This window comes from Panthera tigris, chromosome C1 (assembly GCF_018350195.1).
Source record: "Panthera tigris isolate Pti1 chromosome C1, P.tigris_Pti1_mat1.1, whole genome shotgun sequence".
NCBI lineage: Eukaryota > Metazoa > Chordata > Mammalia > Carnivora > Felidae > Panthera > Panthera tigris.
This window is the reverse complement of record NC_056667.1, coordinates 122,250,176-122,468,818: the sequence shown is the minus strand read 5'-3', so window position 1 is coordinate 122,468,818 and position 218,643 is coordinate 122,250,176. Positions and strand designations below refer to the sequence as shown.

The 218,643-nt window shown below is 40.3% G+C and overlaps 1 long non-coding RNA gene across 16 annotated transcripts; it reads left to right on the top strand.

The window, feature by feature from the left end:
- The first annotated feature begins 2,524 nt into the window (after positions 1 to 2,524).
- Positions 2,525 to 168,198, top strand: LOC102965678. Of its 16 annotated transcripts, XR_006220639.1 has the most exons (11): positions 8,934 to 10,393; positions 16,945 to 17,038; positions 21,277 to 21,405; positions 39,017 to 39,175; positions 39,655 to 39,887; positions 44,431 to 44,566; positions 44,843 to 46,524; positions 89,155 to 89,272; positions 102,414 to 102,639; positions 159,691 to 159,812; positions 164,254 to 168,198. It is a non-coding gene; the product is annotated as an uncharacterized LOC102965678 (long non-coding RNA). The 16 variants fall into 16 exon arrangements; XR_006220645.1 differs by lacking the exons at positions 159,691 to 159,812; positions 164,254 to 168,198 and adding an exon at positions 2,525 to 4,758 and having other exon boundaries at positions 9,193 to 10,393; positions 102,414 to 104,755; XR_006220638.1 differs by lacking the exon at positions 164,254 to 168,198 and having other exon boundaries at positions 159,691 to 162,023.
- Positions 168,199 to 218,643: the final 50,445 nt, after the last annotated feature.

The window sequence follows — 218,643 nt, the reverse complement described above, 5'->3', positions numbered from 1 at the left end:
TTGCTTATTTCCTATAGAAAATCTCAATGACTTTTTTTGTCCCTAACTAATGAACATCTTAACATTTACAACAAGAACTGAGGATTTATGGTATTCTGTGACCCAGTAATTGTGTACTCAGGGTTTCCTGTGTTCTTGGCTAGATCATGGCTCATTCCCAAGACACTTTTCCTGCTTAAGCCCATTTTGGTGTCAAAAATGAGCAACATAACAATAGCAGAAGGAAGTGATTAAAGTTTAAGTGGATGCAGGACATTTTAGCCTAAGTAGTAAAGAAATAAACTGAAGTTCTACTTTGTCAAACAAGCAGGCATTTTTCTTTTCTCTCTGTGCTAATATGTTCTCCTAGAGCCTCCTCATAAACCTCAAAATGGACTCAGCACAAGCCTAAAGCTAACTCTGAAAGAATCTCCCTCCCCCCCCCCGCCCCCGCCCCAAGGCTTTTGTAAGTTTGGGGGATGGTGCTTCAGACTGAGATCAGAGCTGCCTTAGGTTAAATACAAATGTTTTGGAAAAGGGAATAAATGTCCATGTACTGTTTGACAGTGCATAAGTATTTTAAATCGCCTTGAGTTACTTTGGAGTGCAGGAGCTTTCAGATTACACCTGGCAGGGGACCCCTGGCCCTAAGACAGAGCTGTGGTAATACATGTGTCATGTTGCTCCTTGTCTCAAAAGGAATGAAAACAAAGCAGTCTTTTATAGGGAGGGGCATTGCTGACATTTGTCACCCCTGCTGCCTCTGAACGTGTGTCTTACGTGTCCACTCTGAGCTGAACGTCTTTTCTCCCAGATAGGGCTGATCACCAGGACGTGGAAGAACACTCAGTAAGGAATACTTTTTAAGAATGGTTTCCTTTTGGTAATCTCAATGTTGACTGATGAACTCTTGCTTTCCATTTAGTGCAAAGCAGAACTGCTTTATCAGATGGGAATGAATTCTTGTGTTCACCAAATCCTAGTTAAGTTTACCCTAAAATTACTAAGTGCACAGAGAGATTCCAGTGCCATTTCTTTAGGTCTCGTGAACAACAGCTTTTTGTACTGGTTGCTCTCTGGTTTTCACGCGCCAGCCAGTTTACAAACCACTTGCAGTGTGTTAGCATTTCATGGTGAGAGGAAGTGGGAAGTGTTCCTATGACACAAAAGCCCTTTACTTGAGGGATACTTTGGGGTTAAGAACAGTTTTCCACTCCAAATGGTTCCATTATGTTCTCTATAATGGGTGTGATTGTTTAATGATGACATATTTGAACTGAGATGATTGAACAGACATTACTTGAGCAAATAAAAACTTGACAGGCTATGCCTTTTTAAGCAATTTTGTAGGCCTAGGGCAGGATAAGATGGAAAAGGCTGATTACCACCGCCGTTCATAAAAAGAGCAAAATCTGAAAGATGCAGATTTGAAAGTATACAGTTCATGTAGCAGAAGGCTAACCCTGTGCCTGGCTGATTTCTTTTGCAAGTTCCCTTTGTAGGTGCAACTTTGCTGAATGTGTTCCTATTGAAATCTTGTTAAAATAAATGTTTCTTCCAGCTGAGGAATGATGGTCTGCCTTCAGTTTTGCAAGTGGGAAGATCTTTTTGTTGTAGAAGAGCTTCCTAATCTGCCACTTGACCTGGCCTGATCTTAGTTTTGCTTGGACCTGATGTGCCCTCATTGATGAAGTTGCAATATTGCTCTTGCTGCTATTGGTAATCAAATTAAGTCCAGAAAATATTTTTGAGCACTCACCGCATAAGAGACACTGCTAGACCTTGATGTATTTATAGTCTAGCTTGGAGAAAGCTCTGAACGTAAGTAACCAAAATGCAGGACAGTGTGTTTCGAGTTGTCGTGGAGGTGAGAAAGTAGAAATTAGATCAGACTAAGAAAATATAAATCTGCCCTGCCCTTCCTTCATCAGACACAGTTAAAGCCAGCTGCAGTTAACAGGAAAAAATATTTCACCCAAGGACATTCTGCAGCTGTAACGTGTCAGAACAACTCCTTTGCAGTGACTACTGCTTTCTTAACCCAGAGGAACTTTGTTCTCTAAAATCAGACCATCAGAAATTTTGCTATTTGATATAATTTACTTTGACCCAGAGTGGTTGCCTCAATTTCCATGAGGTGCAGAGCTTCAGACAAGGGGTTTTGGGAGACAGCATTCCACATCTAAACTTTAGTTTCCAAGGGTATAGGACCCTGGGTCCACTTTGCAGTCCAGACCTGATATTCAGCCCTCTACACACAGCCCTGCTTTGCTCTGAACCTATTGCCATGCTAATTTATTTGAATTTCACCATACCCCAAATCTTGTAAGTTCCACCTTTCCTCCAGACTATTGATTTGCTCCTGAGGTCGTAGGCTGATTGAGCTAAGCTAGGACAGAAGCGCATTCAAAGTGTAAAGCACAATAGAACCCAGAAAATTTACATACTTTTTTTTTTTTTTTTAATCTTAGCATGGGAGAGGGGTAGAGAATCTCAAGCAGGCTCCACGCTCACCTGGAAGCCTGACATGGGACTCAGTCCCACAACTGTGAGATCATGACTTGAGCCAAAATCAAGAGTAGGATGCTAAACTGAGCCATTCAGGTGCCCCCAGAACCTGATTTTAACTGAGTGTTCAGGAACACTTAGAAGGCAGTTGCATTAATGATTTATTAGGTGTCACTAACAGTTTATTTGATATTACAGATACGGGGGGGGGCCACGTCAACTTCTTTCTGACATTTCCATTAATTTTTTTTTCATTTTGGCAACTCAATCTAGCATTAAATACATGTATGTGTGTGTGTAATATATTTACATAATATATACATACATTCCTGTGACCTTTTCATATTTATGGTTTTGTATGTAGATTCTTCCACAAAAGTGGTATCTCTTGTTGGCAGGTGGAGTCTGGCAGCTTAAAATTTCTTCCGTGTTTTCTTAATGCCTTGGCTGTTGTGCGTCCAGTAGATGTTCAATAAATACTTTCCACAGTGAATCAAGGTAGCTTTGTGTCTTCGCTCTTTCTTTGATACTTTCCCTAAGTTTGAAACCAGCATAATGTGGTATCTTCCTCATCACAATTCCACCTCTGCCTTATAAAGTACAAATTACCCTCAGGCAATGAGGCGCTGAGCAATTGAAGGTTTTTATAGCTCCATTTGTCTGCAGTCCCCAAATGCCAATGGATAGATGTGTTTGTCAGAGTGCGTGGTAAGTGCAAGTAAGCCCCCCATTAGCAGCATCATTAGAGATGAAATAGATGCACGGGAACTCAGAGGTGATACGTCGTCAGACACTGCTCTGAGGAAGTACAGACTATCATTTGCAGAAGGAAATGCACAATTCCTCATCTCAACTTGATTTCTTTTTCAATCCTTTGTGTATTTACCTGTGTTCATCCACCACTTCAGTTGAGGCAGAATGAAATAAACCATTAATTAATAATAGCTCAGGAAAACAGTGAAGACATTAATAGTTCTAAATATACCAGCCTCGAGAGAGCAATCTCAATTTACCAAAGTGCCTTCACCGTGGGCCTTGCCCTTCATGTAGAGGATGGATGGAGAAAGTGGTGTCTCCCAGTGGCTGAAAAGGGGCCTGTGTTTTTGATCAACCTATTCCTGTACTCGGAGCATTTTTGCCCATCTTTCTGCTGTGTCCTGGGGTGTGGAGACCCTGTCCTCAGGTGGTCTCTTGTGGGTGACAGATAATGTAGCATTTTCAGGCTTCATATCCAGACAGTCAAATCCAGCAACAGAAGAGACCTGTCTTCCTGGGTGGTCATTTTTAAGAGAAAGGAAAGTTTCCTGCAAGCCTTACAGAAGAGCTTTCCTTAGGTCTCTGTCATCAGAATTCCAACATGTGTCCATCCTAAGTAGAATGGATTTCAATGACTGGCTTAGTGGGGGACAGAGTGGAGGAGTGTGACTTACTGAAACAACAAATCCAGCTCTTTGGAAGGAGGCTGTGTGTGTCCGTGCTGGATTGTTGGATACACAACCAACCATGTCTGCTACAGTCAGAGCAGAGCAGGGATTCAAACCCAGTCTGTCTCATCCCAAAGGCTGCGTTTGTGTGTTAGTCCCCAAACACACGTGCATGAGGGTTTCCTGTTTGTGGCTATTAGGAAAAACATGACTGGAACAAATCTCAGTTTTTGAGAGATTTGTGCTTATAATTATATTTGGGTTGCATAAATATTAAAATGTGTTCACTTGCTCTGAACATTAGCCAAGTAGTGTGTGGAACTGCTGTGGTCTGGAGTGTGGCCTCCTCCTAGCAACAGGACAACAGCCTTTAAAACAATTCCTCTGACTGGTGTTAGTCTTACAGTGTCCCTCTTACTTTCTCCTTACCAAGAAGTGGTGGCTACAGAGTCTGGGAAGAAAGATTAAGGAGGCCCTTGAATTTCAGGCTAAGGGATATACACTGTTTTTTGTTTTTTTTGTTTTTTTTTTTTTTTTCCCCTCCAAGGAATATAGATAGAATCATGGAAGACTTTAGCCAGGAGAAGACATGACCCTGACTGTGATTTAGGAAGATTAATCTGTCAGAGTGAATAAGAAGAATTGAGAGAAATAGCATGGGTCTTTACATTTGCAGGAGGTCTGACCCTCAATCCACCAAGTCTGGTGTGCTGGAAATGCCCATTTGTTTATTTTCTTCAGGTTGAATTTCCAGTTTTGTTCTGCTGGGTTGATAGGAAATACAGTATGAGCTATTTCCTGCCTTCTCAAGGATGCGCCAGAATCTGGGAAGATTACTATGTACCTGGTAAGCTTGGGAAGGACCCCGGATCTCCATTCCATTATGGTCTCACTGACATCTTTGAAGACTGGTAGCCTTCTCTGGCTTAAGAGCATGCAAAGCTTTGTTAAATCTGGGACCCTTGTCGCCCAAGGTCTAGGTTCCCCAAAGACACCAGATAGTGATCTGTAAGTGGTGTTTCCTCTTCAGGGTGCTGCCATCAGTACTGCTCCCATCACTGTCTGACCTCTTTTTTAAAAGTTGGCATTCAGTGAAATTTGTAGACCTTATGTGTAGAGCTTGATGTGTTTGGTTAATTGGAATACCCATATAACCACATCCCATTGAAGATCTAGGACTTTTCTGTCACACCAGAAAGTTCCCTCATGTCCCCTTCCAAGCAACCTTCTCCTTACCCCGAGGCACCTACTCTGCTGAGTTCTACCCCCATAGATTAGTGTGCCTGTTCTAGAACTTCACATAAATAGAATCCTACTGCAGCTTTTTTCACTCAACATTTTATCTGTGAGACTCATCATGTTGTGTATGTCAATTTTCATTCCTTTTTTGTTGCGGAAGAGTATTTCACTTTTTTTTTAATATAAAATTTATTGTCAAATTGATTTCCATACAACACCCAGTGCTCATCCCAAAAGATGCCCTCCTCAATACCCATCACCCACCACCCCGCCCTCCTACCCCCCATCAACCCTCAGTTTGTTCTCAGTTTTTAAGAGTCTCTTACGCTTTGGCTGTCTCCCTCTCTAACCTTTTTTCTTTTTTTTCTTCCCCTCCCCCCATGGACTTCTCTTAAGTTTCTCAGGATCCACATAAGAGTGATAACATATGGTATCTGTCTTTGTATGACTTATTTCACTTAACACTCCAGTTCCATCCATGTTGCTACAAAAGGCCATATTTCATTCATTCTCATTGCCACGTAGTATTCCATTGCGTATATAAACCACAATTTCTTTATCCATTCATCAGTTGATGGACATTTAGGCTCTTTCCATAATTTGGCTATTGTTGAGAGTGCTGCTATAAACATTGGAGTACAAGTGCCCCTATGCATCAGCACTCCTGTATCCCTTGGGTAAATTCCTAGCAGTGCTACTGCTGGGTCATAGGGTAGGTCTATTTTTAATTTTTTGAGGAACCTCCACACTTTTCCAGAGTGGCTGCACCAGTTTGCATTCCCACCAACAGTGCAAGAGGGTTCCCGTTTCTCCACATCCTCCCAGCATCTATAGTCTCCTGTTTTGTTCATTTTGGCCACTCTGGCGTGAGGTGATATCTGAGTGTGGTTTTGATTTGTGTTTCCCTGATGAGGAGCAATGTTGAGCATCTTTTCACGTGCCTGTTGGCCATCTGGATGTCTTCTTTAGAGAAATGTCTGTTCATGTTTTCTGCCCATTTCTTCACTGGATTATTTGTTTTTCAGGTGTGGAGTTTGGTGAGCTCTTTACAGATTTTGGATACTAGCCCTTTGTCCGATATGTCATTTGCAAATATCTTTTCCCATTTTGTCAATTGCCTTTTAGTTTTGTTGATTGTTTCCTTTGCTGTGCAGAAGTTTTCTTATCTTCATGAGGTCCCAATAGTTCATTTTTGCTTTTAATTCCCTTGCCCTTGGGGATATGTCAAGTAAGAAATTGCTGCAGCTGAGGTCAGAGAGGTTTTTTCCTACTTTCTCCTCTAGGGTTTTGATGGTTTCCTGTCTCACATTCAGGTCCTTTATCCATTTTGAGTTTGTTTTTGTGAATGGTGTAAGAAAGTGGTCTAGTTTTATCCTTCTGCATGTTGCTGTCCAGTTCTCCCAGCACCATTTGTTAAAGAGACTGTCTTTTTTCCATTGGATATTCTTTCCTGCTTTGTCAAAGATTAGTTGGCCATACGTTTGTGTGTCTAGTTCTGGGGTTTCTATTCGATTCCATTGGTCTATGTGTCTGTTTTTGTGCCAATACCATGCTGTCTTGATGATTACAGCTTTGTAGTAGAGGCTAAAGTCTGGGATTTGATGCCTCCTGCTTTGGTCTTCTTCAAAATTACTTTGGCTATTCGGGGCCTTTTGTGGTTCCATATGAATTTTAGGATTGCTTGTTCTAGCTTCGAGAAGAATGCTGGTGCAGTTTTGATTGGGATTGCATTGAATGTGTACATTGCTTTGGGTATTATTGACATTTTAACAGTATTTATTCTTCCAATCCATGAGCACAGAATGTTTTTCCATTTCTTTATATCTTCTTCGGTTTCCTTCATAAGCTTTCTATAGTTTTCAGCGTACAGATCTTTTACATCTTTGGTTAAGTTTATTCTTAGGTATTTTATGGTTCTTGGTGCAATTGTGAATGGGATCAGTTTCTTTATTTGTCTTTCTGTTGCTTCATTATTAGTGTATAAGAATGCAACTGAATTCTGTACATTGATTTTGTATCCTGTGACTTTGCTGAATTCATGTATCAGTTCTAGCAGACTTTTGGTGGAGTCTGTTGGATTTTCCATGTATAATATGTCATCTGCAAAAAGTGAAAGCTTAACTTCTAAATATTTTACTTCTTTTATTTGTTTATTTTTTAAGTCTTTCCCTGTCTCTCCTCTTTCTTTAAAAGCATCTCCTCCTTCCCCATGTTGCTTTCAAGGGCATTACGAGTTTTCTCCAATAAAAGCCAGATAATCTCTCACTAGAGGCAAGAATGCACCAAGTATTCAGTGACGAATCTTCATGGGATAGAGGACAGAAAGGCAACACAAAAACACATAGGTTAATATTCCAACAAATTAGCCTGCCACCTAGTCATCCCCAGAAGAGGTGATGAGGGTCTGAGTTTGAGCGGAACATGGAAACAGGATGGAGAAAGCTGGTGTGGAGGCAGCATCCATGGAGATTGGTACCTCATGAGACCTGGAAGGACAGGGCTGAGCAGTTTAGCCTGGGTGACCAACATGACCGGTTTGAGGATAAGGATGGGTGTTGGTGCCAATAGCAGAGATAGGAGTAGAACAGGTCTAGGATGGAAAATGGTGAGTTAGTTTGGTACCTGTTGATTTTGAAGAGGATATGGAAGATAACAATGGAACTGCCTAGGAGGTGGGTGAAAGTAGAGATCTCTAGCTCAATAGCACCTTCAGGACTGAGGGTGAATGAAGATCAAGGAGGTGAGTGTTGAAATCTGAACCAGGAAAGTTTAAGGAGATAAATAGCAAGAACAGAGCTTTAGAGGATGCCATGCAGAGGGCTCAAGGAAGAGTAGTCAAAGGGAGAAGGAGTCATGGCAAAGGTATTAGGGCGAGAATGTAGGGAAATGGAGGGTCTTGGGAACCAGGAGAACAAAGGAGAGGGAAATAGCTGGCAGAAATGCCAAAGCTGTAGATAGCTGACCAATATGAAGACGGCATTATTGGTCATTAAATTTCCCGACTGGAAGCTCACTGCTGGCTTTTGAAGGGCCACCTTAAGAAGAAAAATGGCCACGGGTGGGGCGCCTGGCTGGCTCAATCAGTTAAGTGTCTGACTTAGGCTCAGGTCGTGATCTCACTCTTCATGAGTTTGAGCCCCATGTTGGGCTCACTGCTGTAAGTGAAGAGCCTGCTTCAGATCCTCTGTTTCCCGCTCCCTCTGCCCCTACACCACCACCCCCCCATCTCAAAAGTAAACATTTCTGAAAAGAGAAATGGGGGTTGAAGCAGGTTGCAAGGATCTGTGGAGTAAGAGTGGGTACTGAGAGAGACAATAATTATAAATAGCTTTTTTCAAGAAATGTGTACTCAGAAGAGTAACAAGGAGCTCAGAGGTAGGAGGGGGCTGGGAGTAAAGGCTGGAAGACAGGACACATGGTTTATTTCTCTGGGAAGCATTGAGCATGCCCATGGCCTGGGCAAAGGAGGCAGGAGAGAGTGTGTCTAACTTAGCTTCCTGGAAGAGGTAAGAGACGGTGGGGTGGGAAGTGCCAAGGAGCGGGTGAGCTGTGAAGAGTGATGGGTCAGTCGTCTTTCCCAAAAGCAGTAGAGGAGAGGATGGGTGAGGCCTTCCTGGGTGAGGATGGGGCATCCCAGCTGTGGTGGCTTCTCAGCATGGCATGCTCTTTAAGAGATTTTCTGTTCTATTTACTCTCCGTAAGTGAAGTTTATAAAATGTCTTCTTTGGGGTTCAGGAGGTTGGATTTCAAAGCAGTGCATATAGAGGAGACCTCTTCCTTCCAACTGTTCAAGGCTAGATGGTAGAGATCACTCTCCCAAGAGACAATCTGTAGTCTCTATTGTATTGTGGCAGGTGGTAGCAAACTCTAGGTTAGGAACCCAACTGTGATGTATTAGCAAGAGACACTGGGCACACGTCCTCCAATCAGATTAATCAGGTATGGAACTACCCAGCATAAACAGTTGAGAGTAGCATTGGCTGGGAGGCTGGCAAGGCAAACCTGGGACATACTCAGAAACACTGCTTACTTGCCTTCCTAGAATCCTATCTGCAGCACAACAGGGGCTCCCAGAAGATTGGATGAACTTCACTGTGAGTATACATTTTGTTGATACTTGTGAGCATACAGTTTGTTCAGGCTAGGATGACTCTGTAACTCCTTGAGTGCACATCAGGTGGGGGTACAGCGAGACCTTTATACTTGAGTGCCAGGATCCTGGTTGCATGCTGGAGGGTTGAAGTTGCTAGAAATCTGGCTATGTCTCTAAAAGGATGCTATGTTTTTTGAAACCCCTAGCAAGTGTTCTCAGTATGGGTACTGTAAAAGGCCCAAAGATACACAGGTTGAAATACATAAATATGTTTGTTGATCTTCTCGGTGGAGGACACTGGTACAAGTTGCTGCACTCATTCATATTGTACTGGCTTCTTTATCTGGGATCACAGATTTATCACTGATCCCTCAAGAAGAAAAAAAAAAAAAAAAGGCACCTCCCACCTCCCTTCCCACCCCTGTGGATCCTAAGACTTTTTTCAGTTCCTTCTCTTACTGTGGCCTAAGCTCAAACTACTTGTGGTTGGTGTTATAGGTGTTAACAGACAAAACAATAAACAACGTATGTAGGAGGCTATCTTTCTGGAAGATTTCTGTCTTCAAGGACACTAATTTTTCTAAATGTTTGGAAATCAATTCCTAAATTCTATCAGTGCACAGTGAGTGAGGGTAGTTCGGAAAGTGGAGGCCATATACAGTTCGACTCTTTCCAGCTCCCACCTTCCTTCTCCCCTCCCCCGGCCCCGCCCCCCAACCACACCCCTGGGCTTCTTTGCATGTAAACTCTGTCTGCCCGGAGATGGATGTGGCACAGAGCTAAGCCCCTGGAAGATGTGCTCCAGGCCTCGGGAAACACATACTCTATGACAGATGGCGGCAAATTAAGCTGGCAATTGAAAAAGCCAGAGCGTTTCCAGGACCTCTGTTAGAGGAGTGATTCCAGAGGGGGAGAGGCAGAGAAGACAAATTGCTGGAAAGTGGCCAGAACCATTTGGTGCTCGACATTAATTTGGTCAGTAAACAATTCCGGAACACCTAGATAGAAGAAGCTATTCTGGATTCCATAGGCACACACGAAGATCGGAGAGACCAACATTTCGTCCTGTATTTGGGAAGATGGACAGCACACGGAGAGGTGCATGGACAATTCTAGGCTGGCAGAAGTCTGAACAAGGGCTTGTGTAAGGGTGAGCTGAACATTATAGCCACCACACAATCATATGCTATTGCATGTTGTTAAGTCAGGCCTGGATGCTGTGAAGAGGGTGGGAGAAACAAAATTCTGGCGCTGGAAGGGACACCAGGCCCTCAATTTAAAGATGGCAAAACTGGGGCGCCTGGGTGGCTCAGTCAGTTAAGCGTCCAGCTTCGGCTCAGGTCATGATTGCATGGTCTGTGGGTTTGATCCCCGCACTGGGCTCTGTGCTGACAGCTCACAGCCTGGAGCCTGCTTCGAGTCTGCGTCTCCCTCTCTCTCTGCCCGTCCCCCACTCAAGCTCTGTCTCTCTCTCTCAAAATAAACATGAAAAAAAAATTAAAGATGATAAAACTGAAGCTCCTCTGCAAGATGAAGTGGTTTATTCAAGGTCGGGGTCACTCATTTGGAACTCAGTGATTAATAGTACTACTCTTAGTGGTACTAGTAATACAACTAACAATAGTACTAATACTGTTAGGTACTAATGATAGTACTGACATGGTTATTATGTGCCAGCCACTAATCTAGGCGCTTCAGGTGTATTAACTAATCTAACACAGCAGGCTATGCTATTTTCACGTCCTAAATAGTATCTTCATGTATAGAAAAACTGAGGCAGAAGGGTACAGGTACCTTGCCCGAAGTCCAGCCAGTAAGTGATGGAACTGAGACTCACACCCTGCAGTCAGGCTCCAGTTCTTGTGCTCTTAGTTGCTGAGATCCTCATGGCCCCTCAGGTCTGTGACTCCTGGTCGAGCGCTCCTTGTCCTTGGACTGGGCATGTCAGTGAGGTGAGGTGACACTGAATGAGGGAGTGACATGACAAAAGTGATGTTTAAGGATGACCAGTGTGGCTTCAATAGCCAGGGTAGACTAGAGAAGAAATAGAGAAGAGAGAGCAGGTAGAAGATTGTCTAAATACAGTTGTGATGAATGTTTGGACCATGACAGGAATAGAGAAGCTTACATTAGACAGGAATGATTGGCTAGCAGTCATTTACCCCATAGTATAAATCAGTCTGTCCTGTTTCTTACCCTAGAAAACAAAACTCTGACTGCAGAAGAAAGGAATAGAGAGAGGCTACAGTGAAGGGAAGGGGCAAAGGAACAAAAGTGGAAATAGAACAGATACTGATGACTTCACAGTATTCCTCACAGAGGTCCTGGCCTTTGGGGATGGTTTTAACTTACTTCAGGTAACTGCCAATGTCCATTGCTTCTAAATGTTAAGAATGAAGACAACAAGAATGATGCCATCTCTTAGTGGGAATGAGACTTTAACAAGTAGGTAAAGATTGTATTAGGAGCCCAGCCTATTTTTACAGATTGGGGGCTCCCTTAGGGAAAGACTTGTCTCACCACTGCTAGGGGGCTGGTTAGCAGACATTTTTCAGCTGTAGAGAGCCTCCTTGTCCAAGGCCCTGGCCTTTGCTAGGCAACCCACATCCAGTGACTGACCAATGCAAGGATATAAAGACCAGGACAGAATCTCAGAGGAAGGGGCCATAAGAAGCTGGGGAGAGGACCCCATAAAGGATCACTGACTGTGTGAATGTGTTCATGGAATGAGGTATGACTAGATTTCTCAAGATACAGCCCTCATAGATAAATTTCCACGATAAAGGGAAGCAAGAACTATACTTTGAGAAGAAGAGAACAGAAGATAAATAGCTGTTTGGATTAATGGTAAACTGGACGGAGAAGGCCGGAAAACAGAGGAGAGTCTTCTAGATGCTTCTGATTGGTTCTAAGAAAACTGTGTGTATGTGGAGTCAAACGTTTAGGGAACCGGCCCATATTTGAATGTGAAGGTCTCATTCCGTCTCGGAGTAATATTGCCATTGGCATGCTCCACACAAGCTGCCCTCAGATGCTCCTTTTCAAACGCAGGACGTGAGCAGTTTCCCAAATATCCACCAGATGGTACCTTCCTACCAGAAATTAGGTTGCAGGTTGTGGAAATCTGCGTTGTTTTTCCACCCCTCCGACAAGCCGCAGAATCAGATGCCTGCCCCTGGCTGCCACGAGAGGAACAGAAGCTGATAGGAACAAATCTCGGGGTGGGAGCCATAAAGGGTGGGGGTGGGGGCGGTTACTTTGTTCTTATTTTCAAGAATATGGGGCAGAACTCGAGGCGTCCTTTTTGGTGGTGGGGAGAGCCACATGCAGGTATGTGGAATCAAGTCGTAGAGAAGTCTCTGAGGGAGCAAAGGACTGTGAGTTTAGCCCCTGAGTGGGCCTGGTCGTAAAAGTCCTCAAAGATGCCTTTGTGCCATCACTCTGGAGTCAAAGCGCTGCTGGTGCTTTGAAATGGTAACCAGTTGCCCGGAAAAGAAAGCCTTTGTTGGAGAGACTTCCTTATTGTTCAACAGTTTGGGTTCCAAGGCCTGAGCCGTGGTCTCCCCAGGTTGCTCAGCGTCCTTGGACGGAGAAGGCACCTGATTACTGTGGAGCCACCACTGTCTCCTGGGTTCTCTGGTACTTTCCTGCTCTTAGCACTGAAAGTAAGGCGCACTGGGGTTGGGGATCCTGGCTGACTGGACTGCACACACCAGAGGGCGAGGCCAGACCTTTATACACTCAGTGAGCTGGGTGCCTCGGGGAAGTGCAGTTCTATTTTCAAATAATGAATCATTTTGTTGCTGATGTTTTCTTACCAGATTCCCTTGTCCCTTTAGCCAGTGAGACTTACATCAGCAAAGGCAAAGTTCTGTTAGAAAGGGGTCTTCTCTTGGTTTCTGAGGAGCTTGGGAAGTTTAGGCCTTAGCCAATAGATTTGGGAGAAGATGTGGTAAGTAAGTACAGTTTTCCCAGGTTGCGGAGAGAGGAGACAGTGGCTGCGGTGACGAGAGATTGGGCCTCTGAGCAGGGAGACACATTTACTCTCATCTCCCTTCTGCCAAACTCCCCGAGGGTAAGGAGGGCTTGTGTGCGCTCAGGGTGAGGGCCCTGAGGCCCCTTGGCTGGGGTAGAGCACAGGGGGGGTGTAAAGACCTCAGGGAAGAGAGGGTTGTATCCTGGCCCCAGAGCAGAGGGCCAGAGAGTTCCGGGGGCCTCGGAGAGGCACAGGGCCAGCAGGGGAAATCCGTGGGCTTGCAGTCACCTTTCAGGGAGTGCACGGAGGTGTCTCAGCGACAAAGAGGCATGGAAGGATTCTGTCCTAGAGCCTCAGGAAGGAGTCTGGCCCAGCTGACACCTCAGTTTCAGACCTGCGGCCTCCACAACTGTGTCAGGATAAACATCTGTCATTTTAAGCCTCCCAGTTTGTAGCGCTTTGCTTTGGCAGCCCCAGCCAGCTATCCAGAAAGGAAGCAAGGATGAAGGAGAGGCAGTTAGCGTGGTCCCCCCTGCCGAGCAGGGAAGGGGAGAGGTGCTGTAGATGCTGGGCACAGAAACTGCCGCTGAGTGCTGGTGGGCCCGCCGGGGCCGGGACATGTAGAGTGGGAGCCCGGACTGCGGGAGATGACATTTCCAACATCAGGAAAAATGAGGCTTGCGACAGAAACTGGGTAAGGTAAAAGTAACCATTACTATTAAACTTTCCTTACTGCTTGGCTTTGTGTGCTAAAATTGGCTGCTCAAGTCACTGAGTCCCAAGGCCACAGAGGGGTCAGTTGTGGCCATGGGGTTGAAGCCACACTGCCTGCCTAAGCCTTCCTGTCATTCATTAGCGTTCGTTTTCCCTGGCTGACATTATGGCCAAACCGGACCGGGCCCCGTGCTCCAAGCACAGCCCTGTACTTCCTACCCGGGCCCTTGGATCACTCTGTGCCTTTGCTGTTTCCCGTCTAAGTTGTACCTGTTATTTCAGGCCCAGTGCAGGAAGGCTTTCCTAGTCTCCCAAACACGTCCTCATCTCCTTTTCAACTCTGGCATTTGTTTTGAAGTATTCTTTTTAAAGTTAATTTACTTATTTTGAGAGAGAGAGAGCATGAGTGGGGAAGGAGCAGAGAAGGAGAGAGAGAGAGATAGAGAGAGAACCCCAAGCAGTCTCCATGCTGTCAGTGCAGAGCCCGACCCCAGGCTCAAACCCACAAACTGAGATCACGACCTGAGTGGAGATCAAGAGTTGGATGCTTTACCGACTAAGCCACCCAGGCGCCGCTGTTTTGTTCTTTCTGATGTGTCTCACACTCATTGTGTCTCATACTTCATTGTATCCCCGTAACACGAGCATAATCAGCCCCTGCCATGGCAGGTCTCAGCGCAGGCTCGCTGGTTTGTTTGGTACAATCATTGCTAAAAATGCTACTGTATCCCACAATGCACTATGGGCAGTACATCTTGGTTTGTGACTGAAGCGCCCTTTATGAGTTGGGGCATTGTCTCTTGCCTGGGCTGCACTGGTCCAACGGACAGAGGGCTCTGTCATCAGGACCGTTAGTGCTTACTTATGGGTGTGACTGAAACAATTTTCCAAAAAGGTGAAGGAAGAATAAGCACTGGGGCCACTCTGTCCGAGGAACTGGTCTACCTGCATTGGGGTGGCTCTTGTAGCCGCTCCAATAAAGCAGAGTGGGATCTGCAAGTCCCTTGGGTGGCCTGATTTTTATCACCACGCTGACTGCCTTTCCCTCTTCTCGTATCTCCCCTGCAGCCAAAAACACCTGCGTTCTGGAATCAGAGATAAGACATGTGAGGCAAGTTTTCTGGGAGGGAAAAGGAGTGATTTAAATTCTCACTGATGTCTAAGCTGCTGATAGATTCTGTCCCCAAAACAGGTTTCAACTTAGAGGAGGAGGCTGGACAGGGAGAGAGCAGGAGGGCGCTGAGCTGGCCCATTGACCACAAAGGAAAGAGCAATGGGTGGCAGGAAAGAAGGCCTGGGGGACCCAAAGGTGCAGTTTATCTGCTGCTCCCCTATTTTTGTCATGGGCCCCATCTGATTCTGACATTCAACACTAAGGGATCTCCTAATCGTTGATTGCACAAACCTAAACAGTCATTTACTGCAAGCATTCTGGAACACCAGAATGTTGCCGTTATTTATTTGGTTAAATAAGAATGTAAAACATAAGCAAATAGAACAAAAATCCTACCACATAAAAGAAAGGATGTTTTAATGGTAAAAAATTGGGAAAGAAAATCTCAGATAAAGGACAGCATTTTTAAGTGGATGAATATAGATTTATAGGAAAAAATGTCTATTTCCTTTTTCTGTGGGCCCAAGAAAATGCTGGCAGAGCCTGGGCTCTCCCCTACCACCTGGTTTATGGGAATCACATCCACCCGGATTCTGAACTCCCACCACAGTTTCTAGTTCATGACCCTGTACTGCCCCCTGGTGGCCAAAAGGAGTTGCTGTAGCGGCTAAAGAGGGTCTCAAAATATTGGGCCTCCTAGCATCTATGTTTATTTAACACCCACCATGTGCTAAGGGTGAGGACACATAGAAATGAGGGATCCCTTGCTATCAAGGAGCTTTCCTATCACACTGATGTGTCAAACAAAAGTTAGCAAACATGTTTCGGTTTTGGCTTTGCAATCAACTCGCAACCACCATTCCCCTGCCTGTCAGAGGCCCAGGCGGGCCACTGACATCAGCATCATGGAATGCAAGTAGTCTCTCAGCGTTAGAGCAGGCCTGTGACTTGGGTCCAGGTGCCACCTAGAGCTTTATCTCCAGCCTTGCCCTGAGCCGGGGCTTGTGGGGACTGATGAAGCTGGTAGGTGGTGGTGTAGAGCAGACCTGGCCCTACCGATTCCCCACAGGGTGTTTCTGCTCTCAGCTCTTCCTACTTACTTGGCCACCCCTAGGTCAGGCAGGCCCGCTTTTGCATGAAGTCCTTCCATGCCTACCCTAAATCCACAATGACCTCTATGACCTCAAGACCACTGTCTACCATCATTTCCTCTTACTTTATTTTTCAAGTAGGTAAGAAATTCCCTGATGGTTGAGGCTCTGTTTTAACAGTTTTCTATCCATCTCCCCTTCTCATATTACCTCCAGAAGCTCTCAGTTTTCTCTCTTATTATGCAGAGAAGCTGCCTACTCCTTTCACATATTAGGGCTATGCTTAGGCCTCATCAAAATATTTTCTTATCAAAAATGGGAAGTAGTTAAGTCAGTTTAGGCTAAGTTATTTGGCTGTAACAAACAAGCTGCAAGTCCACATGGCCTAGAATAACAAAGGTTTAATTCTTCCTAATGCTACATGGCCCATGGGGATCGCTTTGGGGGTGGGGTTGCCAGAATTAGGAAGGAAAAATACAAGACACCCTCAAATACTCAATAATTTTATTTTTAGCATACATATGCCCCCCAAAATGCATACTAAAATTATTATTATTATTATTTTCTGAACTTCAAATTTAATTGGAAATCCTATAATTTATCTGGCATCTCTGCTTTACAACCTCATTCTGGACCCAGATTAATGGTGCCTCTACTATCTAAACATCACAGAAAGAAAGGGGACGTGGCCATTTACACACTGGCTCTCAAAGTTTTCTTTTGGAATATACAAACATTTCCAATGACATTATTATTATTATTATTATTGGTCAAAGTGAGTCATTTTGTCTTTCCTAACCTCAAAGGGGTGAGGAAGTGCAATCCTGTTATGTGCACAGAATGAGAGAACTCCAGGCTATTTGTGAAAAGTTCAAATCCCTGCCCTAGTTACGTATTCTGGTAAAAGCTACTAAGAAAATACTACATTCTCCGTCTCATTACGATAAATTATATCAACTGTAATATTTATCCTTGTGATTTCTATCTAATGGCTTCCTATTGATTTCTAGTAAGCAGAGAAAGCTTTTCTTACCCATTTAAATATGGGGAGATAACTAAATGCTCCCTGTCAACTTTTCTTCTCTGCATTAAACACCTTCCCATGCACCCCCTCCCCTACTTTCTTCCTATGATGTAACTTCCAGCCCTTTACCATCTGGTCACTATCTACTTGGTTATATCTGACTGTTATGTGAATGTGATGGGAAAAAAAAATAGAAAAGGGGGTTTCTTTTAGGGATAAGTCAAAGATGACTGTTTGTGTAACCCTTTATTTTTGTTCACTGGCACCACCTACAAAAGATCAGCAGTTTTTCAACTCTCGGCAACAACAGAATCACCTGCAGAAACAAAGTGGTGAGGTCCAGTTTTCTCCACCAGCGACTCTGATTCAACTGGCCTTGCCTGGGCCTGGGTATCTGTACTTTTTTGCAGTTTTGTTATCTATAGCTACATAACAAACCAACCCCAAACTGAGGAGCTTAAAGCAAAAATAGTCATTTTACTATTATCTTTCCTGGTCCTGGAGGCCGACTAGAATCAAATATATAAGAAACAAATGAGCATTTTAAGAGAATTTTATGGGCAAACAAAAGCCACCAGCTTGGAGTAAAAGAGACTGCACCCATTTGGTATTTAAAGCAAACTTTGGCTCCCCCAATATTTTATAGGTAGGGGGGAGGCTGAGGGCTCTGCTTAGCACCCAAGGAGACCATATTCCTTTTTAGATTAGGCAAAGGAGGATTGTGAAAAAGTGGACCTCTCAGTGGGCAGAACCAAGGACCACGGAGAAGAGTGGACTGGGGAGTTTCTGTTGGGGAAAAGAATCGGGGTGCTAAATGTGACCCACCCTTAGGACAAGGGGCTGCTCACCATACCTGCCCAGTGGGACTTTAGACTTACTGGCGGGGGGGGGGGGAGGTCAGTGACTAGTAAATGACTTCCCATGCATCCACTTCCCAATGGGAGTGTTTATTGTGTCCCTGTCCCTCACTGCATATTGAGTTTGTGTGTGGGAGCAAGTGACTTAATTTTTCAGGTGTCCCCCATCTAAAGGAGGCAGGCACATCCAAACCTTCTATAGCGGTGCTTGTGCCTTATGCACCAGTCCTGGACTTTGAGCTCAGAGCAGCACCTGCAGAGGAATTGGGGGTTGTCTCCCTTGGGGAGGGATAAGTGTCCTCTTAGATGGGCAGGGGAAGGAAATGCGTGTTTTGTGTGCAGAGTACAGACTATGGTGGATTATGTTAATATTTACCAAATATTGTGGCACCTTTCTCTGCAGGGCCTCTCCCTGCGGTGGGAGGGCTCTACATCCTGGTCCTTTTGTGTTCAGTGTTACATTTGACTTGCTTTGACCAATGACATGTGAGTGTCAGAGGTGACAGGAGCCACTTTTGAGCAGAAGGGTTAAGAATCATGGTGTTCACCTTTCCCTCTGCTATGACACCTGACAATGTTCCAGATAGAAGCTGCTTTCCCATTCGCTGTGCTGGAATAAAGATGGCACAGAACAAAGCCACAGCCAGCCCATAATGAATGCAGCATATGAAAAATTAAACTTATGTTGTAAGACCCTGGATGATAATATTAATGGAGAGGGCTTGGGCACCCTGACAGCCCTGAGGAGCCTTGGGTCCCTCTTGCATGATGGCTACCAGCAGCAAAGGGACATAGCCTTTCAACTGCCCAATTTTCTTGTCCTCTCTGAGGAACTCATTCCCTTCACATTGATGCCTGCCATCAACAGTAGGTGATAGAGAGCCTCCTGGAGAGTGCCAGTCTCCAGAGAGCCTCCTGTTGACAGTTTTCATCTCTGTAGAGCAGAGAATGTGGGAAGATCTTTGGTATTCTAGGTTCTGGGCTAATGAAAGCTTGCTGGACATAGGTATTTCAAGATGGTGGCCATTCAGAGGGTCCTTTGGTCATTACTTGCTGGGGTTTTCTGTTGCCCTGGTGACATCTCAGTCTTGGCTTTCTCATTACGTGATGAAGACATTGGTGGTGACAATGGAAAGGATGAGAAGATGAAAGAGGTCATACCATACCTGGTTCTATGCAGCAGAACTGAGGCTCAAATACTGAGGTAAATTCAAGGTACTTGTCTCCTGAAATCTGGACCAGCCTTAGTCATCCAATAGAACCAGCAGACCAATAGAATGTGGCCAAAACAACAGTGCCTGCCTTTCAAAGCTATGTCAGAAGAAGCCTTGCAGCTCCTGCCTTGGTCTCTTAGAAAACTCCCTCAAGACTCCAACTTACTGTGTAAGAATTTTGGTTACCCTGAGACCACCATGCTGTCATAGTTGCATTCAAGTGCTCCAGTTGATAGTCCAGTTGAGCTGAGCCTTCCAGCCATTCTTGCCAAGGCCCCAAAAATATGAATGAAACTGTCTTAGACTCTCAGTCCAGTCTCCTCACCATCCAAATATCACAGATTGACTTCAGTTAATGCCATGTGGAACTGAAAGTTCCTCCAGCTAAATTTGGCCTGAATTCCAGACCCACAAAGTCATGAGATATAATAAAATGGTGTTATCTTAAGACATGAAAATAATGGAACATGTACATATGCACTTAATACTCAGTCCTGGGTGCCTGGTTTTCCTTTTCTCTGAACATGGCTCCTTCTTATTGCATGCCTGGCTGCTCTAACCAGATTTCATGAGTTGGGAGGTATTAGCCTGGGATCTCCACCTTCAACAAGGATGGTCCAGATAAACTCTTCATTCAAATAGGGTTTGGGATATGCTGAGGGTCCAATTTTGTTCTCAGCTCAAGTCCAGCAAGTAATCAATTTAGTGCTTAGTGAGGACCTCCATAGGGAAAGAACTATGCTGGATGGTTAGGTAAGAGGTCTTGCTACATAAGGTAAAACAGCTCACTACGGTTTAACACTCACATGCTTAATTAATTGTGTTTCTTACAGTTAACATTGTGAGGTAGGCATTATTTTATAACATAAACAAGTGAATTGAGGTCAGGACGTACAACAGTAAACTCCAGAAATGAGTTTTGGACACCTAGCAGGCTTATCCACCAACCAGGCTACCTTGGATGTTAAAGCCTTAAGAGACAGATGCAAACCTTCATTTTACAAATGAGAAGCTTGAGGACCAGGAAGATGGAGTAGTGTTGCAGCTGTGTTCTATCACTAACGGGGAATTCTCTAGCCAATACAACTCCATCCTGGCCCTAAAGGGTCTCTAGAGTATAGGCCAAAACCATGTTGAGTAAGTGTCTTTAGAACTGTTGCTTTAGGGAGGGAGGTAGAGGAGATGATGTCTGTACTGCCCTGTCTTATATATTCCCAGAGAATGCAAGCCTCTGGTTAGCCTCCTGTTTAGCTCCTGGCTGAGATGTGGGGGCTTTAAGGTGCCTGATGAACAGTTTGCAGACCCAAAGCATTGGATTCGTAGTATGAGCTTTTCTCTGGAGAAAGCATCCCCACATGAAACCATCCATCCCTGTGGTCTGGGATAAGTCACAGAGATAGTTACATTTTTGCTTTAGAGCATGGAAAAACCAAGAAATAATAAGTCAGTGGGGCTGTTTGTGAATTGGAAGTTACTCAAAAGACCATTCCTGGCTTGTCCTGGATCTCTTGGTTTGCTGGGATGGCAAGATCCAAGCCAGTATCCATCAGCCACAGTGGGAACTGTGAAGAGGCTAGTGGGGCACACGAAATTTTTACAAAGAGAACAGGGACCCAGAGTAACTTGGATAAGGAGAAGTCCACAAATGGGGTGCGTAACTCTAAGTTGAAGTCTCTCTGGAGATTAAGTATTTATGAAGGACTTTGTACCCACAAAGTGAATTTCAATAATTTATTATCTAAATTCACAATATCACAATAACATGTAAGTATTTGTATTATGGCTAATGACCCTAACTTGAACTATTGCCTGTAAGACAGGGAATATTTTCATGCACTTGGGACCTGTTTGTAATGCCATTGTGAAGCAAGATCAGGAATTTTTGAACTCATACCTGAGTCTTGATCCAGACCCGTCATTACCATGCAAGCCTATAATTCTCACCCATGGCACTTCTGTGCTGGCTCCCCTGTTGTCAGTCAGCAGCGAAAGGTGAATTTTTTCATATGAATCCCTGACAACTCTTTCCTCTTTATTCCACAGCGCTGTGATTTGCCTTTGTGCAGCCCTTTGTGTTGTGAGATGACCAGATGACATATTCGTATGTTGATGATTTTGAATGTGTGCATGGCTGAGAAGATCATACCAATTAATTTTCATGCAGAAGTCAAGGTGAGAACTGCTTTGGATTGTGGCAGTTGAAACTGAAAAACTAGGGGCTGATTATGGCTTTTTCTGAAATCACCAAGAAGCCTCCAAGAAGCAATAGTTATATCTTATTTCTCATCTGACTCTTCAAATGACCCCATTCACAAAAGGGCTTCTCTACTTAATCTACCCTATCTCTCCAATTGTCTAAAATCCTACTTCACTTTTTAGCTAGAATTATGGGCCACAGGCTCTAAAAGGAATTTTATAGATCATTTGGTCCATCTTATTTTACTGATGAGGAAAAACCAAGATTCTAGGATGAAGACTAGCATCCATGTATTCCAAGTCTGCCTTCCATACCCTGTTTCAGAATCATGTGATGTCTGATGTTGCTAAATGGAATGCTTTTTACCTTGAACTTTTCTATATCTCCCAGCATGCCTTGCACAGGGCTCGTCCATAGCCAATCAGCCGTTGACTCTTAATGGCCACCTGGAGTGCTGTGCTGAGGATCAGATCTTCTCATGGCTGGCCCTGTCTCATTGGTCAAGTTTCTCCCAAATGGTGACTGCTACAGAGAGGACATTAACCACCCTAGCTAAAGTGACATCCCTCCCCCACACTCTAGGCCGTACTCTAGCTCCTTTCCTTGCTTAACTGTCTTTCTAGCATCTCTCATTATCTGAAATGATCTTTCTTTCCTGTGTGTTGTCTCTTCTTCTAGAATGTGAGCTCCAAGAGGACAAGGACTTTGTCTCTCTTGTCCACTACGATGTCTCTGTGCTTATTAGAGAGCTGACATGTAGGAAAAAACTCAGTAAATAAATAAATAAAAATGTGGAATTGATGGCCCCGTGCTGTAACTGTTAAGTGATATCTGCCCTGGCCAATGGATAGACAAGTCACTATGCCAGTGCCAAGCTTTTGTCAACATAGGGTTGGTTGCCAGTGGCCAACCAGTCCTGGATGAAAAACTAGTTTCCTCCTGACATTTTCTGCTTGATTCAGCTTGACTAGTCATTAGGTATTCTAGAAACAGGAATTTCCCTTAATCACCAATTAAGAACTTAAAAGGAAAAAGACACGTTTTTCTGCTGTTATCTCCTTTCCTCAAAACTTTTATATAGTATCTTGGTGCCTGGGTGGCTCAGTCAGTTAAGTGTCCAATTTTGGCTCAGGTCGTGATCTCATGGTTCATGAGTTCAAGCCCCACATCGGGCTCTCTGCTGTCAGCAGAGCCTGCTTTGGATCCTCTGTCCCCTCTCTCTCTGCCCCTTCCCCTCTTGTGCTGACATGCTCTCTCTCAAAAATAAATAAATATTTTAAAAAAGTCTTCTAGTGTCTTATTCATCACAGAACTTCTACGATATTATACAATTCTTTCCACAGGAAATATTTATTCACTAAGCACTTGTGAATTACTTTTTTTGTAATTATTTTGTAATTTTGTGAATTATTTTTTTGTGAAGCACTTTTGACTTTCCTACGAATCTTGAAAAGCTGCACCACAGTGCACAGTGCACACTGGTGTGACCGATTAAGACTGAAATGTACAAAGCCATGAGCAAAGTTCAGGTAAATACGCAAATTAAACTGTTCTAAAGTAAGGTGAGCAGTATCCATTACCTTAGCCTTGCATATTGGCTGTTCTTATCCATCCTTTCCTGGAAGTCAATATTTGAAATAGGCTAGTAGTGTAAGGCAGAGGAGGCTTGAGAAAGATAAAAAAACACAAAGAGGGATTTAGTGCTTAAATACAGTTACAAATTCATCTCGATTTCTTTTTATCTCTTTTTAAAGAATTGTGGTATATATGGAAACATTTGTAGCAGGTAGAGGTTTTTGGAAATTGGCTCATTTTTAACGCAATTGATACTGTTATTTCGTGTCAAAAGCAGATATGTTTCAGTGCTCTGGTAAATCTTATCTGATTTAATATTCCCTAGGACTCTGGGGTTGTATACCATCTCTACTCTCCTAAATTTGATGGTGTCAATATGACCTGACATTTAATTATTTGCATAGCCTATTTAAAATTAAAATAGCAACAGGCACTGCGTTCTTTTCAAGTTTTAATACACTCTCCCTTTAAAAATATATTTTTCATAAATTACTCTGCTGTCTGGCAGGCCATCACATTCTTCAGTTCCTGTAATAAAAGGGGAATGGTGCTATGTGGGTGTGAAATGTGAAACGTGGAGGAGAACACCATGGTTAAACAAGAGCGGACACTGATCAAGTCCATTAATCAAAGTGCCTTTTAAATCTCTGCAAGTTGAGAACTGTAGCATCCAGGGATTTGATTAAAGAGGAAATATAAAATGGCAGACGAGGTCCAGGAGCTGCCTGGGCAGGTCACATCTCAGAGCCCCTGATTAACAGGATGTTGTTTCCAGTGGGATTTTTTTCCCAGGGCCATTTTTTGGAGTTTATTTGCTAAGGCAAGGTGGGTTTATTTGCTAAGGAAATGTGGGTTTATTTGCTAAGGAAATGTAGGTTTATTTGCTAAGAAAAACTCCAACGTTTCCTTCTCTTGGTTATTGGAAAATCACCAAATCCATGATACAGGAGCTTGCAAATCTCCTCAGGCCAGTATCTTATGTCTCTCCATCTTTGGATTACCCCGACTCTCCAGATTTCCATGTACCACAAAAAGATTCCTTACCCTTTTTTTAAAAAAAATTAATTTGAGAGAGAGAGAGAGAGGGAGAGAAAAAGAAGTGCATGCCAGTGTGTGTGCAAGCTGTCGGGAGGGGAAGAGGGAGAGAGAGAGAATCTTAAGGAGGCTCCACGCTCAGTGAGGAACCCGACTCAGGATTCGATCCCATGACCTGAGCTGAAATCAGGAGTCAGATACTCAACTGACTGAGCCACCCAGGTACCCCCAATTCCCTAACCTTTTTATTCCCCCAAGTCCAATGTTCCATATCCATGGCCGCAAGGATTCCCAAGCACTTTTGAAGCATATTTTAACCCTACAGGTAATGTTTATTATCATTGGTGCCATCTAGTCATTCTTTGATTTGTTTCTAATTTTGTTAGTCAACTCATTCAAAAATATTTATTGAACATTTATGTCTAATTTCGACACTACAAGTGTGAAGAAGTCTCTGGGGGTGGTGTGGGGAAGGGACTTTCTTAGGAGGGAAAGGACCTGGGAGGCTGGGAATGGGGAGACCCAGTGGGAATGAAGGCATGTGCAAGGATTGGAGGAGACACAGGAAACATGGCTTGCTCCGGAATGGCAAATTTGGCAAGAGTGAGCAAGAATGAGGTGTGGAGGCGTTGGCAGACAAGCAGGAACCAGGTGATAAAGGATCCCTTTCCTAGGGGATAATGGAAGCCACCCCAGGTTGTTCAATGGGTGAAGTGTGTTAGATTTACATGTTGGAAAGACCCGTTCCTGGGGCAACATAAACAATAGTTTTGAGTCAGGAGAGATTTGAGTAAGAGAGAAACTAGGAGCTAAGCTTTGATCTGTATGTGAAATATCTGGAGAAGGAGGAGAGAGGAATGGGAAGACATGCTCTAGAAACCTGCAGGACCAATGTCAGTTAGGACAAATCTTGTGAGAAGGAAGACTTCAACTCAGTCCAAGGCTGCTATTACCTTGTTTGCTCACCAAACCTTAAGTAAGCAGATGATATGCCATTTGTGATATACTAGGAAGGTCTTCTTGTGCTTCCCTTGCTTCTACAGGGGTCCTGTATTTTGGAGGTTTTGCCAGTCCACTTCAGTGAGATGTCCACCCGGTCAGGGAGGCCAAGGGCTGTGGCTTTCATGGCCAGCCACATCAGCACCTCGAGCCACTGATAGTTCCACAAAAGATAGGTCACACCTATCATGTTAAGCTCTGAATTTTGAGTCTTGAGATTCTGGATTGAGCAATTTCCCATTTTCTCTGCCAGTGCTTCAGGGCCTGAACACCTCTTGTGTACTTTATGTCTTTCTATGGGCAGGGGCCACCAAGGCTTATGATACAAAAGAGTGCTTAGCCACTGTGGATGAAAGGAGGAGTCTAGACCATGTGCTAGTCTTTCAGTGCAGGTAAATGGGTGGAAGGTCTTGCCATACATCTACCACAGGGGTGAACATGGTAGAAGAAGCAGGATTGGAAAATGATAGACACTTCAGGGCATGTGAGTTTGAACCATTTGTTGGACTCAGAGGAGACTGAGGTCTGGAATTGGAGTTTGGGTCTCTTGGGACATATTTGAGATTAAAAAAAAAAAAAAAGAAACCATCAATGTGTGTGAATGATGGAGAATGTGTAAGGCATCAGGACAGAGCCCTGGAAAACATCCATATATAATTAGGAGAAGAAGAGTGTTATGGATTGACTGTTGTACCCCACCACCCCTCGCATTCATATTTTGAAGGCCTAACCCCAAAAGTGATGGTATTTGAAGATGGAGCCTTTGGGTGGTAATTAGTATTATATAAGGTCAGATGAGTGGGGCTTTATTATTAGTGGCTTTAGAAGAAGAGGAAGAAAGAGACCTGTTTCCCTGCTTACATGCATTGAGGAGGGGCCATGTGAGGACAGAAGAAGGTGCAAATCAGGCAGAGAGCTATCACCAGGAACTGAATTAGCCAGCACTTTGAATTTGGACTTTTACCTCCAGAACCGTGAGAAAGAAAGGTCTGTTGTTTAAGCCACCCAGTCTATGGTGTTTTGTTATGGCAGTCCGAGCTGACTGAGACAGGAACCTCTGGAAAAGAAAGCAAGGACTGATGGGATGCTAGAGGGAGAGATGCGGAGAGGGCTTTGTGGGGTGAGCATCAGACAGGGAGAAGCAAGGGCTGGGAAACACCGGCATTGGAGGTGTCTGGTAGACTCTGTCAATTTATTTTGGGCTTAAATGTTGCTGTCATCCATGTGTGTATGGTTTATGGCACTTGCAGGTGGAATAAACCTATTAAGAAACACTAAAGAGTGTTTCTTACTTGATTGTGCTCATTCTGATTATCAACAAAATGTTGATTTTAATCTTACAGCTTTTTTTTCAAACTGCGGTGTTAACAACTATTTACTATAAAAAAAAAAGAATTTAGATTAGGATAAAGAAAAAAAACACATAAAGAAATTTGTATAAAATTTCTATCTAGAGAAACTTCTTTAAAATCTCAGTTTAGTGTATGTCCTTCCTTGCCCCTTTACTCGTTTTTTTTTCACTCTCTCTTTCTTAAATTATATTATATAATATTGTAAAATATAATGGGATCATATTGCTTTGTAACCTGCCTTTTTCAACCTAATGAACTCACTACTTGCCAATAAATATTTATCCATGGAATAATTTTGTAAATGGCTGTAACCAATCTCTTATTGTTGGATATTTAGATTGCTATTATCAAAGGATAGTGTAATCACTATCCTTATAGCCAAAAATTAATTCACATTCTTAATCATTTTCTTTGGTCAACTTCTTTAAAGTGGAATTATAGGGCCAAAAAGTGTTCAGATTTTTAAGAAATTACAGCAGTGTCCACCTGTTTGTGTGCTGTATGTATGAAATATTGAAAGAATTTCTTTAAGCCAGAATGTGTGTTGAGAGTGGCTAATCTATCACCATTTTATTATATAGTTCACCTTGCATGTTTATATAACTTGAAAACTAAAATACTTACAGTAAGTTGTGGTGGAAAATTTTAATTCTTTCACACTAAGAAAATGGCCAGAATCCCTCATCAGAGGGGCCAAGAGGGCAATCCCTCTTTTAGACTCTTTTGGATATTGCAATATTGCACTTATTGTTGTGAAATTCTTATTATTTATTTGTGTACTTGTCCAAAGTTCCATCTTAAGGTACTGAATTTATCATAACTATTTTATTTGAAAGACTTTACTGCTTGCTATTTGCTTGCTTTCCTACTGATGAGAAATGGTTGTAAGATGGGTCTCCTGCCTTTCTAGGTAAACGTTCTGTGTTCTGTGAGGTGCTGAGTAGTTCTAGGACCCATGGTGGTCAAGGGAATTTAAAATTTGTTCTGTTAGGAAGATTTCCTTCTGGGTGATAGTCTGAGCTGAAAATAGATCCTTCATTGAACTGTACTGAAATGATTTCTCATGGAGGGCTTAGCACAGGTCTGTGTATACATTTCACTCCTTTAAGCAGTGGACACTTATCAAGGATCTGCTGCACGTCAGGCACCATTTGATGACACTTGTGAGCAAAAACAGACAACACCATGGAAGTACCATGGAAGCACCATGGAAGCACCACTCCATGTGGGGCTTCCATTCTTGTGGGGAAATTCAGACAGAGTAAATGAAAAATAATCAGGATAATATCACATAATTTTAAATGTCATAGTGACAGCTGAAGAGATTGACACAGTGAGTGTGGCTGGGATAATGGTGATGGGGCTGCATGACTGGATTGGGTGAGGATGTGAAGTTTGAGCTGAGAATTGAATAATGAGAAGGAGCCAGCCTCTGGAAGGTCTGAGGGAAGAGTGCTTAGGGGAGAACATAAGTGCAAAAATCTCCCTGGGGACCAGGTTGGTATGTTTGAGCCACAGAAAGAAGGCAAGGGTGTCTGGGGCAGAGTGAGTATACAGAAGATGGTTAGAGATGACTGGAGGAGCAGGCAGGGAGAGGTGATGTGGAGCCTTGTGGGTCATGGTAAGGAAACCAGATACTTCCTTAGTGTGTTGAAAAGCTTTCATGCATTTTAAGCAGGAGAATGACATGTCTGTTTTACATTTACAAAAAATTGTAGAAAATGGATTGCAAGGTAGCAGAGAGATCTCTTGCTCTGGAGTAAATAAGGAGTTTCTGGAAAGAAGTAATATTAAACTGTGTTCAATTCTTCTGAGAGGCTGAGATGAGGACAGAAAAATATCTTTTGGACTTAGTAAGATGGCCGCTAGTAAGGACTTAGATAAGAGACTCTTCACTGCAGAGATTTGTATGGAAAACTGACAGAGTGAGTTGAAGAAAGATGCCCTGGTGAGAGAATGGGAGAGAGAAGATCTGGGCTTTGGCGTGGCCACACAGAAGTAAGGGGATCAAGGGAAATTCTACATACGGGGTGGAGTAACCTCCATACCCTTGCCTTTCTCAGTGACCAGAAACCTGGCATTCATAACTAAATGTTGAAGGCCAGGAGGTGGAAGGACATCTACCTGGATAAACTGTCTAGTGTCACATACTGACATCTAGGAAGCACAGCAAAGGAGTCAGATACCCACTCCCTCACTGCTCAGTGAGCTCACCAATGAGCACGCTGTGCTCTGACACACTTAGCTTCTAGTCATGTTTTAGTGCCTTGTTTTTAAACATGAACAGAAAGTCAATAAAGAGTATATATTTAGAAGAATCTTTTATGATGAAACACAGAACAAAACAAAGAAACAGGAAATAAAAAAAGGACATACAGAAATCAGACAATAAGGAGATCAGACAAAAACTTCCAAAACCTGTAATCAGTGCTTTCAGTGACATAAGAGATTTTACATTCATGAAAAATGATAGGGTACTCTAATAAAGGAATATTCAGAAGAAAAGGTAGAAGTTTGGAAATGTAAAATATGCTAAAAGAATTGGTGTAATAAATTTAAGGAAATCTTTCAGAAAAAACATAATAAAAAGATGGGGAAAAAAGCTAAAAAAAATCGATACTACTATGATAAAATCAAAACTGAAAAAAAAAATAGCCGTTTGACAAACCCAAGATTTTAAGCTGTAATGAAACAAAATTTTCAGTGCTAGATATTAAATGAAATGAAAATGAGACATATTTATTGACATAAATAGTTATAATTAAATGGAAAATTCATATTAAAGAATATTTGTTTTTAAAACTATATTCATACAAAACACAAGACACAGAGCACGAACAGGGGAGGGACAGAGAGAGAGGGAGACACAGAATCTGAAGCAGGCTCCAGTCTCTGAGCAGTCAGCACAAAACTTGATGTGGGGCTTGAACTCACAAAGCGCAAGATCATGACCTGAGCTGAAGCCGGATGCTTAACTGACTGAACAATCCAGGTGCCTCAGGGAGAACATATATTTTAGTTTACCTTGGATATATATCTAGAAGTGAAATTGGTTGGTCATATTGGTCACTCTATATCTGATTGTTTGAGAAATTGCCAGATTGTTTTCTAAAGTGGATGTATCATTTTGAATTCCCACCAGCTGTGTATGAACATTTTATTTTCCATACCCTGACCAATTTGTTCATTTTTTCTCTTATTGCTTGTGCGTTTGTTGTCACATGTAAGAGTACTTTGCCAATTACCAGGTCTTGAAGATTTCCTTCTATCTTTTCTCCTGAGAGTCTTATAGTTTTAGCTCTTACATTAAGGTCTTTGATTCATTTTGTATTTATTTTTGTATATGGTGTGAGGTAAAGGTTCAGTTCCATTCTTTTGCATGTTGCTGTCCAGTTGTCCTGGTGCCATTTGTTGAAAAGACTATTCTTTTTCCTTTGAATGGTCTTGGAACTCTTGTGGAAAATAGCCATTTACGTATGGGTTTATTTCTGGACTCTCAATTCTATTCCATTGATGTACATGTCTAATCTTGTGCTGGTACCAATCTGTCTTGATTACCATTGCTTTATGGTCAGTTTCAAAATTGGGAAGTATAATGCCTCTTACCTGTTCTCCTTTTTCTGGATTTTACTAGCTATTCTGGGTTCCTTGCAATTCCATATGAATTTAGAATTGGCTTGTCAATTTCTACAATTTGTATAATTTCAGCTGGGGTTCCAACAGATACTGCCTTGAATCTGTAGATTGGTTTGGGGATGATTGCTATCTTTTAAAATTTAATTTAATTTAATAATTTTTTGTTTTTTATTTAAGTATAGTCAGCACACAATGTTACATGGGATGATTTCCATCTTGATAATATTGATTGACTTTTATGTATTGATCTTGTATCCTACAACTTTGCCAAATTCATGTCTAACTTCTAATAGTTTCTTATTGGATTCATTAGGGTTTTCTATGTACAAGATTGTGTCATCTGTGAATAGAGATAGTTTTACTTCTTTTCCAATATGATTTCTTTTTATTTATTTTTCTTCACTAAGTGCTGTTATTGTTTGTATCTCCCTCAAGTTTATATGTTTACATTTTAAACCCCAGTGTGATGGTATTAGGAGGTGGGGTCTGGGTTAGGTGGTCAAATCATGAAAGACACTCTAGAGAACTCCCTTGTTCTTTTTGCCAAATGAGGATACAGTGAGAAGACTGGTCATTCAACCAAGAAGCTTGTTCTCACCAGACACAGAATCTTCTATTTTCCAGCTTCCAGAACTGTGAGAAATATTTGTTGTTTAAGCCACTAAGTCCACGGCAACCCAGATGGGCTAATTGCTCTCGCTAGAACATCCGGGATGTGAATGGAAGTGGCAAGAATGGACATCTTTGTCTTGTTCCTGACCTTAGGGGAAAAGCCTTCAATTTTTCACCAGTAAGTAGGATGTTAACTCTAGGCTTTTCATGGATGCTTTTATCAGGATGAGGACATTTCTTCTATTCTTAGTTTGTTGAGTGGTTTTTATCCTGAAAGAAGGTTGGATTTTGTGAAATGTTTTTGTTGTGTTTATTGAGATGATCATGTAAATTTTGGTTTTGTGTTATTGATGTAATGTGTTACATTAATTGAGTTTCCAGTGTTGAATCAACCTTGAATCTCTTGGATAAATCCCACTTGGTCATAGTGTATAACTTTCTTCATATGTTGCTGGATATGGTTTGCTAGGATTTTGTTGAAGATTTTTACATCCATATTCATAAGAAATATTGGTCTGTAGTTTTCTTTTCTTGTGGTATCTGCCTGGTTCTGGTATCAAGATAATACTGGCCTCATAAAATGAGTTGCAAGTTGTTCTTTCCTCTTCTATTGTTTTGAAGAGTTTGTGAAGAATTAATTTTAATTCTAATTTAAATTATTGGTAGGGTTCAGTGATGAAGACATCAAGGCCTGGGTTTTTCTTTGTGGGTAGTTTTTTTGATTACTAATTTAATCTCTTCACTTGTTTTAGGTCTATTTAGATTATCTATTTGTTCTTAAGTCAGTTTAGGTAGTTGTATCTTTCTAGGAATGTGTCCATTTCATCTAAATTATCTAATTTATTAGCATACATTGCTCATAGTGTTCCCTTTTAATCCTTTTTATTTCTGTAGGGTTGGTAATAATGTTCTGTGTGCCATGTCTGATTCTAGTCATTTGATTCTTGTCTTTTTTCAGTTATTGTACTTTTCAGCTCCAGAATTTCCACTTTCAGATAATTTCCATTTCTTTATTAAAATTATATATCTGATGCTAAATTGTTACTATACCTTCTTTTACCTCTTTAATCATGCTTTCCTATGGTTCTGTGAACTTTCTTAAAATGGCTACCTTGAAACCTTTTTTCTGTTAAATCTGTTGTCTATTCTCTCTGATAGGCAGTTTCTATTGCCTGTTATTGGTCATACTTTCCCATTTCTTTGCATTCCTTGTCATTTTTTTTTATAGGAAACTGACATATTAGATAATATATTGCAGCAACTCTGGGTATTGGTCTTCTTCCCCTCAACACTGGGTAGGCTTATTTGCTTATTTTTTTGGTGACTGGCTGGGTTGTTTTAGCCAAATCTGTTCCCTGACTTTTTCCACAATGTTAATCCTCTGAAGTTGCTCCAGATCCTAGGATGACACCTTATGGCAGTGATACTGATAAAGCTTTCTTCTACTCTTTTCACACAAAGCTGTTAAGCTCCACTAATAGCCAGCTGATTGCTCTAGGGTTTCAACAATGCTTTGGAGTATATATCCCTCTGTACACTAATCCAATTAAATTGTGGCTCCTTGTAGGAATGGTTTTGGTGGTTAGTGTCTGATATTTGTCCTGATCCCTGGAAGGCTTGTCCCAGCTGGGTTATTTCTCATTTCTCTCCTTCAGTAGCCAGCCTACAGTCTAGAGTGTATCTTCATTGATCCATGAATCTCCTTCCAATTGTCTTTCACTACAGTCCTCATTGTTCTTGAGAGCACTTTTAGACTTGAACTTCTATATGCTTTGTTGCAAATGAAGTCAGTTATTTTGGGAAGAGAGATTAGGAGCTATCTGTTTTATGACCTGCTTCTTCCCCTAAGCAATAATCTCTGAGGCAGGTCTCTGGGGCTGAGAGTAGAGATAATGGCAAGCTTCTTTGAAGGATACCCTCACTCTAGGAGCTGAGCACTTGTTAGGAGGCAGCAGCCTGGGCTCCTCTCAGCTTGCTTCTCCTGGTGGGGAACCACTGATTCATGAGTCAAGGAAAGAATCATAAGGGCCCCAGAGTTCTCAATGTGCCACCTCTATGGTAGAGCCTCCATTCCATGAGTGGGAATTGGGTGGAAAAAGGGAATCTCTACCTTCTTGATCATACTTGCCCAAAAACTTAGCTTTGGCAATAAGGCACTGAGGACTGAATAAGAAACACTGATGTCCTGCTCCCAAGTAGGAGCCTTGGGCTCTTAGCTGTAGTAGTCTGGGTTTGAGTTTCCAACTACCGAGCTGGAGGAAAGGAGAAGAAAGGAGCAGTGTTGGCTCAGATACCACAGACTCATTTTTCTTCCTGAATTTTCATAGATTTTCTTGAATAGATGCTTTTTTCATTTGCTTTCTATCTTTAGGACCATTACCAAAGGCTCTGAATAATTGTTTTTTAAAACATAATTTTCACCACATAAGCCCCTCTTTGGGTAAAAACACAAGCCCCCCTTCAGGTAAGCCCCGCTTTTCTCTTGATACCACCCCTCCCTCTGCCCCTTCTGGGATTCTCTCTCTTTCTCTGCCCCTCACTCACTTGTGCATGTGTGCGCACTATCTCTCTTTATCTCAAAAAATAATTTTCACCAGTTTCACCAGGAAGTAAGTCAGTAGCATTAAAATTTTTTTTAATGTTCATTTATTTTGAGAGAGAGAGAGAGAGAGAGAGAGAGAGGGAATCCTAAGCAGGTGCTGCACCATCAGCCCAGAGCCCAACGTGGGATTTGAATTCACGAACCATGAGAACCACTGAACCACTGAGAATGTAAGTGTTCACCTGAACTGCAAGGGAGGCTGGGAAATGTAGTTTACCCTGTGCTTAGCAGTTTCCGTACATAAATACTTTGAATTTTCTCATAGTTTATCTGTATTTTCTAATTTTCCACAACTAATTTATATTTAGTGCAATGTAAATATAAATTTAATTAAAAATAGAGAATAGACAGAGAAAAACTAGAGACAGGGACTATATTAACAATTCTTTCTGATAATTTTTGCTTGTGTCATTTCTGGAGTGGGGAACTAGGTTAAGAGAGGTGATTAAATGTGGAGATTCTAGCATATTATTGTAAGCTAAGAATTATCCAAAAGAGAGGAAATAATGATAATGAATGCTTGAGTTGGCTATCCTTAAAGACTATATAGAATCTCTTTTTCACTTGAGAGAGGAGAGGAAAGAAAAGAGAAAAATGTTTAAAAATGATTGCCCATGCTATTTTCAGTAAAAATAGGGGAAGTTTCAGGATTTCAAAGCTTTCCCTGGAACTCTCGTAAACAGAAAAAAAAAAAAAAACCCCAAATAAACCAGTGTTTATTGAGCTTGACAAAGTTAACAAATTGTGAAAATTTCCAAAGCTAATGGTTGTTTGTCTAAAAAATTCCTTTGATATGCTGAGAGTTTTAATTAGGGCCATTAAATACAGAAATTCTTAGGTTGCAAAGAATATCAGAACCACCCACTGATGTGCTGATGTGCTGTGCCTTAACCATATCATGCAAAATGAGACCATCATGCAGTGGGGTTTGTTTCACAAACTGTCATGGAACCTACTACAATATGAGTCAATCTTTTGAAAAATGTTAAGAGCCATAAAAAGGAAGTACCATGGGCATATATAAAGGGAGGGGTTAATTTTCATTGAGAGAATTGGGATCAGCTTCAGAGAGAAAATGGCATTTGAGAAAATTCTGGAAGGGCAGGATTTTTTGGACAAAGTCCTTGAAAGAAGGCATAGTGGGTTGAAAGTGACAATATGGCTGGAAAACAGAGCACAGGATACAGGAAGAGCTAGAAATTAGCTTGACTGTGGCCTCTGAACATGAAGGGAGTTTCAGTGGAAGGTCAGTCCAGGGAGGGAGGTGACAGTCAGCATGAAGGATCATAAATGCCGGCTTCAGGAGTTGTGATTTCTGATCAGTATTTAGAAAAACTTACCTACTAACACTGTGGAGGGAGGAATGAGGAGGGGAGAAGAACTGGAGCAGATTAGAAGGAGGTGACTGTCATGGTGTTTTTAAGAGGGGAGATGGTGACTACAGCCAGCACAGAGAGATGTGTGGGAGATATTAAGACACCTCTAGAGTGTGGAGAGGAGTTTTGACAACTTCCAGAGGGAACAAAGTGGTGATCACAGGTCTGTAGGTCTCTTTGACCCTTTCCCAGGTGTGGGACAGAGAAAGTTTGAGGTAGATGCCATTTTTGGAAACAACATATGGATTCTCTCTCTCTCTCTCTCTCTGTAGAACATTCTTGCAAACTCTCAAGGGAAACCAATTCTTCATGTTAAAGTTTTACAAGTTGTGGCATAAATTGTTTTTCAAGTGCCAAATGTTCCCACTGGCAAATCACTAAGGATTCTCTGAGATTGTCAAATGTGGCATTATTGATTTTGAACCTAGCTTTGGTATAAAACCGAGTCGAGTCTCCTCTATGGCTGCAGCCCTGCCCCATCAATTCATCTCTCTGGCATCTGGAAGAGTCCCATTCTTTAGTGAGATTAAGTCACAAAGTTCCTCATAGGCGAACACTCTGGGTGTACCCCAGAGAACTGTCCCACCTGCTCTGGCTGATGCTTGACATTTTGCCCCAGGAGCTTCTGTCTGTAAATCTGTCATTGGCATCCTCACTTTTCCAGTGAGGGAAAGGAAGGGTTCTTCCTTTATTCATCAGCTCATATTCATGTAGTAAGACATCGCTGTGTGCTGATAGGCTGTCTGCCTCACTGGGGGATCAGTCCAGCAGTGGTGCCCACAGGCCTGGTGGAGAAGACTTGGAATTGTAAAAGTCCCTGATGAGTGCTCTCGGAGGGGGATTCACAGGGTACTAAGGGAACACCCAGGAGACATGTCAGGAGCACTTCAGGAGGGAAGTGGCCAGGTGAGAACCTGAGTCATCTTTGATGAGTTTCTTTCCCTGCCCTCAGTGTCCCCACGTACAATCATCAATACACTCTGCTGAATTTCCCCTGCAACCTTTGCTGGGTCCGTTCTTTCTTTTCCATATCTTCTCATAAAGGAACATTTATGATAGCCTCCCTGGGAGACAGACTCATGTAGATACTAGGCAGGCCTGGGCACACCAGCTCTGTGGCCTCTGGAGCAAGTTGCTAAACCCTTCATGGTCTCAGTCTCTTCAACTAAACAATGGGGATATCAATGCCTTCCCCATAAATCTATGGTAAGGAACAAATAAGATAATATTTTAAAAACAGCTCTAGGCCTGGCAAACTTAAAGACGATCATTCCAGTCTCTTTCCTGTGCCTGCAATTTCTCCCTTTGTTTAATATACTCTGCTCCCAGCCGCCGAATTCATCTTCACAAAACTTTAATCTTATCTCTCCCTGGCTTGAAAATTTTCAGATTCCCATAACCTATGGAATAAAGTTTGTACCAGTAGGAAAGAGTTATACTCTAAGGGAGAGTGAAGAAAGTATAAGGAAGAACAGCTTGAGAGCACAGAACAGGGACCCAGGGCATGCAGGCCATTCAGTATCTGGAATATTCCTTAAGGAGGTGATCTTGAGGTAAGATATGAAGGATGGATAGGAGTTTACTACACAAAAGGAAGAATGGAGGGAGGACCATTCCAGATAAGGGCCCTAGAGAGGGAGGAAGAGGAGGAGGGGGTGGAGGAGGAGGAGGAGGAGGAGGAGGGGGAAGCAGCCAGTATGGCTGGAGTTTAGAGAACAGTGAGGAAGGATGAGAAGAGCCAGGGCCATCCAGGTCAGAGCCTTGTAGGCTGTGCTTTTGTGCACTTCTTACAATTTCCATGTATGAAGTAATGGGAGCCATGTGAAGGTTTTAAGCTGTAACTTGTTTTCACATCAGTTTCTCTTGTTAGGAAGGGCCATCCCTGCATTCTTTATAGTAAACTCCATAGGTGCTCAAGGAATTTGACTAATGAAGGGAATGAGATTATACTTGTAAAAATAGAGGAAAAGAATCCTGGTAGTTGAATTTTCAGGTTATTTGGGTGAGAGTGGATGGAGGCTTCACTGCACTTCACCATCCACAGAGTGTCTGGGGACTGCTGCCAACTTAGAGTTTGAATTGATTTGGCTCGCCAGGAACACATAGTCAAGACTGACAAACCCATGTCCCCCCAGAGGAAGAAAACTCACACTACCCCAGAGACCTAGACAAAGGGGAATTAAGCTTGCTTGAACTTGAGCCTGGGGACCAGAGATCTGTTGCTGGCTTGGCAGATTCTTGGGTCTCCATGGAAACGTGAGATTCTGGAAAAGTTTTCTTCTTGAAGGGAAGGGCAGTATTGCCTGCTTCCTTTACTCTTGGATGCCCTCAGCATGCATGATTCATGAAGCAGCTGTCTGTAGATTCGGTCCAGACAGGGGGCCATTTTGCACCATTTCTGACCCCGTCATTCCTGGTTGCTCCTCTTGCAGAGCCTCTCAGGCACTCTTGTACCCAGTGTGCCCAACTCTCCCTCATGCAGTGAGGCTCTGCCATGAGTCACAGAACCCAGAGTCATGCGTCTGGCTCATCCTCGTATCTCAGCGCTTAGGATGGTATCTTACACAAAGTGAAAGCTCAACACATTTTAAGTGTACAAATGTGTGAAGAATAGAAGGCAATGATAGCCAAGTTCCCAGGTGGCCTTCTTCCTTAGAGTTGAGAAAAATGCATAGCTCAGGTTTCTCAAATTTTAAGCACATACAATTAACGAGAGATCTTGTTCTGATTCAATAAGTTTGGGATGCAACTGGATATTCTGCATTTCTAACAAGCTCCTGGGTGATGCTTGTGCTGCTGGTCCTTGGATCACACAAGGAGATAAACAGAACAGCTGACTTAAGCCAAATTTTGGGAAAGGGCAATCATCACTTACAAGACCTTATAAATTAGTAGCCTGCCCAGCTCACCTACAAGATAAATGTACAAGCTCAAGTTCACGTGCATAAGGTTCAATGAAGTTTTGGAATATTCATTTCATTTATACCTGTAGGCATAATTGGGCATACATACCAACAATATGTATTGAAAGTCATCTCCACACCAAAGAGATCAGTGGCCATTCAACAGCAATACATAGCATATAATTCCAAGTGATTTTGTAATTATTTCAGAAACATTGAATATTTGTAGGGTTTTGTTTGTATGTTTGGTCATAATTTCATTTATTCAGCAAGCATTTGTGGAATGTTCATTATGGATAGAGCCTCTCTCTGGGAACTAGAGGGCACCCTTCCTTGGGCTCCTAGTCTAGTAGGTGAGACAGAAAGAAAACAAATAATGACAGTATAATATGATGAATTGTCCTCATCAGTGTTGGACAACAGAAATATAACATGAGCCACAAAAGTAATTTAAAATTTTCTAGTAGCCACTTAACAAAAGTACAAACAGTTGTAATCAATTTTAACAGTATATTTTATTGAGCCCAATATATTCAAAACAGTCTTGTTTCAATATGTAATCCATATAAAGATATATTAGATATTTTACTGTTTTTCATATGAATTCATCAAAAGCTGGCCTGCATTTTGCCCTTACAGCACATCTCAAGTTGGACTACCCACATACTTCAAGGCCTCCAAGCCATACTTGACAGTGTAGGTCTCTACAAAGTGTGGAGGCTAGCATTCAGCTGGTTAAGTGTCTGACCTTGGTTCAGGTCGTGATCTCACTGTTCGCAAGTTTGAGGCTTGCATTCAGCTCTCTGCTGTCAGTGCAGAGCCTGCTTCGGATCCTCTCTCCTCCTCTCTTTCTGCCCTTCCACCTGCCCCCCCTCTCAAAAATAAATAAACATAAAAAAAAAAAAAAAGATGTGGAAGCTAGCAACTTCTCTGCTGTAGAACCTGGGAGGTGGGTCAAGGAAGGGGCTAGTCAACTGCACTGCAGGCTAAGGGTGGCAAGTAATGTCTGGAAGGGCAGAGAGGTGTGGGAAGCTGGCTGTGCCACCTGGCCCCAAGACACAGGTGTGACAAGCGAGCAGCCACCCTGAAAATGGTTGGGAGAGCAGGCATGGTGTTTAGAAAGGGAACTCTGTAACTCTGTGGGCCTGCAGTGCTCAGCTTCTGTTAGGCCACTGGTTGGATCCTCAGACAGTTGCATGAATGAGGGTGTGATGATTTTGGTTTCCTCTGCTATCTGAGTGGATCTTGTTCTGAATGAGTGCAGAGCCTAGCATGGATCTAAGCCTCAGGGTATCTTTTCACAGAACAGTCACTATCTTCTATGCTGCGGGATCTCACTCCTTAGGGGCAGGTTTGGAGGGGCTGTGTCCTGCTGTCTGCCTTTCTCTGGCTCTCCAGAACTCCAGGCCACCCCTTCTCTTCAGATGATGCCTCAGTGGAACCACTGGCCCTTCATGAAACAAAAGAGCTGCTCTCAGCTAGTTTTTTTCCAACAGGTGCCATTAACCTCCTCACCACCACCCCCTCTCAACTAGAACAGCATCCATAACCGAGGGTCATTAAATCTGGTTTTGACTCAGGGACAAGATAGACCAGGCACTGGCCTACAAATGTGGACACTAACAGCTCCTGATAGAACCAGGGTGGAAACTGAGGTATGTGTGACTCACTCATACTTTATCCCCAGCACACTGCTCCAAACACAGATATCCCATTACATACAGTCCCCTGGAGATTTGTATTTTCGACTTTATAATTGCTCAGCAAACACTTATTTAATGGGGTAAAAGTGCTATGTTAGGTGTGCAGGGCATGGTTTCCTTCTTATTTGCTTATGCTCTAGGAAGAACAACACACAAAGGCCTGTGACAGGTGAACAAACTGTGAGATAGGAAAAAAATCAAAATATTTTCAGGAGTAATTTGTGAGGCTCAACATGTTCAGTGAGGATTTAGAATCATGAAAACTTTCACTGTGGTTAAAGGAATATTGAGTGGCAACGTGGAAGTGGGTGGGACACATTTTGGGTTGGGGACAGGGTAGCCTTTCTAGACTTCTGAAATTACCCTGATAATTTGTCTGAGATTAAAAAGTTTTTGTATTATTTCTTACCCTTTTCAAAAAATTGCATCAGGTGGCAAGAAAGGATGGTGGTGTCCGTAGGCTTCTGGAAGGCATGTTCTCAGCTGCTGATGCAAACCCTGGGGTGTCAATGTGTCCATCAGGAGACACCTGGTACAGTGGGAAGAACAAAGAACCTGGAGACTAAAGCACCCAGACTTACATCCCAGCTGAAGGTGTGTGGCTACATTATTCCATGTCTCTGAACTTCGCTTTCCTCCAGGGATGTCTTACAGATTTAAAGAGGTAAGTAACACATAAAGTGTCTATGAACATTTGGGGGCTGTTTTAATTTATTTCCCTTTTTCCTATACCTAATGCTCTAACCAATCTTCAGGATGCTCACTAAATAAAAACAACCAGAATTAATTTGAGCAGTTTTGCTACAACCATTCACAAGTAGTTGAAGGGTAGGGATTTGTCATAATGGAGAAGTGTGGGCAGATCTATATGGAAAACAATATTTGCTGATCACTCAAAAGTTATTTCAGAGACAGAATAAAATGTGCGTGTATGTTAGGTAATGCTTTGTAAAAACAGTAAAATAAAATCCAGAAAGGAATGGAGAAAGGGAAGTTGAAATTATGAATAGGGTGGTCGAGGAAGGTCTCACCACAAAGCTGAAATGTGTGCAAAGCCTGAAGGAGGTGAGAGAGCCAGCCGTATCGTGATAGAGGAAGAAAGCATGCTAAACAGAGGGAACAGTAGATGCCAAAGCCCTGATTGGGGGGAGCACTGGCCTTCTAAATATAGTAGGAGCCCGTGTGACTGGCATGGAATGGGCAAGGATTGTGCAGGCAGTGAGGGGATCAGAGAGGACACGAATAGCCAGATCACATGGGCCATCTAAGACCCTCTGAGAAGTTTGGATATGACTCTCAAGTGTACTGGGAATCTATTGGGGCTTGGAACAGAGGGATGCTATTTTTGATTTCTACTTGAAGGTGCTCACTCTGCTTACTATATTGAGAAAGACCAGATTAGGTAAAGGGGAAGAAGGTGGTGACAAACTGGAAGTCAATAAGGTGATATGAGGGTGGTTCGGACCAAGGGTGGCAGTGGAAGTATGTGGACATCAGCTGGAGGCTTCTGACAAAGGTTTTGATTCCCTAATAGGACAGAACATGCTGAAGTGATCCTTCCCTCTTTACTCTTCTTTATGAATTTGATGACCTGACTTGTAGCATCCATCTTTGGTCAAAAAACATCCCATGATGTTGACCAGGGGCATTGTCTCCCTAACCAAAACTAATGACTGCTCATCTCTAGATTTCTTGTTTTGTGAATAAACAAACCTCTGTTACTTGCAGCTGAATGCATCTTCAGGGACACAGTGCCCTCAATGACACCCTCTGTCTCCTGTACTTCGTCAGGACCCCAGTGACCTGAAAAGCCAGGCTCTAAGCTATCCAAGGAATCAAAGAATTCCTGTGTGATTGCAGGAGGAAAAAGAATTTGAAACACATTCTCTCCTAATCCCTCTTCATCTGAGCTAATTTCCAAATGGAAAAAGCAATCAATTGAAGTTATATATATAGCTTATTCAAAGAGCTGAATGAGTGGCTGGAAACAATTCCCCAAACTATGGTTTCCACTGAATAATTGAAATTATGCTGGGGCATGGAAATTTTTCAGCAAATAAAATATGCCTGAAAATCTATTAAAGATATGTCTGCAAAAATCATTTGCAAAAGCCCAACTCAGCAATAAAAAATAAATTACATTTCTGTTCTTGCTGTTGTTCCCTTTGGGAAAGAGCATATTACTACTACTTTGTGGACAAATGGAACCAGTGAATTTTGGAATGAAGAACTCTACAAGTTCTAACCATGAGGTTTAGACATTAGGTGATAATTCTACACTGAAAAGTAAATAGGGAAAAATTTCCCTGATTTAATGTTGCTCAGGTAATATATATGCTGTTTTGTCTTATCCGTGGGGGTTTTTGGAATTAGAGTTTTCCATCTGTGACTTTGAGTGACAGACAACTTTACTCAGAGATTTGGGAGCTCATTTGGGTTATTTGGACAAGACCTATGGGGTTCAAAGAGCTCACTAGAACCCTAATTTCTATTTTCATCTTATCCTGAGCACAGGGCTCAGAAGAGAAAGTCCCTTCAAAGGGTAAGTTAGAAAGTTGACCAAGGGAATGTAATTTTTGAACTATAAATTGAAAGACCTTCTGAGTAATTTTTTTCCAGCATGAGGCAGCTCTGCCAGTTGGCTTCAAAAACTGTTTGGGTTTGTGTTTCCATAACCCTCCTATACTCTCTATATTGGTTCAGAGAGCTTGCTGGACACCTCTTTAAATTAAGACTACGTAGCTTAAAGCCACAATCCTTTTGCCTGTTTCTTCTTTCTTATCTCATTATTTTTTGTCACAGCTCAGGGTACTGGCCTGGGGTTTGCTAACTGCCTTGGGCAGGGCGGAATCTGTGATTTCCTCTCTTGAGATGGGCGTTGGCACTCAGGGATTTCACATTTATGCTAGGCTGGGCCAAGCAGATTCATTCCAGGGGAAATTTGGAATGGGAAAGAGACACAACTTCTCAGAGTCCAGACCTCCTCCTAACTATCATAGCTATGATTCCATTACTTAAAAGAAGCCATTGCCTTTGGCCCCAAATTAAGAAAAAAAAAATCAGCTACCCATTATCAATTAGCTGCTGCAATAGAGGAAGGTCATGGAGGGGCTGAGGGGAGTTGTTGAAACAAAGATAGGATGATGTGACATCACACGCTGCTTCTTCCAAGCACAGAGTGAACTTGAACAATGGTACCAACCTTTGTCCTGTGAGCAAATCAAGTGTGTTTGGGAACAGTGGTGGGGTGGGAAGGGAGGTGATGAACAGTTGTTCATTCCTTTCATGGTGAAAGGAACTTTAGCAGAGGTTAGAAAGAGAGTGCGTTAAAAAGAGAAATTTCTGTAAGATACTGGATGAAGAACTTTGTGTTTTAACTAATTTAATCTTCAAAACAACCCATCGAGGAAGCTACTTTTATCTTCTTCATTTTACAGACAAGGTAAAAGGTGCTTAAAGTTAAGCAATTTGCCTAGGGTCATGGGTAGCAAACAATGTCAAGGCCATTGCTCTTTACCTCTGCACACCGCTTTGAGGGTGGCCCAATTGGCTTCTGCAGAAGCTTAAGGTGTGTAGAATTGAGTTTCTGTTTCATGGTGGTCTGACATCTGCTCTCTCACCCATGTGTGCACACCTGCTCCCTCGATTTCTTTCCCCACCCCCTCCTCCCTGCCTCTTTCCCAGTGGGCCCTCTGCAAGCAATGGCTAAGAGTGTTGGTCTGAAGGGGACAGTTGCCTCAGTAGCCTCTGGTCTATTTGTAGTGGGGTGCTGGCTGGCTGCATGCAACTGAGCCTGGCAGTCGCAGGCCTTGTCATTGTCTGTTGGCCTCACTGGTTTCTCCCACCTCGGAAGCAACCTGAATATAATTTGAAAGGCATATGACAATTCCACTGTGTATTGTTTAGTTTTCTGATGTAGCTGGAGGGGATGGCAGTAGAAGCCCAGGTCAAAAATAATACAGGAAGGATGAGAAAACCCAATGGGGAGAATAAAGGAACACCTGCTGATGCCTGCTGCCATGAAACCAGGTTACCCCGGTGGTGGCCTGCTGACTGGAAGGCTAGGTGTGATTGAGATGGTTTCTGGACCCCAGGGAAGCATTCCTTATGTGCCCCCATTCTTTTTTTTAAAGTTTATTATTCTAAAAATATTTTTAATCTTATTTATTTATTTTGAGAGAGAGAGAGAGAGAGAGAGAGAGAGAGAGAGAGAATATCCCAAGCGGGCTCTTCACTGTCAGCACAGAGCCTGATGTGGGGCTTGAACGCAGGAACTGTGAGATCATGACCTGAGCCAAATCCAAGAATTGTATGCTTAACCCAGGCACCCCCACCTGCCCCATTCTTATCTTGTGTTCTGAAATTCCATAATTAGGCATTAACTTTAAAGCTCCTTGTCTTATTTTAAAAATCAATGGTGCATTATCTAGTAAAAAGAGAATAGGGAGAAAAATATTGTGCTGGTAGAAAGATCCAGATTCTCAAAATCAGAAAATCTGTAAGAAATTTACTTTAATTATACCATACATATAAACATTTCAAAAACTAAATTTTGTTTTGAATGACCTGTGGGGGTGACTGTATAATGTCAAGAGCTTTTTATTGCCTAGTGCTTTTTTAGTACATTAGGTCTTAATTTGAGCCTAGTTAAAATATAAATACTCTTGGGAAACTATCACTTTGTATTAGTTTTTGATTTTGTTGTAACAAACTACTACACATTTAACAACTTAAAACAACAGCTATGTATTAGCTTCATAATTACGACTTGTCACTTCATTTCTGGGCCTCAAGCTTCCAGTCTGTAACATGCTGCGTGTGAAATGGTTGTGTTTTTAACAGTGTTATTAGTTTAGACTTTCTGAAACTTGGTTCCAAAGTCATACAATGTTCTCTAGTTGTACAGATGCTTGGCATCCCTTATAAGGAGTGATGAAAGAACTGAGGATGGCTCATTAAAATGGAACCCTATTGAATGTGCCCTGCCAACACAGCCCTGCAGGTCGCCATAGAATCTGAAGGGTAGCTTTGAAAAAGTAATTGATGTCAGAGGATGGTCAGGATGAGGGTGGCCAGACTAGTGTTTCACAAGGTAGTTCTTTCGAGCTCTCTTACTCCCAAGCATCTGGATAGAACTCCCTGCCATGCTTGAGGCTTTCAGAAATCAAAGTAAAAAGCAAACAATAGTAAGTCTTCTTAATATTTAGGAGCAGAACATGTGTGGAAGATACTATTGCTGCCAACCAATATTTCCTGCTTTCCTACCTTTAGACAACCAGTATGATTTTACTTCCCCAGCCTCTGAAGACGGATGTTCCATGTGATCTTTTTGGTCAATGAAATGTGAGTGGGAGAGGTATGGGTCACTTCTGGGGGGAAATGTTTAAGAACTGGTTTGTGACCGTAACGAATGTTGCTGCATATTGCTTATTTACAAGTTGCTAAGGAAGTAAACCTTAAAGGTTCTCATCATAAGAAAAAACAATGTGTAACCACACATGGTGATGGATGTTAACTAGAATTACTGCGATGATCATATCCCGATATACAAGTATCAAGTCATTCTCTTGTACCCCTAAAATTAATATAAAGTTAAATGTCAATTAAATCTCAATTTAGACAAAAGGAAAAAGAGGAAAATAATCCTTGTACTCTAAAGAAGCAAACTAAGAATACCAGAAAATTAAACAACAACAACAACAACAACAACAACAACAACTGGTGTGGTTGTCCATGTTTTCTCTTCCTCTTCTACAGTGACCATACAAGTTGGGATGGTAGGTGATATAACACCCAAGACAGCTACCTGGAAGGTGTCAGAACTTGCATATACTGAGAAGTAAACTATTGTTTTTTAAGCTTTTAAGATTTGGGGGTTGTTTGTTATTGTAGTGCAATCTAACATAACTTGACTTCTACAGAAAGAAACAGGCCCTAAAATTTGGTCAATGGTAGACATTGTGGCTTAGAGATAAATATCACTTTCCAGACAGAGGACAGAAAAAAGCCCTCATAATCCAGCTTCCTGGATGAACCATTTTGATTTTTCTTTTTATGCTCCCTCCCAGGCTTGAGGGAGTTGGTGAAGTGTTAAAAAGCAGTTAGCAGGGATCTCAAAGAGATGAAGAATTAGTCTGGATTCACAGATCGAACTGCCAACCGCTGGCCGACTGAGAGCTGGTTGGATTTCCAAGCTTGGGTTTCTAAGGAAATACCTTTAATGATATTGTCTGAAGTCTTCTAGTTTACTTGTTTCAGCTCTGATAGGCTGTATGCAAGGAAAAGCATTAGAACTGTCTTTCAACTAAATAACTTGGGATCTTTTGAACTCTTGTTATCTTTGGGCTGATGTGTTTTGACCATCTTCTCAAAAAAACTCTCCCTGCTGCTTCTGATTCAGATTTATTTCCTGGAATGGTCTTCTGAGCTCACCCTTTGCTCCCTGTCTTTCTTTTCTTTTTCCAGAAGAGAATCTATTACAAGCCAAACATCAATCCCCGAATCTAAAATTTAGGACTGCACTTTATGGAAATTGAGCCTGTATTGTTCTTCTCAACACCAGCCAAGGTATCCTAGACGATCCTGGGGGATAATGACCAGCTCTACCACAGAGCCCCAGGCACTGCTCTCCTGTGTCTTTTTCACATGTGAGAATAATCAGAAAGTCCAGATAGTTTGCTAACTTGATAAATATTGGCAATGCTCACACCTATGTAAAAGCAGTATTAGGTACTTTGGGGATACAAAGATGAGTAAGAACTTCTCTGCTTTCTAAATATTCGCTACTAGTTGTAGCTCACACACTGCAATAATTAAGAGTAAAAAAATGGTATGTTAAAAGAGGTTCTGAGAGCCCTGTTCTCCTGATTACTATTTAGGTGACTTTGATAGAATAATTTGATTATCAATTTAACTTGACTAAATTATAGAATACCTCAAGGCTCAGTTTGGGCGGGTTTGTTATGTTCAAAGGAGCAATATGGTGGCCAAAAGATTATACAAAATATTTCAGTGCTTTACTCAATTTTTTATTGAAATGAGAAAGAGGCTAGTATGTTCTTAATACATGGCCACCCTCTTTAAGATAGTTTTTCTCCCATTGCTGCTCCTTTTAATATCCTTTGCCTTCTGAAAGTCTTTCCCTTCTGCTCTCATTTCCCTGTCCCTGAAAACCATCAACTGGTGGTTGTAAACACAGTTATTCTCTCCATTTTCCCTTTGCCCTTTCCAGAATCTCCACACTGCAGAACAACCCAGGGGCTGATCTGGCTTGCAAGAATTCTTCCTCCTTAGATGCCTGAGTGAGTAGGCACACATACGATTTTGTCCCTCTATTTGTCCCTCTTATTCCACAATAATACTTTTGTCTCTGTTAAATATTGAGAATATTTGCATTAAATTGAGTTCTGAGGCACCTGGGTGGCTCAGTCAGTTGTGTCCAACTCTTGGTTTTGGCTCAGGTTGTGAGTTTGCGCCCCACATTAGGCTCTGCACTGACAGCACAGAGCCTGCTTGGGGTTCTCTCTCTCTCTCCCTTTCTCTCTGTCCCTTCCCTATGCTCTCTCTCTCTTTTTCTCAAAGTGGATAAATAAATTAAACAAAAATTGAGTTTCTTAACCTTTGAAAATTTTCATAACATTTGTTCATTGCTATTTTGGGATTGAACATGGTATAAGTTAAAGCATCCTGGTCTGGGAGGTAAGGAACTCTGCCCCCACTGGATTCATCACTTTGGAAAAGTCACTTAACATCAGGGTAATATGGTTGCTTGACTGTAAACTAAGAGGAGATGGATCATTTGGATCTCTGATGCTACAATAAGTAGAATCCTGAGTAATTGCCTAGGTGAAGGCAGGCACTGAGTGGAGGAGAGTGCTGGCACCATCTATATTGTCCTAAAGAGACAGCACAGCTAGAGAAAGCTCTCCCTGTTCATATGATTCTCAGTGCAAGTGCAGAATGTTTGGCCCTATGTTGAATCATGAAACATGTCAAGGATGGTTAATTAGTCTATAACAAAGATTAAAATATTTTAACGGTTTAGAAGGAAAGTTCATGCATCCTGTACTCCTTGATTGTCATAGTTCTTAAAAAAAAATCTTCATTTTCTTTTCCTTTTGTTAATCTGTAGGGCAGTTACTGCAATTTGTGATTCCTAACATGGGCGTGGCTTTGCTGTGGCACTCTTTCACTAGCGTGACTAATGGCATGAACTATTTCTCCAAGCACATGCAATGCTCATGTGTCATCAAGCTACTGCCCGGTGTTAACTTTCCTCTTGTAGCATCACCTTGGGCTTTTTATTTGGCAACACCTATATTGAGATATAATTTGCATACTACACAATTCATCCATTTATAGTATGTAATTTAATGTTTTTTAGTATGTTCTCAGAGTTGGGCAACCATCACCACAATCAATTTTTAGAACCCCAAAGAGAACCCCTCTACCCACACCCATCACTCCCCATCCCCCACTTTCCTAGCCCCTGGCAACCACTAATTTATTGTCTCTATGGATTTCCCTATTTTGGGCATTTCACATGAATGGAGTCATATAATATGTGGTCCTTTGTAACTGGCTTCTTTTACTTGGCTTGATGTTTTCAATGTTCATCCATGTTGTAGCATGTATCAGTACTTCATCCTTTTTATGACCAAATGATATTTCACTGTATGGATATATACCACATTTTGGGTACCCATTCAACTGTTTTTTTTTTTTTTTAAATTACATTTATTCATTTTTGAGAGACAGAGAGAGACAGAGCATGAGTGGGGGAGGGGCAGAGAGAGAGAGAGAGAGAGGGAGACACAGAATCCGAAGCAGGCTCCTGGCTCCGAGCTGTCAGCGCAGAGCCTGGCGTGGAGCTGGAACTCAAAAACCTCGAGATCATGACCTGAGCTGAAGTTGGATGCTTAACCAACTGAGTCATTCAGGCACCCCCCATTCAACTGTTGATAGACCATCACTTCCTTTTTCCCCTTTATTTTTTCAAACTTAGTCTCATAATTTTGCTAAGACATGTTATGAATCCAAAAGCCACTGGAGAAGAAGCCCATAGCTGTTTTCTTCACCAGAATCTATGTGTATGCATGTTGGACAGGCACCCCCACACTCTGTATACCTACATAGAAGCTGGGTGACCCTATGGTAAGAATATGAGGCTCCTGAGTCAGACTAATTGGTTTGGAATTTTGTTTTTTACCACTTATTGTCAAGCAGCATTTAGCTTCACGTTTTAAAGGCTTGCCCCTTTTCCCTTTTGATTTTATCTCTCCCCTCATCCTGCTCCCTGGGAGCTGATGCAATAATCCTAGACTGTAAGATCAAAGCCAAAAATACAATAGCTGCAAGATGGAATTTGGTTCCTGAAGTGAGAGGCTGCAAGTAATAGCCCCTAAGCATGTGGCATAGGATTAGTTGAAGTGGTCAGGTAGTGGGTGAAAAGACACAGATCACAGGCTAACAAGCTGGCAAGCCTTGGTCTGCGGTGGCAAAACAAGAGTAAAAACTCTTCTCTGAGTTCACAGGGAGGCAGAGCAGGGGCAGACTGAGTCCATAGTATTAGGGAACTGGTGGGAAGTTTTTACAGTGTGGTGTCTGTTGATACTCTTGTCATATAAGAGATGCGCTCTGGCCAGGGTTAACAGCTTGTAGGCATTGGGGGAAGGGAGCATGGCTTTGCTAAAATAGGATTCTACCTGTGTCCGGCAATCTAAGCAACTGACAGTGCAGTCATACTGGGGACCCGGCGGGGCTGAAAATACCAAGGACGTTTGTATTGCAAACTGAAGTGGTTGATAGGGACTCTTTACCAGGATATAGCTTATGGCTGTAGGTCTATCTCTTGTGTCCTCTGTTATGAGTTCTCTGCATCACCATAAGCAAAGTAGAATAATAATAGTGACAAAGATCAGGTAGGGTGTTGTCTTTGCTCTAATGCCTACTGTCTCAATGGGTTCAAGGTGGCCACTGTGAAGATTAATGGGAGGGTATGCAGTGCACAGGCCAAGAATAACAGACTCTGCAGTGGTTGGCAAACTGCAGTCCATCAGGTGAATCTGACAGGCCACTTGTTTTCATATGGCCCTGCCCAACCTTAAAACAGGTGAGAAAAAATGTGCACATTTGTTTGCTCTCTTACTACGTAACTCCCTATATAACACTCTTGATTTTGCCTTTGGGCCCACTAAGTCCAAAATATTTACTATTTAGCCATTTTACAGGAAAGTTTGCCAACCTTTACATTCTAGTCTTAGGCCTAGAGATGAGGTCAAGATAAGATCTTGTGCCCAGAGTGAGTGCAGGAAAATTAAATAGGCAAGAAGCTTAGCAAATTTTCGAAGGAATTTTGTTGCTATAAGTAACTCTTATCTTTATCCATGAAAATCTGTAATTGTTCAACCTCTGAAATAATGCTGTTGATCTCAAACCTGCCTCAGCAGGAAGTGGGCTATCAGCCTACAGTGAAAAGCACGCCCTCCAAAACCTACATGTTCTCCAAGGATACACACAGAGAACCACGTGAGCCAATGGCCAACTTACTTTGAGGCCTGAGAAGGCACCTTTGCAATCTTTGCCCTGTGGGATTTAACAAAATCATAATAAGCCAGTGACTGCCACGTGTTGCTGGAGTCACCCTTTTCCAAATGGATGTTTTATTTGCCACTATGGAGTCGTAGTCCATCATCCCATATTGTGTGTTTGTGTGTTTGTGTGTGTGTGTGTGTGTGTGTGTGTGTGCCCGCCCTCTAGTTGGCATGTCACTGGGCAGCGAGAAGCTGTGTGCCTTTCTGAAGCATTTGAGTTTACAAGATGTGAGTGGAAGGTAGTCTCTAATCTAGTCCCAGGGGATATGACCCTAAAACCACGTTTTCATTTAGATATTCCAAACATTTCTACATCATTTGCATTTTGTACAAAATACCTGTATATTATTTTGCCTTAAAAATAAAAGCCGTAAAATGAAAAGAAAAATTCTGCCATACACATTCGGCTATGGAAATATTTGTTAGCTCTCTTCAAACTTTGGAAACAAAGGGAGACAGAGCTGGGGCATTTTAATCCAGTTCATAATCACTCTTGGGAAAGGGGCAAATTTTTCTGTAGTCTTTTTGCGCTTCTAACATCTTTGATTTTTTTTTCTCATTTTGCTCAACCAGTATCTTAAGATGGGACTCAGTTTTTTTTTTTTCCTTTTGAGGGACAAGTAGTTCTCATTAATTAATTACACAATCATTATAGTTATATCTTAGTAGGTTTAGACATTAGTGCAATAATATCATCCTGATGTTACCGACCTAACCCAACTCTTAAGATGGCCCTTACTCCATTTTAGTCCTTTTTGATATGTATTTTTATTTCATAATTTTTTAATTTTTAAAATATAATTTATCATCAAACTGGCTTATATACAACACCCAGTGCTCATCCCATAAAGTGCCCTCCTCAATGCCCATTTTCCCTCTCCCCTACCACTCTATCCAACCTTAGTTTGTTTTCTGTATTTAAGAGTCTCTTATGGTTTGCCTCCCTCCCTATCTGTAACTATTGTTTTTCCCCTTCCCTTCCCCCATGGTCTTCTGTTAAGTTTCTCAAGCTCCACATATGAGTGAAAACAGAAGATACCTATCCTTCTCTGACTGACTTACTTTACTCACTCATTCTGGGTTCTCTGTTCTATTCCATTGCTCTATGTGTCTGTTCTTGTGCCAGTACCATACTGTCTTGATGATTACAGCTTTGTAGTAGAAGCTGAAGTCTGGGATTGTGATGTCTCCCGCTTTGGTTTTCTTCTTCAATATTACTTTGGCTATTTGGGGACTTTTGTGGTGCCACACACATTTTAAGATTGTTTGTTCTAGCTTTGAGAAGAATGCCAGTACAATTTTGTTTGGGGTTGCATTGAATGTGTAGATTGCTTTGGGTAGTATTGACATTTTAACATTATTTGTGCTTCCAATCCATGAGCATGGAATGTTTTTCCATTTCTTTATATCTTCTTCAATTTATTTCATAAGCTTTCTATAGTTTTCAGCATATAGATCTTTTACATCTTTGGTTAGGTTTATTCCTAGGTATTTTATGGTTCTTGGTGCAATTGTGAATGGGATCCATTTCTTTATTTCTCTTTCTGTTGCTTCATTATTGGTGTATAAAAATGCAACTGATTTCTGTACATTGATTTTGTACCCTGTGACTTTGCTGAATTCATGTATCAGTTCTAGCAGTCTTTTGGTGGAGTCTTTTAGGTTTTCCATGTAGAGTATCATGTAGTCTGTGAAAAGTGAAAGTTTGATTTCTTCTTTGCCATTTTTGATGCCTTTGATTTCTTTTTGTTGTCTGACTGCTGATGCCAGGACTTCCAACACTATGTTAAACAACAGTGGTGAGAGTGGACATCCCTGCCGTGTTCCTGATTTTAGGGGGAAAACTCTCAGTTTTTCCCCATTGAGGATGACATTAGCTGTGGACTTTTAACATATGGCTTTTATGATGTTTAAGTATGTTCCTTCTATCCTGAATTTCTTGAGGGTTTTTATTAAGAAAGGATATTGTATTTTGTCAAATACTTTTTCTGCATCTACTGACAGGATCAAAAGATATGGTTCTTATCTTTTCTTTTATTAATGTGATGTATCACATTGATTAATTTGTGAATACTGAACCAGCCCTGCAGTCCACGAATGAATCCCACTTGATCATGGTGAATAATTTTTTTTGTATGCTGTTGAATATGATTTGCTAGTATCTCGTTGAGAATTTTTGTATCAATGTTCATCAAGGATATTGACCTGTAATTGTCTTTTTTTGTGGGGTCTCTGTCTGGTTTGTGAATCAAGGTAATGCTGGCTTCATAGAACGAGTCTGGAAGTTTTCCTTCCATTTCTATTTCTTTGGAACATCTTGAGAAGTATAGGTATTAACTCTGCTTTAAATGTCTGGTAGAATTCCCCAGGGAAGCCATTTGCTCCAGGACTCTTATTTGTTGGGAGACTTTTGATAACTAATTCAATTTCTTTACTAGTTATGGGTCTGTTCAAATTTTCTATTTCTTCCCGTTTGAGTTTTGGTAGTGTGTGGGTGCCCAGGAATTTGCCCATCTCTTCCAGGTTGTCCAGTTTGTTGGCATATAATTTTTTATAGTATTCTCTGATAATTGCTTGTATTTCTGAGGGATTGGTTCTGATAAATCCATTTTCATTCGTGATTCTATCTATTTGGGTCCTCTCTGTTTTCTTTTTGAGAAGTCTGGCAAGGGGTTTATCAATTTTGTTTATTTTTTCAAAAAACCAACTCTTAGTTTCATTGATCTGTTCTCCCATTTTTTGTTTTTGGATCTATATTGTTTATTTCTTCTCTGATCTTTATTGTTTCTCTTCTTTTTCTGGGTTTTGGCTTTCTTTGTTTTTCTGCTTCTAGTTCCTATAGGCGTGCTGTTAGATTTTGTATTTGGGATTTTCCTTGTTTCTTGAGATAGCCTGGATTCAATGTATTTTCCTCTTAGGACTGCCTCTGTTGCATCCCAAAGGGTTTTGATTGTTGTGTTTTCATTTTCATTTGTTTCCATATTTTTTAATTTCTTCTTTATTTGCCTGGTTGACCCATTCCTTCTTCAGTAGGATGTTCTTTAACCTCCATTCATTTGGAGGTTTTCCAAATTTTTTCCTGTGGTTGATTTCAAGTTTCATAGCATTGTGATCTGAAAGTGTGCATGCTATGATCTCAATTATTTTATATTTTTTGAGGGCTGTTTTGTGACCCAGGATGTGATCTATCTTGGAGAATGTTCCATGTGCACTTGAGAAGAATGCGTATTCTGCTGTTTTAGAATGAAAAGTTCTAAATATATCTGTCAAGTCCATCTGGTCCAGCCTGTCATTCAGGGCCATTGTTTGTTTATTGATTTTCTGCCTAGAGGATGTGTCCATTGTTGTAAATGGAATATTAAAGCCCCCTGCAATTACCACACTCTTACCAATAAGATTGCTTATGTTTCTGATTGTGTTATCTGTAGGTTTCATGTTTGTAGTGATGTCTCTGGTGCTTTGTGGCCCTTGCAACATTTCACTCACAGAGTCCCCCTTAGGATCTCTTGTAGGGCTGGTTTAGTGGTGATGAATTCCTTTAGTTTTTGTTTGTTTGGGAAAACCTTTATCTCTCCTTCTATTCTGAATGACAGGTTTGCTGGATAAAGGATTCTTGGCTGCATATTTTTCCTATTCAGCACATTGAATATTTCCTGCCACTCCCTTCTGGCCTGCCAAGTTTCAGTATATAGGTCTGCTACTACCCCTATGTGTCTACCCTTGTATGTTAAAGCCTGTTTATCCCTAGCTGCTTTCAGAATTCTCTCTTCATCTTTGTATTTTGCCAGTTTCACTGTGATATGTTGTGCAGAAAATTGATTCAAGTTACATCTGAAGGGAGTTCTCTGTGCCTCCTGGATTTCAATGTTTCCTTCTCTAGGTGGGAGAAGTTCTCAGCTATGTTTTGTTCAACATCGGCCCCTTTCTCTCTCTTCTTCTTCTGGAACTCCTATGATATAGATATTGTTCCGTTTCATTGAATCACTTAGTTCTCTAATTCTCCCCTCATGATCCAGAGTTTTTTTTTTTTATCTCTCTTTTTCTCAGCTTCCTCTTTTTCCATAATTTTATCTTCTAATTCACCTATTCTCCCCTCTGCCTCTTCAATCCTTGCTGTGACCACCTCAAGTTTATTTTGCACCTCATTTATAGCATTTTTAATTCATCATTAGTATTTTTTAGTTCCTTGATCTCTGCAGTAATAGATTCTCTGCTGTCTTCTATGCTTTTCTCAAGCCCAGAGATTAGTCTTATGACTATTATTCTAAATTCTTGTTCAGTTATATTGTTTATATCTGTTTTGAGCAATTCTTTAGCTGTCATTTCTTCCTGGAATTTCTTTTTAGGAGAATTCTTCCATTTCATCATTTTGGCTAATTTTCTGTCCCTTATGTGTTTAAAAGCTTGTTATATACCCTGCACCTAAGAGCCCTAATATATTAAAGAAGGGTCGGGGTGCCTTGGTGGCTCAGTCAGTTAAGCGTCTGACTTCAGCTTAGGTCATGATCTCATGGTTCGTGAATTCGAGCCCCACATCGGGCTGTGTGCTGACAGCTCAGAGCCTGAAGCCTGCTTCAGATTCTGTGTCTCTCTCTCTGACCCTCCCCCGCTTGTACTTGGTCTCTGTCTCTCTGAAAAATAAACAAACGTTAAAAAAAAAAAAAGAGGGGTCATACACTGTCCAGGGCCTGGCCCTTCAGAAGTTGTGTTTTGGAGAGTGGTACTTGCTCTCTGTTGTGACTGTGGGTAGTTTATCTCCCAACTCGTAGTGATGTTTTGGACCTTTCCCCCAGGTGTGTTTTGATTTCTTCATTGAAGTAGCCCTGGAAAGGAAAACAAACAAACAAACAGAAAACAAAAACATGCAAACACACACACAAAACAAAAACAAAAAAACAGAAACACCAGCTACAAGAAAACAACAGGGTGGAGGCACTGCTGATGGAAGAGGCCTTATGTCACACAAAGAGGGAAATTACAGGGGTTAGGAAAAAGAAAAAATAAAAATTGACCAGACAGAGAAACTATATGGCTTAATCCACAGAGAGAGAAAGGAAAATAAAGAAGGGGGTGGGAAAAAAGAAAAGAAAAGAAAATTGACCAGATAAGTTATACAGCTTAATCCAGAGAGAGAGAGAGAGAGAGAGAGAGTAAGGAAAATAAAGAAGGGGGTGGGGAAAAAGAAAAGAAAATAGAATTGGCCAGACAGAGAAACTATACAGATTAATCCAGAGAGAGAGAAAGGAAAATAAAGGAGGTATAGAACATGTACCAAGAGAATGGATTAAATATGTCTGCTTAACCAACAACCAGAGTAACCAGACTAGAGGAGGGAAGAGATAAGAAGGACAAAAGGAAGGAAGAGTGTATTTATATAATAAGAACTGTCTGAGAAGTAAACCAGGCAATGCAACACGGCTAGTCTGGTCTGGAGGAGAGGTCCACCTGGTTCATCAGCATCAAACCCTGAGTGGAGGGGCGTGGTTTGGTGTGGGCGGGTCCCGCCTCCACTGGGCCCGGAGGTCAGATCCCTGAGACCCCACCTTGGCGGTTGTGAGGAGAAAAACGGCACCCCCCCCCCCCGCCCCCACCCCCGCCAGTCTCTCCTCCCCTGACCTGGTTTCCCAAACCATTCTGTTCCAGCCGTTTTCACTGAGCAGTGAGTGAAAACGAGGCAATTTGTCCCGCTCCACCGACTCCCATGTCCTGGAGCTTGGCTGGGATTCAAACTCCTGCTCCGTGTGCCCTGACACTGGGGAAGCGCAGCTCTGTGCTGCCCCATATGTGGTCTCTGGCTGACGGTCGCAGGGAGGCTTTGCCTTTTGAGCAGATATAAACCCTCTTCTCACAGCATTCCAGGGAGAGGATCGCTTTCTCCTAGTGTGGACTGCGCCCCTGACCTAGCCGCGAGGCCGGGGCTGGCACCCCTCCTCCCCAGGTGTGCGATCTGGGAAGCTGGCCCCAGTCCACAGCAAGCCCTGCAGTTAAAGATTGGATCTTTCTCAGTTCCCGTCTGAGGTTTTCCTCTTGTCCAGATACAGTCCTATGCTTCCCCAGCCACTCTTTATCTTCCCTTTGTCTCTCTGCAGAAGGGGATTCCTCCCCTCTGTTCCTTTTATCTCTCCCAGTTCGCAGTCACGCACCTATGGCCCATCAGGTTGTCCCGGTGGGTCCCTGGAAGCCACCTTGTCTTTTTGTCTCCTGGACTCTTGGAGTTCAAAGTCCTTTGGCTTCAACCCTGCTTTATTTGAGAGTCGAGGGAACTTCGGATCCCCTTACTTCTCCACCATGTTGGCCCCTCCTCCTTTGGTATGTATTTTTAATGGTTACAATCATACAAACATTTTGTGTTGTGTTTTTACTAAATACTGTGTAAAGGAATATTTCTGTGTTTTCATATAGTCTTATAAATTAAGTTTTTTAATGGCTGCTTCATGTTCTGTGTAATAGAGATTTCTGTTGTAGTTATCTATTGCTGTGCAACAAACCACTCAGAACTTAGTGACCTGAAGCAACAACAGTCATTGTATTATCTTCCATGTGTCAGCGACTTGGGAAAGACTTGTCTGAGTGGTTTAAGTTCAACTAGTTGCCATCATATGGTGGCTGGATCTGGGACAGAAGGGCAGCTTGGGGCTGACTGCGTATCTATCTCTCTTTGTATAGTCCCAGAGCATCTCAAAATGACTTGTGTTAATTTGGGCCCCCTCACAATATGGCAACCTCAGGATGCTAGGACTTCTTACGTGGTGGCTCAGTGCTCCAAAAGAAGTGTTCTAACAGCCAGGCAGAAGCTGTACTGTCTTCTATGACCTTCATACAGTGCCCCTCCAGCTGCACTAACCAGTAACCAAGGTCAGCCCAGATTCAATGGAAAGGAATATGTCTTGCTGGCTGGGTGATGAAAGAGTCTGCAGAGATGTTTCAAAATTCAATTTCACAACCAGCTTAGTTATTCTTTTATCACTGGACATTTGTTTACTTCTGTTTTTTGTTTTTTTTTTTTACCAAGATAATATTGTGATAACATCTCCATGTGTATAGCTTTTCCCATATTTTGTATGAAAGTAGGATTATCAAGTCTTTCATATGGTCCCTGAAATATATTGCCAAGTAACTTTCCAAAAGGATAGTATCGATTTAAAATGCTACATGCAATGTAGGTGACAATATTTTTGATGCATCATTATTAGCAATATAAATTACCATTAGACTTTTATTCAGTTAACTTAATATGTAAAATGTTTGTTTAATTTGCATTATTTTTATAATTGGCAAAGTTGTCTTTCATGTTTCTGGATTTTATTGTATCATTGTCTTCCTAGTTTATGTACTGGGGTCTGAATGTGTTTATTGAAAGTTGCCTGAACTTTTACATGCTAAGAATGTCAGCCACTTCTATATCATATTTGCCAGCTTAATCTTTTTCTTTTGGTTAATAACTTTCATTGGATATTAGGTGTTTTTAACTGTTTTCTACAAATCTGTTCATTGTTCTCTGTGATTTCTTCTATCACATTTGTACTTAGAAAGTCATCCCTCCTCCAAACTTTCCAGATGTACAAAATTATCAGTTATGTGAGTATCTATATTTATATTTTCATGGTAGCAGTTTTATATTTAACTTCTTATTCATTTTAAATTTATTCATTATGTTACTTGGGTCTAAAGTAATTCTTCCTCTAATGCTAATCAGCAAAACCAGAGCTATGAGATATGTCCACCTTTGCCTTCATTGATTTATGACATCTTTTTGCTACATCTAAAATTCTGATTTTAGGCTATGGTCTAATTCTGGACTATTTATTCCATTGAAATTAAATAGTCTCGTTTGTTGTTTTCCCTTGTTATACTTATCTCTTATCTCTCTTAGATGAACATCATAATATGTGCTAAGTTTGAAGAAAAACTTTTTTTGAGAATATGATTGAGATTGCATTAAAGCTTGAATTTCACCTTGGGACATTGGATGTTTTGCGATATTTAGTTTGCACATACAAGTGCACAGTATATCTCTTCATTTATTGAAGCTTTCAAAAAAAAATCCTTTAATTTACTGTAGCTGTCTATATTTGTCCACATTCTTGATTAAAAGCCAGGGTTTCTTTTCTCCTTCAGGGCCAGTGCAGATATTGGGTTAGTCTCATGGACAAAAGTCTTGATTGATGGATAAACTGTCAGGTTTCTCTTAAGTAATCCCTTTTGTGCCTTCGGATTTTTTTTTTTTTTTATGTAAAATGTCTGTGTAATTTTTGTCTTAAAAACAAAACAAAACAAAACAAAACAGTAGACCTGATGTTGAGAAGCCAAACAGTAGTCAGGGGTTGATATGATTAGGGAAGGCAGGTTCGCAGCTCTCAGTCCTAAGAAAGGGGAGAGAGGAAGCAGAGCTTAGAGAGAAGCTAAGGTAACAGTGATAGTGCCCCAGATGAACTCATAGGGCTCAAGGCACAAACACCACCATGTCTCTGTTATGGCAGACACAGCATGTCACAGAAAGTGGCTATGACAGATGCGTTCTATCTAGAAATTGTGTCAAGCTTGGGAGCTTGGGGCCATTCCTAGTGTCCAGCCCAAAAGGGAGAAGGCATTGACATCCTCTGTGTGGGCAGAGGAGACTGCAGGCTGTCAGCATGACAGGGTGTCTTGGGTTCCAGGAAGGGCTACCAGATAGGGGCACACTTGGGTACTCTTTTGTACAAATGCACTTTAGGTTCATTTTAAATGTCCCAGTTTCCAAAATGCAAACACATGTGGTCACGCCTGTCCTCCAGTAGGATGACCCCTGGGTATAGTCATTTGAATTGACAATCAGTTCCAGTAAGTGCTGAGGGCTAGAGCCTCATCCAGGAAGAGACAGAGAAAAAAAGGAAAGCTGGGAGGGGGGACCCACGTGTGCAGAGGGGAAGGCCATTTGGAGAAAGAAAGTGGCATATAAAAGGTTCAAAAGTTACTAAATGTCAAAGTCTGCCTGGGTGGTCACCTTTAATATGCGCTAAGGAGATGGGATTCAATATCACCTCACCACCAAAGGTCACCTCTGCTGAGTGTCGGGCTGAAGCCCATGCCCCACATGAAGGCAAGTTGGAGCTCCCTCTTATCTCAGGCAAAATCTTGCATTTAATGGTTCGGGAGCACATACATCACACACCATTAAAGCTGCCAGTTTCTATCTCTTTCACACCATTAGTAGAATATATATATCATTAAGGGAAGTGAGTTACAATATAAAAATATGGTAATTCAGACTGTCAGGTCACAATTGACAGCACATTTGGGGGGCTGTTTTCCTGATCTGTCTCCAGAGACCCTATATTTAGTGAAAAGACATTTCCCAGAAAAGTTTTCATAAATATTCTCTATGGGAAAAAAATGTATATTTATCACATCACATAAAAAGAAATCTAAAGTAAATGTTTTAGAAGCTGGCTTCTGAGAAAGTGAGTGACTATTTTTAAATCTGTAGCTGGAAGAATTTTTCTTCCCAACTTTTTAAGAGTCAGGGAATGCTCTAGTCTGGGTTACCTGCAATGTTAATAGAAACATTATCCATATTTTTTCCCCTTCTTTGTCCTCCCACAGCCATACTTCATGCTCCATGGTCTGATTCTGGTGTTGGGAAGTATGTGAATCATGTTTTTTATTTTCCGTATTATATGACGCTCTGATATCTTGGAGACTAGCTGGTGGGGGCTCACACTGTTCCTCCTAGGGTAAGCCAATTCCTAAAGATAACTACAACTCCTTTGTACCTTCCACATGTAAGCCAACTCATCAAAAGCCCATCTCCCCCTTGCACCTCCCTTACTGGGCTCTCACGCTCTGGGCCACTACACTATCCCCTGCCATAATCACCACCTGGCCAGGTACCAGGCGGCTAGAGACAGCCCCTATGCCCTGAAGCCTACTTCAAGTATTCAAACTAACCAATCCTAAATGTGCATAGCTTGCTTACCCTGACTCAGACATTTCTTCCAGGTAAAACCAAGAGAAAAGTTCTCACCCATGCTTTCTCCTCACTTCCTCTGAGTCCTGGGCAGCCCCAGTCCTTCCTCCCATGGCCCTTCCTCTTGGGAACTGTGAATAACCAACTATCTTTTCAATGGCCACCCTGTCCTGGTGTGTTGGCCTCACCAGAATGGAATAATAATAAAATCTACATTTTAAAACAGAGGTGGAGAAATGGTCACACATCTCTCCAGTGGCCTAGAGCAGCAGATTACTCCTCAAACTGTATGTAAATAATCCCAGTGGCCACTGCTTTATTGTAACAGATCTCAGTTCAAATGAGTCTTTGTTCCACTTCAGTGAGTCATCCTACATACTGTCTGATGGAAACTACATTCATGAAAAGCTTTGGGATCCAGCAACCATGGGACAGAAGTATAAGGAAAATGAAATTGGAAACCCTGAGGTTAGTCAATGTGGGACCAGGCCAGTATTGGAAGTTTACTGAGGAAAGAAGACTATAAAAAAGAAGGCAGAAAAGTCAGATTGGGGAGGCAGGGGAAACATTTGTTTCAGGTAGGATAAAATGGAAAAAATAGAATTCGACAGAAATCTTTGTAGGCACAGCACTGGGATCTGATGAATGCCTTCCTAAACCAGCTGGGCAGCATGTGCACCTCCAGAGACGTAGAGGTGAAGGACACTGAAGTGCCTGTGTGTGAGGACTTCACAGTCTCTTAGGATGAGCAGACATGGAAAATGGGCATCAGCTCCTTAGTGTGAGTGCCCAGTGGGGTAAGTTGAGGGGTTATGTCATCACAAAGGAGGGAGGTGAGAGAAGTTGTCCCGTAGGACCAGGAAACATTTTCCAGGAGCAGAGCAGGGAAGAGGTGTTTTGAAGAACATTCCAAGTGGAACAGACAGATTTTGCAAACGCCAGAAGAGAGTGAGCCAGGGAAGGGTTTACAACAGGCAGTTATATGAACAGATTTTTATTTAAAGCAGTTGTTAAGTGTGTTACAAATCACATAAAGTAAAATTTACCATCTTTATCATTTTTTAAATGTTTATTTATTTTTGAGAGAGAGAGAGAGAGAGAGAGAGAGAGAGAATGAGAGAGAGAAAGCAGGGGAGGGGCAGAGAGAGAGGGAGACACGGAAACCAAAGCAGATTCCAGGCTCTGAGCTGTCAGCACAGAGCCCGATGCCGGGCTCTAACTCACAAACTGTGAGATCCTGACCTGAGCTGAAGTCAGATGCTTAACCAACTGAGTCACCCAGGTGCCCCCATCTTTACCATTTTTAAGTGTACAGTTCAGTAGTGTTAAGTGTGTACATATTGTACAATAATAGATCTCTGTAACTTTTACGTCTTACAAAACTGGAACTCTATACCCACTGAACAACAGCTCCCCATTTCCAATTCCAATTGCTCTTCTACTTTCTGTTTCTACATATTTGGCTACTTTAGACACCTCATGTAAGTGGAATCATACATTTGTCTTTTTGTGACTGCCTTATTTCACTGAGGACTAATGTCCTCAAAGTTCATCCATCTTGTAGCTTGTGATGGGGTCTCACTTTTTAATGTAGAATAATATTCCACTGTCTGTATATAGGGCATTTTATTTATCTGATCATCTGTCAATGGGCATTTGGATTGCTTCCACCTCTAGGCTATTGTGAATCATGTTGCAGTGAAATGGGCTTGCAGCTATCACCAAGATCTTGTTTTCAATTCTTTTGGATAAATACCCAGAAGTGGGATTGCTGGATTATATGCCAGAGTTTTATTTTTAAAGATCATTCTAGTGATTGCTGTAATACTAAGTGGATGGGGCAAATTTTGGAGTGAGGGAGACTTACTGAATAGTCCAGGCAAGATGTAACAATTGCTGAGACTAAGACAGCAGGAGTAGAAAGAGGAGTAGATGAATTCCAGGTAGAACGAAGATTATCCTGTTGACTGGTTGAATGGGAAGCAGGAGGAGGAGTGAATAGTGAGGCTCAGGTTTCTGGGTTGAGTACCTGGGTGGATCATGGATCCTGTCCTTGCAGTAGAAGCATAGGAGGAAGAGCGGGGAGTGGATCCCAACTGTTTTAGAATGGTGCTTGAACAACAGTGGGAGCAGACAGAGATGGAGAGGCCTAGTTTACAGTCCTGACAGAGTGGAGAGAGGGGTGCAGACCAGAGGAAGCAGCCACAGTAGAATCTATAATAGTGCCTGGTGACAAGTTCATCATGGGGGGTTTTCAGAAGGAAGACCTCTCAGAATTTTGACGGAATTTTGATCAGAATGAATGGTGGCATAGAGACCCAGTTGCTTGGAATTTCAGTAAATATTTTGGATGTTTATAGATAATTTGATTTTGAGGTATCTGTGGAACATATATAGATATCTAGCTAGGAGTACTAGAATACTAGTTTAGTCCTTTTTAGTTAAGGCTTAGAGTAGGGTCAAGCTAAAGACAGGGATTTGGAAGTTAGTTGTCAATGTGTAGATGAGAAATGGGGTTATGTGGAAGTAACACTTAACCAAGGAAAGCAAACCAGAGAGCTAAGAATGAAAGCTATGAAACATCAATGTTTTGGGACAAGCAGAGGAAAATGAGCCAGGAAAGGAGAACAGGAAATATTAGGAATGGAAGTAAGCAAAGAGTAGTGTTGGAGAAGCTAAGGAAGAAAGAAACAGGGTAGAGAAGATTTTTGGGTAGTTGGCCAAATCTGGGCTAAAAGCATGTGAACAGAGGGGCACCTGGGTGGCTCAGTCAGTTGAGCGTCTGACTTTGGCTCAGGTCATGATCTCACCGTTCCCGAGTTTGAGCCCCATGTTGGGCTCTGTGCTGACAGCTCAGAGCCTGGAGCCTGTTTTAGATTCTGTGTCTCCCTCTCTCTCTGCCCCTCCCCTGCCCGTGCTCTGTCTCTCTCTCTCTCTCTCAAAAATAAATAAATATTAAAAAAAAAAGAGCATGTGAGTAGAGCTGATTGTGAAAAGGGAGTGCTATCTGACCTCTCCCTTGAGCTGCTTAACAAACGTTGTAAATACAAAGACTTTCCCAAGTGAATGGTGGCATTTTTCTGTTACTCTATATAGATTAGTGGTTCTTGGTAGGGAGGGGGACGACTTTGTTCTGGGTACATTTTTGTACTGGGATGGGGATGCTTTTGGAAATCCAGTGGGTAAGAAGCCAGGAATGCGGCTGGACATCCTATAATGCACAGGACATACTCCGCCCACCCAACTAAGAATGATCCAGCCCAAAAAACCAACCCAGAGGGCTGAGAAACCTTTGTATAGACTTTGCGTGTAGGATACATTCATTCTATACATTTTTTTTTTAAAGCCTCAGGCTTTGTTTACAGCAAGAACTGTCTGCTACCACGTGGCATTCCAGCTCCTCCTAGTTTGTGGCCCATCAGTGGGGGCTCCTATGAAAGATTTGACAGATTCCAGAGAGCCAGCCCACCCTTTCAACCAACCCAAACTGTACATTAGCACGGTAATTTTTAGAAACAGCTCTTAAATGCCATAACAGACTTAAGGGAAATATGTTCAAAGAATTAAACATCTGAACTCAGCAAGATCACTCTTTCCTTGGAACTCCTCCCAGCTGCTACTGTAAGTCCACTCACTTTCAAGTCTAGGAGTGAAATGGGTCTCCTAGGTGTACTCTTTGAAGCTTTGGCCTGCTGATTCTCCAAAGAATGTCCGCTACCACAGCCCCTCAGTTCTTTTTAGCTTAGGTTTGCACACTGGGGCTTTTCTTAATTGAGAACCCTCGCTAATAACTCAATTTCCCAGAAACCAAATAGCATTAACTTCTGCTACTAGGTGGCCAATCTTCCTGATCCTTCAGCTGCTTCCCATGGGTCCTCATTTTCACTGTCAGTGGGGCACGGCCAGAACAGGAGCTTGGCCATGCCAATTCTTGCCTACACATTCTCTTCAGTGTCTCTTCCCACCTTTCAGAGCTCACGGTTGGAGGTTCCGAGTAGGATCTGAGTTAGAACCTGCTGGAGCACCCATCAAGCTGGGTAACAAATGTGGTCAAGGGAACTGCATATCTCTTATGTGAAGTGAGAAGAACCATGTTTCCCTCAGAAGGTTGCTTGGAGGATTAAACTGGTAAACACATGTGAAATGCTCAGAACAATGCCTGGCATGAGGCAAGCTCTCAAAATAATGTCAGCAACATTAGTTATTAGATACTGTATTAGTTTCCCAGGCTGCTTTAACGAAGTACCACAAACTAATGGCTTCAAACAACAGAAAGGTATTTTCTTACAGTTTGGGAAGCTCTGAAGTCCAACATCAAAGTGTTGGGAGAGTCATGCTCCTCCTGGAGATACTAAGGAAGAATCCTTCCTTGCCTTTTCCTGACTTCTTGTGGTTATCAGCAGTTCTTGGTGGTTCCTTGGCTTGTAGCTGTATCTCTCCAATTTTTGCCTTCACATTCACATGACCTTTTTACCTACGTTCGTCTGTGAATCTGCAAATATCCCTCTCCTTTATATATCTATATCTATATCTATATCTATATCTATATCTATATCTATATCTATATATCTATATATCTATAGATATATAGATATAGATATAGATATATTTAATGTCTTTATTTCTGAGAGAGAGAGAGAGAGAGAGAGAGCAAGAGAGCGAGCGCATGAACAGGGGAGGGGCAGAGAGAGAGAGAGAGGCACAGAATCTGAAGCAGGCTCCAGGCTCTGAGCTATCAGCACAGAGCCTGACATGGGGCTCGAACCCACGAACCATGAGATCATGACCTGAGCCGAAGTTGGATGCTTAACCCACTGAGTCACCCAGGTGCCCCCAAATATCCATCTCCTTATAAAAACACCAGTCATTGGATTTGGGGCCCACCTCTGCCTCATCTTGTATAACATCATCTTCACTAATTATATCTGCAAGGACCCTATTTCCAAGTAAGGTCACATTCTGGGGTTTTGATGGGCATGAATTTTGGGGGAAGGCTATTCAACCTACTATGGTACCATTAAGGTTAGTGGACAAATTCATACCAGTTTAACAAGTGCTCCTCTTGGTGAGGAAAATCTTATCAGCATGTTTAATTTTTCCAGACAAGTTTCAAAAGCTGGTCCTTTAAAACATTCTGCATGTTATAGGCTGAACACCATCCTGTAGAGACAATTTATAAAAAATCAAAAATAGTGTTTGATTCAGACTTCCTTTGGCATGAGAGCTGACAGAGAATTGGGGTGGGAGGAGGGGGCTGAATTCAACTCAGCCTACCACTTGTCCACTGACCAGAGGACAGACATCCATGAAATCAGCTGAGGCAGCATCGTCTGTAATGCAGAGTCACTTTTCTGGTTGATGCCAAGCAGAATTAGATTTGTGTGTTCTGAACATTGAGCACCACAGTGTTCCAGGGCAGCGGTGAGAGAATGGTGCCAGTCAGTACCTTATTTATGGACCTAAAATTCATGCATATGTGACTCTAGATGGGTGTCCCCTCCCCTAGTTTTCTTCTTTTTTTTAAATGTTTATTTATTAAGAGAGAGAGAGAGAGAGAGAGAGAGAGAGCGCGCAGGTGGTGGGGGGAGGGGCAGAGAGAGGGAGACACAGAATCAAAAGCAGGCTCCAAGCTCTGAGCTGTCAGCACAGAGCCAGATGAGGGGCTCAAACCCATGAACCATGAGATCATGACCTGACCAGAAGTCAGAGGCTTAACCCACTGAGCCACCCAGGTGCCCCTCCTCCCCTAGTTTTCTCATGTGGGAGAGACTCATGGTGCATGGCGCTTATCTGTGCATTCCCCCAGTGGGTGCTGCTTGAAGTTCCTAACAGGTCCATGTCCAAGGTATGCTCCACTTCCTTCACCTGCTTGTTGTGAATGAGAACCAGGTGATGCTTACCAAGTCAGTATCTGAATATGGTCAGCTACATAAAATACCCATGAAACTTTCATGGAATCTACCTGAGAACATTCAACTTCTATCTGTTGCTGATTGCCCCTGTGGGCAGGTCTTCTATAGAGGTGATTCTCAAAATTTTGCATGTATACAAATCACCCAGAAATCTTATTAAAATGCAGATTTAGGGGCACCTGGATGGCTCAGTCGGTTAAACATCTGACTCTTGATCTTGGCTCAGGTCATAATCTCACAGTTCATGGGTTCAAGCCCTACATTGGGCTCTGTGCTGACAGTGCAGAGCCTGCTTGGGATTCTCTCTCTCTCTCTCTCTCTCTCTCTCTCTCTCTCTCTCTCTCTCTGTTTGTCTGTCTCTCTGTCCCTCCCCCCTCTATCTCTATCTCAAAATAAGTAAATAAACTTAAAAAAAATGCAGATTTAGGTTCAATATATACTAGATGGGCCAAAGGTTCTTCATTTCTAACAAGTTCCTAGGTGATGCTGATGCCGCTGGCCCATGGAAAGCTTAGCTAGCAAGGCTCTATGTGAAATGCCTCCCCCAAATCCTTTCCAGCAAGTGTGCAGCCTGAGAAAGGTACTTGTGGGATAAAGCTTATGGATTCTGAGAATGAGAAATATATCCACTGTCCAAGGGATGCTTCCAGGTCTAGAGGAAAGAATGCCAGACTAAAAGTTGGGAAATAGGTATTAGCCTTACACTCCTGGCTTTGCTACTGAGTAGCTGTATGATCTTGGATACATGTTTTAACCTCTTTAATGCCTCAGGTTCTTTACCTGTATAATAAAGGTATAACTTAACTTTCCCTATCACTCAGAATCAGTGAGATGCACTAAGGTTATATATCTTTAAAATGTAAAGATAAAATGTAATGTAATGTAATGTAATGTAATGCTTTACATTAGTAAAGGTAAATTGGTCTCTTCCTCCAAGTTCTCTAGAGAATGAAAGACTGGTTATTGGTCCAAACAGTAGAGCGCTGTGACGTATCTGTCTGTGCCTCTTTGAGAGGTACTCTAGGACCCTGAGTGGTGCTCAAAACATACTCAAACCTAAAGCTTTTGTTAATAACTTCCAGTAATTAAATATGCTTACCATTTACTCAGCTTTTTATGCATGAAGGGTGTTGTCCTTGAGAAGGATGTATCAAGATAAATAAGGCAGGACTCTCACCTGGGGGAGTTTAATTCCACTATGAGAGCTAGACCATAGACCCAGACACGTGTAATGGGGGTGGGGGACTTCAGTGAAGTACCATGCCGGTCTGCTCTTTCCACTTCCCAAACCACTACCTCTTACATTCATACCCTCTGTTTCAAGGGGTCCAACATGTATCTTGGGTGATGAGAGATAATGTTGAATAGTGGTTGAAACCAGAGATCTGGAGCCAGGTTTGATGTTCAGTTAATCTATTTGTGCCACAGAGAGGCTTATCCATACACTGGAGAGACTATACTAGTATCTGCCATAGAGTGTTGTAGTAAGGGGTAAATAAGTACGAATGATATATATACGTGTATACACACATTTATATGTATATATACACACATGTATAGCTTACACAGTAAGCTCTATGGGTTAGCTACTATCTTATTGCTGAATGGAAGGGGAGAACAGAGAAGGCAGTAGGGGCGGGGCTCAGCCGGGGTGGGGTCCAGGTGAGTGTGCTTCCTCCCCCTCTGGTGGAGAATCCACAGGCAAAGTACAGGCAGCTAAGGGTGGAAAGCCCTGCCCCAGCATCATCAGATGGACAGTAATGGGGCTTCCTGCTTGGATAATGTGGAGCCTTGAATAGCGGTGAATAGCGGTGAGTGACCCCCACTCTCTGGGTTAATTTCCCTGCTACTCACTGGAGCTAGCCACACAGGTCCTGACTCCTGAGCAGCCCTTCCTCTTGCCCTGGCCCTCCAGGTCAGAATGTCCTGCCTCCCTTGCAGATTTTTCCCAAGGTCACACCTCATTCTATTCCCTCTTGTTGCCCCTCTACTACACTCCCTGAGGGCAGAATGGGGTGGGGGTAGTGTGGTCTCCTCCTTTCTCTATTTTCCTGTGCAGTGCTGTTGTTGTGCACACAGCACATCCTGTTTGTCTCAGTTCTTCTGCTGTTCTAGCAGTAACATATGTAAGTCTTCATTCCCTCTATAGGTCAGCTCTGGGTGTCCAGGCGACGTGGAGGTCTCATGCACAGATGAAGGAAAAAGAGAAACAAAAAGTCCTATTCAGTGTATGAAGCCTCTACATGGATTGCAGGAAAAGTGTGAACACAGGAAAAGGAGAGCAGAAGAGTGCACACATCTGTCTCTTGTCACTGCCATACAAGATGCTATAGGGACAGGCAGGAGAGATTCAGTCTGCAAAGCCCAGGTGTCCACTGGTGTGTGGCCAGGGAAGGACTAACCCTCATGACATCTGACAGTGGGGAGAATGTTCACCAAGGGAAGGCTTAGGTGTTGGGGAAAGAATGCCAGCTTCCTAATTGTAACCTCTTCTATGAAGCCTTGCTAGCTCTAGCCTGGAGAAATTCATTCATTCATTCATTCATTCATTCATTCATTCACTTACTCATTTATTTATTCAGCAAGGATTTTTGGTAAGCCTTGCTTTTTCACTATTTCAGGCCATGTAAAGCTATTATAATGGCATATACATTTCTCATTATTGTCTGCCTAATGAGCCTACCTCCCCTTCCTGTAACAGTGTGGATCAAAGTAAACGTGGCTTTCCATCAGAATTTCAGTTCAGCAAAAGGAGAAGAATGCACTATAGAATTTTAGCTCTGTCCCTTACTGGCTATGTGATCTTGAGCAAATTACTTAACCTTTCTGAACTTAGTTTTTTAATCAACAAAATAAGATAGACAGTACCTGTATTAGTCAGCGTGGGCTGTCAGACAATACCATACATTGGGTGGCTTAAACTACAGATATTTATTTTCTCACAGCTCTTGAGGATGGAAGTCCCAGATCAAGGTCAGGCAGAGTTGGTTCCTGGTAAGGGCTCTCTTCTTGGCTTTCAGAGAGCTACCTTCTCTTTGTTCTCTCATGGTGGAGAGAAAGAGACAGAGAGAGACATAGAGAGACAGAGAGGGATAGACAGAGACCTTTCTCTTCTTATAAGGCCAGAGTCCTATTGGATTAGGGCCCTACATTTATGATTTCCTTTAACCTTAACTAGTTCTTAAAGACCGTATCTCCAGATACAGTCATGTACGGGTTAGGGGCTTTTGGGTAAGGGACACAATTCAGTCTACAACAAATGGCATGTGGCCACTTTCCACAAGCACCTTCCTCAGTGGAGAGGCAGGTCCACAGGGAGTGCCCCAGTCTGGCCGTCCCCACTAAGGAGCAGGGTCTGAGCTGAGTGACGCTCCTGCTGGTAGTACGTTTCTTTTAGGGAGCCTCACTGTCCTTCCAGGCAGGGTCGTGGGTGCACTTCTCTTCTGGTCACAAGGTTTCCAGGCCCTGGGGTAAATGCACAGATGCACATACCCACCAAGGAAGGGCTTGGACTGACTTCTACCTCCAACTGCAGAGCTTTTCACCAGGACAAAGGCATCTGGTTAGACAATTCTTCCAGAAAGAATGAGCACTTAAAGCACTTGCTTTAACCTAAATAAGTCAGAAATACCTCTCAAATGCCATTTCTGAGAGCAGCAATCCTCTCCAAAGGTGGTATTTCCGACTCTAGAAAAAAGGAGGGCTAGGACTGGCGAAAATGTTTTCTTCCCAGTGATTGAGATTTGTTTTATTGGGTACATCCCTATATTTAAAAGTGAAGTAAATCTACCTTTTTTTTTTTTAATGGGTTTATTTTGCTTTCCTTGTTATATTCAGTGCTCTTTGTTAGAAGTCACTCTAGAGAATGTGAGCAATGAAAGACAAGCCCTTGCAGCTAGTCTTCCTGCTTTTGAAAAGTTTCTAATCTAGTTTGAGAGACAAAGCAGAGGTATGTGACATGACTCATGGAGTATGGGACTTAATAACATTTCAGGGCAACAATGAGCTGCCTACCCGCACCTATTTCACATAGTCATGGTGAAATTCAAATGAGTAAGTGAAATTCAAGGTGGTGGGAGCCCAACAAATATTGGTTGAAGAGATGAATACATGCATGCATGCTTGCTGGCCAATGTGGGGTGGGGTGCTGGGGACACAACAGTCAAGGGAGTGGGGCACCAGGGTGGTACCCTGGCCCTGGAGAAAGACTTGGAGAACAGCCACGCTGCATGGCTGTCCTGGAGCTACACTTGTCAGTCACTCAGGGATCTCAGCTCTTTCCAAGTCCTCCAGCACTTGAATTATCCATCCATTTACAATGCTCACAGGCAACAGAGGAGTGGTTCAATTTTTTTTTCCTTTCCACTTTTTGCCTTTCAATTGATAGAGCAGATGGAAATCTTGTTTCTCAATTACCCAGTGTCCCCATTTGATCTGAGTACATCTGGAAGGAGATTATTTGGATACATTTGCTTTTTAAAAATGAGAGTCAAAACAGACATGGAGTTGGGGGGAGACTTTTTATCTTTGGTTTTTTTCCCCTGCCTGCCCCATCAATATAGTTTCCCAAGAAAAACAAAGAAATAAACTCTTACAACATTAAGTCACAGCAGGGACTACTTCTGCTCCATTCCTCTCATCTCAAAATAAACTTAATTTATAAGGACTGGGAGGGCTACAGTGATATTCTGCAATGCAAATAAAACACAGCATGAACACACACACAGGAAGAAAGTTTTGCTCTGTAAATATACCCAGGAAGTTCAGAGAGGCATAAAAAGTTGAGGCAGGCACTAGAAATGATTACTTTGGAAATGAATTGCAGTTTTCCATTTTTAAGGGAACATATGTTGCTATGGTTTTCTCTTCCAGGATTGATGAGAGGGTGGCCAGTTTTTTTTTTTTTTTTTAACCCTGATTGATTTGGCTGGCTGTGTTGCATTGGAAATGCCCGTGACAACGCTGTTCTTTGGGTATTTTCCTTCCCACTGGTTTCTTTTCCTACAGCCTGAGCAGTTCAGAGCAATGTCACCACCAACTGCAATTCAACCACTTACCATTTATTTCCTCTGGCAATTAAAAAGTATGCTAACCAAGCTATGGTTTACCTACCAATTGAACCATATCTCCCTCCCACATGTCACTTCTCTGAAATTCCACTTACAAGTCTAGAAACAAAGACTGAATGATAAATCTTTTCCTGACCTTTCTGTGAAGTCAGTGGATGATGTTTGGACAAGGCAGGGATCTAGGATCAGCTTTCAACCAAATAGTGAGGGTGGGAAATCGTCCTGGGCACTGCCTTCCTCCTTTCTCTGTTGCTGGTCATGCTATGGCTCTCTGCAGACTCCCCATCTTCCAGGATCCTTGTTCCTCCAGTCAGGAGGAAGGCAGTCTGATGACTGGGTTTAGGCCCAGGTGTTAGAGAGACAGTGGACTGTCAATCTTAAGAATATTTAAATTTATTAATTTAAATAATAAATTAATGCCTGTAAAGGGTGTGGCTTAACTGAAATGCATGTTAATGGTGGGATTTCAGAGTAAATCTTGGATTGCAGAAAGTATTTGGGGTGATGAAACATTTCTTGACTTAAAAAACAGACATTACCTACTTAATTTTCTATCATCTGTGTATGTATGTGTGTGTGTATCTATCTCTGATCCTGAGAGCTTATTACTTACAACAACTAGTTGACTATGCTCAGACATTTATGAGCATGGCTCTCTCTTCAGGCAGGTCGGGATGCTCCCAAGATGTTCTCCATACAATGGCCATGGGGTTCTGGCCTCTTTTCCCTATGGGTAAGGAATAGTCAGGTCATGGGCAAAGTTTGGAAAGAGAGACATTAATCTTTTGCATCCACTTTCTCTTTCCAACTTTTCTCTTCCTTAGGTGCTATTTGGGGATATTATGAGGACTTTTCCCCTTATATTTGAGGCAAAATTAAGGTTACTGAAGGAAACTAACCATTAGATTATCAAAAGTTTTAAATGAAAGTTGAATCCCAAAAGTAAATGGGGAGAAGCTTGCTATTGCACAGAATTGACAAAAGAGAGACTGAACGATTCAATTTAATTTTTAAGAATCCTTCGAGTTAATTTTAAGAGCATTAAAAACATTTTGATGAAGCTTGGTATTTAATGCACACTATTGCCCCAGTGGTTGTAGAGTGGTCTCTCAGGTGGCACGATGAAGGGGGCCAGTCTGGGGAGTAAGAGCTTTGTTTCTCCAGGGGTATCCTTGCTAGCAAGTGTCATTAGATGATTTACCAGGGTTGTCTATTTGACAAGGAGATTGGACTGGTCACTATCTTTGTTTTCTGTCTCTTTGGGATGAACGAAAGTGCCATTCTTTCATCCCAACATGCCATGCAATATATGCCTGGGACCGTTCCAAGTGCTTTACCCATATTAACTCATTCAGGCATCCTAACAACTCAGTGATGTAGGTAGTATTATTATCCCGATTGTATGAAGGACCTGAGGCACAGAGAGAGGTTAAGTGTCTGGCCCAGAGTCACACATTTTGTTAAGTAGGCATTTGTGCCCAGGCAGCAGTTGGACTTCTGAGTCCACCACCCAGCCTCTCATTTTGCCCCTTCGGCCCTGATTTATGCTTCTCATCTATCTCTTATCCCACCGTGTCCTCTATTATGGCTCGATCAACATATGCCTCTTCCCCTGCCACAATTCCCTGGGATTAGGAATTGTGTTTTATATTTGTGTTTGTGTTCCTTATAATGTGATCCGGGCACATAGTGGGTAAACATTATATGTTTGTTAACTTTATTACAAAACCTTTAGAGTAATTCCACGGAAAAAGAGCATGCTGCTGTAGGCCCTGAGATCTCTTGCTCCAATTGTCCTCAGTCCCAGGGAACAGACAGTGACCCGGCCTTGGGCCTTCCCCACTAGACTGTAGTGGGTAGTGTGTAGCATGTGGAGAGAGACCCCTACATGGGCTGTGGACTCATGTGGGCTTCTTGGGTTTTGTTTCCTTTGTCCTGGATAATCTTAAAGTTGCCATAATGCCTTGGATGCAGATGAAATCAGAGAATCTGAGTGCCAAAAGTGAGCCCTGGAAAGTACTGCCAAGTAAATGTCTATCTGACCTACAAGACATGTATTTGTTTTCTTCTGGAAATACTTCTCAGTCAGTCATCACTGATATCTCCTTTTCATTCCTTCTTCTTGTGAAAGAAGCTCTCAGATACAATTCAATATAATGTAGAAGAGTCAAATTAAAAATAACAGTAGAACTCACACTTTGAAAGGAACAGCAAGAATAGATGTTCCCAGGCGCCTAAGATGTGCTAATTTAACAGTTTTTCATTGATCTTGGCTCCAAAAAAGTGAAATAAAGTTACATAATTTTCCTTGTCAGATACAAGAAATCCTATAAAATTTTGATAGATGATAACTGCTCCTTGGGACTAAACTCAAAGTGGAGCTTATCCTCAAGGTCCTTGAAATGGGGCATTTAGTCATGAGTGAGCACTGTCTTTAACCATGAATGACATCGCTTTAATGGATTCCTCTCATATAAGGCCTTGTGGCATATCCCAGGTATATCTTACCCAAGACATTTCTGTGGGTGTTGGGAAATCTATATTGTGGTAGCAGAGCATTTGAGGGTATACAAAGCATGTGCACAAACATGAATGATCACCCTGGCTCATTACTGGAACCTTCTGGAGGTTAGCAGCACAAGTATTATTGTTCTTACATCTCATGGGAAGTAAATGGTAGGCCTGGGACTTGGATCCAGGGCTCCTACCCTGAACTCTTTGCACTGTGCTATGCAAGGTCCAAGTCCTTGGCTTCCTAATGATATAGTAAGGAAGGAGCCTAGAGACTTTAAGGAAATCATATAGTTAACTTCATATGGTTCATTAAAGTGGCTGTCTTCATATCCTTTCCATTGAGAGTCAGATTACCTAGTAAATGACTACAGCACTAATTCTCAGTATTTTGGGGGTTTTGCAATGTTGGTTAAAGTGATTGGGGAGACAGAGTCACCATTCTATTGAGAGCATGATAATTTTTAGATCTATCTCTCTGACAAAATCACCCTAAGTGGCAAGTGGATCTTTTTTTTTACATTTTTTTTTAACGTTTATTTATTTTTGAGATAGGGAAAGACACAGCATTAACAGGGGAGGGTCAGAGAGAGGGAGACACAGAATCTGAAGCAAGCTCCAGGTTCTGAGCTGTCAGCACAGAGCCTGACGCGGGGCTAGAACTCACGGACTGCGAGATCATGACCTGAGCCGAAGTTGGCCGCTTAACTGACTGAGCCATCCAGGCGCTCCGGATCTTATTTCCTATTATCTTTAAAAGGGTAAGGGTGGCTATCTTCCTGTGGGCTGGGAAAGGTCTGAGGCTGCATGTGAACTTGGCAGATAGGATTGGTATTGGGTGATGGTGGGGGAGGGGGAAACAGTGTTGGCACATGAACACGTGTTATTCAAACCCAAGACAGTCAGTTTTTACTTAAAAGAAAAAAAAAAAAAGAGATGCAGATGTCACAAATATTGGCAAAATAATCTGGTTTAATCTCAAAGGTATGTATCATTTATTAGGAGAAAATTTAGGACAGGTGTTACCAGCCAAAGTCTTCATTCATCAAAAGATCTTAGTATAATCCTGATGAAATTTCTGACTTCAAATTTAGCTGTATCATTGGAATAGGCCCACCAGGATGAATTTTCTGTACAAGTATAACCTTAAGTAGATTGATGATATTACCTTATGGGCAGTCTTGTTTATTGGACATGTGGAGAAAATGTGCCAGACACAACAGTCTCAGCTCTTGTGTAATGAGAAACTGAGCTACTCTTTTTGGACAATAACTTGCCAATGTGTTCAAGTGCTTCTTATATTGTAAGCTAATGTTTTGGGCCTTCTCAATGTATCAAACACTGTCCTAAGAACTTTGTGAGTTTTAAGATATTTAATCTTCCTAATATCTTTTTCAGATAGACCCTACTGTTATCCCTATTTTGTAGGTGAAGATAATGAGCCATGGTGACGTTAATTACCTTGCCCAGGGTCACCCAGTTGGTAAGTGGGGGAGCCAACATTCAATCCCAGGTAGCCTAACACCTTAGATCCTGTCAAGTACTAAGTAGAGGTTAAGGGGTAACTTAAAGACTAATTTTATGGGGTACCTGGGTGGCTCAGTCATTTGTACATCTGCCCCTTGATTTTAGCTCAGGTCATGATCTCACCGTTCATAGGTTTGAGCCTGTGTCAGGCCTGCTTGGGATTCTCTCTCTGTCTTTCTCTCTCTCTGCCCCTTCCCGACTTGTGTTCCCCCTCTCTCTCTCTTTCTCAAGATAAATAAACATATAAAAAGACTAATTTTATGGTAGCTATTTGATACCTATAGATCTTTCTTTGCACCAGTGTTGTCTGATTGGGGGTGGGAATCACACAGGTGAGTCCAGGATGGGGGGTTTATAAGCCTAGGGTTGATGGCTACAGAGTCAGAACGTGCCTTGTGTGTCCCTTTACATGACAAAGACATTGCAGAGACGTTAATGCCTGCATCACATCTGAAGCTCTACAGTAACAGAGAGACACGCGAATTTAGAAGAGCCTCCTGACCCAAATTCTCAAAAGAGATTGGAGTGCTGCTCCCCAAAGAAAGGGGAAGCTGCTGCTAGTTGGGAAACAGCATGTGTCTGCTACAGCATGTATGTAATTTGCTCAACAGCAGTGTACCATGGCAGTAGCTACTCATTAAATGGGCTAGGACATGGTCATGTTTGGCACCATTTAGATCTGGAATTGTTTCTGCCATGGGACCATCACACTCCTTACTCTGATTCCAGAACTAAAATGCCAAACTGGACTTTTCCTTTCTTCTTCCAATACCCACTAACCTAGACTGGTCCTCCCATTAGCCTTTTTCATCTGCTTTCCCTATATCTAGTCCCCTTATCTTCTAATTTTCCTAAACACTGTTATAATAATTAGTTTCGGTAATGCAGATCCTATCATGTTACTCCAGCTAAAAAACCTTTCAAACTTACATGCCTTTCAAGATTCCTAAAATCTGACCTTCATCTAATTTTCTTTCCAGTGACTCCTCTTGACATATTAGGCACCTCAGCTAAATGTTCAATTCTCCACTTCCTTTCCATGCTCATCCTATTTTCTCTACCTAGATTATTTCCCATTTTCCCCATAGCAGTCCCACTCATCTTCTGAAGATCATCCCAAATACCGATTCTCTGTGGTGTCTTTCCTGATCAGCCACTTTTACCTATATGCTGTTGTCTTGTTCTCAACTCCTTTTTATGTATATATTTTGTTTCTATTACTTAGGATACTTCAGATTTTAGAAACTGAAGCTAACTTTAGTTAGCTTAAGCAAAAGAGAGAGAGAGGGGGAGAGAGAGAGAGAGAGAGAGAGAGAGAGAAGAGAATTCCTGTATGGATTCAGGCATTATCATAAGCCAAAGGGCAGAGATGCAACAAGTCAATAGGGAGGTCATTGAAACCAAGTTCACAGATTCTCTCTCTCTCTTCCCCTCATTTCTGTGTATTTTTGTATGCTTGCCCCATTCTCTCTCCTCCTCTGTAGGTTGATTTTCTCTTCTCTATTCTGCAAGGTAGAAAATGCCTGCCTTTCCAGCTGCAGAGTCTGATATGATTTTCAGTCCAATCCTTAACTCCCAAGAAAGTAATCTAATTAGCTCATCTTGAGGAAGATGTCAGCCATAGGTCCAAGTGAGCAATGCCTAATGAATAGCATTACCATACAAACATGGCTGTTGTGGCCCATCAGGGGGTATGGGGGTGAGTTTCCAAAGAAATGGGGCATTAGGCCATGGGGCTGATATATAATTCCAGAAAGTTTCTACTACAGTCTCCACTAGTTTGTGAGGACCTCAAGAATACAAAATATGGTCTCTTCTTCATTTATTCCATTTTCTTCAAACTCTTATCTTCCCAAGGTTTAAATACAGCTAATCTTATAGTGGTACTCAGTAAAATAAGGCAATCTTGTCAAGAACGATGCATATAGAAGAGTAACAAGTCATTAGATGTCACTTGCCTCAGACTTCCGGTAAAGATTTCAGAGGACAAATCAGCTGGTGCCAGGTATCCACACTCACAGGGCTATGTGCTAGATCTGGCCACTTAGGCAGAGTGTGTACAGAGACTGTGCAGTTGGTCTGTCTTATTAGCCCATTGTTCACTTCTTCAGGGAAGAGCTGAAAGAAGGAGTTTCTTTGGAGGGAGTCTAGAGGGTTTTGTGCATTTCTTCTATCACTGCTCATCAGTACTTTTCAAGCCAAATGATTTAAATGATTTTAAGCCAAATGAAGAGAAGTTTCAAGAAAACTACTCAGAAAGCCTGGCCACATTCCTTGGAGTTTGGCAGACTTAGAGACTGATACCTGCTTCTTGTTTGAAGTGAATAAATACCAGTGGCTGATGCTGTGGCTGGCCAACAGCCCTGGGACAGCAGAAACAAGAAAGAGATGGTGAACTCCTGCTGACAGTGGAGCAAAGGAGCACATTTCTTGCAATATGGGCCTCACAGAAGGGAGTTGGTTTGGGTCCCTGCCAGGGGAGATCATCTGGAGAGTTGATACCACCCTAACTGAGAGATAAATCTCTGGAAATAAAGTGGGAGTCAGAAGCAATCAGCCAGAGGAGAAGCACTGTATGAGGTAACAAAACTGGAGTCAGAAGCGGAGAATCCCCAGAAACCAGCAAAAGCACATCGGGAGAGGAAGCGTCTGCTTCAGACATCTGCAAAGCAGAAGGACACCATTTCCATATCTCAGCAATGGCAGCAGCTAGTAAGTAGGAGAGGGTGTGGAGCAAAGAAGAGGGGCAGGGTGGCAAAGGTGACTGCTTCTCCTTCTTCACCGCATGCTTCCTCAGCCAAGGCAGGTGCCAGATGGGGGGCAGGAGAAGGTTTAATTCAATAGCAGTTTGAATATTCTATTGCCCTATGTTAAAGTTGCATGATTATAAGATTGGGCTGGATTGATGTTCTGCTATGATTAGTTTCCACTGGACATTTTCATGTCTAAAAATGGCCAAAGCAGCAGGAATCTGCCCCAAATGTTATCAAAGAAGGTAATAAGGAATGTCAGTGCTAATCAAACTTATGGAAAGGTGAGAAAAACTAAAATTGGTTTTTGCTTGCTTCCCATTAAACCCAGCCCATTCAATAAAATATTTTTGAAGTTCAAAAGGAGAGATCTTGGAGGGCACTCATTGTCAGAGAAAGTATCATGGAACAGAAAAGACTTGAGCTGTGTCTTAAAAGAATAGATTGGGTAAAGATAGATGTCTGACCTTGTTTTTTCCTATGAAGCATTTATTATAAAAACTCATTTTCTGTGCTCATTGGTTCTTTGAACTTCTTAAGACTCTACCACCACTCAAATTGAATTGGCAAAATGGACCTTGCAAATTTTATGCTATTTACTGACCAATGGACAGAGAGCTTAGCTTGACAGAAACGGAGCAGTGACAGTCAAAATGTCATTTGAAAGACTTCCTGTATTTTGAAGTGTCTTGTTAAAAGTCAGTATTTGGGAAAATTTTGGAGATAGGTCAACACCTAATGCAATGTATCTCTATTAAATGACTTGGTATTGATTAAAAATAGCTACATTATTTGTATTAAGACACTTCAGATTTGATCAGTGTAATACATCACTGAAGGGGACCGATAGATGATTGAGTATATTTCTTCCATGGAGCTTCCACATTTGATCTCATAGGTATTTGTGAGGAAGGGAAGGGTGGGGATTGCTTTTCTCATTTTATAGGGAAATTGGATGACTTTTCATGCTGACACTGTAATATGTCACAACCTATTAGGATGAATTTTATTATACTGGAAGTTCTTTTTCTACAAAGAGATATCTGAACTATACTCCTACCAGGTTAAAGTTCTCCAGGGGCTAGAGTAGCCCAATTCTTCTCTATTTCTATCACAACATGTGGTAGACTGCAAAAATGCCTACAGATTATTCCCCTCCTTCTATCCCAGTCCTTTGATAGTGCCACACTGACTCTATACTGACTCTGGCCTTGAGACTGACTTTGGCTAATGGAACTCAAGCAACGCAACACAAGCAAAGGCTTAAAAAGTGCTTGTATACTGGGACTTTTTCTCTTGATGTGCTTGGAACCATGTGACCACTATATGAATGAACACATGTAAGCTGTTATGGGATGAATTGTGTCCCCCCACCCAAATTCATATGTTGAATAACCTCCAATACCTCAGAATGTGACTATATTTGGAAACAGAGTCTTTAAAGTAGTAATTAAGGTTAAATGAGGCCGCTAGGGTAGGCTCTAATCCAGTATGACTAGTGTCCTTATAAGAAGAGGTTAGGACACAGATACACATACACAGGAGACCACGTGAAGGCACAGGAGAACATGGCCATCTGTTAGCCAAGGAGGGAGGTCCTCAGAAGACAGAAAAGCTGCTGACACCTTGAGCTCAGAGTTTTAGCTTGCAGAATTGGGAGGAAATAAATGTCTATTGCTTAAGCCCCCAGTCTGTGGTATTTTGTTATGACAGCCCTAGCAAAATAATATACTGCTTAGTGGAGAATGAGAGGTTGTGTGGAAGAGAACTGAGGTGCACCCCAGTCAAAAGCCAGGTAACATTCAGACACATGGGTGAGACCACTGTAGATCTGCCAGCTAACTATGGATATATTAGAAAGCCTGACAGAGATAAACTACAGGGCTGGCAGGGGAAGACAGGATACCCTAATACTTCTTTCATTCATAGAGAGGCTTGCTGGGCTCATGGTGAGTTTGTGTTCCAGGAAAGAAACATGCCCCCCTGTTGTGTCCCCTTTCCATAGCTTAACTGGGATAGTCCCTTTGTCCGTGAAGGGAAAATAGTCTACTTTGGTGCTGGTTAGTCTGGAACTAGGTGTCAGCTTTTCTTATAGGAGGTATTCTAGAAAGCTAGCTGCCAATGATCAGGTATTCTCAGGGCTAGGGCACTATTGTGGAAAGTGAATCTCAGTGCAGGTCCTCACACTGGGAGAGGGGGAGTCCCTGGAACATAGTGGCTCCTTGTTTGGGAAACCAAGAGTAAACTCTCAGGATGGTTCTCAGATGTCCTCTTCATATCACACTTTGATTGCCTGTGGAAACCCAAGCAAAATCAAAGAGAAAGAAGAAGCAGCCTACATGTGAAATTCTTACTGGATTTTCCATTATAAAAAGGCAAATTCTTGTTTTCCTGGTTAACAGATAGAAGGACCAAAGGTACTGTGGTGGAACTGTGCCATTGCTCATATGTAAGGGTGATTGATTTTTCCAGTTAGTGGGATAGATCTGCCATGAGCCATTTACTGATACTCACTACATTTCTCTATTGCTCAAGAGAACACCTTTTCTAAAATGCTGGTTGGATTTAAGGGTGCTGTCAATAGTTGGAGAATAGAGGGAAGTGAACTGACTTACATGGAGATGTTATTAATTCTCCTTGATCTTCCCTCTGTCTCTCAACAAACTGAGCAAACTCACCTGTACAGGGCACTTCCAGTGTCCTATCTTTATGGCACTGTTCCATATGGACTGTGAGGTATAAAGTTTATTTTTTAATTTGCCCTTTCACTTTTAGACTTAGAAATTGGCGCTCATAAAAATTACTCTTTTGAATGATTTCTGCTTAAAATCAGCTCAACAGAAAAAAAATGAAATGTTCTCTTAAAGGAGCTTACTCCTTCCTTCCTTCCTTCCTTCCTTCCTTCCTTCCTTCCTTCCTTCATCTTTTCCTTGTCCTGTATAATTTGAAGCATCATAGGATCAGTAGGTAATTCTGACACTTCAGGAATAGTTCTTCATATCGGTTTCATTCTGATATCTGCTGGAAACTACCAACATTTCAATTTCAGTGGGAGTCTTTTGAAACCTGCTTAAAGATAATCTGTCTGAAGCCTTTGATTTGGAAAAATGGAAAGAGGAAAGAGAAGTGACTAGATTTTCAGAAGTTTTTGAGATCAAAGGATTTGCTTAATCCTTTATGATGTTTGCTATAACTTTGTAAGTTCAGGTGTGCAAGGTTAGTCTCCAGAAGTTGTTTCCTGCTGATACTCTGCCACCGTGTGTGTGGCGTTTCCTGGGTTATAGTCTTAAGAAGCCCACAAGTTCTTTTGGGTTTGGTTAAATTCAACAGTTCTCACTCGGGCTGCACATTACAATCACCTGTGGAACTTTAAAATTCATGGATGCCCACAGCCCATCCTCAGAGTTAGGAAACCGTATTTCCTAGGGGTGGGACCTGCCTGGGAATCAGCAATTTTAATGCTCTCCAGAGTATGATGTGCAGTCAGGATTGAGAACTGTTGAGACTACTGAAGCAAAGAAAATAGGAAAAGCATCCCCACCCAATTATTCTTCTAAAAATAACCCCAAATACTGAAGTACACTATGAAAACATTCGTATAAACATTACCTTTATAAACAGAATGTATTTTAAATAGAACGTATAGATTAAATTAGATTGTAAAATTTAAAGAAATATAGAAGACCTCTGCATAATTTGGTACAATTTTAACAGAATGACTTATTGTTTCCAATCATTGCTTGATCTTTTCTTCTGTAAAATTTTATGATTTCTCACTCTGGTTTTCTCAGGTTTGTACAGGTGTTATTTACTTGGAATCTTTCTGCTTACAATCAAAATCTTCACTCTCTGTGAATGTGAACCAATATGTAAGATCTCCTGATGAGCTGGTGTCTGCAGGGGTTTTTCCTCTACCACATGGTCAATTTACCCTCTTATCAGATAATGTTCACTGAAGCATTGCTCCTGGAGGTGTGGTTTGTGGACCAGAGGCTGCAGCAGCACACCTGGGAACTTGTTAAAAATGCGGAAATTTAGACCCTACTCCAGATCCTATTGAATCAATCTGCAGTTTAACAAGATTCTATGTAATTCAGTTGCACAGTAAGTTTGAGAAGCACTCAACTAAAGAAGCTTACTATTTTTTTTTTTTTTGCATCTGCCTTTATACCTGGCTTTTATCTGTCCTTCCAATGTAGGTATAGAAAGAGAAAGATTTCTATTAAAAACTTACATGGATTCATGCTCTTTCTCTGTCTCTCAAAATAAACATTAAAAAACTTGTATGTGCATTATGATTCACACTATTCTCTTTCAATGAGAATAGGTTTTTATTTTTTAAATGCTTTATTATTTATTTTTGAGAGAGAGAGAGAGAGAGAGAGAGAGAGGAGGGAGAGGCAGAGAGAGAGGCAGACACAGAATCCAAAGCAGGCTTCAGGCTCCCAACTGTCAGCACAGAGCCCGAGCTATGCTCAAATCCACGAACCATGAGATCATGACTTGAGTTGAAGTCGGTCGCTTAACCGACTGAGCCATCCAGGTGTTCCGAGAATAGATTTTTAGAGCTCTGTGGTTACTTTTCTTCATACTTTCTTCACACTTTCTACTTGCTCATTAATAGTAAAAGTCATAATTCTAGGTGATCTACAACTTGAGTTTTACTAGTGACAAGAAAAATTAAGCTTTGACTTGATTGATAAAGGTTGCGTTAATGAAGATTAGGGGACCCATTCTGGGCAGGCTGTTTTAAGGAAAATGCCTTGGCTCCATAGTCAGAGGTGTGTTGCTTCATATGCTGCTCTTTGCTTCCCAGCATCAGGTAGAGTTGTATCACCTGTGAACCTGAATTTCCTTGTTTAGTAAACAGGATGAGGACCTGCAATCCCTTTTGTCTTGGTGTGTTTCCTCTTTACCTTTCCTAGTTCACATGTTTGCTCATGTGCTTTGGGCATTTGGTCGATCTGTCAATGTTGGATGGAAATGTAATGAAAGTCCAGGGTTTGGTCCTTGGATGTCTTTTCTTCTCATTTATATTCACTCTCTCTCCAATTCATGGCTTTCATATTCATATGCTGATGATCCTAAATTTATATCTCTATTTTGGACTTCTTGTAGAAGTCCAGACTCTCAAATTCCACCGTCTCCTTGGCATCTTGCCTTGGATGTCTACAAAGTGTCTAGTGCCACAAGTCTGAAACTGAACTTCTGATCTTCTCTGCAAACATGCAACTCTTTTCCTCCAGTCACTCAGTCCAAAACAGGAGTCATCCATAACTTTTCTTTTTCCTTTCACCCACATCCAATTCAGCGGTAAGTTCTGAAGGCTCTTTCTTCAAAACATATCCAGAGTCCTACCACTTCTCCCAAGCCCCCTCCACATCACTACTCCCTGGTACAAACCTTCATCTGTCACCTGGATTGTGCTCTCTCCATCCTGCTTTTGCCCTCACCCTTCTCCATTCTATTAATGACAAAGCAAGCTATCTCACTGCTACAAAATTTCCAGAGCTCTTATTGTAGTAAAAGCCACAGTCGAGGTCCCAGATAGCTTTCTGACCTTCCATCCAACTATCCTCTTCCTGGCTCACTCTTGTGGCAAGCTGAGTTTTCCAGAAGAAGACACTGGAGACAGGATTGGTGGGGCTTCATATTTATGAGGACTTAACACCCATGGACAGAAGTGGGATGAAGCAGGATGGGCCAAAGAGAAATAAGTCAAAGTGAAGCAGCCTGGTAAGACTCCAGACTGCCTACAAGGAACTTGGAGGCACATGTGACCTGCCACAGTCGCCCCTTGTAAGGCCTCAAAGACCGCACCTCTATTCCTGCCTCATCAGCTGAATGCTGTTCTGAGAAGGGTGGGACCTGGTGGAAGGTGGCTCTCTGCAGCCTAGACACAGCTTGAGGCTGTCTGCTGACCCTTTGGGTAATGCTTGTCTATGTCCACTGCACTCTTTCCCAGCCACACTGGCTTCCTGAAACAAATCCAGCCCACTCTGTCTCAGGGCCTTTGCACTTGCAGGAATGCAATTTCACTAGATGTTTTTCATGTCTTGCTCATTCATCTCCTTTAGACCTCTGCTTAAATGTCACTTTGTGAATGATGTCTTCCTTCCCATGATCATCCTATTAAAAACAAGAAACTTACACCATTTCTTTCCTTCATTTGAGGAAAGAATTTGAATTTGAATTTACTGTCATTTGATACACGTACTTTATATTTAATCCCTGACTTGTTATTGTCTCTTTCTCCAGGTAAAATGTAAACCCCAAGAAGGCCCTGTCACATAGTAGGCACTCAATAGACATTTGCTTACTGAATGAATGATAAAAGAAACTTTTGCTTATAGAGGTTTGAATTGCAATATATCTCCTTGTAGTGGTGGGGTGTAAGAACAACTGTAATCCCACAATATCAGTAAAGTGTTTTGGAATTACATTTATTAAAAAAGGTTTCTGGTATTGAGTCCCATGAATTTAGATATGATCAAATTTAGAGTTGATGATATTTTGAGGTGTTTAAATTTCTTCCTACAAAATAACAAGTGTCTAAGGTAATGACTACTCTAGAATTGTAAGTTTTAAAAAGATTAATGTTTAAAGTGTTAAAGAAAATAAGTGTTGTAGAAATACTTAAATCTCCACTATAATAGGTTAATTTAAAATCACTCCTTTTTAGTAACAAAAGCAAATTCTCCATCTTTATTTGGCAAATGATCTGGGAAGCACTCACAGATCTCATTGATGTTACTGTCACTGCTGGAAAGAAATAGATATGTGTTTAAAATTCTTTATATTTTTCTTTAATTCTGACAAATCTTCCTATAATTAGTTCTTCTGTTTCTTTGCTGTTTTACAAGTATTTCATGGGGGAAAGTGGGACCCCTTCCTGCAGGGTTAGGAATGGGCTGAGGCCCATCTGTTTTGATGTTGCATGCCCTTTGTTAATATTGTTGCTGCTTTTCGTTTGTTTGGTTGGTTTTTTAGTTGCATTTGTTACAAACCAGGAAAAATAATCAACAGCTTTAGTAAGACTAATTTAAAGATTCCTTTTGTCATGACTCTGATTTCCTCCTGTCCCTGCTTCATGCTCCTCACCAGATCATCTACATTCCTTTCTGCTGCTTTCTCCTTAAACTACCCAAACATTTCGTTATATATCCCGAGTCACTCTCCTGAGGGGAGAAATAAATTCAAATCCAAATCCAAATGTTTGAAAACCACCCACCAGGTGATCATCTCTAGTTCTGATTGCCAAGGTGATTCAGCATTTTCTCTTTCCTTTTCTCTCTTCATTGGTAATCCTGGTGTCCTAGAATGACTATTTTTTTAAAATAAACTTCACCAAAAGATCTCTTAAAATGTTAAGATCTCTTAAGATGCCTAATTGTGCCAATGCTAGGTAGTGTCCATAATGGAAAAGAAAATAACAGTGTGTAATAATTTTGTCATCTTTGAGTCATTGACAAGTGAGTTTTGCGCAAAATTTTGCAGCTGATGAAACCGCCTTTTTTGAGATCCTTTTAGATGGGTACAGAGAAGATGGTCATAAGTTAACCCCAAATATTTTCTTCTGACTGCTTCGTCTTCAACATGTTGAGTTCTTTTTAAACATGTTGGGGTCTTTTTGAACTGTTCCTGTTCAGGAAATGCAATCTTTGAATTCCTACCAAGCTGAAGGTTTTGTTTCAAAGAAGAATACACTGATTTGTTCTTATTTTCTTTATTTCATTGTGTACAGATAGAGCTTCCACCACAGAGGTACCTGTATTAATTTTAACACCTCCATGTGCATATTTCATTTACACAGAAAGTCCTTGATCCAGAGTGGGACTCTTGCAATAGAATCTTTGCTTTGTTTATTGTCATTTTCTTCCACTTACTGAGGGAGAGAAAAATGCTTTCTGGATTATTCAAATTAAGACTTTAATGCCTTATATCACTTTTCAGATATATTTCAGGTTAAAGTTTTTTTTAACTTAAAAAAATAAAGTTTATGGTTTTATACCAACAAAATACAACTATTTTGGCAAATAAAGATAGCATAGAAATGCAGAATGCCAGGTGCCAACTGCAATTATCAGTCAATACATATTTGTTGGGTGAATTTGGTAATCACTTAACCATTAGTCTGGCACTTTAACCCTCATACAATGTTACTTCCGTTTCACAAGGGACAGTCACACAAGAGGGTCTAAGAAATTATGGAACTTGTCGAGGGTCACAGGCCAGAAAATAGGGTACTTGACACTTGTACGCAGCTCAGTCTTCCGGCTCCGAGAACCTTTTTCCTCCACAGTGGGTAGGACCCTGCATTAAGTCCCACTCCCTGTCAGGGGCAGGTGTCCAGAGTGAATAGGTAACATTATCTCACTAGGGGTACAGAGGTACAGACACTCAGAGGAAGGGCCTTGGATGGGCTTTTGGGAGTCCCTTGGACTCCTGCCTTCCTAGTAGAGCCAGAGAGGATGAAACTGTGTGAATTTGTGAACTGGGCTCTCTGAGCACCAGTTTCTTTATCTTTAAAATGGGTATCATTGTTGAGAAATAAAATTCCTTGGGAATAGATCAAATGAAGTCCCAGCCATCAGAGCGTTCTGGGTGTTTCCCCAAAGTTAATTCTCCTTCTGAGAAAAGGTTTTCTCTGTACCTTCCGTCCTCTCTGGCTCTACTACCAAATTGCTCCAAGAGGTCAACACTGGAAGCCTCTGCCCACTGCCCCAGAGGTCAATGATGGGGACCCAGCATCTCTGTGATTAGTGTTGGTCTTTCAAATGACTCAGATGGAACGTCTCAACTGCAAGCCTTTCTCAACTGCAAAGACTTCCCTTGTGGCATAACTGGTGAGTTATTATGCCAGTAACCACACAGACAGACGGACACATTCTAGGGGTGGAGGTGGCAGGGAAAAAAAAGGGAAGTGAACCCTGACCTGCCTCATGACCTTCCCAGTGACCATACCTTCCTTCTCTCTTACTGGCTTCTGTAGCTTACTCATGCAAGGCAGGACTAAAACAAGCTCCAAAGACTTTCTCCTCTACGTTTATTTCATCAGCCAGCACATCTCAGCGTATTACACAGTTTGAATGGGAAGGTGACAGGAGTCTAATACTGATTATTGTTTTAAGAGAGAATGTATTTCGTGTAAGTAATATCTTCCATGATAATGGCTTTGGTCAAACAGGCTGGTAAATCACATTTGTTAGGCTGGCTGCTATAGCTGCATTTGTTGGGAGACAAAGCCTGATGTCACTCTGTTCAATTACTCTTCAATTGGAAGCTGAGATTTTTTGGTGAGGAAAAAAAAATCTGGGCTCCATATGATTTCACATTTAAGCCACCTACTTGGATGATTTGAGCCATGCCAGGAAGATCGCTGTGTTCAAATTTAAAGCCCTATAGTCGGGCGCCGTGGAGTTTTTGATCCCAGTCCCTGGGTTCAGCATTGTCTTCTCTCGAGGATGTTTGTTTTTAAAAATCTTAACTTTTCTGCAAGGATTAGCACATTAAAGTCGCGAATGTCTTTCTCTGAAGGTTTTCCAAATTGTTTTCCTCTGTTAGAGGGGAGACGTGGAGGCAATAAGGTGCAAGATTCTGAGAGGGAAGCTTCAGTTGATGTGTGGAAATGACTGTGAAAAGGAGTAAGTGAGACAGCATGGGTGAGTCTCCCTGACTTGCCAAGAGCCAGTGTCGACTTTGGGGAAACACCCAGAATGCTCTGATGGCTGGGGCTTCATTTGATCTATTTCCGAGGAATTGTATTTCTCAACAATGCTACCCATTAAAAAAATTTTTTTTGATGTTTATTTATTTTTGAGAGAGAGAGAGAAAGATAAATAGAATGAACAGGGAAGGGGCAGAGAGAGAAGGAGACACAGAATCCGAAGCAGGCTCCAGGCTCCGAGCTATCAGCACAGAGCCCAACACAGGGCTTGAATTCACAAACCATGAGATCATGACCTGAGTGGAAGTCAGATGCTTAACCAACTGAGCCACCCAGGCACCCCACAATGATAAGCACTTAAAAAAATGTTAATTTTTGAGAGAGAGAGAGAGAGAGAGAGAGACAGAGAGAGACAGAGAATCTGAAGCAGGCTCCAGGCTCTGAGCTGTCAGCACAGAGCCCGGTGCAGGGCTTGAACTTGTGAACTAGGAGAGCATGACCTGAGCTGAAGTCAGATGCTAACCAACTGAGCCACCGAGGCACTCCCCCCAATGATACCCATTTTAAAGATAAAGAAAGTGGTACTAGGAGAGCCTAAGTGATTTTCTCAAGTTCACACAGTAACTACGTGGACCATTCTGGAACAGAACTCAGATTATTTACTGCCTGTTTCAGTGCTCTCTTCTTGATAGCACCATATTTTTCATTATACTTAATATATGTAAAGGTATTTGTTTTTTAAAAAAATAAACAAAACAAGACCAGCTTTTTGTCTTGCTTATTTTACAGAATGCTATAGTACATGGCTCTTCAAACTTGTTTGATATAAAATACACTTTACTCTGTGTAAGTATTTATTTTCAAACACGAACAAGTTATTTGGACATCTATTAAAAGTCAAAGTTTTTTTGATAAGTCTATTATATTTTACTAGTTTTTGAAGACAATCTAGGTTCAGGAAAAGCAAAATGCTATTGTCTGCCTTTAATTGGGGGTAGGAATGGAATATTTTTAACATTTTTTTTTTTACTTTGTATTTTCTTTATATGATAGTTTATATTATCTGGGGGAAAGATTTTCTTTAGGATCAAGAAGGATGTGAAGGAGGAAGAGCAGAGGACTATTTGTGCCAGAACACTGGGAAATCAAGCCCTGTTCCCTAGCAGAGAAGTAGGGGCTTGGAAAGACCCAGAGAAAATGACTGCAGGGTGTGTCAGGAGCACAGGGCAGGGATCCAGGGCAAACTTCCCTTGCCCACAAGATAACAGTACACTGGAGCTGAAGAGACCATGACAGGGAGAGCACTGGTGGCTTGTGGAGCCAGTGTAGACAGGTGACTGATGACCACCTTCCTAACCTTGCCCCCTACCCCTGTTTCCCTGCTTTATTATTTTTTTTAAATACTTACTTAGAGAGAAAGCAAGCATGAGTGGGGGAGGGGCAGAGAGAGAGAGAGAGAGAGAGAGAGAGAATCTCAAGTAGTCTCTGCACTGCCAGCACAGAGTTCAATGCAGGGCTTGAACCCATGAACCATGAGATCATGACCTGAGCCAAAATCAACAGATGGATGGTTAACTGACGGAGCCACCCAGGCGACCCTGTTTCCCTGCTTTATGCAGGACCCTGGACCTGATGCCCACCTGGGGGAGGGGAAGCAATTCCAGAAGTCATGTTAAAGGAATATCCTAGCCCCAAACTCAATTGTTCTAGACACATTACTTCTGTAAGCCTACTTAGAGTCACCTTTGAGATTGTCTCCACAAGCTGATGGAAAATATTGTGTATTTTGTTAAAACATATACATAGACAAATGAGATCATATTTATCTATCTCCTGGTCATTTCCATGTTCACCTTAATAATTTACCTCTTTCTGTGGCATAAAATAAATAATTTTTGTTTCTTTTTTCCTCACATATATATAATATTAAACAGTATGGCTGTTTTTAATATTTCAGGTTCTCCTTCTCCAGAGTTTGGCAAAATCAGACATGAGCCTGTAGAGACATGTTGAATGGCAAGCACAAGGGCCAGAGGAGGATCTGGATTGCCCTCTGCAGGCAGATGGCCTCTCAGGTGAGGAGGAGCCCAGCTCTGTCTCAGTCCCTGCTGAGACTTTGCCTCTCCAGCCTCGATGCTAATGGTTTAGCAGCAGATGGGCAGGGGGAGCTCCACAAACTTCATCACTGCTGTGTGCATTTGGCACAGGGTGAGGGCTGAAATAGCACATCCTCTGTAACTCCCTGGCTCGGCAGTTTTTTGTTTTTGTGATTAATGTCCAGTGCAAAGGTGAGTAATGTGGCAATTCATTGTAGTAATTCGAGTTATGGGGAATATATGGACTCCTTTGCTCAGCATCCTTTTCTCCAGCTCCTTGTCACATAAAAAGAATCATTACATTGGGAATACACTGCCATCAGCCACAGGACCAAGCAGAGATACAACTCCTATGCCCCAACTATCTCTGCTGCCAGCTTTTTGAGCCCTTCTTTGTAGGACTGGACCAGGCTAACCTGACTCAAAGGGTAGTAAAGAAAGTTCTCAGTGCCTTCTCTTTGGCCCTACCTGTTTTGAGTACTACCTAAAAATGACTAGTTGAATCTAAATGACCCACAACCTCTAGTAAATTAATTTCAATTTTGTCTTATATTATTATCACCCCAAGGTAATTTTTGAGCTGGAGAAGTTTGGGAGCAGGGTGAGGGGGAGAAGCCTGGCTGGCTGTGGTAGGAGGACCTCCTGCTCCAGTAAGTCCAGGAAAGCATGGCTGTTGTCATCTGGCAGGGATGGAAGTGCAGATGAGCAGAGGAAATGCAGATAAGAGCCTTGGTCCCATCTTCCAGATTCAAGGGAAGTGATAAGATGCTCGCAGGGCTGAGGAACCCTAAGTCCACCAGCTTTGGGAGCAAGGATTGCACACTCTTTAAAGTTTCCATAGGTCTACAGGAAAGGAAGGGAATGCCGTGGCTTTCCATCTCCTGCTCTAGTCTCTGAGACTCCAGTGATGTCGTGCCAGTCATCTTAACTGGAAAGTATTTCTGAATTCATTAGCTGGTGGGGTCTGAGACCTTGGGGTCTTCTTTCAGTAATCCAAGGTAGACATGTTGAAGTTAGAAGGATAAAAGAGCACTTGGAGGGGATTGAGCAGTATTATAGTCTTTCCGGAAGACACTCCCTTCCAGTGGAGAAGGGGTGTGAAGGTAAGGAAAGAGAGGAACTAGCTCAGCCCCTATTGGTTACTTGCATTTGGCAGGTAAGTCCCTACTGATGCTCTGTGGGGATGTGCATGCCTCCACGTGTGTGCATGTGAGAGAGGAGAGGAGGGGGACATGCCTCTCTGACCCATGGCACCTGGTCCCACTGGGATTTCCTGCCACATCTGGGTGTCTGCCACTCAGGTCTAGTCACCAAACCTGGGTGGGAAGGTTTGAGCAGAGGTGAGAAAGGCAGTCATCTCCTCACTCCCTCCATCATCCCCTCTCACGGTGCTCATGCTAGCGGCTGCCTGTGCAAATGGATCCGCTGCACTGGATCTTAAGCCCATGTCGTTATTCCCAGAGATGTATGAACATTACCCAGGTGCCAGCAATGACAGCACATGTTACCTTTAAAAAGCCCTTCTTCAATCTTACAATACCCAAATTTCGAAAGAAACTTTGTGTGCAATCTCTCTTCTGTGCTGCTGCACTGCACCCCTAGCCACATCGAGGCTCTCTCTCCAGTGTGTGTCTGATTGAAAATTCAATTCAACTCACTTCAAATATGCATCGAGCACCTTTATGTTGGCAGCAAAGAGGTAAAAGCCATAGGGGATACAAAATAAGTATAAAGCACAGTTTCTGCCTTCAAAAAGTCTGCCGTGCTATTGGGAACAACATGGAGAAACAACAGGAGACCAACATGAGACAGAATATATCTACTCATCAGAATGTGTTGTTCTGACATTAAGTGCATTGGATATTCCAGAAAAGGAGATCTCAGTGAGGGCCAGAGTTGTCAGGGCAGAAAGTGTCTTGGAGAGGTCAGGAGCTGGTTTGGGACTTTGAAGGATTGGGAGGAGTCAAATATGTAGCCGGATCACATACAAAATTTTTCCTGTGATTTCAGGTTTTCTACTGAAGCCTCAAAGCTGAAAACAACATGACCTGATTACTCCCACCACCTTTTTTTAAATGTTTATTTTAGAGAGAGAGACAGACACAGAGAGACAGACAGAGAGAGAGAGAGACAGAGAGACAGAGAGACAGAGAGAGAGAGAGGGAGACACAGAATCCGAAGCAGGCTCCAGGCTCTGAGCTGTCAGCACAGAGCCCAACAACTCCCACTGTCTTAAGTGCTCACCAAAGAGTTGTCATATGGAGGTGCCCTCACGTAGCCCTCACATAGCCCCAGTGTGGGACACCTGTCCCATCAAGGCTGTTGCATCAAGGCTGTTGCTGGTTAAAGGGGGACAGCATGAGTTTTGTAAGAGGACCCCCTTCCCTCATGGCTCTGCCCAGACCTCAGCTCTTAAGAAGCAAGAGAGACCAGGTACAGGGAGATGGACAGTGGAGAAGAGGAGTGAAGCTGTTTCTCTGTGGTTAGTTCTGACTGGGAGAAGGGGAAAACCTTTATATTTCATGGGCAGGACTTCCTCTGTCCTTAAAGGTAAGTCTAAATGGTCCAGATGAGGCTCTTCTTGTAACTGACAGTACTGAGTAGCCCTGGGAGTTGTTGTCCTAAGATGCTGCCAGGGTGGGGGCAGGAATGGAGAGAACACACAATTCTATTGAAGGGCATCTGCCCCTGGGCCCCCACAGGGACCAGCAAACTGATTCCAGAAATATGGGAGCACCAGGAAGGGCAATTCAGGAAGGCAGAGGGGCCAAGTGGATGCCATGGGTGGGGTGGGCGTGGAGTGTTGGGGGTCTTGGTGACTCCGACTGTGGAAGGCCTGAGATAGGACTTCAACATCTTTGAGAGGATCGACAGCAGAAGAGGTTAAAGCAAATAAAAAAGGGGACCATCCCATTTCCCAAGTACGTTTCCTGGGAAGGGCTCCTTCTCCACAATACCACCTCTTCTTCTTTCCTGAGCGTCTCCAGCAGTTGGTTTCCTGTTGCCACGTAGGTCAGAGAGTCTATCTTCTCATATTCTCATTTACCTGTTTGGAAACTGAGGGGGATTCCCGGGAGGAGGGACACCCCACGTCTTTTCCCCCAATTCCCACAGGGGCAGGAAAGACCCACTGAACCTGCACTTATGTTACCCAAGTCAACTTGGTTGAGAGATGGAAGTTTAATTTCTTGTTTACAAGACAAATGAGGAACAAGGAGGAGAGAGGCAGCGTTTTTTTGTTGGTAGGGCATTGGGAGAGGTGACCCACCACAGTTCCCTGGAGAGTGGATTTCCAGAGGGTTTTAATTATGATCGCTGAGCTGCAGTTTGGAGAGACACAGCTGCTGAAAGGCAGCTGTCTTATTTATACTGCCGTCTGGCTGGATTACATTGCCTCTACAGCAGTGAAAATTTTAGTCCACACTCTTGGAGGGGGGTGGTGAGAAATACCTTGTTTTTATAAATCAAATTTATTCTGACTGTGAGCTTTAACTCTCTAGAGGGTGAGAAATTAGATCTCTATCCTGTTTGGAAGGTTTGCCCCATTTCCACTCAGGCAAACAAGGATCAGGGCAGTGGGGATGGCAGAAAGCCCTCTGGTCTACAGCCCATCATTGTGATGGCTGTGGTTCTCACTGCTCAAATTTACAAGGTTTATTGGAAGGTGGGTGGCTACACTACTTCCCTGTCAAGCAGTGGCATGCTGTCTTTGGCTACTGTTCCCACGGCCACTTTTTTTTTTTTTTAAGTTTTTTTTTTTTAACGTTTATTTTTGAGACAGAGAGAGACAGAGCATGAACGGGGGAGGGTCAGAGAGAGAGGGAGACACAGAATCCGAAACAGGTTCCAGGCTCTGAGCTGTCAGCACAGAGCCCGATGAGGGGCTCGAACTCACGGACCGCGAGATCATGACCTGAACCAAAGTCAGACGCTCAACCAACTGAGCCACTCAGGCACCCCTCGGCCACCTTTCTTAATATTCTGTCTCCCCAGCATCCCTGAGCCAGCTCTGGTACTCTGGTTACCTCTCCTTAAGGGGCTGAAAAACTTGTCTTGTTTCCAGGCTCTTTCGGAAAGAAATACCAGATGCTTTTTAAAAAAAAAAAAATTTTTTTTTAATTTATTTTGAGAGAAAGAGAGAGAGCACAAGCAGGGGAGGAGCAGAGAAAGAGGGAGAGAGAGAATCCCAAGCAGGCTCAGCACTTCAACACAGAGCCCGATGCAGGGCTCGAACTCATGAGCCATGAGATCAAGACCTGAGCCAAAATCGAGAGTCGGATGCCTAACTGACTGAGCTACCCAAGCACCCCCCAGGTGCTTTTGATATGGCTGCTGCCACATGCCCTGCCCCATCCATTGCTCTGGGACCATTCAGCCTAACCGCTTCACCGAGCAATGGGTCTTGGACACAAAAGGGGATAGGGGAAGGGAGTGCTATCTCTTGGGTGCCTCTGTCCTCTGCAACACAAAAACGCACGAGAGAAGGCAACACTGGGCCTGGCTCCCTTTTTATATTTGCTAGAGGGTAGAGAAGGAAAATACCTATAGTTAGAAGAAACAAACCATGAATACATTATCTTGTCACATCTGTCTAGTCTTTAGAGTACACAGTGAATAAGCTAAGGCAATTCCCTCAGCTGTCCCTGAGAGCTGTCAGCAGCTGATGTTCTTAGCAAAGAAGGTGTGAGCGCAGGTGTGGTCCTGTGGCAGGGTCGGGGCTGAGCAGAGTTCAAGCATCGACTATCAGCCCTTGCTGCCATGGCCTACCTGCGGGTTGCTGCTCAAAATACATGAGAGGATTTGACTATGACCTTTTACTCACTGTCAAAGACAAAAACTGAACAAGTAAGCGGATTGATTTTATTCAGCCTGTTGCAATAGGAAAGCACCCCAGATCTGAAGCTCAGGGTATCTTGGAATGTGGATTTGCCTTAGAGTTTTATAGGGAGGGGTAAGGACATTACAGATGGAGTGATTTATAGTTGGGTTTGTATTTTAAATGGGGAAAGCTTCAGTCAGTAATCTGCTTAAGTAATGTGTGTTTTGTTTTTGTTTTTGTTTTCCCCTGTGGCTAGCTAGTTTCAGGGAAACAAAGAGCTTGAATCATTTATGAGATAAAGAATGGGAAGCTGGAGGGTCTAGGTTAAATGGTGTCCCCCTAAAAGATAGGTTGAGGTCCAAACCAGTATTTATGAATGTGATATTATTTGGAAATGGGGTCTTTGCTGAATGTAATTGTGTTAAGATGAGGTCATTAGGGTGAGCCTTAATCCAATATGGCTGCTGTCCTTACAAGAAGAGGTGAAGATAGTGACCCATAGGGGAGAAGGCCACATGATGCAGAGGCAGAGATTGGAGTGATGCATCTTTGAGCCAGTAATTACAAAATTGATGGCAACACTAGAAGCTAAGAGAAAGGCATGGAACGATGGTTCCATACAGTCTTGAGAGAGCATGGCCCTACCAACACCTTGATTTCAAGCTTCTAGGCTTCAGAACTGTGAAACAAAAAATTTTCTGTTGTTTTAAGCCACCTAGTTTGAGGCACTTTGTTATGGCCACCCTTGGAAACTAATATAGTCTGTGCCTGGCAAAAGGGGAAAGGTCTGTGTTCAGTCTTGTCAAAGGCAAACAAGGGAGGCACCCATGGTGTTATTGGAGTCATGACAAAGTGTGGATGGCATGTTTCGCATAGGTCACATGGGGAGGATGGGTATTTTTGTGAAGCCATTTCAGGAACACAAAAGGGTGAGGGGGTTCTTAACATCATTGGGAATATAAGGCTTAGCATCGTGAACCCTCTTAAAACCCATGAATGGATTTCCATTCTTACCAGTTAAATTCTAACCTTCCTAGTCTCATATAGAAGGGTGGAGGTTCCCAACACCATAAGCTTGTCTGCCTTGCTTGATACTCTAGCACTACCAACCTGCCTCTGTATGTTGCTCCACAAATGCACCTTGCAGTTCACTGATGTGTCTTTGTTAGTGGCATTACTTTTGCCTGGAACACACCCTCACTTCTTTCTCTCTTTTAGTTTTGCTCACCTTCTATATGTATATCTCTGAGAAATCTACCCTCGTGCTGGTTTTTAGGGTCTCTCTGGGATTTCATGGGAGCCAGTGCCCACCTATGCAGAACACTCTTGCCACTGCATTGAAGTCAGGTGCTCCCACTGGTCTCTCTCCTGCTGGGCTGTAGGTTCTCTAAACACTCGGATTCTCTATCTTGCTGTGGAGCTCACTGCTTGGTATGGAGAAGATGATAAATAAGTATTTGCTGAGCTGAAATGAACTCTGCCTCTTTCAGACACCTCTCCCTGACCCTTGCAAGTGTTTCCTCTTCAACACTTCATGTTATTTCTTTTTTTCTCCCTGAGAGCCCTTTTACTGCTGTAAGTTCAGCTCTAGCAGAGAAGTGAGGTCTGTATTTTCAGGTTTCATTGCTTCCTCCATATAAGCATTCCATTTACAGTTTTAGTATTCCAGCTACAGCCAGAAAAAATGTCCTCTTTCTTTGCAGAGGCTTAAAAGAATATTTTTATCTCATCACAAATGTATCGCATGCTCATTGCAAAAAAAAAAAAAGTCTGGAAAAATGTAGGAAAGCAAAAAACTGCAAGAACATAAAATCATCTATCATTCTACAACCCAGAGTTGACTATGTATTAATGTCATATCTCCAAAGTGATTTTCATGTTGTGCATTCTATTCTGTAAGCAGATTTTTTTTATTCAACATTTCAAAATCAATTTTCCATGTTAATAAATACTCATTTTTGTGAAAAGCACAAATGCTTTTCAGGAAGGAACTTTTCCACATATAGACAAGTTCAGTCTTCTGGTGAGAAAATCCTTCCCCCCACCTTTTTGAGGATGAATATATTTAGCTAAAAATCCCCCACAAGTTTGGAAATGTTAGAAGTATTTCTCATGGAAGGTGATATGGAGATTGGTTGCTAAAAATAATAACTAAATTAGAAAGTAAAATGAAGAAATGTCTAATGTGGAAATGTAGTTTCTCTTTCAGTTCCAATGACTGTCTTTTTAATGTCCTTATGCATGTTAGGAACCTAGAAGTGCGTACTTGTGGCTAATGCAAGAAGGCACCCATCATCTCCCTACCAGCATCGCCAACATCACCACCATCAGCATCACCTTCACCACCATCACCATCATAAGCATAAGCATCATCATCACCACCACCACCACCACCACCGCCACCAGCATCTCCACCACTGTCACCATCGTCATCATCACCGAAATCACCATGATCATTACCATTATCACCATCATCTTTATCTCATCATCATCACCACCACCACTACCACCATCATCATCATCATTGACATCACCACCACAATCACCAGCATCAGCATTATTTTTACCATTATCACTAGCATCATCATTGCTATCACCACCACCAGCATCACCTTCACCATCACCATCATCATCATCAACATCACAGCATCATCACCATTATCACCATCATCTTTATCACCAGCAGCAGCAGCAGCATCACTACCAGCATCATCTCCACCACTTCATCATCAACATCACCAGCATTATCTTCACCATTATCACTATCATCTTGATCACTACCACCACCATTATCATCATTACCATCAGCACCACTATCATCTTTCTCTTCCTCTCCTCCTCTTCCCACTGCTCCTCCTCCCCTTTTTCTACCCTCCTCCCCTTCCTTCTTCTCCTTCATTATTTTCATCATTCTCATTCTCATTTCAACATGCAGTGTTTAGAGATATGGGAGCTATATGGATACTGAGGTACATGAGAGCAGAAGAGATGATGTTAAAAATTGGTGGAATACATTTAGGGCTTTTTCCTGAATTATTTTAATCTCTAGGGCTTATTTAACTCCCTGATGTGGAAACATGACCTGTGAGACAATCTTGATGTAACAGCTTTTCTTTCAGTCTGATAAATTACATTTTTTTCCAAAATAGCATTAATAAAGACAAGCCAGAGATAGTATTTTTTACTCATCTGCATTTATATTTGTCAAACTCACACACCTGCTTAATGTGTAAAGGTCAGGCTTTTAGACAGAAATCTCACATGGATCTCCCTGAATTATGTAGAAGTTTACCTGGCTGGATAATTTGCATGACTTTTTACAGAAACTGTAGAGAACACGTTCCAAATCATAATATACACATTGGTGTTTATATTTTCTCCTTTGAAGAGGGCAATAACCCTGAGAAAGATGTCAGTACTGATACCACGGAGCAGACCCTGAGTAAGAGCACCTGGTGTCTCCAGTGATTGAAATGATATATTAATGAGTTCTTATTCTCAGTGACATTTTACCAGGAACCAATTAACCACAGTAATTACATCTCATCCATTGCGTGCTCTGAAATGTGAAGTGCATGGGTATTGGGTTGCTGTGTTTGTTGAGCATTTTTTTTCCCATGTGACAAACCTTTAAGCATTAAAACTTTGAGTCATTTATTATGTTTCTTTTGCCTTCTGGGTGTCACAGCATGAAGGAAAATCTTGTAAAGGATAGTTTTATAACCACACAGATACTGGTCCATGTAAATGAGTATAGCCAATGCTAGAAAGCCTCACCATAGCTGTGCTTCAAAGGGTGGCAGAAAATACAGTGGGGAGAGGGCACATTGATAAGAACAGAAAGAGTTAAACCTTCATGCTAAAAGCAGATGGCTTAGGGAATGAGAGATTGAATAAGGGGTCCTGATTAGTTGACTCTTCTAGATAATGGGTGAGTGCTGATAAATGGAAAACTTTTTTCATTGTCATTTCAAAACTGTTTAGAAAAATTCAAAAATATCGCAGTTTGAATTTCTAAAGTAAATAACGTTTCTATACTTCACTTCCCTCACTATAAAATTTGGATAATAAGTGTACTTGACTAATAAGTTTGTTGTGAAGACAAGTAAGTTAACATAGGTACAAGTACTTAGCATGTACTGAGTGTATTGTAAATGCTCAATAAATGCCAGTTATTATTTTATTAAGTCTATTAAATATAATTTGACAGTCTAAAACTTGGAACTTTTAGAAAATAGCACTATTGTGTTTATAAAATATAACATATAATTGGGTAAAAATTAAAATAGTATGTAAAAATGAAAAAGCACAAGAAACTACAATGAGCTCAAATCTCACAAGTTCAAAGATTCATATTTAACCACTGTTAAAATATTTTGGGAAATCCTTAATCTCTCTATAAATAAATATGAATATATGTCCAGGTAAATACACCTAACTTTATGCTATTGAATCATAACATGTTTGTCTGTGAGTGACCTCTATCACTTACACAGTAAGTCCCACATGTTTTTAACAAATCGATATGACTTCCATCATCCTTTTTAATGGCTGTGTAATATATTATGGAGCATACAAATCATAAATCATTTGACTAGCCCTGTTCTCCCCAGTGATGAACATTTGGATTGTTTTCTTTCTTTTTTTTTTTAAATTATATAATTTCTTGTATATGCCTCATTTACATTTACTTCTTTATTGTAAATTCAGAGGTTTAAGATTGTTGGGTGAATATTTTGAATATTTTTGTACTGCTCTTCTAAAATGGTAAGGCTAATTTATATTCAACATAGGTAAGCCTTTTTAGGCAGAGGTAAGAGGTTGATGTCAGGGAAGAAGGGTGTTTTAAATAGAAGTGTGACAGTGTGAGCAAAAGCAGAGAGATTGGAAAATATATGCTGTATTTGGGGTGACTTCCCACTTTTCTTGAGCTTGTTGTTTTTCACTTCACATTTTGTGGAACTCCATATCTTATATTAACTGTTATAGGTGATCCATTTTTCTAAAAGGTATAGTGTGGGTGAACCCTGATCTCTTCAATTTTTTAATCACTATTGGTTACTTTTTTAACACTAGGGTTTACTACGAGGAACAATTATAACAAAAAGTTTTTAAGTTCTGGCGGTTTTATTTATTTCTGTGGGATAGATTTCTAGGATTGAGTTGGCTGAATTGAAGAGTACATATATTTAAATTTTTAATCTATATTTTAATCAGCATTTCCAGATTGGTTTCTCAAGGGGCTGTAACATTTCACACTTCCACCTGAAAGTAGAATTTTTCCACATCTCAACCTGTAATAGGTATGTTCCGTCCAAATTTATGCCAGTTTAACAGGCATAGCATAAGTTTGACTTACATTTCTTTGGTTACTGGTGAATTGAAGAACCGTGCACATGTTTTCAGCTCATTTGGGCTTGCTAATCTGTGAACTAGACAAAAGACCTCATTTCTTTTGCCCACTACTACATTAAAATTAAAAAAAAATGTCTATTGAAAATAATGCATGCACATCGCAAAAAATAAAGTAAGACAGAAGCATTTAGAATGAAGGCAACAGCCACTTGTCCTAACCTTCCTTACTCTTATTCCTAATCCCCAAAGTCAGGCCACAGAATCCACATTAGTTTATTTAAGCAGAAAGTGATATATGTCAGGGTAATATGTGGTTTACAGAACTTCTGCGTTCTTCAGAGAAGATGTGACAGGGCCAGGAGTGAATGTTTTATCCAGGAGAAACCCCCAAGTCCAAAATGAGAATTTTGGGAAAAAATGCCTCTGCTTGGTAGCCTGCTACTCAGCACCTGGGATGTTACGAAAGAGAGAAGAGAGTTTATAGCCAGCTGCCTCAGAAAATACCATGTTACCTCCTAAGGCAGCTGGCTACTGACAACGGGGGAAGGGGAGTTTCTGACCTTTGTCTCTGTAGCATACAGACTCACAGAAAGGGGGTTGGCATGGGTATTGGGTGAGCTAGCTGTGGTGTCTGCTGCAGCTATATTCTAGTCTACCCCTTCCTCATCTCTTTATTCTGTGACAGTAACTCCCAGGTACATTAAAATAAAAATGCAACTTGCCAGATGCCTTTCCTGAGCAAACTTCCTGAAACCTGTCAGAAAATGTATTGATTTTTTTCCCCTCGTCACCTTAGATAGTTTGTCTGAAGATCTGAATTTTAGATTCAATATTATAATTTTCTACAGAGCTTTGAAATCATGACTCATTGTCTTCTAAATAATGTTACTATTGAAAACTGATTTGCGTTCCCTGGTAGGTGAGGCATTTTGTTTGTTTGGTTGGTTGGTTAAACAAAACAAAAAAAAAAATTTATGTCTGTGGAGACTTCTGAGTCTTTTCACTCATTGAGGCCATCTATAGTTTTGTGAGGATGTGTGGTCAGCACTCATCTGCCTCTCTCAAAAGAAGAATCATCTGTCTCTTCAGTTCAGGAAAATTTTTTTATCTTATTTTGTTGGTTATTTATGCTCCTTAATAGTTTTCCTGTGGTGTTTTTTTGTTTCTGTTTTTGTTTTTGGTTGTTGTTATTGTTGTTATTTGTTTTTTCTTCTCCTTCAGAAACTGTTGTTAGATGGATGTTGGTTGGGCCTTCTGTGCTTATCTTCCATTTCATTTGTATTTTCTACCCTTGTCTCTGCCTTAGGATCTGAAGTTGTTTTCAGCTTTATCTAGGCTACCTGTTGTATTTTTGTTCTAAAAATCACGATCTTCTTTTCTAAGAATATTTATAGAATTGCTCCCTTTTCACGGCAGACTATTCTTGTTTAATGAATGTAAAACTTTTAACGTCTTTGTGAGGATACTAACTAAAAACTTTAAATCTCTGCCCCCCGCCCCCATATCTCTTTCCTCTGGGATTAGTTGTTTTGTGTGTTCTTCTTGATCTTTCTCTTTTGTGTGGGAATTAGACCTTCCCTGGCAGACTGTTCAAATTTTTTTGGAGAGTGTTTATCCAGCTTTATTCCAAGGGCAAGCATTTAAGTGTTACCAATTGTTCTGACCACCGTATGTGGCACCAACTTGTATAGCTGCTTGGAACTATCTTGTATCTAAAGCCTTATTTTTTGTCCTGCTTCTTACTCCACTCTGTATCACCTTACCATATGTGCTAGTCAGAATAATGGCCCTCAAAGACGTCCACATTCTAATCCCTGGAACTTCTGAATACATTGCCTTACCTAGCAATAGGGACTTTGCAATATGATTAAGTTAGGGATCTTGAGATGGGGAGAGTATCCTAGATTATCCAGGTGGCCCAAATAATCACAAAGGTTATTGTGAGAGGTAGGCTGTAAGGACAGAGCCAGAGATGGAGACATGACAGCGGGAGCATTGGCAGGGTGCTTGGCCCTGGACCAGGGAGCGTGGGCAGCCCCTAGAAAGTAGTGAAGACATGGAAACACATTTCCCCTAGAACCTCCAGAAAGAACACAGCCTTTGGTTGGTCTGTAAGACCCATTTCAGACTCCTGAACTGCCAAAGAACCAAGATAATTGGTGTTGTTTTAAACCACTTAGTTTGTGGTAAATTTGTATACTCCAAGTCATGGAAGAAGTGCACATCTGAGGGGAAGCTCACCTCCCATTCCACGGACTTTTCTCAGCATATTCTGGGCTGTGGCCTCATCCATCTATTTACAGACCAGAACTATCCCATCCCCTTTTTAATTTCTGGAAGGCTGTAAAGCATTTCTGATTGGGCAGTGGTCCACCCCTCCCTATTCCTAGTGCTGTCAGGAGATGGTTTTCTTTTCTGTTTCTTTCTGGTCATAGAGTGGGTTTGAGAAGGGAGAGAAAGCATCAGAGTGCTCTTGGAGTCAGTGACACCCTGATGAACACATGGGTTTACAGAATGCTTCCAAAGCCTCATTATTTTAAAGTCACAGCTGTCAAAGATGACCCATCAGAAGGAATTCTGGCTCTTCCTCCAGCTCCCTGAAACCTCACTTTAGTTCAATACAGGCATTTGTGAGACAGCTGGTAGAGATTAGCAGTGCAAGCTCTGTAAATTATGCAGAGTGTTTCTTCACAGAAAGATAACTGGAGTGAAGCACCAACCGGGCCACTAAGCCCCAGGCTCCAAGCCACAGAGCCAGCCTCTCAGCCATCTGATGCAAATTCCAGCCAGGTACCGCTTTGCTCGGGGCCCCAGGCCGGCCCTGCAATGAGGAGAAACACTGCTTTCCTCCAGGAAACTTTGGGAAAGTACCAGAAAGCTGGGCAGGCCTGTGTGGAAGCCTGTATTCTGGAGTGGTGACTGCTGTCTCTTGGTCTCCTCCTGCAGGCAGTGACCTTATTGCCTTGTTAAGGCTCATTACTTGACTACCGAGTTCGGTTCTCACATTTCTTCAAGTTCTGCAACTTCCTTGCGCTTCATGGAGAGAAGTCATGTATCTAGTGGGTTGGCAGCCTTGGCATTCAAAGGGGAGAAGCTTCGATGTTCCCTCCAGCATGGGCACAGTCCACAAAACACAGCCGTTTCTTCACCAGTTATGGCTGAGACTTGGAAGGTAAAATGTCACTTTTATTGTTTGACTATTTCTATCATTTGAGGAATAGTAGAAAGTGTCGAGGTTGTAGAAGACAGACAGGCCTGAGTTTAATATTCAGCTCTGCTATCTCCTAACCATGTGATTGTGGGTACATTTCTTAAGCCTCCATAAATGTCAGATTTTCCCCTTTCAGCTGAAAAGGTGGATAATGTTTATAACATAGTCCTTTTGTGAAGATTAAATGAAATAATGAACATAAAGCTGTTAGCACATAAATATTCAGCCCTTGTCTGCCTCTACTGTAAGGGCTCACAATGTCTTTGAAGATGTTAGCAAGAGCTAATGATTCTCACATACTTTTTATGGCATTTTTTTTCTGATTATGAACATTATAAACGTAAGCTTATGCAGAGACTTTGAAAAAAAAACCCAGAAAATATTATAAACAGAACTCTTACTATCAATCTCACCCTCTAGAGATAATTGCTATTTAGCATTTTGGTATTTTTCCCATTGTTTTTACAAACAATGATGGTGTGGATGTTCATTTTGCATGGAAAGCTGTAACCTGCTTTTGTCACTTAACATTACACGGATACTTATCTTCTCGACAAAGGGATTTCCTCTATCAGCAGCTGTGGGTGTCTAGTCTTGGTGGGATTTGGTATGAGGAAGATTAGACAGGAGGCATGTTGGCCCTTTAAAAGGAAACATTTTAAGGGAGTGAAGTGTAGTGCTTTGGTTTAGCAATCCTATAATGTAATTATGCTTGTGTTTCAAGATGGCATGTTTGGGGTATGAGACGTTTAGAATACAGTTTGCTTGGACCTGGCTGGACCTCATGCTGAGGAGACCAAAGACAACACCCTCTGTTGGAGCTGAGAAATCACCTTCATCAAAATGCCTCCTGTCTGTATCTCCTCCGATACTTTGGAGAGGACGTATCATTTGAGTAACTGCACTGCTATAACATGCACGTACCAGAGCGTTCCTTTGCATCAAGCCTCAACCCAGGCCTCTGCAGGAACAGGACAAGGACCCAGCATGTGACTGGGAATGTATGCTTATAGAGACAAAGTCCAGGGGCCCCAAGACAGTTACTAGAAAAAGCTATTTAGTGACCAGTTTCCCCTGAGGAATCTGTAATGAGGCTCAATGGGCTCTCTGTGGATCTTCTAAAATTCTTTGTACATATATTTTTCTAGGAAAATAAGATTTATAGGGGAGTCTGTGCCCTGCTCCCAATTATTAAGAACTATTCATTTCAGAGAAGGGGCAGAGTGCATATTCTGCAGTCTCCTGGGAAAAATGATTATTTTTATCATTGAGCCTTAGATAAGGACCAGAGAACAGAGAGCCTGGTTATGTTCTCTGGCAAGAATCTGCAATGCAAATATTCAATATTGCCAAATAAGGGAAGATTCATGTGTTTTTTTAATCTATAATTATGTCTTCCTTCCTTCCTTCCTTCCTTCCTTCCTTCCTTCCTTCTTTCCTTCTATTTATCTATCATCTATCTCTTTATATCTATTATCTGTTGAGAGACTGGTTTTACTTTAGACAGACCTGTAAGTAATTTATCTTCTTATTACTTTCTTCATTGCCTACATAAAGCTCGGATAGCCTTTTACCTCCTAAGGTTATTGTAAGGATTAAATGAGGTATCATTTGATGTAAAGTGCTTAGCATAATGCTTAATATATAGTAAGTTCTCATTAAATATTTGCAATTATAATTATACTAATTGCTAAATCTAGATATATTATAGCTCTTAGGCCATTATATGCTCAGAGGAAGTTCCTATACTGTCTATCTCTGCCCTGTCTTCCTTGGCACTATGCCATATGTTGGAATATTGAGTGTTAATGATTTTGGTCTTTATCTATATTTCATTTCTTTAAAAATGTGCTCTTTCCTAGGGTTAATTTGTTAATTGATTGTTTTTATATTAATTACTGATAACATTGAGTTAAAATCTGCCTTTCAGGGAAACTTGTTGGCTAGTTTCGTTGGAGTAACTCTCAGGTTGGGCTGGGTTATGCTTCATTAACAGATGACTTCAAAATCTTAGTGACTTGAGGGGTGCCTGGGTGGCTCAGTTGGTTAAACATACAGCTTCAGCCAGGTCATGATCTTATGGTTCTTGAGTTTGAGCCCTGCATTGGGCTCTGTGCTGACATTGTGGAGCCTGGAGCTTGCTTCTGATTCTGTGTCTTCTTCCCTCTCTGCCCCTCCCCCACTTGTGTTCTGTTTCTGTCTCTCTCAAAAATAAATAAACATTAAAAAAAATTAAAAAAAATCTTAGTGACTTGATACAAGAGAGGTTTGTTTTATGCTCATGCCACATGTCTCTCATGAAGTGCTTGTGGGCCCTGGTTATGTATCCTCACCTTGGTTTGTAGAGCAGCCACCATCTTGAATGGTGCAAGTCACTGTATTGTTGGAGAGAAAGCACTCTGGAAGCATTCCCACTGGCATTTACATCCTCCCAGCCTGCTGCTACACATGAGACTTTCGATTGCCACTCATTTGCCAGAACCAGTCACTTGGCCACACCGAACCACAAGGCGGGAGTAAGAAATACAATCCTACTCTGTTTCTTAAAGACTGGAAAACCAGAAATATCTCATGAATTTATCCATGACTAAAAAAATTGGTAATGATGAGATTTTAAGTCATGTATGGTAATAAGTTTTGAATATTCAGGCCATTTGTTCTCCCTCAAGTCACGCTACATGAATAACCAGCTAGCACAACTTCCATGTAGAAAATGTAAATGCTTTGGAGACTTGTGGTGATATCCTGAGATGCTGGAGAAGAAGAAGAAGGAATTGGTTTTCTCCTTTGTTTTTCTTAATCACCTTCAATTTGGGTTGGGTGTGTCAGGACTGGTGTTGATAGGCTTAGGGAAAAGTGGTCTTTGGGGCATAGTATTCTCTGTGTATGGTGTTTGAAATGGCATAAGGAAGAGCCTTTGCTGATAGACATGGAAAGGGGGAGGCATGGAAAGCATCAACCTGGGGCAAACTCTTTTGAAGGGGAGATGTAGAAGATTTCTTTTTCTTCAGGTGACCAAAATATATCTTGTGTGGAGTATGAGGAGGTAGCAATATACCAAGACAATTTGGGTAAATTTTAATCTTACCCATATCCTCTGTGAGCTTAGATTTTTCCATTTTACAAGATACTTCTTTTCATCAATTATCTCTTGAATTTCATAGTTATGAATTTGGTAGAGATTTTTTTTTGTTTGTTTTAGGGATGATAATATTGAAGTACATAAAGGAAGAAGGAAAAAAAAACTTTAAAATATTTACTGAGTACCTGTCGTGTGTCAGGCACTCTGAGACACTTTCATATATTTTATTTGATTTTAATCTCCCAATAGCTCTGTAAGTCATGTATTTATTATAATATTAATAAGAAAACTGATGCTTAGAACATTGAAACTGGTTGCATTTGGGGATGCCTGGGTAGCTGTTGGTTAAGTGTCCAACTTGTGATTTCAGCTCAGGTCATGATCTCACAGTTTTGTGAGTTTGAGTCCCACGTTGGGCTCTGTGGTGATAGTACAGAACCTGCTTTGGATTCTATCTGTGCCCCTCCCTCGCTCATGCTCTTTTTCTTTCTTAAAAATTAATAAATAAACTTAAGAAAAAGAAATTAGTTGTATTCAGACTGCATGAGAACCAAGTTTCCTAATTGCTAGCATCTTCTTGGGCCATGTGATCTCTTTTCTTTGTTTCATGTGGGTTTGTTGGGACTGAAGATTTAATCTTGAATTAGTGTTGCCTCTATTCATAGTATATCTGCTTGACACATTCAATTTGACTAAAATGATTAAAATAGCTTCCATTTTGTTTGGTGAAATTATTACTAAATCATCATAGAGATGGCTCTACTGAGATGGTTGAAGAGCTGACGTCTAACTATGCCAGTGAGGTGTTAGGATTTTCTATGCCAGGGAAGCAAGAAAAAAAAAATCTTCAGTGCTGATGATACTGGTACCTGATACTCCAACACTGTTACATTCGTTGGTCTTCTTTTTCCCATTTCAACTGGATTCAATATAGATGACTTTAATAATTTGTCAAAAATTTCCAAGATTCCTAGGTATAGATTAACAAGGAACAATACTGGATTCAGCACAACAGCATCAGCAATAACATTTTTAAAGATCAAGGTGACAAGATTTGTTTACTCAATTTAACATATACACATATATACATGCATGGGTGTTAGGACTTTATCTGGAATTTATTTTTCATTTTTCAGTAGTCCATTGGGATTTTCTAATTTGATGTCTATGTCTTTGATCACTTGCTTGAAACCCCAAAGGTCCAAGACACATAGTAATTTGACATTTCGTTGAAGCATAAATCTGAACCACAGAGTTGATGAGAAATATAATTTGTAGAATAAATTATACACCTAGAAGTGAGGTCAGCCTGAAGCTTAGCATTTGCGTCTCAACTTGGCTATGTTTTTTACCATGTGCCTCAGTATATAGAAATAAAAAAGGAAATTATTTTCTGGATAGCAATTGAGAATTGGTGAATTAAATCTTATCCCATTTCTTTTCATATTGTTCAGCATGGGTATAGAAAAAGTAGCTAGGACTTTTACTATTATTTATGTTTTAATTTAAGAGTTGGTAAAATATGGCCCAATGGGCTGAATCCAACCTACCACTTGTCTTTGTAAATAAAGCTTTATTAGAATATAGCCATACCTATTTGTTTACATATTGTCAATGGATGCATTCATGCTACAATGGCAGAGTTCAGTGGTTGTAACAAAGATCATATGGCCTGCAAAGTCTAAAATATTTACTATCTGGTGTTCTAAGAAAAAGTTTGCTGACCCTTGTTTTAATATTTTCCTTTAAATGTTTTGAATATTTTATAGTGTACTTTATATAACACATAGTAGTAGTACATGTATATAATTTATAAATAAATATAGACACATATTGGAGGTACACTTAAAAATCATTTACACAGGGGCGCTTGGGTGGCCCAGTTGGTTGAGTGACTGGCTCTTGATTTCAACTCAGGTCATGAACTCACAGTTCACGGGCTTGAACTTTGCATCAGGCTCTGCATGGAGCCTACTTGAGATTTCCTCTCTCTCTCTCTCTGCCCCTTCCCTGCTCATACTCTCTTTGTGTCTCTCTCAAAATAAATAATAAAAAAATTATTTACTCATATGTGGGCACATTTAAGAACTTTTGGACACCACAGGTTTTAGGCTTACTATTTAAGGAATGCTCACTAATGATTGCCTTTGTTGTGGTGGTTGATGTCATGAAAGGCACACATCTTGTTTTGTGCAATGTTTGTATTTTTATTAATCAAATTCTATGGGAGAAAGAAGTACAGTGGCACATAAAGGGTACCTAATACAAAATGGGAGAGAGGGAGAGGGACAGAGTGGGGAGAGAAAAAGGAAAAAGGAAGGGAAAGAGAAAAAAAAGAGGCAGGCTACCTGCCACCAGCAGTGTCTTGTCGAATACACTTGTGTTAGGTTCAGAGTCAAAAGCACCTCTAATCTGATTGCAGTATGTGCTGCCTGCATGGTGCGATTTCAAGTATTTGAAAAGCTCCTCCCATCCTCGAAGAAAGAAAACACTATCTTTAATTGCTTTTTCTCAAAACCTGAAATTTTCCTAGTTAGTCTGCCCCTCAGATTATGTATGGGACTTAAGGCTCTATTGAAAATACATTCTGGATACTGGGGGATCATATTAGGGCATCTGCAGCCGTTAACTCCTTTTGTTAATTAGCTAATTGGATTACTTGGTGCTCATTTGCTTGGTTGAAAAGTAGCTGAAAAACCCTGAATACAAACTCCTTCTTTGGTTTTGGTGAGAACAAACCAGCTCAGAATGGCAGAGATAGATCAGAGGTGCCGTGGCTCGGGGCACAGAGTCTGATGGAGAGGCCTGTTCCAGGCAGCTCTGATCACTGGTCCGTCTGCAGGAAACATGGTGATCACAAGTTGCTTCTCTTGAGCTTGAAGGTTCATTAGTCAGTGAGGTAATAAGGACTATATATTACCAAGAACTCAAGGCCCACTGAGAATTTCTCCTGTATGTATTCATCTCGGCAGAGCAAAGCCATGCCAAGCTTAAAACTAATCTGCATTAATGAACAGTCTCCTTGATTTCCATTTTTATGATGTGTACTGGGTGGAGATTTGTTTCTCCCCTGCTCTCAATGGGATGGCTGACTGATGGATCACCTTCTCCGAGAAGCTTGTCTGTGCACAGTAACATTGCAAATGGGTGCAAATCAAAAAATCTTTTATTATTTCATTAAAATGATGACACAGGCTCCTAGTTTCCAAAATTATCTCCTCTCTTCACACGCCCAAACTGAGGTTTCTGTCTTGTCGTGTGGGTGGGTGTTGAAGAAGTCTCTGTGCTAGTGCTGTATGTCAGAAGATGCAGCTACTTGGGACAATTTTGACATATCCTAATTTTGCTAGTAAAGCAGGGGAGAAGACTGTCAGAGATTATTGAGAGTGGGATGAGAGTGAATTGGAAAGAAGAGTTGAGAACTAGGACCAGATCCAGAAAGGCTGGAAACAGTGGGACAGGAGTGTGAGGAGAAATAAAAGGGGAACAAAATAAAGCAAAATGCGGATGGATCACTCTTGGGTTTTAAATTTGGGCCTTAAGCCAGTAGCACAAGATACTTCCTGAGATGATGACCCCACCACCACCACCACCATCATTAGTATCATCCATTCTGGCACTGTGCTAACTGCCGTAGATGTCTTTTTTAAAAAAATTTTTACTTTTCACAGCAACCTTTCGAGAGAGATACTGATATTATTCATATTTCTTTCCTTTTTTAAAAAAAGTTGAGATAAAATGCACAAATCATAAAATTCATTCTTTTAAAGTATACATTTCAGGGGCGCCTGGGTGGCTTCAGCTGGTTAAGCGTCCGACTCTTGGTGTTGGCTTCAGGCATGATCTCACATTTCGCGAGTTCGAGCCCTGCATTGGGCTCTGTGCTGACAGCTCAGAGCCTGGAGCCTGCTTCAGATTCTGTGTCTTCCTCTCTCTCTGCCCCTTCCCTGCTTGCACTCTGTCTCTCTCTGTCTCTCTCTCTCAAAGATAAATAAACATTTAAAAAATTTAAAATATACATTTCAGTGGTTTAGTAAATTCACGGAGTTGTGCTACCACTGCCAGTGTCTGATTCCAGAACATTTCCATCATCCCATCGATGCCTGTTAGCAGTCACTTTTATTCTTTCCTACCCCACAGACCATGGTGATCACTCATCTACTTTCTGTGTCCATATTGGCCTTTTCTGGACATTTCATGTAAATGTAATCATGTAATATTTGACTTTTTGTGACTGACACTTTTCACTTAGCATAATGTTTTCAAGGTTCATCTATGTTGTGGCATGTATCACTACCGCATTCCTTTTTGTGGCTGGATAATATTTAATTGTATGAATACATCATATTTTGTTTATGCATTCATTGATGGGTATTTTGTTTTCCCCCCATGTTTTGGCCATTATGAACAGTGCTGATGTAAACGTGAATGCACAAGTGTTTGAGTGGACATATGCTTCCAATTCCCTTGGATATATACCTAGGAGAGGAATTGCTAGATCATATGGTAATTCCATGTTTAACTTTCTGTGGAACTGCCAAAATGTTTTCCATAGTGGTTGCACCATTTTACATTTCCACAAGCAATGTGTGAGAGTTTCAAATTTTTCACATCCTTACCAATATTTGTTATTGTCTCTTTTTGATTATAGCCATTCATGCAGATACGACATGGTATCTCATGATTGTGACTTGCATTTCCCTAGTAACTAATCATGCTGAGAATCTTGTAATATCTTATTGGCCATTTTTATATGTTATTTGGAGAAATGTATATTCAGATTATTTGCACAGTTTGTAATTGGGTTATTTATTTTATTGTTGAGTCAAAATAGTTCTTTATGTTTTATTTATACTAGATCTTTATCAGTTATATGGTTTTCAACCATTTTCTCCCATTCTGTGGGTTGTCTTTTCATTTTTTTTTTTCATAGTAAGTATCCTTTGAGCATAAAAGTTGTCAATTTTGGTAATGTCAATTTATTTTTTTCTTTTATTACTTGTGCTTTTGGTATCATGTTTGAGAAACATTGTCGAATCTGAGGTCACAAGGATTTGCTCTTCTGCTTTTATCTGTTTTATAGCTTTAGCTCATACATTTAGATCCTTGATATATTTTACTATACTTTTAATATGGTGTATATATAATTTTTGTATATGGTGTGAGGTAGGGGTCCAATTTCATTCCTTTGCATGTGGATTCAGTTGTTTCAGCACTATTTCTTAAATTTATTTGAAACATTTTTCTTGAGAGACAGAGAGAGACAGAATGAGCAGGAGGAGGCAGAAAGAGAGAGGGAGACACAGAATCCAAAGCAGGCTCCAGGCTCTGAGCTGTCAGCACAGAGCCAGACATGGGACTTGAACCCACAAACCGTGAGATCATGACCTGAGCTGAAGTTGGACGCTTAACTAACTGAGCCACCCAGGCACCCATTTCAGCACTATTTCTTGATAAGACTTGTTTCCATTGAGTGGTCTTGGCACCTTGATGAAAGACAATTGACCATAAATGTATGTATTTATTTCTGAATTCTGAGTTCTATTCCATTTATGTATCTATCATTATGTCAGCATCAAGCAGTGTTGATTATTGTACCTTTGTCATAAGTTTTGAATTTGGGAAGTGTGAGTCCTCCAAATTTGTTCTTTTTTCAAGATTGTTTTGGCTATTCTGGGTCCCTTACACTTTTATATGAATTTTAAGATCAGCTTGTCAATTTCTGCAAAAAAAAACAAAACAAAAAAACAAGCACTTGGGTTTTGATAGGGATTGTGTTGAATCTGCAAATCCATTTTGGTGAATATTGCTATCTTAGTAATATTGTCTTTCACTTCATGAATTTTGGATGTGTTTTCCCTTGTTTAGGTGTTCTTTAATTTTTTTTTCAATTATCTTTTGTAGTTTTCCAATGCAAAAGTTTTTCACTTTTTGGTTAAATTTTATTTCTAAGTATTTTGTTCTTTTTGTTGCTCTTGGAGATGAAAATGTTTTCTTTTTCTTTTTTTTCAATAATTTTTAAATGTTTATTTATTTTTTTCTTCTAGTCTTTAATTTTATTTATTTATTTATTTATTTATTTATTTAATTTACATCCAAATTACTTAGCATATAGTACAACAATGATTTCAGGAGTAGATTCCTTAATGCCCCTTACCCATTTAACCCATCCCCCTTCCCACACCCCCTCCAGCAACCCTCTGTTTGTTCTCCATATTTATGAATCTCTTATGTTTTGTCCCCCTCCCTGTTTTAATATTATTTTTGTTTCCCTTCCCTTATGTTCATCTGTTTTGTCTCTTAAAGACCTCATATGAGTGAAGTCATATGATTTTTGTCTTTCTCTGACTAATTTCACTTAGCATAATACCCTCCAGTTCCATCCACATAGTCACAAATGGCAAGATTTCATCTTTTTTGATTGCTGAGTAATACTCCATTGTATATATATACATATATATGTATATACATATGTATATATATGTACATATGTACATATGTACATATGTATATACATATACACACACACATATATATGTATATATGTATATATACATATATATATGTGTATATATATACCACATCTTCTTTATCCATTCATCCATCGATGGACATTTGGGCTCTTTCCATACTTCAGCTATTGTTGATAGTGCTGCTATAAACATGGGGGTGCATGTGTCCCTTCGAAACAGCACACCTGTATCCCTTGGATATTTATCTAGTAGTGCAATTGCTGGGTCCTAAGCTAGTTCTATTTTTAGTTTTTGAGGAACCTCCATACTGTTTTCCAGAGTGGCTGCACCAGCTTGCATTCCCACCAACAATGAAAAAGAGATCCTCTTTCTCTGCATCCTCACCAACATATATTGTTGCCTGGGTTGTTAATGTTAGCCATTCTGACAGGTGTAAGGTGGTATCTCCTTGTGGTTTTGGTTTGTATTTCCCTGATGATGAGTGATATTGAGCATTTTTTCATGTGTCGGTTGGCCATCTGTATGTCTTCTTTGGAGAAGTGTCTATTCATGTCTTTTACCCATTTCTTCACTGGATTATTTGTTTTTTGGGTGTTGAGTTTGATAAGTTCTTTATAGATTTTGGATACTAACCCTTTATCTGATATGTCATTTGCAAATATCTTCTCCCATTCTGTTGGTTGCCTTTTAGTTTCGATGATTGTTCCTTCGCTGTGCAGAAGCTTTTTATTTTGATGAGGTCCAGTAGTTCATTTTTGCTTTTGTTTCCCTTGCCTCTGGAGACATGTTGAGTAAGAAGTTGCTGCGGGCAAGATCAAAGAGGTTTTTGCCTGCTTTCTCCTCAAGGATTTTGATGGCTTCCTGTCTTACATTTAGGTCTTTCATCCATTTTGAGTTTATTTTTGTGTATGGTATAAGAAAGTGGTACAGGTTCATTCTTCTGCATGTCCAGTTTTCCCAGAACCACTTGCTGAAGAGAGTGTGTTTATTCCATTGGATATTTTTTCCTGCTTTGTCAAAGATTAGTTGGCCCTACGTTTGTGGGTCCATTTCTGGGTTCTCTATTCTGTTCCATTGATCTGAGTGTCTGTTCTTGTTCCAGTACCATACTGTCTTGATAATTACAGCTTTGTAGTATAGCTTGAAGTCTGGGATTGTGATGCCTCCTGCTTTGGTTTTCTTTTTCAAGATTGCTTTGGCTATTTGGGGTCTTTTCTTGTTCCATGCAAATTTTAGGATTATTTGTTCTAACTCTGTGAAGAATGCTGGTGTTATTTTGGTTGGGATTGCATTGAAAATGTAGATTGCTTTGGGTAGTATCAACATTTTAACAATATTTGTTCTTTCTATCCATGAGCATGGAATCTTTTTTCCATTTTTTGGTGTCTTCTTTAATTTCTTTCATAAGCTTTCTATAGTTTTTAGTGTATACATTTTTCAGCTCTTTGATTAGATTCATTCCTAGGTATTTTATGGTTTTTGGTGCAACTGTAAATGGGATTGAATTCTTGATTTCTCTTTCTGTTGCTTTATTCTTGGTGTATACGAATGCAACCGATTTATGTGCATTGATTTTGTATCCTGCAACTTTGTTGAATTCATCAATCAGTTCTAGCAGTTTTTTGGTGGAATCTTTAGGGTTTTCCATATAGAGTATCATGTCATCTGTGAAGAATGAAAGTTTGACCTCCTCCTGGCTGATTTGGATGCCTTTATTTCTTTGTGTTGTCTGATTTCAGTGGCTAAGACTTCCAATATTATGTTGAATAACAGTGGTGAGAGTGGACATCCCTGTCTTGTTCCTGACCTTAGGAGGAAAGCTCTCAATTTTTCCCCATTGAGGACGATATTAGCATTGGGTTGTTCATATATGGCTTTTATAATCTCGAGGTATGATCCTTCTATCCCTACTTTCTTGAGGGTTTTTATCAAGAAAGGATGCTGTATTTTGTCAAATGCTTCCTCTGCATCTATTGAGGGGATCATATGGTTCTTGTCCTTTCTTTTATTGATGTGATGAATCACGTTAATTGTTTTGTGGATATTGAACCAGCCCTGCATCCCAGGTATAAATCCCACTTGGTCGTGATGAATAATTTTTTAAAATGTATTGTTGGATCTGGTTGGCTAATATCTTGTTGAGGATTTTTACATCCATGTTCATCAGGGAAATTGGTGTATAGTTCTCCTTTTTAGTGGGGTCTCTGTCTGGTTTTGGAATCAAGGTAATGCTGGCTTCATAGAAAGACTTTGGAAGTTTTCCTTCCATTTCAATTTTTGGGAACAGCTTCAAGAATAGGTGTTAACTCTTCCTTAAATGTTTGGTAGAATTCCCCTGGAAAGCCATCTGGCCCTGGACTCTTGTTATTTGGGAGATTTTTAATTACTAATTCAATTTCCTTACTGGTTATGGGTCTGTTCAAATTTTCTATTTCTTCCCGTTTCAGTTTTGGTAGTGTACATGTTTCTAGGAATTTGTCTATTGCTTCCAGATTGCCCATTTTATTGGCATATAATTGCTCATAATATTCTCTTATTATTGTTTTTATTGCTGCTGTGTTGGTTGTGATCTCTTCTCTTTCATTCTTGATTTTATTTATTTGGGTCCTTTCCTTTTTCTTTTTGATCAAACTGGCTAGTGGTTATTAATTTTGTTAATTCTTTCAAAGAACCAGCTTATGGTTTCATTGATATGTTCTACTGTTTTTTTGGTTTCAATAGCATTAATTTCCGTTCTAATCTTTATTATTTTCTGTCTTCTGCTGGTTTTGGGTTTTATTTGCTATTCTTTTTGCAGCTCTTTAAGGCATAAAGTTAGGTTGTGTATCTGAGATCTTTCTTCCTTCTTTAAGAAGGCCTGGATTGCTATATACTTTCCTCTTATGACAAACTTTGCTGTGTCCCAGAGGTTTGGGTTGTGGTGTTATCATTTTCATTGGCTGCTATATACTTTTTAGTTTCCTTTTTAATTGATTGGTTAGCCCATTCATTCTTTACTAGGGTGTTCTTCAGTTTCCAAGTATTTGTTACCTTTCCAAATTTTTTTCTTGTGGTTGATTTTGAGTTTCATAGTGTTATGGTCTGAAAATATGCATGGTATGATCTTGATCTTTTTGTACTTGCCGAGGGCTGATTTGTGTCCCAGTATGTGGTCTATGCTGGAGAACATTCCATGTGCACTGGAGAAAAACGTATATTCTGCTGGTTTAGGATGAAATGTTCTGAATATATCTGTTCCATCTGGTCCAGTGTGTCATTCAAAGCCATTGTTTCCTTGTTGATTTTTTGATTAGATGATCTGTCCATTACTGTGAGTAGGGTGTTGAGCTCTCCTACTATTATGGTATTACTATCAATGAGTTTCTTTATGTTCGTGATTAATTGGTTTATATATATGGGTGCTGCCACATTTGGTGCATAAATGTTTACAATTGTTAGGTCTTCTTAGTGGATAGACCCCTTAATTATGATATAATGTCCTTCTTCATCTTTTGATACAGTCCTTATTTTAAAGTCTAGATTGTCTGATATATGTATGGCTACTCTGGCTTTCTTTTGTTGACCATTAGCATGATAGATGGTTCTCCATCCCCTTACTTTTAATCTGAAGGTGTCATTAGGTCTAAAGTGGGTCTTTTGTAAATAGCATATAGATGGATCTTGTTTTCTTATCCATTGTGTTACCCTATGTCTTTTGTTTGGAGCATTCATGAGTCCATTGACATTTAGAGTGAGTACTGAAAAATTTATTGACATTATGTTGCTTGTAGAGTTGGAGTTTCTGGTGGTGTTCTCTGGTCCTTTCTAATCTTTGTTGCTTTTGGTATGTATGTATGTATGTATGTATTTATTTTTTCATCTTTTCTCCCCTCAGAGAGACCCCCTTAAAATTTTTTGCAAAGCTGGTTTAGTGGTCACAAACTCCTTTAATTTTTGTTTGTCTGGGAAATTTTTATCTCTCCATTTTGAACAAAAGCCTTGCTGGATAAAGAATTCTTGGTTGCATATTTTTCTGATTCAGCACATTCAATATATCCTGCCACTCCTTTCTGGCCTGCCAAGTTTCTGTGGATAGGTCGCTGCAAACCTGATCTGTCTTCCCTTGTAGGTTAAGGACTTTTTTTCCCTTGCTGCTTTCATGATTCTCTCCTTTCCTGAGTAGTTTGTGAATTTGACTATGATATGCCTTGTTGATGGTCGGTTTCTGTTGAATCTAATGGGGGTCCTCTGTGCGTCCTGGATTTTGATGTCTGTGTCTTTCCCCAGGTTAGGAAAGTTTTCTGCTATGATTTGCTCACATAACCCTTCTATCCCTATTTCTCTCTCTTCCTCTTCTGGGACTCGTATGATTCTGATGTTCCTTTTTAACAAGTCACTGATTTCTCTAATTCTTAAATTGTGCTCTTTTGCCTTAATCTCCCTCTTTTTCTGCTTCATTATTCTCCATAAGTTTGTCCTCTATATCACTGATTCTCTGTTCTGCCTCTTTTATCCTTGCCACCGTGGCATTCATTCATGATTGCAGCTCAGTTATAGCACTTTTTATTTCATCCTGACTAGTTTTTACTTCTTGTATCTCCACAGAAAGGGATTCTAATCTATTTTTGACTCCAGCTAGTATTCTTATTATCATGATTCTAAATTCTGGTTCAGACATCTTGCTTGTATCTGTATTTCTTAAGTCCCTGGCTGTTGTTTCTTCCTGCTCTTTCTTTTGGGGTGAATACCTTCATTTCATCATTTTGAAGGGAGAAAAGGAATTAATGAGGTAGAAAAAATTAAAATTAAAAAAATTAAAATTAAAAAAATATTAAAATTGAAAAATTAAAAGCACACACATGCACACACACACAAAATCGAAAAATGATGCTAGATCCTAGGTGTGTTTTGGTCTCAGTGTTGAAAGTGGCTTGATAGATTGGAGAAAAAAATGGGAGAGAAGAAAAAAAAATGGAAATCATTTGAAAATTTGGAAAAATGAATACACTGAAGTAGACTAAAATGAAATGATGGAAGTAAACTAGAACTTGAAAAAATTTACACAAAAGTAAAAAATATAATAGAAAAAATAAAGAAAAATATTTTTAATAAAAATTGAAAATAAAAGTGAATTTTTTCTTTCTGTATTCAACAAAAAGAAACGAAAAAGAGAAAAAGGAAAAAAATGAAATCATTTGTAAATTTGAAAAAAATGAATACACAAATGAAAAAAATGATGGAAGTAAAATAGAATTTAAAAATTTACACAAAAGTAAAAAATATAGTAAAACATTTAAAGAAAAAAATTTTTTAATAAAAATTGAAAATAAAAGTGAATTTTCCTCTTTCTGTATTCATGAAAAAGAAATGAAAAAGAGAAAAAAAAAAGAAAAAAAAAGAAACAAAATTGAATAGATGGACCTGCTAACAGACTGAAGTACGACTGAAATTACTTTGTTTTCCCCTAGAAGTCAGACTATGAAGCGCCTTATAGTTCATAAACTAAGCAGGCAGTGAGACTTGTGTTCTTGAAGAGTGAGGTTGGCCCAGTTGGGCGGGGCTTAGTGTAACAGCTCCGTTCTCCACTAGATGGTGCTGATAGCTTACTGGGGTGGATTGTTGTGGCGCTTGTAGGTGCATATGCACGTATGGGGGAGTGGTGAAATGGCATCACCCAGCTACCCAGTCTCTATATTGGAACTCTGTTCTCCCCATCAACATTCGCCCTTTGTCCTCAGCTTTTGTCCACTCCCTGCTTCTTCACTGTTCATGACCAAGCCCCAGGTAGTACTTCTCTCCCGAGTTTTGTCTTAGATGTGGCTGTTTTCCCTGGCCCTTTACTTCTGAGGGACTGTGGCTTTGACCCATTACTCCCTTCTGTGGAGGCTCTCACTGAGCAATGGCAGAATGCCGGCTGCACCCAGGAAAGTTCATGGGACCATGCTGCTGCCGATGCCCAGAGACTGCGGCCAGGTGCCAGCCCACCCCAGAAAAAGTTTGCGAGATAGTGTAGCAGCAGCATTTCAGGGATTATGGAAAATTACAACACACATCTGGCACCAGGCTTCATGCTTAAAGACCTTGTTCCAGCATGAGTGGATGTGGCTGTTCTCTGGGGTCTGCTGGGCCCAGGTTGCCTCACAGCCTCTACCAAGTGTCCTTCCAGCAGTGGAGCTGCTTCTCGTGTGGCCCAAGAACCTCCTGGACCCCTCTCTGCTCCTGGGGATTCACCTTTCCCACCAGAGCACCTCTGGGTATCTAGCTGCAGAGTTGCAGACTCTGCACTCCCCTTGTTTACAGTCTTAATGGAATCTAAACCCTCTCCTTTCTCCTTTCTCCCTTTTTAGCTCAGTCCCTGCAGCTGTTTCCAATTTTCCACTTTCTCTCCAGCTGCTTTTGGGAGGGGGGCTTTTCCCATATTCTCCTCACTGTCTTGGTCCCCTCTCCGCACACAAAAGTACCTCCCTGCCCTCTGCGGCTTCTCTTTCCCCAAGTTCACCTCTTCATGCCACGTACCTGCTGAATTCTGTGGTTCAGGTTGTGCAGATTGTTGTGTTAATCCTCAGATCAGTTTTCTACGTGTGCAGGATGGTTTAGTGTTGGTCTGGCTATATTTCATGGACATGAGACACATAAAAAACTTCCATGTTGTTCCGCCATCTTGAGTCCCTCTCCTGGAAGTGTTTTCTTAATTTTACTTTTGGATTGTTCATTGCCAGTGTATAGAAATGTTGAGAGCTGACATTCTTGTCACCTTCACCAAAACCTTTTAGCTTTTTGCTTTGCCACCTAGACATACTGTGTCAAATTATATATATGTATATGTGTGTGTATATATGTACACATTATATATAAAATGTAAAATATGTGAGATTACTATAAGTTGTATGTTATGCACATAAAATGACCTAATTGTATATATATTATATATTTGTATTATTGATTCCACAGAGCTCTACTAGCTTGGACAACAATGTTTTTCTGTAAGATATGTTTAAATTTCTTACTAATAATGAATAAGAATTTCCTCTAGCTCCAAGTCTCTGATAAGGCTCATAGCTTAGGGCTGGCATTTAGGACTGGAAGGACTGGGGAGTGGGTTTAATTTTATCTTACACACACACACACACACACATACAAACACACACACACAGAGTCAGGCATGGCTTTGGCACTTAGTTGCATTATATACAGTGCATTTTATATAATGTATATTATATATAATTTGTGTGTACTCCAAATCATCTACTGCTTAGTTAATACCCTCTTCCCACTCTTCCTGGTCTTCCCCCATGGAGTCAATTCTAGAACATGAAGGTTTCTCCAGACCTTGAGGAAACTGCAAGGAATTGTGCTCTGACTTAAGAAAATGTATGTGAGGAGTGCCTGGGTGGCTCAGTTGGTTGAGTGTCTGACTCTTGTGTTCGACTCATATCATGATCCCAGGGTCACAGGATCAAGCTCCACATTGGGCTCCACATTGAATATGGAGCCTCCTTAAGATTCTCTCTCTCTCTTTCTCTCCACTCCCTCCCCAACTTGTGCAGACTCTCTAAAAAAAGAAAAATAAATAAAATTTATGAGACAACTATAACTGAAGCTTTTATATGTGTGGTGACCATATAATTTGTCATCAAATTGGCACAGTTCTGAGCGTGAAAGGGGAAATTATTAATAATTAAGAAGAGGCAGCAGATGAAAGCTGGATCTGGCTGAGGAAAACTGAGACATAAGTTAAGGCTACTCATAAAAGAAGAATAAGATATACTTTTAAATATCGATTTAATGCTTTGATTTGAACACCAAGTGTCAAAAATGTATGGCGTATGTTTTATCATACCAATCCCTGTTGTCTGATGAAATGTGAGTCTAGAATTACATTCTAGCTTCTATAGTCCTAAGGAAGAGTTTACAAGAGTGGTTCAATGTGCTGTCTTGCAAAACAGCCTTAGATATAAGTATGTTTTTCGAGCAATGTGATACACTGATTTGGATTCTCAATAAGGTACTTGGTGATGTGCTTTTCAAGATATTGTTTTTTCCTTAAGTAAGCATTCAGTCTGGGCCTAAGGTTCATGCAGTGTGCAGGCCTCTGCTAAAGCAGATTGTTTTTCTGGACCAGATCACAAACCAGGATTTTTTTTTTCAGGATTTTAAACTTTTAACAATGAATAACTATTAGGCCTCCTGCATGCCTAGAGTCTGAAACTGACAGCTCCATTTAACCATCAGCACAGATCACAGGCACTCTACAGCTTACCAATATGAGGAACTCCAAATATTCCAAATGTTCATTAGAAAGTAGGCTGTTTGACACAGTTTATTTTCTCAAAAAACAGTCCTAATTCAGTTTCCAGGCTTGCCAACAGAGCTCTTTATACCCCAAATGAGCTGTATTATTGAGCCCCACAGAACTCTGCTAGCCCCGTTTGGACAACAATTTTTTTTTTTCCAAAAAAAAAAAAAAAAAAAAAGATTTCCTAAAGTTCTAAGTTGCTGATGACAGAGCTCATGGTTTGAGGCTGGGGTCTTAGAAAGGCAGGGCAGTGGGGTCTTTGGTCCTGTGTTAGTTTTCCACTGCCACAGTAGCAAATTACCACAAACGTAGTGTCTTAAAACCACACAAATTCACTATCTTACACTTCTAAAAATCAAAAGTCCTATGTGCGTCTTATTGGACTAAAATCAATGTGCCCACAGGGCCTCATTCCTCTCAAGACTCTAGGGGAGAGTCTATTTCCTTGCCTTTTGCAGCTTCTAGAGGCTGCTCATGTTCCTTGGCTCATAGTCTCCTCCTCTGTCTTCAAATCCAGCAACAGCAAGTGAAGTCCTCTCCATGCCGCCCTCTTTCTGGGCCTCTTTCTTGTGCCTCCCTCCTCTCTTCATAAGGACCCTTCTCTACATTGGACCTGCTTGGACAATCCAAGTTCATCTCCCATTTCAAGATCAGGTGAATAGCAGCCTTACTTCCATCTGAAACTTTAATTCTCCTTTGTCATGTAAAGTAACATATTCACATATTGCAGAGATAAGGATGTGGACATCTTTGAGGGGCCATTATTTTGCCACAGGTAACTAGGGGCAAGGGGTCCTGTCTGAGTATCGGATTCAGTTAGTTGCTCAATGTTATCAATGTTTTAGAACTCTATGTAGAACCATCCCTACCTTTTAATTCTCTCTGGATATTATTGCCTTATTGCCTTTCACCCAATGTAGTAATTTTCCAACAAACTGATAACTACAGAAGTCCAGCTTTTGGAAAGAGTACAAATTATTGTACACTAAAGAGACATAGGCAGGCTGATGGAAAGGGCTGGCCTTAATGAAGAAAGATGAGTACGTGGGAAAGTTTTCCAGAGGGGAACCTTGGGACAATTTGTTAGGAACGGTTAGCGGTAGTTGATGAGAAGGGAGAAAAGCTGATGTCTCTCTTGCCACATACAGGAGATGATTCTGGATGCTCTGGAGTTCCAGCCTGTTTTGGATCTGATTTGTAAACTTGCTGGTGTGAGAGAGAACATCCGTCCTAAAGAGCTTCAGATGATGCTGTGTTCCGGCCAGCCTAATCCTGCCTGGGATGAGGTCCTACAAGGCCCCATCACTGTGCTGCTCCGTGCCTCAGATGCGGAATGAAAATGCATTATGAATCTTTAGCTTCACAAAGAGCCTGCTTTGTAAGCCCCCCTGAGGTCCATCCTCTTTGAGGTGCCTCTCTCAAAGACATTCTGGTCCAGCATATAATAATACTTGAAAAGCAATTAGATCTTGACTTCAGTCTTGAGAAAATGCCATAGAAGGATTACCTTCAATGCACAATGCCAAATTTTCAAAGCTCTGTTCCCTTTCCTTCCCTTTCTCTGGCTCCCATATGGAGACTGGTTTCTCCCCCTCCTGCTGCAGCTCAGAGGACACTTATTAGGTCACATGGATGTATTTGCTTCCTTGTCTTTCTTGCTTTCTTTCCTGTTTTTCTTCAATTTGGTGAAAATCCAGCTGGACTCTTATTTCTTGATCCAAGAAAGTGAAGCCACATTCTCCTTAGTGGGTGGCAAGGGGACAGGCTGGTGACACTCATACATTAATGTATTTTTCCTGCCACATTTAGTTCTTTCAGTCAAAGGAGAGAGCAGGGAGGCTAGGGCTGGAGGGTATGCAGAGCCATCAACAGGGCAGTCCCCAAGTGGCAATGGCCTTCTTGGGCTAATGCAATCAGTGTTGTGAAGCAGGGAGGCTCCACAGGAGCTGAACGAAGGCATCACAGACAGGACCACAGGAAGAGGCAGAACCTTGCTGGGGTTTCATTTAAGTGGATGCATTTTACAAATATTGGATTTTAGCTCACTCAAGAAACAATTAAACTCCAACTCTGGTTGTACATATTAAATTATAACAGTGGTAAGGCAAACGGAGAGGTACTTAGCAGATTTAAGTAAAGAATTAACAGAATAGAAATTGGTAGCGTGAAATGAGGACCGCGTTGATCTAATATAATGGTGCATTACCCACAGCACCAAAATAGATACAGTAGGCATAGCACTTATCTTTCTTGTGACACCTGATGGCTGGAGGTCTTAAAGAACTTTGCAAATTACCCTTCTAAATTAATTAAATCTCTGCCTGGAAGTAGGGGGAGGAAGGAGAAGCCATCTGTAAAATAAAATGCAAAGACTCTTGCTTTCTTCGTCCCTTTTTACTGCTGGCAGGAGTGTTTCTGTCTCTGCCCTAGCGTGCATTTTTAAAGAGCTGGTAGGTGACCACTAACCTTGGGTTAACATTCTTTGGGACTACAGTGAATCCCAACTGATGGAGTATTATTCGTCAGCCCTTCTAGAAGTGATTGCCTTTTCTGACCTAATGAAATACTTCATACACAGAAGTAAATACTAAGTGCCTAGTGTTATTATTTTATTTTATTAAATTTTTTTTTCACTTTATTTATTTTAGAAAGAGCATGAGGCAGGGAGAGGGGCAGAGGAAGAGAGAGAGAATCCCAAGCAGGCTCTGTGCTGAGCATAGAGCCCAATGTGGGGCTTGATCTCATAACCCTGGAATCATGACCTGAGCCGAAATCAAGAGTCAGTTGCTGGACTGAGCCATCCAGGTGTCGTGCCCCTCCACCACCTGCCACCTTGTGTTATTATGAATGGCCTGAGTTTCCCCAGTCAGGTTCCTCTCTTTTTGGGAATGTGGTCCATGTCTTACAAATCCCCCCCTTTTTTTTCTCAGCAGCAACCAGCATGGTATCTCACACATAGCTGGTGACAGGTGTAATATCAAAAATATTTAATGAGTACTACAACTAGGGCACCAACCATTCAGAATAGATGCTGGAGACTAACACCCAGTACAGCCATGCCCCACGAACTCACTGAATGTCAGCCCTATGGGGTACAGAATTGTTTGTTAACTCATAAAATCAACCCAAGCAATGACCAGCTTCTTTGAAGGAGAGTTGGTATTGCCAGTGTGATTAAAAGGAATGTGTAGTACCTTTATTTAAATGGACAAACATTTTAAACTAATTTCCTGAAATGAAACTAAGGCTTGCAAATTGCATTTAAGTATCACACTTAATAATAACAATATGATGACACTAATAATGACAATGCCATGCATTTTTTATGGTTCTTTATAAATGTTTAAAAAATATTCCCATCCATGATGTTATTTTATTTTCTTAGCAACTCTGAGATAAATCGGACAAATGACAGAGAAAGAAAACTTATCCTCAGAAAGATTATGCCTTGCATATTTTATCATGAACATATACACACATGCCCCCATGTGCATACACACATACATACACACACACACACACACACACACACAGAAGAAGAGATGCCTTTCCTCAGGAAAGAGAGAGGTCAGGGAGCTAAAATATCATGGGATTATTGAGAATATGTACAGTGTAACATATTGAAAATTTTGAGGATGGACATAAACATTAGGCTCCATCTCAGGTTGGTGAAGCTTCTCACCAAAGGTGACTTTAGAACAGAACTTTTGAGAAACTCAGTGCTAAAACAACTTCAGGACTTTGGGGAATATATTTATACTTATATAATTTTTTTAAGTTTATTTATTTATTTTGAGGGTGGAGGGGCAGAGAGAGTAGGAGAGAGAGAATCCCAAGTAGGCTCTGAGCTGTCAGGTCTTGATCTCATAAACCAAACTGTGAGATCACTACCTGAGCCAAATCAAGAGTCAGACCAACTGAGTCACCTGGGCACCCCTTTACTTATATATAATTGGTTAAACTTCTCAGTCTAGCACAAGGTGCCATATCTTGGGATCCAGTGATAAACTTTCAAAAGGGTCTTTGAATACCCTGAAAATATATATGTAGATGTGAACTTATCTGGGGACTAAATCCACACCTTTCATTGCATTCGCAAAGTATCAGTCATCCAAGATAGTTACTAATCACTGCTTCAGAGAGTCTTAGTTATTTACCTTAAATGAAAAATAGAGTAGCATAAATTATGGTTTAGGATTACCACCATTCAGTTGCAAACTCATAATGATGTATGAGTTTAAGTATTTCATTGATCTATACACTTCTCATGACTTAAGAATATATTTCTCTTTTATTCCAAATCTTTTTCATGTTGCTTCTCTATATCTACCATTTCTTGCAGTCTCAATCTTCTTATCTTAAAGTCTTAATTTTACAATCTTTGTTACCTCCAGGCTGACTTCTTCTTACTACTTAGAGTATCCAAAGAGCTTGAAAGATCTCACTAGAGAAAAACCATGTGGCTCTACCACTAACATCTTCCTGGGAAAATACCATGACTCAGATTCTGATTCTCACCTGGCCTTTCCTTTCCATATTGTACCCAAGAGTAGAATGGGCTGCACGTTTCTTTCCATATTACCCAACTCATTAATTTTCTGATCAAGAGTAACTGCTACCAAATGATCACCTTGCTGGTGACAGTAACATATTGATTAGCTTAGCTTTCCGGTAGGAAGTAATGGAGGTTAATGACCCACATTTGATTATATCTTGTTAATAGGTGAGTCTATGGGGGATTGTGGAAAAAATTGGGAATCAGGGCATTTGGGTTTCATCCCAGCTCTACCCCTGCATGCCCTCATCATGACACTTAACCTCTTCTTATCTCTGAAATGGATTCAATTGTAAAAGGTCTTTTCTGACAAACCGTTATACGATTCTTTAATAGGCCATCTAAGCAGATTGGCAATCATTTTGGAGAGATCTCCAACAAATCAGAGATATTTTAGAGTTTCCAAAATGCTTGCCTCATCTATTGCTTAATCAGTGGTTTGTAAGAAATCACTGTGATTATCAAAGCACAGGGCACTGTTTTTACAGCTTCCATTAAGGAGTGAAGCCAGGCTGTGGCCAGGCTCACTCAGTAAATCATTTGTATTGGGAATATATTTGTCAGTTTCCCTGCAGATTGTGTAATTATTGCATCGTTTTATATCTAGAGCTCATAAGTAGGGATTAGAGCTGACGTTTGGTAATTGAAAGAGTGTTCTCCCTTTCATGGCATAGTTAGCAGTGATTGGTAAAAACTTTATTTCCCTTGGAAGGGTTTCCTCTTACTCGCTGCCTCAGAGTTCCTGGGCTCTCCAACAGTCTGCTCTGAGCAGGCTCTCCAGGCTGGGACCACCAGCAACAGCTGCTATAAGTTTAAACCATTTAGAAGAAGGGGAAAATTACAGTTTGCTTCTGAGAGTTTGTTTACAACATTTGTGAAATATTGAGACACACATAGTAGAAGAATTTTAATTCTTATTCAAGTCTGAGGGGAAAGAGGGGCAATGTATTCTCTTCCTTCCATATTCCTTACTGCTTTCCCCTGCCCCACAGCACATTCAGGGCCAACATTCACTGGGCCCTCACTGTGTGACAGACCCAGGGCAGACTCAGTCAGTAGTCATCACAATGACCCGAGGAGGTACTCAATATAATAGTCTGCATTTTACAGGAGTGTGAGCTGATTGGCTTCAGGTCAGAGTCTGTCTTTCCTACTGACACCCCATTGCTTCACACATTCACACCCCTTGAGGAAGGATTTCTTCTCTAATTTTTGTTAATCCTTTTCTACCTATAATGGCATTAGGGTTGACAGCTTTTTCCCAATTCCATTTCATCTCACCCTCATCACACACACACACACACACACACGAACACACGAACACACAGGCATATATACAATCTTTCGCACACAGACATAAGCACAGATTCATATGAATATAAACTATCATTGATGTTCTAATGCTTGCACATGCATGCATGTGTGTGTGTTGTGTGTACATGCCCACACACTTGCAAATAAAACTCCCAGAGTCTCAAATGGTGCAGTATCCTGTTTTCTCTAGCCTTGGACTGTGACTTCTCATGGGCTCTAAGCTAACCCTTCCCATCCCTGCTTCTCCCTTTTTCAGAAGTGCATCCAACTTCCTGCATCTTCTGCCACATGCTAAGGATGGAGTCATGCAGCTGTGGGGTTAAGACCAAAGGCTCTGGCTGCATGCATGTGGGAGTTTTTAGGGGGATAGATGTTTCAGATTAGGGGTGAGGTTGGATGTGCTGCTGCTAGGCCAACATCGGGATATAAGATCTTCCACGTAGAAACTCCAGGAATAGATCTGAGGTTGGGGTTCAGGCTGAGAATATATGGAAAAGGACCCTTGTCTGTTCTTCCCACTCCTGCTTATCCATCTGCTTCTCCAGAGGTGCTTCATATTGACTTAGCAATAATGACACAAGATTCATAACGGTGTGATTTTAGAGGCAAACATTTCTCCCACTGGATGACTGATGTCAGAGATTCCCTTTGATATGAACAAAGTCTTATGCCTTTCCCCAAGTTTAAAGAGAAGGGGGAACATGTGGGTATCCATGGAGAGTTGACAAAGTGTCTTTCACATACACCGAAAAGCACTAGGGTGTGAGCTTGGAGCAATGGGCTGGGGCTGGAGAGAAGGGCCTCATCTCTGGTGGCCTCAGCCAAGTCACCACCTCTCTCTGTGTCAATTTTCTCCCTTAAAAAAAAGAATAAAGGGGTTGGATTAGAAAATCTTGAAAGCCTTCCATTTCTAACTCCACACGTGTGTTAGGATAAATTGACAATGTAGCACTTACATGTTGTAATGGAGAAAGGGGTAGAATGAGAACACAGGGAACCAGCATTTGAAAGGGACCCAAATGAAGTAGGGACATTGGCCCTAAGGTCAGTCCTGCTTACTTTAAACTGGTAGATCAAAGTTTTGGTCAGAGACATATTAGGTTGTATGAAGTTGGCCATGTTCTTATCACCATGGGGAGATGGCTGCCAAAGTTGGATGAGGGGCAGAAGATCTGCAAGAATAAGAAAGGGACAAAAAATTCTCTGTTTCATCAAAAGTCTCCTAGGTGCAATCATAGTCTCCTAGATTAGGCACCATAAAAATTGCAGGCATGGAGTGCCTGGCTGGCTCAGAAGGTTGAGCGTCCAACTCTTGATTTCCACTCTGGTCCCAGGATCATGGGATCGAGCCCTGCATTGGGCTCTGTGCTGAGCATGGAGCCTGATTGAGATTCTCTCTCTCTCTCTCTCTCTCTCTCTCTCTCTCTGTTCATTTCCCTTGCATGCTCTCTCTCTCTTAAATTAAAAAAAAAAACAAAAAAAGAATTGCAGGCATGCATGACTCCTGTCTAGTGGGATATCACCAACTGTTGGGAAAGCTAGTTAACCCCTCTGAGCTTCAGATAATTCAACTATGAGGTGGGGATAACAATTCCTACCTCAGGGGTTACATGAACTAGGATTTGCAAACACACCAACTGGAGAGCAGGGTGTACAGGAGGCTCTTGGTAAATGACAGGAATGCACCATGATACAGATGCTTGACCTGGTATTGTAGCAAATTCCATAGAGCAGAAAAGAGCATGAATGTGTAACACTGAGCTCTTTGGTACTTGTATATTGTTTTTAAATATTTCTGCTTGCAAGAGGCTTTGTAAAGGTCAGCTCTGCCCAGCTTAATATGGAAGATGATGAAATCATCTGGCAGTTTGAGAAGAAAAGGCAGTTGGATTTAAACATCACCCTCCCCCCGTGATTGACATTTTCTTTTACCAATCGAGGTGAGATTTCCTCATATTATTCTACAAAGAAGACTGTGGTGGTGCTGGGCTACGGCTTGGGTGGCTTGTTCCTGTTTACACCCAACTATTATCCTTATTCTGTCATTGTCCGTTACTAAAGAATCCATCACGCCCAGGACTCATGAGAGGGCTTCATTTCTACTTCCCAAAGAGCCGTGGCTGGGGCAGATAACTTCAGGAGGTGAGCAAATTGGATTGATTACCCTCTGTAGACAAGGTGAGATCTTTGGTCCTAATCATGCTTGTAGGACTGCCAGGCTGTCTGGTTCATTCAGCAAAAACCTCAAGACAAGGCACAGGCTTAGGATTCCATATGCTCATCTGGAAGTCTGGCAGCCACTCAGGATTAAGCAAGCCTTCAGAATCATGGAGAGCATCTTTGCTACTAATAAAACCCCACACATGTCATAACCAAGGCTCTGGATTATGTGCTTTGCTTTATAAGAGACATCCAAAAATCCATTTCTGTGAACTTATGTGTGTGGCTTTCTGATCTCAATTGAGATATTAATTGGTACATGTCTTCCTTTTTGCACTCCCCTTCTTGCAAGCAAATGGCTCAGCACTTCATTGATTCAGGAGAGCTACAATGTGGGGTAACGGGTGGAAGCAGTCTGTTGGTCCTTTTGTGTTGGTTTCTTTAAAGCCTAATTGCTCAGGAGAACGTTTAGGGTTTGTTAAGGAGGTAGAAGGAAAGGAGAAATAATTTTGGAGAATTCTAGAGAAACAAGAGGGATCAGAAGACTCTCACCACTGACCCCCACCACCCCTGACTGTGCCCTCTACTAGACTTGGGGATGAGGGAGAGTGACCTCTTGGAAGCCCCACTGATCCTGATTTGTTCTATGAATTTATGTATTATCACTCCCAGTGCTCGCTCCAGGGTGTATAAGCCACTCTCTCTTTCTCATAACCAGTGCCTTTGGCCCTTCTCAAGAACATATGTATTGCCTACTTTCATGAAATATCTAGAATTTCTTTATTTTAAAAAAAAATTTTTAATGTTTATTTATTTTTGAAAGAGAGAGAGAGAGCATGAGCCGGGGAGGGGCAGAGAGGGGAAAAGAGAGAATCCTAAGCAGATTCCATGCTCTCAACCCAGAGCCTGATGCAGGGATTGAACTCATGAACCATGAGATCATGACCTGAGCTGAAGTCAGTTGCTCAACCGACTGAGCCATTCAGGTGCCCCTAGAATTTCTTATATTGCAAAGGAAGAGTGCTAATTTCTCAGAACAACCAGGCAATCTGTATCACATGGCACTGAGCATTATTGGAGATACTAGAACAGAAGACATGGTTTTAAATGATTTTAAAATAAGATTGTACTTTAACGTGGAATGAATAACAAAAGCATACAATGTTTCCTATGGACTCCAGCATTTCAATTTTATTATACTTTTATTGAATATTCAGTTAAAGAATATGACACCCTTTCAAACTGTGTCCTTGTAACCTACTGCTATGATGCTAAATGAAGACAGATAGCAGAGATGTATTATCAGTACAAATGGCATTACATTAATCCTAGGAATTATATATTTCCTGTATTGAACATATTTTCAATGCACAGCTTTAAAATCCTTGGTTCCTAATGGCTAGGTAATTTCACTTGCACATTGCATATCATGTGACAGTTCAGCATGTTGGTTTTAGAACATTTATGGACTCAAACTGGTGCTATTGTTGGCTAGTAATAATACTATTTCCTTCATTCATTCCACAAAATTTACTGAGTGCCTACTTGTTGCCAGACATTGCATTTGGCACTAGAGATGAAGCAGACATACTATCTTCATTGTCAATGATTTTGCAGTCAACCAGGCAAGACAAACTCAGCTGACTCAATCCTAATGGTCCTTTTTAAGCTCTTCAGCAATGTGAAGCAGAGAGTTATGTAATAGTCACCCATTCCAAGCTTGGGCAGGGTGGGCAGGGAAGGCTTCCTAAGGGGGAGGCATATAAGTTACCAAAAGGAAGGGGAAAAAGGGAAAGGGACAAGAACATGTTTAACTTAGGTACATGGCAATTGGATATGACTGTGTGACTGAGGGGCATTTTCAGATTTCAAAACACAAACCAGTAACTTTTGGATGAGTAAATGTGCAATAGGCAACCCAATCCCAGGCTCTAGCCAAGTTTATAGTCCAGACTCCATCAATTAAATCATGCCTCCTTTATGTAGAAGGAATAAAATACTTTGAAAAAAGAAATACAAATGTGTATGTGTAAACATGCAGCATTTAACATTTTCGGATGATGATTACGATAGACCAAGGCCTCCAGGGAATCTAACTTTCCACGTCCATACTCAGCCCTCCTGCCCCTTCCACTGGGTGCCTCGTCAGGCTACCGGAACTGGAGGTGATTCTTGCCCTCTTGCCCCTGCTTCTCTCCAAGCCTGAAGTAAATCTTTAATTTCATGATAGGAAAATCCCCCCTTGGACCATCAAGTTCCCTAAAACTAGGAATATGTCAATAGAGTCTTTTAAATGCAACAGAAATGTAAGTAGGACAAATATATGTACTGGATCTGACAGTTAGGGGGGTGGTGACCTTAGCTCAGAGAAGCCAGAGTCGGGTGGGTTGAAACATGAATGGGAGATGTACAAGGTGGGAATCATGAGTGGGAGCTTCTCCATCACAACTTGGCTTGATAGGGGGCAGTGGAGAGGGGGTGGAGGCAGAGCTGAGAAAGGCAGAGGGAAAATAATTACAGGCACTCCCCATGCTACCTATGGTAAATCCCAAGCTCTTAAACTGAAAGTCATTAAAAACATACACATATTTCCATTTCCCCTTACTAGCCACTTTTCCTAAGCAGAAAAACAGGAACACACTTTGCCTATCATTGACATCCAGAAAGAAAATGCAGTTCCTTTTTTTCCCCCTTCCAAATCATTAAGAGCAACACTTCAGAAAAATTGTTGTTGCTGTCAGCTTGCTGAAACAGGCTGTCGTTTTGCAAATGGGCATCGTGTTATTACATGTTATTCTGTCTGCTCATACACAGAGACCCTGGGTTGCCTGTTTCTGCACAGTCTGCCTGTCATCTCTTACGGGACCTTCACACATCAGTGACACCGATTATCTCACGTCACAGCGCATCAGTTGGCTGAACTCCAGAAAAATGTGAAATTGTCTAACAAGCCTCCAAATGTGAATGGCTCCGCATTGGCCTAATCACACATGATGTTCTCCCATGTCATCTGTTCCCATAGAGTGGCTGCAGCACTCATCTGTTAGACAAATACAATTTCTAGAGCTCTGACTGGGCTGTGCCAATTACAAGTTGTTTGTTTTTTTTAATCCCCATTCCTCCATTTCGGGGTGATTTCCATTCATTCTTCTGACTGCACCCTACCATGCCCTTCTTCCACCCTATAATCTTTCCATCATCTCATTCCCTAAAATTGGTCTAGGTAATCTGACAAAATTATTTTAAGCACAGGCTTTTAACTGTGTTTGGAGTGATAGAGCATATTGAAAGCTTTGGAACCTCAACTAGGAGTAATGCACACATCCTTGTATATATGTCCAACAAGTCTTAGCAGTTTGGAAGCTTGTATGCTGTTCCCTTTGTTCCCATTCTCTCTTGAAAAACTATCATACCAGGGTCTTTATAATCGACCAGGTGTCAGTGGGGATGGTTGCGGTAAGAACGGTCTCCTTCAAAAAGGTACACATTGTCTGAAGTGTAAGGAACTGAGGTTGTTGTAGAGATGAATAAAATGGTGGTTCTCCTTCATCCAGGGGCAAATCAACAAGGCAAAGGGCCATAGACAGTATCAGAGTTGCATATATTACATGAAGTATTGGAGAACTGGGGACATGGTGTCCTGAAGGAGGCCAAGAGAGTTAGTCTGACCATTTCTTAAAAAGGAGACATGCATGCCCTAGGATAGGTACATACTTTGTTCTGTGGTCCAGAGGTTCAGGGGGTAGCTGTTTATTCATAGAGGCTGTGTTAACTCTATTTTCTTATTTTCCATTTTCTTGATGATCTGGTATTTGAGGCCTCACGGACTAGGGTGAGACTCCCCCTCTGCCCAGGGCTAGTCAATTCTTAGAGATTACCAAAGGGCTCACCCCAAGAGTGTGCCTTTTTTCATTTGCCAACTAACCATTCCAGACCCCTCACTCAGAACCACCTACTCCATGTGACTATTAAAGACTAAGAGGTAAGATTCCTCTGTCCTACTCAGCCAGGGCTAGGAACCAGGCAACTATAGATAACCTTTATAACCCAGAGTTTGCTGATATTATTCAAATGAGTCCATCCTAACCTGTTTCCTATGGAAAACAATGAAGGCTCAGGGCCATGCTTTCCACTTACCCCTTTGGGCTTCTGACCAGAACTGGTGGTTTCTTATGTGGCCATGCATGGTGTGATGTGCCCTGTCCTCTTGAGAGATTTAAGTAATAAGATAAAAATTCTACACTGAACTCTTTTGACGGCATTAGCCTCTCTGTGTTGTCACTCAATCACTTCTATAAACAAAAGTCCTGTAGGTACATTTTGAGACACAAGTGGTTCTAAGGAGGAAGGTGACTGCCTAAATTGAAAAGACTCTTGAATCTTGGGCCATCTGCTTCTTAGAACCTGAGGGGGTGTGTGTTTCCTCTTGTCATTCATTTACAAAAACATGCTTTGTAGCAGTGGCAAACTATTATACCAACATTTACACAACAATTTGTTTAATCACCCTCTTCATTTTTATAAAGAAATGTTTTCACTTTTTTAATCACAAATATCTCTGTGATAAGCATATTTTTAGATGAAGTGTGAACATTTCTTGCTTATTTCTTCAAAAAGTTTTAGAGGGAAAATGACTGGATCCAAAGTTAGGTTTTTACTGAGATGGGATGAGCAGAGGAGAAATGCATTCCCTGAAAAATTCTGGAAGTGTAGTTTATTTTTTGTTTTTGTTTCTTATTTTTAAAATAACACCTAAAATCATGGCTTCCTGAGTAAGATGAAAAGTTTTCACACTCCCTGTCTCCCCAGCCCTGTTACCCACATACTGGGCTAATTGCCAGTGGACAATTTTAAGAGTCACATATTTTAGTCATTATAGTCAGATCCTTTTATGCAATGTATGGCCATTTCCCACATGTTAATAAACACAAAGAGTAAAATGTTAGACAGTGATTTCATCCTTGTCCTCACAGTTCTTTTAAGTATTTCCACATGCAGTCTTGTAGACCAAGCTATTTGATGCATACCTTGTTGAGCAAGCAGAGGAAAGATGACAACAGTGATCAGAACCCTGGAAAGGTGTGGAAATAAAATGAGGTTCAGAATGTTACTATGACATGACAGTAGATATTTTCTTGAAGTAGGGACTCTAGGACTTCTACATCCAAGTGGATACGACCTCAGTAACAAAAGTACCTTAGAGGCTCTGTATCCACAAGAGTGATGCTTCTGTTACCTTTTGGGAACATCTTTGTGGCCTGCAACACCTATAGCCACATTTCCTTGGTGGTCTTTAGTGGCTGCAAATCTTTATTCTTTGAGGGTGTATTTGTTCATTGATGAATGCTATTTGTCATTTGGGCCCCTGTCTGAAGTCATTCTGGCAGAAAGAATCATGACTTCTTTAAGCCAAAGTCATCACTTTTTCCTACAGCTTATAAACTGACTCTAAAGACTCTAAAGAGTCTATAAGACTCTTTTCTTTTCCCAAAGAAAAGATTTCCAAAGTATTTTGAGCAGTGGCAGCATTGATGGCTTGGATCTTTGGATTCCCAAAGGATGACTCAGATGTAACATTTTTGGACACATGCATGCAAGTACGCAGTGATATTGGCCAAGGGGCCAAGGAAATAGACTGGATATCTACTAAGGACCTTTTTAACTCTAAAATTCTTGGTTTCTTCTCTCAATTTGGTTAGTCAGAGAAACTGTGGAAGTGTCAAAGCTATCTTCATGCCATCCACCCTCCACATCTGCCTCTATAATTAATGCAAGAAGGCATCTCCCTTGTGGTAAGCAGCCCAAATAAAAAAATTTGGTAGGAATAATTTCTGAATATTAGAAGAAACTGGTTTTGTTTGACAAAAGCTGTGAATGTTATTTCCAATTTAAGATCATTGTCTAAGTGAAATGGCTAAAATGAGACTTTCCTACATATCGCAGGAACCCAAGCATCTTCCAGATGAAGAGTCTGTGAAGGAAATGGCTTATACTCTCGTCTGAGACACTCGGGTTGAGTTGACCAAGTCTCCCAGGGAAGCCACATTTAGTCTCCCCAACTAGTCAGACCAGCAACTACTCATGTTAGTATTGGCTGAAAGAGTTGGTTGCATCCTCAAGCCACTGCTGGGGAATAAATCCCAGTCTTGCCTACCTTGTGGGGTTATTGTAAATGTCAAAGGAGTTAATGCAGATAAAAGACCATTTAAAGAAGGTTTTATATTTATATTATCATTATTAGGTTATGAGTTATCTCATAGTATTAAGGGTGTTATGTAGTCTGGCATATGGACTACTAGAACGTTAAGAGTCTATCTGAGAATCTAGAGATTCAACTTATGAAAACTTGTGAAAATCATAGTCAAGGTGGTTTATGAGATGGATGTTATTGGTATGGTAGCAGGTGTTGTGGAGAAAACCCAGCTCAAAGACATGAAATCCATTCCTGAAGGCTTAACCTTCTTATGACTACTCATTCTCATAATGGCTTTGCGTTTAAGGTTGAGGCTTAGGGGTGGAATTAGGGGAATCCTTTCCCCACCCTTAAGGAATCTCCAATTGTGCTCTTAGGGCCACTGGCCAGTTCTGTGACCTCTCTGTGTATGCCTACATGATACATTGTAGGATGGATTGAATTGGAAGAATTTTATGGTGCAGGGAAGAGCATAATGAAAGTGGGAACTACTCATTCATAACACAAATACACATGGAATCTTTATTATAAAGTACAGCACTAAAAGCAAGCTGGTCCTGCAGTGGGGAACATTAAGCAGGCAAGAAAATCAATGTAGATGGAAGTGAAGCTATTTAGAAGCGAGGGTTGAAGGGCATGGGTTGGGCAATGGAGGTGGACAGGAAAAATTCTCTCAAATCTACCCATCCCCCGCTACTGCTACCTCTAGTCTAAGCTACTGTCATCTTCTGCTTCTGCCTGAGCTATGAGCCTCTTCACTGACCCACTAATGGACACCTGGGCCCCCTTCTAATCTGTTCTCCCCCTTGCAACCATCTTGAAAAATTCAAGGCTGGTCATAACATCTCCTTCCAGATAACTGTTGGTGGCTTCCCGTTACTAATGAGATGAAGACAAAACTCTTAAACAGATTAGCAAGGCCTGTGTGGTCTGGTTTCTGACCGCCTCCACTTCATCTTATACCATGCTCTCCCTCCCAGGTTGTGTTTTAGCCCCACCCTGGTCCCCTTTTTGTCAATCTTGTGGTCACCATGCTCCTTCCAGTGATAGGGTCTTATACCTATGGTTCCTTCTGCTAGAGTGCTCTTTACATGTTTCATTTCCACATCTCCAGAGTTAATGATTTCTTCCAAGAGTCCCTTCTTTATCTCCTTGTCTTGGTCAAATCCCTATTAGTGGTTCTGCTCTACATCACCTATTCAGCAGTTTTATATGCTGATGTTGTTTTAGATCCCTGATGAGAAGGACTTCCTCATCAGGACGGTTGGGGTCACTGTGGTGTTCCCAGCACCTGGTACATAGTAGGCTCTCAAATATATATGTTAAAAAATGAATAATGAATAGTGACAAATAATGAAATACTACTGTAAGATTAGACCAGAGAAATCTTTGCAAAAATTTTCCAGACAGGGATATTGGGTGAGTTTATAAGGTCACTCACCTGTCTGCCTTTCCTACTCCAGGTGAGCAGAAGTTCTATTTTCTAACTTTGAATCTTTCTACTGTCTTAGAAGTTATTGCTAATATGGCACTTTTAAAATTTCTTTTATTAAAATAGCTTAAAATTTTGGCTGGAAAAGATTTTTTCTATGAAGGCAAGCAATTTGGTTTAGATTTTATGTTATTTAATTTGATCTGCAAACCAAGAAAATAACCAGACTCAGTTAGACTTACTCTAGGGCTGGTTGGTGGTTTTTCTCCACAGCTGTTTGTTTCTCTTTCTGTGGTCTCACAGATGCGACCATGTACACCAATATGATAATGCAGAATGAAAGTCATGTACTGCAAACAGATTTAGAGGTTTTCTTGCCAAATGCTGTTATGTTCATTAAGACTGAGCTATCATCAAAATAACAACAACAAAAAAGAGTCATTCAAGAAACAAGTTCGAAACATGATCTGGTACAGACCATCCCTTACTTGGAATGGTTTGACTTATAATTTTTGATTTTATGATGGTGCGAAAGTGATACTCATTTAGTAGAAATTGCACTTGAGATTTTTTAAGTGTTTATTTATTTATTTTGAGAGAGAGACAGAGAGAGAGAGAGAGAGAGAGAGAGATAGAGAGACAGTGCGAGTGAGAGAGCACATGTGCACCCAAGCAAGGGAGGAGCAGAAAGAAAGGGAGAGAGAGAATCCCAAGCATGTTTTGCACGTGGAGCTTGTCATGGGACTAGATCTCACGACCACAAGATCATGACCTGAGCCGAAATCATGAGTTACATGCTTAGCCAGTTAAGCCACCCAGGCACCCCTCTACTTGGGATTTTGAATCTGGATAGTGACGAATGAGGGCATCAGATGCTCTCCTGATGCTGGTCAGTGGCAGCTCCCAGTCAGCCGTCTGATCATGAGGACAAACAACTGACACACTTACAGCCACTCTATATCCATTTAATCATTCTGTTTCTTACTTTCAGCTACAGAATTCAATTGTAGGAGATAGTCAACATCTTAGTGTTGTAGGCTTTGTGTTGGATGCTAATATAACTGTCTTGAACACGTTTAAGGTAGGGGAGGCTAAGCTGTGATGTTCAGGGGTCAGGTGTAGTAAACACATTTTCATCTTATGATATTTTCAATGTACATTGGGTTTATTGGGATATAACCCCATCTTAAGTTGAGGAAGGTCTGTATTACATTTCAGATAACAAGAATAAATCTCCCTTCTGACAAGTCCCAGTAAATAGGTTTTGACTTCCTTTGTAATTTTTGAATGGCGTCCTTAACTTATTACTTACATGTGATTTATTTGAAAGGATTACTACCAATATATTAAAGACTCAAGTTTGAGAATCTTTAATCATTTCCCATATCATCAATCACCAAGACAGGACGTTGAGGGAGAGCATGTACTGCCTTCTAATAAACCTTCTGAAGACCTGGAGGAGCAGTGGAGGCAGCAAGTTTTAGCTTTTATATGACATTTGCTCAGTTCAGTAAGCATTTATGGGGTACCATTAAGTGGAAAGCACCATGCTAGTCGAGGAGGGGGTAAGCAAGAATTGTAGTCCTAGAATGACCCAAAGTAGATTCTTAAAGATTATTCCATGGACCAGGATTTTACCTCACACAGTATTCTCAACACTGTCATAGCTTACATTACACTAAGATTACCCCAAAACTGATGGACTAATGTGTGAGAAAGCACCCAGCACATTCCTTGGCACCTGGTAATAGTAAAAGTTGGTCATAAATGTTGAGAGTTGGAATTTGATGGTAGTTTCTTGTACCGACTTCCCCAAAGTTTATTTTAGGGAGTTTTCTAACTAGGAAATCATAGTAAAGTCTTTTTCTCTTATAAATTAATTTCTCTAAAAATGGGAGCTTTCAGATTCATATCTTTTCCAAGGCTTAACTTTGCTTCCAAAGAATTATGATTTGTTCTGATGAAGGAAACCATAGACATACAGAACTAATTGCAGACTGGATTTTGCAGGATTCACTAAAGTCCAAAGTTTTAAATCATTTTCATAAATTATAGTAGAAGAAGGAAGGGAACTGATGTGAGGGTGGAGATAGTTATTTTTGTGACTTAAAAGAAAAGTGTTTCATTCTTTATAATTACTCATTCTTTGGTAGCAGGATCAATCCTTCATATGGGAAAGGCAGCCAATCATAGTATGAAAATGGAAGGGCACAGATAGGTCTCTTTTCCACCCCAATGAAGAAATAGCCTTCTGATTGGCCTGCCACCATGTCTGAAATTCAAACTATGATGCCTGAGTCTAAAGACAAGAACCTGTTATAAAAATGCAAATATATTCTCCAGGAAAGGTAATATGTTATATCTGTACCAGATACTCAGAAAACAAAAAACAAAAAACAAAACCCCTCGTATTAGCTGGTCCCTTAGCTTATCCCTAAAGAAATGGGTTCCAGTCCCTATAATATATTCAGTCACAGCTAGATCACCACTTGTTAATGACATTATAAGGGTGACTCCTGCAGTGATCAGGACATTATCTGTGATTCCATGAGTTCTAGCCTGTGTGATCCCAGGGAGGGCCCTATCTTCCTCTTGGTGTCCCCAACATGTAGCCTGTGGCTTGCTAGCACATACTAGGCTCCTTAGTCCCTTTAATAAAAATACAATTTTTTTAAAGCAGTTCTACGTTTACAGTAAAATTGAGAGGAAGACACAGAAATTTCTCATATATTCCCAGCTCTTACACATGGGTAGCCTTCCCTTCTTACTCTTATCAATGCCACTCACCAGAATTGTACTGTTGTTGTTGTTTTTTAACCAAGGATGAACCTACATTGATGTACCATAATCATCCAAAGTCCATTGTTTACCTTAGGTAATGAGGTAATCCTATAGGTCTGAACAAATGCATCATGATATATACCCACCGTTATAATATCATACAGAGTATTTGCACTGCCCTAAAAACCCTTTGTGCTCAGCTTACTCATTCTCATTCATCCTTCCTTTAACCCCTTGCAATCATTGACCTTTTTATTGTTTCCATAGTTTCACCTTTTCCAGAATGTCATATAATTGGAATCATTCAGCATGTAGTTTTTTCAGATTGGCTTCTTTCACTTGTTAACATACATTTAAATTTTTTCCATGTCTTTTCATGGTTTGATAGCTCGTTTCTTTTTAGTGCTAAATAATATTCCATTGTCTGCATGTGCCACTGTGGTCCTTTTTCTCAAGTGAAAATGAAACTAATAAATTCAGTTGGCATGTGTCATTTTTTTTTTTAATTTTTAAAGCAATGTGTTGCTTTTGTTTAAACTTGTCTGTATGCATAGATGCAGTCTCCTATCCCTTGCCATGCCATGTTTCTATGCATCAGGTAAATTAAAAAAAAAAATTATGTCACAAAATGAAGTATGATTAGAAAAACTTGACAATGCTGTTATTATTTACCACACATTTAAGGTCATTTGGTATAAACAGTGTGCTGTGTATGTAGCTGGTTAACAATCTGAAGAAATCTTATCGGGAATCCACGCTCCAGAGGTGGGTCCTTCATATGCTTCAAACATTGCTATTTCTGACCTACACTGGGGAGTTTCATTTGCCTGGGGAGTGCTAGAAGACATTTTTCACTGGGGGTAATGATTAATGTTCTAGGATGTGACTGGCTAGAAAGTATAAGAATCTGGAAAATTCAGTAATGCATCACTTGTGCCCTGAAATAAAAGAGTCCTGGAATAAAAGACCACCTAAGTAGAGCTAAAAAGAGCCTTTGCTCATTGCTAGCTGGAGGGTGTCTGAAAGGGAAACAGCCCTATTTTTTAGTGTTAGCACAGTTTCATGGGGTTATACTCTCCCAAGTTAGAAAAAGAAACAACAAAACAAGAATGTGTTATGTGGAGCAAGACAAATGTTCAGTGTTCAGTTCTTAGAAGTGCATAGTCTAAGGATAAGAAAATTTAGGAAAGAAAACTCTGTGAGTTCAAGTTTAGCAAGGAAAATGGGCATTTACGAAGTATAGGAGAACAAGTTTCTCAGTTTTGGGTTTAGCAAGAAACAAACTAGGGTCTTGCAAATCTTGGTAGTGGTGATGGTTGTGGTGGTGTTGTTGGTGGTGTTTTATACACACATATGTCTTAACCTTTTATACACCATGCAAGGTCTGGTTCTAGGTCTGGATTTGTCTTGATCTTGTGTCTTCCTCCCTTCCTGGCCATTGTCACCTGACCTGACGAGAAGATTACCATATCATGCTTTCAGAGCACCACCGAGTCTGCCTGGGAGCTCCATTTTCTATTGTAGGGACTTGACAGATTGCTCTAGGAGAGAAGCAGGGACATCCCCAAGTTTACAGACACAGGAAGTGGGATTGATTTTATGTTTACGTACTATATTTGTATGACTGATAGAATTCCATCTGAAAAAAATTTTTTTTCCTATAGCATAGTAACGGGTGGCAATATATCTGTAGTAGTAGACATATGCGCAGTCAATGCAGGTTCCTCGTACTTCACAGAAAACCTACACATGAATTTAGGTCAATTTACAACCAATGTGGGCAGGGAAAAGAAACTAAGATAGTAGGTTTTACTGGGGCTAACACTATTCTTGGACTACTGGAGTCTTCCTAATAACCCTACAAGATAAGAATTATAACCCCATTTCATAGGTGAGAAAATCCAGACAGAGGTTAAGTAATTTTCCCAGGGTCAGTAGCGGATTTAAAATCTGAAACGAGTTGTTTCACATTTTCTTATTCCAGAGCCTAAGCACTTCCTATAAAAACATTTTTCCTCTCAATATAGGGAATAAGGGATGTTGATGATGTCAGTTTGTAGAATAAAATTATATGGAGCCTAGAAGACATTCTAACTTAGTGTTCATCCTTACTTTTAAAATACTTGTTCTCAATGTAAATGATATCACAAAAAATAAAGTTATAGCTAATTTCATATTTGTTGGCTTGTTGAGATTTCCAGATGTGGTTAAAAATAAAATGTGTTATTTTGCTATTTACGGTTTGAAATTCAAGTTCTTTGGGAAGTCTGAATTATTTGTGGGTTTACAAAGTCCCTGATTCTTTCTTGCTCATTTTCACTAGGTTTGAAATTGAAATGATCCAGAGCAGCAATAGCCTTGATGTATATTCTGTATTCCATCAAGAAACACAACATGTCCTTTCAAAACTTAATTGAGCAGCACAAAGCTAATTAACTGTCCGAAGACACGCCATTTAATTCACAATCCAGCATTAATTTGTTCAACACAATGAGCTTATCTTCCATATAAATGCCTTTGCCCTATGGCTTCTCAAGCAGCTGCAATATACAAGAATGACTGATAACTCTTTCGTTTAAATGTGATGGTTGTTTTTTATTCTCTCTTTCTTCATTTGGCCAAAGGGATAAATAGCATGCCAATTGTAATGGGAGGTTTTTGTTTTTGTTTTTTTTTGTTTTTTTTTTTTTTTTTGTGCGTGTGTGGTAACCTTAAAGAAAATAGATGTCTAGAAGATCATAGCATGTGGTCCTCAGAAAATCACCAGACTGTTAGGGGATGCAGTGTCCTGAACTACACAGACTAGGAAATTGATGCTCAAATGAATTCTGAGTGTTGTCTAAGGTCACTTAATAGGGTGTGACATATACATATTATAAAGTTCTACCCCACCCCCAGGAAAAAGCAATTGCTTTACTCTAAAATAAAGACCTAGTTTATTGTTGATCAGTTGGCAACTAAAAGATGGGCATATTGAGAAACTAAATAGTGGTCCAAAAGTGTGCATAGCCAGCATAGTGATGTCTGTAAATGCTGTGGTTTCAAATCTACCCATCTTTTAAGGCTTAGTGCAAGTCTTCCCTAGTTTCTGCATCTTCATTACTTTCACCTTCCTAATGTTTTAGCTGCTCACTGTGGAGCTAAAAAGGTTCTGGGACCCAATTTCAATGTGTGGGGGAGGGAGGGTTCCCCACACCAGCAAGCAATTCTTAGACATCAGCTGAGCATCCTGGAATTCAACTCAATTCTAACACTATTTACCCAGAGGTGGCATCAGGTCCCACAGGTTGAGGGCTTAGTCCTATAAGACCATACCTCACCTTCCTTCAGATGCCAGTTGCAAATCTGGGTTGCTACCTGTTCTTCTGAACCCACTGGCTATGCATCAGATGTTCCCCTGACCCCTCCATGGGTTCAGTTAATTTTCTAGAGCAGCTCACAGAACTCAGGAAAACATTACTAGATGACCCGTTCATTACGAAAGGATGAAACTGAGGATCAACCAGATGGAAGAGAGGCACAGGGCAAGGCATGTTCTCAGATCCTCATGGGTTCACTGACGCTGCTGGTATCCTAACCCTATTTTTTTGGATTTTCACTACATAGAAAGTCTTCATTACATAGAAATTATTGATTACATTATTGATTTAACAGTTGATTCAACCTCTAGAGCCTCCCTTCTCCCCAGAGGGAGGTGGAGGCTGGTTTGGACTCATGTGGTTGGGTTTCCTCCCAACCATCCCCCATCCTTAGTGGTTGTCCAAAAGCACATCATTAACATAACAAAAAGTCATCCCTGTGGCTCTCCAGACTTAGAATTTTCCAAGGCTTTTAGGAGCTCTATGCTCCAAATGGGGATTAAGGCCAAATAGATGTTTCTTATTATAAGTCACAATATCACTTAATCCCTAATTTCTTTAAAAATTAATTTTTGATGTGTGCATGTGCATCTATGTGTACCAGATTTTAGAAGAAGTGTTGATTTTATAATGCCTATCATTATAACAAGCCTAGTTCAACTCATCGGAATAAGGTTTTGGCAAAGTTTTTATATATATCCAAGCACCTTAATGAGCTTAGGGTCTCAAATCCAACAATAAGCAGAGGTAATGCTTAGGGTCAACAACCAGGAGACAGATGCTCATGGACGAGCAGGAGCAGGTTTGGCAGAGAAGGGAACAGGAGCCTGCTGTGGTTTTGCCTACACAACTTTTACACTCAGGTGGGACATTTGCTTCTCTTGTTAACAATTACCTGCTGGGGCCCAATTCAGTGGAAATTTCCAAGGCCTTATTTTACTTGCCACAAGCTGTGACTTTTATGAATAAGACTCCTATAGTTACATCATTGAGTCTCTGCTCCTTAGAGAATTCAACACACCTTTACCTGCATAAGCACATAGTAATGCTTTGTAGAATTGAGCAGGGAGCTGATGAAATGTATCAACGTTCTGACGGTACAGTCCGTTCAAAGTTCAATTAGTCACTGAGAGGTTTGTTTGCATCATGCCAAACAACCTAAATGATACCTATTAGACAAGACTGAGAACTGGGTTTTGCTGTTTGAAGGCATTACACTGGTGATGACATTGACAGTTTAATACCCTACATCTGTCCAATTAGGCAAAATTATGCTGTAGTAACCTCCTGAGTCCTAGAGGTGTTTAACTGTAAAGTGTGGTTTCTTGTTAAGCTGCATCACCACTGAAGTTCAGCTGGGTACTCTACTCCATGTCTTCTCACACCAGGACAGCCATTATACAGAATGTTTCTGATCTATGTACCAGAGAGAAAAAGAGCTCCAGAAGGTATTTCACTGGCCATCTAATGCTTAGCCTGGAGGTGATACATCCTCCTTCTTTCATTTCAGTGGCCAGGACTGTGTGGTCTCTCCCAGCACAAGGGGCCAAGAAGCACCAGGAGTTCCTGGGCCCAGGTGGCAGAAAATTGGTTATATTTGACTGGCAGCAGCCATACCTACTGTACTGAGTGCAGGCTGATCTGGCCATGGACTGGTCAGGCCCGCTGTACCCCAGTCTCCTTATATTTCAGTGAGAAGTGTTCTCACTTTCACAACTTTTTAGGCTAACCTTGATACCATTGGAACCATGGCATCCAGAGAAGGAAGGGAAGCTGGAAATGTCAGAAGCATTTAAGGCCCAAACTAGGGCACTGGATCTTGGCATGGCTAGTATCCAAAAAAAGAAGTCCTTGTCAGAATATAGACAGGCCTGATTTTGGCCTTAGAACATTAGGATAGAGACCAGAGTAGACAAAATATTGCTACCCCAAACTGATCTTTTTATATCCTCTTGAAAAATCAGAGTCCATAAGAAAATGTAGGTTGAAATTGTTTTTTCAAGGTAGGCTTCAAATAGTCATCGGTATTCACAGTGATTATATTAATATTCCCAGAGTGGGGGAAATAGATTTTGAATTTAGATGTTTTTGAACCACTCAAATTTGAACACAGATGAGAAATGCTAAAATGCCGCTATGGAATTTGCCTGTAGGCTTTTTTCTTCATAAGTCACAGATTTCATATCCCAGGACACCTCTTGTGGATAAAAGCCATAGTGCATCGCTTAACCTAACCAGATGTGTCACGGCTGAACTTATTGGTAGGGCACTGGTAATTTAATGACATAGCTCTGCAATGTAAAAATCTGTTTTTCTTTGTGTTGTGATCCTATAATGCTAATTGCAAGTGATTTGGGACAATTGTCAAATGCATTTGATCTGGGTAGTCATTCCTTTCATCTTGTTAAACTGAGAGCTTTTCAGCCCTTGATCTCACATCCTTCCTGACAATTGCCTTAATATTGAATTCTCTGGGTATTCCTTAGTGGACATTCTGATATAGACCTGTAAACATAGGTTATGCTACATTGAATTGAACACATGGGTCTATTGCTTTGCCAGTTCTTCTGTCGTATTTGTAAATGCTTTCAACTTCTCCAATGAGATGCTGAACTTTGTGAGCTTGTCTTCCGTTGATCTCTTATGCCTTTGAGAGCTAAAACATTCTTCAGTCGCAGCAGAGAGCAAGTCATGTTGTTAAGTGTATTTCTAGTGGCAAAGCGTCAGAGGCTCTGGCTAACTTTAACAGAAAAGTAATTTACTTCAAGGATATTGGATAACTCATAGAAATGATAGCAAAGCTGGAGAAAAAGGGTTGACAATGGCAGGAACTGAGGTAGATTTGGAGATCCAGAGAGCAGAAAGAAGCTAGTTGTCTTTGCAGGGCCCCACTGCTAGAATGAATGTGATTCAAATGGTATCTTTTCTTTCTATCATGATTCAAAGCCCTGAGAGAGTTCGTTTGATTATACAAGCTCAGTCATGCTCATGCTTTGTTTGGAGGGCAGGAGGCACCTTGATTTACAGCCCCACTGTGATAGCACACAAAAAGGGAGAGGTGAAAGTCCCCAAAGGAAAGTTGGGGTACTGTTACTGCTGGGAAAAGAGAATGGTACAAAAACAATAAAATGCCCATTACAGAGGGAGATGTTTGAAGATAAAAGATTTGACTGTCTTCACAATCAGGGTAACAGGTACTTACCTGCCTTCCTTCAGCTCTGCAGACCGCACTGGGGGAAATGAGTGGGCTTTTGCCCAAACCTGGTGTTTAGCCAGATTTGATTTTCCAATTAGTGAAGATTTCGATTTGTCTGTGATTTGACTTTGCTGCCACACTTCTGATAAATTTATGTTAGTGATGGTAATATCTAGAAAGCTACAAAGCTATTTGGTTATAAATGAACACTTTTCATTAATATTTAGAGATTAAACTCATTTTTTATGAGCAGATAGAAACAAATGATAACTTGGCCTTTACTGTGCAAAATTAATAGCAATTTATCAACTTTCAGGCAAATGTGAGGCAGGTTCTAAGTGCTAGAATTTGTTGATTAACGTTGCTTTCTCTTGTTAATTGACTTTTTAGACAACAGAGGTCTATTCCAATGACTGTTTTCTGAGGATGTGGCTGCATCAGGGTCTCCAGTGTTTCCTGGAAACCACAGCTGTGTTGGCCCGGAGATTAATGAGTAAAGAGAACTGTTTCCAGCAAAGGCCCTAGTGGGTGATTTGGGGGACGTCCTCTCTCTGACAGAGAACTTGAGATTCAAGGTTGATTGTCACAAGCATTTGGATTAGCATATGTGCTGCCATTTCCCATATATGCAACACAGTATTATTATTATTATTATTATTTTTCATATGATGTTTGGTTTGCCAGTCATGGTTTCCGTATAGTCTTATTGGTTCGTGTGTGTGTGTGTGTGTGTGTGTGTGTGTGTGTGGTGTGTGTGTTTGATCAACAGAAGTTGAATTCCCTATTTTAGGAAAGGTCCTCTGCAGGAAATAGGGCCAGTTTCATGGGCCTGGGATGTGTGCAGTCCCAAAGAACCCCATGCTCTGGAGGATCCCATACTTGATTTAATGCTCTGCTGTTGCCATCTTGACATTCTTAGTAATTTTTGAACAAGAGTCCCTGAATTTTCATTTTCCACTGGTCCACGCACATCCTATAGTTGATCCTGTCAAAATAAGGCCACCAAAAATAGCTGTGCTCTTCCCCCATTTGCATTTTTTAGTTTGAATTTTTTTTTTGCCAGAGTCCTGCTTTTAGGCTCCCTCAGGTACAAAGAGGAGGGTTCAGAGCATCCCTCTCTCACTGCCATTGTGGGGCTCTGGAGTTTCTCCAGGTTCCTAGAATCTTTGGCCTATGTGTGACCTATGTATTCCTTCCCTTTTATTTCAGTAAGTTTTCATTGTTGTGGTTTTTGTGTTCATGGCTGTTGTTGAGGGAATAAGGTGGTTACAGGAAAAAATAAAGCTTGAAAATAAAGAAAACATAAGGAAACAAAATGAAGACAAGCTATGTATCCATACATTGAAGCAATCAAATAAAGAGATTGATGTTAAAACCCAGCCTCGGGTTCCCTAGGTTGTCAAATGTTTATAGGGGATCAGGCCCTATTACTTTTCATCCAAGGGTAATCACTAAATGAAGCTTCTCAGAGTCTCAGCGATGGGCACAATGGTATCAGGAAAGCATGTGATTAAGGCCTTGGGCTCTTGGGGCAGAGACCTGCATTACATCCAGGTTCTTTCTGAGTCTTTTCCTTGTCTGGAAAATGGGCTTTTATGAAACCGTGTGACAGGGGCGCCTGGGTGGCGCAGTCGGTTAAGCGTCGACTTCAGCCAGGTCACGATCTCGCGGTCCGTGAGTTCGAGCCCCGCGTCAGGCTCTGGGCTGATGGCTCGGAGCCTGGAGCCTGTTTCCGATTCTGTGTCTCCCTCTCTCTCTGCCCCTCCCCTGTTCATGCTCTGTCTCTCTCTGTTCCCAAAAAAAAAAAAAAAAAAAAGTTGAAACCGTGTGACATAATGCAGGTAGAGTGTTGAACACAGTGCTGCACATAGTAGGTTCTTTGTGAGGGGGAGCTTTATTGCTATGCTGGTCCTTTCCCTCCTTTCTTCTTTTCCTCTAAAGACTCAGATCATCACCCCTTAGCTGGAGATGTTAGATTCTGCTCCTCGGACAGTCCCTGCAGCTCCAGGAGAGGGAAAAGCAACTGCTTTTACTGTCATTTGTTGCCTTGCTCCTCTCTTGGCTTTCCTTGACCTCAGTGTCCATCTCTTGGTCTCAAGAATCTTGTGACATGTGGTGTAAAGTCCTCTGGTGTCCCAGTCAGGATTCTGACAAGATTAAACAGGAATGGAGGAGAGTTTAAGGACTGTCTTGTAGACGTGCAGACAGCTCTCAGAGGTACCAGCAAGGGGTAGTGAAGAAACATTGAGCTAGCACAGTGGGGAGCTGACTAGCCCCAGGCCTGAAGGGGAGCGAGGCACAGGGTAGGAGCAGGTACCAGATGGCAGCTTCCTGCAGGTGCTATCGCCCAGAGCCTAGCCGTCCTCGGGTGAACACCTGGAACCCACCTTCCTGCCTCCCAACTTCCTGCCAGTGCCTCCAGACAGGAAGCTGGAAGGCAAGACAGGCCATTGGGTCAGTCCATCAAAAGTTAGCCTCCAGGGCAATGGACAGTGAGGGATGGAGGCTGGACCTGCAGGGGGGATGGGGGAGGGGGCGTCCGACATGTGGGAACATCTCCTCTCTCCCTGGCCACGACCCTTTCTTTAACCCAAACTCACATACGTTTTTGTTTGTTTGCTTGTTTGAAATCTATTTGACACATAACATAATGTAAGTTTAAGGTGTACAACATGTTGATTTGGTACATTTAAATATTGTAATATGATCGCCATGGTCACATTAGTTAACACCTCAATCAAATCACATAATTGGCATTTCTTTTTTGTGGTGGGAATAATTAAGATCCAGTCTCTTAGCGAGGTTGGTGGTGATAATACATCATTTCTGTCTCTATTCACTGTATTGTGCATTGGAAGTCCAGGATATACATTTTCTTAAAATGTAATTTGGGAGCAGGAAATTAAGTAGCAGAATTTTATTTGTAATTGCATTTAAGTCTGCATTTTTTATTTATATCATTTTTTACTGTAGGTCAGAAGTTAATTCTTTATTATGATACTGTGTGTGTGTGTGTGTGTGTGTGTGTGTGTGGCCAATTTTCAGGTTACTTGTGTTAAGAAAAATGGGAACAAGAGGAAACCAAGCCATCATCACACTTTCTCACAAGGTGCATTTTTTTCTACACACACATCTCTATTGAGTTTATCTAACTGCTTCCCGTTTTATGGGGATACCATTCTTGTTCTGGGGGACTTTACAGCTCAAAAAGACACTCCCTCCCCTACGTCCCCATGTGCAGGCTTATAATACCTGTGGAATCACAGATATCCGTTCAGACCTCTCTGGGGGCTGCTGGCCTGTGGGCCTCCCTCTCTGATGAGACTCCCCAGGTCTCTCCTGAAGGCTCCCTGGGTCTCAGCCCTGAAAGGCTGATGTCTGTCTCTGACCGGTGTCTAGAAGTACAATTAAGATGAAGCCTTTCAGCAGGTCAGTGGTTAAGCTGATTCTCTTCTTTACTGAAGCTCCACTTCAAAACCTGTGCTTTCAGGCAGGTGTCTGAGATTAGTCTCCACCCAGGTCAGGTTGTTAGGGCTCCTTCATTACTTACTGGCTGTTTGACCTTTATCTTTGCCTAAATATCACTTCCTCAGAGGGATCTTCCTTAATCCTCCAACCTAGGATAAAGCCTTTATGCCTGTTACCACACCCCCATATTTCCCTGTACTTTCTGTACTTGTAGTTACACTTTCTGTGTTTGACTTTTCTTATATTCGAAGTCCATGAGGGCACTGTCTGTATCTGTTTGTTCACCGCTGGCTCATGGCTGCCTTGGAGAACCCCTGTGATTTAACAAATCATTGTGCTTGCGTGACCTTGTCTTGTGGATTCTATTTGAATCCTATCAGCTGCTTCCACTGGCCACAAGCAGAATCTTTGTTTTTACCTGTATCGAAGTTGTTTCCCTAGCAAAGACCTCCCTGCTCAGTTCCCGTTTCTTATTTGTGGGTCTCTGCTCCTTCAGCTCATATACAGAGCAGACATGCTTGACAAACTCACCAACCCCATGACCCTCAGAACTTGGCTGGCCAAGGTTATGACTTCGTCACATGCTCTGGGTTTGGATGACTAGTCCTCAGGTCTCACTGCATTCCCTTGCCGGGTTGGGAGCCAAGGAGGCCCAGCAGTCCAGAACTATCTTAGCCACAGCAGATGGCTTCTCTCAGAGGTAAGCAGAGGTATTGCTTTATATGTTTGCTAGGTGGGGAAGAAAAGTAATTTCTGCCATGCCAGAGACAGTGACAAAATGATGAGCTAGTGTGCTGCCTCTTGCTCTCTTTTTGCCTGCTTTCCTGAATCTCACAGCTGCTCCGAGCTTGACATGCTCATTGGCATTCAGTTTCTCAGTATAGCATTTTATTGGAGCAGCCTCTCATCCAATAAATAGATATCTTGGATTATTTGTGATAGACTTAAAAAAAATTTTTAATGTTTATTTTTTGAGAGACAGAGACAGAGCATGAGTGGGGGAGGGGCAGAAAGAGAGGGAGACACAGAATCTGAAGCAGGCTCCAGGCTCCCAGTTGTCAGCACAGAGGCTGATGTGGGGCTTGAACTCAGGAGCCATGAGATCATGACCTGAGCTCAAGTCAGATGCTCAACTGACTGAGCCACCCAGGCACCCCTATTTGTGATAGAATTTTAATGGGCTTTTCAGATTGCCTCAACAGGGATGAAAAAAGCTGAAAATTAACTTATAAAGAATAACTGGGAAGCTAAATTTTGGGGGAGTGCTGTCCCAAAAGGATGCCCTGGCATATGGTTCCATTGTACCACTCAGCACATAGTGTTTTCATTCATGTGTGTGTTTACCTTCTCTGTAAGATTGTGAGCTCCTTGAAGGCAGGGACCATCACTTATTCATCCTTGTATTTCTAGTATTGAGAGTGGTTCTTGGTATACAGCAAGTGTTCAGTAAATGCATGCCAATTTGACTCAGATTGAACCCCCCCTCCCCATCAGATATACTCATGGATAAAATGCTGTTAAAAACCAAATGTTCTCTAAAAACATTTGCTTATCTCAGTAGGCTATATCACCATTCCTGTGTTGGATGTAGAAGACAATAAAGAAGCAGTAAATCTAACCTTTTATAGTTATAGATACCTTCGAAATGGAATAAGAGGAGATTCACACTGGGAAGCTCAGTTTTCTTTGGAGGCAAGATAAATAAGATTCTTTCTTTATGGTCTCAAACCTCCTACTTCTCTGTATGATCTCCCTATTTAAGACAGTATTGGATAAATGGCCTTACATTGTTATTTCAGATGGAATCATGTGTTTCTTGTACTTGGAGAGTTCTACCACTTCCTCTCTGCCAACCCATGTCTAGGGTCAAGACTTAGCTCAAAATCTCAGTACTCCCAGGAAATCTTTTCTGGTTCATATCAATTTGTTTCATTTATTTATTTTTCCTCCCAGGCCCCCAAGATTTAAGTACTGTGTTTATTCATTATCATTAAAAATAGTCCAGGGGCGCCTGGGTGGCTCAGTCAATTGAGCATACAACTTCGGCTCAGGTTATGATCTCACAGTTTATGGGTTCAAGCCCCATGTTGGGCTCTGTGCTGACAGCTCAGATCCTCAAGTCTGCTTTGGATTTTGTGTCTCCCTCTCTCTCTGCACCGCCCCCCCCCCAAAATAAATAAATATTAAACAAATTTTTAAAAATAGCCCATGTGCATAAACACTTTCTATATTTAGTCTTGTATTTAGATATTGTATTTAGGTGCTTCTTTGTAAGATTAGTTGCGTTTTTAATGTGTAAATATTTAATTGGTAGTACTAGTAATGTTGGTATTGTGCTGTTCTCAAGCTGCTAAAACCTTCTCTATTTCTTGGCTCCTATTTCTTCAAGGGAGCTTTTCTGTCCATCTGCTTACCCACTCATCTATGTATCCACCCACCCACCCATCCATCCATCCTTTCACCCATCCACGATCCAACAAATATACATCAGAAAGCTACTCTGTGCTACACACTGTGCTGGATGCTAGGAATATACCTACCTGTAAATAAAATGGGCAAAATTTTCCCATTTGGAATGTTGGGGAGAAGTTTTACAGAAGTTGAGCCCGGATGTTGATTTCCTGATCTCTTTCATGACCCAGGGAAGTTTGAAGTCCCTAACTCAGCACCGACCTTTAATTTGTATTTATATGAGCACCTTTGGGAAGGTCCTCCTTTCTGTAGAAGGCATCCCCATTTGTGCCCCATGCCGCACCCTCTCCCTGTGAGCTGAGTTTGCCTAGGACTTGATGAAGAAAGTTCCTAGAATAGGTGTGGTGGATAGGATGAAGAAACATCTCTGGTTATAGAGCAGGAGAAGCTTTTCCTTCAGTATTCCCAGATGGTGCTTAATATTGGTTCCCTAGGGCAGCAGTTTACAAATGTTTCAACTGAAGGAAATATTTACACTTTTAAAATTATTAGGGAAACTGAAGAGTTTTTGTTGTATGTAGGCTGTATGAAATTTACTGTTAGAAACCCAAACAGAAATTTAACATATTTATTAATTCATTAAAATAATAAATTAAGTATGACATTAAAAAACATTTTTAAAAATTAAAAATAACATTTATAAAACAAAAAAATTGTAGTGTAAGGAATGGATATAAAACTATTTTCCTTTTATGGAAATCTTTAATATCTGGCTTTATACAAGGCTCTTATTTGTGTCTGCATTCAGTCTGTGGAAGTATGTTTGAATCATATGCAGAAAATCTGGCCTCACACAGATATGTAGCTGGAAAAGAAGGAGTATTTTCATAACCTTTTCAGATTGTTGTGGATGTTCTTTGATATTACACCAAAATTCAACCAAAGGTAATTTGTTAAAGATTAGTTGCAATGTGGTATCTGAAACTCTATCAATCTGTAAATGTTGGGACACTGTCAAGCTCATGGTGATGGATACAAGTTTTCCAAAATTCTAATTTTTATTTGAAAAATCAAATTTAACTGTCAGCACCAAATACATTAATTATTTTGCTGGAAGTGTCAGGCTCACTTCATTCAGTTTTGAGAAAAGATCTGTTGGATACCCAGGTCTGAGTAATCACAGTTTGACAGTAGTTCTTTTTCTCCATGAAAAAAGTGGCCGGTTCACTTATAACTTGAACAATCACACATGTTTTTTTGTTTTTGCTTTTTGCCTGGAGACAACTGTATTATGTTGGTATATAACAGAAGCACATTATACTTACTTCCCCTCTTATTACATAAAATATTAAATAGATGTGCCTTCAGAGTTGTGACTTAATAAAATAAATAATGTTTACCTCATTATCATGGACAAGTGAAGCTGGTGGTTTTGTTTTAATGTGTGTGAATGTGGGAAAGTTTATAAAACTATTAGTTTAGTGCCCTTGCCCTGGTCTGGGCTAAAGCATTGGTAGTTCCATTCACCCTTGCTTTGGGACCCTCAGAGCAAATACTGACACAGCGGAAAGGTAAATAACGTTTCAGTGTGATTATGAAAATAGTTTTGGCCTTGAAAGCCTTGAAAGTGTCTCATTGGTTTCTTAGGGTCTACAGGATTACAGTGGACTACACTTTGAGAACAACTGTTCTAGGAAAGCAATTTCATCACTGTTAATGGGGGTAGAAAGAGTTTTATTGGGTTTAGACAACTAACCACTTTGTGCAATAAATCTTCATGGGAAAAATAATATTCTGAATTCTCAACATCTGACTTACTAAGAAACTTTGAGAGCTCACTCAATTTATAAGTTAGGGATGGACTGTATGTTAATAGTTTGCATAATGCACCTGTCTCCTAATTTACAAGATACTTAGGTTTTTGAAAGGAAGCAGGTAATGAAAGAATACTTAAATAAAATTAATTTTCTCATAAAAAGGGAAAAGAAAGAGGCAAATTTCAGTGAGTTAGATAAAAATCAAGTCAGGTACTTTGCTGCAATGCACTAATATTCTTGGTAAACATTTCTAGACAAAGTGAATATGGTAAAAAAAAATACATCTATTTAGGAAATAATAAAATTACTGAAAATATTCCATCAAATTCCCCAAGACATTTACCTACAGGCATTGTAAATTCTATTCTCCATCTTCTTCATTTACAGGAATTGTTGTAAAACAAGTTTTTCTCATACTCATTGACGGCCTAGATTTAGCATATTCTTCAGTCTTGACTGTGTTATCTCATAATGCTTTCCCACCCACCATGTTTAATGAACATCTACTAGCTATATGCCACTTTTCATATGGAATTTCATATGCAATGATAATGCCCACACAGGTAGCATTTATTGTGTAATTGGCACCTGGACTATTCTTTTATGAGTCAACCAGTAACTCTGCAGGTTTTCAGATGATGCTTGCCCACATGCAAAGCAGAGGTAACAAAAAAAGTAGAAACTTACTGCACATTTTTATTTTCTTTGGTTTTGTTTTTCTTGGAGGTAAGGAACACATTTGATAAAAGTTTCATAAAAACACATCTCATAGGTTGTATCTTCTCTATAGAACTTGAAAAAAATAGCACTGAATATTTTATCACTATTAATAAGAAAAAACATGTCCAAATTGTATTTCAGCCACTGACATATATATTTATATGCCAAATTGCTTTATATCTTATACAGTTTTTTCCATTTTTAATAATTTCATCCACATAAACATAACATACCTTCTCAGTAATTGATTATTTTAAGAATAATAATCTAATCCATAATAATCAAGTTTGATATTTTTAGGACTGAGTTTATTTACAATATATGCATACATGTAAAATGTATATTTTGTAAGAGCACATACAAGACTTCTACACTAACATGTGAGAAAGGTTACTCATGTAGACATGGGAAGAAATAAACACATAAACAAAACAAGGAAGAAGTCTTCCATAAACTACTGATAATATGACATGAACAGAGGAGTATGGTTAGCTCAACCCTTGACATCTGAAATAAAACAAATTTAATATGTTAAATAATTAGATATATTTGTAAAGATACAGAATTTCAGCCATCTGTAACTAGTCCCATATTGACTGATTGCTTTCACAAATGGAAACATGAAGAAACTACTGAGAATCCTACTGCTTTTCCTTTTCTGCCCCCACCCACATTGTTTTAAAAATTTTTTGCTGTATATATTTTTAAATACTTGCAAATGAAAAGTATAATGAACCCTTATGAGCTCATCACACTGAGATTCAATCTAGTCAAAGTTATATGACACTTGTTTTACTTTTCATTTCTCTGTATCATCCTGTAATTCTTATCTTAACATTTAACCCCTAATTCCTTCAGTATGTATCTCTAAGAATATTTGCCTTTCTCAATGTTTATGGTTAATACCCCTTGGCTATAAATGGTGAGTGCCTTTCACTGACTCTTCACCTAGGATCTTCTTTTAATGTTAATTAATGTTTTCCAGGAATGCTTGTACTTAAAAGGCAAAATACATACTCATAGTTTGAAAAACAAACATGTTCAATATTGTCTCAAGGTATCTGAGTAGGACAGCACATATGGCCCTAGGTAGGTGGATGTGGGAAAGGGGATTGGCCTGCTTCATGCTCTAAAGAGGGACATGTTGTATGAATTGTCTCTTGCACTCTGGATGCATGACCCTTCCTTCCTTTTTTCTTTATTAAAAGATTTTAAAATGTATTTTTGGCAAGTAAAAATTATATGTATTCAAGATATACAACATGATATTTTGATACATATATACCTGTGAAGTGATTGCCCCAATTAAACTTATTAATGTATCATCACCTCCTATAGGTAGCATTTTGTGTGTGTGTGTGTGTGGTTGAGAATCCTTGAGATTTACTCTCTTAGCAAATTTCAAGTATACATTATTATTAACTGTAATAATCATGCTATATATTAGGTCTCCAGAACTTATTCATCTTATAACTAAAAGTTTTTCCCTTTGGTCAATATCTCTCCTTTTCTCCCATCGTCAAGTCTTTGGGTAACCACCATTCTATTGTCTGTTACTGAGAGTTTAACATTTTTTTTTTTTTTTTAAGATTGCACACATAAATGACATCATCCTGTGATATTTACTTTTCTGTATCTAGCTTATTTCACTTAACAGAATACCCTCCAGGTTTATCTATGTTGTCACAAATGGCAAGATTTCCTTCTTTTTAAAGACTGAATAAACCCATCGTGTGTGTGTGTGTGTGTATACACATACATACATATTTTACGTTGTTTCTACACCTTGACTACTGTGAATAATGATGCAGTCAACATGAGAGTGCAGATATCTCTTTGATATAGTGATTTTATCCTTTGTATATATACTCAGAGTGGAAGTGGGATGGTTAGATCATGTGGTAGTTCTATTTTAATTTTTTGAGAAATTTCCATACTGTTTTCCTTAATGGCTGTACCAATTTACATTCCTACGAATAGTGCACAAGGGTCCTGTTTCTCCATACCCTTGTCAACACTTATCTTTTGACTCTTTGGTAATAGCCATCCTAATAGCTGTGAGGTGATATCTCATTGCAGTTTTGCTTTTCCCTGATGATTAGTGATGTTGAGCATCTTTTTATATATCTTATTTGGAAAAGTTTCTATGCAGTTCCTTTGCCAATATTTAATTGGGTTATTTTTAAAAATTTTTTAATTTTTTAATTTTTTTTTTGCTTTTGAGTTATATTTTTGCTTCTTGAATTGTATTTTGTTTGCTTTTGGTGTCATAGGCAAAGAAACCATTGCCAAACCAGTGTCAAAGAGCTTTTCTCATAGGTTTTATTCTAGAACTTTTACGGTTTCAGGTCTTATGTTGAAGTCTTGAATCCATTTTGAATTGATTTTGGGTATGTGTAAGATAAGAATCCAATTTCATTCCTTTGCATGTGGGTATCTAATTTTTCCATCACCATTTATTGAAGATAATATTTTTTCCTCACTGTATATTCCGTCTCTTTTGTCATAAATTAATTGACCATATGTGTGTGAATTTATATCTGGGCTCTATTCGGTTTCATTGGTCTATGGGTCTGTTATGTCAATACTATACTGCTTTGATTACTATAGTTTTGTAATATAGTTTTAAATCTGGAAGTATGATGATCCCAGCTTTGCTCTTCAGGCTCAATATTATTTTAGCTTGTTGGGGTCTTTTGTGGTTTCATATGCATTTTGGGATTGTTTTTTATATATCTGGAAAAATGCCATTGGAATTTTGGTAGGGATTACATTGATTCTATAGATCACTTTGGGAAGAATGGACATTTTAACAATATTCTTTCTATCTATAAATATGGGATATCTTTACATTTATTTTTATCTTCTTCAGTGTGCATTGTTGGGGGGTGGTGGGGACTGGCAGCCAGGGCCTGGTCTGACATTATGCAAACATGTAGCCAGAGAGGCTGGGGCTGGTTGCTGGGAGGGGTGATTGTCCTGTATCCTGGGGGCTGGGGTGACTCCATCAGGGATAAGGATATGGGATTGGGGAGGAACTCAGACAGGTGGAGCCTGCAAACTTGAAAGTCTATAGAGGGTTCAGCAGAGAAAGCTTTAGGACCCCCAAGACAGCTCTGCTGGCTGCTAGTTTCTTCAGTGGTGAAGGCTGGGGGTCCTCCAGAAAGCCGACCATTGAGAACACACTAGCTCTCACTATGTGGCTGATATTGGTAGTCCTTGCCCTTCTTCCTCGTTCCTGGCTGTCTCCAGATGCCTCAGCTATGTCGGTCTCTGTGTGGTGTGAAACAGAAGCATGTCCTTTGTACAGTGCCACAAAAGGCTAGAGAAGTTGGTCACTCACAGTGCTCTCCTTTTTCTGCTCTCTGGGGCCCTGAGCAGTGCTAGTCTGAAGAATGAGATAATGCAGGCAAAATGAAACTCTTCTTTCTTCCCTTTTTGTGCAGTTATTATCAGGTGCTTTATTCCATTGTGGTAGACTCTGGAGATGTTCCAGAGCTGTTTTTGTTCATGGATAGCTATCTAATTTTTCTTTGTGGGGACAGAAAGTGGTGTGTCCTACTCCTTCATCTTGGTGATGTCAACCTTTATTCTTTTTTTTTTTTTTTGAAGTTTTTGTTTAAATTCCAGTTAGTTAATATACAATGTAATATTAGTTTCAGGTGTATAATATAGTGATTCAACACTTCCATACAACACCCTGTGCTCATTACAACAAGTACACTCCTTTATCCCCATCACCTATTTCTTCCATGCCCCACCCAACCTCCTCTCTGGTAACCACCAGTTTGTTCTCTATAGTTAAGAGTCTGTTTCTTGGTTTTCCTCTCTCTGTTTTTTCCCTTTGCTCATTTGTTTTGTTTTTTAAATTCCACATATAAGTGTAATCATAGCGTATCAAAACTCCAGTGAGATATGCCCCCCCACCTGTCAGAATGGCTAAAACCAACAACACAAGAAACAACAGGCGTTGGCGAGGATGAGGAGAAAGGGGAGCCCGGTTGCACTGCTGGTGGGAATGCAAACTGGTGCAGACACTCTGGAAAGCAGTATGGAGGTTCCTCACAAAAGTTAAAAATAGAACCCTATGATCTAGCAATTGCACCGTCACTCCTTATTCTTTAAATTAAATTAAAACCAGCCAGAATTCAGCAGATCAGATTAGTTAATGAGGTTTCCAGTTTGGGATGCCATCTTTCCCTTGATTTTCTTTTAGAACTCTGGGATGGGCTGGCTAACACTGATCCAAGTAGTATGTCCACTTGCCTCTCACCCCTCTAAATTGAAGCCCACCACTTTCTGCTGCCCCATGTGTGTGGGTGAGGGCCTCAGCAGAGTCAGCCTACTGCTGTGCCTGCTCCAGGGAGCAGCTGTGGAGAAAGGGTGATCTCATTCCAGGGTGCCAGCTGTGATGAGTGGTACTCTTTTGTTTTACATGCACTGTCATTCCCAAGGCAAAGGCATGGGACTAGGGACTCTTATACTATCATGTGTTTGCGCTGTTCTGAATACAACTCACTACACAGACCCTGTCCCTTGAATCCATTCTGGACTTCCCTCTACCTAAAAGTAATTTTATTCCTGGAGCCTTGTTGGTCTTACTAGTCACTAAAGTTTGGTTGGAGAGTTTGACTGAAACTATTTCAGGTTGCTTTAACTCCTTGTCTTGGGATGCTGGGGTTGACGTGTCAACTATTTTCCTTCCAAGTGCTGTGTGTTTTATACTGAAATTAATTGCTCTTTTATAGTGAACATCTTTGAATAGTAACGACTGAGGGGGTTAATAGCCTGAGTAGGTCACATGATATTTGTTATACCCTTATCCTAGGATGCTGGCTGATTACACTTCTTCCTTTGCTATAGGTGCTTCTTTGCAGAGCAAAGAAGTTGAGTTTCTTTACATTAAAATGGACGTGAGAACACATATAAACACAAATGAATAAAATAATCCAGTACATTTTTAGAACACTTAATTAAAAATACACTAAGTGGTAGATGTATTTCTTTTCAATAACTTTACACACATAAGTATGTGTTGCCTTGGCAGTGAACTCTTTGAGATTGATTGGGGTGGTCTTCTATTTCTTTTGAATCCCCCAGGACAGCTCATGGTTAAACCCTAATAAACCATGGTGACTGGCTGCTTCTAGTGGTGAGTTTGTCACCTCTGAAAGCCAAAGTAACTCTTTGGGGACTCAGATACAATTTTGTTACTTACAACAAAGAGCTCACTGCAGAGTTCTGAAAGAGTAACTGCTTAATCTCTATGCAAGGGGTTGCTAAGCAACCTAGGAAGCTGGGTGTTGAAGGTTCAGATGCTGCAGACCTTTTTTTCCCTGTGCTGCTGCTTCACAGCCTGCATAGTTTCTGCTATCTTCTCCTAATTCCACATCTTAGGGCCCTGCTTCAGGATGCAGACTGACATCTCCACTCCATGGCTCAAGTGGACAGATCCGTCTAGCTACGTGTCTTTAAAGTTGATACATACCATCTAAATGTATTACCAATTTCTGGTTTCTATTTTTCTAACTTTCCAATGGAGATAGAGAGTATGATCCATGTTTTCTCAGGTTTCCCCAAACTAGGGGCACATTAAGATCATGAGAACAAAACCAACAGCATTTCTCTGCTTCTGCCTTCACTAGACTTACTGCAAATATACTCCTCAAATCTTACAGCTAGTTCAGGAAGTCCACAGAGGGCATTGTCTATGTGTTTGGAGCAGTGTGTTTTATGACCTTTTATTTTCTTCCATTTTCTCCTTTTTTACTCTAGGTGTTGGACTTGCAGGTTTATGACTTGCAGATGGGTCCCCTGAGGACGCTTCTGTCCTTGGCGGGGTTGATGGCCTTTGCTGTGAGGCCTGTTGTGTTCCTGGAAAGTTGTCCTGCACCCCAGTATGTATACCAAGTTTTGAAATGAGAATGCTTTGTGTTCCTTGTGAACCTATTGAATTTACACAGTTTTGTTTCAAATTTGTGGTGCATTCACATTGTTATTTAGCTCTGGAATAGTATCACATTTACCGAAGTAGAGTTTAATAACCATACCATAATACGAAAGGAACTTCATTTTTCACTTTTATCTATGAAGAACATTAATCCCCTGCAGCATTTCTGGTACTCACTCTTCAGTTCTCCTGCACTCCACACCGCCCGAGGCTTCTCCTTCACCACTTATTGCTATTACTAGACCCATCTGCCTTTACTTTCTTTGTCCCTTTTCTTTTTTTTAATACTCCTTGTTTTGTGTCTCATAAGACTTGGGACTTGTCTTTATTCTCCCCCCAGATCCAGCTTATATGTATCCATTCTTAAATCCTATAAGACAAGATAATCTTTTCTTTTGAGGGCAAAGGGTGGGTCAAGGGAGTTGGTCTGGCAATTATAGAATTCTCTTGGGTGGTGTGGAAAGGAAGAGAATGTTTGTGGCCAGGTTTGCATGAATTATGTGCTGGCCTGCTGCATGGTGATTGCTGCAGTGGTAGAGCAATGTGTAAGAGAGGTTATGAGCAAGAGCCCCGGAGTCAAAACTTGACCTTCAAACTGTCTCTACCACATATACTTATCAAGACCCTAGGCAGGTTAACTAACATCTTTGAGTTTCCTTTTCTGTAAAATGGACTCTGGTGAGCTTGAATAAGATAATTATGTAAAGTGCTCAAAAATTGTTACCTGTTACATTATTGGTTACTACCTTCTTTCTTCACATTCTGAAAGCTCTGGTCCAGTGGTGGGAACCAGCGGGAATTGATATGGAGCCAGAGGGCAGTCTGAAGAGTATAGACCCTCCTGTATTTGAACTCTCCCTTTGACCTTCCCTTTGACCACACCTGAGCTTCTGTGTGTCCTGTGTTTCTTTTCCTCAGGATGAGCTGCCTCCAGAATACTGTAGCAGAGATGCTCCTGGGAGCAGGCACTTCAGATTCCCTGCCAGCGCTGGAGATGTAGGGAATATACATATCTTTGTCATTCTGAAATTTCTTGCTGCAAGTGGGAAAAAAAGGGCAGGGGTCCTGAATCTGAGATTCTTGTTCTGGGTCCACACTGATTAAATTGGCAAAAATCACTTTTCTTTGGGTCTCAGTTTCCCAGCCTATAAAATGAGTATATAGGAATAGAATATTTATAAGATCTATCTTTAAAACAATTATACTTTTACGTATGGGAGCCACTGGATGTTGATTCCACCTTCTGTCTTACACATGGACTGTTGTTGTAGTGCCGTTGGTGAGCAGACCCTGGGGCTGGATATTAGTCAGTATGCAGACTTGCTCTTTCCTCTGAACTTCCCCTAATCCTCAGCACATCATCAGAAGAATTACGCTATGCATACATTTATGAACTATGAATCATGAACTTAGCCAAGATAACTGAAGACAACTCAGGAAATTTTTATTAAGAGAGGAATAAAAAGTAATTTGGTACAAAGCACTTTTTCTCCTGCTCCAATATTTTTCAACCTCTGTCAGTTCCACTGGGCACATAATGCACACGGAGTCCAGCCTGCAGCCCAGTGGCCTCACTCCCTTTGCTTTGTCATGGCTACTGAAAACTGGCCACTGGCGGTTCCTCATTGTGCCTCTGATTGTTACTGTGCCAGGAGTGAATAATGTACAAGTAGAATGTTTTTTTCTCCTCCAAATGGTCACAAATGGCCTGTCACAGTGTAATAATGTATGTGAGTTTTCCCATAATGGTCAGAAAAGGTAGTTTGACTTTTGCAATCAATATTTTGTTAGCTTGTAGCATTCTACCCTATTAGAGCCTTTTCTCCAGGGGATATCCTTGTCCTCTCAAAATGGATTCTCCAATTCTCCTTACCTACCCAAAGCCCCTCTGTAGCCTTCTCAGACAACTCCAGCCTACTTAGACTACACCAAACTTCTATTACTCTTAATATTATATGATTTTACACTGTAATTTATTCTTTCATTTGTGAGCCACTTTTTCCTTAGACTGTCAATTCTTTGAGTAGGAACACATCTTCTACCTCCTTGTAATGGGTAGATGGTTGGCAGTCAATAAATACCTTCTAGGTTATCAATAAACATTTGCATCCATAGTTATGGGTGGATGGATAGAACACCAAGAAGGTATATTTTTTAGTTTTTTTATGTAACCAGAAATCTCAAAAATCTCAGTGGCTTTCAGTAGTAAGCATTTATTTCTTTCTCATAAGTCTATAGTAGCCTGTGATTTGGCTGATTTAGGCTGGGCTTAGCCAGGCCAGGCTGGATTCCAAGGCTCCTGTCTGTGTTCTGTTCTCTGCATGTCTTAATTCTGGGGCCCTGTCTGAAGTGGCAGAGACTTTTCATCAACTAACATTTCTGGGTTATGTTCTCTACCCATCGATACTCAAAGCAAGTCACATGGCTCAGCTGATATCAGTGAGTTAGGGAAGTTTCTCCATCCACTGTGAGAAGAGGCACTGCAGAATTCCCTCTTTGGAAGTCAAGAACTGGGAACAAAAATGAAGCCATCATAGGATGGCTAGGTCATTGTCCTTTGATCTGGAAAAGATGCTGAAGATTATCCACTGTAGGCCCCTGCCTTCTAGTGTATAAACCTGCACTCCAAGTTGGTTCAAGGGCCAGCAGCATAAACATTACCTGAGAGCTTGTTAGAAGTGCAGAATCTCAGGTCTCACCTCAGACTTGCTAAATCATAATCTTCATTTTAAGAAAATCTTTAAGTGATTCATATACACATTGAAATTTGAAATGGTCTCAAATATCATTTTTAGAATATTTTCCTTGAAAGACTACTAGGTGTTAAATCAAGGGAAACTATTTCCAAGGTTAAATAAATTTCGGGTATTTCAAAATTTCTCAAAACTTTTGACCTTCTGAGATGGAAGGTTTTATTATTTCTTAGGGCTGCCATAACAAATAACCATAAACTGGGTGGCTAGAAACAACACAGATTTATTGTCTCACAATTCGAGAGGCCAGAAGTCCAAAATCAAGGGGTTGTCATGGTTGGTTCCTTCTGGAGGCTCTGAGGGAGAATCTATTCCATGTTCCTCTCTGAGCTTCTGGTGCTTTCTGGCAGTTTTTGGTGTTCCTTGGCTTATAGCTATATGACTCAAATCTTTGTTTATGTTGTTACATGGGCTTCTTCCCTGTATTTGTTTCTGTGTATCCTCTCCACTTCTTATAAGAACACCAGTCATTGAATTTAGAGCACACCCTATCTAGTGTGACTTATCTTAACTTAGTACTTACATCTGCTAAGACCATATTTCCAAATAAGATGAGATTCTGAGATTCTGAGTAGAAATGAATATTGGGGGGACACTATTCAATTCATTGTAGAAGTAGAAGGATATGTATGGAATGAAGCATTCCCTTAACACAATTGGTCAGGGAACCCTTTCTTCAAAGAGGAGACTTAGATGAGAAGCTAAACCATCCTAGATATATGGTTGTTGATTTTCCCCTGAGAGTTTTTTAAGAATGGAACTCCATAGGGTCCTCTTGTAGTCCATTCCAAAGTGATCCCAAGTCTCATCTGTAATTATTTATCAGAAATAAGAAACTTGGAGCCTACGGCTAAATGTGGCCTTTAGATAAATTTTGTCTGGCTATCTCATAAGATTCCATTGAGAAAGTTCCATCTTTAGAAGGGAATTTGATATGATCATGAATTTGGGAGGACTGATATTTAAAAAATGCTAAAATATGCTGGTTTCTTTGAATGAAAATCTATTAGAATTTTTCCATCAATTCATACATGAGACTATAATGATATCTAATATGAACTAAAATGACAGTATTAGGGAATGGCAAATTTGAATATCTAGCCTCCATTGTTTTTTGAAACAGAACAAATGGCTGGTTCTGAAATCAGAGAAACTGTGTTTTTGGAGCACCAAGATGTAGTATGTGGGAACCACTGAAAATATTGCTGAATTAGGAATTTCCTTGGGAATACAGGATTTAACCAAATGTGTGCATTTTTAAGAAAAATATTTTGTTGGTATAATTATAAAGTCACTTGCAATGGCAAGAAATAATGCAGACAAACCTCTGTACCCTTTATTCAGCTTCTCTTTAATGTAACATTTTGCAAAAAAAAAAAAAAAAAAGAAGCCCACTTTAGTACAATATCACAACTAAAGTATTGACTTTGATATAATCCAATAACCTTATTCAGAGCTCCCCAGTGCTACTTGTACTCTTGAGTGTATGTGTGTGTGTGTGTGTGTGTGTGTGTGTGTGTATTTAGTTCTGTAAAATTTTATCATATGAGTAGGTTGGTGTGTCCACCCCTACAGCCAAAATATAGAACAGTTTCATCACCACAAGGAGGCCTCATATTATTTTTTTTCATATAGGCATTTTGAATTTAAATTCTCCCAGCAAATTTTCCTGAGCCATCTATGCTCATGGAACCCTAGAAATTATTCTGATATAATCCAATAACCTTATTCAGAGCTTGCCAGTGCTACTTGTACTCTTGTGTATATGTGTGTGCATGTGTATGTGTGTGTGTGTGTGTGTGTTTAGTTCTGTAGAATTTTATCATATGAGTAGGTTGGTATGTCCACCCCCACACACAAAATATAGAATAGTTTCATCACCACAAGGAACCCTCATATTGTTTTTTTTTTCATACAGGCATTTTGAATTTAAATTCTCCCAGCAAATTTTCCTGAGTCATCTATGCTCATGGAACCCTAGAAATTATTCTGCTTGGAATGAACAGCCTCCCACTTGAATTGGCGGCGGGCAGTGCCAGTCAGCAGTTGTGCGACATCACAAAGTCAAACTGGACAGCAGAGGAGGCCGACTCATGCCCTTGGCCTCCTTAGCATCAGGCACTAACTAACTGAGCTAACTGGCCAAAGATAAGGACTTCAATTCAAATAACAAATTAACAGTTTCCCATAACTCCATTAATGCATGGCTGTGATCCCATGAAATTGCATCTCTGACAAACTGGCTGCACTAAAATTTACTCTATGTAAAATGATTGTGCTAATTACTTTCTCTTTATGCTCTTATAATCGGCTGGCTGGCAATAACATTTGCAATGTAGTCATGCACTAATGAGAAAAGCCATCCAATCTCATGCTGCAGGTCATTAGTAAATGGCTTGAGGGGTCAAAGGGTAACTTCCCCCTTTGGTGCAGTTGAAGAGGCTGATGGAGCAAACATCTTTTCTTTTCTTTTTAAAACTATTTTATTTTTTGAAGCCAGATTTGTTAACCAAATCTGGATATTGATAGAGTAGTGAGTTTGTCAAGGCCTTGGGCCTTTTATAAGCACTTTCAACTTTTCCCTTTTTAGAAATAGACTTCAGAAATATTGTAAAATTGGTAGTTTTTCTTAGTAATTTCCCAAATCCCATTCCATTTTTCCTCTTCTTCCCTCAGCACACACACACACACACACACACACACACACACACACACATATACACATGTAGCTTGCTCGTTTAGATCCTGACTACTTTATATTAATGATTCTCAATAGGCGTGATATTGTCTAATACAGTATGTCACTGGGCATACTTTTGGACTTCACAGTGAAAATGATATACAGCCAAGATTTCAGACATCCTGCAATGCATGAGGCAGTGATGCACATCAGTAAATTGGTCCCAGTCCACAAGTCTTTCAGATGCCCCATCAGTCATTCACACAGATGTAAAATCTGGTTACAATGGTCTGAACCTGCATACTACCTTCTTTATGCTATGAACACAAAGTATTTAAGCATGGTTTTAATGGACACTGAGTTTTCCAGGAACGTAACTGATGTTTAAATGCACAAAAGATTACATTTTGTCTTGTCTTGGAATGTGAGTTGTTCTATGTTTTGGAAACTCATATCACAATAACAATGGTTATTAAGGAATTTAAATTGCTGACTGAGCACATTTGTATTGCTCAACGTCTGGAGCCCTTGACCTCACAGTGATTCTGGGTATGGGTGCTGACTACCTTATTACATCCTATAGTTTGGTTGTGCCTGGGCAGTAAATACATTTACCAGGGGGAGGTAAGGGAGGAAGTGGGGAGAAAATACGGGGAGAATCTAGAGAGATGACTAAGGTCATATATGATTTCTTTGTGTAATATCCCACATTTTAAATAATGTTTCTAACCCTGTGGAATCCAGGGAAAAGGGTGGCTTTTTATTGACAATCAGGGAAAGATTTGGGCTTCTACATCTAGATTGACATGGGATGAAGACAAGGCAGTGTGCAGTAATGCAGGCACACATTGGCTGAAAATAATGGGGGAAAAGGAGATTTTGAGAATTTGCAAAAGCTAAAGAGAAGTTTCTAAGCTTCCATTAAGTCTTAGAATTGTGGTTTGAGTCAATCTTAACCAGATCTGAAAGGGGTGAGAAACTCTGCCTGACATCTGGGCTGTATAATAAAAGACACACTTGTAATGATGTTCTTCAAATGCATTATCAGAGATAAAGGATTGAGCTCCTTTTGACTCTTGTCCTTATACTCTTAAAGGTTTTCACTGCTTAAAAAAAAGTTTTCACTTCTGATCTCTGAAGGAGAAACTCATCAAGTAGAGTATTTCCTCAGTGTGTTAAGGTAAACCTAGGCTGCTCTCACAGAGACTTGACAATAATTTAGTGGCTTAAAAAATGTAGAAGTTGGTTTTTCTCTCATGGAATGGTCCAAGGTGGATGTGCCAGGCTGCTGGGAAGCTATGTTCCAAAGATCATTCTGAGAGGGAGTCCATGGACTTCTTTTCATCTGGTTTCTCTGACTGTCTGGTTCAATGTTCCTCAAATTTCCACATGCAGGTAGATCAGTGGTAGAGCTTGTTAATGCAGTTTCTGACTCTGGGATGGAGCCCTAGGTTCTGCGTTTCTGTTAAGTTCTGAGAATAGTAAGGCAAGAAGACCTTGTCCTGTTTACTTTTCTGAGTTTGGGTCTTTCAGCTTATACTGAGGTGGTGGCATGGAGAAGTCCACGTGCAGGTCTCAAGAACCAAGCTTGAAAGTGGCACATCACACCTCTGCTTATATTTCACCAGTTCAAAGTTGGTGATGTGGCACAGCTGCAAGGGAGCCCTGGAAATGCAGACCTAGGTGGGCAGCCATATTCTGTGACTGTGGAAGAAGAGGAGGAGGGATACTGGTGGAGAACCAGCAAATTCTGTTACATCATCTTTGCTGAGTCCTTTCTTAGCAGCCAATACCAGGGAGTCATTACACAGAGCAACTAGCCTCCATTCTCTTAGACATGGTGTCATAATGTGCTGGTTACTATTAATCGGTAGAATATGAGAGTATTGAAGTTTGAGAACACACCTAAATTTATATAGGCAAACTCATGTTGTTTCTTATAAGAATTACCCTCTCACATGTTGGTATGCCTCCTTAGTTAGAAGGAAAATGGGTGGCTTTAGAACTAGTGTGCCAGCAAAACCACACGTGAGCCTCATTGATTCATTGGACAAATGTTTGAATGCTTACTCCTTGAAAATCACTATACTTGGTGTCGGGAATGTAGCACTGAATGAGACAGGTAGAGGAGGCAATACTGGGTAGTAGTTGAGGGCATTTACTCATTAAACAGTCTACTGAGTTCAAATTCCATCTCTACCACTTAGTCTTGTGCGGGTTGGTTAACACATCTGCTTCAACTTCCTCCTCTATAAAATGATATAATAGTAGTATCTCCTTGGTTATTATAAAGATTCTATAAGATAATGTATCAGTCACTATTATTATTCTGCCTGTCCTCAAGAAGCTTACGCTTTAACATTCTTCATCATGTGTGTCCCTGCAGAAAATAAACTGAAAGTCACTGCTCTAGGAATTGTCAAGGCAGGAACCCAAGAAGTTACATGCCTCCTTTAAAGCAAAGGGTGGGAGTCATTGGATCTAAGGCCTGCTTCCACTTCCCACCACTTCCACTGAGGGAGAAGTGGCTCCTTTGGTAGGAATAGGCTACATTTACCACCAGATTTAAACTTCCTTTCTGTGATGAGATGTGAACATTTTGTCAACCTTTCACGTCACTTCAGTTTTCTTTCTGATGTTGGAGATTTTTCTATCAACCATACAGTGAGCTTACTAGTGGCTAGTGGTCTTTCATTTATTCTGTATCTCTGAAGAATTTTCTCTTATTTACAGGAGCAAAATGACCTTGACTTGCAGAAGTTTTCACATCTATTTGAGCTCAAGGCTCCTTTATGTGACCTCCTCTCACATTGCCGTAGCTCTCAGTTAGAATTCTGTACTGTGCTTTCTTTTATTTATTTATTTAAAATTTTTTCTAATGTTTTTATTTATTTTTGAGACAGAGAGATACAGAGCATGAGCAAGGGAGGGGCAGAGAGAGACACACACACAGAACCCGAAGCAGGCTCCAGGATCCGAGCTGTCAGCACAGAGCCCGATGCAGGGCTCAAACTCACAGACTGTGGGATCATGACCTGAGCCGAAGTCGGACGCTAAACCGACTGAGCCACCCAGGCGCCTACCTACTGTGCTTTCTTTTATATTAAAACTCTAGTGATTTGGAATTCTCAATTGGACAAAGGTTGCAAAATAACGCACAGTGTCATCATAGGTGGCTCTTAAATGGAATGCTTTAAAATCATATGTCAATTTTAAGGCTACTTGGTAATTTTCTGATTTATTTTTTTTAACTTACCTAGAAAAGGAGAAAAATACATACATTGGACATTATCTTTTATAAACTACATACTCTTGTGACAATCTGACAGATTCCATAGACTCCTTTTACTCTCTCTTTCTCACACACACACACACACACACACACACACACACACGTAGTAACATACATAAATTTGCATAAAAGTCCAGGAGTTTCACAGATCTCCTTAACTCCATGTACTCCACGCCAAGAACATATCGAAATGGAACACCCTTGGATATGTAGGCTAATGGCAAATACTTTATATATGTGAGCTCATGTGTCAAAGGTTTTATTTTAAACAAAACAGTTCAATATTGATTGTATTGAAGCAACTCTCAACATTTATTTTAGTCATATTTTTAAACAATGCTTTAAAACCCACTTTTATTGACTGGGCCTCATTAAGTAGGATTCTGCCTTTTTAACTTTCTGTGCAGTTACAGGCCAGTCACTGGTGTTGCACACACAGAAATGCACATGATAGCATTTCACCTCCAGTAGTAAGTGCAGTAACGACTTTCATAGTAATCACTGGTTCATTTATTTGAATCATTCATTTCCTGGATTATCTTCCCATCATCCCTACTTTTAATCCAGTGGAGAAAGTCTCTTTTGTGCAAATTAGCACTCTGTCCATTAGCTTGTGTAGTTGGATAATTTCTTGAAATTTATTTTTAAGTATTTTCCTGTCCACATTCAAAGGAGTAGACAGTGTTTTGACCTCCTACACCTTTGGGAGGGTTGATTGAAGAGCAGACAGTGGTCTGCTGCAGGGTTGTTTCTTGGTTTCTGTATTCTTTTTTTTTTTTTTTTTTATGTTTATTTTTGAGACAGAGAGAGACAGAGCATGAACAGGGGAGGGGCAGAGAGAGAGGGAAACACAGAATCTGAAACAGGTTCCAGGCTCTGAGCTGTCAGCACAGAGCCCAACGTGGGGCTCAAACTCACGGACCGTGAAATCATGACCTGAGCCGAAGTCGGACGCTTAACCGACCTAGCCACCCAGGCGCCCCTTGGTTTCTGTATTCTGAAAGCTGGAGCAGGGGAATTATGTTGGCAATGGGGGAAGTGAGAAAACAAAACAGTCCAACAGAGTGGTGGTTTCATCAAAACCTAGAGGGGTTGGCATGGCCTGTGGTCCCTGTAGTCACCTCCCTCTCAGTAAACTGGAGAGCAGACAGGAGCTTGGATGCTGAGACAGGAGCAGGAAGGGCATGACTGCTTGGTCTGTCTTCTGTACGGACAGGCTCAGGACTCGTAGACATCTGTCCTGGACAAAGTTGGACTCTAAGGGACTGTGTGCATGTCAGCAGTGATTCCTGAGAAACCAGACCAAAGGCCTTGGGAATGTTTTCCTTATACCTGGGACATTCACAAGGCTCTAGAGAGGAAGGACCTGAATAGTGACCACTAATAATTTTTTTACCAGACTGGCCATGAGGAAGGGTTGAGGTGTCGGAATCAGATCTGTTGTAATTTCAAGATAATAAGGTTCCACAGCAGATAGCCACCAAGCTATCAGTATCTAGCATGTGCTGATGCCCAATAAAGTGGTATGTTATATACATTATTGTATATATTATATATTATATTATGATATTATATTGCCACTCAGCTATTCAGAGTGTGAGGAATCTGCAATATGTGCATACTTTACTATGCTAGACTTTTCTAAGTCTCATCCAAATTTCGAATTCTTTCGTCTTAGTGTATAACTCCTGGAAATTAGGCATGAGCATGTGACTTACAATGGCCAATGCAATGTGAGTGAAGATAATGTGCTACTTTGGTATGGAGGACTTTAAATGATGACACACAAGCCTCCATTTTTCTTTCTCTACTGTGGAACACAATGAACCATTGCTTGGAGATGGTGGTATCAGAAGATGTTGGAGCTTCTGGTAATCTGAGTTCCTGAGTAATTATGATGAGGGGAGTCTTCTTCAGTCCTTGTGCATACATATATGGAAGAGATAAAAATCTTTGTTTTTTAAGTCATTGAGATTTTGGGGATGTCTGTTACTGTAATATAACCTAGTATGTCCTGACTGATGCATCTTTGGTATATAGTTCACCAGTACAGATATAGAGCATAGCTCTCTTTAGCTTGAAAGAGATAATTGGCTTCTCTTCTTAACTTAATCTAGGCCAACTATGACGACTCTCTCAGGCCCTTCCCTTTCATACGATCCCTGCACACTAAGTTTGTTTATCAGTCTTCCCCCAATCCACCCTCCAAGGATCTCTTTCTAATGCTTCAAGCTCATTCTTTAAGCAGTTCTTGTGTTACTTTCAAAACCCACTGGGTTTTTGAAATTCTTTTTAGCTATAAACCTAGCCTCTTTTGTGTCTTATTTGTCATTTGATCTGTGTATAGCAAAAACAACTGAAAGTGAATCCCATATCACTAGGAGAACTGCTATTAGCCTAAGCCAAAATTATAATGATAACATCATTATGGAATGTATACTACATAATAACCCTATGCTAACCAAGTACTTTCCACAACACCCTGTGAAGTTAGTACAGCTATTATCCCTACTTTATAAACTTTATAGAAATGGAAGCACAAAGCTCCCATAACACTGTGAGAAAGGTGGGTAACCAGAACTCAAACTCAGGGATTCTGACTCTGGAGCCCTTACTTTTAAATGCTCTATCATCTAGATGTAGTCAGGGTCCAGCTGTTATTTTATCAAAAGAATTTATTTGGGCACTGCTCTTGTCTTACCAGATATTCTTCGGTATAATTATCAAGCAACAAGTATTTGGTAATTCCCTCTCACCCTTTTCTCTCCTTTTCTTCCACAGGTATTATTAAGCATCTACCATAGATTCATTTATAGGATGTCATATTTTTAAAGTCTCAAATAAATCATAATGTAGGTAAAGCAATTTCTTTTAAGTTTTATAAAATTATTAGAGAGCAATAGAATTCCAAATATATGGTGAAGTGCTAAATTATCTGATATAGCCTAAGTCTAAATGAGCTAGAGAAGGGGAGATCAGTGTGGCCTGGAGGAAGCAGAGCATGCTTCCCAGGTCTGGGCTTGAAAGATTGCTGGGAATTGGACAGTAGAAAGAAGGCAGAAGTGACAAGCAGGAAGTAAGTTGAATCTGTGATTGATAAATGGATAATCGGAGATTTTGCTGAGAAAACACGATGGTAGTTAACCTTCTCAGCATGCAGATGTGCTTGTAAGAGCTATTTCTTTGAAACTACTTTTCACTGTATCTTAAAATAACAACAGGGCCCCAAATTATAGATACAGAAATTATAGAAATAGAGCTCAGGAAGACAGATTTTTATGGGAAAGTATTATTCACAGGGAGTTAAAAGCTTTTATGTTTTATAGAAGCTCTTAGGGTTGAAGCAAATCTAGTGTTCATTTATAGCTAACTCATTTACGCATTGCTGGGAGATTTTGCAAATGTAACCTCAGTTCTGCCCTTGCCTGAACTCTGAGAATACCCCAGGCTGTATTTGTTCATAAAGGTGAATTTCTTTTTGAAGAGCAATTTGATGTAATTTTTGTTTTTCATGAAGCCTATTTCTATGCGCGTACAATTTGCAAGCAACCAGGGCTCTGCTTTCTCCTTCTGTAATGAGAGAACTGTGCAGTCACCTGTGCTTTTCTGACTGTCTGAGTCCCAAGCACAGTCATGTTCCTGGAATGGAAAAGCGGCCACAGTTGGAAGCAAAATCTCTTTTTTGGTTTTCCACCAAGATTTGCCACCATTTTACTACTTAATCACTTGTCTCATGATCCAAATGTATTTACTGAATCACCAGCCAGGATCCAGTAAGCCACTTATTTCTATGCCCTACTTTTATTGAGTTTAGAAAGGCAAGGAGTTACCAGAAGCTATTTGCTCCAACTGGTTTATTTTATAGGTGAAGCTCCAGGGTCTGGAAGAGGTGAGCTTCTCCTACTTGCCTGTAGCTAGTGGTGACAGAGGTGGGGACCTGGCTCTCTGGCCACCAGCCTAGTTTTTCTGGGTCTCCTGGTCAGATTGTGCCCGAGAATTGGGTATGGATTAATGACTGATTGATCGTTAAAGACTCACAGAAAAGGTGACATGGAGGATGCAGATTATGCAGTTAGGAGTTTTCTTTGTTTGACCCTTTGACAAATCAAGCCTCTTTAAGACTCTTGATGGCTTCTCTGTGGAGATAGAAGGTAAGGTTGTTAAGGGAATAGATATTACATTTTATAAAATGATATATTAATCAACAAACATCTATTGAGCACAGACTCTGTTCCCAGCACTCTGCCAGGTGCTTTATGTTGAAGGATAAGCCATGACCCTGAGTGGAAAGGATGGTACAGTGTATTTCAGAGAGGTACAACTCAGCAATAGCAAGGAATAGCATGTGTAATGAGAGCATGTGTAATGTGTCAGTTCCTGCAGAGGGGAAGATCACTGTGGTGCTACTGGAGGCAGCTGGGGAACGCTCATGGAAGAAATGGGACTTGAGTGGCATCTAATGACAAATGTGTAAAAAGAGTATGAGCGTTCCCCTTGGCTTCTCTCTCCAGACTCTGTGACGTCCATGTCTGCACATACCTACCTATGTTCATGGTTTTCCAGAGCAGCTCTGGTTTCAAGTACATTTCATTTCATTAAATTATATAATTTATTGTCTACCCAAATGTGCTTTAATTCTTAATACCATTTAAGACTTGCCATATACATTCAAAAGAAGGAAATGTTTTGTCAGAACAAATGGGATATTTTCTCTGGTTTAGAGAATATGGTTGCAGTCCTCATTATTTGCATTTACTATTTTTTTAGTTCTAATGTCTCTCATTTTTATGACATTTTATTGTTTGTAGTGTGATTTCTCAAAAATTATTTTGATCATAAAAGCCAACTATAAGGAAGGTAGAATATTGTTAACATTCCTGCTTTAGAGATAAAGAGACAGATTCAGTACTTTGTTCATGGTTACATGACCAAGTGAAAACAACAGGAAGTGAACACAGACCCTCTGAGTTTCAGCCGAGGGCTCTTTTTCTGAACTTACCTAATCATTTTAATTGGTATTTTATTCTGTGGTTCTTATCCTCTGTTTCCCTGAAGAATACTGGAAAGATAAAACTGGCTAATATATCACTATCTTTATAGAACTATTCAAAGTAAATTTTTCAGAATTTAGAGTCAATGAAACTTTCAGAACAGCAAGAATTATTATTAGTTCCAGCCCTGATTTTTTGGTCGGCTTTAGATTGCCCTGAACTGATCCTTTTTGTAAACTTCTTCTCAGTTATGCTGAATCCAAGCATATATTCCAAGTGTATATTTTTTGATTGTTTCCTGTCTCGTTGTTTTCATTCAGGGTCCTAAGAAGTTGAAAAGTTGCACAGCACTTTTTATGTTCATGGTGGATAATGGAATACTTTTAGAATTTTCAAAAAAAAAATCATGAGTGCCACTTGCTGCAGTGGCCCATACTGCAGAGACATGATGTCTGAAATTTTAAGAAATTAGTATCACAGAATAATGTGTGCATTCTCAATGTTTCTCACCATGTATAATCTCCGAAGGCATTTTTCCCCCTGTGACAAAGTTGTGAAACAGATTTCTTGTTTATTGTTCAAACCCACTTGAGTGCCACAATTCACTTCTTTTATATAGAGTCCTAAACTAGGCACTTGTTTATGTGTGGGGAATGAGGGCCGGAAGAGAAATCAAAGACACAATCACTCTTCCTGGAGAATGCACAATCCAGTTGGGGAGACAGAATACACCATCTTGCAAGTTGCATAAGAATAGACAGTTATTGCTCTATTTACTTCAGTAGAATTCATTCAGTCTTTTAAAATATAATGAGTAAGACCGTCCCGTGTGACAAAAGGCATAGATAATATTTTCTTTGACCTTTTGGTGCCTATACTTTAACTGGAGAGATTTCTCATTCAGTTTACAAGTAATTATAAGGCAATGTGAAATGAATGACTTAAGAGGGAGACAACATTAAAATGAGGGAGAGGGCATTACTGACATCTCATCACGAGGGTATTCTTGGAAAAGTTCAGATTTAGAAAGAATCTGGAAGAATGGATAAAATTTTGATAAGTGAATTTGGAAGAAGTGCTGGCCTGTGGAAGACTCTGAGTGAATGAAGAAATGTCCAAGTGCTGGAATATCAGGGTATGCTGAGGCTGATGTGGCTGGGACACAGATGCATGCAAGGTGAGGGGTGGGAGAGAAAAACACATGTTAGAATTTTTGCAACTCATGATTTTGCTATAACCAAAAAGTAGTGACTACGTTTATTGTGTTTTTGTTGTTGTTGTTGTTTTGTCTTGGGCAGATGACAGGTGCATATTCTTTGTGCGTACATTTTAGACTTAGACGATTCTGTTTGTTTATTCATCTATTTACAAAAACTTTCGATAATCCAGAAATATCTCCCTTTGTGGCTAAACTCAAAAGCAAGTTATGTTTACCTTCAGAAGTGTTCCACTTTGATCAAAGAACTGTGCATTGATTATATGGTTGGGTTTCAGCAACGTGTAAATGAAGTTTGAGTGTTGATACAACCTTTCAAAGCTGGGCAACATCCAGCTAGTGTGTTCCACAGGGGCCCTTCTGGATGACTGCAGTCATGTGTTTTGTCTGGTCACTGCCCATGCCTGTCAGTTTTTAAATATTTTTAATGTTTTCCTCAAATATACATACTAGGGGAATATTTTTTGCCACTAATACTTTTTACTAATGGGCCAAAACCATTCATTTAAAAAAATTCTGTGTTGGTGACATGTCATGGTTAGCAATAAATACATCACTGAATGTGAATACTTTTTATTAACATCTTATTACTGTATGGGTTAATGCATTAGAAATTCATAATAGTAATATCATGCCAGATACTTGAACAATGTAAATAGGTTTTTGTAAAAAATGTTTTTATTTACTTATTTTGAAAGAGAGAAAGAGAGAGTACATGTGTGCCCATGTGAGTGGGGGAGGGGCAGAGAGAGAAGGAGAATAGAAGTCCCAAGCCGGCTCGATGCCGTCAGCTTACAGCCCGATGTGGGGCTCGATCTCCTGAACCATGAGATGATGACCTGAGCCAAAATCAAGTCGGATGCTCAACTGACTGAGCTGCCCAGGCACCCTAACAATATAAATAGGTTTTAAGTTTCCATTAGGATAATGTGACTAAAATGAGATAACACATTGAAGTAGTCTCTCCTCTATCTGTGACCTGTTACATGTTGTTTCAGGTCCTGGAGTCAGATGGCCTGGGTTCAAGTCCCAACTCTGCCATTTTTTAGCTGTTTGACCTTGGACAAGTTTCTTAACTGCTCTGTTAAATGAATATAACAATTGTGGGTAATTTTCTTAATTGTTCGGGGATTAATTTAAGTGGAAAGCCTTTAGAGCAGCTTCAGGTACGTAAGTGCTCAGTATATGTTAGTAAGTATCATATCCTATGATTACATCTATTTATTTGGAAAACAACTAGGAAGTACATTGCTGTAAAATACACACACACACACACACACACACACACACACACACATAGATGAGGAACTGAATATTTGTTTCCTTATGATACTTTTTATAATTATACTCCCATTTTTGTTATACATGAAGATCTTGATTACGAAAAGTTGCTTACACTTTTGCTGAAATTCCCTGAATGAAAGTGAAGTACTGCTTTTCAAATCTCATCCTCTATCCCCTACTTCTGTGGGTGATGCCAGCTGGGCATTGTGCACAGTTGCTTTCTCACATGCTGGGGATTAAACTGTGTACTCACTGTTGAGTAGCCATGGGCAAACATGAGAGGGAGTCTTCTCACCTTAAAGGAGTGGACTCACTGCTACCCTGGTGTGGCACGGTCTGCTGAGGTGACTGAGGAGAGACACGCAGGGCTCTAACTGAAGAGAAAGCTATAGGGTCAATTGTCTAGAAGCCATCCTGTGGCAACAGGTGAAGGAAGTTGTCAGCTTTTCCTGAGGGTATTAGGGAAAAGCTAACCCTCCTTGGAAATCAGGTGAGAACAATTCAGTCTTCAGATTAACTTTCAGTAAACTTGCAGAATTTAAGCTTTCTCCTGGAAGGGTGAGCATTGTAAGTAGAGGGAACTAACTGTGTGAAGGGCTGATGTGTGCTTGTTTGGAGACTGGAAGGGCCTGTGTGACTGGAGCACAAACTAACAGATTCAAAGGAGGTCAGGAGAGAAACTGGAAAGCAGACTGGGACAGGTGCAAGTATAACAACACTACCAGGTATTAATTGAACCCTATTGTGCGTCAGGGACTGCATCAGTAAAGAAGGTGATCACGGCCTCTTGTTTTCATTGAGCTTATAGAATGTGAAGGGCTTTGACTAGCAGGCTAAGTAGCTTGGATTGTATTTTGCAGATTATGTGTAATTATGGAAGTGTTTTAAGTGATGGAATGACATGTTTAGAAAAGCATTTGTTGGAGGGACAGCTAATGGAAGCATCATTGGCTAGAAGGCCACTGCAAATGTCCACACAAGAAATGGCCAAGACCTAAATGACAGTGATGCAAAACAGAGATATTTGGGAAGCAGAATTGATGGCATTTGATGACAAATTTTAAGTGGGTAGTAAGGTAGAAGGAAAAGGAGAAGACAACTTTCCAGATTCTACCTTAGACAACTGCTTATACATTGAACAAACATGAAGTATCTGTGACATAGAAAGCTTCTAGAAGCCCAGCACAGAGCCTGTTGAAGAATATGTACTCAGTAGTGCTGGCTGTGGTTAAACAACTTGCCTAGTGCTTGACCCAGAATAGGTGCTTAAGACCTGTTAGTTGAGGGAGAGACAATATCTGTGCGTATTAAATTTCAGCACTTCCAGTTCAACCAAAGACAAAACCTAAGCACCATATGTCAGTATTTAAAAATGAAACAATACAGCAAGAACAGCAAGAAGAGAAATTGAAGACATCACTATTCCTTAAGAGGTATAAACCGAGGGCACCTGGGTGGCTCACTTCGTTAAGTATCCGACTCTTGATTTTGCCTCGTGGTTTGTAAGATTGAGCCCTATGTCAGGCTCCGTGCTATCAGTGAGTATATAACCTAGTAGGAGAGATACAATATACCTTTGGCAAATGGCATAAGAATTACTGGTCACTATTCTGTATGTTTGGGTAGAATTCTACTGATCTTGTAAAATATCATGAGAAAGGGTCTTCCATGTGACAAAAAGTCACAAATATGCTAAGTATTTTTAGGAGTTCAACAGGTATTAATTGGATCTAAATTTAAATCTGCTCAATATTGTAGCCATTTCAATTTAGACTTTGCTCTGAAGAACAGCCTTCCAGCCCCCTCTTCTGGGCTGTTATACTTGCTAGTTCCTAGAACTTTTCTTACTTGGACTGTTACATAATTCCTCTACCTGGGATACTAGTCAATATTTCTATTTTGCTTTAGAGCTCACAAAATCCTTACAGCATTCACCAGTGAACTTGTCGCTCATTCAACAATGTCCCACCGCCTGGTGGTATCTCTTTCCTCATTTTCTTCATTTTAGTTTTCAAAAATTTCTTGATACTGGCTTTTCACACATTATCTTCTATTGATAGCCTCACAAACCAACCAGCCTAATCAAGTTAGGATGGATCATTCATTATATAAAAGGAACCGATCTTTGGTGCTCAACTCAGATGAAGTTTTCTAGAACTTCTGAATTTTTCTGTAATGTTATAGTTTATACTTTAAATCCCTGTTCCACCAGGAGGCAGAGAATTTTTCAGTTAACTTGGTGGATGTCCCTGTATCTGAGGTCTAGAGGAAATCATTGGCTCCTTGTTGGCATTTTCCCATACTGGCATCTTCTGTGATGTCCACTATCCTATTTGGTCTTGGGTTTGTCAATTCACATTAAGTTGTTGCTGCTGCTGCTTTCATACAATTCAAGACCCCTCATGTCTAACAAATGTCCTTGAATGGAACATGGGATTCAAGGGTCTATCTCTCATATCCTGGGTTATTTGAAACTCAGTGAAACTCTGTAAATCACAACTGCCCAGACCCAGCACATAGTTACCACACTCTGGTGTCTTGCCTTCCTCCCTGAAGCCTACACAGACAAAGGGGCATAGACCCTCTCTTTGGTGGATTCTTTGGATTTCTATCAAGCCTCCAGCTCTGCCCAGGAGTGGTGATCAAGACAGATCATAGAACTGCCTTTCTCAGGGACTCGGTAAGCACACATTGCTTTTGTTTTGCCTCTTTTCTTTCCTTACTGGGAGAATCTTTCTTTAGTCTTTGGGATTCTAAACCCTTCTCAGATTCATCATGCATCTGATTTGGAAATCTAATATTTATTCTCTGAGTTCTATTTATTTACATTTAAGGACTTGTGTTTTGAAATTCTAAGGAAGCAACTCTCCTCTCAGTCCTACACTTTTTGTAGCATTGTCTACTTCTGGTGTATTAATTCAAAATGCCTCAACTGGGGAAAGAGGACCAGGTGCACATTTTAATGAAGCCTTGGCTAATATATCAAAATAATATCTTGCCTATTTATCTTCCTCTTCTCTCTTCTAAGAAGTACTGGGCTGGTGATGAGAAGGGAATCTAGACATGGCAATAATTTGGTTGTCACATTCTAAAATCTTCAGCAAGCTACCATCTTCTGTAAGACCCACAGCAGGGATTTTCAAATGCAGTCTTCAGAGGCACCCTAGGAGATGCTGAGTCTGATTCATGGAGAGGGATTGGAGATTGAGGAATTGGTTCTCTAAAAACATCTTCTTAGGTCTGGATCAGTGGATTCTCAAACTTTGGCATGTGTCAGAATTTTCTGATGGGTTTGTGGAAACAGATTGCTGGACTTTACCCCTCAAGGTTCTGATCCAGTAGATGTGGGGTAGAGCCTGCGATTTTGCATTTCCAACAAGTTTCCAGGGGATGCTGTAGCTGTTGCCAGTCTGGGGACCCTATTTGAGAACACCTGTTCTATGTGAATGACTCTCATACTTTGCTGCATTTGGGATTCATCTGATTAGGTTTTAAAAAATTTTTTTAAATGTTTATTTATTTTTGACAGAGAGAGAGAGAGCACAAGCGGGGAAAGGGCAGAGAGAGAGAGAGGGAGACACAGAATCTGAAGCAGGCTCCAGGCTCTGAGCTGTCAGTGCAGAGCTCCACACGGGGCTTGAACCCACAAACTGTGAGATCATGACCTGAGCCGAAGTCGATGCTTAACTGACTGAGCCACCCAGGTGCCCCATCATCTGATTAGTTTTTAAAAATCTCAATACTGAGGGGGTACCTGGGTGGCTCAAGGGGTTAAGCTTCTGACTTCAGCTCAGGTCATGATCTCATGGTTTGTGAGTTTGAGCCCCGCATGGGGCATTCTCTGCTCTCAGCACAGAGCCCACTTCGGATTCTCCTTTCCTCCTCTCTCTCTGCCCCTTCTCCACTGTTTCTCTCTCTCTACCTCAAAATAAGTAAATAAACTTACTTAAATAAGTAAAAAAAAAAATCTCAGTATTGGGGCACTTGGGTGGCTTGGTCGGTTAAGCATCCGACTTCGGCTCAGGTCATGATCACAGGGTCCGTGAGTTCGAGCCCCGCGTCGGGCTCTGTGCTGACCGCTCAGAGCCTGGAGCCTGTTTCGGATTCTGTGTCTCCCTCTCTCTCTGACCCTCCCCCGTTCATGCTCTGTCTCTCTGTCTCAAAAATAAATAAACTTAAAAAAAAATTTAAAAAATCTCAGTATTGACACTACACCCTCTGTCAAATCTATCACCATCTCTGGGGATGGGAATCAGGCATCAGTAATGCTCAACGCTTCCTGGGAAATTCTGGTGTGCCCCTAAAGTGAACCTTGGTCTTCTAATCCTCTGATTCCAAACTTCAGTGGGTACTCAAGTCACCTAGGCATTTTGTTAAAATGCAGATTCCAATTCAGTAGGTCTAGGTGGAGCTGACATTGGAATTTCTGGGTTTTTTTAAATTTCTTGAGGTGTAATTTACATACAAGAACATGCACTATTTTTAAGTGAACAGTTTGATGAGTTTTGACAGATGTGCACACCTGTGTCAGTGCTACCACAACCAGTGCTACAGAACATTTCCATTACTCTTAAAGTTTCCCCATACCCCTTAGAAGCCAACTCCCCCATTCCCGACTCCCAGCCCCAGGCAATCACAAACCTGCTCTCTGTCACTACAGATGAATCTTGCCTGTTTCAGAATTTCACATAAATGGAATTATACAATATGTGTTCTCTGATGTCTACCTTATTTTGCTTGCTCAATAGAGATTCTTCACTTCTAATAAGATGTCAGTTATGTCAACCCCATTTGCCTCTTTAAAGTAAGGCACTTAAGGATTTAGGTAAGAATTTTGGACTTAAGAGCATTTAACCAGAGATGTAACCACAAGTGGTATTTGTCAAATAGGATGTGTTAGAATGATTTGTAACTTTTAATACTGAATATTCAAAACCAGAGGTTGTGATGATTAGAAGTTGGTTCAGCCTCTAAAAAGCGTGAGAGCCCTGGGACAAGAGCAGAGAGAGGAGTGGAGCGAAGGCAGCAGGAGGGGTGCAGGAGGGTGGCCAGTCCGGACATGGTGGTCTGGCTGTGCCCTCAGCTCCACCAAGGCTCTGCATCCTCAACATGGAACACATTTGCCCTTGTTTCTGCCTTTGTGGCTCTATATCCAAATGATAAGATGCTTCTTTTCTTGGCTTTGACAATTTAGGGAATTACAAAGCTCAGGAGAAGGTAAGATAAGATGCCTGCAACTGCATTTTAGAAAAATGATGTGTAACATCCACTTTATGACATCTAAATGAGGTCCTTTTAAGAGTTTCCCTGGGTCATGCCCACTGCTAACTTTAATACGCATGCATGTTTGCACCCATCTTTCATCATGTTACCAAATGGAAAGAATATTTTGTTTGCTTTTATCTATTGTGTCTCTTGTTAGATGAGAGTATATTTTATATTTTTTATTTAATGGCAGCAGTTATTTCTGAAGGTTGATAATTTATAGCTTCATGATTAGGAACTAACTAAAGGGGGCTGGGTGGGGAGAAATAAGCCATTTGTTTTATTATGCTCTGGGAACTGATTATGGGTATAAAAAAATAAAACAACTCATACATCCACCAGAGCTTATTGTATTATCAGGTAATACACCTGCCTCTCTGATAAATAGGACTCAGTAGAACAGTTAATAAAAGGCTGAGAGTTATTTGGTGCAGAAATACAACAGTATAAAGCTACTCAAATGCAATCTACAGTGATTTTTTTTTCATCATAAGAAAGGCCTTGGAATTCTAACAGTTAATAGAAGGCAATGCATTCCTTATCATCAGAACAGAGGGAGGACATTTCATGTTTCACGTGTAATCTTTGGGGGAAATCTAAGTCTCAAAGGTTGGATCCTTTTGCGAACACACAAAAATAAATTCACACCCCGCCCCATCCCCTCCACACTCAGGTGTGGCTTTACATTTTTACAGAGCTCTTCCACACACAAGATCTCTGGACTGTCATAAAAACTGTGTACATTAGGCTGTATAGACATCATCTCCATTTGGATGATGGAAATGTGAGGCCCAGAGATACCAAAGGAAGCCCACGGGCCCCTGTGGGAGAATCTTGCTCCAGAACTCTGGCCAGCCACTGTCTCCACAATGTCTGAAAAAAATATATTTGTGACAAACTCAAAGATACATGTGACACTGTCTTTTATAAAATGGTAGATGACAGAAGTCTTGAGCTAGAAGTGACAGCAGAAGATAGTTGTGATAGTCATTTTACCAGCAGGAAATGACTGTCTATACAGCCCAGGATACCATTGTCCATTCAGCTCAAGTTCCAGAAATGCTCCATCTCTTTTGGTGATTCTTTTCCAAATTTTCACTTCTTTTCTTTTGTTACTAGATTCTTATTTTCTGACAAAAGTTGTTTGTACTTATTACAGGCTTTTTTCTTGTTTCGTTCTCTTGGAATTTGGGACCTGATATTCCAAATACAGTTCTCAGGTAGGTGGTGAAAATAAGGCCACCTTCAACCCTGATGGGTATAGGAACTCACAGCTCCAAAGGGGCTTCACCTGCCCTATTGCTTTAATCCACAGAACAGCTCATTGTAGACAACGGTTCTTTGTGCCCATTTCACAGATGTGGAACCCAAAGATAGAAGAAGTCAAGGGACTTGTTCGGATGCACAGTGAATTAATACCTGGGATTTACATGCTCCCCTCTTCCTCGCCCAGTTTTATGTCTACAAACCTAGTGCTCTTTCTACTTTCAGGCTTTGGTTTCTGTTTTTTTTTAATTTCCTTTTTACTTGTTTGTTTTGTTATTAATAGAAACAGTGATGATTGTAATTTCATTATTTAAGGAACTTCTTTTCTGATGATTATTTTTCTTCTTTCTTCTTGATTTTGTGGTCTAAAAAGGAATAGTTTTATAGCATAAAAATGACAACTGTTACATTAGTCACTGAGGGAAAAATAACCAAACTTTAATCTGAAGTTTAAATATGTGCATAGAAATGCCAACTAGGCTTTTGAAGTGAAGCCTCAGTGCGGAAGGTATATGGTGCCCTTGCTAAGGGTCCCTTGACATGAACACTTCTGTAAGAGTGCCACCATCAGTGTTCACTCTCATGATGGAAGAAGTGATCTTGATGTCTTTTCAGTTCTTGAAACACATCCTTACTCTGATAATTTTAGCACCAGTCCGGAATTCAGTGGGACACAGGTGCCACCAAATCTACAGATTTGACTTCTTTTCACCAGTGTCACATAGTAGAAAACACAGGTTTGGCAACTGGGAGATTTGGAATCTTATTTGGCTTCTGAAGCTCTATGACTCTCAAATGAGTCACTTACCTGCTTTGAACCTTAATTTCTGTGAGGTCATTTCTTCCCTTGGCAAGTGGGTGAGTGGAGGGTCAATTCTGGAAAGAAGTATCATGGGGAAGTGCACAGTTGGGGCCAACAAAGATAGTTCAGAAACAGCGGACATATCATGAAAGTTGAGAGAGAAGGAGAGACAGAGGGAGAGAGAGCGGGAAAGAGGAAAATTGTATGGAAACAGTAGCTGAGGGGGTTTGAATGGAGTTAAGATAAAATTTTCCCAAGCTGGGGTGGACCATGATGGAGTGTGTGGCATTCTGAAAGCCATTGGTATGGCAATGAGTTCTTTAGAAGAAATGGGGTTGGCCTTATCCTCCTCTGTAAAACAAGGCACTACACAGCCATCTCATTTGCAAATACTAAAAAGTTTAATGCCGAGTGTTAGTGACACTTAGAACAAGAGTAACTCTCATACATTGCTGGTGGAAGCGTAAATTAGTATCGCATTTGACATTGTTTAGTAAAGTTGAAAATATGCATGCCCTATGACTAATTTCACTCCTGATAAACTCCTACAAATGAGCATGAGGCTATATGTATAAGAATGTTCATAGCAGCAGACTGTTTTTAATACCCATAAATGGGAAAAGAAATTTCTACCAATAATAGAATGTCCTTTATTAATAGAGTGAACAGATAAAGTGAGCTCTACTCATAGGATGGGTTGGTCTATCAAGTTATGAAGTTAGATGAACTATAGCTACATGGAAGAACATGCAGAGATCTCACAGACACAGTGTTGAGCAAAGAAAGTAAGATACTTCCTATATCAAGAGTTTGAGGGAAAAGGTAAAACTAAATTATATTTTTTAGAGATACAAAGCATACAGAGGTCATAAAACCATAAATAAAAGCCAGGAAATAATTGTTATAAAACTTAGATTTTGATTACTTCTAGGGAGAGGGATTGATTTTCATTAGAGGGGGATATGACAGATGGCCTCTTGAAACTGGCAATATGCCTGTTTTGTGGTTATCTGGGTGTGCACTTTCGTATGTTCATAGTCTTTAATCCCTATGCATATGTTCTATGTCCTTTTCTTCATGTTTGGTGTGCTAACTTCCCTAAAAGAGAAATGAGTGATTGGTTCTAAGTGTATATATTCATGTGTCTGCATATGTATACATTCAGTGCATAATGGAAGATCTTGCATGCTTTCAGGGTCACTATTGCACATATCCATCATTTTTGTAAAGGATGGAGATATAGAATGTATTGAAGACTGGTTGAAGACACATGAACCCCAAACATTTTGTGGAGTATTTATTTTTAATATCAATATTTTCAGGTTGTTTTGCTGCCATTTTACTTTTTTCCACCTGGAGTACAAAGAAGATAGCAAAGTTTGGACACTGTTAACTGATTATTAGATTACTACAATGTTAGCATGTTAGACTTACAAGTAGAAGACCAGTACTCCTGAAAGGGAAAGGTAGCACTATTAATAATCACATTGGACTAACATATAAACCAGCGATATCTAGAGAAAATAGAAAATGGGATTATACGGTTACCTTATCTAGGACTACCTGTGCAGAGTCCATTGTCTCAACCCATGTGAGGGATAAATTCTCTTTAATCAAATAAGTATGATTTCCCAAAGAATACTGAGGAAAGGTCCAGAAGGAAGCTTCTTATTTTTTCCCCAGAATTATCAACTCTGTTACCTATTATGGCAATTGTTCCCTGGCTACCTGCATTACTTTTCTAGAGCTATATTAAAGTGCCAAAAGTGGGTGGTTTAAAATGACAGAAGTTTGTTGTTGCACACAACTCTGGAGTCTAGAAGTCCAAACTCAAGCTGCTGGAAGGGCCATGTTCCATCCATAGCCTTTAGGGAAAGATCTTTTCTGTCTCCTCTTGTCCTGCCTCTGTCTTCACATGACCATTTTCTGTGTGTCTCTCTCTTCACATGGTCTTCTCTTTTTATAAGGACACCCATCATATTAAATTAGGGCCCACCCCAATGACCTCATCTTAACATGATTACATCTGCAAAGACCCCATTTCCAAGTAGGGTCACACTCACTGGTACTTCTACATACCTTTTGAGGGACACGATCCAAGCTGAAATATTGTCCTTGAACAAAACCTTTTTGTTTCATCTTTTCTATTTAGCACAGCTTACATGGGTTAGCATTTCAAAAAGAACTTTAGTGAAATTTAAGTGGGAAAATAATAGCACTATTTCCAAAGAAATATTTTCAGTAAAAGCAGCAAAGAGTTCTTTATGTCAAGATAATCAGATTATTGGAGATCATGTCAGGGATACTTGGCACACTCTTCCCTCCAGAACTTCTGTCTGTTTCACGGATGAGACCTGTGGGAACCATCTTGTTTTTCTACGTCTAGATGCTCTTGTTCTTTGATAGATCACCCTATTCACAGTCAAATCCCAACGTCCCTAAAGTAATCCTTTTTTTTTTCTCTTTCACATAGTCTCTTCCAACTAAGACACTGAGGTCTATGGGAAGAATCTGTCTAGGTAACCATAAATTGACACATGTAAGTTCAAAGTGGATGAATTTATAACTTTGTTATAAGCACAGTTACTTCTGGAGAATTTTGAGATAATATACTCTATTTGTTTCTCTTTTTTCTTCTCTATCCTGCAGTAGAAAAGTCCACATTATAATATTACAGGATAGTAGGGCCCTTCTTATTTGATGCAATTGGGTGGGACTGATAGTTCAAAAAAGACAGATTATAAAAATTATATATATATATATATATATATAAACACATCATCTTAAAATAAATATATAAATGCATGTTATTATAATAAAATGCAGAATTCTACATTGTCTGGAAGAAGTAACCTGGTTTTTATAGTGTGACCGTTAAAAAATACAATAGCATTAACTCAGGGTGTTTGTAAAAATTACTTCCTGTGTATCTTTATTTACTATATTAAAATTTTTGGCTGTAATATTGATCCCATATCTCTTTATCTTCCTCCATCTTACTCCACTTTAGATCCATTTGTTTCTGTCATGGAAAATATAATATTTGTATCATCCATAATTTTACTTTCCAATATTTAATCTCCATTAATCATTTGTTGTTATCTTCCTTAAATATGTCACATATCAGGTGGACTACTCTAAAACTTTTCTCTGCTAGTGTTGAGTACATCAATATAATGCTTCTTTTTTTTCAATATAAACATTTTGATGTTTAAAATTTTAGTTCTGATAATTTTTTTGACATTTGGATAATCTTTTGGTTCCATTGGACATGGATATTTGTTGGTAGGAATTTCCCTTCATCTTTCTTGCATTTACCATACCCATAATGCATCCTTATTATTTACAATTTGGATTATAAAGTGGGTCTAGAATTAATATTATGACAATATCAATTTCCTGCTCTTGACAAGAGACTACAACTATGTATGTTATTATCACTGGGGAGTTGGGTGCAGGGTACATGAAAATACTGTATACTATTTTTGCAAATTCTTATGAGTCAAACTATTTCAAATAGAACATGATGGCCCATGTGAAGACATTTGAGTGAAGTATTCTTCTGAGTCTTTATGTTTTATACCAAAACTTTTTTACTTGTCTTACTCACACCTATTTCAGCAACCATTTTTAGAATCTCCCCTTTATTTTACTATAGAGACTTATCTAAGCATTTAACTTAAATTCTGAGAAACAACTCTCTTTTTCCACTCTCTAGTGCAAAGTGAAAATTAAAGGCTGGAATTATAGTGATATCACAATTGGGATAAATAGGTTTTTAAACAAGCAGAACTCATTACATAGCCAAGCATGAGGCTGGAGTATTCAAATGTTCTTGATATATGGCTTGCTGTAGGAATCCATCCACTCTTTTTCTAGACTAATAGAGTATAAACTTATACGTGCAAGCTGGCTACATGCAAGATGGTTAAGAACATTTTTATTGTACAATAAGTTTGTAGTCATTCAATAGCAATTCCCTCTCACCCTCTCACAGACAAGGAAATTAAGGCCTCAAGAGTTATAGTAAGTGCCTAAAGACATAGAGACTAAGAGGCAGCTCTAAGCTTCGAACAGATATTTCCAGTCTCCGAGTTTATGAATATTCCACACTGGTATCCTTTTGTTAAGGTCCTGACTGAACAGTCTGTTAGGAAGTATGAGACTCTAATTGACTGAATTTGATTTGTAGATTGGGTGACAACACTGATTTTAGCTTGAGGAGATTTATAAAATTTTTATTTTTTTGCCTGAAAGGTATGGTCTTTCTTGCTTGATCTTAAAAACTATATTCAGGCTTGAAAGCCTAGATACTCTAGAAAAGCCTTCTCATCACACTGACAAATAATTTTAAGCAGTCTGGAAGTCCTTTGGGTCTCCGCATCAATTATTCTGGTCTCCTTTCACTGAACATGGAACTTCTGTAGCAGAGATGAATTGCTTCTTGGGAGGTTTTACTCCCATTTTGTTTTAGCAGGATTTACACGGCTGCCTTCTTCCAGGCTGTCAACTTTCTCTTTCTGAGAGTTCCCAGGAAGAAGAGTGATGAAGCCAGGAAAGGATGAAATCTTGGGGGATGTGCATGAAAAGTAATGGGAAATACTTGTATTTGAAGACAAGACTTTGTTTTTCCTTCACAGGAATTTTGTAAAAACCAATATTTTACCAAAGAACCATATATATAGAGTAAACGTTTTACCAAGAAGAGCATTTATTGGCCTTCCTGTTTACTTTTACCATTGCCGGACCTATTTCCCCAAGGATTAAACATCATCCAAAAGTGAAAAATTCATCCCATTACCAAGACATTCAGAGCATCTGGATGGAGAACAGAATACTTTTCCAAGATTTTAACCTTGCTCCCTCCATAACCTAGCATGCTACCCAGGGAACGGTAGTTTAAGCAAAATTCAAAGGCTGTATACCAAAGGATTTTTAAAACTTGGTGATTCTGAGATTTACTGGGAATTTCTAAGAGGGGACTGCAGTGTAAAGAATCCTCAATTATACCTGGTCAGGGAACATTTTGAAATTACCAAATATCTCCTAAGATTAATATTGCAGAGAGATAGTTTAGGAAATGCTGATTTTCAAACATCTTCAAGGGAAATGATTCTTCCCCCCATGACCTGCTTCTTTAAGCTGATGTCTCAGAGTTGGAGGGACACATACTTTGAAAAGTATTTTCACTACTACACTTTTGATATTATTTCCAGAAAAAGTCATTATTTTTCACTATCCCAAACACAACCACTGCTTTTAGAACCTATTATTTGCATGATGTCTGGCTGATTAGGTACTTTACTTAATTTGATGTGGCGATTCATCAGTCTAATATTTCCTTTGAAAAAAAAAAACTACCTCTTAAATGATAATATTTTCCTACTCAGAGACTCACTCCCACTTTGTAACTTATTTTAAAGATGATATTATATGTATATTTGCTAGAATATGTACAATAGATCTGAAAGATAATATGAAAAGACTATATGAAAGAATAATAGAAGTGTGCCATAGTAGAATCGTCTGGAGTCTGAAAAACAAAACACTATTATAACACTAGTGTTAGAGAATCATAATGAGACAAATACTGTCTATGAGGTATTATTTCATAAATTTATGCTGTGGCCTAGGGGTGGGGTTGGAGCTGGAGGTCATGGTTTGATAGGCTATACCATTGCAAAGCACGGTATGAAAAGATCATGCCACATTAGCTTTGCATTTGTCAATGCCTACCATTTTTTAACAGTTACCTGTAACAATGTATGGTTGTTGACATTTTAAATCTCTCACAGTACAGATGAGATAATGGAAATAGTGAAATGAGCAAAGTGTTGGGCATAGTCAACACTCAATAAAATGTTTAGTGCCTGAAAAAATTAATACATTATAAAGAACCATTAGGACCCTACTTGTAGTCAAGAGGGCCTTTTCTTAAATTGGGGAAGTACATTTTAAAAACTGCCAGTTCCACAAGGACAGCCTTGGCATGTACTGAGAAAGGTGGTTTTAATTAAAGCAATGATGCTTCATCATCTAAACTTTGTTTATTGCTTCATGCATCTGATTTATGGAGAGCAGGGGATGAATAAATCCTTAAATGTGAAACTTGGGTTGGAAGAATTAGAAGGAAAATTAATTTTAAAGTGTAACCAGGAGCATAAACATATTTGCTTCTGTCTTGAACCAGATATAAACTTGGTTTCTGTTTATGAAGAATAAGACTGTTGCTGCATAATGCCAACATATTTGCTTGTCTGTCAGCATGATGTGAGCACATCTGGATGTCTGGCTAAGGTGGAAACATTTCTGGCTGACAGTCCATACATATGATATGAAGACCACTAGAACTCAAAGTAGCTCTCACTCAATATCACAGGTTGTTTGGTAGGGTTGCAGTAAATCTTGTCTGGTTGGATTCTCTTAGATGTTTAAAATGTCAAAACTCACTGGGATTTACATGAATGCTTGCTCGTTGCCTGTGTTTAGACACTATCTGAGTCCCAAGAAAAATGTTTATACACATTAGTTGCATAGAGAACCAACCCTAGGAAAAGTGTGTGTGTGTGTGTGTGTGTGTGTGTGTGTGTGTGTGTGTGTAGCATAAATGAAGGATACAACTCAAGAGGCAGGATCCTTTCTACTAGCAGAGACTGGGTCCAGGCTTTCTCCATGGTTCTACCTTGATTTCAGTCTCTTTAGTGGTAGAAGATATATTTCTGAAGTGCCATCTTTGAAGTGTTCTGCTCTGAACAGCAGAATTTTAGAAATGTAGAAATGTTTTTAGAATTTTAGAGATTAGAAGTGATCATCAAGGTGTTTGGGTGTGAGGGAACTAGGGAGAGGTTGATAAAGTGGTACAAACTTTCAGTTATAACTAAGTTCTGAGGATGGTTACTATAGTTGATAACACTGTTTTGTATAATTGAAATTTGCTAAGAGAATAGATATTAAATGTCTCACCCCACCCCCCAAAAAAGATAAATAGATGAGGTGATGGATGTTTTAATTAACTTGATGGGAGAAATCCTTTCGCAGTGTATACCTATGGCAAATCATCACTGTACACTTTAGATATCTTACCATGTTATTTGTTAATTATACCTTTATAAAGCTGAAAAAAAAAGAGAATGTTGAGGAAACTTCTACTAGTGAGTCTTCTTTCTAGCTCTGCTGTTAAGTCTCTAAGGGCAAGACTGCTATATTAATCAGCTCTGTGTATTCAGGGATGAGCAAACTATGTGCTCAACAAACACTTGTACGCATGAATGAATGGATTGTGGGGGTGGGCGAGAGAATGGTCAACCCACGCCATGTGATGGCAACTGTTTTCCCCACTGACCCTTTAGCATGGTGTTTCTTACAGCAGGTGGTAGTTAGTAAGGTCCATGGGACACCTGCATCTGAGTCATTTGGAGACTTTCTAAAAATGCACATTCTTCCAGAAACAAGATCTCTGAAGTCGGGCCTCGGAATCCAGCATTTCTCACCTTAGCAAGTTCCCAGGTGATCCTCAAACATGCTGAGATTGACAATCACTGTTCCAGTGTATGTAGCTCTATTTCTCATCTCTATGTGAAAATAATATTTTCTACATTTGCTGCCACCAGAGGAGGAGAAGGAGTGAGCATACAGCTGTGATATCCTTCAGCTGGGAGTCACAAGCATGTGAGATGTATGATTAAATCCTGTGGACAAAATTCTGGCTTCTATTTTAATACATAACATTAGCAAACAGTTTAAAATGAAATAACTAAAAAAAACCCAGGGTTTAAAACATTTATTGTATTTAACATAACAAATAGAAGGTCTTGGATACGTGTAACTTGTCCCTCATTTGTCTGCTTTTTTTTTTTTTTTAATCAAAGTAACACATCCATATGATTTAAAAATAATGCAGAGGGCTAAATAAGAAACCCTGTCTTTTCTTTCTCTGCATTGTGTCACCTCCCAGACAACCTTCCTTGTAGCCTTTTATTCTTTTAGGTCTAATGTTACCTGTATCTATTAGTTAGGATGTGTTGATCTCCAAGTAATAGAAAAACCCAAGTAAAGTGGCCCCAATAATTTAGATATTTATTATTTCACTTCAAAAGAAGACTGAACACAGGTTGTTCTAGGTCTCACTTAGCAGTTAGACAATCTAAAAATAATCCCATCTCTTTTAAGTTTCCAATTTTGCTGTATTTGATTCATTGTCATACTCTCTCTTAGTGTTGTCATTCTTTCCCCAAAGAGTGCTCCCACCCTCCTCTCCAGCTACAAAACCACATCCCTGCCAGGGGACCCCATGTCATCAAGGACCTGAGAAGGTCCGTTTTCTTGAGGTGAGGCCTTCTCCTTCCATAAAACCTTGTTATTTGACAGCATTTGTCATGTTTTTAAAAATTGTTTATGTTTCCTTTCTGGAAATTGTGAGCACCTTGAGGGCAGGGGCTATGCCTTCTCTTTCTATTACTCTTCTAGTTCAGGACTTACTATGCTGTGTGATTCATAAATATAGAATAATGGCTGCATTCAAAATTCCTTCCCCACCTCTTACATCCCTGTTCAGACTCCAGATATTTCACTCACCTACGAGGATATGCCTTAGCGTGTTCTTAGCTCTGCCCCTGAGTTATCTGAAAATACCACCAGTAGCAACACACAACGACCTTGCCGTCTGCCTTCCCCACCTTCTGGTGACATCTCTCCATCATTGCTGTCATCCCACTGGACTTAACCTTTACAGCAAAAACACAGGGTAACCCCCATCAATCTTTAACTCCTTTATTTAATCTACTCGCGCTGGTCACTTTTGCTTATTAAAGTAGAGAAAGAATAATGAGGTTTTCATGGGTCTTAGAGTCATAGAAGTGGTATCTTAGAAAATAACCAGAATAAACATTTCATCCAGGCATCAGGAGACTCTGAGTGGCCCAAGAGAGGGGAAGTGCTTCTCAAGGTCACACAGTGGGTCAGTGGTAGAATTAGAATTAGTGCCAGGCTCTGCAGATGCACAATTTAGTGAGTGCTTTTTCTAGTTTGTCTAAGTGCATTCACACACACACACACACACACGCACACACACACACAGATCGGGTTTTCCAGTTATACAACTGCTTTTAATGAAATAGAAAATTGAACAAAAGTTTAACTACTTAGTGTTAATATATTTGAGTTCATAAAGCTCTTTGAAGTTTTTGTCTTTAGGTGCTCCAACAGGGATTTTTAGAGGGTGCAATATTAGCAGTGTTCATGGGAAAATTCTCATTATGTGGGACTGTCCCAAACACTGCAGATCGTTTGAGGTCCTTGGTTTCCTCTCATTAAATTGTCAGTAATGCCCCCTAGATGTTGTGACAACCCGGAATCCCTGTTTAACGATTCCAAATGACTTGTAAGGAGGCAGTATTGCCTAATTGAGAACCACACTGTGATTCTCAGAGAGAAGGAAGTAGAGTAGGTTTTGGTTATGCTGATTTGCCTGATGAGAAAATGTCTGCCTGGAGAGGCCGATTAACTGGCCTAAAGCCACAGACAGGGATGTTAGTAGCACTGGAATCACTGGTCTTATGCTGTTTGCACACCGTGGTCTACTCAGGGATGCCCATGCTTGACCAGGAATCATCAATGGGATGGAGGGATGGGAGAGGAAATCAAGGAGCTGAAGCCCAGAGGAAGAAGGGCATGTGAAGATGTAAAATCCCATAACCAAGAAAAATACCACCTGCAGGAACCTTTCCTGTCACTAAAGTTCCCCCAAAGTCTGGGAGAAATGGAACACACCAAATCTGGGTTAGGAACATCTTTAAACATGCAAATTGAGTGACCCTAATCAATGTTAAATGATAGGAGAGGTACCAGTGCATCGCTCTGCTCAGTTTTCTTAATGATTGATCTTCCCAGGTGGGTTGCTAGATTAGAAATGCCAATCATTTCCATAAGGGTGGAAACCAAGGCATCCTTGTAGATAGAAGCTGGGGGGGGGGTTGATTATTTAAGCAGAGAATTTGATGGGGGGCTGGCATGAGGCTTGGGAGGTGTTGTTATGGCTCAAAGAACCTGAAAAGTACAGAAAAAACCTGGATTTCATCCAGAGATTACATGACAGGGTGTTTCAGTCTTGTTTGATGTGCTTGAAACAGATAGGGAGGCACAGGTGGCCACTTGCTACAGGACAGTATGGCTTGGTGGGGGTGTCAGGTGGGGGAGGGACATTGCCCTGGGATTGGGTGGGAGGACAATGTTTAGAGAGACTCTGCTGTTTAAAAGAAACCCTTTCTGGGTTGCCTTGTGACTCAGTGGGTTAAGTGTCTGACTTCGGCTTAGGTCATGATCTCATAGCTTGTGGGTTCCAGCCCCGCATTGAGCTCTGTGCTGACAGCTCAGAGCCTGGAGCCTGCTTCAGATTCTGTGTTTCCCTCTCTCTGTGCCCCTCCCCCACTCATACTCTGTCTCTCTGTCTCTTAAAAATAAATTAAAATATTAAAAATAAAAAACCCCTTTCCTTGATGCATCCAATATCCCTACAACTCTGTCTCCATGTCTCTCCCATTCCTTCCCAGGCAAACATTTAACTCATTCAAGATCCATCTATTAGGTGTGTGTATGTGTGTTTTGTGTGTAAATAGTAACCTTAAAGGGCTTCTGTGAGAATAAAATCAAATAAAAACTGTGAAGTGTCTGCCTCTGTTGCCACACTGCTTCTGCACCAGGGGGATAGATTGCCAGGTTTGAACCTGTAGCTCTGCTCTGCTGAGGCTTAGCTCTTTGACCTGGGGGATGTTAATGATACTTTTTGTATTTTAGTTTCCTCACCTATAAAATACAAATAATAATAGTACCACAGGGATGAAGCGAAGATTAAATGAATTAATATTTATGAAGCCTTAACATTGTTTGTAAGGTCATAATTAAAACCAATTAACATTTATAGCGAACATTTATTTAACAATTTAACATTTATTTATTTATTTATTTATTTATTTATTTATTTAATATTTATAGTGTATATTTATTTAACAATAAATTAAGGAAAACTTTCTACCTACTGTATTTCGTTGCCTTTCCTTGTTGCACTACTTTCAAATGCAAATTCCATGTGGGTTCTCTTTGGATGCTAACTGTGGCTAAATATTGAAGGAGTGATAAAGGGGAGGAAAAGAACGAAAAGAAAAAAAAGGAAGGAAAGATGGGCCAACTGTGGCCTTAATCATGCCATATATCTTGAGTCATCTGAGATGTTGGAAATAAACTCATTACATAGGGGGCTTTAGATACAGACTGTTAGGTCAAGATAGAAAAGCTGGATGGGACATGCATGGCCAGGAATTTCAGAGGCCAGAGTGGGGACTGAGGGTGTTGGATTAGGGGACATAATCTGGCTGCTTTCTGGAGGTTTGGAGGAACATGGCCCTGTCTGTAAGGAATCCTTTACTTGAAGTGTGGGACCTAGACTAAAAGAATCCAGTACACATTTCTGAGGTTATTTGCTTCACTTTTGTTAGGCTTTCACACATGAAGGAGACACCCATCCTGTTTAAGTTCTGGCCAGAGAGGCCAGAAGCTAACTAGAAATGAGCCAAATGGGTATGGCCTTCACACTCACACTTCACAGATGGTTTGTAATTGTTACATCTTGTACAGAAAAGGAAGGGAAAGGGCATATACTAGGGGGCCAGCTATATGGAGACACTTACAGAGAGGATGTGGTTATATTCATATATTCTTTAACATCATGGACACTGAAGTGCAGAGATGTTAAGTGTTTTGCCTAAGGCCTTACAGATGTGACATTGGACCCACTCTATCTGACTCCAGAGTCACGCGGTTTAGCTAAGTAAACTTCTTTATAGTAGTTTTATATTTCATATAGTATAGAGTTCCAGAAAAATTGTGAAAATAGTACAGAGAGTTTGCATATGCCCCATACTCAGTTTCCTCTATTATCATCACTTTACTTACTATAGTGTGTTTGTCACAATTAATGAAGAAATATTGATGCATTATCATAAGGCCCGTATTTATTCCAGTTTCCCTAGTTTTACCTAATGTTTTGTTTTTGTTCCAGATTCCATCCGGAACACCATGTTTACATTTAGCTGTCATGTCTCCTTAGGCTCTTCTCAGCTGCTCCATTTTCTCAGAATTTCCTTGCTTTTGATGAGCTTCAAAATTTTGAAGAGTACTGGTCAGATGTTTTGTAGAATGTCCCTCAACTGGGATTTTACTTATGTTTTTCTCATGATTAGATTGGGATTTTGGGTCTTTGGGAGGCAGACCACAGAGGTAAGATGCCATTCTCATCACCTCATGTCAAGGGTACATGTTATCAACATGACTTATTACTGTCAATGTTGACCTTGATCACTCAGATGAAATAGTGTTTGTCAGGTTTCACTGCACAGTTACACTTTTTTTCCTTCTTTTCTATACTGCATTCTTTGAAAAGTCACTACTTTTAAAGAAAAAAACTCCCATATTTCAGGATAGGAGTTATATTCCACCTCCTGGTGAACAAAGTATGTATATAAATTATTTGGAATTAATCTGCATGGGAGATTTGTCTGTTCTCTACATTGATTAGTTATGTAATCATGTGTTTATATCAGTATGGACACAGGATATTTATTTCATATTTTAGGTTATAATTGAATAGTACTTGATTTATTTTATTGTTCTTTGTGCTGGCTCTTGGCCTCTTTTGATATATTTTCATCATTGTGGGATTTTTTAAGTATTTACTTATTTTTTGGCACTACAAGATACTCCAGGCTCATCTTCTATATTTTTTGACCCAGACCTGGAAGTAGCTATTTCTTCAGGAACTCCAGAACCTTTCATTGGACACTGGTCCTAGAAAACAAGATCTGGATGTTGGGTGTGCTCATTGCTACCAGGGTTGTGTTGCTTATAGGTCAGCTCAGCTGACAGAGTAAAGGCATATATATGTGTTTACTAACCTGTTTATATACACATATCTATAAATATTTTGAATGTAACTATTAACATTCAGGGGTTTTCAGTCCTGTTTGATATACTTGAAGTGGGCAGGGAGGCACAGGTGCCTCCTGCTACAGGGCTTTATGACTTGATGGGGTGTCAGACAGGGGTGGGATTAAGCTAAATATGAACTTGCACTAATATCTCCTGATAATCTATTATCTCATAGATTGTTCTAGCCTTCTCTCATGGCTTATCTGTGACCTCCCCCTACAACAGGGAGATACCTGGCTTCCACCATCCTCCATTCATTTCCTTAATGGTTCAGTTCCAGCATACAAATATAGTGGATTCAGAATTATTAACCTTCTTAAAAATTTATTTTTACAAAATTCTAGGATAACTGACATGCAGTGTATATTAGTTTCAGGAGTACAATATAGTGATTCAATAACTCTATACATTACTCAGTGCTCATCTTGTACCTCCGTGGGAATACATTTATCAATGAGAGTACATTGCTTTGTGCAGTTTCTTTTGCCTTTAGTTTTACATACTCCATCAGTTCCAAGGTAACTGAAGTCAACACCTTTCCCTCAATCTTCTTCAGTGAAAAATTTGTAAATACAATAAGGCTTTTTGGGGCATATTTGCATTTTGTCCACAGATCCTTTGGCATCTTAAATTATTTTTTTTTTCACTTGCATACTTAAAGTTCACTCTTTGTGCTTTAAAGTTCTAGAAGTTTCGATAAATGCATAGCCATGTAACCACAATTATACTACCATACAAAAATAGTCTGACTATCCTAAAAATTGCCTTGTGCTTCATCTGTTCAACCATATCCTCCCCACTGCCCCTAAACCCCTGGCAACCACTGATCTGTTTATCATCTCTATAGTTTTGCCTTTTCTAGAATGTCATATGAATAGAATTAAACAATGTGCAACCTTTCAAGCTGGCTTCTTTCACTTAACAGTAGGCATTTAAGATCGCCCATGTACTTGTATGGCTTCATAGCTCATTCTTTCTTATTGCTGAATAGCATTCTTTTGTATGAATGCACCATAGTTTGTTTATCCATTCACCTACTCATGGACATCTTGGTTGCTTCCAGTTTTGGAAAATTACGAATAAAGCTGCTATAAACATTTGTATGCTGTTTTTTGTGTGGATCTAAGCTTTCAAATCAGTTGGGTAAATACCAAGTGGTGCAAATGTTGGATCGTATGGTAAGACTATGTTTAGCTTTTTAAGAAACTAAAAAACTATCTTCCAAATTGGCTGTACCATTTTGCATTTATACTAGCAATGAAAGAGAGATCCTGTTGCCCTGCATCCTTGTCAGCAGTTGGTATCACCAGTTGTTTGGATTTTTGCCATCCTAATAAATGTGTGGTGGTATCTCATTATTGTTAAACTTTGCATTTCCCTAATGACAATTGATATTAAATATTTTTTCATATGCAGTCTCATGCATATTTAAACTATACTTTCTTACTAGTGGTTGGGAAGGGACTCTGTGGCCAGCTGGTTGAGTTACATTTAGCAAGATTGGTATCTGGACATTCAAATTAGTTTCCAAAGTTTGGAGCAGGTAATGAGGATGTGTTTCAGAAACTGGCAACTAGATGAAGGCATCTAGACAGGTGAACAATGGCTATGGTATTTGCACCATGCTGAGTACAGAGTCAGGAATCTGGTAGGCAACAGGTACACATCATTTCAGGGCTCTGTCCCATCTCTTCCCCTTGCACTAGATGCACTTACCACCCCCTCTTCCTTTTCCTTCTCCTTCTTAGCAGCTTTATTGAGGTATAATTGCCATATAAGAAGTTGTGCAAATTTGAGGTGTACAGTTGGGTAAATTTTTCATGCATATATACTTATGTAACCATCACCATGATCAAATAATGAACATGTATATCACCTCCAAAAATTTCCTCAGGCCCTTTTATAACATCTCCCACCTACCCCTTCTCTGCCCCTCCCCACAGACAAGGACTTGTTTGCTTTCTGTGACTACAGATTAGTTTGTATTTTCTGTTTGTATTAGTTTGTATTTTGTATTAGTTTGTATTTGTACAGATTAGAATTTTATACAGATGAAATTATGCAGTGTGTTCTCTCTCCCTCTCTTTGGCTTATTTTACTCAGCATTTTGACAATCAGCCACGTTCTTGTCTGTATCAATAGTTCATTCTTTTTAATCGCAGAGTAGTATTGAATTGGATGAGTCATGCCACAATTTTTTTACCATTCACTTACTGATTGACACTTAGGCTGACTCCAGTTGGGGCTCTTCCAAGCAAAGCTTTTATGACCATTTGTGTGTAAGTCTTTCTATGAATGTATGCTTTTATGTCTTTTGTGTAAACACCCAAAAGTGGAATGGTTGAATCATATGATATGTATGTTTAACTTTTTAAGAAACTGCCAAACTGTTTTCCAAAGTGACATTTTATATCCTTACTAGTCGTATAAGAGACTTTCTACTCCTCCATATCTTTGTTAAAGCTCAGAATAATTATTTGCTTTAAATTTTAGTCATTATGATACTGGTATCTCATTGTGATTATAACGTTAAACACCTTTTCATGTGTTTATTTGCCACCTGTATATCCTTTTTAGTGCAATGTCTGCTCAAACCTTTTGTCTAATTTTTAAAATTGTCATTTTCTTTCTTATTAATGAGTTTTGAGAGAACTTTATATATTCTAGACACAAGTTCTTTATCCTAGATATGCTTGTTTACTTTTTAAATATTTTCTCCCAGTCCGTAGCTTGTCTTTCCATTGTTTTAGCAGAGTCTTTTGAAGAGAGAAGTTTAAAATTCACATGAAGTCAAATTTATCAATTTGTTCTTTTATGGATCATGATTTTGGCTATGTATCCAAGAAATCGTTGCCTAATCCAAGGCCACAAATACTTTCTTTAATCTTTTCTTCTAGAAATATTATGGTTTTAAGTTTTACACTTAGGTCCACAATAAATTTCAAGTTAATTTTTGTACATGGTGTGAGGTATGGACCAAGGTAAAATTTTGTTTGCATGTGGATATTCAGTTGTTTCAGCACCATTTGCTGAATAGACTGTCCTTTCTCCACTGAATTAACATTGTCAAAACTCAGCATGATATTTGTCCAAGACCAGTGGTCTATATTTGTGTGGGTCTAATGCTAGACTATTCTGTTCCACTGAGCCATTTGTCTATCTCTATTCCAGTGCCACACTGTTTTCATTTCTAAAGCTTTGTATAAGTCTTGAAATTAGATAGCATCAATCCTTCAACTTTGTTCCTTTCTTTTAGCATGTACACTGCTATATTGCCATCACTTATGACACAATGGTCTCACTTGGTAGACCAGAAGCCCCATAGGCAGGAAGCATGACTAACTCATTTTTTAAAAATTAAACTAGACCATATTGACCCCCTTACTCAACGTTTCTACTGGCATCAAGTCTCACGCAGGGACACATCATAGTGGGACTTACTGACCAAGGCAAGGACTTTGGACATTATTCTATCTCTTCAGTTTCATTCATGCATGTCACTCTTCAGCCATCCTGGTCTCTCTGCTGCTCCTGCACACATACCACACACATTCCCATCTCAAGGACTTGGCACTCCCTTCTGCCTGCCTGGACAGCTCTTGTCCTGAGAGTCACATGGCTCACCCCTTCTTTTCACTCAGGTCTCTGTTCAAATGTGTCCATGTAACCAAGGCCTTTCCTAACTACTTCCTCTGGAGTGCCTTTTCTGTCATCTCTATTTTCTCACCCTGATTTAGTTTGCTTTAGAGCATTCTCCTTTAGGTGACAAGACACTTTTTATTATATATTTATTAGTTTCCTTGAAGTCTGTTTCCCTCACTAGACAGTGAAACCTCTGTGAGGGAAGGATTTCTGTATGCCTTTTTTTATCCTTTTTTTCCTGCATATCCAGCATTTGGGACTGAAGCTGGCACAGAGTAGATACTTAAAAAAATAAAGACTTATAAGTCATTCTTTAGTACAGTGCCTGGTGGATAGAAAAGTATGTAGAAAAGATATAGCAAAGCAAGTCTGACTGCTATCCTTAGGAAGATCTGTGGGCAGGATTGGCCCTTGACTGGTATCTGGGAACTTGTATTTCAAGTGGGGTCCCGCCATCCCTAGAACTGATGAGAGTGTCTCACTGTGCCTCAACCATTTGTACAAACAGTGTAGTTTATGCTGAACACCTGTTTTTCCCCCTGAGAGACTTGATTCTGATACATGCTAAGCAGAGGGTACCTATGTGACCAGCTTCCAGTAAAAGCCCTGGACATCAGGGCTCTAAGGATTTCCCTGGTAGACAGAATTTCACATGTGTTGTTGTAATTCCATGCTGGAAGTATTAATCTGACTCCATAAGTGAAAGACTCCATAACTAGAAAGACCCTTAGAAGCTTATGCCTGGCTTCCTCTGGACTTCACATCATGCACCTTTTCCTCTTTGCTGATTTAGCTTTGTATCCTTTCACTATAGCAAATCAGAATCATGAGTATGACTATTCTGAGAACTGTGAGTAGTTCTCCTAGTAAGTTGCTGAAACTGACTCTAGGGACCCTCAACACAGAAAAGAGGTTTTAGATTTTTTAAAATGAAAATTAAACAAATAATCAACATTAAGGAGCTTTAGCAGCAAGAGACAGGCCCCCTAGTCACAGAGACTGGGCTCAGGAGCAGCTCTGCAGTCACTGGGAGTCTTTGGGATACAAGTGAGACCATAGTGTAAGATGATATAGGGCACTTTCCAGGGGGCTGGATGTTCTGAAACAATAGTACAGTGAGCGTGGCTGTTGGTTGCACATCCTATATTGAAGATTAAGGGTTAGTTCATGTAAAATGAGAGCTTTACATGTGAGATATCATTTTGAGAGCAGTATGTGCTAGCTCTGTGCTAAGCATTTACTAGGTAAACTTCAATGTTGGTTTTGTCTAGCTCCTTAGCACTGCACTGTGGATTTTGGGTCTTCAGGCATCCTTCATAGGGGCCACATTTGCACTGGAGGCTGAAATAAGGATTGAGGGTGCCAGCTGTGAGTCCTGGCTGCTGCCCTGACATTTCCTCCACTTCATGGGGTTGCACTCCATATGAACAGAAGTCTGGGTCTTTCCAGAACCTCAGCTATTCTAGGAATCAGTGTAGTAACTCATACCTCTTACATTGGTCCCCATATCAGTTGCCCCTTCCCTCCTTACCCTCATGCTAAGCTCCATGAATGGGCTGTGTCTTCTTCTTTCAATTAAAATTTAAGTGTCCCCATACAAAATCTTCATATAGGCTGGTTTAATTTTCAGCACTGCAGGAGGAGTTAGGGACACAAGATCTTATGCGGTGATGGAGCTGAATCGAGGGAGGGGACAACTTCTCAATTAGATGGCTTGGGGGCCAAGGTGTCTTCATCTCCCCAAGGTTGTTCTGTGTGGTGGTCAGCAATGGCTAGTTCTCTTCGATCTCTTTTTCTGCCCCAAGGACTGAGAAACCCTTATATTGAGATGACAGAGCCAACAGATCCAAGAATAAAGGATCACAAATTTGCTGTATAGAGATCCAGATGCCCTGGAATAGCCCTCAATCCTGAGACAGATGTTTGCAAGAGAAAAAAAAAGTTTTCAGGTGTGATTATGCACAGATTATGTTACCCAGCAGAGCCCATCCTACCCTAAAATACCTATTTTCTCTGTCTGTCCTGCTCTTTGTCCTCTAGCCTCCATGTCACCTTCTTAAACTGTGCTATCTTATAATCATTCAATTGCCAAATTTTAGCTATTTTGACCAAATTTTCCATTAACCCCTTTGTCATAAGGATTTAAGATAGGGATTTTGTTATGGGGGGAGAGTTAGGAGGGTACATTTTGTTTAATTAGTACTAAAAACTTCTAAAAAATTACAGATTACATTTCTCTGGTCCTCTGAATGACAGTCCTTAATTTGTCTACAAAGCAGTTGTACGCTGGTGTGTCATGCTGTCCCCAAGAATGTCACTGTGCTACAGAGGACAGCTTTCTCTCTTTGCCATTTGTCTACATTACTGATTCATCCATCATCTGTTCACATTATCCGTCCATCAACCATCCAGAGTGGGGAAATGCGCCATCACCAAATTTGGTTCGTCTATTTTAATGTCTTCTTTCTTAGCCCATTTTTCAGGGAGCTCCTTTTCAAATGCTAACAACCTTAGATTAGCTTTAATAGCCTCTCTCATTAATTGTCTGACCAGAGTAAAAATATGTCTTGAGAGACAGATTTTACTTCCACATGCCTCTGATAATGTCAAGGCACTGTGCAGCATCTTTAAGATTGCAGCCGACCTCAGAATACAAATTGTTCTTTCAGAGGTATTTGACTCTGTTCTTAGAGTAACTGTAATCTCAGCATGTCAATTTTGACATTTTAGTTAGTAGGCACTGCACATTTTTTATAATGTAGGGAATTATTAATGGTATGTAAGAAGAGACACAGAAATATCACCCAATGCCATTTACATCTATTCCATCAAAAGGATGGGCAACCATCCATCATGGAAGGTTTAAGTGCCCTTCTGCCAGGGGTAGAAACAGAGACAGCAGGAGCAGTATTAACTAGACGACCCCTTAAGGCCCTGTTCACTTTTAGGAGCTATAAACTATTGTATTTCAGAGCTAGAAGTACCATTTCAGATAATCTTTTTACATACGAGGAAACTGTGTCCCACTGGGGCAATAACAGCTGTTATGACGAGGCTGAGTCCAGAATCTGGGTTTTCATTCAACATTCAGTGACTTTGATCACCCATCATGTGCCAGGCTGGGGCTAACACCGTAAAAAGAATAGTTTTCCTTACCACATGGGGCTCATCCCTACTCTTTCATTCGCTTCTCCCTATATCACAACAAATTGTTTCAAATTTGGAAATGGTTTTGCTTCTAGACCATTCTTAACTCTGAGATGCAAGAGTGACCTAATGTTTTTTGCACTCTGATATTCTTCTCTCAAAAAAATTCACTTTTTTAGATTTTTCCATCTCATCTTATTTATCAATGCTGAAGCTCAATCCTTAACTCCTTGTTGCATCAGTGGGTTTCTCATATCATCTTTATAGATGAGAAAACAGACTCAGAGAGCTGAAATTACATGCCCATTTTCCAGAACTAACAAGTATGTGAGTTGCAATTCCATGCACATCTGGCTGATTCTAAAGCCTTCACCATCTTCTCTTTAAACTCCTTTAATATTTTAGTTGCATATTCTGGGGGCACTACTTTCTAGAAAATCATACTAAGTAGAGAATCTCCTTCTTAAATTCTTTTTTCCCCAGGGCACTTTCATTTGTTTTGAACTTTGGGGGAAAAGATTCAATAAAATTTTAGGGGTATTAACTCCTCTCAAGGTAGAAAAAGATGATTTCAAGGTGGAAGAGCAGTGGGTGTCAGAAGCCTGGGATCCTAAGTCTGTGAGTAGGAAGGATGACCAAGAAGGTCAGACTATTTGTTTGAGGACTACCCTTAGTGAGTGAATTCTGAATGGCACAATGGGGCTTGTTGCTATGGCACCAAATAATTCCATATTCAGTGCAATGGAATCCCCATTTGTGTTCTTAAAAAATTAAAGCAGTTTTATGGATATTAAATGTTTAAGTGGCTCCAGCAGCTAGAAAGAAAAATCGTCTTATGAATAAAACAGGCCAATGCCTGATTGCTTGCATGGAAAGTATTTGAAAAATGTGTTTGCAGAGTTCAGGGCTTGGCAGCTTTTGTTTTATGGTGTGCAGTGATAGGAGGCAATGGATGAATGAATATATAAATGATTTTAGGCAAACCACAGAATGTAAAAATTGTGGGAGGGGAATTAAATTTACTTCAACATGTTTTTCCTGAGCACTTATTATGAGCTCAGCAACACACAGGGCTTCTGGACCGTGCAGAAGTAGCCCCTGGTATGGTGTGTGACTTCATTCTTCTGTCGTCCGTGTATTAGCTAGGATGACACGAATGTATTTGGCTGTGTATCACATGAATTCCAAAATTCCAATGTCTTTAACACAGTGGAGTTTTTAAAAATCAGGTTTATTGAGGGATGATCTATACATAGCAAAATTCACCCTTTTTAAGCATACAGTTCAATGAGCGTTGACAAATGTTTACAGCTATGTACTCACTATTACAATTAAGATACAGGACATTTGCATCACTCCAAAAAGTTTCCTTGTGACCCTTTAGAGTTAGTCATCTTAACCTCCAGAAACTTACAGACACTGCTTTGACTTATGTTCTTGTGGTTTGCCTTTTCGAGAATATTATATTAATATTATGTTAAAGCTAATATATTAATTAATATGCTAATAGACAAATTTGGTATATACTCTTTTTTGTGTCTGCCTTCTTTTACTTAGCATGATGCTTTTTGAGATTCATTCATGTTGTTGAATATAGCATTCCTTTCCATTGCTGAGTAATATCCTTTTTGACCTGCCACACTATATTATCCATTTACTAGTTAATAAACATTTGGAATGTTTCCAGTTTTTAACTATTATGAATAGAACTTGTACGAATAGTCATGTATAGATATTTGTGGGGATAATAAAATAAATTTTAATTTCTCATGTATGTGTTCAGTATGAGTTTTCCCAATGGATAGACTGCCTTTTTTTCCTGAATGGTAATTTGAGGATCTAGGCTTCTTTCGTCTTCTGGCTCCCTAGCCATGTATGGGCCTTGGACCTTTTTGTTTCTAGTCATTGGAAGGGGAAGGGAGTTGGTTATTACTTCTCCAGCCCAGTAAGGACATAGCTCTCTTGTGCTTCTATTATACTGGTGAGAAATAGACTTGTGGCCACCACAGGATGCAAGGAATATCCCATGAACAACTCTGTATTATGGATAGGGGTGCATGGAGTTTTGATTGATCAATATCTATTGATAGCACATTTTTTTCCAGCAAATATTTATCAAGAGCCTACCAAATATCAAGCACTGTGCTAGGTGCTACAGATCAAGCAATGACAAAACAAACAAACAAACAAACAAACAAACAAGAAACCACCAAACCAAAAAGTCTAACTCTTATCATCTTGAGTTTATAGTCTGGATAGTTTTCAGGGAACTACAGTGTGTTTTTATGTCCAGAAAAATGTCAAAGGAGTAAATGTGTTGTATCAGAATGAATGGGATATGGGATAGGTACAAGAATTATAAAACAAGTGAGGGAGAAATCATGGCAAGTGGGTCAGGAAATCTCCTTGGAGGAGGGAAGATTTCATCTGGCCCCTTAAGGATGTTGGAAATGTAGACAGGTGGCTGGTGGGGGCGGCAGGGGGGAGAGTGGGAATTTCAAAAGTGCTAAATGATGAGAAAAAGGGAATGTTAGAAGCAACATACTTTAGGTATGCCTTTCTAGAGGTGAGTAAAGAAATTTACTCCAAATTTCCTGCTTTGTTAAGATGTCCACACACTGACCTTTAGGCCACAGCACAAAGCTCATTTAAGTTGCTCTCTACAGAAGTTCTATTCCATTTCACTATTTTAATGACTGCTGTTCTGTTTTATTGATGGTGATTGAAAGTTTTAAAATGTGGAATTGCATACCCCGTGGTGGTGAAGTTTTTCATAAATTGAATAAGTTGTCCTATCGCCTAGTGGGTGTTTTCTAAATATTAATAGAATTGAATATATTAAGATAGCAGGAAGAAAGTTGCTATTCTTTCTTTTACAGAACATTTTGGAGAGAGATCGTGCTGATTACAAATTAAACCATTGACTGTTTAAATCTAGAGATTTCTGAATATGGTTGACCTAATATGTCATGATACTATTCTAGATTTGGTGTGAGACACAGAAATATCTGATAGGTAGATACTTCAGGCAGGATAAGATGTAATATAGGAAATTAGATGCTTATAAAATTATTCAAACAGCTGTAGAAGCAGCAATCTGGGGCAACTGCTATAGCTTTGATCTGGAAAGTAGGAAACTCCTGCTTCTAGTGTAGCCAAAGCTGCCACGCCCATGGCACAAGCAGGTGAGAAAAAGTGTACCCTGGAGTTCAGACACTAGTGCCCTCCAGGGGCACCTGGGTGGCTCAGTCAGTTAAGCGCTTGACTCTTGGTCTTGGCTCTCTGGTTGCGATCTCAGGGTTTGTGAGTTTGAGCCCCGTGTGGGGCTACATGCTGACAGTGCAGAGTCTGCTTGGGATTCTCTTTCTCTGCCATTTCCCAACTTACGTTCTCTCTCTCTCTCTCTCTCTCTCTCTCTTTCTCAAAATAAATAAATAAACTTAAAAAAAAAAGAGAATGCTCCACCTCTGCTTGCTTTCTAAAGATCACATGATTTTATCTTACCCTCAGAGCCTATGTTTCATCTACATTCTTAGATCTAAGGAAGTCTACAAAATGTAGATTTTAGTCTTTCAATGCTTGTGATTTAGGGCAAACAGAAGGGGATGGCCATCATTACTAGGCACTAGTTGATAATACTCAGTCCAATGATCATATTTATTTTTCTGATTCCCTCAGTTCTGTCTTCCTTTATGGCAGTTAAAGAGAAAGATTTTTATACAGAAATATCATAGAAAAAGAGATATTGAAGACATTATTATTATTATTATTATAAATATGAGAGTTCTTATATTCATATCTCATTACATTTTTATAAAAATCTGTATTAACTGTAACAGCCATGCTTAGTTTCCAGATATTCTGCATCCTGCACACACTGGACTTCTTCCTCATGGCCTCTCCTGTGCTTCTCACACATCTTTGCTGTCTCTTCCTCCCCCAATTTTAAATCAACAATTAGGGAGCTATAAATATATTTCACTGAAGATTAAGTTGTATGATGGGGAAAAAGATTCTTATTACATCCTACTTAATAAAATTGCTTGTTGGATCCCTCCGTCTTCCCATGATTTCCTCTCCCCAGTCTCCTTCTCTCTCTGGGGACCTGAGAAATCATCTCCTATGTGTCAAGGAGTGTACTTAACACGCTCTGCTTACCTATCTACACTACTCAGCAAAACAAACCTGGGTAGTTAGCAGAACTGTCACTATCAATTGTCCCTCAAGCATGGCCTTTTGCCAAGAAGGTGGATGGGTAATGGACAGAGCATTCTTTTTACTTTGTACCCCAAGTGGTTTTCAAAGTAATCACCCAACAAAGTGGTATATTCTTATAGAGGAAGTCTATCATAAGTAAATACATTCTAATTCTTTTATTGCACTTACTATTTTCCTCCTAGAACAAGGGTCTGATAGTCAACATTTTAGAGAAATTATCACGAACTATAATTAATTCTACACAAAAAAATAATAATTATACAGCATAAATCTCTTTTGGCATGAAGATTTTTAAAGTATATGTTAATTAAACAAGGTACTACAAAATATGATTTAACTAAGATACTGTGACATATTTATATTTAATGCTTTTTCAGATTTAAAGCACTTTTAAGTCCCTGATCCTATTTGAACACTACTATCATGTTATAAATACACAGGTTTTATGTTTTTACTAAAATGATGTGCTTTGTAGTACTGAGTTCTGAGGCTATAAAAATTGTGGCCAACTTATTTTCTTTGTTTTTTATTATGAAGCATCATGAGGAATGTTCTCTCTCTCTCTATATATATATATATGTATTTCTTCTTTATATATTGTATTTAATAATCCTGGCTCTATCCAGGCCCATAAAAATAATGATAATAATAAAAATACCCAACTTGGAGTGTCTGCTTTGTACCATTTGCTTTATAGACATTATTAGAATCCTCAATACATTACAAGATAGACAATGCAGTATATGTATATACATGTGGAGGATTATTTAACTTACCCCAGACCAGAAAATCAGTAAATACTGTGAATAGCATTCAAACCCAGATTTTTTGCTCTTTCTTGTCTGTCTGATTTCTTACCCTATAAACAGAATCCAGAACCTCAGTGATTCAATGAAGTTTAACAAGGAGTTATTGGGTGATAATAATTGTTACCTATCATGTGGGGTCCACTTCAAAATGAAAATGTAAGGCCCTTTGTTAAACTGTTAAGAATTTCAAGATGGTGGAAGCAGAGCATTACACTGAATGCAGGGTCCCGATGAGACCCATCGTGACTGCGCTGCTCACATGTCCGTAGCGCCAGCCCTGTGACAGCCATTGTGCCAGGCTCTGTAGATACATGTAGGAATAAGATGACATCCTTCTGTTTGGGGTTCCATCCTTCTGGTTCCAGGGGCTGTGGAAGACTTTCTTCTTTGCAAAGAGTCAACATGCTCTTTCAACTATCCTCAGGGGTGACAAATCTTGTCTTTCTGAGGGATAAGGTTTCTTGAAATAGCCAAATTCACATTGCTACAGGCTTTGTCAATAACTTGAGAGAACAGTCTGGGTAATTAGTAATGAAACCTTCAGTTGAAAACAAAATGTGAGTCTAAAGAAGGAAGCTTGATTTTCTTGCAAGGCCCTGACCTAATACTGGATATCTGGTTCAATAAAAAGGCTCCAGAAATATTGGCAACCATGAAACATTCTCAGAATAGACAGACTGTATTGAAAGCAGTGTTGATTTGGTCCCTGCAAGTAGGCGATAGAAGTTGAAAAATACTATCAGTTTCAACACCTTAAAATCACACTTATGTGGTTGGTGATTGTTACTGTGGTGTTTTCCTTTTTTAAAAAAAAAAATTTCTCCTTAGCACTACGCTTTGTGTTAACCAACTAGTCTGTTTTCAAGTTCATTAGAGACTGGTCTTATTGCAAATGACTAGTTCAGGAGTAAAGGTGAATGCATGAATCCTGGGCAAATATAAAATGATAGAGTTGGATACCAGCCTTTGAAGTCGTCTGGGCTTTGGAGACTGTCTCTTTCTCACTAACGAGGTTGTGAGGGTCAAATGCAACGTGTTTGGTAATGTGCCTTGTAAAGTGGAAAACTAGAAAAATATAAGGAATTATATGGCCTCTTCTCATTTTACAGAGAACAAAACTCATCTCTCTGGCCTGATCATCTGTCTTCTGACTCTCTGCTCCTCAAGGTCAAGCTTTTATTGGCTGGGTCCTGCTCAACAGCCGCTGCTGGGGCGCTTAGTTATAATGCAGCCACTATCTCCTCACCACTACAGGAGCGGGGCCCTGTTTATTTTCTGGGTGATGAATGGGACCTGCCTAATCCTTTGGCTTCCCCACTTTCTTTCCCTGAGTTAGAGGCTGGATGACTCACATTTATAGATTAGGTCAGCTATGAACTGGATGTGTACTGGGACAATGAGATGAAGAATGGCCTCAGTTATTCTAAGGTTTATTTTCCCAACCAGGCAAGGGAGAACAGTTTCTCCAAGTAGGTAGGACCATCATCAGTAGCTCAGGCAGCTGTCAGTTTTAATCAGCCTGTGATGCAGTGTTTGTCTATAAACAACTACAACCTGAGTCTCATGCCAGCCCAGGGAATCCCCAAATACACCGTCACTCCAGTTATGAGGTCCTCTGTTCTCTCTTACTCTCAGCCTCTTTTTCTCTTTATATAAACACTTTGGCTAAAGCAGCTAGTGGACTGAATAACCAAGACCCTTCCTCTGTTTACTTTATGGATTTTCGAATGTGTGTGTTCCTCCTGTGTGTGTGTGTTCCTGTGTGTGTGTGTGTGTGTGTGTGTGTGTGTGTGAGTGTGGCTATGATTGTCATGGTCTGAAGAAATGCATTATTGTTCAATCAGTTAAAGGAAAGGAAAAAAATCTCTCCCTACCATCTTGCTATTTATTTTGACATTAATTTTAGGCTTATTCATTATTGTTAAGATATCAAGATTGGAATTCCTGAGAGGAAAATGCAAGGTCAATTGATTCAACCTTAAACAATTAGAGAATTTATATTATTATTATTATTTTTTAAACAATAAAGTCTGGTCCACAAGAAGTCTTACCATCATTTTACAAGATTTTCCCCCAAACAATCCTATATTTGTGAAATTACTCTTCTATAGCTTGAATCAATACTTTAGTTTTTTATTTTCTAAATAGGGTTCAGTTCAGTACCTTGAGTTTTTAAATACTTCATCTTTGTTATGAAGGATTCAGATTACATCAAGTTGGAAATCTTGGCTTTGAGGAGTTGTTTTTTAATAGGAAACAACTGGCTGAATGACTTCCTCCTTTTCTCAAATAAACTGATTTCTCAGGCTATCCTGAGAGTTTTATTTCTCTTTGATTTCCCTCACCAGTTTTTATCTTATCTCTCTGGATAATCAAATCCCCATAAATGTAAAAGCCTTCTCTTTTGAAGTTGCTGCCATTGAGAACATGACAGCCCTCTTATCTCTCCCCCTGAACTGCTTCCTTAGTTCATGCCAAGATTCCATTGAAATATGTCTTTTCTTCTTCTTTGTTATGATTCAATGCTGATGTTACAGTGTGTATTTGGGGATATGACGTATATTTAACTCAAACTTGGGCATTTCAATAGTCTGAGTTAACAACCTCACTGATAAGGATTTTATGTAGATCAACCAATCAATCAAAAATATTCATTTAGCTGCTGATACGACTGGGAGCTAAGGCACATAGTAGGAGGCATATGAGGCCTGGTCTTTAGCTGCTTCTGAGAAAGGTTTCCATCCTAGTACATTCAGTCCTAGAGGTTTAAACTGTGGCTCTAGGGCTCCAGAGGGGGAAAAAAAGGCTATTTGCTACTTTGCATCCCTTGTTATGCAGACACTCTACTTTGGGTCTGTTACAGCATCTTGACACAGTGTGACATTTGCTGGTGGTTGGTTCCCTTCCATATATAGACAACTCCTATTTATCTTTGGATGTTGAACAATTAGCACAGTGCATGGCCTATGCAATCAATCCCTGTGACTGAATGATTGATGCATGCCTAAATATTTTGCAAGGTCCACTTTTACCCAGTTCTGAGCTAATACTCACCGTTTAGAATCCTGTAAAATTCTAGTCCAGCATAATCCCTACCAGAGATTAAATTTGTGATTTTGTCTTTTTTTCTAAAAAGAGGTGCCAGAGATTTTCCTGGGCTGCCTTTAAATAGAATTGGTCTAGCACACCCATCCTTCTCTCCTCCCTTACCCAAGGTAAACAAGTGTATATTTGATATTTTATTCTCCCTTGGAGAAACCAAGTTTTACTGTTCATCAAAGAGATGGCCTAAATTGATTTGGATTTCAGGGCCAAAGGAAGTAGTGTATGGATACTGAGAAGGATGGACAAGGAAAGACAGAGCTGTGTTCCTCATGATGGCAGATTCCTGAGGCCACTTGCTTTCTAAGCCTGGTTTGTAACCCATGAGTGGCTGGTGCCGGAGAGGGGGCAGTACCACAGAAACAGTATCATGACAGTGCCCTTACCTCAGTGAAATGGCGGCCCCCACCCCCTGCTGTGTTCTGTGGACTGGCTCCCCTGGCCTGTGTGGAGCCACTTGTGTCTATGCTTTGAAGAAGGTGCCTGCTGATCGGTCATTCCTTCCATGCCTGAGGCTTGATGCAGACACATGTAAATCCCCCCAGTTGCTAAATTGTGAGTTCTGCTTTATCAAGGCTCTCTTCGAAAATACTTCTCACCAATTTCATCTTCCATATGTGACTCTGGGGCTGTGGTTTATGTCTCCTCTTCTGTGGGTGAAGGTAGTAACAATGGTAAATTTTGAGCTGGAAAGAGATAAGGCAAATGGAAACTCCTATTAAAATATGATCACCTCATTTTAATGGGACCAAAAGAAAGACTTTTCTCTGCAGTAGAATAAGCATATTTGTAAGGACATAAAATGCTCAGGTTCCCAGATGCTTCTAACAAAGGGAGTATTTACCTTTAATGTCTAGTACCATGAATATCCAGTCTGCAAATGTTTGCTGTCCTGTGTTTACTCTTCAGCACCCTAGTATTTTTTCATTTCCTATTCCTTTTATGATCACATCAGTTCACAAGAGAGGGTGTGAAGTTTGTTTCTCGCTGTTGATTGATGAAAGTTTAAACTGAGGGATCACTTCCAGGAGTGTCTGTATTTCAACAAGCACAGACCTGTAAACTAAAGAATTAGAGTTCAACAAATGAATTTCAAGCGTTGGCCAGTGAGGCCTAAGATATGTTGGAATTATTAGACCTTTTTGGCTCTCCTAAATTCTGGAATGTGGGAAATCATCTACCCCAACAGAATGGTTTGTAACATCGCTAGTCACAGCCATGTTATTTAAAGCTCTATTGACATTAAAATGAGTTTATATTAAGTATATCTGTGATAGCAAACCTCCATAGTAAAGAATTAGCCTTGAAATGGGTCTTTTGGGAAATGGCTGCCATAATGTTCCCATTCTCTTCATCACCATATCCAAGGGTTGGAACTGAAGCTGGGAGAGGTCCCCAAGATTGGAAACTGGTGTTTATGTCTGAACCCAACTTGACTTCATAGGAGTCATGCTGGTTCTGAGGTGGAGGGACTAGGTGTCCTTCTTGCTGGTTCATACTTGGATCCCTCAGATTAGAGACATTAAAAATGGTGCAAAGGAAGGCAGAGAAGACTAGGAAGAGAAATCCTTACCTTGAAGTTTTAATCAACCCCTTTTTGTCCATTAAGTCACTAACAAGGGTTCCTTTCTTACTTTTTGGGATATCTCCAGAATGCTCCATTTGAACCTGTTCACTCACTCCATCTGTTTTGTCTTTGTTAATAGAGTCCTGCAGGGATTTGGTTCTTGCTGTTGACGATCATCTTAGTTGGACCTGTAGCTTCCAGGTGGTCCTTCATACATGAAGGTCACTCCTTTAGCACACCAGCCCCAAATATCAGGCCCTCAATGTGTTTAGAAACCTGGATCACTACTTACCCAAATGAAGAGGTCAGACCAGAGGTGGGAAGTAGAATAAGACAGTTGTAATAGTTTTCTGTTGCTAAGTAATATACAGATTTAGCAGCTTAAAACAACACAAAGTTATTATCTCAGTCTTTGTGTCAGGAGTTTGGGCATGGATTAGCTGGATCCTCTGCTCAGGGTCTCACCAGACTTAAATCCTGGTGTTGGCTGCAGCTGTAATCTCATTTTAGGCTCAGGATCAATTTTCAGGAGGGCTCACCTAATTGGGTTAGGCCCACCCATGATAATCCCCTTTTTGACTCACTCAAAATCAAAGCTTAATTACACCTGCAAAATTCCTTTACCTTATAATGTAACATAATCACAGGAGCGATATTCCACCGTATTCACTGATCCTTCCCATATTCAAGGGCAGGGGATTATGGAGTACATGTACATCAGGAAATGGCAGCAATCTTGGAGGCCATCTTAAAATTCTGCCTACCACAGTAGTGAAAAGAGCATGATCCTGGGAGTCACACAGTCCTCAGTTCAAATCCTGCCCTTGGCATTTACTATCTGTTCGGTAATACCAGCATTCTCATACCTCACCTGTCACATGAGGCTCTCATTGCCTGCTGTGCAGTCTTATTGTGGAGACCTGAGGCAATGCATGTAAAGATCTAGCACAGCGAGTTTTCCATAAGCGGTGGTACCATAATAGGAAGGGAAGATGCTGGTCTTGGCCAAGGAGGAAGGGGGTGGAAGAGTGGAAGAACAATAATGTGGATATGTTATGAGCCTAATTACTACTGAAAAAATTTTCAAAGGCACTTGGAATATTGAGCAGCATCTGCAAGTCTATGTAAAGAGTGGGAATTCGCAAAGTGATAACTGGGTAGTTTCACATTTATGTTTATGTTTTCAATTAGTTCAGCCTAAACCACAAAATTCAAACAAAGAATATGTGAAATTCTGGCCCAGACCATGAAAACTTTAAGCATTTGATTACAGGGGTAGATAGAATGAAATGATTTTATTTTTGTAATAGAGTTTAATTTTTCTATTTGTAAAAGTAATATATGCAAATTATATAATTTGGGGCCTACGTATAAATATAAAGAAGACAAGTGAAATTAATTGTTTCCTTCCAGTCTTTTCTCCTTGCAAAATTTATGTTATATTATTAGTATCTTTCCAAAATACAATTACATATTCTTCTTATTTATCTTAACATTAGGTCATAGGCAGGTCTCTCCTTTTTGACAACTTTTAAATTAAAACCATCATTTTAGATGGCTGTCCCCTTCAGAAGTTGCAATTTTACATGAGTTTCTGTGATTATTTGATTAATGTCACTCCTTCCCAGCTAGAGTATAAATTCCATAAAAATAGGAACCAGGTCTCTTTTGCATCATTGTTGTATCCCTAGTACCTAATAGTACCTGGCATATGGCAGATAAACAATAAATATTTGTTGAAAGACTGAAAGGATAAATAAATGACTGTATCTTGTGGATGTGCTATAATTTACTTTGCACTCTATTCTTGTTAAACACTTTTTTCATTATTATAAATGAAGCTGTGAAGAACATGGCATATGAATCATTTTCCATGTGTAAATTGGTTGCTTCTTTTCAGAGTTTGGAATGCAAATTAATCCTCCAGTTCCCAAAATGCAATGTACGAGTACCCACCCATGAATATTATGTCATTACTAGAGGTGTTAAGACATAGGAAAGTCTCTATAAGTTTTTTGATGGAAGGAGATGGTTTCATTGTATTCTCTTGGTTTGCCGATTTTAATATAGGGCATACTGGCTATTGATGGCTAGTGATTAATAATAGGATTTGACAGGTAAAGCCCAAAGTTGGTAATCTGTGAAGATGTTCTGTGTTTCCCTGGTGACCCCCACATGCTTGTGTGGTATCTGGGTGCAGAAAAAGAGATCGTTTTATGACAAGACTATAGTAGGCAGAATTCTGAAATTGGACCACAAGATTCCATGATTTATCTCTAGAACCTTTGAATGTAATGAGCTATTACTACCATGATTATGACATGTTATATGGCACAGTTATCTTTAAAATACGGTGATTATCTGGGTGGACCTGATCTAATATCATGAAATCCTTTAAAAGAGAAAAGTCTTCTTGGGTTCATGGCAGAAGAGGAAGTCAAAAAGATTCAAAGCATAAGGTGCATATGATGTGTTGCTGGGGGCTTAAAGATGGAGGGGTCATCTGGATGATAGCCAGAAAGTCATCTGGATGATAGCCGGCAAGGAAATAGGGAACTCAGTCCTACAACCAGAAGGAATTGAATTCTGTCAATACTCTGAATGACCTTGGAAGCAATTCTGCTCCGGCACCTCTAGATGAGGGCCTAGACTGGCCAATGACATGATTTTAGCTTTATGATATGTTGAAGATGGAACCCCAGTGATGCCATGCTGGACTTGTGACCTGTAGAACTGTAAATTAGTAAACAGGTGCTTATTTCAATTCTCATTTTGTGGTATTTTGTTAAGATAACTAACTTGTAATAGATAACTAATACAAGTAGTTGCTTTAACGTTAAGCCCAGTGAAGCAGACTCTCAGCAACATAAATTCTTCTAGATATTAGGTTAATCTCAAAATTATTTTTAATCTGATCTCTGTTCTTAATTATTAGAGGGTTGCAATATATTTTACCATTTTTCAGGGAAAATTACTGACTGCTATCTTCCTGAGAAATCTCCAATCATTCAATGTAAAATCTCTTACAATGTCTAAAGGTGCTACATTGAAAATAAAAAGGAAGTGTTTTTGGGATATCTGTTAATAGTGGAATACTGAAGTGGTTGTGCAAATCCCTGGCAGATAACAACCCATCTCCCATGGCTATGGCTGTGGAAAATGGTGGTGGGTTTCCTCCAGACTGATAGATTAGATATACTTAAATACTAAAGGAATAAAACTGGAAATTTTAAAGAGAAATCCTGGCAGCACAAGAATGCTGAAAGAATGAGACCCAGATTTAGAGCATAAAATTTCCAAATCTATGGCTGGCAGTTAACTAAACATGCCTTGGATGGGGGAGACTTCCAGTAGCATGGCAAAAAAGCAGGCAGAAAGTAGAGATAAATCTACTCTTGAAAGATAAATCTATGTGGAGCCATTTCTGTGAGTTCCATGCTTTTCTTAATTGAGTATATTTCCCAACTACGCACATACTGAGAGGTAGAAATGTTAAAGGATCAAAATACAGAGCCAAAGACTGACAGAGCAGCTAGAAATGCAAGGAATCCTTAGAATCAAGGGTACTACAGAAGGGTGAACTCTATTTCTATTCAAAATTGGTTGAGTGCAAAATTTCATAGGCAAAGAGGTACCCGTGGGATTCGGGCTCAAAATGCAGTGGGAGTACATAAGAACAGGAAATAAATAGCTGAATATAGTGGGAGAAGAAGATGTTTGCAGTAACATTCTAGACAAAATAACTTCTTAACAACAAAAACCCAATAATTTTCAGAAGAACATAGCCAAATCCAGCATTGTTACAATGTATTACCTATAGTGCCCAATTTTCAACCAATATTACTAGACATCTATCACTGTGTAACAACTTTCCTCAAAATTTAGTGGCTTAAATAACAACAAAATATTTATTAGCCTATATGGCTAGATCTGGAAGTGGCATGGCTGTATGGTCCTCGCTCAGGGTTTCATAATGTTGCTGTCAGCGTGTTTGCTGGGTCTGCAGTCATCTGAAGGCATTATGGACTGCAGGATTCACTTCTAAGTTTAATTGCATGGTTTTTGGAATGTATAAGTTTAATCTAATTTCCAGTAACTCAGGTAGTGGAAACAAATCATGTTCATTGGATAGTCAAGAGTCAGTAATGAACATCAGAAAGCCTTGGTCCACTTTTTTATAAAACTTTAAATCATGTGTTGTAACTTTAAACAGAGATTAAATTCATGTAAAACAGGTGTGTGTGTGTGTGTGTGTGTGTGTGTGTGTGTGTGTGTAATCTTCATTGGGATTGTAGAATTTAGTGATGTTTTGGTTTTTAAAGATTTTTTTAAACAGTTATTGAATGAATATATACCAACATCTAATCTAGAAATAGATTCTTGAGCCATAGTTTGATTTTATAATTTGAATCCCAATAATTCTGGCAATTAATCCCTGGAGTCTGAGTTTATGATCTCTTTGTTTATTTCAACATATTTTTAAAAAGTTTTTTAAATAATATTTTTACATGTTTATTTATTTTTGAGAGAGAGACAGAGACAGAGACAGAGAGAAAGAGAGAGAAAGCACAAGTCGGGGAGGGACAGAGAGAGACACACACAGAATGTGAAACAGCCTCCAGGCTCTGCACCATCATTGCATAGCCCAATGTAGGGCTTGAACTCACGAATCATGAGATCATGACCTCAGTTGAACTGACTGAGTCACCCAGGTGCCCCTAATTTTTTTTTAACGTTTATTTATTTTTGATAGAGAGAGACAGAGCATGAGTGGAGTAGGGTCAGAGAGAGAGGGAGACACAGAATCTGAAGCAGGCTCCAGGCTCTGAGCTTGAACTTATGAACCATGAGATCATGACCTGAGCCAAAGTCACATACTTAACTGACTGAGCCACCCAGGAGCCCCTATTTCAACATATTTTGGAGAAGATCTCTGCTATTTATTGTGTGGCTGTATATAATTTCTCTGAGTCTCAGTTTCTACCTGCATAATATTGAGATAATATAGTATGCATTCATGGGATTGATATGAAGTTTCAATGAGGTATCATGTGAAATATCAGTGAGTGTGAAATACCAGCCTGCACAGGGTAATGACTCAACCAAGATTAGTCTCCTTTTTCAGTCTCCAAATCCTTATCATAGCTTTATTCTCCTGGTAGAGGTTTTCCTGTTTCTCAGATGTTACACAGCAATATAAAATAATTTTGGAGAATCACTGATCCCCTTATTCCATACCTAAATTATGCGTCCTTGAAGTTATTCAGAATCCCTCTTCTGGGAAACAAATGATATTAATGGTGGTTGTTATTAAATAGGATAAAGTAGGGAGTATTTATTCATTGGAGTATTTAAAGTAATTCCTAGTAGGAGTTGAAATGACTGTTAATTAACTAAAAATGTTAGTTTTTCCACATTGTACTATATTTCCCCATGACTGCAGTTTTGGTATTGCATATCTAGTCCCTGAAAAATGTTGATGCTATCAGACATAACTGTCTTATTTCTCATCACCAAAGATGGTTGATTTGGATACAGTCAGATTAGAGTGTCCAACCCCTCTCTCCCACTGTCCCTGCACCCCCAAGACTGCTTCCATTCTGTTTGTCTTCTTAATTTCCTGAATCCTGTTGCCTCTCCATTCATTTCCATGACTAAGGTGTGAGTAACTAGATACTTAGAAAATATGTATTTATTTCCTATTCTTCAAGGATTACTCTTTTTTTTCCCTCCATGAAAAAAATGTTTTCTTTCTCCACTAACTCT